Source organism: Pongo abelii, chromosome 20, assembly GCF_028885655.2.
Source record: "Pongo abelii isolate AG06213 chromosome 20, NHGRI_mPonAbe1-v2.0_pri, whole genome shotgun sequence".
NCBI lineage: Eukaryota > Metazoa > Chordata > Mammalia > Primates > Hominidae > Pongo > Pongo abelii.
Window position 1 is genome coordinate 42,056,054 of NC_072005.2, and position 265,517 is coordinate 42,321,570.

Consider the following 265,517-nt stretch of genomic DNA (forward strand, 5'->3'; position numbering starts at 1 on the left):
TTCTTTTTTTTTTGAAATGGAGTCTTCACTCAGTCACCCAGGTTGGAGTGCAGTAGCGTGATCTCGGCTCACTGCAACTTCCACCTCCCGGGTTCAAGCGGTTCTCCTGCCTCAGGCTCCTGAGTAGCTGGGATTACAGGCGCCCGCCACCATGCCCTGCTAATTTTTGTATTTTTAGTAGAGACGAGGTTTCCACCGTGTTGGCCAGGCTGGTCTCGAACTCCTGACCTCAGGTGATCCGCCCGCCTAGGCCTCCCAAAGTGCTGGGGTTACAGGCGTGAGCTACTGCACCTGGCCACTCAGGCAGTTCTTTAAAGGTGTGGGGATGGGGTGGGGCAGGCTCGGTGTGCATGCATTCTTTTCCCCTTTCTGTCTGGAATGTGGATATCATGCTACATGCAGAGCAGCTATCTCATAACCATGCATTTTTTTTTTTTTTTTGAGACAAGAGTCTTGCTCTGTGGCCCAGTCTGGAGTGCAGTGGCGCAATCTCAGCTCACTGCAACCTCAGCCTCCTGAGTTCAGGTGATGCTTCTGCCTCAGCCTCCTGAGTAGCTGGGACTACAGGCGTGCACTACCATGTCTGGCTAATTTTTGTATTTTTAGAAGAGATGGGGTTTCACCATGTTGGCCAGGCTGGTCTCAAACTCCTGATCTCAGGTGATCCGCCTGCCTTGGCCTCCCAAAGTGCTGGGATTACAGGTGTGAGCCACCATGCCCGGCCATAACCATGCATTTATAATGGAAGGAAGAGGATGAGAGTTTACAATGTCATATTAAATGAAAATAGAGGATTTTAAGTTATATATGTTGTGTGAAAGCAATTTGATTAGAAGATATGTATATTCTACCTATCTATGCATGAAATGTGTAGTTGCACTTTAATTTTCTTCATTGTAACTAGACTCAAGCTTGTGAAAGAAGGGACTTGTCTTTTTGTTTAGTTGTTCCATCTTCACCATTTACAATGGCTAGCACATAGTTGGCTCTCAGTAAATATGTGATTAATGAAAGAATAGTAAGTAGTTAGTTAATAAATGATAGCAGTGCTACTTAGTTTCTTTTTGGTTGCACAGAGGAAACATGCCCAGATTGCCTTAGGTTTCTGTTACTCTCTGAGATTACTCTGTGTTAACCCTACCTCTGGGGTAGGGAAGAGGTATGGCCAAGGGGTGTTATAAGCCAACATTCTTCAAACTGGGTATAAGTTCTTCATCATCCATAGGACTTTTTATGTTGGGCGAAAGATATTCACTGCTTTGATTATTTATTGTTTTCTTTGATTATTTATCAAGTTTCTGTAAAGCATAAAATATAACCAATTTTTCTCATATTTAAACTTGATTATTAATTTTGATTAATATATATTGCTTTTTTTTTTTTTTGAGACAGAGTCTTGCTCTGTCGCCTATGCTGGAGTGCAGTGGCACACTCTCGGCTCACTGCAATTTCCACCTCCCGGGTGCAAGCGAGTCTCCTGCCTTAGCCTCCTGAGTAGCTGGGATTACAGGTGCACACCACCATGCCTGGCTAATTTTTTGTATTTTTAGTAGAGACGGAGTTTCACCATGTTGGCCAGGCTGGTCTCGAACTCCTGACCTCAAGCAATCCACCCACCTTGGCCTCCCAAAGGGCTGGGATTACAGGAGTAAGCCACCGCACCTGGACAATTCTTTTTTTTTTTTTTTTGAGATGGAGTCTCATTCTGTCGTCCAGGCTGGAGTGCAGTGGCACTGTCTTGGCTCACTGCAACCTCTGTGTCCCAGGTTCAAGCGATTCTCCTTCCTCAGCCTCCCGAGTAGCTGAGATTACAGGTGCCCACCACCACTCCCGGCTAAATTTGTATTTTTAGTAGAGATGGGGTTTCGCCATATTGGCCAGGCTGGTCTCAAACTCCTGACCTTAAGTGATCTGCCTGCCTTGGCCTCCCAAAGTGCTGGGATTACAGGCATGAGTCACCGCACCTGGCCAGATTTGGATTCTTAAATGCCAACTGAGTTCTTAACAGGGAAATACTAGAAGCATTTCTGTTACATAAGGAAAGAGACAAGAATATATATCACATTACTATTTAACTTTTTTTTTTTTCTTGAGATGGAGTTTTGCTCTTGTTGCCCAGGCTGGAGTGCAATGGTGCGATCTTGGCTCACCACAACCTCCGCCTCCCAGGTTCAAGTGATTCTCCTGCCTCAGCCTCCCGAGTAGCTAGGATTACAGGCTTGCGCCACCATGCCTGGCTAATTTTGTATGTGTAGCAGAGACAGGGTTTCTCCATGTTGATCAGGCTGGTCTCGAACTCCCGACCTCAGGTGGTCCACCTGCCTTGGCCTCCCAAAGTGCTGGGGTTACAGGTGTGAGCCACCGCACCTGGCCCTTAACTTCTTTTTTTTTTTTTTTTTTAAGAGATGCTTGGTAGAGTAATTAAACAAGTAAAAAGATTTAGAGGCAAAAAAATTCTGAAAAGAGGAAATAACAATGACATTAAATGCCTAATTCCATAGGAAGTATGTCTGGAAGATAAATGTTTATGTATATATTTTTAATCACCCTCTGAACCTGAACTTGAGTTAATCAGACTCATTTGTCACTAATATTTAAAAGGGCTCTATTGATCTGTTTCCAACACCATACTCTACTTCCATTCTCCTGCTGTAGACACTCATTCAAAATGATTAATTTGTTGGACGCGGTGGCTCACGCCTGTAATCCTAGCACTTTGGGAGGATGAGGCAGGCGGATCACCTGAGTTCAGGAGTTTGAGACCAGCCCATCCAACATGGCAAAACCCCCATCTCTACTAAAAATACAAAATTAGCCAGGCGTGGTTGTGCACACCTGTAATCCCAGCTACTCGGGAGGCTGAGGCAGGAGAATTGCTTGAACCTGGGAGATGGAGGTTCCCGTGATCCCAGGTCATGGCATTGCACTCCAGCCTCGATGATAGAGTGAGACTCCAACTCAAAAAAAAAAAAAAAAAAGATTAATTTTATCTTTATGCTTGAAAATGTTCTTACAAAGCATATAGTTTATATACATGTATTAAAAATATATATAAATGTCTCCTGTTCTTTTTCAGTAATCACAATGTTTTTACAATTATCTGTTACTATGTCAACATTTATTTCAAGGCATTGATCACATTACCTACCTACTCTTCCAGGGAATGGACATGCAGATTGTCTCCATACCCTCCCACCACAGGAAATGCTGAAATTAATAATCTCACACATATCCCTTTATGGGCCAGTTTGAGAATTTCTTAGGCCACAGAATTTCTGGGTCATAGGATATGAGTTTACTTGACTACGTGGTGCCAGATTCTCTCCAGATTGGTTGTACGAGTCCAGACTCCCACCAGTATGGAATGAGAGTTTCCATATCCCACATCTGTATGAACACAGCACTGTGTAGCTCTCTCACAGTTATCAGTCTAAAAGGTATAAAGTAGTATTTCTTTGTAGTATTAATGTGCATTTCTCTGATTGCCAGTGATTTTGAATAGCTTTTATGCTTGTTAGCTTTTTCAGCTTTTGTTTGTAAATTGCTTTTTGTACCTTTTGTTAAAATGTAATTGGGATTAGTCTTTTTCTTGTTAATTTGCAAATGTTTCTTACGTTTTCTAGATATTAACTCTCTGATAGTTTTAGACTCTGCTGATATCCTCTTATGTATTGTTTATTATACTTTTTATTAAACGGAAATACTTATTTTAATATTATTGTTATGTGTTTGCGTATATGTATGTGGCTTATGGTATTATTTAAGAAACATTTTTCTGGCTGGGCACGGTGGCTCACGCCTGTAATCCCAGCACTTTGGGAGGCCAAGGCGGGCGGATCACCTGAGGTCAGGAGTTCGAGACCAGCCTGGCCAACATGGTGAAACCCCCATCTCTACTAAAAATACACAAATTAATCGGGCGTGGTGGCGGGTGCCTATAAGCCCAGCTACTCAGGAGGTTGAGTCAGGAGAATTTCTTGAACCTAGGAGATGGAGGTTGCAGTGAGCCAAGATTGTGCCACTGTACTCCAGCCTGGGCAACAAGAGCAAAACTCTGTCTCAAAAAAAAAGAAAAAAAAAAAGAAACATTTTTCTTCTCTAAGGTCACGAAGAAATTCTTCTACATTTTTGTCTCTTGACTTTGTAGTTCTACCTTACACAGTTAGGTCTTTAACCTATTCCAGAGTAAAATTTTGTATTTTCAAAAAAAAACTATTCTCCCATAATTCTCTTTCAGCCCTTCTCTGTGAGATGGTATTTTTTCCTGTCTCTGGATGAAATGTCTGTCAAGTGTCCTTATAGTCATTCTTAAGTAATAAAAAATCCAGTAGACAAGATCAGTCTTAATTTGCTAAATGAAATACCTGGTATATTACAATGATTAGTACTCTGAACTGTTTAAAATTAAGACTTCTTCCTACAACTGAATCTTAGGTAAAGATGGACACCTGCATGAGGGAAGGAATATGTGAGCAGCTTCCATTTCACGTCCATGGTCTTCTCAGCTTCCTCCAACAGTAGATTGTTCAGCCTCCCTAAAGCAGAAGAGGAAGGGGAAGGAAGAAAGGTAAGAGACAGGAAAGGTCTTACTTAACTGGTATTGTTATAATCAGTATTTGGTTCTCTTCTGCCTTCATGGATAGTCAAAGCTGACCCTTTTTCTTATTGTTAGGTGTTTTTCCAGGTTTCTAAGCAAACACCTTGCTGCAGATCTTCAACTGCAGGTGAGGCCATGTTGCCAGAACATCCTGTTTACAGAGGCCACTTAAAATCCTTACATTAACCCTAGGCATACTGTGGTCATCCTTTTCTGGTGGGTCACATTGACCCTCCAGAAGTTCTCTAGAACAGGATCCAAGATCTCCTGAGGTCAGCTCACTCCGTATGGTCCATATCCTGTCACCACGTGGGAATTAAGTTCCTATCTCTGTTTCTCCTAAATGCCAGGAAAAAAGGTAAAGTTCTCCTAAGAACTCTCTTAACACACTCCCCTTTGGATCTTAGAGGAACTGAGATGGATCAGGTCAACTTGCTTGGTTTGATTAGAGGAGGAAACACCCACCTCCTTTCCTCAGGGTGCTGAGAACACACCCACAGCTCTTCCCCAAAATAGTCCCACCTCACAAAAAGTCCTCTTCCCCAGCCTCCCCAGCCTCTCACATGTCCTTGAGATATGTTGAACTGTAGCAAAAATTGTTTATAGCCAGTTTCTTTTAATTTTTTAAAATATGGTTGGCTGGGCGTGGTGGCTCATGCCTGTAACCCCAGCAATTTGGGAGGGCGAGGCGTGTGAATCACCTGAGGTCAGGAGTTCGAGACCAGCCTGACCAACATGGAGAAACCCCCATCTCTACTAAAAATACAAAATTAACCAGGCATGGTGGCACATGTCTGTAATCCCAGCTACTCGGGAGGCTGAGGCAGGAGAATTGCTTGAACCCCAGAGGCGGCGGTTGCAGTGAGCTGAGATCGTGCCATTGCACTCCAGCCTGGATGACAAGGCTCAAAAAAAAAAAAAAAAAAGATAGGGTCTTGCTCTGTACTCCAGGCAACCTTGGCTCACTGCAGCCTCAACCTCCTGGACTCAAGTAGTCCTCCCACCTCAGCCTCCTGAGTAGCTGGGACTACAAGCACATGCCACCACAGCTGGCTAATTTTTATAGTTTTTTTCTAGACGGCACCCGGCCTAGAAAACAATTTTAAACAATGAGAAATTTCAAGAAGGTGGCTGGATATAAAATACGCCAAAATAGTACACGTAATGTATATGATATACATATATATATATGAAAACAACAAATAGAAGATTCAATTGAAAAAGTTGTAAAAGACCCCAGCAATGATAGACATAAAAATATAAGTTACTAAGGAATATAATTAGCAAGAATTGGTATAACCTTATGAAGAGAACTTGAATATGGAGGGACTAATCAGAAAACAAGTGGAAAAGCATAGTATAGGATGCCTCAAACTCCTAAGGGTTTAAAACTTAATTTGTAATAATTTAATGTGATCCCAATCTGATAATTATTTTATTAATAAATTAATAATTGTTTTATTAAAGACAAGTTAATTCTGAAGTTCATGTGGAAAAGTCAATATGGCAGAATAGCCAGGAAAATTCTGAAAAAGAGTAATTCAGAACATTTACTCTACCATATGTTTAAACATAAAATAATAGCCTTGGCTGGCTGTGGTGGTTTATACCTGTAATCACTAAAAGCACTTCGAGAGGCTGAGGTGAACGGATCATTTGAGCCCAGGAGTTTGAGACCAGCCTGGGCAACATAATGAAACACCACCTCTACAAAAATACAGAGATTAGCTGGGTATGTTGACACATGCGTATAGTCTCAGCCATCCTCCCAAATGCTTTGGGAGGCTTAGGCGGGAGGATGGCTTGAGCCTGGGAGGTCAAGACTGCAGTGAGCTGTGACTGTACTATTGAACTTCACTATTGACAGAGTGAGACCCTGTCTCAAAAGAAAAGAAAAGAAAAGTCTTAAAATAGCATGGTTCTGACAGATGAGCAGACGGATCAGTGGAGTGGAATAGAAACTCCAGACCCAGTAGGTAGTGCAGTATTCTTCATATGGTAAAGACAGCATTTCTAATTAGGGGCACACATATGGATTTAGTACTTTGTTTATAATATACAACTGTATATTGTAACCGTTGTGGAGGGAAAGAAAATAGGTTCTTAACATTTCATATCTATTATTCCAAGTGGATCAGAGATTCAAATGTGAAAGATGAAATCTTAAAAGTTCTTGAAATAATGTGGAAAAAATGTTAGCCTCAGGACGTGGAAATCATTCTAAGTCTAACACAAATCCTAGAACCCATAATTGAAAATAGTAATAAATTAATTTTTTTACTTGGCAAAAACTATTAATGCTAAAATTCCAAAAGATAATTGATAGCCTGGGAAAACTTACCTGCAACATATATCCCAGAAAAAGTTAATTTTAATGAAATGAAAGTACTGCATATCTAATAAGGAGGAAAAATAATCAAAAAAGAGAATGAGCAAGGGATACAGAGATGGTTCATAGAAAAGGAACAAAAAATCGCCTTTTGGGATGCATGTTTTCATCTGTTTGGACTGTCATAACAAAATATCACAAACTGAGTAGCTTAAAAGACATAAATTTATTTTCTTATAGTTTTGAAGGCTGGAAGTTCAAGATAAGGGTGTCAGTACGGTTGATTTCTGGTGAACGGCTGTCTTCCTGGCTTGTAGATGGCCACTTGCTTTTTGTGTCTTGACATGGCTATTCTTCCGTGTGTGGGAGGAGAGAAAGAAATCTCTGGTGTCTCTTCCTGTTCTTATAAGAACACTATCAGATTAGGTTCCCACACTTACGACTTTCATTTAACCTTAATATCTCCTTAAAGGTCCTATCTCCAAATCCAGTTCCATCAGTCATTAGGGCTTTAACATGAAATACAGGTAGACACATTTCAGTGTACAATAATGTGAAAAGATAATTATCCTTGCTGATAGGAATAAAATGTAAATTAAATCTACAATTTTTACCTAGTAAAAGTTTACTGTGAACTAGATTTTTTCAGATGTAAGGCCAGGTGCGGTGACTCATGCCTGTAGTCCCAGCACTTCAGGAGGCCGAGGTGGGCAGATCATTTGAGGTCAGGAGTTCGAGACCAACCTGGCCAACACGGTGAAACCCTGTCTATAGTAAAATTACAAAAATTAGCCGGGAGTGGTGGCATGTACCTGTAGTCCCAGCTACTCAGGAGGCTGAGGCAGGAGAATCACTTGAACCCAGGAAGAGAGGTTGCAGTGAGCCGAGATCATGCCACTGCATTCCAGCCACCTTTTTTCCCCAATAGTGATATGGTTCGGGTCTGTGTACCCACCCAAATCTCATGTCAAATTGTAATCCCCAATGTTGGAGGTGGGGCCTGGTGGGAGGTGATTGGATCATGGGGTCAGATTTCCTCCTCGGTTGCTGCTTTCATGATATTGAGTGAACGCTCTTGAGATTTGGTTGTTTAAAAGTGTGTGGCACCTCCCCACTCTGTCTTCTTCCTGCTTTGGCCACGAAAGACGTGTGTGCTTTCCCTTCACCTTCTGCCATGATTTCAGTTTCCTGAGGCCTCCCGAGCCATGCTTCCTGTCGAGCCATGAGCCAATTAAATCTCTTTTCTTTATAAATCACCCAGTCTCAGGTATTTATTTATAGTAGTGTGAAGAATGAAGTAATACAAATAGCTTTTGAGGTACATGTGGTTTTTGGTTATGTGGATGAATTGTATAGTGGTAAAGTTTAAGATTTTAATTTTCGCGGTGGCTAACGCCTGTAATCCCAGTACTTTGGGAGGCTGAGGTGGGCAGATCATGAGATCAGGAGATTGAGACCATCCTGGCTAACATGGTGAAACCCTGTCTCTACTAAAAATACAAAAAATTAGCCAGGCATGGTGGCGGGCACCTGTAGTCCCAGCTACTTGGGAGGCTGAGGCAGGAGAATGGTGTGAACCCAGGAGGCGGAGCTTGCAGTGAGCCTAGATAGCACCACTGCACTCCAGACTGGGTAACAGAGCAAGACTCCGTCTCAAAAAAAAAAAAAAAAGAGTTTAACTTTTTAAGAAACTGCCAAGTTAGAAAATTAAAGAAACTAGAAAAGAGCAACTAAATCCAAAGCAAGCAAAAGAAAAACAATAAAGATCACAATGGAAATCAAAGAAATAGAAAACATTAAGACACATACTAGAAAATGTCTGAAACCAAAAGGTAATTATTTGAAAAGATAACTTGACAAGCAAAAAAGAACACAAATTGCCAAAATCAGAAATGAAAGAAGGGAAATCACTATCAAAAACCTACAAAATTTAAACTTTATGCTAACAAATTAGGCAAACTAGATAAAAGGGAAACATTTCTGATAAGTCATAAACTATGAGAACCAACTCTAGAAGAAATTTCAAAACTTGAATTGACCTATAACTAAAAAAGGACTTTATTAAAATTTTCCATGAATAGTCCATAAATAGAAATCTATGAAATATTTAAAGAAAAAATAATACCAATACTTCACAAATTCTTTCAGGAAACAGACAAGGAGAAGGAGAAGGAAACAGTTCTGAGGTCATACTATGAGGCCAGTATTAAGCCTATACCAAAGGCAGATTTTAAATATCAAAAGAAAGCCAGGTGCAGTGGCTCATGCCTGTAATCCCAGCATGTTGGGAGGCCGAGGCGGGCAGATCACGATATCAGAAGTTTGTGACCAGCCTGGCCAACATGGGGAAACCCTGTCTCTACTAAAAATACAAAAATTAGCCGGGCATGGTGGCTTGCAACTGTAGTCTCAGCTACTCAGGAGGCTGAGGCAGAAGAATCGCTTGAACCCAGGAGGCGGAGGTTGCAGTGAGCTGAGATGGTGCCACTGCACTCCAGCCTGGGCAACGGAGAGAGACTCCATCTCAAAATAAATAAATAAAATAAAATAATACAAAAATTAGCTGGGTGTGGTGGCAGGTGCCTGTAATTCCAGCTACATGGGAGGCTAAGGCAGGAGAATTGCTTGAACCCAGGAGGTGGAGGTTGCAGTGAGCCAAAATCACACCATTGCACTCCAGCCTGGGCAACAAGAGCAAGACTCCGTCTTAAAAAAAAAAAAGTAAAAATAAAATAAAATAAATATCAATAGAAAAACTGCAGACCATGAACTACAGACTCTCATGAACACAGACACAAAAATCCTGAACAAGGCCGAGCGCAGTGGCTCACACTTATAATCCCAGCACTTTGCGAGGCCAAGGCAGGCAGATTGCTTGAGCCCACAAGTTTGACATCAGCCTGGGATGGTGAAACCCTGTCTCTACAAAAAGTAAAAAACTAGCCAGGCATGGTGGCGTCACTGTAGTACCAGCTACTCAAGAGGCTGAGGTGAGAGCATCATCTGAACCCATGGAGGTCAAGGCTACAGTGAGCCACGATCACGCCATTTTACTCTGGTCTTGGCAACAGTGTGAGACTCTGTCTCAAAAAAGAAAAAAGTCCTTAACAACAACAACAACAAAAAACACTGAAAAAAAGCATCTGACAGAATCCCAAACCCATTGATAAGCTCTCAACATACAATTAAGTTGAAAATATATGATTTCAATAGACAAAAAATTATTTGATACAGTCCCACATACATGCATGATTTAAAACTTTTGAAATGCTAGGAATAGAACTAGGAAAATAAAGGAGTTTCCTCATCCTGATGAAAGGTATTGTATCAGTCAGGCTTGAATAAGACAAGCAGAGTCGATAAGAGATATATACATACTGTATCTGTATATTAAGGGATTTATTAGAGGGGACTGGCTTGTGTAATTATGGGGGTTGGTTAAGCAGTCTCTATAAGGCTGTATCTCTCTGATGCTACAGCTTAAAGTCCAGGCATGGTACCTGAAGTCCTAGCTACTCAGGAGACTAAGTCAAGAGGGATTGCTTGAGCCCAGGAGGTTGAAGATGCAGTGAGCTGTGGTTGTGCCACTGCATTCCAGCCTGGGCAACAGGGTGAGACCCTGTCTCTAAAAATAGTAATAATGAAGTAAAAATAAATAATGTAAATGTTTCATGCAGAAATGAAAAGATACTAGAAAGTAACACAAAGCTACAGGAAGAAATAAAGAACACTGGTAAAGATAACTACATAACTATGTATTTACATAGGTAAATACAAAAGCCAGCAATATTGTATTTTTGGCATGTATTCCTGTCTTCCTCCTATATGATTTAAAAGAAAAATGTAGCTGGGCACAGTGGCTTATCCTGTAATCTCAGCGCTTTGGTAGGCCAAGGTGGATGGATCACTTGAGCTCAGGAGTTCCAAGACAGCCTGGAGAAACATGGTGAAACCCTGTCTCTACAAAAAATACAAAAATTAGCTGGGTGTGGTAGCAGGCACCTGTCGTCCCAGCTACTCGGGAGGCTGGGGCAGGAGAGTCGCTTGAACCCAGGAGGCAGAGGTTGCAATGAGCCGAGATCGCGCCATTGCACTCCAGCCCAGGCGAGACTCCCATCTAAAAAAAAAAAAAAAAAAAAAAAAGGTAAATGCATACAACAGTAATTATAAGTCTCTATAAATGGGCACACAATGTGTAAAGATGTAATTCCTGTCAATAATAATATAAATGGGGAAGGACAGAGATATATAGGACCAGAATTTTTGTAAACTATTGAAGCTAAGATAGTATTAATTCAAAGTAGAATATGTGTTAACTCCAAGGCAAACACTGAGAAAATGAATACAAAATGTACAGAAAATAAAATAAAGGAACCAAAATGATACAGTAAAATAAATTCCGGCCAGGCATGGTGGCTCCCGCCTGTAAGCACCTTGGGAGGCTGAGGCGGGTGGATCACCTGAGGTCGGGAGTTTGAGACCAGCCTGACCAACACAGAAAAACCCTGTCTCTACTAAAAATACAACATTAGCCGGCCATGGTGGCACATGCCTGTAATCCCAGCTACTCAGGAGGCTGAGGCAGGAGAATCACTTGAACCTGGGAGGCGGAGGTTGCTGTGAGCTGAGGTTGTGCCATTGCACTCCAGCCTGGGCAACAAGAGTGAAACACCATCTCACAAAAAAAAAAAAAAAAAAAAAAAAAGAGAAAAAATTCCATTAAACACAAAAGGTGGCAATATTGGGAGAATTAAGAAACAAAAAGAGACATACACAAAACAAAATATGGCAGAAGTCAGTCCTTCTTTACAAGCAATTAATTTAAACGTATATTGACTAAACTCTCCAATTAAAAGGCAGAGATTGCCAGATGGATTAAAAAAAAATGATCCAACTATATGCTGTCCACAAGAGACTCAGTATAAATCCAAAAGTGTAAATAGGTTGAAAGTGAGAGGAGTGGACAAAGATTCCATGCAAATAGTTAAGCAAAGAGAGGTAGGGTGGCTATGCTAGTATCAAACAAAATAGACTTTAAGTCAAAAATTTTTACAAGGGACAAAAAACGACATTATATATTGATCAAATGGTCAATGCATCAAAAGATATAATAGTTATAAACACAAACACACCAAACAGAGCCCCAAAAGAAGTGAAGCAAACACTACAAAAAGTTGTAGGCAAAAAAAAAAAAAAGTTCTACAATAGTTGGAGTCTTCAATACTTCACATTCAATAACGGATGGAACATCTACACAGAACATCAAGAAGGAAATAGAGAACTGGAAGATTATCAACTAACAACACCTAACATGTACACAACACTCTACCCCAAAACAGCAAAATACACATTTCCTCATTTTTCCCAGTATGGTTATGTTAAGAATTTCCCAAATCTTCACATTTTAGTTTCTTATTGCTTAAGAATTCCTCCTTCAATTCATCTCTCTCCTTTCCTGTTTTATATGCACAGTAAAGGGAACCCAAGCCACAAGTTCAATAATTAGAAATCTCCGCTACTATTCAGTTTTCACTGGTTGGAAGTGCTACCTTCCACAAAACACTAGAACATGATTCAGCCAAGTTCCTTGCTACAATAACCTGTTTCTCATTTCTGAGACTAAACCATTATGGCCTTAAATGTCCATATTTCTACCAACATTTTGTTCATGATTGTTTCTTTAATATGAATACCGTTCATGACAGTATTCTTTAAAATGGAAGCTTTCTCTCCAGTGGTTCAATTTTTTTGAGTCCTCCCCAGAATCATTTTTACATCCATATTTCTAGTATCCACCCTCAGAATTCTTCCAGCCTATTTGCCCACCACCCAGTTCCAAAGCTTGGATTTGCACATTTTTAGGTATTTGTTACAGCAGCACCCCACTTCTCAGTACCAACAACTGTCTTAGTTTGCTTAGGGTGTTGTAAGAAAATGCCATAGACTGTGAGGCTTAAATACAGATATTTATTTTCTCATTGTTCTAATTAAAATAGGGATTAGCAGGTTTAATTCCTGGTAAGGGCTCTCTTGGCTTCTCCTTGTGTCCTCAGGTGGACTTTCCTTTGTGTGTGAGCCTAGGGAGAGATGTCTCTCCTTCCTCTTCTCCTAAGATCACCATTTGTATCAAATTAGAATCACATTCTTATGTCCTCATTGCCCTATGTCCAAATACAATCACATTGCAGGTTAAGGGGTGAATTCTGGCAAGTTGGAGTTGGGTCGGGGGGTGGCACAGTGGGTTATATAACTCCAGAAATCTCAGTCACAGACTGTTTACCTGTCCCTAACATATACATGTTAGTCGCCATTAAATACAATTAGAATTCCTTCAGGACATATAAAATTTAATGGTGCAGGACAGCAGAAAACAGGATGAAACTGCAATATCCTATCCTATTGAATATGAGAATAAAGCTCCTATGCAGGCTGGAGAAAAGTCAGAAAGAATAAAGGGGCAAATGAAAATGGAAAGAATGGTGAAGTTTTATATTTTTGAGTAAAAATAGTAAAAACCAAACAGTAATACCACCAACAATAATTATATTATGGTTTCAAGTAAGTGTGAAATGCCATAAGTTCATTACAAAGTTCAATGAAAAATGTTAATGATAAAAATATAGCTGTAACTACAAATAAGGAAAACATAATAAGGATACATTTTATTCATTAATTATTTGTTAATGACTTCAAAAAGTAAAAGCCAAGACACAAGGATATTTTGTTTCTCTCACTAATTTTAATGTCTGTATAGAAGGTTTAGATATTTAGTTTTAATTTGTTTAAGCTGAAAGGAAAAAAAACACACACAAAGAAATACAGGACAAGTTCTCCTGGAGAACTATACCAAAAAGAGGAACATTAGCACTGATGGTAACTCAGGATAAAAAGGTAAAATGAGATCCAAGAGTAAATTAGCTGTGTTGTCACATTAATAGAATTTAGTTAGAAATAGAGCTACTACTCTATTTCAAAGATATGAAATAGCAAATATCCTGACAAAAAGGTTAACATACTCTTGTTCTTACCGTGTGGGACATGAAACAACCAACTACATATCTTTTAAAACTACTTGAATAAGCAATATTTACATAAAACATAGCTCAATATATCAGATGAGAAAGTGGCTTAATACTGGTAATCATTCACACCTTTATAGAGTACATAAATTCTGGGAAAGACACCAGTTTCAAAAATTAAAATGTAATGAATGACGGTGACATAAATTTATCTGAAAATAATAGTAAAATTTTCTTATAAAAATCAAATAACCGGCCAGGCATGGTGGCTCACGCCTGTAATCCCAGCACTTTGGGAGGCCGAGGCGGGGGGATCACAAGGTCAGGAAATCGAGACTGTCTTGGCTAACATGGTGAAACTCCGTCTTTACTAAAATACAATTAGCCGGGCATGGTGGCGCATGCCTGTAATCCCAGCTACTTGGCAGGCTGAGGCAGGGAAATCGCTTGAATCTGGGAGGTGGAGGTTGCAGTGAGCTGAGATGACGCCACTGCACTCCAGCCTGGCGACAGAACAAGGCTCTATCTCAAAATAAATAAATAAATCCAATAACCAGGCTGGGTGCGGTGGCTCATGCCTGTAATCCCAGCACTTTGGGAGGTTGAGGCAGGCGGGAGTTCAAGACCAGACTGACCAACATGGAGAAATCCCGTCTCTACTAAAAATACAAAATTAGCCAGGCATGATAATCCCAGCTGTAATCCCAGCTACTCGGGAGGCTGAGCCGGAGAATAGCTTGAACCTGGAAGGCAAAGGTTGAGGTGAGCCAAGATCGTGCCACTGGACTCCAGCCTGGGCAACAAGAGCAAAACTCTGTCTCAAAAAAAAAAAAAAAAAAAAAAAAAATCGAATAACCAGTGGCTCGTGATCTCATTGACTGCATAACCAAGTCAGCAGTCCTAAGAGAGAGATGATTTTGGAGTTAAATGAGATTAGTTAAACCAAAGAAGGTCTGCTGATTGTTGAAATGCCCAAACCTAGTAAGGCAACTCTGAGAGGGAATAAAAAGAAAAATAATGATAATAGATTAAAAAACAATTGAAGCCATGTTAATATATAGTTGTAAATCCTCTTAATGCAAGTTCAGTGGTCATTTTTTCTCCCCTTTTAAAGGTGTTTGACAAATTTAAGAATGATAATTTAAGAGAATGATAAATTTTAAGAGACTTACTGGGTGAGTAGTTTTATCAAATATTTAAGAGTTCTCTTCATTTGGATCCTGGTTGGTACAGCCTGCAGGTAAAAAGACTGCTTAAAGGAACTGGTTATATTCCAATATAACACACATACACACTATATATACACACACACATATATATGTGTGTGTGTATATATATGTATATATGTGTGTGTATATATATATAGTACCCAGTATATAGTGTATATACTATATATACATACATTGTATGTGTATATAGTGTTATATAGTGCATGTGAGTATATATAGCATACATCACACACTATATACACACATATAGTATATGTGATATAGATAGTATACATCACACACACACTATATACACTATATGTGAAGGGGTGGGTTGCCCCTCCACAACTGTGGGTGTTTGCCTTTAGGTGGAACGAGAGACTTGGAAAAGAAAGAGATACAGAGACAAAGTATAGAGAAAGAAAAAGGGACCCAGGGGACTGGCGTTCAGCATATGGAGGATCCACGCCGGCACCGGCCTCTGAGTTCCCTTAGTATTTATTGATCATTATCAGGCGTGGCAGGATAATAGGGTAATAGTGAAGAGAAGGTCAGAAGGTAAACACATGAACAAATGTCTCTGCATCATAAACAAAGTTAAGAAAAAAGTGCTGCTTTTGATGTGCATATACATAAACATCTCAATATCTTAAGGAGCTGCCAGCATGTCCCACCTCCAGCCGTAAGGCAGTTTTCCCCTATCTCAGTAGATGGAATATACAATCGGGCTTTACACCGAGACATTCCATTGCCCAGGGACGAGCAGGAGACCGAAGCCTTCCTCTTATCTCAACTGCAAAGAGGCGTTCCTTCCTCTTTTACTAATCCTCCTCAGCACAGACCCTTTACGGGTGTCGGACTGGGGGACGGTCAGGTCTTTCCCTTCCCACGAGGCCATGTTTCAGACTATCACGTGGGGAGAAACCTTGGACAATACCTGGCTTTCCTAGGCAGAGGTCCCTGTGGCCTTCCGCGTGTTTTGTGTCTCTGGGTACTTGAGATTAGGGAGTGGTTTGAGATTAGGGAGTGGTGATGACTCTTAACGAGCATGCTGCCTTCAAGCATTTGTTTAACGAAGCACACCCTGCACAGTCCTTAATCCATTTTACCCTGAGTTGACACAGCACGTTTCAGGGAGCATAGGGTTGGGGGTAGGGTTACAGATTAACAGCATCTCAAGACAGAAGAATTTTTCTTAGTACAGAACAAAATGGAGTCTCCTATGTCTACTTCTTTCTACACAGACACAGTAACAATCTGATCTCTCTTTCTTTTCCCCACAATATGTATATAGTGTGTGTGTGTTATGGTGGAATATAACCAGTTCCTATGTATGTGTTTTTTTGGGGGGGAATACGTTATATCAAAATAAAGTAGAAATTTAAAGAGAAGTCAACAATTTGATGAAAATGGAAAGGAGATCACACTTCTATCATTCAAAACAAAACACAACAAGAACATTACACAAAATGATGAGCTGTAAGACTGTAAAAATACATTGCATCTGACTAGGAGTTCTAACTCTCTGGAGGAAAATAAGTATAGATATCACAAGCAAAGAATTACAATGCAGAAAAGATAGTGAATATTACAATTAAAAACTGAATAGTCAAAAGAGCAATAATACAGACATCAAAAGCTATTGTAAACAAAACATGCCAGGATGAGAAACTCATGAAAAAAACTCTTTTTAACATAAAAAGGAGAAATATTTGGCAACATCTAACAAAGCTGTAAGTATATATCAGCTGTGACTAAGCAATTCTACGTCTACATAGAATGACCATGAAGTTTAAAAACAGACTTTAAAAGAAGGAGATACTGAATTGCCTTGATTACCTATTAAATCCATCCAAAGTATTTTCCTGTGAAAATCAGAAATAAAAAACCACTTTATACATTTATTTCAGTCAAATGATTTCTCACCAGTGTAAATTTTCGGTTGGCAAGTAAGATGCCCAACAACACTAAAGGAATTCCCACATTCCTTACATTCATAGGGTTTATCATCAGTATGAATGCGCTGATGTTTGGTAAAGGATGAACTATGTCTAAAGGCCTTCCCACATGCCTTGCATTCATAGGGTTTTTCTCCAGTATGAATTCTCTGATGTTCTGTAAGGGCTGAACTATGTCTAAAGGCCTTCCCACATACCTTACATTCATAAGGTTTCTCACCACTATGAATTCTTTGATGTTGAATAAGGGCTGACGTAAGTCTAAAGAACTTTCCACACTCCTTACATTCATAAGGTTTTTGACCACTGTGAATTCTTTCATGTCGAGTAAGTTCACTACCTACTCCAAATGCTTTCTCACATTCTTTACATTTATAGGGTTTTTCACCAGTATGAATCCTCTGATGTCTAGTCAGGGATGAACTATTTCTAAAGACCTTTCCACATGCTTTGCATTCATAGGGTTTCTTACCAGTATGAATTCTCTGATGACGAGCAAGTTCTCTACATACTCCAAAAGCTTTCCCACATTCCTTACATGCATAAGGTTTCTCACCAGTGTGAATTCTCTGATGTTCAATGAGCTGTGAACTAATTCTAAAAACCTTCTCACAGTGCATACATTTGTAGGGTTTCTCACCAGTATGAATTCTCTGATGTTCGGTAAGCTGTGAATGAAATCTGAAGTCCTTGCCACATTCCATACATTTGTAAGTTTTCTCATCAGTATGGATTTTCTGATGTCGAGTAAGTTGTGCATGCACTCTAAAGGATTTCCCACAGAATGAGCATTCAAAGTGTTTCTCACCATCATGAACTCTTTGAAGTGGAGTAACTTCTCCAACTCTTTCAAAGGTCCTTCTGTATTCCTTACATTTATAGAACTTCTCATTATGAATTTTCTGGTATACATTAAGGTCTTTATAAAAACTACATGTATTCCCATATTCCATATATTTACAAGGTTTCACACCAGTATGAATATTCAGTTGTAACATATTGGAGTTATCTATCCCAAAGGTTTTCCAACATTGATTACATTCATAGTTTTTTCCACCAGTATGTATTTTCTGATATTCATCAAACTCTAAGTCACAACTGAAGACCTTCTCATATTTGTTGTATTCATAGGGCTTCTCACTGTCATGAGTTCTCTGAGGTAAAGTAAGAGATTCATGAGTTTTGTAACTGGGCACATTTTCAGAGATGATTTTCATTTGACTGAAATATCCCACTTCAGGTCCTTGTACTTCAATCTTGCTTTTGCTTTGCCAGTCATTTCTGAAAATGGAACTTTCAAGGCCACGTAACTTGCTACTTTCCATTACCTCCCACTGAGAACCAGTGTTTTTAATAATATCTTTTCCTACAGATAAATGCTTAGTCTCATTCCTGGACTCCAAATCTAAAAGAAAGGAAAAAATAATTTTCAGGTACTACAAAAATAAAACAGTTACAGAAAGAAGAGACAATTTAAGAATAATTCACCATATACATGAATTGGTTAAAATACTGTTATGAAAGATAAATTTAGAGAGCTCACAGACTAACAGCAGAACATAAATATTATGAGGATTGTGATAAAGGTAACAGATTAAGTCAGTGGATCTGAAATTTGTGTGTTGGTCATCACCTGGTAAGCTCGTTGGTTAAACGGAATCAAAATCTGTAGATGCAGAACCAGTCATTAGCATCTTGTAGAGGTAATACTAATGCAGATCAAAATTTGATAATTCATATATACTAACACTTTTGTGGTTTTCCTCCCCAAAAATAAACTTTACTGAGGATAATAACAAGGTGCGGTTTGTAAGCCCTCATTTTGCCCGGGCCTGTTGGCTCACGCCTGTAATCCTAGCACTTTGGGAGGGCAAGGTGGGTGGGTTACCTGAGCTCAGAACTTTGAGACCAGCCTGGGCAACACAGTGAAACCCTGCCTCTACTAAAATACAAACAGCCGGGCATGATGGCATGCACCTGTAGTCCCAGCTACTCGGGAGGCTGAGGCACAAGAATTGCTTGAACCCAGGAGGTGAAGGCTGCAGGGAGCTGTGATCGCACCACTGCACTCTAGGCTGGGCAGTGGAGCGAGAGTCCGTCTCAAAAAAAAATACACCTCATTTTAACCCATTCTCTTAATCATTTTTCACTTCCTAGATCAAAACAAATTTCCTATCATTTAGAGCTATCCACAGGACATTTCATTTCACATAAATGGTCTCTTTGTATGCCAGCTTCTTTTCAAGGTCTCAAGATACCCTCAGAAAGGGCATATTAGTTCACCCTAAATAACTTCATTTCTGTTTCTAATCCCATATCTAGTGCCTTACCCTCATATACTGAATAAAGTGTATTCAGTACTTTTCTCTTACACCATTTACTTCCTTATTTCTTAAATTCCACAAGGACAAATGTGATAAATTTTCATGTGCCAATGTATAACAAGCCCTAAGGACATAGTATATGATAATTAATTAGAGGAAAAGTAATTCACTGTATGAATGAATCTAAATAAAAATAAAAGTATATATACAAAGATAAGTCACTAGAAAACAACAATTATCAAAATAATTATGTAACTATAAGAATAATGCCAGTTATCAATGCCTCCCAACCCTCACATTGTATTAGTGATTACATATGTATATTTATAATACAGTAAGATACATAAATATGGCAAACATTCATATGTATTTATTTTCCAACTGCTTCTCCACTTACACATATTGTCCACCACTATTACTTACTCCCTCCTATGCAGAGCCATGATTGACATGTGGAATGAAGAAATACAATCAAGATGAGATGTGTTATTTACTTCTCTTCAACAGCATATTTACATTTACTCCGCTGTCCTCCTAAAACCTTCCTCTATTTTTTCTTTTATGTTCTTTTACAGATATTCCTTTCCATTTTCTTATAGCGAAAGTCAACTAATGCTGTACTTCCCAAAAATATATTTCAGATATTAAAATAATACCTGAATATAATTATAACTACTGTTAGACTTACACAATTCTGAGCAAGGGCTTATGAGTGAAAAGGAGAATATGCTAACAGAATCATATGAAGAAGGTGGTCTAGGTAGACAAGATTGGAAGGCACTTTGTAACAAAGGATTTATGGACATCATCTGGAGGCCAACAATGAGAGAAGGGAATGCCTGAGGAAAACTCAGAGTGATACATAAACACTGCATGATAAAGGGCAAGAATAATTTTCTGTGACTTAATTATGTATAAGATGAAATAATACAGGCATCAATATCTGACAAAAACATTAAAACCAGATTTGAGTGCCAGTATCAGTAAATCAAAAGTAGTTTCAGCTAGAAATAAAGAAGCTCTCTACTAGGCTGGGTGCAGTGGCTGTAACATCTGTAATCCCAGCATTTTGAGAGGCCAAGGTGGGTAGATCACTTGAGGTCAGTAGTTACAGAACAGCCTGGCCAACATGGCGAAACCCCGTCTCTATTAAAAATACAAAAAAACTTAGCTGGGCATGGCGGCACATGCCTGTAATCCCAGCTACTTGGGAGGCTGAGGCAGGAGAATCATTCAAACCTGGGAGATGGAGGTTGCAGTGAGCTGAGATTGCGCCACTGCACTCCAGGCTGGGCACAGAGTGAGACTGTGTCTTTAAAAAAAAAAAAAAGAAAAAAAAAAAGAAGCTCGCTACTAAATAAATAACTGTTGAGTCAATGTGGAAATGTAATTGAAATCACAAAGTTTGTAGAGAACCATGATGTTGAAAACATTTCTAACTGACATCTATGGAACACAAATACATTTGTCTGATAAAAAGTAAAAACTTAAATGCTTTTTTAAAAAAAAGTAAAAATAACCAATGTATATATCCTACTAAAGATAAAAGAACAGTGACCTAAAGGTGAGAAATTAGCAAACAATCACAATGTGATGAAAACATACACAAAATGTTATAAGACTCCTATGCTAATAAAGCTGAAAATGTAGATTAATGAATGGATTTCTTGGTAAAGGGATATTTAAAACCAACCCAAAAAGCAACAATAGTTGGAAAAAAACAAATTCCTGGAGTGAGATAAAATTTTCAAACACTCACTCCATGAAACAGAAAAATCATAACCATGCCTTATTGTCCTTATTGAAATAAACCAGATAATAAACCAGGAATCGTAGAACAAAGACCTGAATCATGATCTGGACCAGGGGAGGTATGAGATGTACCCTGTAATGTTTTGCCAGAAAGAAAAAAGTTTTACAACAGTGGGTCACATCAAAGGGACACAAAAATAGCTTGAGGGAGCTAAAGTGCCACCATTTTGATAATTCAAGAGTCAAATGAGGGGAAAAAAGTTTATGTACAGAAACATGCCAAACTAAACAAACCAGAAAAATGCACTCATATCCAATTCAATGCTAGGTCTGGGATAGGGAGCGTATGGAATGAGCCTTGGATAAGCTTTTGACAAAAAGTGAGAATAAATTCAAAGGTTAAAGGATAAAGCCAAAGCACCCAGAAATCACCATAAGAAACATGGTATCAGTATATCAAAATTTCATCCAATATTCATACAGCTGGACATCAAAAATCAGACTCTGGTGGGCTAATGTATACTGAACCAATAAAATCAATAAACATAACGAGACTTAATAGAAGGTATGAAAATTTCTACTGCACCATTTGAGGTGGCTACTTACTTACAGTAATATAAAAGACATATTAAAAAAAAGCCTCTTTGCCTTTCCTATTAGAATTACAAAAGTTTACCAAAGAACATGACAGCACCTAATATATAAAAGGAATGACAAATTGAAACACATTGATTCCAATAAGGACTTCCAATTGCAAAAACATTAGGTGAATCACTGAAAAGGAACTGTGTATCTATAAAATGCCAAATTAAGACCAGAGAGGTTGGTTTCTGACCACACTGTCTGAATTAGCTCTTTCTCCATCATACGCTATCCCTTTATTCTTACACATATCACTATATATATTCTCTACTTATTTGTTTACTTGTTTATTATACATCTCAAGAACTAGTATGTCAATTCCATGAGAGCAGGTTCTGTATTGGTCTTGTTCACCATTGTACTGATATCTGTCTCAATGTAGACACTGAATAAATATTGAGGATGTGAATGAGCATTTTTTTTTGGTCAATATATACATACATAAGTCTACATACAAGATGAACTGGAAAACAGTTGGGGGCATTGAAGATCTTAATTTCCTCCAAGTGCCAGGCTTTTGTTTGTTTTTTTAAAACAAACAAAAAACACAGTCTGGGCTGGGTGCAGTGGCTCACACCTGTAATCCCACCACTTTGGGAGGCCAAGGCAGGGAGATCACGAGGTCAGGAGATCGAGACCATCCTGGCTAACACGGTGATACCCCGTCTCTACTAAAAATACAAAAAATTAGCCAGGCGTGGTGGCGTGCGCCTGTAGTCCCAGCTACGCAGGAGGCTGAGACAGAATGGCATGAACCCAGGAGACGGAGGTTGCAGCGAGCTGAGATTGCGCCACTGCACTCCAGCCTGGGTGACAGAGCGAGACTCTGTCTCAAAAAAATAAATAAAACAACAACAACAACAACATCAAAATAAAAACCCACAGGCTTTTGAAGGGATTTTCCCAACAGAATCACAGGGGCTAATCTCCCTCCTGGACCAGATGGGCTTTGTGCTTTGGCAATGACTTTCTATCACTCATTGGCCATCACTTACCTGGCCCTTTCTTCTTTCACATCCCATAAACTCTATAGAGCAACTTCCCTTCCTCCAGTAAGGTGATCCCAATTGGATTAGAAATGGAAGACTGCTTCCAACAAAGAAATGTAACAATATATTTTTTATTATAGCCAATTTTTAAAATACAGCTTTGAGAATTGGCTAAAGTTTTACTAAATAAAATCAAAATTATATTGATAAAGATGTCAGAAAAGAGAAATGTGAGGGAACTGGAAAAACATTCACCTTAGAGTAACCACAGAATTATCAAGTATAAAGAGACTAGACAGGCAAAGAAAGCTCTTATGTTATTTAAACCCATACTAATTCCGTCTGGAGAAGCAGTATAACAGTTAAAAATTATTGTCTTTGGTGCCAGATTGCCTGGGTAGAAAGCCTACCTCTGCAATTAAGTGGCTGTGTAGCCTTGCAGAAGTACCTAAATACTCTCTGTTGTAAGCAACCTCTTCTGTACAACAATAATACAAATAGCACTTATATCACAGAGTTATTGTAAGAATTAAACAAGTCCTTTTTTTATGAGATGGAGTCTTCCCCTGTTGCCCAGGCTGGAGTGCAGTGGCGCAATCTCGGCTCACTGCAACCTCCACCTCCCGAGTTCAAGCAGGTTCAAGCAATTCTCCTGCCTCAGCCTCCTGAGTAGCTGGGACTACAGGCACATGCCACCATGCCTGGCTAATTTTTTTGTATTTTAGTAGAGATGGGATTTCACCGTGTTGCCCAGGCTGGTCGCGACCTCCTGAGCTCAGGCAGTCCACCCACCTCGGCCTCCCAAAGTGCTGGGATTACAGGCATGAGCCACCACGCCCAGCCGAGAGTCAATTATGTAAAGTGCTTAGGACGGGGCCAAGTAGAAGGCAAGAACTGTGGAAGCTGAGAAGAAAGTTAGTAACTTTCTGAGCTATTAAAAGGTCCTTGGTGGAATACTAATTTAATGTTAAATGCGAAGTTCTTTAGCCATAAAGCAGGTGGGAGGAAATGAATATGAACTCTTTATCAATCCATCAATATATAAGTTGTAGAGATTCTTTTAACGATCATAACAAATCAGGACACACAGTATGTTAAAAGTTCTCCCAGAAGGCAGGTAAGAATATAAAGTATTTATAGCAATTCTGACCTCAAACACAATGTACAGGTTGTACATCCCTAATCTACAATCTGAAATTCAGCTACAAAATCCTAAACTTTTTGAGCACTGACATGATGCTACAAGTGAAATACACGTAACTACTTAACATAAACTTTGTTTCATGCACAAAACTATTAAAAACATTGTATAAAATTACCTTCAGTCTATGTGTATAAAGTGTACATGGAACATAAATGAATTTTGTGTTTCAGTTTGGGTTCCATCCCTAAGATATCTCATTATGTATATGCAGATATTCCAAAATCTGAAAAAAAATCCCAAATCCAAAACACTCTCATCCCAAGTATTTTGGATAAGGGATACTCAACCTGTAATGTCTCAATGATATGTTGTATGTGTCCCATAAGTCAAATCCAGCTCCTTGGTATCAAAGAAGGTAGAAAGTATACGAAGGGCCTGAGAAGGTAAGAATATCATGAAGAATGTAAAAGACTAATGGAGATGTCATTTGCAACACAACAATACTGAAAGCATGCCTTTGAAATCAGAAGTTCACCTAGTTTCTTAAAACATAGCCTTGAGGCCAGCGCAGTGGCTCACGCCTGTAATCCCAGCACTCTGGGAGGCCGAGGTGGGTGAATCACAAGGTCAGGAGTTCAAGACCAGCCTGGCCAACATAGTGAAACCCTGCCTTTACTAAAAATACAAAAAATTAGATGGGTATAGTGGCGGGCACCTGTAATCCCAGCTACTCAGGAGGCTGAGGCAGGAGAATCGCTTGAACCCGGGAGGCAGAGGTTGCAGTGAGCCAAGATCATGTCACTGCACTCCAGCCTGGGTGAAAGAGTGAGACTCCATCTCGAAAACAAAACAAAACATAGATAGCCTTGAGTTCACTGAATATCAGCTGATCGTCTAGAGAGTATATTCTAAGTTATTTGAGGCAGATAAATTTACCCAGTGAGAGTAAGTTGCTGTAGTTCTCCATCATCACATCCCAGTACAAGTTCCTCTGAGCAGAATCCAGATATTCCCATTCCTCCTGAGAGAAGTTGATGACCACATCCCTGAGTGTCACCAGTTCCTGAAACAACAAACCCGTACATTACAGGTAAAATTTAAGGAAATATTTTTGAGAAAAAGACAAGAGGAATTGCCTTATAGCAAGGGGATTGGACAGTAAACAAGGAGGCCAAAAGAAGACTGTGACATGGGAAGTAAGGAAATTAGTGCTTCCAAACCAGACTATCATCTTTCAAGACTCCCTTTGATCCACTGAAATCTTTCTGCATACTTATGGGATCTCTTATTTAGCCAACCATGTCTGGAAATTAATAACCAGTTTACAAATTAAAAGAAGTACTATATACAAGCACATTTCATGCTATGTGCCTGCCTCATGAACCATCAATAAAGGTAAGTTTCTATACCGTCATTCCCCTGTACAGGAGAAAAATATCTAACTTTGAAAATGGGGTATGAACAAAATTAAAGATTTCTTGTAGCTCCAAGTTCATTACTATGTGACATATTATTTCACATTATATAATAAGAATGATTACTTCTAGCGATAAAGTTTTTAGTGTTTTTTAGTGGCTACAGAGTAGTTTTCTTGTTAAAAATATAATAGCCTTAATTATATTCCAACATTTAGGTTAGACAAGGTCTTCTCCAATTCTGCGTCTACAATCATCATCATTTTGTATGACTTGAGGCCATTCAACATCAAATCAATCTACCTGGAAACTCAAGTCTGTGGAGAAGGTCAGAGTATGCCCAATTATCAAACAGATCCATCTGCTTTTTCCCTATCCAAGAATACGACAAGGAAAAGTCTAGGGATTCAACTTTTGCTTTATATCTGCTCTTGACAAAGGACTGAACACATAGGAGTGTTGAACATTCTTTGGGGAATAGAGGCACACAGGAGGGACACTGTGCTGTTAGACTCCAGCCCTTACTAGAAAGCGAAGAAGTATGGGGTTGTGGTACAGGTTCTTTGACAGAGGTGTTTGGTAGGAAGAATCAGAAAAAGGAAATATCACAAAGAAAAGAGAAATAGTTAACTTACATGGTCCGTGGTTAGAACTGTAAAGAATTGGTCAGGGAATTCCACTTCTGGCATGACAGCATGAGGAGCTCCATGGACATGATCCCCAATGAAACTGTAAACATTATTTTTTAAGAAAGAACCACCATTTAAAGTCTCTGGAAATGGTGCTAGGAATGTACAGCAAATGAAGAAACATTAGTTTAAGAAAATCTCAAAAAACATGTTAAGAACTCTGAGAGTCTAGACTCCGTGAACCAAACCTGAGCCCTCCATTGTCCATTCTATCTTGGTGAGAAAGACTCCACTCCAGACAGGATAGCCAAGGGCATGGCGCTTCTTCACCACTTCTCAACCCTTGCCCCAGTCGGATAGCTATCTTCCTAGGTGGGGTAAGACATCATCACTTTTCACTCTGCCCCAGTTACCTGTTGCACAGCTGAAGAATGAGGACTCCCTTCCTCTGCCTAGCCCCAAAACATGAAATGTAGGCTTTAACTTGGATGTGGTACTGCTGAGCATACTGAGGTTCCAACTGTTGTGTCCTGGCTCCCGGGGCAGGTGTTCCATGCCCAAACAGGCAAGCCAGGGAGACCTGGCTGCTGCCCCATCTGCCATCTACCAAGCACTCAGCTCCTAAAGCAGGGGAATCACTCAGAGAGATGCATGCCTTTGTCCGAACCTCCAGCAGTAGAATGGTGGCTCTGAGATTTTGTCCAGGGGGAGAAGTAGGCCATAGAACAGAGAGTTCTGTATTGCTCCTCAAAGGAACTGAATTGACTTGCAACAGAATGTGGAGAAGTTTAAACCTAAGGGCAATGTCAAAAACTGAAAATTTTGGTGAAGGGCAATTGGGAGGAGGTTGATAGATTAGAGATGTATGTTATACTGTAGGGTGGCTTGTTTGCCAGACAGAAACTGAGAGACACCTGGGAAGACATTCTATTGTCAGAACAAATCTCAAACACTGACCTCAAAAAAGCCCCAGTTTGATTACATTAGCCTGTGAAGCAATGTATACTCCAGGGCACTTATGAAAGCAATACTGCCATAAGTTGCAACTAGTGGTGCTTAACAGCTGGGGGTGGTCAGGGAGATGCTCAAAGACAGCCCAGTCAAAACCACTATCATCTAATGCTGTCTGTAAAAGTAGGCAAGGCTGTACTCCCAATGAGCAACATCAGAGATTTTACAACATGGTGGGAATAGACTTCACTAAAATAATCCAGATCCAGAGAGTCCATTCTCATGCTGCTATAAGAATATACCCAAGACTAGGTAATTTACAAAGGAAAGAGGCTTAATTGACTCACAGTTCTGCATGGCTGGGGAGGCCTCAGGAAACTTACAATCATGGCAGAAGGCACCTCTTCACAGGGTGGTAGGAGACAGAATGAGAGGCGAGCTAAGGGGGAAGCCCCTTATAAAACCATCAGATCTTGTGAGAACTCACTCACTATTACAAGAACAGTATGGGGGAAACCACCCCCATGATTCAATTATCTCCACCTGGTCCTGCCCTTGACATGTGGGGATTATTACAATTCAAGGTGAGTCTCGGGTGGAGATACAAGAGCCAAACCATATCACAGTCACTAAGCAAGTAAATAAGCAAGTACCAATAACAAGCCCTGAGGCAGAGGGTGTGGACAAAAGTACTGGAGTTCCAACAATAGTCTATAATGTCCACTTTCCACAAACAAGAGACAGGCAAAGAAACAGGAAAGTATGATTCACACACTGGAAAAGAAGCCCACAACAGAAACTGCTTGTAAGAGCAACCAGATTTAACAGGCAAAGACTTCAAGTTATAAACAGGCAAAGACTTCAAATTATACATTATAATACATATTCAAGTAGACAAAGGAAACCATAAAGAAGTAAATGTAGGTATGATCATAATGTTGCATCAAAAGGAGAATATCAACAGAGATAAAAATTACTAAAAAGAAACATGGAAATTCTGAAGTTACAAAGTATAATAACTGAAATGAAATTTTCACTAGAAGGACTCAATAGTAGATATGAACTGGCAGAAGTATTAGCAAAGTTGAAGACAGATTAATAGCAATGGTGTAATATGATGAACAGAGAGAAAACAAGACAAATTAACATCTCAGAGAAATGTGGGACCCCATTAACCACACTGATATAAACAGGAGTACCAGAAGAGAGGTGAGAGAGAAAAAAAGGATTTAAAATTTACAAAGAAATAATGGATTTAAAATCCCCAAACTTACTGAAAATCATTAAACTGCACATCCAGGAAGCTCAACAAACACCAAGCAGGATAAATGCATAGAGATCCAAACATAGATGCATCATTATAAAAGCACTGAAATCCAAAGAAAGAAATGGAGAAAATCTTGAAAGCAGTAAAAGGAAACTGCAGGCTAGAAGTGAAACTAATACAAAAGTATTAACTGCTGATTTCTCATCAGAAAAAAATGAAGGCCAGAAAGCAGTGGGATGATATATACAAAGTACTCACACACACAAAATCCTTCAACCCAGAATCCTAAATCCATCAACATGTAAAAAAATGAAGTGACCCCCTACCTCACACCACTTACAAAAATTAACTCAAAATGGATTAAAGTCTTAAATATAATGCCTGAAACTATAAAAATCCTAGAAGAAAACATAGTGAAACTCTTGACATTGGTCTTGCGATGATTTTTAAAAATATAACACCAAAAGCACCAGAAACAAAAGCAAAAACAAAGAAATGGCACCAAATAAAATTAAAAAGCTTTTACAAAATAAAGGAAACAATTTAAAAAGTGAAATGACATTCTACAGCATGGGAGAAAATATGTGCAAATTATATATCTGACAAGGGGTTAATATCTAAATATATAAGAAATTCATTCAACTCAATAGCAAAAAAAAAAAAAAAATCCAATTAAAAAATAAGGAAAGAACCTGATAGACATTTTTGCGAAGAAGATATACAAATGGTCAACAGGTATATAAAAAGGTGCTCAATATCACTAAACATCAGGGAAATGCAAATCAAAGCCACAATGAAATATCACCTCACACCTGGTAAGACTGCTGTTATCAAAAAGACAAGGAAGAAAAAAAATGTTGACAAGGATATGGAAAAAAGGGAAGCCTTGTACACTGTCAGGGATGTAAATTAGTACAATCCTTCTGAAAAAGAGTATGGAGGTTCCTCAAAAACTTAAAAATAGGACAACCATACACTCCAGCAATCCTGCTTCTGGCTATACAGCCAAAAGAAATGAAGTCAATAACTTATTTCCCCCTGCACCGAGACAGTCTCGCTCTTTCACCCACAGTGGAGCGCAGTGCCGCAATCTCGGTTCACTGCAACCTCCGCCTCCTGGGTTCAAGCAATTCTCCTGTCTCAGCCTCCTGAGTAGCTGGGATTACAGGCGTGTGGCACCATGCCCGGCTAAGCTTTGTATTTTTAGTAGAGCCGGGGTTTCACCATGTTGGCCAGGCTGGTCTCAAACTCCTGAGCTCGTGATCCACCCATCTTGGCCTCCCAAAGTGCTGGAATTACAGGCGTGAGCCACCATGCATGGCCAAAGTTAGTAACTTGAAGAGATATTTGCAGTCCTTTTCATGGCCACATTATTCATAGTAACCAAGGTATGGAAACCTAAGTGTCCATCAATGGGTGGACAGATAAAAGTGTGTTTGTATGTGTGTGTATACATATATGTATGTGTCAATTATATATCAGTAAAACAGAGGGGGGTGGTTATCCTTATGCAGCAAACCTACACTTCAAAACTTAAGAACATTTCAAAACTTAAGATGAAAAGACATTTCCAGATAAAAACTGAATTTATTGCTAGCTGACTGACCTTAAAAAGTACTCAAGGAAGCTCTTTAGGCTGAAAACAGGTGATCCCAGGCAGTAATACAAATCCATATGAAAAAAGAGAAGTGGCCAGGTGCGTTGGCTCACACCTGTAATTCCAGCACTTTGAGAGGCTGCGGCGGGAGGATCACCTGACGTTGGGAGTTCGAGACCAGCCTGATCAACGTGGAGAAACCTGGTCTCTACTAAAAATAAAAAATTAGCTGGGTGTGGTGACACATGCCTGTAATCTCAGTTACTCGGGAGGCTGAGGCAGAAGAATCACATGAACCCGGGAGGCAGAGGTTGCAGTGAGCCGAGATCACGCCATTGCACTCCAGCCTGTGCAACAAGAGTGAAACCCTGTCTCAAAAAAAAAAAAAAAAAAAAAGAGAAGCAAGGCAATTTTATGTAATTATAAAAGACAGTATATATATGTATCTCTTCTCCTCTTAACTGATATACAAATTTTATGAAACGTGTATTTATGTATTATTGGGCCCATAACATACAGAAATGTAATATATTTGCCAATAATAACACAAAGAAGGCAGGGGAAAGCAAAGTTGTACTGGGCTAAGGAAATGAATCCAGATGGTAACTCGAATCTATCTGGACCAAATGAGGAGAACCCAAAGAGAGAAATCAGATTGATAAAATAAAAGTTATAAATGTATAAAGGTTCTCCTTTCTTCTCATTTTTTTTTAAACATAGATTTATATAAGGTAAAAATTACAACAACGGTTGGTTGAGTTCGAAACATCTGTAGATGTAATGTGAAGACCAATATTACTATAAGAGAAGATGAAAGGAAATAAGAGTTATATAGGAGTAAATTTCTCTATCTCACTTGAATTAAGCCAATATAAATCAGAAGCCGTTTCTGAAGTAAGATATTTGGCAGAATAAATCTCTAAGCAGCAAAGTGTTCAGGGTGCTGCTTGGCTTCTCTTAACTACTCAGAGTAAAATGTGAGAAGAAACAATACAAAGATGGGATTTATAACACGGAAGCAAAACATAGAGATTTGAAAATTCTCAGCCTGAGCATGTAAATAAAAAGGTATTTAGGAAAGTAAACCAAGGGTGTGACCAAGTAACCTTCTGATCAGAGTGTGGCTAGAAAGAAGCCAGGTGTTTTCATCATGACAAAAGGAGAATGAACCCAATGGCACTTCAGAGAGCTTCAAGGCTGCTCCTCCCATCACAGGTCCACAGTGCGAGGGCTTTGAAGGCAGGATGGTTTCAAGGGAAGGGCCTAGAACACTCATGGAACTTTGGGCTGCCCGGGGCTGCCTCAAGTCTCTGCTCTCCACATCCTGGCACAGTGCTCCTTGGCTGCCGCAGTTGTGGCTCCAGTGGGCTCAGGTGCAGTTTAGTCCCTGCTCTGGAGGGCAAAGTGGTGAACCTCAGCATCCGCATGGTGCTGATTTTGCAAGTGTGCAGAGTGCACAGGATGTGGAAGCATGGCATCCTTCAAAGAGATTTCTTTTTTTTTCTTTTTTGAGACAGAGTCTCACTGTATTGCCCAAGCTGGAGTGCAGTGGTGCGATCTTGGCTCACTGCAACCTCCGCCTCCCGGGCTCAAGCAATTCTCTTGCCTCAGCCTCCCAAATAGATGGGATTACAGGCATGCGATTCCTTGGAGAGCCTCAGGGCCTAGACAGAGACCTACTAGAGGCAGAGCCACTGCAGACAGTCCCCACTAGGGCATTGTCCAGTGGAGTCATAGAGGCTGTGCCACTCCCCAAACCCTAGACCTGTAGAGCCAGCAGCATGCAACATGGGCCTGGGAGAGCCAGTGGCACCTGACTCCAACCCATGAGAGCTGCAGTATGAACTGTGCACACCAAAGCCATGGTGGCAAGGTCCCTTCGGGCCTTTGGGGTCCAACCCCCATCCCAGTGTGTCTGGAATATGTGACAAGGAGTCAAAGATGATTATTCTCCAGGCTAAAGGTCTATTGTTGTTTGCCCTGTTCAGTTTTGGACCTACTTGAGACCAGTGACCCATACTTTCTTATTTATCTGTTTTGGAATAGAAATGTCTGTCCTGGCCCGGGTACAGTGGCTCATGCCTATAATCTCAGCACTCTGGGAGGCCGAGGCAGGCGGATCACCTGAGGTCGGGAGTTCAAGACCAGCCTGACCAACATGGAGAAACCCCGTTTCTACTAATAATACAAAAAAATTAGCCAGGAATGGTGGTGCATGCCTGTAATCCCAGCTACTTGGGAGGCTGAGGTAGGCCTCCCTCGCTTCAACCCGGGAGGCAGAGGTTGCGGTGAGCCAAGATCGCACCATTGCACTCCAGCCTGGGGAAAAAAAAAAAGAAATGTCTGTCTTATTCCATTATTATTCCATTGTAGCTTGGAAGCACATAACTAGTTTGGTTTCACAGGTACAGGACTAGAGAGCAATTTGCCTCAGGATGAATCACCACATGATTTAGATAATACCTAGATGAGACTCTGCCCTTTAAGTTGACTTTAAAGTTTATGCTGAAATGAGTTTTAATACTTTGGGGGCTAATGGAATGAAACGAATGTATTTTGTATGTGAGAAAGACATGAATATAGGGGGGGTCCAGGGGCAGAATGTAACATGTCCTCTCCAAAATTCAGTTGTTACCAATGTGATAGTATTAGAAGGTGAAGCCTGGCCAGGCGCAGTGGCTCATGCCTGTAATCCCAGCACTTTGGGAGGCCGAGGCGGGCGGATCACGAGGTCAGGAGATCGAGACCATCTTGGCTAACATGGTGAAACCCCGTCTCTACTAAAAAAATACAAAAAAATAGCCGGGCATGGTGGCAGGCGTCTGTAGTCCCAGCTACTCGGGAGGCTGAGGCAGGAGAATGGCATGAACCTGGGAGGCAGAGCTTGCAGTGAGCTGATATTGTGCCCTCCAGCCTGGGCGACAGAGCAACACTCTGTCTCCAAAAAAAAAAAAAAAAAAAAAAAAAAAAAAGAAGATGGAGCCTTTAAGAGGTGATGAGGGCTCCTCCCTTTGTGAATGGGATTACAGCCTTCATAAAAGAGGCTCAATGCAGACTTCCTTGTCCTCCCTTTTGCATGTGAGGACACACGTCCTTTCTGGAGGATGCAGCATCAAGGCACCCTTGGAAGAGGACAATTGAACCTGATGATGCCTTGATCTTGGACTTCATAACCTACAGAACTGTGATACATTTCTGTTCTTTATAAATCAGGTATTTTGTTATAGCAGCACAAACAGACTAAGAAAGTTGTCTATGGGTGCTGGGCGCGGTGGCTCACGCCTGTAATCCCAGCACTTTGGGAGGCTGAGGCGGGTGGATCATGAGGTCAGGAGTTCGAGACCAGTCTGGCCAACATAGTGAAACCCTGTCTCTACTAAAAATACACCAAAAATTAGCCGGGCATGGTGGTGTGCGCCTGTAATCCTAGCTACTCGGGAGGCTGAGGCAGGAAAATCACGTGAACCCAAGAGGCGGAGGTTGCAGTGAGCCGAGATCACACCACTGCACTCCAGCCTGGGCGACAGAATGAGACTGTGTCTCAAAAAAAAAAAAAAAAAAAAGAAAAGAAAATTGTCTATGGGTGACTCAGCTGCAAAGCTTCAAGGAGATTGAGAGTAAGACGATGGAAACAACAGTCAAGCCAAGAACCAAATCAGGAACACAATCCTGTTTACAATTGCCACTAAAAGAATAACATACCTAAGAATACAGCTAACCAGGGAGGTGAAAGATCTCTACAATGAGAACCACAAAACACTGCTCAAAGAAATCAGATGACACAAATGGAAAAACATGGTAGGAAGAATCAATATCATTAAAATGGCCATACTGCCCAAGGCAATTTATAGATTCAATGCTATTCCTATCAAACTACCAAGGACATTCTTCACAGAACTAGAAAAAGCTATTTTAAAATTCACATGGAACCAAAAAGGGCCTGAATAGCCAAAGTAATCCTAAGCAAAAAGAACAATGCTAGTTACATCATACTACCTGACTTCAAGCTATACTACAAGGCTACAGTAACCAAAACGCAATGGTGTTGGTACAGAAACAGACACACAGACCAATGGAATAGAATAGAGGACCTAGAAAGTCACACACCTGCAACCAACTGATCTTTGACAAAGTCAACAAAAATAAGCAATGAGGAAAGGACTCCCTATTCAATAAATGGTGCTGGGATGACTGGCATATGCAGAAGAATGAAACTGAACCTGTACTTTTCAACATATACAAAAATTAACTCAAGTTTGATGAAAGGCTTAAATGTAAGAACTAAAACTAAAAATCCAGAAGAAAACCTAGGAAATACCCTTGTAAACATCAGCCTTGGCAGATAATTTATGACTAATTCCTCAAAAGCAACTGAAACAAAACAAAAATTGACAAGTGAGACCTAACTAAAGAGCTTCTGCTCAGCAAAAGAAATTATCAACAGAGTAAACAACAACTTACAGAATGGGAGAAAATACTCACAAACTACACATTTAACAAAGGTCTAATATCCAGAATCTACAAGGAATTTAAACAATTCAACAAGAAGAAAACAATCCCACTAAAAGTGGGTAAAGGATATGAACAGACCCTTCTCAAAAGACATACAAGCAGCCAACAAACATACTTTTTAAAATGCCCCACACCACTAATCTTCAGAGAAATGCAAATCAAAACCACAATGAATTAGCCATCTCATATCAGTCAGAGCGATTATTGTTAAAAAGTCAAAAGTAACAGATGTTGGTGAGGCTGCAGAGAAAAGGGAATGCTTATACACTGTTGGTGGGAGTGTAAATTAGTTTAGCCACTGTGGGATGCAGTTTGGAGATTTCTCAAATAACTAAAAATAGAACAACCATTTGACTCAGCAATCCCATTACTGGGTACATACCCAAAAGAAAATAAATCATTTTACAAAAAAGACACATGCACTCATGTTCATCACAGCACTATTCACAATAGCAAATACACAGAATCAACCTAGGTGCCCCTCAACAGTGGCTTGGGTAAAGAAAATGTGGTATACATATGTCATGGAATATCATACATAAAAAAGAACAAAATCATGTCCTTTGAAGCAACATGGATGCAGCTTGAGGCCATTATTCTAAAAGCATTAATGCAGAAAAAGAAAATCAAATACTGCATGTTCTCACTGCTAAGTGGGAGCTAAACACTGGGTACAGATAGACATAAATATGGGAACAATACACACTGTGACTACTAGAGGCGGGAGGAAGGGAGAGAAACAAGAGTTGAAAAACTATTGGGTACTAGGTTCACTACCTGGAAGACAAGATCAATTGTACTCCAAATCTCAGCATCATGCAATATACTCATGTTAACAAACCTGCAAATGTACCCCCTGAATCGAAAATAAAAGTTGAAAAAAGAAACCAAAAACAAAATGAAGGAGAAACTAAAACATACCCAAGTAAACAAAAACTGAGGGACCTCATTCGAAGACATGCCATAATAGAAAAGCTAAGGGGAGCCCTGCAAGTTGGAATGAAAAGACAGTAGAAAGTAACTCAAAGCCATGTACAAAAATGAAGAACAGGCCAGGCACGGTGGCTCACGCCTGTAATCCCAGCACTTTGGGAGGCCAAGGCAGGCGGATCATGAGGTCAGGAGTTCGAGACCAGCCTGGCCAACATGGTGAAACCCCATCTCTACTAAAAATACAAAAATTAGCTGGGCATGGTGGCACATGCCTATAATCCCAGCTACTTGGGAGGCTGATGTAGGAGAATCGCTTGACCCCGGAGGTGGAGGTTGCAGTGAGCAGAGATCGTGCCACTGCACTCATGCCTGGGTGACAGAGTGAGACCCTGTCTAAAAAAAAAAAAAAAAAGAAAATAACGATAAAGGTAGCTAAAAAGGCAAAGCAAATACAAAACTCTATTGCATCTTGGGCTTGTGGGTCCTGTTTATTTCCCCAATATGATTTAAAAGACTAATGTGTAAAACAGTCATTATAAACCAATGTTAAAGGGCACACAATATATAAAAATGTAACCTGTGACAAAACAACATGAAGAGGCGCAGAACTATATAGGAATAGAGTTTTGGATATAGTATTAAAGCTAAGGAGTGTGCAGCACAGTTTTGACTCAACAGGTCTGGAATTTTGTTTGTCTAAGACAGGGTCTCACTCTTTTGCCCCAGCTGGAGTGCCGTAGTATCTGGAATGTTTAAACCCTGCCTATTCCAAAGAAAGTTGTAGCCCTTGACTAACACCTAGAAGATAAATTCTGGCCCCGGAATAGCCAGCTTTTATTAATTTTAATGTGGTCCTTTCACTAGTGGGAAAACAACAACAACAACACTTTTCTGAGTTGTGTGAGTCCATCCAGCAGTCAGTGAACCTGAAAGTGGTCTTGGAGTTCCCTGACCAAAGTCTATTAATTCAAACCAGTTATTTGTAAATGTAAAATATTCACTATAATCTTCAGAATACATGCTAAGAAAACAATCAGCTTATATAAAAGAAATGACAAGGGAATTAAAATGGTACAGTACAATAAGTCAATTAAAAACAAAAGAAGGCCAGGCGTAGTGGCTCATACCACTTATCCCAACACTTTTGGGAAGCTGAGGCAGGCAGATCGCTTGAGCCCAGGAGTTCAAGACCAGCTTGGCCAACATGGTGAAACCCTGACTCTACCAAAAATGCAAAAAATTAGCCAGGCATGGTGGTGCTCACCTGTGGTCCCAGCTGTTGGGGAGGTGGGGGGCGGGGGTGTATGGGAGCTGGGGCTGGGATGGGAGGATCACTTGAGCCCAGGCGGTTGAGGCTGCAGTGAGGTGCGACTGCACCACTGAACTCCAGCCTGGGTGATGGAGTGATACCTTGTCTCAAAAAAATTTAAAAAAAGGGCCAGGCCTGGTGGCTCATGCCTGTAATCCCAGCACTCTGGGAGGCCAAGACAGGTACATCACCTGAGGTCAGGAGTTTCAGACCAGTCCGGCCAATATGGTAAAATCCCATCTCTACTAAAAATACAAAAATTAGCCTGGTGTGGTGGCAGGCACCTGTAATCTCAGCTACTTGGGAGGCTGAGGCAGGAGAAGCGCTTGAAGGAGGCGGAGGTTGCAGTGAGCCGAGATTGCGCCACTGCACTCCAGCCTGGGCAACAGAGCGAGACTGTCTCCAAAAAAAAAAAAAAAAAAAAAAATTCATATGACATTGCAACAGATTCGGAATAGCCAAAACAAATCTGCTGGAAGACTGATATTTCCCAATTCAGAACTGACTATAAAACCACAATAATCAAGACTGTGGGGCACGGAATATGGATAGATATATTGATCAATGGAATAGAACTGAGTGAAAATTTAAACCAGTGTAGCTGGGGTCAGGTGATTTTTGACAAGGGTGCCAATCTAATGAAATAGAGGAAAGAACAGTCTTTTCAACAAATGGTGCCAGAAAAATTGAATATCCACATGCAAAAGAATGAAATTGCATCACTCCTTAAAAACACATAAAAAAAAATAACTGAAAACAGATCAATGACCCAAATATAAGAACTAAAACTATAAAACTCAGAAGGAAATGTAGGGGTAAGTCATCATGAACTTATATTTGGCAACGGATTCTTTTTTTTTTTTTTTTGAGATGGAGTCTCACTCTGTCACCCAGAGTGGGGTGCAGTGGCGCCATCTCGGCTCACTGCAACCTCCACCTCCCAGGTTCAAGTGATTCTCCTGCCTCAGCCTCCTCTCGAGTAGCTGGGATTACAGGTGCCCACCACCATGCCTGGCTAATTTTTGTATTTTTAGTAGGAGATGGGGTTTCACCATGCTGGCCAGGCTGGTTTCAAACTCTTGACCTCAAGTGATCCACCCATCTCTGCCTCCCAAAGTGCTGGGATTACAGTCTGAGCCACTGCATCTGGCCTATATTTGGCAATGGATTCTTAAATGATGACACCAAAAGCATAAGCAGCAAAAGAAAATTTTGATAAATTAGGATGTATCAAAACTAAAAGCTTTTGTGCATCAAAAAATCATTATAGAAGAAACTGATAGGACAGCCTGCACGATGTGAGAAAATATTTGCAAATCATATATCTCATGAGCATTTAACATCCAGAATACATAAAAACTCCTACAACTCAGCCCAACAAAAAGACAAACAGCCCAAGTTAAAAACTGGCAAAAGACTTCAGTAGACATTTCTTCATAAAAGATGAACAAATGGCCAACAAGTACATCGAAAGATGCTCAAAATCATTAGACAATAGGAAAATAATAACAGAACCATGAGAATAACATCAGCAAGATGGCAGTTGAGGAAGCTTCAATTCCCTATTCTCTATTGAAACACTTGAAAAACAACTAGAGACTAGCTAAAATATCTTTGTAAGGGTCTGGAAATCACTCAAAGACTATAACTATCAAGCAAATGCCCAGTCAAGAGAAAGCCACATTCAAAATGGTAGTGAATTTGTTGATTATGTTACTTGTGCCCTTACTCCATCTCTAGTGCAGCCTGGAAGAAGCAGCCCAGTTCCCATTTCCCTCCTTCAGGCCAGAAGGAACAAAGCAGAGCTTATTTGGAACATGCTAATCTGTCTGTGGGCTCCTTGAGGTACTAAGGTACTGGGTTCTGTTTTGTCTGATTTTCTTTCTTTTTTTTTTTTAGACAGAGTCTCGCTTTGTCATCCAGGCTGGAGTGTAGTGGCATGATCTCGGCTCACTGCAACCTCTGCCTCCCAGGTGCAAGCAATTCTCCTGCCTCAGCCTCCTGTGTGGCTGGGATTATAGGTGCATGCCACCACGCCTGGCAAATTTTTGTATTTTTAATAAAGACAGGGTTTCACTAGGTTGGCCAGGCTGGTCTCGAACTCCTAACCTCAAGTGATCTGCCTGCCTCGGCCTCCCAAAGTGCTGGGATTACAGGTGTGAGCCACTCTGACTTTTGAGTTTCAACATGTAAAAAGCTGCACAGCTCAGATCTCAGGCAGGTAAAGGCCACAAAGGACAGTGGTGGGCACTGTGGTGCATCAAAGCTAAAACACTATTAAAACTAGAAATAAGTGCAGCAGCACTGCAGGATATAAGATCAATATGCAAAACTCAATGATATTTTAATTGCCTGGACACCTGTGGATACTTGAAGCAAATGATTACAGGTGCGAAAATATAACATCTAGGGCCTAAGAAGCAAGGGTGAGACCCTATGGAAATTAAGGCATTTGAAAGCAGCTATGCATATTGGGGAAACTGGTAAAAGCACATACACAGGTATAGGCACAGGCACGCTACAGACCCAGGAAAAATGTAAGACCTTAGACTTTCACCCTGAGATGATCCCAAGGCCCTAATTAGTGAAGATCTTCTCCAACAGTCTGCAAAAATTGGAGAAGTAGCTGTTTCTTCAAATGCCCAGTTTTCAACAAAAGACTGCAAGGCATACAAAGACACAGGAAAACAGGGTCCAATCAAAGGAGCAAAATAAATTACATTTGAAGGAACAAAAGCATTGGAGTAACTAGAAAAAGGCTTTGTAAAAACTGTCTTAAATATGCTCATAGAGCTAAAGGAAAACAGAGAAAGAACTAGAAAGGAAATCAGGAAAATGACATATAAATAAGTGAGATACCAACAAAGAGAAATAATTACTTTTTAAAAAACTGGCTGGGTGTGGTGGCTCATGCCTGTAATCCCAGCACTTAGGGAGGCTGAGGCGGGCAAATAACATGAGGCCAGGAGTTCCAGACTAGCCTGGCCAACATGGTAAAACCCTGTCTGACCTGTAGTCCCAGCTACTCAGGAGGCTGAGGCATGACAATTGCTTGAGCCTGGGAGGCACAGAGGTTGCAGTGAGCCGAGATCACACAACTGCACTCCAGCCTGGGTGACAGGGCAAGACTCTTGTTGCAAAAAAAAGAAAAAGAAAAAAACGAAGAATTGGCTCAGAGTGCTCAAACCCTGCACATTCCAAACAAGAAATTGTCCTTGACCAGCTCCTGGGAGATAATCTCTGAGCAGTTAAGAGTATCCTGCCTGATTAACAGAGTCTATGTATATCTGAGGTCTTAGCCATGCCAGATAGCTTTTGTTAACAATGTGGTTTATGGTAAATACCTGTATCCATCTGACTTCTGGGTAGGCTTGACTAAGTAGGTAAGGTCAGTGCACAGAACCTTCATGCCCACATGACTGATCGTCAATAAAAACCCTGGACATGGGCCAGCGCAGTAGCTCACACCTGTAATTCCAACACTTTGGGAGGCAGAGGCAGGTGGATCACTTGAGCCCAGGAGTTCAAGACCAGCTTGGGCAACATGGCAAAATCCCATCTATACAAATAATACAAAAATTAGCCAGGTGTTGTGGTGTGTGCCTGTAGTCCCAGCTACTTGGGAGACTGAGGTGGAAGGATCCCTTGAGGCTGGGAAGTAGAGGCCGCATTGAGCCGTGACCCCACCACTGCATTTCAGCCTGGGTGAGAGAGCAAGACCCTATCTCAAAAAAAAAAACAACCCCACAAGAAAACAAAGCAAAACAAAAAACCCTGGAAACCATGGCTTAGGAGAGCTTCCCTGGTTGGCCACGCTTCACGTTTGTATTTACACATTGTTGCTGGGAGAATTAGGTGCTGCCTGTGCAACTGCACTGGAAGCTTGCACCTGGTTTCTCCCGGTATTTGCCCTATGCAACTTTTCCCTTTGCTGATTTTAATGTGTACCTTTTCATTGTAATGAAGAATAACCATGAGCATAACAGCTTTTCTGAGTTCTGTGAGTCCTTCTAGCAAATCATTGAACCTAAGACAATCAAATTGCCTTAATAGAACATTTGCAAATCTGGCTTTTAAAAAATTCATTTCAAGTGCCCATCAAAATTAACTTTGTATTTTCATTGCTCTTGATTTACAGAAAATGTATGGGGAATACTAAGAATCTTCACAAACCAGCTTTTTTCTTCCCTTGCGGATAAGGACTTAAAGTGCCAGGCCTTTATTTATTTCTCTAGGTTTATGTCCATATTAATGTATCCAGGCCTCACAAAGACCCTAAAGCACTTATATAATTATTGTCTACATTCTACAACAAGAAACTGTAAAGCGGAAAAATGAGTAACTATTAACCCCTTTGAAATGTAGTATGAACATATAACTGAATTTTAAATTTTTTTCACTTTTCCTAAGCTAATTAACACAGGATTACCTTTTATTTTAATTAACTTAAATTTAAATACAAAAGCAATATAAATGTTTTTCTATTAAATGCAACTTTATTGTTTTGGTAGGACTATAATTCACCTTAAACACTGAAAATTTAGCATCCAAACTGAGACATGCAATAACAATAAAACATATACCAGATTTTGAAAACTTGGTATAAAGATATGAGTGTAAAGTATTTCAGTGTATTCATATCATTACATGTTGAAATAATATTTTGGATATATTGGTTTAAATAAAATACATTACCAAAATTAACTTCAGCTGTTTCTTTTTCTTTTTAAAATGTGTTTAAAGCCGGGCGCAGTGGCTCACGCCTGTAATCCCAGCACTTTGGGAGGATGAGGTAGGTGGATCACCTGAGGTCAGGAGTTCGAGACCAGCCCAGCCAACATGATGAAACCCCGTCTCTACTAAAAATTCAAAAATTAGCTGGGCATGGTGGCAAGCGCCTGTAATCCCAGCTACTTGGGAGGCTGAGGCAGGAGACTCACTTGAACCTGGGAGGCAGAGGTTGCAGGGAACTGAGATTGCACCATTGCACTCCAGCCTGGGCAATAAGAGTGAAACTCTGTCTCAAAAAACAACAACAACAACAACAACAAAGTGTCTAATGGAAATTTTTAAATTACCTAAGTGGCTTTATATTATATTTGCATTAGACTATGCTGCTTTAGACTCAAACACCACTGTATCAGGCTGCCTCTCACAATCTACACCAATATGTGGTCTGAATTAGTCACACTGCCAAATCTCAAACCAGATTTGGTTGTCACCACTTAAATCCCCTCATGAATGTTCTGGAAAAACTCCCTGCCCTTGTTGACATAGCCTTCTCTGCATACAACTCCTATCATATTCCCACTCCTAAATGTCTCCAAAGCCAACTTTGATTAATACCTACCATCTCCTATCTTGCTTTGTTTGCAAATCAAGTCTGTAAATAAGATCAAAGGTATCTAGTGTGCTGTTCTACTTAATCACTCATCTCCTCCTTAACAAATTACATTCTAAAGAAAAGTTTCAACTTCTCCTCCAGGAGTTGTATTTCTATACCATAAAAACCCTTTGGAAAAAAAGAAGCACATGGGAGAATTGAATGATTTACCTAATGGGTATGTGAATATTCAATGAAAAGGAAATGGGCATTCGGAAAGGCAATGGAGGAAAGTGGACCCATCTCTACGGTCCTGTTGTTAATTGGGAAGGGAAAGCCAAGGGACCAGGTAAATGAACAAAAAAAAAACTAACCTTGAGTTAGCCATTAGTACCAATGCTGTCTTCCACTTCAGGGGGCCTTCACTTGCAGAACTACATAACCAAGAGGGAGAAAGGACTCATGACATCCTGGACTGGTTAAATAAGAACACATTGTTCACCACCAGAAAAGCCCATCACACACAACAAACACACCCAGATCGAAGAGGGAAACTAGAATACTGTCGACTCCTCCCCACATCCGAGAAAAAGTACGACCAATGCCTAGCAGTTTCTAGGGAACACAGCTCAGGAAATACTGTAGTTCTTCAATGTATAAATGGCCTCCAAATTCATGCAAGGGGAGTTATCCCAGGAATGAATACTACACCTATGCCTTCCCCTTCACGTGTTCCCAGGAAACTTCATTTATCTATCTTATCTATCTACCTATCTATCTATCTATTATTTATCTATCATTTATCTATCTTCTATATATCATCTATCTAATCTATCTATATGCGTGTGTGTGTATGTATAAGACCTCACGAAGAGATTACATCACAGACATCACAGAGTCAGGAAAATGACGCTTTACCCAAAACAAACTCCTACAGGCTCATGGAAAAAAACAAACAAACAAACAAAAACACTTCTACCCCGTTCACACTTATAGTTGGTCACAACAGTGCTGTCACACGATCACGTCACCGTAGACCAGGGTTACACGATAGGCCCCGCCCCTACTCACCGTCCTGAGTCCGATCAAACAGCACCCACGGCACACGCTAGGGTCTCCGTCTCACACACACACACACCACAATGACGTCGTAACAAACAATAGCACTAACAACCATCGTCCGCAGCTCCCGCGTACAGAGGCCTCAGGCTCCCGGCTCCACGTGGACCGACCGCGCCCAGCAGCGCGGGGCCACCTCACCGCGAGCTCCTCCCGCAGCCCGGCCCGGGTCACCTCGACTCACCAGGCTTAACTCAATAACCACAACACCGGAAAGGGAAGCAAAGCTCGAAGTTCATCCGCGGCCCTGGGGCCTGTGGGAAACGTAGTCCAACAACGAAAGCGCTCTGAAGCTCAAGCGGAGCCCGCTGGCCGCAGGGGCCGCACCACGCCCCAGACCCCGGAGTTTCCGGGTGCGCAGACCCTTGCCCTCAGCAGAGGCTGCCGCTGCGCGTCCCCTAAGCGCGGAAGAGGCGGCTGGTGGTCCCCGACGGCAAGGTGAAGTCGAGGCAGTAATCGGGAACCCAGGTTGGGAGGACAGAATGGGGAACAGGAAGCTGGGGCGAGGGTGGCCTTGGGGGAGGTGGGGGGCCGCGGAATTCTAGGTGGCCCCTGCCTCACCTCTGGAAAGAACCGGAAGCCCGGGCCGGGGAGGGTGAAGGGAGTCGCGGACCCGGCTGCTCAGCCGAGGAGGAAACCCGGACCCCAGGCTGAGGGAGGCCGAAGAAGGAACTGGAGGGCCGGGCTGGGAAGGCCTGAAGCAGGTACAGGCTTTAGGCTGGGGAGGGTCGAGGGGAGAACTCGGAGCCTGAGTCGGGCGAGGTTTTGCTCCACTCTGGCTTCTAAGTGTGAGGGCCTCAGGATGTAACCCGTGGTCGTAAACCTGAGGGTGACTTGGAGTTTTTGTCCGTTTTGCACCATGAGAAAGGCCCCAAGTGGAATCTGGCAGGTAGCGGCGGCTCAGTATGTGTGTGTCTGCCTTAGGGCGTGTTTTACACTGTTGACGAAAAGACTCAAACTCTAAAGTATTTGAAGAGACTTATTCTGAGCTAAATATGAGTGACCAATGGCCGGTGGCCCAGCCCTCAGGAGATCTTGAGAACCTGTGTCCAGGGTGGTCGGGATATATGTGGTTTTATATCTTTTAGGGAAACATGAGACACCAATCAAATACATGTAAAATGTACATTGATTCCCTCCGGAAAGGCGGGACAACTGGAAGGTGGCTGGCCTTCCAGGTCATAGGTAGATTCAAAGATTATTTGATTGGCAATGGGTTGAGTTATTGACGTAAGACTTAGGAATGTCTCCAGGTAGCAGGCTTCACAGAGAATAGATTGTAAATGTTTCTTTTCAGACTTGGGGTCTTTTCTATCAGTAATTCCAAAATGGAGGAGGGGATAATGAGGCATGTCCGACCCGCCCACCCCCGCCTTTCCATCATGGCTTTACTAGTTTTTCAGGTTAGGAATGCCCTGGCCAAGAGGAGGGATCCATTCAGATGGTCTGGGTGTGCTTAAGATTTTATTTTTGGTTTACAACACCAGCACCACCGGAGTTTGCTGGTGTCCTTTTCAGTCAGTTTCAAAGCAGAGACAGCCATAGTTCTGATTTGTGTCACTGTAACTGTCAGTTCTGGAATTCCGTATTTCTCCTTTAGTTTACCCTAATGTCTGTGAGATTTCATGTGTAGTTCATTTTTCTTTTTCTGAACAGCACTCCATTGTGCAAATATACCACAATTTGTGTAGTCATTTTTCTGTTGTTGAACATTTGGCATATTTACAGGTTTTATACATTACGAATAAAGCTGGCACGTTTCCATTTCTCCTGGGCAAATATTTAGAAGAAAAGTTGCTAGGTAATTGGTAAGTTTACATTTAACTTTCCAAGAAGCCGATAAGCCTTTTAGAATGATTAGTTGTGATTTGTGTGTGTGAGATTGTGTAACTGGAGTAAGTAGTTTCTGAGTTTGCTTTGCTATGTTTGTATGGAATTATGAGATGGGCTCAACAGGGTTGTGAATGTCATGTAGGGTCCATAGATTGTGGCTTTGTGGAGTAGGTAAGATCACAGGAAACTGAATGTGTCTGTGCTAATTGTTATTTATCATGGTTTTGTGTGTACATTCCATGATAACTGAAAATGGATCACTATGTAAGTGATGTTAATGACTGAAGAACTCTGTGTGTCTGGTGTATTTCATTTTGCTTGCAGAATTATGACAGTTTCTAATAACCAAAATATCACAAGCATTGGAAACTAGGAGGTAAAATTATAATTTCTAGATGACAGGGTTGCATTACCTGGAAACATCATACAAACTAAATCCAATATGTTGAAATGAGGAGGACTCCATATGTAGCACAGAAGAAAAATACTTTCATCCCTACCACTTTGAATAGTTATATAGATGAGGTCCCATCCCCCCGCCCCCTGCTTGCCCCTGGATGAAATTGAGGGCGATTTAATGCCCTCCTAAATCACTTTAAGCCAGGTAAAAGTACTTGAAATACTAAAAATCACAAAGTCAGCTGTGTAGTAATTAAAATAGTCATTTTCTAATTAAAATATTTACTGTAAAAATCAAATTTCAAACTTCATTTAAAAGAAAAATTTCTTTCAACTGTCTGGAGCCTACAGTGTAATTACTTTCTTCTCTACTTCTCCAACCTGTATTACTAAATAGTTACTATCTGGCATAATGATTAGTATTTAATAGTAAATGTTTATTAGTTAACTAGGCAGGTTTAACCAAGTTATTATAGAAACTCTAAGAGGTTTCACATGTGTTTTTTTTGTTTTGTTTTGTTTTGTTTGTTTGTTTTGAGGTGGAGTCTTGCTCTGTCACCCAGGTGGGAGTGCAATGGCGTCGTCTCGGCTCACTGCAACCTCCGCCTCCCGGGTTCAAGCAATTATCCTGCCTCAGCCTCCCAAGTAGGTGGGATTACAGGCACCTGCCACCACACCCGGCTAATTTTTGTATTTTTAGTAGAGACAGGGTTTCACCATGTTGGCCAGGCTGGTCTCCAACTGCTGACCTCTTGATCCAGCCACTTCCGCCTCCCAAAGTGCTGGGATTACAGGCGTGAGCCACTGCACCCGGCCTCACGTGGCTTCTTTTGCCTCCCTTCTCTGTGTTGTTCACCTTTTAAAAAAAAGAATCCAAAAGAGCAAGGGTCCTTTCCTGCAAATTATAAAAGCTATGGCTGAGAATGTTTCTTCTCTCCTTTCTGAAATATCTTTCCCCCAGGATAACTGAGCATTTGCCTACCATGAAACTTCCATGAGATAGGATTCTCCATTTTCTTTTATTCTAGTCAGATAACCATGTTGCCTTCTCCAGTTTCCCTTCTAATTGTAACTACTGTTCACTTAATTGGATATTTTGGCCAGGCGCGGTGGCTCACGCCTGTAATCCCAACACTTTGGGAGGCTGAGGCAGGTGGATCACGAGGTCAGGAGTTCAAGACCAGCCTGGCCAACATAGTGAAACCCCGTCTCTACTAAAAATACAAAAATTATCCAGACGTGGTAGCCCGCGCCTGTAGTCCCAGCTACTCGGGAGGCTGAGGCAGGAGAATTGCTTGAACCCGGGAAGCGGAGGTTGCAGTGAGCCAAGATCGTGCCATTGTACTCCATCCTGGGCTACAAAGCAAGACTCCGTCTCAAAATAATAATAATAATAATAATTGGCTATCACTCAGCACTCCTTTTCACTCCTATAAACAGAAACATATTCCCTTGAATTAAATAAGCATATATTCCTTTTATAAACCTTTTTTATACAGATAGTGATTTGATGTCTATGTAGTGAGTACTCAGGAGAGCCCATACAAGGGAAAGCCTCATCATGTCCACATATCTCAGTTTACTAGTGAGTGATTCTACGTTTTCTTTTTTTTTTTTTTTTTTTTTTTTGAGACAGGGTCTCTGTCACCCAGGCTGGGGAGCAGTGGCACAATCTTGGCTTACTGCAGCCTCGACCTCTCAGGCTCAAGTGACTCTCCCATTTCAGTCTCCTGAGTAGATGGGACCACAGGCACCCACTACCATACCTGGCTAATTTTTGTATTTTGTATTTTAGGTGGAGACAAGGTTTCGCCACATTGACTGGGCTGGTCTCGAACTCCTGAGCTCAAGCAACCCGCCCTCCTTGACCTCCCAAAGTGCTAGGATTACAGGTGTGAACCACCGTGCCCCGCCCTACTTTCTATGAAGTAGAATGGGTAGATCACATTATTATTAACAGCATATGGGAAGAGGGAGGTCCTCCCATGTTACATTGTTCTCCCTTCACCTTCTGGGTCATGTTGCACCACTGTTTCCCTTCTAGCCGTATCCCAGGAGGCCTTGTCCCATTTATACAGCTCCATTCTGGTGGCCACCAGAGGAATGGGAGTAATCTGATTGAAAGATAAGATACAAGATTGTACTCTCTTTTTTTTTTTTTTTTTGGAGACAGAGTCACCCAGGTTGGAATGCAGTGGCATGGTCATGGCTCACCGCAGTCTCAAACTCCTGGGCCCAAGTGATCCTCCCACTCAGCCTCCTGAGTAGCTGGGACTACAGGCACATGCAACCACATGCAGCTATTTTTTTAAAAATTTTCTGTAGAGACAGGGTCTCACTGTGTTGCTCAGTTTGTCTCAAACTCCTGGGCTCAAGTGATCCTCCTGCCTTGGCCTCACAAAGTACTAGGGTTACAGGCATGAGTCACCACGCTCAGCTGAACTCTACTCTTGATGTTCAGGAAAGCACTGGAGAAGAGAGAGGACAAGAGAAACAGGTCCGTGGTGACAGGAGCCTAGGAATAGAGCAGGCCTTCAGTCTTGGTGAAAAAATAAATGGTATTCTAAGCCTTCCCTTGGACATTAATTCAGTACTACCCACTCTTTTTCTCTTGTCCATTCCTCCCTTACATTTTTTTTTACAAAATGAAGAACTCAATCCCTTATTTTTTTTTCCTATCCTTCAAGTGAGGGGCAAGAACAAAGAGTGGCGGGGAGATTTGTTTTTTTTTTTTTTTTTTTTTGAGACGGAGTCTTACTTTGTCGCCCAGGCTGGAGTGCAGTGGTGCTATCTCGGCTCACTGCAACCTCTGCCTCCCAGGTTCAAGCGCTCCTCCTGCCTCAGCCTCCCAAGTAGCTGGGACTACAGGCGCACGCCACCACACACAGCTAATTTTTTGTATTTTTAGTAGAGACGAGGTTTCAACATGTTGGACAGGATGGTCTTGGTCTCTTTTTTTTTTTTTTTTTTTGAGATGGAGTCTCACTCTGTTGCCCAGGCTGGAGTGCAGTGGCGCGATCTCGGCTCACTGCAAGCTCCACCTCCCGGGTTCACGCCATTCTCTTGCCTCAGCCTCCGGAGTAGCTGGGACTACAGGCACCCGCCACAATGCCCGGCTAATTTTTTGTATTTTTAGTAGAGATGGGATTTCACCATGTTAGCCAGGATGGTCTCGATCTCCTGACCTTGTGATCCCCCCACCTCAGCCTCCAAAAGTGCTGGGATTATAGGCATGAGCCGCTGCACCCCACTGGGGGAGAATTTTTTTTTTTTTTTTTTTTTTTGAGATGAAGTGTTGCTCTGTTGCCCAGGCTGGAGTGCAGTGGTGCGATCTTGGCTCACTGCAACCTCTGCCTCCCGGGTTCAAGCAATTCTGCTGCCTCAGCCTCCCTGGTAGCTGGGATTACTGGCATGTGTGCCACCACACTTGGCTGATTTTTGTGTTTTTAGTACAGATGGTTTCGCCATTTGGCCAGGCTGGTCTTGAACTCCTGACTTCAAGTGATCTGCCAACCTTGGCCTCCCAAAGTGCTGGGATTACAGGCGTGACCCACCGCACCCAGCCATATGTAGTATTAAGTTGGGTATTTGCGCCTGGAGGCAGTGGCTCATGCCTATAATCCCAGCACTTCGGGAGGCCGAGGTGGGTGGATCACCTGAGGTCAGGAGTTCGAGACCAGCCTGGCCCACATGGCGAAAACCTGTCTCTACTAAAAATTAGCCGGGCATGGTCGTGGGTGCTTGTAATCCCAGCTACTCGGGAGGCTGAGGCAGAGAATTGCTTGAACCTGGGAGGTGGAGGTTGTAGTGAGCCGAGATTGCGCCGTTGCACTCCAGCCTGGGAGACAGAGTGAGACTCCATCTAAAAAAAAAAAAATACTACATGTGTGAATTAGAAATTCTAAGCTGAGAAAGCTACTTAAAATTGGTCAAGAAAAATATACACATTAAGTATAAGAAAGTTGGCATGGCTATAGTAGTATCAGATAATAGGCCTCAAAACAATGTATATGGCAGGAGATAGGTAACAGTCATAAAAGAGCAGGTTATTAGGAATTTGCATATACATTTGTCACTACAGGGATACATTCTGACAAATGTGTTATTAGGTGATTGCATCATGCAAGCATCATAGAGCACACTAACACAAACAGCAGTGGGGTAGCCTACTACATACCTAGGTTATATGGTATAGCCTATTGCTCCTAGGCTACAAACCTGTATAGCACATTATATAGCATATAGCATACCTGTATTGAATGCTGTAGGCATTTATAACACAGTGGTATTTGTGTATCTAAACATAGAGAAGGTACAGTAAAAATACTGTGTAAAATATTAAAAAATGGCACACCGATATAAGATACTTGCCATGAATGGAGCTTGCGGGACTGAATTTCTGGGTGCATCAGTGAGTGAGTTGTGAGAGAATGCTAAGGACTAGGATATTACTGTATACTGCTGTAGACTTTACAAGCAGTACACTTAGGCTTCACTAAATTTATTTTTTAAAGTTTTCTTCAATAATAAATTAACCTTAGCTTCCTGTAATATTTTTACATTATAAACTTACTATTTTTTATCTTTCTGAATTGTAGTAACACTTCACTTAAAACGCAAACACATTATATAGCAACACAAAAATATTTCTGTCCTTATTCTATAGGCTTTTTTCTATTTAAAATTTTTTTTATTTTTAAAATGTTACTTTTTAAACTTTCTTGTTAAAAACAAACACACTTTAGCCTGGGTCTACACAGGGTCTAGAGTATCAATATTTCTGTCTTTTACTGCCATATCTTGTCCAACTAGAATGTCGTCTTCAGGATTAAAAATATGCATGGAGCTGTCATCACCTATGAAAACAATGCCTTCTTCTGGATACCTCCTGAAGGACTTGCCTAAGGCTGTTTTTCAGTTACTTTTTTTTTTTAATAAGTAGAAGGAGTACAGTCTAAAATAATAATACAAATAGTACAATAAATTACATAAACTAGTAATGTAATCACTTATTATTATCACCTATTACGTACTATACATAATTGCATGTGCTATATTTTTATACAACTGGAAGCACAGTAGGTTTATTTACACCAGCGTCACCACAAACACCTGAGTGATATGTTGCATGACAACGTCAACAAGTGATAGGAATTTTTCAGCTCCATTGTAATCTTATGGGACCACCATTGTATATGTGTCCATCATTGAGTAAAATGTTATTACATGACACATGACTGTATGTGTTCATCAGGAATATGTATGCTGGTATGAACCTATAATGAGAGTGTTAAATTTTATGAAGCAAAAACTAACAGAACAAAAGAAAGATCCACAAGCATAATTGGAAATCCACAATTATATCTCATTAATTGATAGCACTTGTAGGCAAGAAATTCAGTAGTATATGTAATCAGCTCTTCATATATGCAGATTCAACCAATGGCAACGCACAAATATTCAGAAAAAACACAATGACAGTAAAAAAAAATACAAATTTTAAAATACAGTATAAAATTATTTACATAGCATTTACATTGTATTAGGTATTATAAAAAATCTAGAGATGGTTTAAAGTATACGGAAGGTTGTGCATAGGTTATATGCAACTACTACACCATTTTGTATAACAAACTTGGGCATCTGTAGGTTTTGGTATCCACAAGGTGTCCTGGAACCAGTCCCCTGTGGATAGCAAGGGACAACTGTATAGAAGATGTGAACCACACCAGTCAACATGACCTAATTGTTGTTTACAGAACACCATACCCACAATTGAAAAATTACATTCTTTTCATGTACCTGAACAGTCCCCACAATAGACTATAGGCTGGACCATAAGTCACAATAAACTTAAAAAGATTGCCACATTACAGGGAATGTGCATTAGAAACCAGTAATAAGAAACCTATACAGTCATTCAATACATGGAAATTAAATAACCCACTTCTAAATCTACAGATGATTGAATAAGGGGAAAATGTTTTGAAATATGAAAAAGTGACAACACAGCATATCAAAATTGGAAGGATACAGCTAAAGCAGAGTTGAGAGGAATGTTAAGTACTTAAATAAAAAAAGGAGAAATTCATAGCAGCATTATTCACAATAGCCAAGAAATAGGTACAACCCAGATGTCCATCAGTGGATGAATGGATAAACAAAATGTGGTAATATGATTTGGATATTTGTTCCCTCAAAATCTCACATGGACATGTGACCCCCAATGTTGGAGGTGGCACCTAGTGGGAGGTGTTGGATTATGGGGTGGATCTCATGAATGGCTTGGTGTCCTCCACATGGATATGAGTTCACCCTATAGCTAGTTGTTTAAAAGAGCCTGGCACCTCCTCCCTCCCCCTTTTGTTCCCTCTTGCCATGTGATATGCTAGCTCTTCCTTTGCCTTCTGCCATAATTGTAAGCTTCCTGAGGCCTCACCAGAAGCAGATGCTGGCACTATGCTTCTTGTACAGCCTATAGAACCATAAGCTAAATAAATCATTTTTCTTTATAAATTACCCAGCCTCAAGTATTCCTTTATAGCAACACAAAATAGACTAATACATGTGGCATATACATACAATGTAATATTATTCAGCCTTGGAAGGAAATTTTGACATATGCTACAATGTGGCTGAACCTTGAGGATATTCTAACAAGCCAATCACAAAAAGATAACTACTTATGATTCCACTCATATGAAGTATCTAGAGTAGTCCAACTCATAAAATCAGAAAGTATTACTGGTCTCCCACTTTTAGGCTATTAACGCTTGTAGTGAGAGTTTGTAGGTTTCTTGTGGTTGCCAGGGGCTGGGGGCGGGGGGGGAAAGGGTAGTTATTATTTGATGGATATAGTTTCACATTTACAGGATGAAAAAGTTGTGGATGTTGGTTGTACAAAAATGGGAATATACTTAATGCTGCTGAGCTGTGTACTCAAATAGTTAAGATGGTAAATTTTATATTACATGTATACTTCGCCACAATTTTTAAAAATGAAGAAAGGCTTAAACAAGAATAATAAACATGCTATATGCTAAACCAAAAGTCAAAAAAAAGAAATAAAGAAGGGCATAAATCGGCCGGGCGTGGTGGCTCATGCCTGTAATGCCAGCACTGTGGGAGGCCGAGACGGGCGGATCACGAGGTCAGGAGATCGAGACCATCCTGACTAACACAGTGAAACCCCATCTCTACTAAAAATGCAAAAAATTAGCCGGGAGTTGTGGCAGGCGCCTGTAGTCGCAGCTATTCGGGAGGCTGAGGCAGGAGAATGGCCTAAATCCGGGAGGAGGAGCTTGCAGTGAGCCAAGATCGGGCCACTGCACTCCAGGCTGGGTGACAGAGCGAGACTCCATCTCAAAAAAAAAAAAAAAAAAAAGATGAGCATAAATCAATTAGGTAGAAATAGAAAGCAGACCATTAAGAAAATGAACAAAACAAAAAGTTTATTTGAAGGTATTTTAAAAATTGATAAATCCCTAGTAAGCATAATTAATAAAAGAGAAAACACAAATTACCCATGTCAGGAATAAAAATGAAGATGCCACTATGGATCCTATAGACAGTAAAATGATAAGGCAATATTATGAACAATTTTATGCCAGTAAATTTGACATTTTAGATGAAATTCATCCATTCCTTTAAAAGCACAGCTTCTCAAAACTCTTGACTCGAGATGAAATAGAAAAACAAAGTCTGTATCTAATTTTTTGTTTGTTTGGAGACAGGGTCTTGCTCTGTCACCCAGACGAGTCTAGTGGCATGATCATGACTCACTACAGACTCAACCTACTAGTATCAAGTGATTCTCCTGTCTCAGCCTCCCAAGTAGCTGGGACTACAGGTGGGCACCACTATGTCCAGCTAATTAAAAAAAAAATTTAGAGACAGGGTCTCACTTTGTTGTGCAGGCTGGTCTTGAACTCCTGGGCTCAAGAAATCCTCCCACCTTGGCCTCCCAAAGTGCTGAGATTTCAGGCATGTGCCATGACACCTGGCCTAAAATTTTAAGTTTTAATAAATAAAAATCCATACATACAGAACCAGGTTCAGCTCCACTGAAACCCCTGCAACAGCCAAAAGTAAATGTAACATGGTTTTGAATGCTGTCTTAATCCAGGGCACATGAAAAAGCCTTAAAAACAAAAACAAAAACAAAGCATACCTCTGCCCCACCGAGATGAGCTCAAAAACAAAAATTACAAACAACAAGGAAATAACCATCACAGGAGGGTCAGCAGAGTAAATAAATAATAAAGTTGGCACCTACAAGAACTGCATATGATATGACAATATGAAAGAATATGAAATGTTTTAAATGGAAAAAAACTCATAATGAAAGCATAATACTTAAAAAGAATCAGTAGATTTAAAAAATAACCAAAGAAAATTTCTAGAAATAAAAAAGATCTTAAGTATAGAGAACATAACAGGCACAGCTCAAAATTAATGAACTTAAAGATATATCTGAAGAGATTACCTATAATGCAGCACAGAGATAAAAAGTGAAATACAGATGAGAAACTGAGACATGGAAGAAAATAAAAGGGCCCAAGACACATCTAATAAATGTCATAAAAGGAGAAAAAGGAGGAGAAGCATCAGAAGAAAAAGTGGTTTACAACTTTTCATAATTAAACTCAATTTTAAGGTGAGGAATCAAAATGAGTGTCAAGTAAGATAATGAAAGCGGATCTAACACCTAGACACATCACAGTGATAATGCAAAACAGAAATCTTGAAAAGAAGGAAGGGAGGGAAGGAAAGAAAAGAAAAACAGAAAAGACATGCTACCTAAAAGGAAAGATGATTGGGCACAAGATATCAGAAGACAGGAGAATAATACCTTCAAAGTGATAGAGGAAAAGTAGCAATCAAGAGTGGGGCAAAATAAAGACATTTTCAGACAAGGTAAGGTTTTTCTCATAGACTCACTGGAAGAATTTCTAAAGGATGTGAATCAGCAAAAAGAAAAACCCAGAAAGACAGAATGAGATAAAATTTTAAATGATGAGCAAGGAAATTGGTAAATATGTTGGGGATTCTGTTTACTAAGTAATGATGATTACTTTTTATGGAATTTCAAAACAAATTAGATCAAAAGCACCCGACAAAAATAGAAAGAGGCCGGATGCAGTAGTTCACACCTGTAATCCCAGCACTTTGGGAGGCCAAGATGGGCAGATCACTTGAGGTCAGGAGTTGGAGACCAGCCTGGCCAACATGCTGAAACCCCATCTTCACTAAAAATACAAAAATCAGCTGGGTGTGGTGGCGCTCACCTGTAATCCCAGCTACTCAGGAGGCTAAGGCAAGATAATCGCTTGAACCCAGGAGGTGGTGGTTGCAGTGAACTGAGATTGCCCCACTGCACTCCACCCTGGGTAACAGAGGGAGACTCTGTCTCAAAAAAAAAAAAAAAAAAAAAAGAAGAAGAAAGAATGTACCTACAGCATTCTAAGGTCTTTTTTATTGCTCAAGAAGGAGATACCAATTAGTCATTAAGTCAAAGATGCAAGGTTAAGAGTAACTTCCGATAGTAAAGCAATACAATATCTTATTTTTAATCCAGTGCAGGGGAAAGGAGAATAAAGAGCACTTAATTGATCTCATAGAAGTCAATAAAACATAAAAGCAGCAGCAAGTATAAGCCTGATTAAAAAGAAAGTGGGGAAAGAGATGGGTCATTGAGCTAAGGGGAGGCCTGGTGACAGCTCTTGGAAGATGAAGTCTGACCAGAATAGCACATAAGTCAATCAGGTTGCTGTGGCCAAAGTGCATGGTCCTTGCCTCTCTGAGTTTGTGGTAGGGAGAAACAACAAACCCAACACTAAACATGGAGGAAAGAACTAAAGACTCAGGCCTATCAGTTTCCACTCCCTGCCCTCCCATTACTCCCAGTTTAAAGGCTTACATGGGCTCATGGATGAGTGGGAAATTTTTGTGAGGTTTGATAGAGAAATGAGCTGCCTCTTGACCAGCAGAGAGCCCCAGGTTCATCCTCATGTGGAGTAACAGAGCTGCAGGGCAGTCAGTGTTCCAGAGCCCTGTGCTCACAGATCTAGCTACAATCCCCACCTGCACTGTTTTTAGTTGTGTGTATCACTTAATGTTACTGAACCTCATTCTGTTCTGATGTAAAATGAAGACAGGCATTTCTGCTCAACCCATTTCATCTGTAAATTGAGGGAATAAGTCTTTATGAAATGAGACAAAGTATATTCAGTGTCTGCAGTGCAGTCAATAAATTAGTGTCTTTCTGTTTCTCACAAAACTGAAATAAAAGCTGGAAAATTGCTTTGTAAACCATAAGGCACTATGCATACAAAAGAGATTACTATGAATTTTTCCTAAGTGATTAACTCATGACTCCTTTCCATACTCCTCAGCAGTGGCAACATTGGGAGGCTGGATTTTGGTGGGATGGAAGATAACAAGGAGACTTTGGTTTCTGGCCAGCTCCAGGACTGGATGTGATGGTTAACGATACTTCACCACACAGCTCATTCTCTAGCTGGCTCAGTAACTATGGATCTCTAAGCAATGTCTTAACATTTACGCTTACATCTGCTAAGCTAAGTATGTACTGTTCCTTGATTTACATGCCAAATTGATTATTTAAGGGATTCCAACTGTGGATCATGAGGCAGAGGAGGTGACAATGAAAGGTCAGGCAAAGACAGGAGTGTCCATTGTGGAATACGAAATCCCATCCTCACTATAAAACATTATATGCTGTTTATTACATTTTAACTTCAGAAATTATCAACTCCATTTTCCATTTCCTTGTAATATGTATTGAGCTTTTCAGTCCTGTTTTGTCATCATGCAAACAAGTAAAATTCTTAAGGATGCAGACCCACCTAATAGTACTAAAAGGGAATCTTTAAAAAATATGGAGATGTCTTCTCCCTATGGAGCTGCAGGGGAAAAGACACCACTCTGTGTCATAAAATCTATTTAAATGGTTGCCGGGCGCGGTGGCTCACACCTGTAATCCCAGCACTTTGGGAGGCCGAGGCAGGTGGATCATGAGGTCAGGAGTTCAAGACCAGCCTGACCAATATGATGAAACCCCATCTCTACTAAAAGTATAAAAATTAGTGGGGTGTGGTGGTGCGCATCTGTAATCCCAGCTACTCAGGAGGCTGAAGCGGGAGAATTGCTTGGAGCCGGGAGATGGAGGCTGCAGTGAGCTGAGATGATGCCATTGCACTCCAGCCTGGGCAACAGAGCGAAAGCGAGACTCCGTCTCAAAAAAAAAAAAAAAAAAAGCTATTTAAAAGAACCTGATATGATAAAGTATTGAATTGAGAACACTCAGTGAATATCAGCATTACTCTCCTGTTCAGTAGAGAGAGAACTCTGATCATCCTCAGCTATTTTCCTGTCTATAATTTGCTTATTTGTATTATTTGTGCAAAGGAGTCTTTAAGACCTCATATTTCAATAGTAATCCTAAATCCTGTTGTTTATGTCATAATTCACTGCCCTGATAATGCTTAAACTCATCTCTGTTTTTCTAAAAGACATAAATATGTATAAGGTTTCTATATTAAGAAAAAAGACGAGTATGCAGTTTCTGTTTACTCCTATCAGCATAAAGGTATAATAAAATCCCATGAGTGGCTGGGCGTGGTGGCTCACGCCTGTAATCCCAACACTTTGGGAGGCTGAGGCAGGTGGATCACTTAAGGTCAGGAGTTTGAGACCAGCCTGGCCAACATGGTGAAACCCCGTCTCTACTAAAAATACAAAAATTAGCTAGGTGTGGTGGCGAGCACCTGTAATCCCAGCTACTCAGGAGGCTGAGGCAGGAGAATCACTTGAACCCAGGAGGCGGAGGTTACAGTGAGCCAAGATCATGCCACTGCACTTGAGCCGGGGTGTCAGAGCAAGACTCCATCTCAGGGAAAAAAAAAAATCCCATTAGGGAAATGCACAAAAAAACAATAATGAGATACTATGAATACACCTACTACGATGGCTATAATTTATTTTAAAGTGTTCAGAAGGATGTTGAGAAATAAAAACCCTTTACCCTGCTAGTGGGAATGTAAAATGGTCCAGTTGCTGTGAAAATCAATCTGGCAGTTCCTGAAATGGTTAAACATAATGTTAGCATATAATCTCCAGTTCTGCTCCTCAGATCTGCCTGACAGAAATGAAAACATTTCCACACTAAAACAGGCACATGAATCTTCACAGCAGCATTATTCACAGTAGCCAAAAAATGGAAACAACCTAAACATCCGTCAGCTGATGAATGGGTAAGCAAGATGTCATATCCTTACCACACCTTAGAATAGTATTCAGTCATAAAAAGAAAGTAATAATGATACACGTTACATGGATGAACCTTCAAAACATTATGGTAAGTTAAAGAAGCTAGTCATGAAGGATTTACATACTGCATGACTCCATTTATATGAAATGTCCAGAACAGGAAAATCTCTCAAGAAAAAGCACATTAACGGTTGCCTAGGGCTGGAGGGCATGGGGGTTTGGAAGTGACAGCTAAGGGGAGCTGGATTTCTTTGGGAGATAAATACGATCTAAAATTGTGGTGATGCTTGAGCCCAGGAGTTTGAGACCAGACTCGCCAACATGGTGAAACCCTTTCTTTACTAAAAATACAAAAATTAGCTGGGTGTGGTGGCGTGTGCCTGTCATCCCAGCTCTTTGGGAGGCTGAAGCAGGAGAATCGCTTGAACCCGGGAGGAGGAAGTTGCAGTGAGCCGAGATCATGCCACTGCAGTCCAGCCTCAGTGAAAGAGCAAGACTCTCTCAAAATAAAATAAAATTGTGGTGATGAATGTATAACTCTGTGAATATACAAAAATCCATTGAATTGTACACTTTAAATGGGTGAATTGTATATGAATTATGGCTCAATAAAGTGGTTTTAATGTGTCTCATGCCTTAAGGGATTACTTGTTTAGTATATGGCCTCCAGTAGTGGTTTAATGAAATTCCGTGGGAGATCTCTTGAGCTTTATTCAGAGTGTTGTTTTACCCTCCTAGCGTCCACTCCCTGCCGTCTTTACATAGGAGAACCACAGTCCTGTATTCAGAGGTAAAAGTGGATAAGTACCTCATGATTTGAGGATGGGTGTGATGGAAAGAGAGTTGTCATTCACTTGGTCTGCCCTGTTCCCTAAGTGTATGTTTGCTCCCCACACCTCTGTCATCCTTGTTCTGAAATGAGTGCTATTCCACCTCAGGAACATACTGATGACCCCCAGCACTGTGAAAATCAGAACAGTGAATGGCAAGATTCAAAAGGGCCATGACAAATATTAGGGAAATAGAAAAGTAGAATGAGATCCATCCATTGTGGATCAAACCTAACAGACAATGGCAGCAAGAAGTGGGGAGAGAAGAGAAACTTTCTCTGAAGTCTTGCCTATTCTGTGCCTCCAATAATATGCCCCTTCCCCATACCTTGCCCAATGAATCTCTTCATCTGTATCCTTTGTAATATCCTTTATAATAAACCAGCAAACATAAGTGTTCCCCTGAGTTCTGTGAGCCACTTCAGCAAATTAATTGAACCCAAAGAGGAGGTTGTGAGAACCCCATCTTTTTTTTTTTAGGACAGGATCACGCTCTGTCGCCCAGGCTGGAGTGCAATGGCACAGATCACTGCTCACTGTAACCTTGAATTCCTGGGCTCAAGTGACCCTTTCACCTCAGCCTCCCAAGTAGCTAGGACTACACAGGCTTATACCTCCATACCCAGCTAATTTTACTTTTTATTTTCTTGAGACAGGTCTCAGTATGTTGCCCAGGCTGGTCTTGAACTCTTGGCCTCAAGTGATCCTCCAGTCTTGAGCCACTGTAAATGTCTGGGAATGCCAGCTTGAAGCCCAGCTAGTCAGAAGTTCTAGAGGCCCAGACTTGCAACTGGTGTCTGAAGGGATGGCAGTCGTGGGGACTGAGCCCTCAACCTGAGGGATCTGATGCTATTTCCAGGCAGATAGTGTCAGAATTAAATTGGAGGATACGCAGTTAGTGTCTGCTGCAGAACTGATTTGTTTGCTTGCTGGTAGGGGGAAATCCCCACATATCTGGGGGTCATTGAAGTCTTTGGTGTTGACTCTTACTGTGTTTGTTGTTTTCATGTGAGAGCAGAGGAAAAGCAAGGAAATGTTTTCCTCTGGTCTGTTTTCCAGACCAGTCTTTACAGAAACACACAAAGAGCTTCAAACAACACTGCACTTACACAGCCCTAAAAGTTAGTAAGTACCTCTTTCAGTTCTGCACTCCAAGCACTTCAATGATTTCAGCCTTACTGTAGTCCTGGTGTTGATTTTAACATCCACCTCTCAGCAACCGGCAAAAAAAAAAAAAAAAAAAAAAAAGACAAAAAGTATCAGTGAAGATATATGGATTATCAACCAACTTGATAAAATTAATATTTTGCACAATAATGCACCCAACAACTGTAAAATACATGTCCTTTTCAAGTGCACATGTTTTATTCAAGACAGACCACATATTAGGCCATAAAAAAAAGCATCCGTGAATTTCAAAGGATCAAAATCGTACACAATGTGTTCTTCGGTCAAATGAAATTAGGAATCACTGACAATGAAGTACCTAGAAAACCCACAAATGTTTGGAAATTAAACACACTTCTACATAATCCATAGGTTAAAGAAGAAATCAAAGGGAAAAAGAAAATAGTTTGAACTAACTGATAATGAAAATTCACCATATAAAAATTTGTGGGGCCTGGCATGGTGGCTCATATGTATAATCCCAGCACTTTGGGAGGCCAAGGCAGGCAAATCGCTTGGGCTCAGGAGTTTCAGACCAGCCTAGGCAACAGGGTGAAACCTCATATCTACAAAATACAAAAATTAACAGGATGTGGTGGTGTGCAATTGCGTGGCTGTGGTCCCAGCTATGTGGGAGGCTGAGGCAGGAGGATCACTTGAGCCTGTGAAGTCGAGGTTGCAGTGAGCCATGATCGCACCACTACACTACAGCCCAGGTGGCAGAGTGAGACTCTGCCTCAAAAATAAATAAGTAAATACGTAAATAAATAAAAAGAAAATTTGTGGAATGGAGTTAAAGTAGGGATTCTGGATTTAAATGCTTATATTAGAAGAGAAGGCCTAGAATCAATAACTACAGGTTCTACTTTAAAAGGCTAGAAAAGGAAAAGCAGAGTAAACCCTCAGTACCCAGAAGAAAGGAAATAAGATGAGAGAAAAAAATAAATGAAATAGATATATAATTAGCCAAACTAAAAGTGAATTCTCTGAAAAATCAACAAAATTGATAAAACCTTGGGTGGGCATGATGGCTCATGCCTGTAATCCCAGTACTTTGGGAGGCCAAGGCGGGCAGATCACCTAAAGTCAGGAGTTTGAAACCAGCCTGGCCAACATGGTGAAACCCCATCTCTACTAAAAATACAAAAATTAGCCAGGCATGGTGGCATGCGCCTGTAGTCCCAGCTACTCTGGAGGCTGAGGGAGGAGAATCACCTGAACCTGGGAGGTGGAGGTTGCAGTGAGCTGAGATAGTACCACTGCACTCCAGACTTGGCAACAGAGCAAGACTCCGTCTCAAAAAAAAAAAAAAAAAAAAAAAAAGTTGATAAAACCTTAGCTAGAATTATAAATTTAAAAACTGCAAAGACAAATTACCAATATCAAAATGAAAGAACTTATCACTAAGGAGCATTTTAGATATTAGAAGTCTAACAGAATTATTACTGCGAGGCCAAGGTGGGCAGATCATGAGGTCAAGAGATAGAGACCATCCTCCCAACATGGTGAAACCCTATCTCTACTAAAAATAGAAAAATTAGCTGGGCATGGTGGTGTGCGCCTGTAGTCCCAGCTACTCAGGAGGCTGAGGCAGGAGAATCGCTGGAACCCAGCAGGCAGAGGTTGCAGTGAGCCGAGATTGCACCACTGTACTCCAGCCTGGTGACAGAGTGAGACTCCGTCTCAAAAAAAAAAAAAAAAGAAAATAATTATTATAGACAACTTAAGTCAACAAATTTGAGAATTCAGATGAAATGGACAAAATTTCTAAAAAATATATATATAACTTACTAAAACACATAAGATGAAACAGATACATTAAGGAAATTGAGGCCAGACGCGGTGGCTCACACCTGTAATCCCAGCACTTTGGGAGACTGAGGTGGGCGGATCACGAGGTCAGGAGATCGAGACCATCCTGGCTAACACGGTGAAACCCCGTCTCTACTAAAAAATACAAAAAAATCAGCCGGGCGTGGTGGCGGGCGCCTGTAGTCCCAGCTACTCAGGAGGCTGAGGCTGGATAATGGCGTGAACCCAGGAGGCGGAGCTTGCAGTGAGCCAAGATCGTGCCACTGCACTCCAGCCTGGGTGACAGAGCGAAACTCCATCTCAAAAAAAAAAAAAAAGGAAATTTAATTTATTACATCAAAAAAAGAAATCTCCAGGCCTAGATGGTTTTGCCAGATAATTCAACCAGAAATTTAAGGAACAAATAATACCAATCTTACACAGACTTTTCCAGAAAATAGGGAAGGAGAGGACCGTTCATTTTTTGAGGCCACTACTACCCTAATACCAAAACCTGATAAAGATATTACAAGGAAAGAAATGACAGACCAAAAACCTCATGCAAAAATTCTTAAGAAAATGGTAGCAAATTTGGCTGGGCATAGCAGCTCGTGCCTATAATCCCAGCACTTTGGGAGGCCATGGCGGGTGGACCACTTGAGGTCGGGAGTTGGGAGACCAGACTGGCCAACATGGTGAAACCCTGTCTCTACTAAAAATACAGAAAAAAAAAAAATTAGCCAGGCATGGCAGTGCATGCTTGTACTCCCAGTTACTTGGGAGGCTGAGGTGGGAGGATCACTTGAACCCGGGAGGTGGAGGTTGCAGTGAGCCGAGATTATGCCACTGCACTGCCTGGGCAACAGAGCAAGACTTTGTCTCAAAAAAAAAGAAAGGCCCGGCATAGTGGCTCACACCTGTAATCCTAGCACTTTGAGAGGCCAAGGCAGGCGGACTGCCTGAGCTCAGGAGTTCAAGACCACCCTGACCACCCTGGGCAACATGGTGAAACTCCGTCTCCACTAAAATACAAAAAACTAGCTGGGCATGGTGACACGTGCCTGTAGTCCCAGATACTCGGGAAGCTGAAGCAGGAGAATCGCTTGAACCTGGGAGGTGGAGGTTGCAGTGAGCCGAGATCACGCCACTGCAATCCAGCCTAGGCAACAAAGCAAGACTCTGTCTCCAAAAAAAAAGAAAAAAAGAAAAAAGAAAATGGTAGCAAATTTAATCTAGAAATATGTAAAAAGGTTACAAAATGAACCACTAATACAAGATTTAACCAAAAAAAAAAAAAGAAATAGAAAATGCTGCTAGAAGCAGTTGGGTTGGCTGGGAGGCAGGATTCCATGTAGGCCAATGACATTTTGAAATGGCATTGTTTTCTGCTTAACAGTTTTAAAAATCAATTTTATTCATATTAGTTGAATAAAGGAGAAAAAAATATGATCACTTTAGTATACAAAAAATTATCGGACAAAATACAATATCCCTTCATGATGAAAACTCTCAGCAAGCTAGAAGTAGATGAGAACTTGTTCAATTTGATAGTCTATGAAAACCTCCAGCTATAATATAGTGATGAAATATTAAATACAATCCTCCTATGATAAAAAAGGCAACAATGCCTATCTATGACTACTAATGCAAGTCCTAGCGATTACAATAAGGCAACAAAATAAATGAAACCTATAAATACTGGCAAAGAAGAAAACTTCCTCTGTAGATGACACAAGTATTTACTTAAAAATCCTAAAGAGTAGATTCTTTTTTCTTTTTATAGATAGGGTCTCAGTCTGTCACCCAGGCTGGAGTTCAGTGGCACGATCACCGCTCACTGAACCCTCGACCTCCCCAGCTCAGGTGATTCTCCCACCTCAGCCTCCAGAGTATCTGGGACTACAGGCATGCGCCACCTCACCTGGCTAATTCTTTGTAGAGATGGAGTTTCCGCCATGTTGCCCAGGCTACTCTTGAACTCCAGGGCTCAAGCGATCTGCCTGCCTCAGCCTCCCAAAGTACTGGGATTACAGGCATGAGCCACTGTGCCTGGACAGGTCCCAATCTATAATCGAATGAAATCAGCTTCTTTTAATCATCCGTCCACCATCTTTTGGATAGTCCAATACCTCTTCAAGAGCTTTCATTTTACTGTTCCGAAAAAAAGGGCTGAACCGATGGTGGATGCTAAATATTAATGAGAAAATAGAGGGATCCATTAGGAGAATCTTGGGCTGTTTGGCATCATCACTCACTGGAACTGGGGACAACTTCTTAGATCTCTGTTACATAGGACATTTCAAGATAAGGTAATGTTTACATGATCTAAAATATGACTGTGTTTAAGAAGTAGAGACAAACAGTTCACCAAAACCATGGCTAAAAATGGTTAAGAACTTGTCAGTCCTCCTCAGGGGTCTTCTCTTTGCAGAAGCACAGAGACCACAGAGGCAAGAGCTGGGGAAGGAAAACTGCCCATGAGATGAGATGTGCCTCTCAGCTTCCAAAATCGGGGAGGTAAGAGGGATTCTGGACAAAATGAAACCCTGCACCCACAAGGAGTCCAGCAGACAGATGTAGACACCAAGCAGACATCCTCATAATCTAAAAGTAGGGTCCAGACAGCAAGTTTCTGGCCCATCCCCCACTCTGCTAATGCTGACCTGGACCTAAAATTAAGCCACTCAACCCTATCTTGAGATAACAAAGGGAGAAAATGCTCCCTCCGTTTGACTTTCTAGGGTTGCAAAGGGATGACACCATCTACACCAGAACTGCATGAATGGCATCAGGGATGATCAGAGACCATAAATTCCAGTGAGACCAATAACACCATTTCTGGTCCTGCATGCTCTTCCAAACTTTGCCACTAACTCCTTCAAGAGGTACAGTCTATTTCCCTTTCTCTTGAAATCGGGTAGGCCTTTGGGACTCCCTTGATAAACAGAATACAACAGAAAGGACACTGTGTTTATCTAACAAGGCTAGGTTAGAAAAGGCAACAGAACTTCATCCTAATCTCTCTCAAGTTGCCCCCCATAGAATCCAGCCATCGTGCTGTGAGGAATCCAAGCAGCTACATAGAAAGGCCACAACTAGATATTCCAGCTGTAGTCAGCTGAAGCTCCAGCCAACAGCCAACATCAACCACCACGCGTGAAAACGAGCAAGCCTTCAGATGATTCCGACTCCCAACCTTCAAGCCACCTCAGCTGAAGCCAAGTAGAGCAGAGACTAGCTGTCCCCCAATGCTCTAATATGCAGATTCATAATTAAAGAGAATGTTATTGTTCTAAGCCACGAAGTTTTGGGGTGGTTTGTCATGCAGCAACTGGAACTGCCTGATCACACCACACACACAAAAGCAGAAAACAATGCCATTTCAAAATGGCATTGGCTCACATGGAATCCTGCCTCCCAGTCAACCCAACTGCTTCTAGCTCAGCACTTCCTATTTTTCTTTCTTTTTTTTTTTTTTTTTTTTTTTTAGATGGAGTCTTGCTCTGTCACCCGGGCTGGAGTGCAGTGGCACAATATTGGCTCACTGCAACCTCCGCCTCCTGGGTTCAAGTGATTCTCCTGCCTCAGCCTCCTCAGTAGCTGGGATTACAGGCATGCACCACCACGCCTGGCTGATTTTTGTATTTTTAATAGAGACGGGGTTTCACCGTGTTGGTCAGGATGGTCTTGAACTCCTGATTTTGTGATCCACGCGCCTTGGCCTGCCAAAGTGCTGGGATTACAGGAGTGAGCCACCATGCCCGGCCTCCTGTTTCTCAATCACAATCACTACACTGCTTCCTTCAGTAGCATTGGTCACTACCTCTTTTCTCAGTATCCAAGTTGAAGAAGAGTGAATTTATGACCTCTGCAGCTTGACAATATTTACAAAGAACTCTCTTGAGAAGTGCTTTATAAACCTTATCATTTAATCCTCATTGCAGCTCTATAATTTAATATATTATTTCCATTCAACAGATCAAGACACAAAAGGTAAAGAAGGTAAGTAAGCCAGGCACAGTGACTCATGCCTGTAACCCCAGCACTTTGGGAGGGCAAGGTGGGAGGACTGAGGCCAAGAGTTCGCGATCAGCCTAGACAACATAGCAAGACCCTGCCCCTACAACAAAACATTAAAAAATTAGCCAGGTGTGGTAGTGTGCATCTGTAGTCTTAGCTTCTTAGAGGCTGAGCTACTTGAACACCTGAGCCCAGGAGTTTGAGACTACAGTGAGCCATGATTATGCCACTGCGCTCCAGCCTGGACGACAGAGCAAGAGTCTGTCTCAAAAAATAAAAAACAAAGAGGGCAAGTAATTTGCCTAAATTTCAATAAGTGTCAGACTTATATTCTCTAGTTGGATGTAGCATATACCTACAATATACATATAATATTGTCTATTTGGAGATAGCATATATCTACATTATACGTATCTATATAGAAGTATAAATAAATATATATGGTACTATATCTAGTTGGATACAGTATTCTATATATGTCAATTAGGTCGTTTGCTCACCTCCATCATTAATAATTTCTAGTCTCCTTATTCTAACAGTTATTGAAAGTTGTGCTAAAATCTCCAATGATGCCTGAATTTGTCTATTCATCCTTTCTCTTTTATTGACCTTTTTATATCCTGAAGCTCTTTTTTTTTTTTTTTTTTTTTTTGAGACAGAGTCTCACTCTGTCACCCAGGCTGGAGTGGAATGGCATGGTCTTGGCTCACTGCAACCTCTGCCTCCCAGGTTCAAGAACCTCCCAGGTTCTCCCGCCTCAGCCTCCTGAGTAGCTGGGACTACAGGCATGTGCCACCACACCTGGCTAATTTTTATATTTTTAGTAGAGACAGGGTTTCACTATGTTGGCCACGGTGGTCTCGAACTCCTGACCTCGTGATCCACCTGCCTCGGCCTCCCAAGGTGCTGGGATTACAGACGTGAGCCACCGCACCCAGCCTTGGGTGTAAACTTTTATCATTATGAAATGCCTCCATGTTATCTCTCATAATATTTTTGGCCTTAAACTCTATTTTTTTGACATAAATGAACATCAGCTTTTGTTGGTGTTTGCATTACCTCTTTCATACTTTTGCTTTCAACTTTTCTTTTCTTCTTTTTTTTGAGATGGAGTCTCACTCTGTCACCCAGGCTGGATGGAGCACAGTGACTTGGTCTCAGCTCACTGCAGCCTCTGCCTCCCAGTTCAAGCAATTATCATGCTTCAGCCTCCAGAGTAGCTGGGATTATAGGCGTGTGTCACCACACCCAGGTAATTTTTTTTTTATTTTTAGTAGAGATGGGGTTTTCACCACGTTGGCCATGCTGGTCTCGAACTCCTGACCTCAAGTGATCTGCCCGCCTCGGCCTCCCAAAGTGCTGGGATTACAGACGTGAGACCCCGCGCCCAGGCTTGCTTTCAACTTTTCTATGTCATTATACATAAAAGTGTGTCAGCTACTAAAAGCATATGGTTGATTTTGTTCTTTTCGTCCCTCGCTCTGTCACCCAAGCTGGAGTGCAGTGGCTCAATCACAGCTCACTGCAGTCTTGACTTCACAGGCTCAAGTGATCCTCCTGCCTCAGCCTCCTGAGTAGCTGGGATTATAGGCATGCATCACCACACTCAGCTAATTTTAATTTTTTGTAGAGATGGGGTCTCACTATGTTGCCCAGGCTGGTCTCAAACTCCTGGGGTCAGGCAATGCTCCCATCTCACCCCTCAAATGCTGGGATTATAGGCATGAGCAACTGTGCCCAGCCAATAGTTAATCTTTTTATTGTTTAGTCCAATTTCATTAAATTTCTTTAATGTAATGTAAATTACTAATTTAATTACTATGTTGGAGGTAAGTTCATCAACATTTACTTCTATGTGTCCCCCTCTTTTTTTGTTGTTCTTTTATTCCACCATTCTTACCTTTTATTTTATTGGTCAAATCATTTTATTGTTTTAGTTTGCAATATTAGTTCATACTGTCATGCACTATTATTTTAGTTACCATAAAGATTATAATACTGTGCTTAACTTGTTACAACTAAAATTCTCATGCAGTGCTTCTGACAGCATAAGTACAACCACAGTGGAAATCTGTTTAGCAGTATCTACGAAAACTGAACATACATACATCATACGATCCAGCAATTCTACCCCTGTTTATCTCCATAGCAAAAATGAATGTCTGTTTGCAGGGGTGGGGGAGAGGATTAATACTTATGTGCATGTCTTTGTCCATATTTTGACAATAACGGTCATACTAGCAGTATTTCTATAGAAAAATTTGAAACAACTCAAATTTCCAACAATAGAACAGATAAATAGTCTGTGCCACATCCTACAATGGAATACTACACAGCAAAAGGAAGGAACAGGTACCTGCTATATGGAACAACATGAATTTTACACAGATATTGAGTAGAAGAAGATTATTTTACTTATGAGAAGTTAAAATAGGTAGATATTAAAAGGAGAGGTACATGACGGAAATATTTTTATTCAGTTGGGACCCCAGGAGACTGGATAAATTATCCAGATCCTACATTATTGCCTGAACACGTAGATTTGAGCAGGCTGCAATCATCTGTTCACCCACCGAAAGCCCATGCGACATTCCTGTAGATATCTGTACTTAAAATGACAAGGACACATGTTCCTAGAGGGTCTTGGAAGCAGGTATAAAGTTGGTCAGGTCACGAGAGCTGCACAGCCAGTACAAGGAATTGCCTGGGTAGGATTCAGCTTTGACTCTAGTAATAGCTGACTGGTTATGCATCCTTATATTAGCATTGCTTCTCTGTATTCTCTATGGTTTTCTTTTCATTTAAGACTACTTCTTGGCTGGGTGCAGTGGCTCATGCCTGTAATCCCAGCGTTTTGGGAGGCTGAGGCTGGAGGATCACTTGAGACCAGGAGTTCAAGACCAGCCTAGGCAACATAGTGAGGCTCTGTGTCTACAATAGTAAAAAATATTAGCCGGGCCGAGTGACATGCGCACCTGTAGTCCCAGCTACTCAGGAGGCTGAGGTAGGAGGGTAGCTTGAGCCCAGGAGTTTGAGGCTACAATGTGCCTTGATTGCACCACTACAACCCAGCCTGGGTGACAGAGCAAGACCCTGTCTCTTAAAAAAAAAATGGTTGGGAGGTTATGTACAGTTGCAAATAAGAATAAAAGATGTGATTAAAACTTTCAATATGTTAATCTTAGCTCTGAAAGTTACTAACTCTGTGCTTTGACAAGTATTTTATTGGCATTACCTAGATTTCCTCATCAATAAAATTAGAAAAACCACAGCACCTAGTACCTCACAGAGTTGTCAGAATTAAGTGGAAAAAAAACTCTAACAACAAATCACTTCCATGGCACATAATAAGTACCTAAAAATCACCTAATAAATATCATCTATTTGTATTGATGATGAAAAGACTATGTCATATCATATAATCTATTAGTATTAAAGAAAAGTGTCTTCTGTCCTTAACATGCTTTCTGAGGCCTGCTCTTTCTTATAAAGCTAATATCTTACAAAGCACAGCCTGCAAATGTAATTAGTCTTCACTAACAACATTACCCACAGATTTTTTCAAAAAGAAAAGGACAGCAGCTAGAGAGAAATCATTCAGCTTATAAACATAGCTCAGAGAATCTGACCCAATTAGTTAACAAATTGAAAATATTAACAAAAGATCAGTCTTGTTCCTTGTCCAGTCCAGTCTTTTATGCCTATTTGTAACCACTAACATCTAATTCTGTTATCAGAAATCATAAACCCATCCTCAGCAGTGTGATTTATATAACAAAGTCTCCTAAGACTTCTGGTCTTGAAAGATTAATGCTGTCTTGTGAAAGTTACCTAAATCTGTACAAATACATACATACATAATTCTGACTAGCTACCTTACTTAGCTGCCTACCTGTTCTCCTGGTAATTATGCATAAATTGATATGTATATAATTCTAAAAGGTAAATACTCAGAATGTTTGTCAAATCAGTTGGGCATCAATGACACTTCCTTTTTATCCCTACACACATGGAAGTCTAACAAAAGCATGACTGATTTGAATTTCTTTTTCAAACTAAGAGTAGAGAGGTCTTCTCTCATTCAAATGACTAATTCATGTGAATCTTTCTGAAAAAAACAAGAACATATTAACATATCTACAAGGAAAAATTGAGAAGAATGTACACCAAAATATTAATAGTGAATATTTTCTAGATAATAAAACTGTGAGTACTTACAACTTTCTATTTTATAAGTCAACTTAGGTTACTGAATTTTTTTCAATTAGACTGCACTAATTCCATCATCAGGAATGATAAAACCTGAAGCATTTTTCTAAAGAGCTGGGAGGGAAAGCTATCTTTTACTTATTAAGAAAACTGAGCAAACAGGCTGGCAAAATGACATAGAGCAGCACTAAAACCAAACTGACCAAAATAAACAAGCCTACCAAGTCTTGTACATTCTTTTTTTTTTTTTTTTTTTTTTTTTGAGAAGGAGTCTCATTCTGTTGCCCAGGCTGGAGTGTAGTGGCACGATCTTGGCTCACTGCAACCTCTGCCTCCCTAGTTCAAGTGATTCTCCTACCTCAGCCTCCCGAGTAGCTGGGATTACAGGCATGTGCCACCGTGCCCAGCTAATTTTTCCATTTTTAGTAGAGACAGGGTTTCACCATGTTGGTCAGGCTAGTCTTGAACTCCTAACCTCAGGTGATCCACCCGCCACAGCCTCCCAAAGTGCTGGGATTACAGGCATGAGCCACCGTGCCTGACCAAGTCTTGTCTTGTACATTCTCTTACCATATTTCATCAATGTACTGAGACATTTCCAATATTAAGATTTTTGTTCAGATGTGCAAAATTGAGGTAAGTGGCCCTTTCACACTGAATAAATACTGTTTGGGCCACAGTAGAGGCTTAACAAATGTGGTTTTATCATTGCCTTTCTTTACTGAATGACCAGTTAATATAATCCTTGAAAAGCTGCTAATAAACGCCTATCATAGTTCAACTGATTTATAATTTAGCAATTCATTGTGTACTTTTGCTCATAAATATGAATGTTATATGATATTCCATCTTATATTTTTTATATTAGTATCTCCTATTTCTTATTATCTATGTAGTATTACATCACTTGGATGTAAACTGACTGACTTAATATTTACATAATACAGGAAATTGTTTTTGGACAAACTCCTCCTAAAGTTCATTTCCAGGTGTTATAGACCAGTGGTTCAAAACATTTTTGGGTTGTATATACACTTAATACTCTCATAAAATTACAGACTTTTGCTGAGGAAAAAATATGCATGAATAAAATAAATATACAATAATTAGGTATATAATTCCAAGGCAAATTATTCCAGGTGAAGTATCCCTGTTCTAGACAGAGCATATTTGTGAGCCACTGCACTTGAACTCCATAAATTTTTAATTGACCAAATTCAAAACTTTATTTATGGACACAAATTTGAATTGCATATAATTTTCACGTCATGAAATATTATTCTCGTTTTGATTTGTTGTCAACTATTGAAAAAGTTAAAATCAATCAGTTCACAAGCCATACAAAAATAGGCTACAAGCAGGGTTTGGCCCACAGAGCCATAGTTTGCAAACCCCTGCTATAGACCCAGAGACCATTATACTATACAGTCTACACAATTATGTAACTTGGAAAAAAAAAAAAAAGACATCTCATGCTGTCAAACCTCATGCAAGAACTAGCTGGGTACCACATCTCCATCTCTTAACATCTCCATATCAAACACAGGCTGTGCTTTTTCTGTTGGAACCTTCATCCTATTTCCTTAATTACAAGTGTAATTTTTTTTTTTTTTTTTGAGACGGAGTCTTGCTCTGCCTCAGCCTTCCTGAGTAGCTGGGACTACAGATGCCCGCCACAACACCTGGCTAATTTTTTTTGTATTTTTAGTAGAAATGGAGTTTCACCATGTTAGCCAGAATGGTCTCGATCTGCTGACCTCGTGATCCGCCTGCCTCTGCCTCCCAAAGTGCTGGGATTACAGGTGTGAGTCACTGCGCCCGGCCACAAGTGTAATTCTTAATTACAACTGTATTCCTAGCTACTTGGAAGGCTGAGGTGGGAAGAATGCTTGAGCCCAGGAGTTCCAGGCTGTAGTGAGCTATGATCGTACCACTGCCCATCACAATTAACCTCATATTTTCATTGCACCTTATATGTGAATGTGGAATGACTTAGAATATCCACATAATAATAATAAGGTTTTAAATTTAAGCTTAATAATTTATTATTATCAGCCACTGTTTTGTTACTCTGTTAATAGTAACTTTGCTAATCCTCATAAAAATCCTTTGAAATGGTACTATTATTATATAAATAATAAACTATAGAACGGAAAGATATTGAGTATATTGCCCAAATTCACACACAGTATTAATAATTAGCAAAACCTTAGATTTTAATTCATACTATAGAATAGGGGTTGGCAAACTTTTCTGTAAAGGACTAGATAGTAAATATTTTAGGCTTTGTGAACTAAAAGGCAAAATTAAGGATATTATATAGGAGTTTATATAAAAGAGAGATGAAAAATTTCCCCTTTGTTTTTCCTTTTTTTAGAGATAAGGTCTGGAACTCCTGGCTTCAAGCAGTCCTCCCTCCTCAGCCTCCCAAAGTGCTGGGATTACAGGTGTGAGCCACTGCACCTGAACTCTACAATTTTTTTTTTTTTTTGAGATGGATTCTCACTGTCTCCCAGGCTGCAGTGCAGTGGCGCGATCTCAGCTCACTGCAACCTCCGCCTCCCAGGTTCAAGCAGTTCTCCTGCCTCAGCCTCCCGAGTAGCTGGGATTACAGGCGTATGCCACCATGCCCAGCTAATTTTTGTATTTTTAGTAGAGATGGTGTTTTACCATGTTGGTCAGGCTGGTGTCAAACTCCTGACCTTGTGATCCACCCACCTTGACTTCCCAAAGTGCTGGGATTACAGGTGTGAGCCACTGCGCACGGCCACCTCTACAAATTTTTAATTGACAAAATCCAAAACTTTATTTATGGACACAAATTTAAATTGCATATAATTTTCACATGTCATGAAATATTACTCTCTTTTTTTTTCGTGGTCAACTATTAACAAAAAATTAAGACTAATCAGTTCACAAGCCATACAAAAATACAGGCTCCAGGCTGGATTTGGCCCACAGGGCCATAGTTTGCAAACCCCTGTTCTAGACTTAGAGACCATTATACCATACTCACACAGTCTACACAGTTATGTGACTTGGGGGGAAAAAAAAGAAAAAAACACCTGGCCGGGCACGGTGGTTTACGCCTGTAATCCCAGCACTTTGTGAGGCCGAGGCAGGTGGATCACCTGAGGTTGGGGGAGTTCAGGACCAGCCTGATCAACATGGAGAAACCCCGTCTCTATTAAAAATACAAAACTAGCCAGGCATGGTGGCGTATGCCTGTAATCCCAGCTACTTGGGAGGCTGAGGCAGGAGAATCGCTTGAACCCAGAAGGTGGAGGTTTCAGTGAGCCAAGATCACACCATTGCACTCCAGCCTGGGCAACAAAAGTGAAACTCCGTCTCAAAAGAAAAAAAAGAAAAACACCTGATGTGGCCAAACCTCACGCAAGAACTAGCTGGTACCATATAAATCTCCTAAGGCATTCCCTCGGAAAAACTTCCTGCCCTTCTTAACAGCTCTCTCTGCACATACTCCGCAATAATATTCTAACTCCTAAGGTCCTCTAAAACAAAAAAAGTTACTATAACCATTCAAACAATCTCCTATCTTGCTGTTTTTCCACTCATGTCTCTGAAGAAAATCTAAAATATCTAATGTGTAATTCTGCCTAAGCAATTGGTCTCCTCCGTAACAAATCACTGTGTGAAGGCAGACTATTTCTATGTCATGAGAATGCTTAAACAAAAAGAGCACACAGGAGAAGTGAACATACTGTCAAGGTGTTATATGAAAATTAACTCTAGGAAGGGCATCTGATGAGGTACTGGAAAGAAGGAGATCTGTCTTCATAATGTCATCAGTAACTGGGAAGAGAAGGACTAGAAACCAGGTAAATAGATAAGTCACTATTTGGTGAGCATTTCAAATGAAGTTATTCCACATCCTGAAAAACAAAAATGCATTTCATAAAACAAAGAAAAAATTCAAAACGACCTCCAGCTTGGCTTTAAAATGTGCAACTACAATGCTTTTCTTGTCTCAGAGCTCTTCTCTTGGAATACAGCAAAATGTGGAAAGAAAGGGAATCACAATATACCCAGCCTTTCCTGGAGCCCAGACAGGCTAAATAAGAACACATTCTTCATCACTGGCAAGCTTCCATAACCCATGCTGAACACGCCCAGATGGAAGTATGAGAAAGACTGGAATATTGTTGACTCTTCCCTTCATAAAGAAAAGTCAGGTTCCCCAAAGCCTGGGACTGAAATGTTTCTGTAATCACAATAATTTCCTTTAGACAGCTATGAAAATGCTGTTGATCTGCAATATTCAACTTGCCCCCACAGAGCTTCCAAAAGGGATCTTTTGGCTAGGCGCGGTGGCTCACGCCTGTAATCCCAGCACTTTGGGAAGCCGAGGCGGGTGGATCACCTGAGGTCAGGAGTTCGAGACCAGTCTGACCAACATGGTGAAACCCCGTCTCTACCAAAAATACAAAAATGAGCTAGGCATGGTGGCGCATGCCTGTAATCCCAGCTACTCGGGAGGCTGAGGCAGGAGAATTGCTTGAACCCGGAAGGCGGAGGTTGCAATGAGCCGAGATTGTGCCACTGCACTCCAGCCTGGGCAACAAGAGTGAAACTCCATCTCACACACACACAAAAAATCTTTGGAGAAAGGAATCCTACTCTTGGAGCCTCAATATCATATCTTCCCAGGGCCTTGCCTTGGGAGCAATTCCAGCTCTAACATCTCCATATCAAACACGAGGCTGTGCATATCAGAACACAGCCTTGTCCATGTGAAACACAAGGCTGTGCTTTTTCAGTTGGAAACTTCATTCTGGATCTCAAATATCCAGTTTCCTTTTCGATAGCCATTTGACTGCACACTGTGCAATGTGGTTATAAGGTGAAATGACTGAAGCAGTGAAAGAAATCCCAGTAAAACAAACTCCAAGAAATCACGTAACTTAAAATTGGCCCCAGAGGTTGGCGAGGCTGCATGCCACTGTGTATTATGCATTATGAAAGCGACAGGGGCCATGCTTTAGAACAGAAGGTCTCGGAGTCTTCCACAGACACAGATCGAGCCATACGGGGTTCTTGTCCACGTATTCCCGAGCCCCAGAACTGCGGAAATCAAACTCTACAAAAGCTTCACCAGGCCAGTTTTGATCACAGTCTCCAGTGGGTCACAACAGCGCTGTCACAGGATCACTGATAACAGCATGACACATTCACAGTCACCGCTCAGCGCCGCCACACAAACGGCCCCGCCTCCACTCAGTCCCGCGGGCCCAATCGGGGACAGTCAGGGCTGTCCCGGCTGTGCACCTGCTGTGCACACACACCCCCTGCTGTGCACACTCCCCGCCCCCCCGGGACCGTCACAGGCTCGCCCACTCACAATCACACCACACACGGACGCAGCCACAGAACCGCACACACAAACACAATCACACAGTCTTCCCTCCCCAGTAGGTGACTTGCACACAGGCCTGGGGCTTCTGCCTCCACAAGCCCTCTCCGCGTCCCACGAAGCCGGGTCCCCTGCCATGAGCTCCTCTCGTATCCAGACCTGGGTCACCTCAACTCACCACACGGAAAACGACCACCAGGTCAACGGAAAAGGGAGCCGGGGTCCTGGTAGAAGCGTAGTGCCAGCCGCAATAGGGCGGGCGTGGGTGCAAACGGAGGGGAGCGCCGGCAGCCAGCACCGCGCGGCGCCTAACGGGCGGCCCCGGAGACTCCTGGGAGCTCAGGCCCACGCGCGAGTGCGCAGGCGCAGACGACTCACCCTGGGCCGGGGGTGAGGCTTGGTGGGTGCCAGGGGTGCTGAGGCGGCCGAGGAGGGCACTGGGAGCTGCGTTCCGGGAGAGCTGTCTAAGGACGCGGAACCGGGTGGGGAGGCCAGGGAGGTAACCAAGAGTCCGAGCCGGGCCTGGTAATTCTGAGGGAACCGGGACCGCAGTATCCAGACGCTCCGATCTGTACGAGCCGGGCCTCGGGCGTGGTCCGTGGGCGTGACCTTGAGGGTGACCCGGAGCGAGCTCCGCGAAGGGGGATTTTGCCCGTTCTGATCCCGCGGAAGCGCCATCGCTGGCGGCGGGTCCCCGCGCGGAGCGGGCGCTGCGTGTTCGCGCGCGCGCGCGCGCGCTGAATGGGGGTGGCCTCCTGCGCCCAACCTGCTGCATTTTAGGTGCTTGTCTTTCTTTGGGATGTTGTGGCCAATTGTGTGTGAAAAGTGGACGGAGTAGTGTTGCTGCGCGAGGTTTCCTCTGCGTGTGTCTATTTTTAGATTAGGTGTGAGTCGCATTTGAGACTGCCTTTGAGTGTGGAGAATTGCAAGTGATTTGTGGATGTGGTTGTGACTGCCTAGAGTCGTGTTAGCTGCTGTCTGAGGTTGTGAATGACAAGTGGGGCCTGTAGGTTGGTGGTTCTCTGAAGGATGTTTGATTGACTGTGACTCTGCATGTGTTTGTAACCTACTGTTACTTCTGGTGGTTTTGTGGCTTTGGTGACCTAAATATTTGAATGATTGAGGAACTCTGTTATGACCATGGCTAGTTGGTTATGTAAGACTTGATTATCTGAATAGTAGCCATTAAGCCTGCCTCCAAAATTGTAACTAAGTAGCAATTTAGCAAGTAAAATAGAGATAACAGTATCAGAGGGGAAGAGATGATTTTCATAATTCCCAGATTCATTACTTGGAAATACCATATTAACTAAAACCAATATGTTGAAATGAATAGCATTCTATTGGGGACATGCAGGAAAAAAATTTTCTTTTTTTACCATAACTACCACCTTTGTTGTTGTTTTTTGTTTGTTTTAAGACGGGGTCTTGCTCTTTTGCCCAGACTGGAGTGTAGTGGCATGATCTCTGCTCACTGCAACCTCTGCCTCTGGAGTTCAAGTGATTCTCCTGCCCCAGCTTCCTGAGTAGCTGGGACTACAGGCTTGCGCCACCACGCCCGGCTAGTTTTTGTAGTTTTAGTAGAGATGGGGTTTCACCATGTTACCCAGGCTGGTCTCGAACTCCTGACCTCAAGTGATCCACCACCCCCACCAACCGGCCTGCCAAAGTACTGGGATTACAGGTGTGAGCCACTGTGCCTGGCATAACTACCACTTTCAACACTTGTATATGAGTGAGGTTTTCTACTCCCTTAGGCTTGCTAAGATAATAAAAAGTATTTGATAGATTTTTAGTAAGTCCAGTCTCACTGTAGTAATTAAAATAGTTATTTTGCGGGCCTGGCACGGTGACTGATGCCTGTAATCTCAGCATTTTGGGAGGCCAAAGTGGGCAGATCACCTGAGATCGAGAATTCGAGACCAGCCTGACCAACATGGAGAAACCCTATCTCAACTAAAAATACAAAATTAGCCAGGAGTGGTGGTGCATGCCTGTAATCCCAGCTACTCGGGAGGCTGAGGCAGGAGAATTGCTTGAACCCGGGAGGTCGAGGTTGCGGTGAGCCAAGATTGTACCATTGCACTCCAGCCTGGGCAACAAGAGTGAAACTCTGTCTCAAAAAAAAAAAAAAAAAGATTATTCTCAACTACAACATAGACCAGATAGGTGAAGATTTAAAAGTTGTCAGCTGTCTTCATCAGGGCTTGGGAAGGTATTCTCATCCACTACTGTCAGTGTAAATTGGCAAAAAGTCCAAGAAGAACCATTTGGAAATACACAGTAAACCTGTGGTTAGTGGGAGATGGAAGGCAGAGCTGCAGAGGGAAAAACACAATGTTCCCTCTCTTCAAGCTAAAACCGGTTCCCCAGAATCCTGTCTACTTTACCAAGATACTGGGTTTCTGGTGTTTGTGAGGGAGCCTGATTTGTCCGTTTTCCCACTAACTACCATCCTGGACATCTGAAGGGTACGCAGGGTGGACAAGTGCTGAAATAGTGAACATTCATGTAGATTTAACAGTTAATTCTGGGAGTTCTGAGTCAAGTATGGTCTCACATATGTGCATCCTCCATCTTTGCTTTCTCAGGACTGTTTCTTTTTCCAAAAGAGGAGCTCAAAAGAGAAAGTTCATCTAGAAATCTCAAAGCCATGTCTCAGGTGAGATGATGTTTCCTCTCTTTCTGAAATAACTTTTTTTCATGGTGTATGAACGTGAGCTTCCCTGTCCTTTAACCTTCCCTGATGATTTGCTTCCATGAAATTAGTCTTCAGTCAGGGCCAGATTAGGATGAGGCAGGCAAGTGGCATGAGGTGAAATATTTAAGGGGTACCCTCAGGGCTGTGCCCTCCTAAATTTTGCATTCTAGGTGCCTCACCTGCCTCACCCTATATCCAGCCCTGTTCACAATTTCTCCATTCCAACCAGATCAACTTAAGCCTTCCCCAAGTGTACCTTCTGGTTGTACATATTCATTGGGTACGTCATTCATCATCTCCTTTCTCAGTCTTCTCACAAACTGCTGAATAGAAAGGTATTGTCTTGATTTAAATGAGAATATATGGCTTGAATGAATTTAACTTGTCCTGATGCTGATTTGAGATCTAAGCTGTGAGAAGTCATGGAGCAGACGTGGAAAAACCTTGATTATCTCCGCTAGCCTAGGTTTTGCAATGATACGTTGGGAAATAGAAGTTGTAGATCCCAGCATTAGTTCCTGGAAAGATGTCCTGCTTTGTGAGGTGTTTAGGATAGCAATTTGATTGCAGGCTTGTAAAGGAAACAGGTTTTATGTTCCTCCTCTCTGATCTTCTTGTTTCATTCATGTCTGCTAGCCATTCCTACAAATTGTGGGCTGCCAGTGAAAACCTTTCCAGCATTCCAATGCTGTTAGAGATTTGTTATTTTCTTTTTAGTTTCTTCTAATTTTTTATTTGCGGGTGCAGGAGAAGGAAATCCATATGCCAGGCCACTTTTGAAATATTCTATTGTTGATCAAACAGTACTTTGTCCTCTTTTCATATCTTTCAGAAAATTCCTCTTTAGCTCATCCACCAACCTTTAAAATATTGGTTTTCCTCAGATGCTAATTGGTTCTCTTCTTCACTGTCCGTTTTTCTCTACGCACAATCAGATTCACTCTGAAGCCAACACTTAGTGTGATTCTAGTGACTCTCAAATACCCCTCTCCACTCTAGACCTCTGTCCAGAGTGTCAGAACCGAATATCCAACCTCCAGTAGCTATCACCACCTGTATGTTCCACAGACACTTAAAGTACATTTCCAAAGCTTACCTCATTACTTCCTTTGGTCCAGCCTACATTTTCTTCTGTTTCCCATTTTCACTTTCTAGTCCCAGCAGCCATGCATTTGCCTATGCAGATAACATGCCTGTATCTTTTCCACTCTACAGCCAATTTACGACCGTCTCTGTTGTAATGGTGGTCATGTAGGAGCAGTTGTCCTCTGTCAGCCCGCTGACACTTCCTTAATCTAGGAGACATCTCTAACCATGGTTACCTAATTGTCATTCCCACCTAACATATGATAAGCCTTTTCCAGTCTTCAGGAGTATTGCCTCAAAACTTTTATCACATAACATGTGTGTCAACTTATGTTTATTGATGTTCTTTACATTCCTTAAAGCAACAGACCCAAAGTAGGGCATGCTTCACAGTAGAATGTACAAGACGGTCTATTGGAAGGAAATAAAATACTAACAATTTGCATTCAAGAGCAGTATTCATTAACAATGTAGATTTTCATAAATGCCTATTGATGGTTTATAAATAGCTACAATGTTGGGAATGTGTTCAGTATATCTTTAAGACCACTGTTCTGTAGGAAAAAAAAATCTGGTATCATGTCATAATATCCCCACTGCCTATCTCCGTATACCTTTTCCTTCTTAGAGCTCAAAGACTGTTTCCTAACATACTGTGCCTTTTGCTGTTTCCTGATTTACTAACTGGTTTTTTTCTCCCCATGAATTTTTAAAAGCTGATGCCCTGTATTCCTACAAAACAAATTCGTTGTGAGTACAAAACTTTTATGTCCTCAATGAAGCCTCGGAGTACAAAATGAAATTTTTCCTTGTTTTGTGACACTTTACCTTGTACGTATTTCTGTCATTGCATCTGTAAAACCTACTAAGTGCATGTATTTACATGTATGCCCCTCTCTTAGCCTATAACTTCTCATGAGCAGGGTCAGGGTTTTATTCATTTTGGTCTACCAGGCAACCAGTCACATTCAGGACAAATAGTGTGATCTCAGTATGTTTAGCATAAGATTATAAGTAAATACAAATGGATGTATTTTCAGAGAGAATTTTATACAATATAAAACATAAATAAGGAAACTAGACTGACCAGTAAACATTGTCAGTATTAGGCCTCCAATATCTAGTTCTCACACATTTCCGATCACTTCAGGATGAACTAGAGTATGCCCTTACAGGGTTCAGTGTCATTCAAGGATGTGACTGTGGACTTCACCCAGGAGGAGTGGCAGCAACTAGACCCTGCTCAGAAGGCGCTCTACAGGGATGTGATGTTGGAAAACTATTGCCACTTCATATCTGTGGGTAAGAAACACTCCTGAATCTTTCAATGTCATGCATCTCCTTCTAAGAATTCCTGAAACATATAGAACTTTGAATTTCAGGGATTAGAGGTGATTTTTTTTTTTTTAGCAGAAAATATATTGCCAGGCACAGTGGCTCACGCCTGTAATCCCAGCACTTTGGGAGGCCGAGGCAGGTGGATCACTTGAGGCCAGGAGTTCAAGACCAGCCTGGCCAACATGGTGAAACCCTGTCTCTACTAAAAAGTACAAAAATTAGCTGAGTGTGGTGGCACATGCCTGTAATCCCAGCTACTCTGGAGGCTGAAGCACGAGAACCACTTGAACCTGGGAGACAAGGTTGCAGTGAGTCAAGATTGCACCACTGCACTCCAGCCTGGGTGAAAGAGCGAGACTGTCTCAAAAAAAGAAAAAGAAAGAAAAGAAAATATGATTATATCATCACTTGTGTAGTGTAAGGTATTAACTTTGGTAAGACATTAATGTATACCTTATTTACTACCTTGAAATTGTATCTTTATCTTACTTCAATAGTTTTAAAGTCGAAACAGCTTTGACCAAGAGTCTCATTTTCCATCATCAGGGTTTCACATGACTAAGCCTGATATGATCCGCAAGTTGGAACAAGGAGAAGAGCTATGGACACAGAGAATTTTTCCAAGTTACAGCTACCTAGGTGAGTCTATAAATGAAGTCTAGTGAACATTAAATGTCAAGTAGTTGATGCCTTTGAATGTTTTTAGGGATCTATTTTTGTTATTGTGGTAAAATACACATAACATTAAATATACTATCTTAAATTTTTTAAGCATATAGTTCAGTAGCATCAAGTACATTTGCACTGTTGTGCAACCATCACCACCATCCATCTCCAGAACTCTTCATCTTGCAAAACTGAAGCTCTGTACCCATTAAACAATAACTTCCCATGGCCAGGTGCAATGGCTCACACCTGTAATCCCAGCACTTTGGGAGGCCAAGGTGGGTGGATCATGAGGTCAGGAGATGGAGACCATTTCTGGCTAACACAGTGAAACCCCGTCTCTACTAAAAATACAAAAAAATTAGCCAGGCATGGTGGTGGGCACCTGGAATCCCAGCTACTCAGGAAGCAGGGGAATTGCTTGAACTTGGGAGGTGGAGGTTGCAGTGAGCCAAGATCACACCACTGCACTCCAGCCTAGGCGACAGAGCCAGACTCCATCTCAAAAAAATAAATAAATAAAAATAACTTCCCTTTATCCCTACTCCCTAGCCCTGCCAACCACCATTCTACTTGCTGTCTCTGTAAATTTGACTACTCTAGGTACCTCTTGTAAGTGCAATCACACAGTATTTATTCTTTTTCTGACTGGCTTATTTTACTTAACGTAATGTCCTCCAGGTTCATCTATTTCCTTCATTTTTACTGCTGATTAATATTCTGTTGTATGTATGTACTACATTTTGCTTATTCATTCATCCTTCAGTGGTCAGTTGGGTTCCTTCTATCTTTTGGCTATTGTGAATATTGCTGCTATGAACATGGGTGTACAAATATCAGTTTTAGTCCCTGCTTTCAGTTCTTTTGGGTATAACCTCAGAAGTGGAATTGCTGAATAATGTGGTAATTCTGTGTTTATATTTAAGGAGTCACCATACTGTTTTCTATAGCAGCTGCATCATTTCACATTCCCACCAACAGTGTACAAGGGTTACAGTTTCTTCACCAGCACTTGTTATTTTCTATATTTTCATAGTATCCATCCTATTAGTGATCTGTTTTTAAAGACTTGAGATCTGTAAAGTGCCTATACATGGCTGACTTTCATGCCTCTAAAATGTAAATTTTAGGTATGAATATCACTCCCCATGTAAATCTTTTCGTTGTTTGCCTGGGTTTGTGGAAATATTGCTGCTATTACCTTACCAAGAATCTATTCCATGTTTTATAGGTATAATGTACATAGAGATCTAAAGTGTAAAGTTCTTTGAATTCTGACAGAAGGATAAACCCGTGTATCTCACACTCCAATCAAGATAAAAGACAGTTTCATTAACCCATTAAGTTCCACCAGGCCTCTTCCAACTCAGTCCCTCCCTTTAAGATAATCACAGTTGTGATGTCTACCAACATAGATTCATTTTGTCTGTTGCAAACCTTTTTCATGTCTGCTTTCTTTCGCTCAGCTTCATGTCTGAGAGATTTATACATGTTTCTGCATGCATAAGTAGTTTGTTAACTGTGGAACAGTTTTCCATTGTATGAGTATGCCAGTTTATGCATCTCTTGTTGAAAGACATTTGGGATGTTTCTAGTTTAGACCTGTTATGAACAAAGCTGCTATAATCATTCTTGTAAAAATATTTTTGGGACATACATGTTTATTTTTCTTCAGTAAACACCTAGCAGCAATATCGCTGATTCATAAGGCAGATGCATATTTCATTTCTTTAGAAACTACCATTTTAGTTTGGTAGTTTAGTAGCTAAAATTACTATACCATTTTAGACTTTCATCAGCGTTGTATGAGAATGTTGATTGCCCCACATTCTTTTCTACATTTTATGTTCATTTTGGCCATTCTGGTCATTTTGACCATTCTGGTTGTATAACTTCGCAGTTTTAATTTAGATTTATCTTACAGCTAATAATATTGAAAACTTTTTCAAGTGCTTTTTGTATCAGAGGCATCTGTTCAAGTGTTTTGTTTGTTTGTTTCTTTGTTCGTTTGTTTGTTTGATTATTTTTGAGGCGGAGTCTCACTCTCTCGCCCAGGCTGGAGTGCAGTAGCGCAATCTTGGCTCACTGCAACCTCTGCCTCCCGGGTTCAAGCAATTCTCCTGCCTCAGCCTCCTGAGTAGCTGGGATAACAGGCATGTACCACCACACCCAGCTAATTTTTTGTATTTTTAGTAAAGACGGGATTTCATCATTTTGGCCAGGCTGGTCTCAAACTCCTGACCTTGCCATCCGCCCGCCTTGGCCTCCCAAAGTGGTGGGATTGCCGGCGTGATCCACTGCGCCTGGCCCTGCTCAAATGTTTTGTCCATCTTTTATTTAGGTGGTATCTATTTTTCCTTTAGTAGAAATTCTTTACATATTGTGGATAGAAATCTTTTGTTCAATGTATGTATTACAAATGTTTTCCCTAGTCTATGACTTGCATATTCATTTTAATGGTGTCTTTTGATGAACAGAAGTTTTTAACTTTGGTGAATTTCGGTTAATCATTGTTTCTTTTATAATTAATTATTTGACCTCTCAAACAAATATTTGTCTTTTTCTAGGTATAGTGAGGATAGTTCTCTTTTCTAGGTATGGTAAGGATAGTGCTCTGTAATTTCTGTGTATATTTTGCTTTTTTTTTTTTTTTGAGACAGAGTTCGCTCTTGTTGCTCAGGCTGGAGTGCAATGGTGTGATCTCAACTCACCGCAACCTCCGCTTCCCTGCAACCTCCACCTCCCGGGTTCAAGCAATTCTCCTGCCTCAGCCTCCCGAGTAGCTGGGATTATAGGCATGCACCAGCACGCCCCGCTAATTCTGTATTTTTAGTAGAGATGGAGTTTCTCCTTGTTGGTCAGGCTGGTCTTGAACTCCCGACCTCAGGTGATCCACCTGCCTCAGCCTCCCAAAGTGCTGGGATTACAGACATGAGCCACTGTGCCCGGCTGTATATTTTGCTTTTTAAGATTAGTTCTGTGGTCCACCTCATGTTTTGTTTATGATGTGAAGTAGGGTTCAAGAGTCTATTCTTCTATATGGTTATCAATTTGTTCCATCAGTATTTATTGACTGAATTACTATGATGATCATAGAGAAAATTGATCACATTTGTATCAGTCTATTTTTGGACAATCTGTTGTTTCCTTGGACATATTTTAAGTCACATTGACAATACCACCTGGTCTTTGATTATTGTAACTTTATAATAAGTCTGGAAGTCAGTTAGAGTAAGTCCTCTAACTTTATGCTTTTTAAAAACTTTTAGGGCCAGGCATGGTGGCTTATGCCTGTAATCCCAGCACTTTGAGAGGCCGAGGTGGGCAGATCACCTAAGGTCAGGAGTTCAAGACCAGCCTGGCCAACATGGTGAAACCCCGTCTCTACTAAAAATACAAAAATTAGCCGGATATGGTGGCACATGCCTGTAGTCCCAGCTACTCGGGAGGCTGAGGCAGGAGAATTGCTTGAACCTAGGAGGCACAGGTTGCAGTGAGCCAAGATCGTGCCATTGCACTCCAGCCTGGGCAACAGAGTGAGACTCCATCTCAAAAAAGGCAAACAAACAAACGAAAACAACTTTTAGCTATTCTATGTCATTTTCTTCTCAAATTCATTTTGGAATCAGCTTCTTGATTTCTTTAGATAAACGTGCTAGGTTTTTTATTAGTGAGAACTAATGTCTTAGCAATATTGAGTCCTGTGGTTCACGACAATGCTATAACTTTCCATTTTAGTTAGCTTCTGTAATTCCTGAAAGCAATTCCTGTTTTTAGTATAGAAGTCTTATGTATTGCTCATTAAGTTTCTCTCTAAGCTTTTAATATTTCTGATGCTATTGTAAATAGTAAGAGTGGCTGGGCATGGTGGCTCACACCTGTAATCTCAGCACTTTGGGAGGCTGAGGTGGGTGGATCACCTGAGGTCAGGATTCAAGACCAGCCTGGCCAACATGGCAAAACCCTGTCTCTACTAAAAGAATACAAAAATTAGCTGGGCGTGGTGGCACACACCTGTAATCCCAGCTACTCAGGAGGATGAGGCGGGAGAACTGCTTGAACCCGGGAGTTGGAGGTTGCAATGAACCATTTCTCTCTCTCTCTCTCTCTCTGTTTTCTTTCTTTTTTTTTTGACAGTGTCTCGCTCTGTCGCCCAGGCTGGAGTGCAGTGGCATGATCTTGGCTCACTGCAACCTCCGACTCCCAAGTTCAAATGATTCTTGTGCTTCAGACTCCTGAGGAGTAGCTGGGATGACAGGTGTGCACCACCATGCCCAGCTAATTTTTGTATTTTTTTAGTAGAGACGGAGTTTTGCCATATTGGCCGGGCTGGTCTCAAATTCCTGACCTCAGGTGATCCGCCGCAGCCTCCCAAAGTGCTGGGACTACAGGCATGAGCCACTGCCCCCTGCCTATTTTTAGTAGTTTTAATTACATATAGTGATTATAATTTTAACCATTAATAACCTTTTAACAGAGTAAACTAAGAAGTAGATAGTTGTGAATTATCTGGTACATACTAGCATTCTATAACAGATTAGCAAATGTTATGAATACATCATCTCACAACTTTATAGATACGTATTTCCTCATAGTACAATTTTTTAGTGTTTAACAGATCCAAAGATCTTATCCAAAACTCTTATTCCACTTATATTGACCTACACAGATAGTATTTATTATGTTTGGATTGTTCATGAAAATTTCATAATACATTAAACAAAACTAGCCATCCTCTCAAGTCATTTCCTTATTAACTGTTTTTATAGTACATACAAGTAAAAGACAATTAAAAGCAAATCAAGAAAACCTGAAAAGTTAAATACATAGGTTTGTTTATTTTGTTTTCCTGCTGTGTTTGATGTATATGAAATGATGGATATCAGACAATTCATTTTTACTATATGTTTATTTGTGCATTTTTTTCTTAAGTTGAATTTATATTTTTTATAGTTTTAAACATAGTAAATATAATAGTGACTTATTTGACTAGTAAAGCCAAGTAGAATAAAAATATGTGCTCATAGATGCACCTCTTTTTATTAAACCAACAATATTAAACTCATCTTAGTTATCAAAATTTTACCCCAAGTCACATGAACTTGAAAGGCCTTTGGGTTAGTTCCTACATTTCTGGGGGTGTTAGGAACATTTCACTTATATAAACACTCATTTTTCTCTTAAAACAATTTGAATAAACTCTTTAAGGGAGTTTATAAATTAATTTGGCTGAGTGTTGTGGCTCGTGCCTGTAATTCCAGCTACTCAGGAGGCTGAGGCAGGATGATCGCTTGAGGCCAGGAGTGTGAGGCTAGCCTGGGCAACATAGCAAGACCCAGTCTCTGAAAAAATGTATCCCAGTGCAGTGGTGTACACCTGTAGATCCAGCTATTCAGAAGGCTGAGGCAGGAGAATCACTTAAGCCCAGGAGTTCAAGGCTGCAGTGAGCTATGCACTACTGCACTCTAGCCTGGGCAAGAGTGAGACCTCATCTCTAAATAACTGAAGTGTTTAAATAATTAATTAATACCATCTCGAGGTAAGAAAATATCACGTATACATAACATACATACATAGACATACATAGGTGGACAGACCCAAACAGAGATCTTATAACTTTCATTCTAAAATGTTAGCCAGGAGTCAGTAAACTAGTATTACACTCTCATCTTTGCTCCACTTTATATTTTTATCTGAATCATGTTTCTGACACATGGAACAAAGTTAGCTGTTCAATATGTGGGCTAATGCTTTTTAGCCAATATTTGTGGAGATTTTCAGATTTTCATTTGCCCTGTTATGTAATCTTATGGAAGCTGTGGACTAAATTTTAGGTGAGCGACTGAGCTATCTGGATGTCTCCAAAGCTTGGCTAAGTGAATAAAATATCCACTTTGTTTCCAGTTAGCCCTTTTTTCCTTCTCAGCCGCAGGTAGTTTCTTTTGGGGGCCCCTTGAGTGCCCCCAATGTGGGGCAGGGCACCTAAAGTTCAAGTGACTGTAGGGGCTAGAGTGGGAAGGGAAAGGTCTGGCAGGGCGGACAGAGGGATGGAGGAGTTCTGAAGGGCCACCTGTCAAAGGATTCAGGGGAACTGAAGGGACGATCAGAGGTGGTGAGAGGAGGAAGGAGGAGTGGAGCAGTGGGAAAGGAGAGGTCTTACAGGAGCCAGTTTAGAGAATCCTTAGTAAAGTGATGCCAAGAAGAAAGGAAGTAGAGGGAGTTGGCAGAGCGTATACCAATAGGGGAACATACACCATCAATCAACTGAGAAGTTCCCATGGGAGAAACAGGATCAAACAGGCCTCACAGAGTCAGGAATTTTCTAGCCCTGAGAGTCAGGAAGTGAATTCCCACCCAAAAGAAAAACCCAGGAAGAAAGACTTCTAGCCCAGCAGGTACGTTTTAAACAAACAAGCCAGTGCCTCTAACCCAACTTCATATAAACAAAGGAGCCTAGGATTCTGACCCAGCCTCTAGAGTATGCTCAGAATCTAAGGAATCAAAATGTTGTACCAGCTTCAATGGGAGTTTGTCCAGAGTAGTGGACCAGGAGTTTGACTCACCAGTGGGTCCCCAGTCAGTCAGGAGTGAAGACCAAGGCTCAAAAGGTGTGCACTCGGGGTCCTGGGTGAGACGCCAAGGGGTCCAATAATCAATCTGTTCCTATCCAAGCTGTGTTACTATAAATACTAAAGAAAAACATTATCCTGAGACTTGTAAGGCAGATCTCAGGGACTGCTACAATGGGGTTTTGAAGTACTGGGGAGAGAATGGGCCAACTTTGAATACGATAAGGAAGAGAGGAAATTTATAGTTGTGGGAGGGGTCAATGATGGGAAATTACTGAGTGGATAGGGTAATCTTGCTTAGCTGACCTACCAGGATTCCTACTGAAAGCAGGTCATGGTGATCAGATATCACCTGGAGGGGTTGGTGGAGAGAGAGATCAGATATCGAGAGTGGGGGATTCCAGCTAAACCGACTTGACAGAATTCTCGCTAAAACTGGGCCCTTTGGTGGACATGCCCAACGACTGGGCCTGGTTGGTTAAAGTTTTATGGTGTTGTCCTGACTCCTGGGATGCAGTCTTTACTCCTAAAACGTGGCCCTTCTGGAGTCTCGATGGAAAGACCAAGGTTGTTTTGCTTTGTTGTTTTGTTTTGTTTTGTTTTCACCTAGCCCAGGACAAAGATGAATGGACCAGGATTTTTTGCTCTTTTATTTTGTTTTGTTTGCTTGTTTTTCCACTCTGCTTTAAAATTTTCAGTGCATTTAAAAATACCAGAAAGGGACTGCCCCATATTGGTCTTCATGAATCCATGCTGAACTGCTCTCTTTTAATATCACATTTCCAGTTTGCTTATATTGGGACCAAGGTTTTAACAAGGTTCCTGTTGGCACAGGGCTAGAATTGCAAACTCTTTTTCAGAGCTAAACAGCCACTGAACTCTTTGCTCAGTTCCTTCAGGGCTCTAGCTTTCTTTCCCCTTTGGGCTTCTTGCAGTCTTGGCCTGCAGCAATGTAGTTAACCAAGGCTTTGAGGATGGCTTATGCCAACTTTGGGGCTCTGCTTTTTTGACTTCTCCATTCCCAGATTTTGTCTTCAAGTTACAGTAGCTCTGAACTCTAACCTCTGATTCCCCTATACAGATGACTTGTGCTTTCTTTTGGAGATCTATCTCTTCTGTGCTGCCTGAACTACTGAGAACATATACCTGGCTAAATGTGGCTCTTATGCAGTGTGGTTTTTTTCTTTCAAAGAGTGCATCCACTTCAGCTTCTGGCTACTTTTGGTCATTCTTTAGTGCCTTCAAATAAGTGGGTTTTTTTTTTTTTTTAATCAGCTGGAGGATTGTTTTGATACAAACTTCTTTGTCATTACCAAAATCTAGATGTCGGCCGGGCACAGTGGCTTACGTCTGTAATCCCAGCACTTTGAGAGGCTGCGATGGGAGGATCATTTGAGGCCAGGAGTTCCAGACCACCCTGCCCAACATGGCAAAACCCCATCTCTACTAAAAATACAAAAATTGGCTGGGCGTGGTGGCACCCACCTGTAATCCCAGCTACTCGGGAGGCTGAGGCACACAAGTTGCTAGGATCCAGGAGGTGGAGGTAGATCGTGCCACTGCACTCCAGCATGGGTAACAGAGCAAGATTCTGTCTCCAAAAATAAATAAATAAATACATAAATCTAGATGTCCAGACCAGCAGTTCTCAAACTTTCTAGTCTTAGACATATTTACAATCTTAAAGTTATTAAGAACTTAAAAGAACTTCGTGCGCATATGTCTGTGTATATGGCATTGTAACTGGCCTAAGTCCAGCTGCTCACTGCTTAGAGGCCAAAAACATGAGAAGTGAGGAGCAGTGAAAAGAAAGCAACTTGATTGATTAAATGCCAGCAGATGGGAATTGGCAAGGCTTCTGCCTCAAAGAAGCCATCTGTACCTTTTGGGCTGAGTGAAGGGGTTGTAAAGGAAAGGATGCGGAAAGGGTGGTGCAGGAGGGCACAGGCCTGTGTGTCTTGTTCCGATGCTTATCTTGAGTAATCGCTCTTCTGGAGGTCCAGTTTGCATCATTCTGACTTTAGCCTGGTAGTGGTGGGCTAACTATTTGTAACCACCCCTAAGTGGGGAGGATTCTGCAGCTGGGTCTCTCTGCCTGGTTTGTTTCAAAATTGGCCCCTGGAATTCCTAAGCAAGCACATAATTAGATAAGTAAACACTGTTCACATGGAAGTGCCAGGTGAGAAGGTGACAAAGAGTTTCAAAGTGTCTCAAGGTTGAAAGCAAGAAAGGAAAAAAAGTTTTAAAGTATGTTTGAGGCTGGGTTATTTGATTACACTATCAGAAATTAAAAGAGTTTTTTTTTGTTGTTGTTTTGTTTTGTTTTTTTTGAGATGGAGTATCGCTCTGTTGCCCAGGCTGGAGTGCAGTGGCACGGTCTCGACTCACTGCAAACTCCGCCTCCTGGGTTCACGCCCTTCTTCTGCCTCAGCCTCCCGAGTAGCTGGGACTGCAGGCACCCGCCACCATGCCCGGCTAATTTTTTTGTATTTCTAGTAGAGATGGGGTTTCACCGTGTTAGCCAGGATGGTCTCGATCTCCTGACCTTGTGATCCGCCCACCCTAGCCTCCCAAAGTGCTGGGATTACAGGAGTGAGCCACTGCGCCTGGCCTGAGAGAGCATTCTTAAACCTATCAGAAAAATAAAAATCATTGTTTAATATCTATCTTCCTCATAGTTTTCACTTTCTTCTGTTTACCTGGGCAAAGAAAGATTATTTCTTTGTTTCCTGCCTGAGTCTCACATCCCATTCTCACCATGAGACCTACCACCAGGTTCCAAAATCCATATCCCTGGGACCAAAATGGTAATTTCAAGATCGTGATTTCTTTCCAGTAAACTTTTATGTTTCATATCATAATGCTGAGCATCATTCTTGATATCTGTCAGGGATAGTTGTGGGATTTGGGTGAAAAATACTAACTCATTCTCATCCTATTTCCCTGAGTACCTTTTCACATCTTGTTTGCTTTTATCCCCTTTATGTACCTTGCCTAGGACAATAAATATTTGTTGACTAAATGAATCTTGTTTCATTAGGCGTCTCATTGGTATCTTTCTGATGTGTCCTTAAAGCATTTTCTTTACTCTCAGTTCTTGACTTTATAAAAGTCCTGCAAGCTACAATCATCTGATGAATTCTCAAATTGATTTCCTTGTTTTATGTGAATTGCTTTCAAATAGATATTTCAGCCCATTTCTCCCTTGTCAACTCTAGTGGTATATTTTAATCTGCCAATAGGAATATGACTATCAATTGTCCTATCCTTTTTGGTTTCCAATATATCAGAAATAATAATTGCTATCTTTACTCTTATTTGTTTATTCTTTTGTTCCCATAATCTTTTTTTTTTTTTTTTAATTGAGATGGAGTCTCACTCTGTTGCTCAGGCTGGAGTGCAATGGCATGATCTGGGCACACTGCAACCTCCACCTCCTGAGTTCAAGTGATCCTCTCTCCTCAGCCTCCCGAATAGCTGCGATTACAGGCATGTGCCACAATGCCTGGCTAATTTTTGTATTTTCAGTAGAGGTGGAGTTTCACCATGTTGGCCAGGTTGGTCTCAAACTCCTGGTCTCAAGTGATCTGCCTACCTTAGCCTCCCAAAGTGCTGGTATTACAGGCATGAACCACCACACCCGGCCTGTTCCCATAATCTTATTTATTATTGTTTGTTTCTGTATTCTCTTGTTCCCATAAGTCAGCCCAAGTAGTATAAAATTGAGTCCATCATCTCTGTTATACTTTCTTAATGATCTCTCCACAATGTGTTATATTATCTCACTCTGTAAAATATCTTTACATCTTCTTATATTCTCATTTGCCATTGACAGCTTCCAAAATGAGAGCCATATCATTTCAGGTGTGGGCTGCTGTAATTAATCTTTGGATTTGCCATGATTTTTCCCTATTTTTTTTTCAGCTTATTCTGTCATTATGCTAAAAACGTAACACTTTTTAATATGAAATTTAAATCCCTCTGTTTTCAAGGGTGACAGGATCATACCCCATTTGGTCATTCCAAATGTATTTCTGTCAGTGACTAAGAACTTTTGATAATCTCTGTTTGTTCAAGACTCCTAAATATACTTCATATACAGTCAGCCCCCCGAATTCATGGCTTCCACATCAGCAGATTCAACCAACTGCAAATAGAAAAAAATACACACACACAAAAAAATACAAATAAAAATCAGTATAGTATAACAACTGTTGGCATAGCATTTGCATTGTATTAGGTATAAGTCATCTAGAGATGATTTAAAGTATACAGGAGGATATGTGTAGGTTATATGCAAATACTACACTATTTTATATGAGGGACTTGAGCATCTTTGGATTTTAGTATCCTCGAGGGTTTTGGAACCTGTCCCCTTGGATTGCATAATGAGGGAAAACTGTAATTGGTTTTATTCATCACAGCTGGACCTTTCCTTATATGATGGATACTATATGTTCCATATATACTTGCAAAATTAGCCAACTATAAAGTTAGAGTGTACAGTAATCCATCCAAGACCGCCCTTACTTCTGACAGTAGCTGTAAATTCAGAGATCCTCAAGACTGCCCTTAGGTTCAATAATTTTTTTTTTTTTTTTTTTTTGAGAAGGAGTCTCACTCTGTTGCTCAGGCTAGGGTGCAATGGCGCGATCTTGGCTCACTGCAATGTCCGCCTCCCAGGTTCAAGCAATTCTCATGCCTCAGCCTCCTGAGTAGCTGGGATTATAGGCATGTGCCACCACACCCTGCTGATTTTTATATTTTAGTGGAGACGGGGTTTCACTATGTTGGCCAGGCTGGTCTCAAACTCCTGACCTCAAGTGATCTGCCTGCCTCAGCCTCCCAAAGTGCTGGAATTACAGGTGTGAGCTACCCCACCTGGCCAGGTTTGATAATTTGCTGAAAAGACCCATGGAACTCAGTGAAAGCTGTTACACTCACAGTTACAGTTTGTTACAGGAAAAGATTAAAATCAATCAAGGGAAGAAGGAAATGGGCAGAGTATGGGAAAGTGCCAAACATGCAGCTTCTAGTCGCCCTATCACCGTGGAGTCATGGATATCAATTGTGGCAACACTATGTGACCATACATACAGAGTACCACCAACCAGCGAAGCTCAGCACAGCCTCAGTGTCCAAAGTTTTTATTGGGGCTCCGTCAAATAGGCCTGATTGCCCATGTGGCTGAGCTCAGTTTCCAGTGCCTTAGGAAGCTGAGCTGATGCTTGCTGCATGACTCAAAGCCCCTATCCTAAATCACATTGTTACTGTCTGGCCAGCCAAAGACTCCCCGGCAAACAAATAAACTCCTATTAGCCATGACATTCAAAGACCTTAAAAATTACCACCCTGAAACTGAAGTTAAAGGTTCGGCCTCTCATTTGGCAAGGTTAAATTCTTTACCACACAATACTATATAATATATCATTTAGCTAAAAAATCAAGTTTCATTTCCTCCATGAAATACCTTGACTACTGTACAGACTATGTCTATTTCTGTTTTTTATGCATTCCCATTGTACTTAACATCTGTAACATGTGAGCAGACACGTCCTCTGATATGATCTAGTCATTTGGTACTTAATTCAACATTGTTTTATATGACACTTCTTTCTCCATTTGGTTATAATCATTCCCCAAAATAAGGTCCTCTCTTTGGCTTTTCCTTACTGCAGCTTGTAACAGAGGCCAGGTATTCAGTAGTTATCTTATTGATTGTCATACCATGCAAGCGAAAATGTCTCTCTCATCCATTTAGAAATCATTTACTATCAAGTTCTTTTTAGGTGTACCTGCCAGCATTGTATCCCCTAACTTCAGATAACAGTGTGTAAATGTATACTCAAAAGATTTTAGAGAAGATCATCAATAAAATATTGACCTCCAAAAACGTGAGTTTTAGTTGGGAAAGCAATATTATATTATCAAATCGAGGACTTTACATAGAATGATCATGTTAAAATCCCAGGCTGTTGGAAAATATCTTGAAGTGAAAGTTCCAGACCATAATTATATTACAATTTCAGACAGACAGGATACTGAAAGGTAGAAAAACTATGTGAAAGCTTGGCCGGGAGCAGTCACTCATGCCTGTAATCTCAGCATTTTGGGAGGCCAGGGCGGGTAGATCACTTGAGGTCAGGGGTTCAAGACCTACCAGGCCAACACAGTGAAACCCCATCTCCACTAAAAAATACAAAAAACATTAGCCAGATGTGGTGTCACACACCTGTAGTCCCAGCTACTCAGGAGGCCAAGGCATGAGAATCGCTTGAACCTGGGAGACTAAGGTTGCAGTGATCCGGAATTGTGCCACTGCAATCCAGCCTGGGTGACAGAGTGAGACTCTGTCTCAAAAAAAAAAAAAAGAAAGCGGGGGGGAGCCGGGCGTGGTGGCTCACGCCTGTAATCTCAGCACTTTGGGAGGCCGAGGTGGGTGGATCACGAGGTCAGGAGTTCGAGACCAGCCTGGCCAACATAGTGAAAACCTGTCTCTACTAAAAATACAAAAATTAGCCAGGTGTGGTGGCAGGCACCTGTAATCCCTACTCATGAAGCTGAGGCAGGAGAATCACTTGAACCTGAGAAGCTGAGGTTGCAGTGAGCTGAGACCATGCCGTTGCACTCCAGCCTGAGTGACAGAGTGAGACTTTGTCTCAAAAAAAAGGAAAGACTATGTGAAAACTTTAAGAAAAATCGGATAGTAGCATATACTTGGAGGTGTTTGAAGTTCTTAGGGAGGCAATGTAACTCCAATTACCAATACGGATTAGTTTTACATGTCCTAGAACTGCACATAAGTGGAATTGTATAATATGTATTCTTTTTCATAAAGCTTACACTCTGCAAAATATTTGAGATTCATTCCTGTTGTCATTGTGTATCAGCATTGTTTCTTCTTATTGCTGAGGTAGTATTTTATTGTGTAATACATGACCCAGTTTTATCTGTTCATCTTTTGATGGATATTTGGGCTGTTGCCAGTATGGGGCTATTATAAATAACAATGTAAATCATAGGTAAGATGAATCCATGTTTAAATTGCCCTCCCAAATATGGATGGTAGTAAGGCAACAATAGTAAGATATACAATAATTTTTTTAAAATAGTTAAGATTAATCAGTGCTCTGCACATACATTGAAGAATCCCGTCCTTTACAGCTCCAGTAGGGAATAGCAAAGTTAAGGTAGGTGATGTATTGGGAGGAAAACTCAAACCTATCCTTCCGTATAGCTGAAAAAAAGTAATTTGGCAAATTTAAAGAATGAAGTTAGAATTGTTGGTGAGGAGAATTTCATTATTGACCATCTCTGGCAGAATACATTGATGGTAACAGCAATAAGAATACTACAGTTTCCGGGCACTGTGGCTCATGCCTATAATCCCAGAACTTTTGGAAGATCACTTGAGGCCAGCAGTTCGAGACCAGCATGAGCAACATAGGAAGACCCCATCTGTAAAAAAAAAAAAAAATCAAAAATTAGCTGGATATGGTGGCACACACCTGTAGCCCCAGATACTTGGGAGGCTGAGGTGGGAGGATTGCCTGAGCCCAGGAGATCAAGGCTGCAGTGAGCCAGGATCACAGCACTGTATTCCAGCTTGGGGGACAGAGTGAGACCCTTTCTCAAAAAAATAAAAATGAATTTAAATATATGTGTGTGTGTGTGTGTGTATATATATATATATAATGTATACAAAACAGTGATTATATTCATGTTGGAAATATATTTTGTCTTTTGGTGTATTTTATAATTCCTCGTGGGAATATGTTTTTCAGATTCTCTGCTTTCAAGAGAAAATAAATTACAGTTATATGGACATCTAGGGCCTAGACTATAGACTAATGTTTCTGTAAACACTAGGAAATGAGCTGAGAAAGTTCATTTACCATTTGTGGGCTAAATGCAAGTGAAAAAGAAAGAACTGGAAGCACTTATAACACTTATTTAGTCATGAGGGGATAAATGTATAGCTTTTCATCTCTTCCTAAATAATTTTTTGTCACATTGCCTACTGTTCAGCACCCTTGGTAGGCTCACTTCAGCAGCTCTGAATCTTCCATTCCAAGGAGAATCCCTCTTTCATCATTCTTTCTCTTCTGCTCACTTATCTTTTTTTTTGGGGGGGGGGAGCGGGGACAGAGTTTCGCTCTTGTTGCCCAGGCTGGAGTGGGAGTGCAATGGCACGATCTCGGCTCACCACAACTTCTGCCTCCCGGGTTCAAGCAATTCTCCTGCCTCAGCCTCCTGAGTAGCTGGGATTACACATGTACCACCATGACCAGCTAATTTTGAATTTTTGGTAGAGATGGGGTTTCACCATGTTGGCCAGGCTGGCCTCAAACTCCTGACCTCAGGTGATCCGCCCGCCTTGGCCTCCCAAAGTGTTGGGATTACAGCCATGAGCCACTGCGCCCAGCCATCCTTGTGTTTCTTATATCTTCTTACTGCAGTTTATATTTATAACATGCCAAAGATATGAGTGTTTTTTGCTTATGCCAGTTTTTCTTCATTTTAACAGAGTAGCAAGATTTGTATTTATATTTATACATTTTCCCTACCAAGAGGTAATTTATTCTGGCCTTTTTGTAGATCACAGTAGTGAGATAGTCCCACCATAGTTTGTCTGTATGTACACCCAATCCATAGCATTTATGTGAAGACTCAAAGTGTTAATTGTATTCTTTTCTAGAAGAAGATGGGAAAACTGAAGATGTCTTAGTGAAGTTCAAAGAATACCAAGACAGGCATTCTAGACCCCTCATATTCATCAACCACAAAAAACTAATTAAGGAGAGAAGTAATATTTATGGTAAAACACTTACTCTAGGCAAGAACCATATTTCAAAAACAATACTATGTGAATATAAACCTGATGGAAAAGTTTTGAAAAATATTTCAGAACTAGTCATTAGAAATATAAGCCCCATAAAAGAGAAGTTTGTTGACAGTACTGGATGGGAGAAATCACTCCTCAATACCAAGCATGAGAAAATTCATCCTGCAGTGAATCTCCATAAACAAACAGAAAGAGTTCTCAGTGGTAAACAGGAGCTTATTCAGCATCAGAAGGTTCAAGCTCCAGAGCAACCATTTGACCATAATGAATGTGAAAAATCCTTCCTGATGAAAGGAATGCTATTTACACATACTAGAGCTCACAGAGGAGAAAGAACCTTTGAATACAATAAAGATGGAATTGCCTTCATAGAAAAGTCAAGCCTCAGTGTCCATCCAAGTAATCTTATGGAAAAGAAGCCCTCTGCCTACAACAAATATGGGAAATTCCTCTGCAGAAAGTCTGTTTTTATTATGCCTCAGAGACCTCAAACAGAAGAGAAACCCTTTCACTGTCCTTACTGTGGGAATAACTTCAGAAGGAAGTCATACCTCATTGAACATCAGCGAATTCACACAGGTGAAAAACCTTATGTTTGCAATCAATGTGGAAAGGCCTTCCGTCAGAAGACAGCCCTCACCCTTCATGAGAAAACACATATAGAGGGGAAACCCTTTATTTGTATTGATTGTGGGAAGTCCTTCCGCCAGAAGGCCACCCTCACTAGACATCACAAAACACATACGGGGGAGAAAGCCTATGAATGTCCTCAGTGTGGAAGTGCCTTTAGGAAGAAGTCATACCTCATTGATCACCAGAGAACTCACACAGGAGAGAAACCATATCAGTGTAATGAGTGTGGGAAGGCATTTATCCAGAAGACAACCCTCACTGTGCATCAGAGAACTCACACGGGAGAGAAACCCTATATTTGCAATGAATGTGGGAAGTCCTTCTGCCAAAAGACAACCCTCACTCTCCACCAGAGAATTCACACGGGGGAAAAACCCTATATTTGTAATGAATGTGGGAAGTCCTTCCGCCAGAAGGCAATCCTCACTGTTCATCACAGAATACATACAGGAGAAAAATCCAATGGGTGTCCTCAGTGTGGGAAAGCCTTCAGTAGGAAATCAAACCTCATTCGCCATCAGAAAACTCACACAGGAGAGAAACCATATGAATGTAAACAGTGTGGGAAGTTCTTCAGTTGTAAGTCAAACCTCATTGTCCATCAGAAAACTCACAAGGTAGAAACCATGGGAATTCAGTAAGTAATGTGGCTTTTTTTGTAAAAAAATGTTAAGTCATAGTAAACCTTGTAGATGATGTTGCTTGCAAGTGTAATAACATCCAACAGTTTAAGGTACTATACCACATGGTAACCTACTGTTTGCCAGCCTGTAAAACACACACACACACACATACACACACACACACACACACACACAAATATTATTAGACAAATAACATGACAAAAATCATTAAAAAGTCCAAACTTTTTTTTATTACTAGCTTCAGCAGACAAAAACTTCCTCTGTCAAGGTGTTATAAACATTTAAAATCACATTTTCCATTTCAATACGTATCTTTTTGTTCATCAGTAATAACTAGTTGGCCAGCTGACTGTGGTCCATGGACTACACAGTGAGTGGAGTTTCTTTAAAAGAAGGAGTTATGAACTGTATTTCTCATTGCAAATACAAAATAAAAATTAGTTGTTACCTCCTCACAGTTGACCACGATTCTGACTTCTAACATTACAAATTAGTTTTTACATATTATAAACCTTTCTATAAATTGGATTATATATCATGTATTCTTTCATATACAGCTTATTACCTTCATCATGTCCCTGAGTCTAATCATTAGTGCATGTGTCAGAAGTTTATTTATTTTTATCCAGTATAGAATTCAGTTATATGATTATATCACAATTTATCCATTCTACTGTTGATGGACTTTTACATTGTTTACAGCTTAGGGTCATAATAAATCATGCTTCTGAGAACATACTTGTCTTGGTGTACATACATGTATTTCTCTTGTGTATATACTTAGGAATGGAATCGCTGGGTCTTAGAGCATGTGTGTATTCAGTCAGATACTGGCAGACGATTCAGAACTTTCACCACATGAGATAATTGATACTGAAGGGAAACAGCTATAAATTTTATCAGTATGGTGCTGGTTCAAACCAGATAATTCATGCTGCAGGGAAACTCAATCAATGTTATTGTGAAAACTGGGAATGTGAATGTAATATATGTAGAAAGACGTTTAGCCACAGCCCAAATCTTCCAGGCAAATGTAATAAATGTGAGATTGCCATTAGCCACAGTAAATGCCTTATTTGAAAGCAAAAAGTCTGCTAGAGGAGAGGCATCCAGCATTTCCCTTGTTCAACATCAGAGAATTCCAACTGGAGAAAAGTCCTGTGACTGTGTTGAAGTTAGGGCATGGGGAGGAATACAGTCTTTACCTGTGGTCTGTATCTTACTGGTCAAGTACAAATGCTGAATATGGAAAAGCTTATAGCCATCGTTCATATATTATACTACACCAGGGAATTCACATAGGATGAGAACTCTTCAAATGAAATGATTGTAAGAATGACTTTAACTGTTGCTCATTTCTTTTACACCATCAAAGAATTAATACCAAAGAAAGGAAGATTAAAAGGAAACAAATGGGTCTTGGGACTTTTTTTTTTTTTTTTTTTTTTTGTTGAGACAGAGTCTTCCTCTGTCACCCAGGCGGGAGTGCAGTGGCGTGATCTCGGCTCACTGCAGCCTCTGCCTCCCAGGTTCCAGTAAGTCTCCTGCTTCAGCCTCCCGGGTAGCTGAGATTACAGGCGTGCGCCACACGCATGGCTAATTTTTGTATTTTTAGTAGAGACAGGGTTCCATCATGTTGGCCAGGCTAGTCTCGAACTCCTGACCTCATGTGATCCACTCGCCTCGGCCTCCCAAAGTGCTAGGATTACAGGGACTTTTAACTCTGGGGAAAGCTCTCTTTCATGAAAGAAGTCTAGCCATACCGAGACCATAATGCTGGGAAGTCTATGTGTAGGCCCCCTGGTCAACAGCTACAACTGAGCTCCCAGCCATCAGCTAGCATCAGCTGCCAACCATGTAAGTGAGGCCTCTTGGACATCCAGTCAAGCCTTCAGATGACTGTGGACCCTGCTGACACCCAACTGGTACCACAAATGAGACCTCAAGCAAGAACTGCCCAGCTGAGGTCTTCCCAAATTCCTGGCCAACAAAATCGTCAGGCTTTTTAACTAAAAACAGTTTTATTTTTTATTTAATAAAAAAGTTTTTATTTAACTTGATTATTTTATTAAAGGGGAAAAGTAATTTTTTAGTATCCATTAACATATAATAAAAATAAAGGTATAAGGCTGGGCTTGGTGGCTCATGCCTGTAATCCCAGCACTTTGGGAGGTGTTGGGAGGATCACTTGAGCCCAGGAGTTCGAGACCAGCCTGGGAAACATGCCAAAACCCCATCTCTACAAAAAATTAGCCAGGAATGGTGGCACATGCCTGTAGTCCCAGCTACTCGGGAGGCTGAGTGGGAGGATCACTTGGGCCCAGGAGGCGGAGGTTGCAGTGAGCCAGGATAGCACCACTGCACTCCAGCCTGGGTGACCGAGTGAGACCCTGTCTCATAAATAAATACATAAAGGTATAAATATTTGGATTCTAGAGTCAATGAGCAAAGATATTGTTGTTACTAATAGGTGATTTTGGCATGAAGAAAAACTGGCCATAAAATACAGTTGAAGATTTGGCTGCATTTTTGGCTTACGATTACATACCTTAATAATTACAACTCAATTGAGGAGTCCATATATGTTCTTTCTCATTTTCTGGCAGTAAATCATATTCATCATATACGTCCCAATTTTGCACACACAAAAAATGAAAATAGCCCCCAAAAGAAAGGCTGTGGATAATGCCATCCATCCTCAAAAGACCCCCTGCTGTCATTTCTCAACAAAGGCGCAGAGAGAAATCAAGGTGTGGAATCTAATGAATGTCCATGAAGGAGCTACTTTTGAATGCTTTAAAGAAAGTCTAAATAAAGTTGCGTTTTCTTTTTTTTTTTTTTTTTTTTGAGACAGATTTTCACTTTTGTTTCCCAGGCTGAAGTGCAATGGCGCAATTTCGGCTCATTGCAACCTCTGCCTCAAGCAATTCTCCTGCCTCAGCCTCCCAAGTAGCTGGGATTACAGGCGCCCACCACCACGCCCAGCAAATTTTTTTGCATTTTTAGTAGAGACGGGGTTTCATCATGTTGGCCAGGCTGGTCTCCAAAGCCTGACCTCAGGCGATCCACCCACCTCGGCCTCCCAAAGTGCTGAGATTACAGGTGTGAGCCACTGTGCCCGGCCGAAATTGTGTTTTCTAAAGCTATTTACATATAAGCTGCCGCTCCTTAGGAAAATTTGGTCCTGTGGTTTATATTTTGGCATGAAACAGCATTGGGCTGTATTCCAGAATCCTGCTTGAAGATTTCTTTTGAAGAAGTCAGAAATTTTCTTTGCATTTTTTTTATTTTTTTGAGACAGGTTCTTAGTCTGTCACCTAGGCTGGAGTACAGTGGTGCCATTATAGCTCACTGCAGACTTGAATTCCTGGACTCAAGCAATTCTCCTGCCTCAGCCTCCCAAGTAGCTAGGACCACAGGCAGGCGCCATTCCTCTCAGCTAATGTTTTTATTTTTTATACATATGGGGTCTCGTGTTGCCCAGGCTGGTATTGAACTCCTGGCCTCAAGCAATCTTCCCTCTTTGGCCTCCTAAAATGCTGGGGTTACAGGTGTGAGCCACTTCACTCACTTTAGAGATTTTCACTTTATGAATTGATAAATACAGCATTGCATCACTTAATAGGGATACATTCTGAGAAATGCATCATGAGGCAGTGTCATGATCGTGCAAGCATCACAGAGTGCTGATACAAACCGAGATGGTACAGCCTACTAAACACCTAGGCTATATGGTAGAGCCTGTTGCTCCTAGGCTACAAATCTGTACTGCATGTTACTGTGCTGAATACTATGGGCAATTGTAACACAGTGGTAATTATTTGTATATGTAAACCTATCTAAACACAGAAAAGGTGCAGTAAAAATATGGTACTATAATCTTTTTTTTTTTTTTTTTGAGACAGAGTCTCACTCTGTCGCCCAGGCTGGTGTGCAGTGGTGTGATCTTGGCTCACTGCAAACCTCCGCCTCCCAGGTTCAAGTGATTCTCCTGCCTCAGCCTCCCGAGTAGCTGGGACTACAGGTGCACGCCACCAAGCCCGGCTAATTTTTGTATTTTTAGTAGAGACGGGGTTTCACCATGTTGGCCAGGATGGTCTCAATCTCCTGACCTCGTGATCCACCTGCCTCGGCCTCCCAAAGTGCTGGGATTACAGGCATGAGCCACCACGCCTGGCCGGTACTATAATCTTATGAGACCACCATTATATATGCAGTCCATCATGGACCAAAATGTCATGTGGTACATGAGTATTTTTCATCTAACTTATATATTGCTCAATGAAGTTTGGGCAGCTCTAAGGAGCAAACATGTTTATAGAATCTAAGTCAACTTGGCCTAAATATATACGACAAAATAGGAGTGATTTTACAAATTCATATTTTGTAGACCTAACTGCAAGGTCATAAGGCATATGCAAAATGATTTCATCAGTTCAGAGGACTAACAGGACTCCACAGAGCATACCGAGGAAATGTTTTTACTTAGAAGCAAAGGATGTGGCTCAGCAAAAGAAAGGGAAGGTAAGCATTAGGGCTCAGAATCATCTAGCTGCACGTTCCTCAGTGGTTTTATTCAAACACAGACTGCACACTGTCTCTGAACTGAAGCACTGAGATCTGTATCAAACTTGACTTGGGGAGAGCTGACAGCAGAACTTCTCTACATGGGTTTTTTTGTTGTCATTGTTTTGTTTTTTGAGACAGAGTCTTGCTCTGTCGCCCAGGCTGGAGTGCAATGGTGCGATCTCAGCCCACTGCAACCTCTGCCTCCCAGGTTCAAGCAGTTCTCCTGCCACAGCCTCCCCAAGTATCTGGGATTACAGGCATGTGCCACCATGACCAGCTAATTTTTGTGTTTTTGGTAGAGACAGGGTTTCTCCATGTTGGCCAGGCTGGTCTCGAACTCCTAACCTCAGGTAATCCTCTGCCCACCTCGGCCTCCCAAAGTGCTGGGATTATAGGTGTGAGCCACCATGCCCAGCCACTGCATGGATATTTATGCTTCTCTGTTCACTGATTACATAGTCAAGCCAGGCTATCTAACTGGTTATGTAAGTTTTAAAAAGTTAAAAAGCCATCATAAACAAATTGGCTCTGGGAGTCTCCCAGGGAATATCAGACTTTAACCAGTACCTCATATAGCTCACTGGCCTTATTCCAACCAAGAGTCAGAGCCAGACATCCGGGCATCGTGGAGATAATGTTAGAGCTTTGCAGTCTGACTGTAAATCAGCTCCATCTTATAAACATGGTTCCTATAACTGCTGTGTATTTCCTGATAATGTATGTGAACAAGCATATCTCCTCACCCTCTGTGTCCCCAGTATCAGATAGTACACAGTACATCTCAAATGTGATCATTTCTTGTCAGCTAATGCTTGAATTTCTCCACTCAGTTTCTGGTCTAGCAATAAAGCCAGGCTTGCCATGTCCTGCTTCACAAGTAATGTGCAACAGCAAAAGCACAGGCTCCAACACTAGTCTACAACATTCACCTGGGATGTTCTAGATATTCATCAGTTTATAATCGGGCTTTTTTTTTTTTTTTTTTTTGAGACGGAGTCTCGGTCTCGCTCTGTCGCCCAGGCTGGAGGCAGTGGCTCGATCTTGGCTCACTGTAAGCTCCGCCTCCTGGGTTCACACCACTGTCCTGCCTCAGCCTCCTGAGTAGCTGGGACTACAGGCACCTGCCACCATGCCCAGCTAATTTTTTGTATTTTTAGTAGAGACGGGGTTTTACTGTGTTAGCCAGGATGGTCTCGATCTCCTGACCTCGTGATCCACCCGCCTCGGCCTCCCAAAGTGCTGGGATTACAGGCGTGAGCCACCGCACCCGGCCTATAATCGGGCTTTTCAAAACCCTAGATATGTGACAATACCAAGTGCTGACAAGAATGTGGAACAACTGGAACTCTTTCTTTTTTAACTTTTGTTTTAGATTCAGGAATACAGGTGCAGATTTGTTACTGGAACTCTCATACATTGCTAATAGGAAAGGCAAAATGGTAAAGCCGCTCTGGAAAACAATATGCCAGTCTCAAAAATTTACACATCCAATATGACCCAGCAATCCCACTTATAAGTATTTATCCTAGAGAAATGAAAAATTATGTGCACACAGAAACCTGTACATGACTGTTTGTAAGTATTATTTATAATTAAAAAAAAAAAACTAGAGACAAGCAAATGTTCTTCAGTGTGTAAATGGATACACTGTGGTACATTCCCAAGATGGAATTCTACTCAACGATAACTATAATGAGCTACTGAAACATGCAGCTACATAGATGAACCTCGAATGCATTACGCTAAAGGAAAGAACCCAGTCCCAAAAAGTTACATACTGTGTGATTCCATTTATATGACATGCTGGAAAAGGTGAAAATACAACAACAGAAAACAGATCAAATGTTGCTGAGTGTCTGGGGTGGGGTGGGATCTGAATACAGAGGGGGTGCACGAGGGAATTCTTTGAGGTGTTGGAATTGTTTTGTATCCTGCTTGTGGTCATAGATAACAAAAATCTATGCATGTGTAAAAAATAGAAGTATACACACAAAAAAGTGAATTGTACTGTCTGTAATTTTTTTTAATAAATAAAAATCCCTAGCTCTGCTTCATCAGCAGCAGTACCTCCTGATTTGTGTCTCCAAAGATATCTTTAGACTGGCTTCTGAATTACATATCCAGTAGTAGTCAGCCTAAACACACACACAGGCCTTGCCACATGGTCTCATCATTGTTCCGCAGGTCAACTCACAACACAAGTAACACATTACAGTTTGCCCGTATTTGTAAACTCCATCCAGATGATCAGCCCCCCATTGGAGTGGCAGGCTTCATGTCTGGGGGTGGCACACCTATGGAAGATGGAACTCAGTGTGTGTGCTCTGTTGGGCGTCTCCATCACATCTAACAGTGGCTGACAAACCAGCCAATACATAGTCATCCGGGCATATGCAATCATTGGGAATAATACTAAGTGGGGCCAATTCTGCCATCCCTTGGTTCTCAGTGGTATTCTTAAATCCAACACAGTGCCATTTAAAAGTCCCTGATTGTATATGTGCTGTGGCACAATCTCGGCTCACTGCAGTCTCTGCCTCCTGGGTTCAACCAATTCGTCCGCCTCAGCCTCCCAAGTAGCTGGGATTACAGGCATGTACCGCCATACCCGGCTAATTTTTGTATTTTTAGTAGAAACAGGGTTTCACTATGTTGGCCAGGCTGGTCTTGAACTCCTGACCTCAAGTGATCCCAAGCCTCAGCCTCCCAAAGTGCTGGGATTACAGTGTATGTTTTTATTGATGCATAATGATTGTACATATTTATGGGATATGTGTGATATTTTGATACGTGCATACAATATGTAATAAATCAGGGTAATTAGGGTATCCACCTCAAACATTTATCATTTCCTTGTGTTAGAAACATTTCAAATATTATCTTCTACCTATTTTGAAATATACAATAAATTATTGTTAACTATAGTCATTCTACTATCCTATCAAGCACTAGAACTTATTCCTTCTATCTAACCATATATATATTTTTTTGAGACAGAGTCTCGCTCTGTTGTCAGACTGGAGTGCAGTGGCGTGATCTTGGCTCACGGCAACCTTTGCCTCCTGGGTTTAAGCAATTCTCCTGCTTCAGCCTCCCGAGTAGCTGGGACTACATAGGTGCGAGCCACCACACCCAGCTTATTTTTGTATTTTTGGTAGAGACAGGATTTCACCATGTTGGCCAGGATGGTCTCGATCTCTTGACCTTGCGATGCACCCACCTTGGCCTCCCAAAGTGCTGGGATTACAAGCATAAGCCACCGCACTCGGCCATATCTAACCATATTTTTATATCCATCAACCAACCTCTCTTCACCCCTAGCCACTCACTTCCTAACCTCTGGTAACCATCATTCTACTCTAACCTCCATGAGATCAACTCTTTTAGCTCCACTTATGCATGAGAACATGCCAAGTTTGTCTTTCTGTTCCTGGCTTATTTCCCTTAACATAATTAACCTCCACTTCCAGCCATGTTGCTGCAAATGGAGGAATTTCATTCTGTTTATGGCTGAATAGTATTCTATTGTGTATAAATCCATTATGCATTGATAGAGACTTAGGTTGATTCCATATTTTGGCCGTTGTTAATAGTGCTGCAGTAAACATGGGTGTGCAGATAGCTCTTAGATACACTGATTTCCTTCCTTTTGGATATGTACCCAGCAGTGAGATTTCTGGATTATGTGGTTGATCTATGTTTAGTTTCTTGAGGAAACTCTATAATTTTTTCTATAGTGGTTATACTAATTTACATTCCCACCAGCAGTGTACTAAAGTGTTCCCCTCTCTCTGCCCTCACCAAGATCTGTTATTGTTTGTCTTTTTGATAATGGTCATTTTATTTTTTTATTTTTATTCATTTTTTGGAGACAAAGCCTCACTCTGTTGCCCAGGCTGGAGTGCAATGGTGTAATCTCGGCTCACTGCAACCTCTGCCTCCTGAGTTCAAGCGATTCTCCTGCCTCAGCCTCCTGAGTAGCTGGGATTACAGGTGCTTGCCACCATGCCAGGCTAATTTTTGTATTTTTAGTAGAGAGGGGTTTCACCATGTTGGCCAGGCTGGTCTCCAACTGCTGACCTCAGGTGATCCACCTGCCCCAGCCTCCCAAAGTGCTGGGATTACAGGCATGGGCCACCACACCTGGCCTTATTTTTTTAGACAGGGTTTCGCTCTTTCACCCAGGCTGGAGTGAAATGGCGCAATCTCGGCTCACTGCAACCTCTGCCCTCTGGGTTCAAGCAATTTTCCTGCGTCAGCCTCCTGAGTAGCTGGGATTATAGGGGCCTGCCACCACACCTGGATAATTTTTGTATTTTTAGTAGAGATGGAGTTTCACCATGTTGGTGAAATTTGCATGAGATTTAGAAGGTGGAAGTGAAGCAGTGCTACTATTCTTGGAAGGTTTTCATGGATGAGCAAATGGCTACATGTGGCATGTTCTTCTCATGGCCAATAGCAAAAGCCAAGTCATAATATGAAAGCACATGTAAAGTTCTGTTGGGGACCAGCCTCAACACCACCTGTAGGGTACCTGAAGTCTGGTGGCGACAAAGGAATGAGAAGAGACAGGTTAAGAGTTCATAAAGGTGGGAGCCAAGGGGCCAGAGCAAATCAGAGGCTGCAAAGGTGCCAAGCTCTGGTCTCCACACTATTTATCGAGTACAATCATTTAGATCTAAGAAGCAGATGTTCAGGGTGAAACAGTGAAAGGGGGGCAATGGTGGTTTAGGTAAATTTTCTTTGTGCTGAAGCAGCATAAACTTAACTACTGATTTATTCTTTTACTTATCAGAGAGCAGCTGTGGGGAGTGGGCCTAACTAGAACCCGGCATATCTGGCCACATTGCAGTGCTTCAAAGGAGTGTCTTTCTCTTTGAGCACAGGGTTTATAGGTAAGAGAGCAGGTCACACTCTGGTCATGGGAACGTGAAGGCAATTAGGAGGCTTTCCTCCTCAGAGGCCTCTTGTGGCTTTCCACAACTTATTGTCCCATATTTTTATGGCCAGTTTATGCAGGCACCCCACAAGCCCTTTTCCCAACAGTTCTACCAAAAATGACTTCCACTCACATTCTATTCACTAAATCCAATAAATTCCATGTTAGGATGCATGTTAACATTATCTATTGGTTGTGTTTTGACAATTTTCGTTTTTTTTTTTTTCTTTTTGAGACAGAGTCTCACTGTGTCACCCACGCTGGAGCACGGTGGTGCGATCTCGGCTTACTGCAAGATCCATCTCCCAGGTTCACGCCATTCTTCTGTCTCAGCCTCCCGAGTAGCTGGGACTACAGGCGCCCACCACCACGCCCAGCTAATTTTTGTATTTTTTTTTTTTTTTAGTAGAGATGGGGTTTCACCGTGTTAGCCAGGATGGTCTCGATCTCCTGACCTCGTGATCCACCTGCCTCGGCCTCCCAAAGTGCTAGGATTACAGGCATGGGCCACCACGCCTGGCCAGTTTTGATAATTTTCATCCACATCAAATAAGAATAAATATAGCTTATTGGCCGGGCATAGTGGCTGCGCATGCCTGTAGTCCCAGCTACTCGGGAGGCTGAGGCAGGAGAATTTTTAACCTGGGTGGCGGAGGTTGCAGTGAGCCAAGATTGCACCACTGGACTCCAGCCTGGGCATGTCTCAAAAAAAAAAAAAAATGAAGTAGGCCAAATGTGGACTAATGATGAGAGTGTGTAATAAATCACATATTATGAATAACCTACTTTTGTCCAAATAATTTATGAAATTTACATGAAATATTCCCATTAGAATAAAAGGAAACTGATAGCAGTCATTGCACCTGTGGAGAGAAAGTGAGTGGCTACAGAACTGGATGTTAGGGGAGAATAAATTTTCACATTTTTGGTAATTTTTGAATTTTTATAATATGTGCTTTTATTTAAAAAGTTAGAAGGTTTTAAAAAATAAATGTAATGTCAAAATACATACGCCAGATACTCTTTAATCCCACTGTTGGGAATCTGCACAATAGAAACAAAATAAGGTAAAATTAGAGTTCTAGGTGAACATTAGAAACAACTTCAATGTCTGTAGTAGGTAATGGCCCAAAATACGGACACACATTCCATTCTAGAAATATTCTGAACCTTACAAAGAATGGGTTACATCTTTATGTACTGAGCTGGAAAAGTATTCATGATTATTATGAAAAGGACAAGACGCTATCAAATGTCCGTATGGGGGTAAAAGCTCCTCCAAACACATGCAAAAAATGCTTTATGTGTACAGGTTGTTTGAGCATAAAGGAAGAAGAAATACACATACTGGTTATCTTAGAGATTTGAGGGAAGGGAGGAAATTGTTCTCATTTTATTTATGCTATATTTCACTGGTTTCAGTGAAACATGTAATTTTAGAAAATTTATTCTCAATAAAAAAAGTATTCTCAATAATGGTTAATACAATAACTCAGAAACAGCATTAAAATGAGACCAAAATTTACACTTTAATTACTTTTCCATTTTCTCACTTAAAAACATTTGATTTTCAAGGATTGCTTAAATAAATCAATACTAATGAAACTGGTGGCTTACCAACTTTTTCCTTAAATAAAACAAACACAATGTGTATTTCCATCAACAAATTTCATGATCCTAGACTAGGATGGGGAGGGAGGAGAGGAAACCTGACTGGCTTCTCACCAGTATGAAGAGTCTGATGTAAGTTAAGTTGTAATCTATGATTAAACGCCTTCCCGCATTGATAAGGTTTCTTTCCAGAATGAATTCTCTGATGGTGTGAGAAGCTTGAATGATAGCTAAAGGCCTTCCCACATTCCTTACATTCATAGGGTTTCTCACCAGTATGAATTCTTTGATGTTGAATAAGGTGTGAATGAAGTCTAAAGGCCTTACCACATATCATGCATTCATGAGGTTTCTCACCAGTATGAATTCTCTGATGTCTTTTGAGGTGTGAACACTGTCTAAAAGTCTTCCCACATTCCTTACACTCATAGGGTTTCTCACCAGTATGAATCCTCTGATGTAGGGTTAGTTGTAAGCCATCACAAAAAGCCTTCCCACATTCATGACATTCATAAGGTTTCTTGCCAGAATGAATTTTCTGATGGTGCGAGAAGCTTGAGTGATAGCTAAAGGCCTTCCCACATTCCCGACATTCATAGGGTTTCTCACCAGTATGAATTCTCTGATGTATAGTAAGATGTGAGCGATGCCTAAAAGTCTTTCCACATTCTTTACATTCATAAGGTTTCTCACCAGTATGGAGTCGCAGATGTTCAGTAAGTTGAAAGCCACGAATAAAAGCCTTCCCACATTGCTTACATTCATAGGGTTTTTCACCAGTATGAAGTCTCTGATGTTGAGTAAGCTGTGATCGCTGTCTAAAGGCCTTCCCACATTCTTTACATTCATAAGGTTTCTCACCAGTGTGAATTCTTTGATGTAGAGTAAGTTCTGAGCCATAATTAAAGGCCTTCCCACATTCGTTACATTCATAGCGTTTTTCACCATTATGAATTCTTAGATGTTTAAGTTGTGAGCAATGAACAAAGGCCTTCCAACATTCTTTACACTCATTGCATTTGTCACCATTTTGAATTGTCTGTTGTTTAAAAAGGCATGGTGTATTAACAATTTCTGTGCATTCTTTACATTCAGAAAGTTCTTTAGAATGAGTTCTTTTGTGGTGACTAAAAAATAAATGGTAACTGAAGATTTTTCTACACTTTTTACATTCAGAGATTTTCTCTCTATCATAAAATTCTTGAGTGAGTAAAGTATGTTGGCTAAAAATGGGCATGTTTTCATGGTTAATCATAAGTTGTCTAAAATAACCCTCCTCTTGTCCCTGATGTTGCTCAAAATGACAGTTGCCTTCCCAGATATCTCTGAAAATTGATCTCTCAGGACTATGGCTTCTAAATTCTTCCATGTTAACCCACTGGGATAATTCTGTTTCATAAATATCCCTTTTTGGAGATAACTTCTGGGGCTCATCTCTGGACGCCAAGTCTGAAAGATAAGAAATATATTTTAACTCCTGATTTTGTACTATAAGAGAAATAAAATGTCTATGGTAGCAATGAGAGATAACTGCAAATAATTCATATAAGAAATAAAAGGCTTGGAGAACTCTTAAATGGGTAAAGGAGCACAGGGAAATGAGAGCACTCAAATGAAGTAGTTAATTAGGGAAATAAGTCAATTCAATGGTGCTGAAATTTTGATCCGCCTCTGAATTACCTTGAGAGTTTGTTGCAATTATGGATGTTCAGGAAACATTGTAAATCAACTCAATCAGAATCTAAGAGAGTTGGTCTTAGAATGAGGTCAACTGAGTCAGAGTCCATATGTTTAACACTATCAGGCCAAAGGTTTATGCGGCAGATTGTCAGCTGTTGCCAAATATCTATTTTTTTCCCTTTTAAAAAAATATCAATTGAACCCATGGCTTTTTATTTGAGAATAAAGCTGCCAATATAAACTCTGCATTTCCCAAACTCCTTTACAGCTGAGAATGCCATGCAACTGGGTTCTGCCTAAAGAAATACAGAGATATTATGTAATACCGTCTCAGTTCTTTCCTTAAGAGCCAGGTGGCCCACGCCCTATATTGCTTGTTTTCCCTCTTCCTCAACAAAGCGGATGTCAATATTGATTTGCTGTCATGTCTATCAAATAATGGTTTTGCAGAGTAGATACCTTTCCAGCTTGGATTTTAATGCAAGAGAAAATTAAATTTATATGCCTGGGTTATAGACATTGTATCAAAAAAAGAAAATTAATTTAAACATCTATATGGTTTCAATCACTATTGTTCTGGATCTCTGTCACAAGCAGCTTAACCTACATACATACAAATACAGCTTCCCATGGAAATTTTAAAACTTCAGCTCCTTGGCATGAGAATAAAGGGCTTCTGCTAACCAATATAATCTCATTTTTAGTCTAATTCCTTTTTATTCATTAAGCTATAACCAAATTAATCTGTCAACAACTAGGACATGCCAAAGCCTTTTCCTATGTTAGAGCTTCATAGCTTCTTCCATGTGCTAAGAATCTTTTTGCCTAGATTTTTTGTATAGCGGGCTTCATTTCTTCTAAGTCTCAGAGTAAAAGTCACTTCCTCAGAATTGTATTCCCGATATTATCTAATGAAGTCCTTCCTGAAGTACTACTGGAATTACATATTCATGTATTATTCATCTTTTTAATATTTGGCCAGGCATGGTGGCTCATACCGGTAATCCCAGAACTTTGGGAGACCTAGGCGGGTAGATCACTTGAGGTCAGGCATTGGAGACCAGCCTGGCCAACATGGTGAAACCTGTCTCTACTAAAAATACAAAAATTAGCTGGGCGTAGTGGCGGATGCCTGTAATCCCAGCTACCCGGGAGGCTGAGACAGGAGAATTGCTTGAACTGGGAGGTGGAGGCTGCAGTGAGCCAAGATCACGCCACTGCACTCCTTACCCGTAAAGCTACTCAAGGATAGAGAAATCACTATAAAACCAACCTTTACAATATAATAAGTATTCAATAATCAGTTGCTGAATAAATGAATTAAATTATTAAGGAAAAGGAATTAAGATGAAGAGAAACAATACAAAGTTAACAGTTGACAATCATAATCATTTAATGAATTAAGATGAAAAGAAACAATACAAAGATAACAGTTGACAATCATAATCATTTAATGCCCTTAAATTTGTAATAACTACTGAACATCTCTCCATGCTTCTATTCACTCCTACATCTACTGTATTGATTTTATGTATAAACACATACATAAATAAACCATGTACTTGCTTATCTATAACAAGCCACTCCAACTGAGTGGCTTAAAACAGTAAGTCATTTATTATTATTACTATTGCTGTTGTAATTATTAGTGAAGACCAAGTCATGCTCTGTCACCCAGGTGAGAGTGAGTGCAGTGGTGCAATCACAGCTCGCTGCAGGCCCGACCTCCTGAGCTCAAGAAATCCTCCTACCTCACTCAGCTTTTGGAGAAGCTGAGACTATAGGGGTGTGCCACTATGCCCTGCTAATTTTTAAATGATTTTTTGTAGAGAAAAGACCTCACTTTGTTGTCCAGGCCGGTCTTGAACTCCTGGTTTCAAGTGATTCTCCTGCCTCAGCCTCTCGAAGTGCTGAGATTATAGGCACGAGCCACCACACCAGACCCATTTATCATTATTGTCTTTCAGTCCTGAGGATTAACTGAGCTCAGCCAGGCATTCCTTACTTGGCATTTCTCTAGTGACAGTCACACATTGGTCAGGCTGGATCATTCCAATGGCTTCCTCCACCCACATGTCTGGTACCAGGCCTGAGGAAATATGTAAAGCTTGGGACTATAACAGCTGTGATGCCTGGGGCTTTCTATCCTTATGTGGTCTCTCTACCTGGTGTGTCCAGCATAGCTGTCAAGGTAACAGATGCCCTCTTACCTGGCAACTCCAGACTCCAAAAGCATATGGGGAAATGCAGGGAGAGAGGGCGGGCATATGGGCATATGCCAGGCACAAGCTGTCTACTTTTATGACCTAGCTTCAGAAATCACAAAGTATTTCTATTTGTTGGAAACAAGTCACTTAGGGCTGTCCCATTTTCAAAGCAGGAAGTTAGACTTCTTATTTTTTTTTTTTGGTTTGAGGACTGTCACAGAAGTGGCAGACATGGTGTGTGTGTGTTTTTTTTTGGTGGGGGGGTGGGGCACGGAGTCTTGCTCTGTAGCCCAGGCTGGAGTGCAATGGTGCGATCTCGGCTCGCTGCAAGCTCCGCCTCCTGGGTTCAAGCGATTCTCTTGCCTTGGCTTCCCAAGTAGTTGGGATTACAGGTGGCCACCACCATGCCCAGCTAATTTTTGTATTTTTAGTTGAGATGGGGTTTCACCATGTTGGCCAGGCTGGTCTCGAACTCCCGACCTCAGGCCATCCACCCGCCTTGGCTTCCCAAAGTGCTGGGATTACAGGTGTGAGCCACCGCGCCCGGCCAGCAGACATGTTTACAACCACCACTACACTCACACACATACTTATTATGTACAGATATAAACACAAACACACACTTTTCTATATCACTTCCTTACAGAAGATGTTTTTACTAAGTGAACATACCTGTGAAACCACCACTTAACCAAGAAACAGAACATTACCAGAAACCCAGAGCCTTCAAGGCCCTTCCCAGGTTTACCTTACCCACCAAAGGTAGGCGATATCCTGCCTTCTTACACTATGCAGTGGTTTTTGTCTATTTCTGAATTTCAAATAAATGGAATGATATAGGAGGTACTTTTTTCTCCAGCATCTTCTGTCCAGTACCACGTGTGAGGTTCATTTGTAATATTACATATAGTAGTAGTTTCTTAATTTTCATTACTATATAGCAGCAGTACTCAATGGGTGATCCAAGGACCACAGAGGGTACCTGAGACCCTGTCAGGAAGTCTATAAGGTCAAAGCTATTTTCATACTAATTCTGAGACATTTGCCTTTTTTACTTATTCTCTTACCACTGGACAGGAGAGATTCTGAGAGACTACTAGAAGTGTGATAACGTCACATTCTGAAATCTAACAATGCGTGATTATGTATTTCTGTGTGTTCTAGAAGTTTCTAGAGTAGTAGGTTTGGGGAATAAATGTGTACTTTCAGAAATTAGCTGACTTCGTTACCAGTATGTCTACTGTACTCTTAAAAACTGTATTTATTTATACCTGCTTTTATGTCTGTAGCCTCATTATTGTCCAAGAAATTATTGTGAAATTCCCAAGTTTTCCATGTACTTACATGGAAACAAAAGAATAAATACTTCATTTTAGAATAATATTTTATTATACAATAAAAAGAGAATATGTATTTCTTTTTTTTTTAGACAGAGTTTCGCTCTTGTTGCCCAAGCTGGAGTGCAATGACACAATCTCGGCTCACTGCAACCTCCGCCTACTGGGTTCAAGCGATTCTCCTGCCTCAGCCTCCCGAGTAGCTGGGATTACAGGCGCGAACCACTGCATCTGGCTAATTTTTGTATTTTTAGTAGAGATGGGGTTTCACCATGTTGGCCAGGCTGGTCTTGAACTCCTGACCTCAAGTGATCCTCCTGCCTCGGCCTCCCAAAGTGCTGGGATTACAGGCGTAAGCCACCGCGCCCAGCCAGTTTTTTGTGTTTTTTTTTTTTTTTGAGATGGAGTCTTGCTCTGTCACCCAGGCTGGAGTACAGTGGCGCAATCTCGGCTCACTGCAGCCTCTGACTCCCGGGTTCAAGCAATTCTCTGCCTCAGCCTCCCAAGTAGCTGGGATTACAGGCACATGCCACCACATCAGCTAATTTTTTTTTGTATTTTTAATAGAGACGGGGTTTCACCATGTTGGTCAGGCTGGTCTTGAACTCCTGGCCTCAAGTGATTTGCCCACCTCGTCCTCCCAAAGTGCTGGGATTAGAGGTGTGAGCCACCATGCCTGGCCAGGTTTATTTTTTGACACTACTTTTATTATTAAAAAATCTGGCCTGGAGTGGTGGCTCACATCTGTAATCCCAGCACTTTGGGAGGCTGAGATGGGAGGATTACTTGAGTCCAGGAGTTTGAGACCAGCCTGGACAACATAGCAAGACCTTGTCTCTACTAAAAAAAATAAAAATAGAAATGTAGCTGGGTGTAGTGGTGTGTACCTGTGGTCCCAGCTACTTGGGAGGCTGAGGTGGGAAGATTGCTTGAGCCTGAGAGGTCCAGGCTGCAGTGAGCTGTGATCACTCCACTGCACTCCAGCGTGGGTAACAGAGTGAGACCCTGTCTCAACAACAACAAAAAAGATCTGTTGTATAACCCTGTGCCCACACTTGACAATACTGCATTGTACACCTAAAATTCCACGAAGAGGGTAGATCTCATGTAAAGTATTTACAACACAAGAAAATTTTTAAAAGTGTTTACATATTTAATAAATACTTTTTTCTATTTCTTAGCATATAGCACCAATGTAAATAAATATTAATTATAGCATCCATAGTTAAATTTCTCAATATTTGTCTTTGAGAAACACTTTGAGTATTTTTTGAGAAACACTTTATTTCCCACTTTATTGAGGGAAAATTGACAATTAAAATTTATATATTTAAAGCATATGACCTGATGATTTGATATACATTTACATTGTGAAATAATCACCACAGTCAGCTAACATATTCATCACCTTACATAGTTAACTGTTTTCTTTTTTTTGTGGTAAGAACACTTAACATGTACCTTCAGCATGTTTCAAATATACAATACAGTACTGCCAACTACAGTCATAACATATTATGTCAGATATTCAGAATCCACTCATCTTGCATAACTGAAGCTTTATTTTATTTATTTTTTTGAGATGGAGTCTTGCTCTGTTTCCCAGGCTGGAATGCAGTGGAGTGAACTCGGCTAACTGCAACCTTCACCTCCCGGGTTCAGGCGATTTTCCTGCCTCAGCCTCTTGAGTAGCTGGGACTACAGGCGTAAGCCACCATACCCGGCTAATTTTTGTATTTTTAGTAGAGGCAGGCTTTCACTATGTTGGCCAGGCTGGTCTGGAACTCCTGACCTCATGATCCACTCGCCTCGGCCTCCCAAAGTGCTGGGATTACAGGCGTGAGCCACCGTGCCTGGCCAGATTTTGACTATTTTGTTGTTGTTGTTGTTGTTATTGTTGTTGATTGAGATGGAGTTTCACTCTTGTTGCCCAGGCTGGAGTGCAATGGTGTGATCTCAGCTCACTGCAACTTCCGACTCCCGGGTTCAAGCTATTCTCCTGCCTCAGCCTCCCGAGTAGCTGGGATTACAGGCGTGCGCCACCATGCCCAGCTAATTTTTTGTATTTTTAGTAGAAACGGGGTTTCACCATGTTAGCCAGGCTGGTCTCAAACTCCTGACCTCAGGTGATCCACCCTCTTCTGCCTCCCAAACTGCTGGGATTAGAGGTATGAGCTGCCACACCTGGTCAAAATTAGACTTTAGGAAAGTTTGTATCAGCCCCTGTGAGCTTGACAGCTTCCAAATACTTAAAGACTTACCTGATTAGATTCGTGGTGTTATTAACAAGTATGATTTTTTGGCTATTTTATAAGAAAATGTGTCAAAGTCTGGAAGATCTGCATAACTAATTGGAGCAATATTTTCCAAATAACTAATGCATCATGTTACAAAACAGGTACCACAGATAAGAGATCCATTCAAAGAACAAGACAGACTAGTGAGTTTTAATTTAATAGATTAAATTCAGAGGCAGATGTGAGATCCACCTGTCTTCTTTTAATCCAAGCATTAAAGAAATGTGCACTCGCGCCTGTAATCCCAGCACTTTGGGAGGCCGAGGCGGGCGGATCACGAGGTCAGGAGATCGAGACCATCCTGACTAACACGGTGAAACCCCGTCTCAACTAAAAATACAAGAAATTAGCTGGGCGTGGTGGCGGGCGCCTGTAGTCCCAGCTACTCGGGAGGCTGAGGCAGGAGAATGGTGTGAACCCGGGAGGTGGAGCTTGCAGTGAGCAGAGATCGCACCACTGCACTCCAGCCTGGGAGACAGAGCAAGACTCCGTCTCAAAAAAAAAAAGAAATGTGCAAAAAATGAAAAACATTGCCACTTCTCACACTAAATATTTTCGTTTTGTTTTGGAAAATATAACTTATTTATGTTAACATATAGTTTATTATTTTTAAATGAATTAAATGAATATTTCATTTTTCCTAAATTTCTAAGACAGTTAATATTGAAGGATATAATCTACATACGCAAGAGCTCTTGGGGTTCTCAATAGTTTTTAAGAGTATAAAGGTATCCTGAGAATAAAAAGTTTGAGACTGATAGCTATATATAGCATTCCATTCTAACACAATTTATTTTTCCATACACCTAATGATGGACATTCTGGTTGCTTCCAATAGTTGACTATTATGATTAGTGCTGCTATGAACATTCCTGTACATTTCTTTTGGTGGAAATAATTACTCTTTTCTGTTAGGTATGCACATCAGAGTGAAATTGCTGCATCATAGGATATAAATTTCTTCAGCTATAGTTGACATTATGCAACAATTTTCTAATTTAGGCCAGGTGTGGTGGTTCATGCTTGTAATCTCAGCACTTTGGGAGGCTGAGACAGGCATATCACTTGAGGTCAGTAGTTTCAGACCTGCCTGGCCAACATGGTGAAACCCTGTCTCTACTAAAAATACAAAAATTAGCTGGGTGTGGTGGTGGGTGCCTGTAATCCCAGCTACTTGGGAGGCTGAGGCAGAAGAATTGCTTGAACCCAGGAGGTGGAGGTTGCAGTGAGCTGAGATGTGCCAGTGCACTCCAGCCTAGGTGACAGAGCAAGACTCTGTCTCAAAAAAGCAAAAAATAAATAAATAACATTCTAATTTAAAATTCCACTTTCAATTTACTTTCAATTCTTTTGCGTATATACCTAGAAGTAGAATTGCTGGATTATATGGCAATTCTATTTTTAGTGTTTTGAGAAATTACCATACTGTTTTCCATAGTGGCTGTATGATATAGCTTGGATATGTGTCCCCTCTAAATCTCATGTCGAATTGTAATCTCCAATGCTGGAGGTGGGGCCTAGTGGGAAGTAATTGGATCATGGGAGCAGTTTTCTCATAAATGGTTTAGTACCATTCCCTTGGTGCTATCCTCATGATGGTGAGTGAGTTCTTATGATATCTGGTCCTTGAAAGTGTGTGGGCTGGGTGCGGTGGCTCACGCCTGTAATCCCAGCACTTTGGGAGGCTGAAATGGACAGATTACCTGAGGTCAGGAGTTCAAGACCAGGTTGACCATCATGGTGAAACCCTGTCTCTACTAAAAATACAAAATTAGCTGGGCATGGTGGCAGGCACCTGTAATCCCACCTACTCGGGAGGCTGAGGCAGGAGAATCGCTTGAAACCGAGGTGGAGGTTGCAGTGAGCTCAGATTGCGCCATTGCTTTCCAGCCTGGACAACAAGAATGAAACTCTGTTTCAAAAAAAAAAAAAAAAAAGAAAGTGTGTGGCACCTCCCCACGCTCCCCACTCTCTCTCTTGCTCCTGCTTTCACCATGTAAAGTGCCTGCTCCTGCTTTGCCTTCCACCATGAATAAAAGCTCCTTGAGGCCTCCCTAGAAGCTGAGCAGGGCCATGCTTCCTATAAAGCCTGCAGATCCATGAGCCAATTAAACCTCTTTTCAAACTACCCAGTCTCAGGTATTTACAGCAATGCAAGAATGATCTAATACATTGTACCATTTTACATTCTCACCAATAGTGCACAAAGGTTCAACTTTCTCCACATTCCTGGCAATACTTGTTATGTTTTTTTTTTTACATTAACCATCCTATTGAGTGTGAGGTGATATCTCATTGCATGTTTTTTTGTTTGTTTGTTTGTTTTTTGTTTTCGTTTTTGGTTTTGTTTTTCAGACAGAGTCTCATTGTCACTCAGGCTGGAGTACAGTGGTGCAATCTCAGCTCACTGCAACCTTTGCCTCCCAGGTTCAAGTGATTCTTGTGCCTCAGCCTCCCAAGTACCTGGGACTACAGGTGCGTGCCACCATGCCCGGCTAATTTTTGTATTTTTTGGTAGAGACGGGGTTTCGCCATGTTGGCCAGGCTGATCTCGAACTCCTGACCTCAAGCGATCCACTTGCTTCGGCCTCCCAAAGTGCTGGGATTACAGGCATGAGCCACCATGCCCAGCCTCATTGTGGTTGTGGCTAGCATTTCCTTAATGGCCAGTGATTTTGAACATCTCTTCATGTGCCTGTTGGCCCCAGCAGCACAAGAGGTATGGAGCAGATCAGAATAGCAGTGTAATGGTTCTGAAAACTAAACTGTCATTGGAACTAAACCCTACAAAAGTAGATCAGATCTTTACTAAATCTAACAGGATAACTACTTGCTCAAATTGATTAAATAGAATCAAGACTCTCTGAAACATAATAACGAAAATATCCAAGGTACAACTGAAAATCACTTGTCATACCAAAAACCAAGAAAACCAAAATCTGAAGGAGAAAAGGCAATCAACTAATGCAAATACAAGGATGAATCACATGTTGGAATTATCTGACAAAGACTTTAAAACATGCTTCACAAAAAGGCTTTGCCAATCAATTATAAATTCTCTTGAAACAGTATATTTTATTATTTATTTATTTTTTTTTGAGACAGTCTCACTCTTGGCGCCCAGGCTGGAGTGCAATGGCATAATCTTGGCTCACTGCAACCTCTGCCTCCCGGGTTCAAGCAATTCTCCTGCCTCAGCCTCCTGAGTAGCTGGGATTACAGGCTGGGCCATCATGCCCAGCTAATTTTTTGCATTTGTAGTAGAGACGGGGTTTCACCATGTTGGCCAGGCTGGTCTTGAAATCCTGACCTCAGGTAATCCACCCTCCTCAGCCTCCCAAAGTGCTAGGATTACAGGTGTGAGCCACTGCGCCTGGCCTGAGCCACTGCGCCTGGCCTAAGCCACCACGCCTGGCTGAAACAGTGTACTGTAAACTTAAAAACTGCTAGGAGAGTAGATGTTAAATGTTCTCCCACACACAAAAAAATAAGTTTATAAGATAACTATTGTGGAAGAACAAAAAAAGAAGCATGTGAGGTAATAGATATGTTAATTAGCTAGATTTAATCGTTTCACAACCTATACGTATATCAAAACATCATATTGTAGACCATAAATACATACAATTTGTATTTTTCAATTAAAAGTAATTTTTAAAATAATCTGGCTGGGCGTGGTGGCTCACTCCTGTAATCCCAGCACTTTGGGAGGCCAAGGTGGGTGGATCACAAGGTCAGGAGTTCGAGACCAGTCTGACCAACATGGTGAAACCCCGTCTGTACTAAAAATACAAAAATTAGCCAGGCATGGTGGTGGGCACCTGTAATCCCAGCTACTCAGGAGGCCGAGGCAGGAGAATCACTTGAACCCAGGAGGTGGAGGGTCCAGTGAGCTGAGATTGCTACTGCACTTCAGCCTGGGCGAAAGAGTGAGACTCCATCTTAAAACAAAAAAAATTAAATAATAAGAATCCATGGGTCAAAGAGGGAGTCTCAAAGGAAAAAATTTTCAAAACAACTATAAGTACATATATACATCCTTTATATATATGAATATACAGAATAATAACACCACATACAACTTTATACTTATAACTTCAACAAATTAGAAGATATGGACGAAATCTTTGAAAATCACAAACTACCAATACTCTACTAAGATAAAATAGGCAATCTGAATAGTCCTACAACTATTAAATAAATTGAATTTATAATTAAAAAGCTCCCAAAAAGAAATCTCCAGGTTAAGAAAGTTGCTCTGGAGAAGTTTACTAAACATTCATATGATGTTTTACACAATGTCTTCCAGAAAACAGAAGAAAAGACAACACTTCTCAACTCACTTTATAAGGCCAGTATTACTCTGATACCAAAACAAGACTAGGGCGACACAACAAAGAAAATACAAATCAATATCTTTCACGAACTTAAATGAGAAAATTGTTAACTAAATTTTAGCAAATCAAATCCAACCCAACAATGAATAAAAAGCATAATATACCATGACTAAGTGGGATTTATTCTAGGTATAAGAAGCTAATTTAATATTTAAAAATAGTTCAATGTAATATATTATATAAATATGATAAATAAGAAAAATAACATGATCACATCAACACTCATTCATATTAAAAAAAAAACCTCCCAGAGCATTAGAGAGGGGAACTCTCTCAACCTTATAATATAAAGTATCTACAAAATTCCTAGAGCTGGCTGGGCGCGGTGGCTCATGCCTGTAATCCCAGTACTTTGGGAGGCCGAAGCAGGTGGATCACTTGAGGTCAGGAGTTCGAGACCATCCTGGCTAACACAGTGAAACCCCATCTCAACTAAAAATACAAAAAATTAGCCATGCGTGGTGGCAGACGCCTGTAGTCCCAGCTACTAGGGAGGCTGAGGCAGGAGAATGGTGTGAGCCTGGGAGGCGGAGCTTGCAGTGAGCTGAGATTGCGCCACTGGACTCCAGCCTGGGGCACAAAGCGAGACTCCGTCTCGGGGAAAAAAAAAAAAAATTCCTAGAGCTAACATCATACGTAATGTTAAAAGACTGAATGCTTTCCCTCCAAAATGGGGAAAACACAGGATGTCCACTTTTACCACCCTTATTCAACATAGTATTAGAAGTTCTTGCCACTCCAGTAAGGCAAGAAAAAGAAATAAAAGGCATAGATTATGAAATAAAAAGAAAATTATCTATTTGTCGATAATTTGTTTATAAGTAGGAATCTCTAAGAAAAAAATAACTAGTACTAATATGCAAGTTGAGTAAGATCACAAAATATAGGATTAATATATAAAATTAACTATACTCCAATATAAAAATGCAATGCCATTTACAAATGCTCCAAAGAAAATGAAATACTTAGGTATAAAACTAACAAAACTTGTACAGATTCTGTATGATGAAAATTGTAAGATGCTAATAAAAGAAATCAGGGAAAACAAAAATACTTGGAGAGGCACGCTGTGTTCATGCTTTGGAAGACTGAATAGAATAAAGGTGTTCTCTCTTACTTCATCTATAGGCTTAACACAATTCCCATGAAAATCTCAGCAAATTTTTTGTAGATACAGACAAGCTTTTCTAAAACTTATATTGAAAGAAAAAGGTCCTAAGGATAGCCAAAATAATTATGAAAAATAACACAGTGGGAAGAATCACTCCTTCCAATGTTAAGGTTTACTGAATACCTGCAGCCATCATGAAAGGTCGCACTAAAAGAGAGATGGTCACAAAGATCAGTGCAACAGAACAGAGAATGCAGAAAGAGAGCCACACAAATGTGCACAACTAATTTTTGACAAAGGTGAAAAAGCTATTCACTTGAGAAGGGATAACTTTTAAATAAATGCTATGAGCATCCATAGAAAAAAAAGAACCTTGATCTAAATCTCACAACTTTACAAAAATGAACACAAAATGAACCACAAACTTAAATGAAAAATGTAAAACTATAAAATTTCTGGCCAGGCATGGTGGCACATGCCTATAATCCCAGCACTTTGGGAGGTAGAGGTGGGCGGATCACCTGAGGTCAGGAGTTCGAGACCAGCCTGGCCAACATGGTGAAACCCCGCCTCTACTAAAAAAAAACAAAAAAACCCCACAAAAATTAGCTGGGTGTGGTGGCACGTGCTTGTAATTCTAGCTGCTTGCAAGGCTGAGGCAGGAGAATTGCTTGAACCTGGGAGGTGGACGTTGCAGTGAGCTGAGATTGCCCCATTGCACTCCAGCCTGGGTGACAGAGCAAGACTCCGTCTCAAAAAAAAACAAAAAACAAAAAAACTATAAAATTTCTAAAAAAGAACATTAGAGAAAATCTTAAGGACCTTTGAGTAGGCAAACAGTTCTTAGACGTGACACTAAATACATATACACACACGAAAAACACAATTCATAAGAGAAAAGAAGATAAACTAGACCTCATCAAAATTAAAAACTTTTGCTCTGCAAAGACCCTGTTAAAAGGATAAAAAGACAAATTACAGGGCAACCCGCTGGGGTCCCCTTCCATGCTGTGGAAGCTTTGTTCTTTCGCTCTTCACGATAAACCTTGCTACCGCTCAAAAAAAGACAAATTACAGACTGGGAGTAATATTTGCAGGTCATAAATCCAACAAAGGCATTCTGTCTAAGATACAAAAAGAACTTTGAAAACTCAACAATATAAAACTAACCAAATTAGAAAATGGGCAAAAGGCATGGAGAGACATTTCACTAAATAGGATAGACAGATGGCACACACAGATGTTCAACATTACTTGCCATTAAGGAAATTCAAATTAAAACCACAATAAGATATAATGACCCACCTATTAGAATGGCTAGAATGAAAAACAATTAGAACACCAAGTGCTGGCTATGATTAGAGAAACTAGATCACACATATATTGCCAGTAAGAATGTAAGACGGTATAAACATTGTCGACAATAATTTGGCAGCTCCTTGAAAAACTAAAAATGGACTTATTACACCACCCAGCAACTACACTCTTGAGCATTTATCGTAAACAAATGAAGACTTATTTTCATGTACAAGTTTGTACATGAATGTAAAAAACAAAAACCCATATATACATGTATGTGTATATGAAATAAAAGAAAAAAAAAGCCATTTTCAAAAGGACAAGTATTGCAGGATTCTATTTATGTAACATTTATGAAATTACATAATTATACAGAGAACAGAACAGTGGTTGCCAAGGTATATTAGTCTGCTCTCATGCTGCTGATAAAGACATACCCAGGACTGGGTAATTTATAAAGAAAACGGTTTAATGGACTCACAGTTCCACGTGGCTGGGGAGGCCTCACAATCATGGCAGAAGGCAAAGGAGGTGCAAAGGCACATCTTACATGACAGCAGACAAGAGAGAATGAGAGCCAAGCGAAAGGGGAAACCCCTTATAAAACCATCAGATCTTGTGACACTTATTCACTACCACGAGAACAGTATGGGGGAAACTGCCCCCGTGATTCAATTATCTCCCACCTGGTCCCTCCCACAACACGTGGGAATTATGGCAGCCTACAATTCAAGATGAGATTTGGGAAGGGACACAGCCAAACCATATCACAAGGGTTAGGAAAAAGAGAAATGGGATAAGTATAGCTAACACAAGGGAGTCTTGTGAGGTATTATTGAGTATTTTGGCTACTGTGGTGGTGACACAAGGCTACATGTGATAAAACTGCATAGAGCTATAAATATACACACAGAAATGAGTGCATGTATAACTGGTGAAATCTGAGTAAGTTCTATGAATTGTAGCAATGTCAATTTTTTGGTATGGTATTGTACTATAGTTGGGTAAGGTATTAACCCTGGGGGAAGCTGCAAAGGGGGTGCACAGGACTCCCCTGTACATTTCTTTGCAACCTCTTGTGAATCCATAATTATTTCAAAATAAAAAGTCTTTTTTTTTAAAGAAAATCCATGCCAAGGAAAAGGCCTTCCCAGGTATAAAAAAACTGGTAAAGGAATGTTATCTTTACATTAAAATATGTATGAGTATATGTACCATTTTTCCATGATTCCTCTCCATTAGTTTCCTAGGGCTGCCATTAACAAAGTCCCACAAACTGGGTGGCTTAAAACAACACAACTGTATTCTCTCACAGTTCTGTAGCGCTTGATTGATTGATTGACTGATTGATTGATTGAGACAGGGTCTTGCTCTGTTACCCAGACTAGAGTGCAATGGCAGAATCATGGCTCTCTGCAGCCTTGACCTCCCAGGCTCAAGCAATACTCCCAACTCAGCCCCTTGAGTAGATGAGACTACAGGTAGCATGCCACCATGCTAGGCTAATTTTTTTTGTTTTTTTTGGTACAGGCAGGGTCTCACTATATTGCCCAGACTGGTCTCAAACTCCTAGGCTCAAGCAATCCTTCCACCTTGGCCTCCCAAAGTGCTGGAATTACAGGCGTGAGCCACCACGTTCAGCCTATAGCACTTCAATGAATCACAGACATCATCAAAGAACTCTAGCCTGTAGAATGGATCTGCCCTTGACCTACAGCACCCCAAACTTTCCTGGTTGATCTCCTTCCTTCTCAATCATCCCCCTGCCATCTCTACCTCCTCAATATAGTCATATATTACTTTCTCTAACTTTCCTAATTTCTAATCAATCCATACTGTTTTTTTGCCTAGTGATTCTATTAGAACATCCATCCATGTATTGTTGATCCCCTGTTAGATTGAAAACGTCTCTATAACACTTTAAAAATGTATTCCCATCACCTAGCAAAGCAACTTATATGGATCTTTTATCTATTGATTTAGAGACAGCATCTTGCAGTGTCACCTAGACTGGAGTAAAGTGGTACAATCTTGGCTCACTGTAGCCTCAAACTCCTGGGCTCAAGTGATCTCCCACCTCAGTCTGCTGAACATCTGGGACTACAGGCATGTGCCGCCATGCCTGGTGAATTTTTTAATTTTTAATTTTTTGTAAAGACAGGGCTTTTGCTATATTGCCCAGACTGGTCACAAACTCCTAAGCTCAAGTAATCCTCCCACCTGAGCCTCCCAAAGTGCTGAGATTACAGGTGTGAGCCACTGAGCCCGGCCTGAATCTTTTAAAAAATTAAAAAGCAGGCTGGACACAGTGGTGCATGCCTGTAATCCTAGCACTTTGGGAAGCTGAGGTGGGAGGATTGCTTAAGGAGGTCGAGACCAGCCTGGGCAATATAGCGAGACCTCATCTCTGCAAAAAATTAAAAAATTAGCGAGGCATGGTGGCATGTGTCTGTAGTTCCAGCTACTCAGGAAACTTAGGTGAGAGGATTGCTTGAGCCAGGGAGGCAGAGGTTGCAGTGAGCCGAGTTTGCACCACTGCACTCCATCCAGCCTGAGTGACAGAGTGAAACCCTGTCTCAAAACAAACAAACAAAAATTAATAAACACTGTAGATTGTGTCCTTTGATGTACAGAAGTTTTTAGGTTTGATGTAGTCCCATTTGTCTATTTTTGCTTTTGTTGCCAGTGCTTTTGGTGTTATACACAGTAAATCATTGCCAAATCCAATGTCATGAAGCTTTTCTCCAATATTTTCTTCTAAGAGTTTTATTGTTTTAGCTCTCACATTTAGGTCTTTGATCCATTCTGAGTTAATTTTTCTATATGGTATAAGACAAGGGTACAACTGTATTCCTTTGCCTGTGGATAATCCAATTTTCTCCATGGAAGTGTTGGCACCCTTGTCTAAAATCATTTGACTATTTATGCAAGGGTTTATTTCTGGGCTCTCTGTTCCTTTAGTCTACATGTCTATCTTTATGCCAGTACCACACTGTTGGATTACTATATAGGAATCTGTGTAGTATGTTTTGAAATCAGGTTTTCCCTAAGTGTTTGGTTTAAAATAACCTTGCCAACCCAACATTCTGACCAGCTGGCCTGCTCTCTGCAAGAGCTTCCTGTGCTTGCTCACTCACCTGGGCACCATCTTCCTGTCTCTTCCCTCACAACCATCCAGGGCTCCTTCCCTTGCTCCAATGAGGAGATTACGGCTGGCTTAGAAACAGAAAGTCCTAGTTATAAGAAAAGAAATTGAGATGAGATGGAAATGAATGTATCCAAATACAGTGATTTAGAACTGATTAAAATAAAAATAAATCACGATAAAAATGGTACTTGGTAAAGGATACAGAGAAAATAAAGGAGAAGAGATGAAACACTCATATTCAGATGAACACAGGATCATAACAAACAAAGCAAACAAATAGGCGATAAAATAGTACTTAAATTTATGTAAGGTTTCTCTTTTTTGCTGTGAGGAAAAAAAAGAAGCTTCCTGAGATATTTATTCTTTTTTTTTTCTTGAGATGCAGTTTTGCTCTTGTTGTCCAGGCTGGAGTACAATGGCACAATCTTGGCTTACTGCAACCTCCACTTCCCAGGTTCAAGTGATTCTCCTGCCTCAGCCTCCTAAGTAGCTGGGATTATAGGCACACACCACTCTGCCTGGCTAATTTTTGTATTTTTAGTAGAAACTGGGTTTGGCCCATATTGGCCAGGCTGGTCTCAAACTCCTGACCTCAGGTGATCCACGCGCCTCAGCATCCCAAAGTGCTGGGATTACAGGCATGAGCCACAGCACCCAGACTCATATTTTTTTAATGTTAACTGTACAAAGTTCTTAAAAAATAACTTCCAAAGGCAAATCATTTAAAAGAGAGTACAGGTCAGGTGCGGTGGCTCACACCTGTAATCCCAGCACTTTGGGAGGCCAAGAGGGGTGGATCACTTGAGATCAGGAATTCGAGACCAGCCTGGCCAATATGGTGAAACCCTGTCTCTACTAAAAATACAAAAATCAGCGGGGCATGGTGGCGGGCACCTGTAATCCCAGCTACTCAGGAGGCTGAGGCAGGAGAATTGCTTGAACCTGGGAGGCAGAGGTTGCAGTGAGCCAAGATGTGCCATTGCACTCTAGCCTGGGCGGCAAAAGTGAAACTCTGTCTCAAAAAAAAATTAAGAAGGCCAGGTGTGGTGGCTCATGCCTGTAATCCCAGCACTTTGGGAGGCCAAGGCAGGTGGATCACCTGAGGTCGGGAGTTGGAGACCAGCCTGACCAACATGGAAAAAACACATCTCTACTAAAAATGCAAAATTAGCCAGGCGTGGTGGCACATGCCTGTAATTCCAGCTACTTGGGAGGCTGAGGCAGAAGAATCGCTTGAAGCTGGGAGGCAGAGGTTGCGGTGAGCCGAGATCACGCCATTGCACTCTAGCCTGGGCAATAAGAGCGAAACTCCGTCTCAAAAATAAATAAATAAAATAAAAAATGAAAGAGTACATTTATTATAGGAAATGGAGTGGTGCTCATTTGAGAATAGTAAATGAACCTTTATTACTCCAGCCTATCACTCTATTACCCAGGAAAGAAAAAAGCTTCACTCCTGGAACCCATGTGTCTAGTTTTAATCTTATGCTAGTACACTGGCAGATTTAGCACAATGGAAGTGAAACAAAAGAGAGAGTCTGCTTCCTTTGACAGTGTTATTCTTTAACATTGCAGATTTCCAATTCTGCCCCTTAAACATCATGGAGGAGTTATTATAAGAAAGGACCAAAAGAACATGTACAGATGGGGAAAATGAAAATGTACCTCCATTTAGCTGTGCTGGTTTCTACAATACACAGAGAAAATTCATCCAGTTATTTGAAAGCTAGCCTTAAATTAATAAGGGAGAAAGCAGAAATTCCAAGAAGTAGATTGTGAATTGTTAGAGGAATTCTGAATTGTCAGGTTCTTAATTTTTAGATAACTTTACCAAGTGACACCAAGTTGCTATAATTCTCCAACATCACCTCCTTGTACAAATTCCTCTGCGCTGGGTTCAGGCATTCCCATTCCTCCTGAGAGACATCTATAGCCACATCTCTGAACATCACCAACTCCTAAAATGACAAATAATAGTACTATTTTTGAAATTATAAGAAATGTTTTTAAAAAGAAAAGAGAGGTGCTAAAAGAAGGTACTGCAAGAAAGGAGACAGTCTACTGAATATATAGGCTAAGCCTGGGACATGGGTCAAAGAGGAATTTAGTGTGACTGAAGCGGAGTGCCCATATGTTCTTAATTCATTTTCTGCAGACATATCTTCTTGTGTAGGTGGGAAACTCCTGTTAATCAGTCATCTCAAAACTAAGAAAATAAGTAGAGGCTCCCAATTAAATTAAATAGTTAAAAACTTTTAAATCTTTCCAAAATGTCTTATTAAAATCTCTATCTTGAGAAAAAGAACTTGAAGATTTTTCTTCATGATTATGACTATCATGCCATAGGCATTTTTAGTTTTCCTGCAAATTCTTTAGTACACATCTGGTGCAGACTATATTTTCCATAGATAGACACTGCTGTGTCTTGCATCCCAAATATTCTTCTTCAATGTAACCTTGACATCCCCCTTCCAATTGGCGTAAAGGTCTGTGTCCACTTCTCTTGAACCTGAAAGGACATCTGTGACTTATTCAACCTATAGAATACGGCAGAAGTGATTATGTGACTTCCGTGGTTAGATCACAAAAACGTCTCATACTTCTGCCTTACTTTCTGGGGATGTTCGTTCTGGAAACCCAGCCACCATGTTCCTAGGAAGCCTAACCAGCCCATGGGATAGCTCATGAGGAAAGGAACCAAGCCTCCCCAAACAACAGTCAGCAACAGCTTGCAAGCCATGTGAGGGAACTATCTTGAAAGTGGGTCATGTAGTTCCCAATCAGACCATTTCAGCTGATACCACATGGAACAGAGGTGAGCAATCCCTACTGAGCTCTGCTCAGATTGTGGATTTGCAAGCCCAACCATGATTGTTGTTTTAATCTACTAAATTTTGGGTTGGTTTATTATCTGGAAATAGTTATTGTAACTATAATATGATTTTTATTGGTAGCATAACATTTGATTTTTTTTCTTTTTAAGAGACGGGGCCTCACTATATATCCCTGGCTGGTCTTGAGCTCCTGGGCTCAAGCAATCCTCCCACCTTGGCCTCCCAAAGTGCTGGGATTACAGGCATGAGCCACTGCACCCAGCCTCATTTAATCTTACAATAAGAGATTTAATAATTCTCTTAAACTTGCATCTCTGGAGTGAACAAAATCTCTAAGGTATTTTCTAAGGTACGTATTCCATTGTTTTGCAATTACACCCGAGAGATCTTAACTGTTATCATACACCACCTCTCCCTGTATATTTACTATGTTCCTAAAGAATATTAATGTAGAATGATCCAGACTCTCATAGATGTGGCCCAAGTCTAACATACGCTGTTCAATCTAAAACTGGAGTTTGTAATTGGTGACCATATATTTTCTGGCAAGATCTTCAATTTTTCCATGCAAGCACTAATCCTATCTCCATTTAATTCTAAAGCCTCACACAGCAAAGTCTCTCTGCTCAGTGAGATCACCCAACACCAATTCCTATCACATCTCACTGGAAAACCCCAAATTGTGAAGTTCAAAGAGTTCCCACGTGTGATTTAATTAACCATTCATTCCCTGAGGACACCTCAAGTGGTGGCTTTTTTTTTCTCCCACAGCCTTCGTACCATTGTCCTCCTTGTTTCTCATTGTTGGTGTCAGACAACTGTCTTTCCTTCTCTAAAATCTTTTTTTTTTTGAAACGGAATCTCACTGTTGCCCAGGCTGGAGTGCAGTGGCGTGATCTCAGCTCACTGCAACCTCTGCCTCCTGGGTTCAAGTGATTCTCATGCCTCAGCCTCCCGAGTAGCTGGGATTACAGGTGCACACCACCACACCTGGCTAATTTTTGTATTTTTTGTAGGGATGGGGTTTCACCATCTTGTCCAGGCTAGTCTCAAACTCCTGACCTCAAATGATCCACCTACCTCAGCCTCCCAAAGTGCTGGGATTACAGGTGTGAGCCACTGCACCTGGGCCCCTTCTCTAAAATTTAATGTCATCATTTAATCAGTCTATACCATGTGTTATCTCTTTCTGTTGCAGTGATGTGTTCACATGCAGGTTTTTGCCCCTCAGGAATTTTAGCTCCTGGCTCAGTATCACTAACCCTGATACTACTAATCTTTATTTTCAGTGATTTCAAATGCTGAAAATAAAACATCTTCAAAACCTATGATTCTATATCTAGCTAAAATCCTTTAAAATGAAGGTGAAATAGTTTATTTTTTAAAAAAAAAAGACAAACAAAAGCTGAAAGAATTTGTCACCAGAACACCTATGCTACAAAAATGTAAAAGGAAATTCTTCAGGTGGAAAAAAATTGATACTAGATAAAATCTTCAGTCTATACAGAAGAATAAAGAGTGTTAGAAATGGTAAATATAGGGGTAAATACATAAGATACTCTTTTCATTTAATAATTTCTTTAAAAGATAATCAACTAAAGAAAAATATATGCTTTAAGCAAATTTAGAAATAAAATATATGACAATAAAAAAGATGGGAAGGGGAAACAGAAGTATCCAGTTGTGCCTGGCACAGTGGCTCACCCCAGTAAGCCACTGCAGAGAGGCAGGATTGCTTAAGGCCAGGAGTTTAAGGCCAGCCTGGGTAACAAAGCGAGATCGCATCACTACAAAAAAATTTAAAACATTAGCCAGGCGTGGTGGCACACAACTGTAGTCCTAGTTACTTGGAAGGCTGAGGCAGGAGGATCACTTGAGCCTAGGAGTTCGAGGCTGCAATAAGCTATGATGACACCACTGGACTCCAGCCTTGGAAACAGAGCATGACCCAGTCTCTTTAAAAAAAAAAAAAGAGTATCCAGTTGTAATATGTTTACATCATACCTGAAGTGTTCTAAAATGACTCGAATAGTGCAAAGCACATCGCAAACCTTAAAACAACCCCTAAAACAGCAAAACAAAGAGATATAGCAAATAATCCTATAGTGAAGATAAAATTAAATACTAAAAAAATAAGATTAATCCAAGACAAGGTAGGAAAACAGGAAAAAAGTTAAAAAGAACAGATGACAAGATGGTAGAGTAAAACCTAACTATATTGCTAATTACATTAAATTTAAGTGGTCAAACTACAGTATATTTCCTGATTTATTTTATGGAGCCAGCACTGCCTTGACACGAAAACTTAAAAACTAATTAAAAATTAAGATGAAATAAAGTCATTTTTATATAATAAAATCTGAGAGACTGTGTCACCAAAGACCCAAACTACAGAGAATGCTAAGGGAAGATCTTCAGGCTAAAGAGAAATGATACAGAATGGAAATTCATATCACAGGAAGGAAGGAAAAGCAACTAGACATTTTTTCCTGTTTTCCAACACATATAATTTCTTATCTTTGCAAATTCTTTCCACATTTCCAAGTATTTCTTTTTTATTTATTTATTTTTTTGAGGCAGAGTTTCGCTCTTGTTGCCCAGGCTGGAGTGCAATGGCACAATCTCAGCTCACCGCAACCTCCGCCCCCCGGGTTCAAGTGATTCTCCTGCTTCAGCCTCCTGAGTAGCTGGGATTACAAGCATGCGCCACCACATCTGGCTAATTTTGTATTTTTAGTAGAGACGGGGTTTCTCCATGTTAGTCAGGCTGGTATCGAACTCCCGACCTCAGGTGATCCACCCGCTTCAGCCTCCCAAAATGCAGGGATTACAGGCATGAGCCACCGCGCCTAGCTATTTCCATGTATTTCTAATTCATATATTTTCACTCTTTTTGGTAGGAGCATTCAAAGCTATGATTTTTCCTTAGGGTCCTGCTTTTTAATTTAATTTTATTTTTTTGAGATGGAGTCCTGCTTTGTCGCCAGGCTGGAGTGCTGGGGCAGGATCTCGGCTCACTGCAATATCCTCCCTGCTGGGTTCAAGTGATTCTCCTGCCTCAGCCTCCCGAGTAGCTGGGATTACAGATGCGTGCCACGACACCCAGCTAATTTTTGTATTTTTAGTAGAGATGGGGATTCACCATGTTGGCCAGGATGGTCTCCATCTCCTGACCTCGTGATCCGCCCGCCTCAGCCTCCCAAAGTGCTGGGATTACAGGCGTGAGCCACTGTGCCTGGCCAGGGTCCTGCTTTAACTAAATCTCATTTGTTTCTTGTTTCAATATGCAGTGCTATCATTGACTACTAAAAATTCTTTACTTTTAGATTATATTTCCTCTTTGTTCCCGGACTTATTAAGACATAATTTATAAACTTTTGATAAAATTAGCTTTATTTCTCTGATTTTATTATTAAATTCTAGTTGTATTTCACTGTATTCAGGCAACATTATCATTTCTAATTACTGGATATTACTGTGGCCTCAGATTTTGTCATTTTTTACTGAATGTTCCACAGCCACTTGAAAGAACGAATATTAACAATTATCAGGATACCAAATTTAATATATATATCAATAATATAGATCTGATACAGTATGTGATTTAGTACTTCTATTTCCCTATTAAATTTTGTCTACTTGGCCTGGTTTGGACTGAGAAGAGTGAATTAATGTCTCTTACTGCTGGTAAGTGTCTATTTCTTCTATCTGCTCTAAATTTTACTTTAGGAGAGGTACTACTATGATATTCAATACACATATATTCAGAACTGTTATATCTTCATTTTGAAATTTACACTTTAAAAGTATATAATGTCTTTCTGCCATGTTTAATTCTGTGATGTGGGCTGAATCTTACTTAGTCTGTTTTCTTTATTCTGTCTTTTTTTGTAGAGACAGGGTCTTGCTATGTTGGCAAGGCTGGTCTAACTCCTGTCCTAAAGCAGTTCTCCCGCCTTGGCCTCCCAAAGTGCTGGGATTATCGGCATAAGCTGCCATGCCCTGTCCTGTTTTCTTTTCATTCTATTTGCCTGGTATAGTTCGCCCATCCTTTTCCTAACCTTTCTAAATCAGTGAATCACTCAGGTATCTGGGTTTTTCTTTGTAATTAAATCTGAAAGGTCTTTTAATAGATGAGTTAAACCCCATTTGCATATATTAATAAGGTATATATGTTTGCTCTCTGGTCTTAACTTTATCATGTAATTTTTTTTTTTTTTTTTTTTTTTTTGAGACAGAGTCTTGCCCTGTCACCCAGGCTGGAGTGCAGTGGTGTGATCATAGCTCACTGCAGCCGCAAACTCCTGGGATAAAGTGATCTTCCCATAGCTCACTACAGCCGCAAACTCCTGGGATAAAGTGATCCTCCCACTTCAGCCTCAGCCTCTCGAGTAGCTAGGACTACAGGTGCACACAACCACAAGCAGCTGATTAACACAAAAATTTTTTTTGTAGAGATGGAGTTTTATTATGTTGCCTAGACTGGTCTGGAACTCCCAGACTCCAGTGATTCTCCCGCCTCAGCCTCTCAAAGTGCTAGAATTACTGGCGTGAGCCACCGTGCCTGGCTTTTATCATGTGATTATTTTGTTAATTCTGTCTTGCTCACTCTCTCTGCATATACCTGGGAAGTCTTACTATACATAAGTTATTTTCTGTCTCTCACTACCAGTTAAGCTTCAGAAGGGAAGATATGTATGTATGTGATATTTTTTCCCCCACTGATTTATTCTGTTACCTAGAAGAATGCCTGTTGCATAGTAGGTACTCAATAAATATTCATTAATGACCTCATCAAATCAAAGTTCTGACAAGAGAAACACTAATATTTTCTTCAAAAGAATATTATTTGTGTTCTCTCCTTGTGTCTGTTAAAAGATTTCACATAAGGGAGATGAAGAATCATTTATTCAACAAGTATATGAACATGAGTTGGAGAGAAGAGGAGCAAAAATGAAGGCCCTGAAATTCTGGCACCGTCACTTACTCACTAGTAAGTTATTGTATAATTCCCAGGTAAGAAACAATGTCAGAATAAATAATGCAGGCCAGGCGCAGGGGCTCACGCCTGTAATCCTAGCACTTCGGGAGGCTGAGATGGGCAGATCACTTGAGGCCAGGAGTTTGAGACCAGCCTGGCCAACTTGGCAAAACCCCTTATCTACTTAGAGTACAAAAATTAGCTGGGTGAGGTGGCACATGCCTGTTGTCCCAGCTACTCGGGAGGCTGAAGTGGGAGAATCACCTGAACCTGGGAGGTGGAGGCTGCAGTGAGTCAAGTTCGCACCACTGCACTCTAACCTTCCCACCTGGGAGACAGAGAGGCTATGTCTCAAAAAAAAAAAAAAAAAAAAAGCAAATGGTCACATGCCCTATACAAAAACAAACAAACAAACAAAAAAAACCCAAGTATTGTAATTAGGAGCAAGAAAAAAACAACTTACATGGGCCATGTCTTATTTTAGAATTGAATGTATTATTTAATCCTCTTCTTGGTTCCCTCTGGAAGAAACTCAATCCAAAGAAGGTGTTGCTGAGAGAGAGGGGAGTTAAAAAAAAAAAAGACAGGAGATTATTGCCTCTAAGCTCCCAAAATGTTAATTCAGAATGACATTTTTCTTCCCCCTTCATATCTCCTATTCCCAGACCTGATACATACATACATAAATTATTAGTGGGAATTTGGACAAATCCTAGCTTTACTCGAAACCATGAGGAAACTCAGCTACAGCAGGATAGACTCAAGAAAAGCAAGGATCATGCTCTTCAGCAGAAGGGATAGTTAGGCCAGCCCATTGTCCCAATACTATGATGAAATCGAAGCCAGGATTAGGGTGCTGAGAACTGCACTGTGTAGATTTTCACTGAATTAAGAGAACTGCACTGTGTAGATTTTCACTGAAATAAGTGAATAAGAATTTCACTTATTTCACTGAATAAAGAAAAGGTAATGAACATTATGAGAAAAGATTAGAGAAACAGCAAACGGACCCAAAAGACCCAATATATGTGTAACAGAAATTTCAAAAATAGAGGCTGAAACAACACAGATGGAAGAAAAGAAATAGAACAAAAATTTCCAGACCAAAATAAATTATTGAGTCTTTAGTTTGAAGTACAGTGCTGCAAGAATTAAAGAAGAATCATACCTGCAAACATCCTGAGAAATATTCTTAAGTTTGTCTTTGAATACAGACAAAAGGACATAAATATCTTTTAGTAAGAAGTTGCAGAGGCCGGGAGCAGTGGCTCACGCCTGTAATCCCAACACTTTGGGAGGCTGATGCGGGCGGATCACGAGGTCAGGGGCTCAAGACCAGCCTGGCCAACATGGTGAAATCCCGTCTCTACTAAAAATACAAAAATTAGCTGGGTGTGGTGGCGGATGCCTGTAATTCCAGCTACTCGGGAGGCTGAGGCAGGAGAACTGCTTGAAACCCGAAGGCGGCGGTTGCAGTGAGCCGAGATTGCGCCACCGCACTCCAGCCTGGGCGAAAGAGAGAAACTCCGTCTCAAAAAAAAAAAAAAAAAAGGAAGTGGCAGAACAATGTGTATTGCGGCCAAATCTTGGAAAATAAAAATCAAACACATATGTACATAAGCATACTACATATATGGTGTTTTTCTGAGGCTATGATAAATGCGGGGTAGCAATGTGATTTTCGCTTGTGTTGTGTGTGTAAATCTACAGCTAACTCCTCAAGTAGTCAGGAGGAGATGAGAGATGGATGAATGACAGATCTCTGGAGCGGGGCGTCCTGAGCCTTAGATGTGTGCACAGCAGCGGGGTGAGACGACTGTGCGTGTGTCTGTGTGTGAGAGACCAGAGTTGACTGAGAGGAGTGGAAGCTCTCTGCCTGATCGTGTGAGCCTGAGGATAACATAAATGTTTTCTGTTTGTTTGTTTGTTTGTTTTTGAGACGGAGTTTCACTCTTGTTGCCCAGGCTGGAGTGCAATGGCGCGATCTTGGCTCATAGCAACCTCCGCCTCCCAGGTTCAAGCGATTCTCCTGCCTCAGCCTCCCAAGGAGCTGGGATTAGAGGCATGCACCACCACACCCGGCTAATTTTGTATTTTTAGTAGAGGTGGGGTTTCTCCACGTTGGTCAGGTTGGTATCGAACTCCCGACTTCAGGTGATCCACCCTCTTCGGGCTCCCAAAGTGCTGGGATTACAGGCGTGAGCCACCGCTCCCGGCCTGTAAATGTGCTTTTTCTTTCATGTAGATAAATTAGATTTACACAAATAGCCATTCACAATCATGGTCACAGTCACCTACAAACCCCATTTACACAAATGATCACACTGTCACTAAAGCACACCCACGCACCAGGTCGCTGTCCCAATAGTAACACAGAGCGCAAAGATAAACCCTACTTCCTCACGCATTCAAAACACACCCACCTAAGGGCTGATCCTGCACTCAGAGGCCTAAAACTATAGACATTCCCCTTCCACCGCACTGGTGAGCCAGGATTTCTCACCTTCAGCATCCTCAGGGAAGGCTCTGGTCCAAGTTCTGATTCGGATTCCAAGCGAAGCCACACGCCCAGCTCTGCCTTCTCCACCGGCCCGGGACATCCTTACCTGCCTCTACCCGGACACCATTCCTGCGAGGCTCCTACCGGAAGTAGCTGTGGACAGCGGTGTCCTCTGGGAAATGCAATCCGAGGGGAGAGCGCCTGGGATGGAGCGGGTGTGTTCCGCCGGGCTCCGGGCTGCACTTGCGCAGTTTCACCGGAGGCTGGAGTGACGCCAACCTGTTAATGTTCGTTTTCGGATTCCGGACTTCGGGTTCCGCTGAGGACGGATTTCGGAATAGGCACAGTGGCTGCCCCGACCCCCTCAAGGCGGCCTCCGCGGGCTGTGGCTGAAGATAATTTTCGGCGGGCGCGGACTAACCCGGCTTCCCTTTGTGGAGTTGTGGTGAGAGAGGTGTTTTGTTGTGCGCGTGTCCGAAGGTGACTCCGGAGGAGAAGGTGGATATGAACTGACGGTGAGGGTGTAGCGCATGAGATTTGTATGTGAAACGATTTAAAAAAAAAAAATTTTTTTTTGGCCGGGCGCGGTGGCTCACGCCGAGGCGGGCGGATCACCGAGACCAGGCTGACCAACATGGAGAAACCCCGTCTCTACTAAAAATACAAAATTAGCCGGGCGTGATGGCGCATGCCTGTAATCCCAGCTACTCGGGAGGCTGAGGCAGGAGAATCGCTTGAACCCGGGAGGCAGAGGTTGCGGTGAGCCGAGATCGCGCCATTGCACTCCAGCCTGGGCAACAAGAGCAACTCCTCAAACAAAACTGTACGTCATATATTTGACTCTATTTATTTATTTATTTATTTAGAGACAGAGTCTTCTTGCCCTGTTGCCCGGGCAAGAAAAAACAAACAACAACAACAACAACAACAAAAAACTGTACGTCATATATTTCACTCAACTTTTTTTTTTTTTTTTTTTTTTGAGGCAGGGTCTTCATGCCCTGTTGCCCGGGCTGAGTGCGGTGGCGCGATGCTAGCTCACTGCAGTCTCCACCTCCTCGGCTCCTCCCGCATCCACCTCCCAAAGTGCTGGGATTGCAGGCCTGAGCCACCGGGTCAGGCCGAAACGATTTATTTTATTTTTTTGGTAAAGACAGGGTCTCGCTATGTTGCCCAGGCTGGTAGTCTCGAACTCCTGGGCTCAAGCGATCCTCCCGCCTCGGTGGCCAAAGTATTGGATGACAGGTGTGAGCCACCGCGCTGGGTAGTGAAACGGTTTTGAGGCTTTTTGAGAATGGCTGTGCTATATGCCCGCGTGGGGTTCAGGCGGCAAGCGCCGCCACTCCCGCAGTGGCCCCTGTGGGGTGATACGTGATGTGGCTTAAATGTGAGAGGCCACCTGGACCCGTGTGATTGCCACGTTTGCAGGAGCGCAGCCACGTGCACAGGGATCGTGTGACATTCTGTGTGAGGCTTTTTGCGCTGGGTCCACCCATGATTAGAGGACTAGTGTGACTGTGGCGGCCCCTGAGAAGGGAAGAAGCTGGTTGCGACCAGGAAGGTCTGAGATGGATGAATGACAGGTCTCTGGACCAGGGCGTCCTGAACCTTAGATGTATGCATAGGAGCGGTGTGAGGTGACTGTGTATGTTTGTGTGTGAGAGTCCAGAGCCGACTTAGAGAAGTGGAAGTTGGTACATGTTATCTGCCAGAAGGGACAGATCCATGGTAAGGATTTTTAACCTTGCTGAGAGACCAGTAACTCCAACACCAAGTGTAATATGAGGAAATGGTGCTTGTTTGAGGACAAGTGATTCTGCTTGTGTCTGATTCTTGTTCATGTATGTGAGATGGTTTGCACTTGAAACTGTCACTGAGAGAGAAAGTAGAGTGAAATATATGACGTACAGCTGGTCCTCCCTATCCATGGGTCTTGCATTGTGGATTCAACAAACCTTCAGTTGAAAATATCTGGGAAAAGAAGTTGATGTTTGCATCTGTACTGAACTTGTACAGGCTTTTTTTTTCTTGTCATCATGCCCTAAAAAATAGAATGTAACAACTATGTACATAGTATTTACATGGTTATTAGGTGTTATAAGTAATCTAGAGAGGGATTAAAGAATACAGGAGGATTTCCATAGATTATATGCAAATACTATGTGCATTTTATATAAGGGACTTGAGCATCTGTGGATTTGGGTAGGGAGGGGTCCTGGAGGGACACTGAGGGATGACTGTATGTGAAAGTGGTTTGTGAATATGCTCAAGTCTCTGGGTGAATTGTATGACAGTGAAGGGGTATGTGATTAGACTGTTGTGGCTTTGAGGTTGATGTGTATGTTTTAAAGGATTATGACTGAGTTGGAGATCATGTGAGATTTGGTGTGTTTGAATGTGACGTGAATTAAAATCCGAATGAAAGACTGCAAGGTTATATGAATGTAGTAACTACATAAGAGAATGCAGGTATCTGGGACCCATGGATACGTTACAATGGGGAAAATAAATAATCAGACCTTTCAGGGATTACTTTTCAGGGTAGTTTGGTGGCAGCACTTTGTATAAGGAAGGCAAATCCATATCCATAGTGTCTATTTCAGTGAGAAAAAAGCAGTCCAATGTAACCAACCTGCCACCAGAGAATGGTGCCATGTTGGGACTCAGTGTTGGTCTCTGCACAGTCACTCTAATAAAAGCCATAGGTCCCTTTTGGAAGACTGGGAGAAAGATTAACAGTATAAATTTCTGGAAGTATACTGGTGCTCTTCCTCAAGGGGACCTGGCCTCCCCTTCATTCAAGGGCTTCTGGGTCTCTTCACTGGCTCAAGTCTGGGTATTCATTGAGGGACACTGACTTTCTGTCTTTATGAATCAAGTTATGCTTTTGTTCACTTGACCTAGAAGTCTTCCACTTACACAAATCAATTAACGCTTTAGTAGATTTCCTATCTATTTAACTTCCACCAAAGAATATCAGCCATCTTCCCAGATAGTTACCCTGTAACAGATATTTTCTTTGAAATGTTATTTCATGGCCATTTTGCATTGTTTATCACAATAAATTATTGTTTCATTTTTATTGTTTTAAATTAGACACTATCTCTGAACTGACCTTAATTCCAGGAGACCCAAAACATCACTGTGATCTACCAGTCAGATTAGGGGCTGATGGCAGTTAGGTAATGAATGAAGTTTTAGCTCAGGTCCATCTCACAATGGGCACAGCAAGTCCCAGAAGCATTCTGTGGTTGTATCCCCAATACCATACACATAATTGGACTAGATCTACTTAGTAACCGGCAGAATCCCCACATTGATTACCTGACCTGTGGACTGAGGGCTGTTATGGTGGGAGAGGCCAGCTGGACGCTACTAAAACTGTCTCCACCTAGAAAAATAGTAACTTTTTTTTACTATTTTTGTAAATAGTAAAAATTTACTATTTACAAAATAATAGTAATGGATTCCCACCCCATCACCATTCAACTTGCTTATTTGCCCTGCAGAAGACAAATGGGTCTTGAAGAATGACACTGGATTGTCATAAGCTTAACCAGGTGGTGACTCCAGTTGTAGCTGCTGTGCCAAATGTGGTTTTGTTGCTTAAGGATATTAACACATCCTCTGCTACCTGATGTGTAGCTACGGAGGTGGCAAATGCTTTTTTCTCCATCCTTGTTATTTAAAACCACCATAAATAGCTCGCTTTCAATTGGTAAGGCCAGTAATACGCTTTCACTGTGCTGCCTCAGGGGTATATCAACTCTCCAGACATATATCGTAAGTTAGTTCACAGGGATCTCAGTTGCCTTTTCCTTCCACGAGATACTGCACTCACGCCTGTAATCCCAGCACTTTGGGAGGCCGAGGCGTGTGGATCATCTGAGGTCAGCAGTTCCAGACCAGCCTGGCCAACATGGCAAAACCCCGTCTCTACTGAAAATACAAAAATTAGCTGAACATGGTGGCATGCACCTGTTCATGCCACCAGCTCAGCCTCTCAGCTACTCGGGAGGCTGAGGCAGGAGAATTGCTTGAACCCAGGAGGCAGAGGTTGCAGTGAGCTGAGATCGCACCACTGCACTCCAGCCTGGGCGACAGAGCAAGACTCCGTCTCAAAACAAACAAACAAACAAATAAACAGAAGATACTGCACTGATCTATTACATTGATGACATTACACTGATTCGACCTAGTGAACAAGAAGTAGCAAGTACTCTAGGTTTATTGGTAAGACATTGCATGTCAGAGGATGGAAATAAATCCAACAAGAAATCAGGAGCCTTTTACCTCACTGAAATTCCCAGGGGTCCAGTGGTGTGGAGCATGGTGAGATATCCCTTCTAAGATGAAGGGATCCTCCTACAGTCAAAAAGGAGGCACAATGCAAAGGGGGTCTCTTCGGATTTTGGAGGCAACACATTCCTCACTTGGATGTGTTACTCTGCTGACCATTTACCAAGTGATCCAAAAAGCTGTTAGTTTACAGTGGGGCCTAGAACAAAGGAAAACTCCCCAACAGGACCAGGCTGCTGTGCAAGCTGATGTGCCACTTGGGCCACATGATCCAACAAATCTAATGGTGCCTCAAGTGTCAGTAGCAGAGAGGGATGCTGTTTGGAGCCTTTGGCAGGGCCCAACAGAGGAATCACAGTGCAGGTCCTGAGGATTTTGGAGCAAAGCCCTGTCTTCCTTTTTAGAAAACGACTCTTCAGAGGCAGCTTTTAGCCTGCTACTGGACCTTAGTAGAGACTGAACATTTAATCATGGGCCACCAAGTTACCATGCAACCTGCACTACCCATCATGAAATGGGTGTTATCTGACCCACCAAGTCATTGAATTGAGTGTACACAGCAGTACTGCATCATCAAATTTAAGTGGTATAAATGTGATCAGGCCTAAGCAGGCCCTGAAGGCACACATGTGAAGAAGTGGCCCAAAAGCCCATCGTTCCCCCTCCTGCTACAACACCTTTCTCTCCCAGCCTGCACTCGTGGCCTCATGGGGAGTTCCCTATGATCAGCTGATAGAGGTAGAGAAGACTCAGGCCTGGTTTACAGATGGTTCTGCATGATAAACAGACACCACCTGGACAGCACTACAGTCCTGTTCTGGGACATCCCCAAAGAACAGTGGTGAAGGGAAATCCTCCCAGTGATTGGAACTCTGAGCACTGCACCTGGTTGTTCATTTTTCCTAGAAGGAGAAATAGCCAGATGTGACATTATATACCAACTCATGCGCTGTAGCCAATGGTCTGGCTGGATGGTCAGGGACTTGGAAGGAACATTATTTAAAAACTGGTGACAAGGAATTCTGGGGAAGAGATACGGACCTCGCTGAACAGGTAAAAAATATAAAGATATTTGTGCCCTATGTGAATACTTACCAAAGGGTAACCTTAGCAGAGGATATTTCATAATCGGGTGCATAGGATGACCCATTCTGTGGATATCAGTCAGCCTCTTTACCAAGCTACCCTTATCATCACCCAATTGGCTCATGAATAAAGTGGTCATGACGGCAGTGATGAAAGTTATGCATGGGCTCAGCAACATGGACTTCTGCTTACCAAAGCCAAACTGGCTACAGCTACTGCTGAGTGCCCAGTCTGCCGGCAGCCAAGACCAACATTGGTTCCCCAGTATGGCACCATTCCCTGGCGGCAGGCTGATACATTGGATTGCTTCCATCATGGAACGGGTAGTATTTTTTTCTTACTGGAATACACACTTTAGATACAAATTTGCCTTCCTGACACAAAATGCTTCTGCCAAAACTACCATCCAGACCCTTAACGAATGAAGGTTTGGGTCACCCCACCAGTTAAAGAACCACAATCAGCTGAGGAGCTTGCTTGCTGAGGGGAAAAGGAATACATAATGGATAATGGAAGAAGGTAGGTATGAATACCAGCTATAACCACGGGAGCAGTTACAGAAACAAAGACTGTAATTGTCATGAATGTGTCTTCTTTATTTTGTAATGAATGTGTATACAACAAAGCTTTGTTTTCATCCCTTTCATATCTCTTTATCATTTACAGTAAGATATACTGACTTTATATTAGAGTATTTAAATACTGTTAACTTTATATCAGTTTTTAAGTTATGGGATATCAGGGAGAAGCATTAACATCATCCAGACTTTGCATCCTCTTCTGGGGAAGGGTTAGTTATTTTTGGTTTTATGCAGGATAGTTGTATCATGTTAAGCAGAAGTATAACCTTGTTACTGCCTTTATTCAGATATGAAGTGTGGTTTTAGGAGATGCTTATGGGTACCAAGTTGACAAGGGTGGACTTATGATGGTTAATTTTATGTGTCAACTTGACTGGGACATGATGCCCAGATATTTGGTCAAACATTATTCTAGATGTTTCTGTGAAAGGTGTTTTTTTGGATGAGATTAACACTTAAATCAGTGGACTCTGAATAAAGCAGATTACGCTCCACACAATGGGTGAGCCTCATTCAATCAGCTGAAGTTCTTAATAGTACAAAGGCTAATGTCCCCTGAGCAAGAAGGAATTGTGTTAGCAGACTGCCTTTAGACTTTGAACCACAACTCTTTTTTTTTAAATTTTATTATTATTATACTTTAAGTTTTAGGGTACATGTGCACAACGTGCAGGTTTGTTACATATGTATACATGTGCCATGTTGCTGTGCTGCACTCATTAACTCGTCATTTAGCATTAGGTATATCTCCTAATGCTAGCCCTCCCCCCTCCCCTGACCCCACAACAGTCCCCGGTGTGTGATGTTCCCCTTCCTGTGTCCATGTTGAACCACAACTCTTGTCTGGGTCTTCAGCCTGCTGGCCTGCCTTGCAGATTTTGGATGTACCAAGGCTCCACAATTGCATGAGCCAGTTCCTTAAAATAAATCTTTCTGTGTGTGTGCATACACACAGACACACACACACACACACCCTGTTTGTTCTGTTTCTCTAGAGAACCCTAATATACTGTCCTAAGTATTTTACATGTATAGTGTCATTTAACTCCCCTCAGAACCCTGAGGGAGTTATTGATACCATTCCCAGTAAACTGATGATGCAGGTGAGGTACCAAGAGCTTAAATAACTTGTAAAATGTCACAGAGTTCCTAAGAGATGGAACTGGAATTTGAATTTCAAAGCCCTCAGTCTTTAACTATTAGCTTACCATTTTCTAACTTGACACCTTCTATTTTGTATCCCATCTACTTCACTAAGCCATTCCTGATGAGTGTCTTTATTGCCAACTAATTTGGAATGAAAATCATTAGGATTATGGGTTCTATTATATGATATTTAACACACTGTTTATTCTCAAACATTTTTATTTACTAATTATTATCAGGAATTCTTCAATGAGCATTCTTGTAATACTATTTAGTTCATTTTTATAATTACTTCCTAAGAGACTAAGTGTCCTAGAAGTGGGATTTCTGAGTAAGACACTGGCATGCCTGGCAACATGCAAGACCTTGTGCTTCAATACTTGGAAGAAGCACAAATTACTAAGATATAATTGCTGCCTTTGTATTGCTTATAATTCAACAGGGGAAATAAAAGTAAGTCAAAGGTAGAGCATGACAAAGACTTCTAGAGAAGTACGGATGATAACCCTGGGAGTTCCCAAGAATTCATAGGAGCTCTGGGTGTGAATGAATGTCCTCTCGTCATGTGTATGCCTTACAGATTAGAGTCTGTTGATGTTGGGTCTAAAGGGTACTAATGGAGCAAGGCTGTCCTCTTACTGATAGCAGGGCATCATGGCTAATATTTCGGAAGTGAAATAAATCCTTCTGTCAAGAAGGCATAGAAAACAAAGCAGCAAGTCCAAGGTAAGGTTTAAGCCTCTTAGCTCTTCTTCCCTGGGCAGAATACCCATTGTCATAGTTGGGTCAAAATTAATATTTTTTTAACATAAGAGAAATAATTCATCACATAGTATTTAGAATATGCTTAGTTGTAAATCTAAAGACTTCTTAAAGCTTTTTTTTTTTTTTTTTGGAGACAGAGTCTCACTCTGTTGCCCAGGCTGGAGTGCAGTGGCATGATCTCTGCTCACTGCAACTTCTTCCTCCTGGGCTCAAGCGATTCTTGTGCCCCAGCCACCCAAGTAACTGGGATTACAGGCATGCACCAACATGCCTGGCTAATTTTTATATTTTTAGTAGAGATGGGTTCCACCATGTTGGCCAGGCTAGTCTCAAACTCCTGGCCTCAAGTGATCAGCCCACCTCAGCCTCCCAAAGTGGAGGGATTACAGGCATGAGCCACTGCAACCGGCCTAAAAGCTTTTTTAATCTACTTTTTGAAAATCTTCCATTTAATAAAATGCCTTAAACATATATTCTAAAATCAACAGATGTTTCTTGCAAAGAAAATAGCAAGTATATGTAACAAGTATACTTAAGTTTAAATTTATAAAAGTATACTTAAAAAATCAGTATCACAGCCTATTAAATGTTAAATGTTAAAGGTATACCTTGGCTGGGTGTGGTGGCTCACACATGTAATACCAGTACTTTGGGAGGCTGAAGCAGGAGGATCACTTGAGCCCAAGGAGTTGGAGACCACTAGGAAACACAGTGTGACCCTATCTCTACAAAAAATAAAAAATTGGCCAGGTGCAGTGGCTCACGCTTGTAATCCCAGCACTTTGGGAGGCCGAGGTGGACGGATCACGAGGTCAGGAGTTCAAAACCAGCCTGACCAACATCGTGAAACCCCGTCTCTACTAAAAATACAAAAATTAGCTGGGCGTGGTGGTGCACGCCTGTAATCCCAGCTACTCAGGAGGCTGAGGCAGGAGAATCACTTGAACCTGGGAGGCGGAGGTTGCAGTGAGCCGAGATTGTACCACTTCACTCCAGCCTGGGCGACAGAGTGAGACTCCATCTCAAAAAAAAAATAATAATAATAATAAATTAGCCAGTTGTGGTGGCGTGTGCCTGTGGTCCCAGCTACACAGGAGGCTGAGGCAGGAGGATCAGTTGAGCCCAGCAGGTCATGTTCACGCTGCTGCACTCCAGCCTGGGTGACAGAGCAAGACTCTGTCTCCAACAAAAACAAAAACACCCAGTATACCTCTAGATATTTTTCTTTCTATTGCTGATGTCTGGCATTCTATTTGTATGTATATGTACATGTATCTGTATGTACATATGTACACTTTGATGAATGGCATAGCTGTACATATTACAACTTGCTTTAGCCACTGTCAGCATGTTTTGGATTTGTCTATATTTTTCTATTATTCTACAACTTTTTTTTTTTGACGGAGTCTCACACTATCACCCAGGCTGGAGTGCAGTGGCACCATCTTGGCTCACTGCAACCTCTGCCTCCTGAGTCAAGCGATTCTCCTGCCTCAGCCTCCCGAGTAGCTGGGATTACAGGCACCTGCCACCATGCCTGGCTAATTTTTGTATTTTTAGTTGAGATGGGGTTTCACCATATTGGCCAGGCTGGTCTTGAACTCCTGACCTCAAGTGATCTGCCCGCCTCAACCTCCCAAAGTGCTGGGATTACAGGTGTGAGCCACTGCACCCGACCAACTTTTTTTTTTTTAACTGATCACTTAACAGTTCGTTCTGAGGAAGTTCTGGAATTTTTAAACTAGTGTATTCCTGCTAGACTCAAAGCTGAACCACGCCAGAGAAATTTCTTCCATATGCTGCCCAGCTGCTATGTATACCCCAGCCTCCCATTTCACTCAGGGTCCTGTGGGACTTACTTTCAGTGGCAAAAAGTGTAATTACTTTTGCACCAACCTAATAGACTTGGAGTGTTTTTTGTCATTTGCAGGACTGTCACTTCGAGGGATAACCATCAAGTTCTCCAGGTGCAGAGTGAGTGGTTGAACCCTGCTTAAAGGGATGTAACTACAAGGATGTGATGTCAGAGCCTAGTCTTGCTAGTTAAGAATAATTTCGGTGGCTCACGCTTGTAGTCCCAGTACTTTGGAAGGCCAAGATGGGGGCATCGCTTGAGCCCAGGAGCTCGATACCAGCCTGGGCAACATGGTGAAACTTCGTCTCTATTTATAAAAATAAAAGATAGGGCCAGGCGCGGAGGCTCATGCCTGTAATCCCAGCACTTTGGGAGGCCGAGGTGGGCAGATCACCTGAGGTTAGAAGTTCGAGACTAGCCTGACCAACATGGAGAAACCCCGTCTCTACTAAAAATACAAAATTAGCTGGGTATAATGGTGCATGCCTGTAATCCCAGCTACTTGGGAGGCTGAGGCAGGAGAATTGCATGAACCCAGGAGGCAGAGGTTGTGGTGAGCTGAGACCATGCCATTGCACTCTAGCCCGGGCAACAAGAGCAAAACTCCGTCTCAAAACAAACAAACAAAGGCCAGGTGTGGTGGCTCACGCCTGTAATCCCAGCACTTTGGGAGGCCGAGGTGGGTGGATCACGAGGTCAGGAGTTTGAGACCAGCCTGGCCAACATAGTGAAACCCTGTTTCTACTAAAAATACAAAAAATTAGCCCAGTGTTGAGGTGGGCACCTGTAATCCCAGCTACTCAGGAGGCTGAGGCAGGAGAATTGCTTGAACTCGGGAGGCAGAGGTTGCAGTGAGCTGAGATCGTGCCACTGCATTCCAGCCTGGGTAACAGTGCGAGACTCTGTCTCAAAAAAAAAAAAAAAAAAGGCCAGGTATGGTGGTTCATGCCTTTAATCCCAGCACTTTGGGAGGCCGAGGTGGGTGGATCATCTGAGGTGAGGAGTTCGAGATCAGCATGGCCAACATGTTGAAACCCCATCTCTACTAAAAATACAAAAGTTAGCCAGGCATGGTGGTGCGCGCCTGTAGTCCCAGCTACTCGGGAGGCTGAGGCAGAAGAATCACTTGAACCCAGGAGGTGGAGTTTGCAGTGAGCTGAGATCACGCCACTGCACTCCAATCTGGGCAACAGAGTGAGACTCCAACTCAAAAAAATAAATAAATAGGCTGGGCACGGTGGCTCACGCCTGTAATCCCAGCACTTTGGGAGGCCGAGGCGGGTGGATCACTTGAGGTCGGGAGTTCAAGAACAGCCTGACCAACATGAAGAAACCCCGTCTCTACTAAAAATATAAAAATTAGCCAGGGGGTTGGTGCATGCCTGTCATCCCAGCTACTTGGGAGGCTGAGGCAGGAGAATCACTTGAACCTGGGAGGCGGAGGTTGCAGTGAGCTGAGATCACGCCATTGCACTCCAGCCTGGGCAACAAGAGTGAAACTCCGTCTCAAAAAATAATAATAATAAAAAAATAAATAAATAAAATAAAAATTAAAAATAAAATTTTTTAAAGAATATTTTCCTTTATTATTTATAATCTGCTTGCTGGGAGTATTTTCCTTCATTGTGAGTCTCTTGAGAGCCTTGGAAGAACTGATCTGACATTTTTATAGCTGGAAACAATCAACTGTGTTTTTATTATTGAGGCTTCATTCTCTTGACACCTAAAGTGACTTTATCTTCCTCTGTCTCATATTTTCCTCTCCCTGAATTGACATCACCACAACAGGCCTAAGTCCAATTTCTTTTCCTATATACAGGACCTTTTATCTCTAAGCCAGATGTGATTTCCCCATTGACGAAAAGGAGATAGCCTTGAATGTGTGGAGAGTAATGTGGTAAGGTGTCTCAAAGAAGAGGGAAGCCATTGCAGATAAATGCTCAGCTGATATAAAGAGTCAAAACTTCAAGGTATTGTTTGAGAAACTTTTCCCTCAGTGGCCAGTGGAGAGAACTGAGGTCCCTTCAGTCTGAGCTCCCAAAGACACCTCAACATCATCCGTCTGTGTCAGTGTGCCTATAGCTCCTTCTATAATTCTTCCAGTTTTAAGGAGGGAAGGATTAGCCTTATAGAGTTTCTAATTATAAAAGAAATACATACTGAGCATTAAAATTAAGAAAACAGAGAATCCTATTCCACATAGCAAAGGCAACAATAGGATGTAGAGACAACCCAAAGATTAGGAGAAAATACTTGCAAATCATATATTGGATAAGGGGCTAATATCCAAAATGTAAAAGGAACTCAGACATCTTAATAACAAGAATACAAATAACCGGCCGGGCGCGGTGGCTCATGCCTGTAATCCCAGCACTCTGGGAGGCTGAGATGGGTGGATCACGAGGTCAGGAGATTGAGACCATCCTCGGGGTTAGGTGAAACCCCGTCTCTACTAAAAAATACAAAAAATTAGCCAGGCGTAGTGGTGGGCATCTGTAGTCCCAGCTACTCGGGAGGCTGAGGCAGGAGAATGGCGTGAACCCAGGAGGCGGAGCTTGCAGTGAGCCGAGATTGCCCACTGCACTCCAGCACTCCAGCCTAGGTGACAGAGTGAGACTCCGTCTCAAAAAAAAAAAAAAAACAACCAAATAACCCTATTAAAAATGGGCAAAGGACTTGTATACATTTCTCAAAAGAAGACATACAAATGGCCAACACATATATGAAAAATGCTAAACATCTCTAATCATCAGATAAATGCAAATTAAAACCACAATGAGGGGCCGAGCACAGTGGCTCATGCCTGTTATCCCAGCACTTTGGGAGGCCAAGCTGGGCAGATCACGAGGTCAGGAGATCGAGACCATCCTGGCTAACACGATGAAACCCCGCCTCTAATAAAAATAAAAAAATTAACCAGTCATGGTGGTACGCACCTGTAGTCCCAGATACTTGGGAGGCTGAGGCAGGAGAATCGCTTGAACCCAGGAGGTGGAGGTTGCAGCGAGCCGAGATTGCACCACTGCACTCCAGCCTGGGCGACAGAGCGAGACTCCATCCCCCCCCAAAAAACCACAATGAGATATTACTGTGCACCTGTTAGACACCTGCTATTACAAACAAAGATGAAAGATTAGTGTTGATGAGGATGTAGAGAAAAGGAACACTGTTGAGAGCGCTGTAAATTACTACAGCCGTTTTGGAAAACAGTGTAGAGCTTCCTCAAAAAACAAAAAATAGAATTACCATATGAGCCAGCAACCCCACAAGGAATTGACATCAGTATGTCAAAGATGTCTGCACTCCCATATTCACTGTAGCATTATTCACAATAACTAAGATATGGAAACAAGCTAAGTGTCCATCAGTGGATGAATGGATGTTTTAAATGGAGGATATATATATAGTGGAATACTATTCAGCCTTAAACATGAAATTCTGTCATTTGCAACAACATGGGTAAACCTAGAGGATATTTTGTTAAGTGAAATAAGCCAGACACAGACAGACAAATACTGTATGATCTCGCTTACATGTGGAATCTAAAAAGTTGAACTCTTAGAAGTAGAGAGTAGGAGGGTGGTTACCAAAGGCTTGGGGGTGGGGATGTGGTGGATGGGGAAAGGGGAAATGCTGGTTAACAAGTACAAAGTTTCATTTAGATAGGAAGAGTACATTCTGCTGTTCTTTTGCCCAACACAGTGACTATAGTTACTGTATTGTATATTTCAAATTAGCTAAAAGATAGGATTTTCTATGTTCTTACCACAAAGAAATGGTAAATATTTGAGGTGACGGATATGCTAACCAGCTTGATTTGATCATTCCATCATGTATTGATGCATAGAAATATCACATTGTACCATATAAATATATACAATTATTGTACAAATATATACATCAATATACAATTGTACATACAATACATACAATTATTGTACAAATATATACAATTATTACTTGTCAATTAAAAATTTCAAAAAAGAAATCTAAAATAACAGTTGCCCCCTATGAGCATCTCACGATAAATCCCTTTACTCTCCTCTACATACACTGAGTATTAAAAACAGAATCGGCTAGAACCTTGTTGCTGTTCTGAAACCTGTCTTTCTCATTTAACACAAGTGAACATTTTTCTTTGTCAACAAGTAGTGGTAAACATCATCCATTCTAATGGCCATATTTTTTAATAGGTGGAGTTGTATCTTCAGGGCAGATTCCTAACAGTGGAATGGCTGGGTCACAAGGGAAATATGTAGGTAGTTTTTGTACACGTTGTCAAATTTCCCACCATAAGGGTTGTGCCGGTTTGTTTTCCCACCAGCAGTATATGAGACTGCCCAATTCCCTGTACATTCTCACTCCTGTGGCTGCTCTAACAAGTTACCACAAACTTGGTAGCTTTAAACAATAGTTTACTCTCTCACATTCTGGAGGCCAGAACTCCAAAAATCTAGACATCAGCAGGGCTGGAGCGCTCCTAGAGATTTTAGGGGAGAATCCTCACTTTGCCTCTTTTTCTGGTGGCTGTAGCCATTCCTTGACCATTCCTTGACATTCCTGGCCCCATCACTGAGATTTCCACCTCCAGCATCACATTGCTGCCTCTTCTTCCTCTGTCTGCCAGTCTCCTTGTGTCTCTTTCAACGATGCTTGTCACTGGATTTAGGACCCACCCAGACAATCCAGGATGAACTACTCATCTCAAAATTCTTAATTTAATTTCATCTGCAAAGACCCTCTTTCCAAATTAAGTAACATTCACAGTTTCCAGAGATTAGGACATGGACATATCTTTTTGCAGGGTCATTAGTCAGCCGACTATATCCTGTCTCACCAACAGAATATGTTGTTATACTTTTAAATTTTTGTCATCTTGATAGGTTAAAAATGGTCTCAGTATTCCCCCTCTCCCCCTGCCAAGGGACAGGGTCTTGCTCTGTTGTCCAGGCTAGAGTGCAGTGGTGCAATCATAGCTCACTGTAACCTCAAACTCCTGGCCTCAAGCAATCCTTCCACCTCAGGCTCCCAAAGCACTGGGATTACAGATGTAAGCCACCTCACCTGGCCTGTTTCCATATTATTTTAATTTGTATTTCTCTTTTTACACATTTAAGGGTCCCTTTTACATATTTTTTGTGATGTGTTAATTTCTCTTACCCATCTTTTCTGTCAGGTTTTTGGGTCTTTCCCTTGACATTAAGAGGAGTTTTGTTTTGTTTCGTTGAGACAAGGTCTCACACTGATGCCCAGGCTGGAGTGCAGTGGTGCAATCACGGCTCACTACAGCCTTGTCTTCCGGGGCTCAAGTGATTCTCCCACCTCAGTCTCCCAAGTATCTGGGACTACAGGCACACAACCACACCCAGCTAATTTTTTGTATTTTTTTGTTTCACCATGTTGCCCAGGCTGGTCTTGAACTCCTGAGCTCAAGCGATTGGCCCACCTTGTCCTCCCAAAGTGCTGAGATTACAAGGTGTGAGCCACTGCACCTGGCCAAGTTTTTTTTTTTTTTTTTTTTTTTTAATTGGGAATTGTTATAGACTGACTTGTTCCCCCTCCAGTTCATATGTTTAATATTATTAACTATAGTCATCATGTTATGCAATAGAACACCAGAACTTATTCCTCTCATATAACTGAAACTTTGTATACACTGATCAGCCTAACTCCTAATTTCTAGTAGTATAAGACTTAAGACATACAACCAGATATATGTAGAGAGAGTGAACAAGAGGGAATTAACAAAATAATTACATGATAAAGGGTGGGTGCTATGGCTCACACTTGTCATCCCAGCACTTTCAGAGGCTGAGAGACAGGGGGATCACTTGAGGCCAGGAATTCAAGATCAGCACAGGGAACATAGTGAGACCCCATCTCTATAATTTTTTTAAATTGTCTGGGTGTGGTGGTGGTATGCACCTATAGTCCTAGCTACTTAGGGAACTGAGGCTGAGGTGGGAGGATTGCTTGAGTCTAGGAGTTTGAGGTGGCAGTGAGCTATGATAGTGTCACTGCCACTCTAGCCTGGAGTACAGAATGAGACCCTGTCTCAAAAAAAAAAAAAGGTTAAATTACAAGCTACTACTATGTACAGCAAAATGGATATAATGTTATCTATATGTATCTATATAGAGAGATAATGTTGAGCAAAGGAGGTCAGACACAAGAGTACATACTATATGATTCCACCTATATAAAGTTCAAAACCAAAGCAAACTATTCTATTATAGAGGTCAAACTAATGGTTAACTTTGAGGTATAATGATTGGGAAGAGATATGAGGGAGCCTTCTGGGATGTTGGAAAGTTTCTATGTCTTTAATGACGGTTGCATGGGTTTTTTTTATTATTATTATTTTATTATTACTTTTTTGAGGCGGAGTCTCACTCTGCCGCCCAGGCTGGGGTGCAGTGGCACCATCTTGGCTCACTGCAAGCTCCACCTCCCGGGTTCACGCCATTTTCCTGCCTCAGCCTCCCGAGTAGCTGGGACTACAGGCGCCCGCCACCACGCCCGGCGAATTTTTTGTATTTTTAGTAAAGACTGGGTTTCACCATGTTAGCCAGGACGGTCTTGATCTCCTGACCTCGTGATCCGCCCACATCAGCCTCCCAAAGTGCTGGGATTACAGGCATAAGCCACCACGCCCGGCTGGGTTTATTTTTTTAAAAAGCCAGCAAGCTATAATTTTAAAATTTGTGCTTCCTCGCTCTCTCTCTCTCTCTCTCTCTGTCTGTATGTGTGTGATTTCATGTGTTCATTTCTTTTACTCGCTTTTTCTATCGGGTTTTTGGGTCTTTCCCTCGATTTTAATAATTTTTTGTTTTTGTTTTTTTTGAGGCATGGTCTCACTCCAACGCTCAGGTTGGAGTGCATTGGCACAATCATGGCTCACTACAGCCTCAACCTCCTTGGGCTCAGGTGATCCTCCCATCTCAGCCTCCGAAGTAGCTAGGACTACAGGTGCACCACCACACCCAGCTAATTTTTTGTATTTTTAGTAGATACGGGGTTTCACCATATTGCCCAGGCTGGTCTCAAACTCCTGGGCTCAAGTGTTCCACCAATCTCAGCCTCCGAAAGTGCTGGGATTACAGGGGTGAGCTATACACACTCAAAATAAATGGCATATCTGCATTTTTAAATCACATTTTTCTACCTACAAAACCAATTTTCTTTCAGTTCTGGTTTTGTTTCTGAAGCCCATATTTTATTACACTGAATGAAACCTGTGCATGGGTAATTCATTTAAATAAACACAATTTCTACTGGATTGGTGGATTTAAAAGACTAATGATGGCCAGGTGCAGTGGTTTACGCCTGTAATCCCAGCACTTTGGGAGGCCGAGGCAGATGGACCACAAGGTTAGGAGATCGAGACCATCCTAGCCAACATGGTGAAACCCCGTCTCTACTAAAAACCAAAAATTAGCCATGCGTGGTGACATGCGCCTTGTAGTCCCAGCTACTTGGGAGGCTGAGGTGGAAGAATTGCTGGAACCTGGGAGGCGGAGGTTGCAGTAAGCCGAGATCATGCCACTGCACTCTAGCCTGGCAACAGAGTGAGACTCTGTCTCAAATAATAATAATAAAAATAAAATATAATAATAATAAATAAAAGACTAATGATACCATATAGTAGTGAATAGACATTCTCATAATATGTTGTATATTGGTGCAAACTTAATGAGGGCAATTGATATAGATGTGTAAACAGGTTTTAACTATGAAAGCCTCATTCTCAGCAAATATCTAAGACTCTATCCAAAAGATACAATTCACATGTGCACAGAAAGGCATATGCAGTAAAACATTGCATATAATGGGAGAAAGCTGGAAAGAACTTACATATACAAACAAAACAGTGCAGCCATTAAAAGATTATGACACCGTTCATAATTTAGTGACATGAAATTTGTTCACTATATTTTGTTAGAAACAAGTAGATTTCAAAACAATTGTTATATAACCCTGTTTTGAATGAAAAAGTCCTATAAGCCTATATCCATGCACTTATTCACAAATGAGGTGAAGTGATTTGGAATAAAATGTTCAAAGTGCTTTACTTTAAGCTTTTTTAATATTCTCCAATCTTCTGAATTAAGAGTCTACTAATTTTACAATGAGAGAAATCTGCTTTGAGAGCAGAAAAAAATAATAAAAAGAGATATGTGTATGATACATGGAATGCAATGTTGAAATGGTCTGAATTCTGGCTGAAGAGACCCCAACTTTCTTCATAAACATTCCAGAGCACTAATTCAAATACTGTCTTAAAGGTCCTAAATCTAGAATCCTAAGATTTTATACACAATGAGTTCCTCTTATCAGTTGCCTCTCATTTACCTGGGCACAGAACTGCTGTTAACCAACCTCTTCACGAACTATTGCTCCAAGAAGGAAATCACATCTGGTTTGGACATAAATTAATAGGGTAATTAATAATAAACCCTTCACATAGGCAAAGAAATGGAATTTTGGTCTGATGTGGCTATGGAGAATTGAGACCATTCCTTAATCATCAAGCAGAAAGAAGTCGAGAAAGTATTCTAAAGGATTAGGGTGATAACACTTTAGAATTAACACCGGATAGACGCCCATTTCCAACTCTAGGAATCTTAAACCAGTCCTTCAGAAAATTACCTAAGAACCCTGAAGATTCCCTAATCAATCAGGGTGAAGAAAGTAAGATGTTCCCAGAATATAGAATTTGAACTGGAAAGGGGAAAACAGATGTAAAAAGGGAGACCCAGCTGGCCGCGGTGGCTCACGCCTGTAATCCCAGCACTTTGGGAGACTGAGGCAGGCAGATCACCTGAGGTCAGGAGTTTGAGACCAGCCTGGCCAACTTGGTGAAACCCCATGTCTGCTAAAAATACAAAAATTATCTGGACATGGTGGTGGGCACCTGTAGTCCCAGCTACTCGGAAGGCTGAGGCAGGAGAATCCCTTGAACCTGGGAGGTGGAGGTTGCAGTAAGCTGAGATCGTGCCACTGCACTCCAGCCTGGGCGACAGAGCAAGACTCGATCTCAAAACAAAAAAAGGGGAGACCCAATTGGCTAGTTAAATAAATGTATGTAGGTGTTATATCACACCCCTGAATAATTCCTCTGAATGGAGGGGGTGTGTCAGTCATCTGTACTCTACCCAGAAGTCAATGCCACATTCCTGAGTCTACATACCCATGAAATGATAGGAACTCATGTGCCCATAAGGTCCTAGAGGGGAATGTAAAGTTGGTCAAGACATGGGAGCTACACAGCAAGGAAAAGGTATCGCAAAGGGAAGTTAGTAGTTAAATAAATTACCACATATCCATGTAATATAATACTAAGATAGACAAATGCAAAGTTGTAGAAAATAGTTAAGGATAAGGAATATTTTCAAGATACTGTATCAGAGAAATCACTTTACAAAACAGGTTGAACAATACAATTATATCAATATGGTCATTTAAAAAGTCTGGAAAGTTAAACACCTGTTTCAGTTATCTATTGCTATATAACCACTTCAAAAGTTTATGGCTTAAAACAAAAAATAATTAGCTCATTATTTGGGGGGGTTGGCAATTTGGGCTTGGCTTGCCTGAGTGGTTCTTCTGCTGATCATATTCATGTGACAGCTGTCAGCTGTTGGCTTGGCGGAGGCTGGATGTTCCAAGATGGTCTCCCTGAAATTTCTGGCCGTTGTTGCTCACTGGACCTCTCTCTCCAAGTGATCTTTAATCCGCAAGCAAGTTGCTCTTAGCCTTCAGTCATGGTGGTCTCAGGGCAGGAAAAGGGGAAGAGAAAAAGCTGCAAGACTTCCTGTAGCTTTGTCTCAGAAGTCTCACAATATCACTTCCACCACATTTTATTGGTCAAAGCACCTCACAAGGCCCTGCCTAATAGTAACCTAATCACTGACTAGTATTTCAGGAGGAGAAAAAAATACTCCCTTTCTGGAAAACAAAATCAGAGAACAAAAATAGAAAATACAACAAAACTTCCTTGATCTTGGTTTTCAGATATGCTCAGCAATGGTTCCCTTTCCTCGGGGCTCTTAGAGAAACTCAAGGCAAGGGAGAAGGGGTAAGGAATCATGAGACATCAGACCTTTCTTGGAACCCAGACTGGCTAAATTGGAAAAAATTATTCCCACCACACGAGCTCTCATCTACCATACACATACTCAGATGGAAGTAAAAGGGAGATGGGAGTACTGCTAACCCTTCTTAGTATTCAAGGGAAAGGCCACGGTCACTGATACCCAGGACTGGGGACTTTCTCTAAATTCACATAAGTCTCCTGGGGAGACAGCTCTGGGAATGATGTGGATCACATGGAAACTGACCTCTGAGAGTTCCCAAAGGAGAGCCTCTGAGGAAGGAATCCTACTCCTAGGTTCTCCCCATCACGTCTTCCCAGAACTCTGCCTAAGGGACACTTACAACTCGAAAAGCCTCGTTCCGAAAACAGGTCTGTGCTTTTTCTGTTTGCAGATTTTATTCCACCACTCGATTATCCCTTCCCTTTTTGGTGGCCATTTCACTGCAGCTGGGGTCTATACGGCTATAAAGCGGGAGAAAAAAGGAAGCTGGGAACTCAGAGACTGCAGAGCCCAAGAAACAATCGAGTCTAAAACTGCCGCTTAGGTGGGCACTCCGCCAGGATCCTGTGTCAAACACCAGGCTGAGAACTGGGGACGGGGGTGCCCTGAGAAGACAACGCGGGCCATGCTTCGTTGCAAGATGACTCTGCTTAACATAGGCATGGATCATAGTCCTCACAGGCACATGGGGGAGATCTTCGACAGACCCCTCAGTCCCAACATTAAATACAGCACTGCAGAAATGAAGCTTCACCCCTTACACACACAACACCACAGACTTAAAGGCTCTTCCATCACACTAGGCCACAGCAGCACTGTCATGATGGAAGGTCTCAAACCCTACAGTGTCACACACCCCACATGACAGCCGACCACGGCCACCCAAAGGTTCCGCATCCGAGCAGGGACAGGAACACAATCACGCACCTGTCGCAGCCTTCTCGCCGCGCACACCGCCGCCTTGTCCCGGCGTGAAACACTCACACACGCACACGCGCATACACAAGCCCGAGCTACGGCCCTGCACACCCTGTCTGCGTCCCGGGAGCTCCGGGCTTCCTCACCGTGAGCGCCGCCCGCATCCCAGCCACTCACCATGACAACTTGGAAGGGGAACAGGAGATCAAAGTTCGAAAACGGCCCGGGCGCCTGTGGGAAATGTAGTCCAAGGCCGGAAACGCCCGGATGTGGAGAAGGCGCGCGTAGCCGGTGGACAGCAGGAACGCGCCGCGGAGACACCTGGGAGGCATCGTCCGCGCGGGAGTGCGCATGCGCAGAAGCCCGGCCGGCGACTGAAGGTGAGGCTGGCTGGTCCTGCGGGCGCGGAGGAGGCGGGTGACTCTGTGACCCGTAAGGGAGGCTGAGGAGGGAGGCGGGAACCTGGGCTGGGGAAAGCAAGAAGGGAAGAGGAGCAACCTGGGACGAGGAGTTGGCTGGAGGAAAGTGCGAGTCCGGGCCCCAGAGAAGGCTGGGAGGGAAGCAGGAACCAGAGCGCGGGCCGGGGAGCGCCTGAAGAAGGGAACCGGTTGCCCGAGGCGGGGGGTGAGCTCCCCAGTGGCAGGAATTTCGTCTGATTTTCGTCCCCCGGCTCCTAGAGCACGGCCTGGCACACAACAGGCGCTCCGTGTGTGTGTGTGGCTTTTTGTACCTGTCCTGTGTGTCGTGTGGTAGGGGAATGTGTTATTCTGTGTGACGTTGTGGAACCGGTTGTTTATGAAAGTGATAGGGTCCCTGCGTGTCTTAAGTTTTAATTTAAATTAGGTGCGAGTCGATTTGTGTTTGAGCCTGTGTCCGACTCTGGAGAGGCGACAATGAGGGCATTGTGAGTGAAAGGTTGTTACTTTTTGTGGAAGTGTAAGTTCTGTGAAATTGTGCACGATGTGGGGGCCTATGGAATTATGACTATGTAGTGGGTGATGCAGCTGTGAATATGCCTAATTTTTAAAGTATTTGGTGTACACGACCTATGATGACTGTGAATGTGGCACACTGTGTGACTTAGGTGGAGTGCTTGAGAAACCGAGTGCTGACTAAAGTATGCATTGTTTAGATTGATTTATGAGTATTGGGCATTTTATATATGCCTGTAGAATATGACTCTGGTAATTAGACAAGTAAAATAAGTAGTGTTTTTTTTTTTTTTTAATGGAGAGGAAGAGGCAAAATAATTTTCAGAGGATAAGATTGGGCCCATGCGGGCCGGGCGCGGTGGCTCACGCCTGTAATCCCAGCGCTTTGGAAGGCCAAGGCGGGCGGATCACGAGGTCAGGAGATCGAGACCATCCTGGTTAACACGGTGAAACCTCGTCTCTACTTAAAATACAAAAAAATTAGCCGGGCGTGGTGGCGGGCGCCTGTAGTCCCAGCTACTTGGGAGGATGAGTCAGGAGAATGGCGTGAACCCGGGAGGTGGAGCTTGCAGTGAGCTGAGATCGTGCCACTGCACTCCAGCCTTGGTGGCAGAGCAAGACTCCGTCTCAAAAAAAAAAAAAAAAAAAAAAGATTGGGCCCATGCGCGGTGGCTCACGCCTGTAATCCCAGCACTTTGGGAGGCTGGGGCAGACAGATCACCTGAGGTCAGGAGTTTGACCAACATGGTGAAACCCCGTCTCTACTAAAAAATATAAAAATTAGCTGGGTATGATGGCGCATGCCTGTAGCCCCAGCTACTCGGGAGCTGAGGCAGGGGAATCGCTTGAACTCGGAGGTGGAAGTTGCAGTGAGCCAAGATCGCGCCACTGCACTCCAGCCTGGGCGGCAGAACGAGACTCCGTCCCTCCCCCTCCAAAACAGATCATTTATTGGGAAACCTGGTATTGACTGATGACTGATATGCTTAAATGAATAGAATACCACTGGGAACACAGAGAAAAAAACTTTATCTCGTAACTGCCACTCTCAAAATTCCTATTTGAGTGTGTGTGTGTGTGTGTGTGTGTGTGTATATATTTTTTTTTTTCTGGATGAATTTCTTCTGCTGGAAGCCTGAAATGTGAAAGGATACATGATTAGTTTCTTCTCTAATTCCCCAACCTTTATTTTGTTTCCTCTTTACTCCCTATAGGCAGTCTTCAGCTCTCATGGATTGGGGGCTGGGAAAGATATGAGAAGACAGAAGTCAGAGACAAGAAGAGGCTAACATGACTCATACCACTATAATTTAGTGTAAGTCATCTCTTACCTTCCAAGAGAACCTGCTGCTTGGAACCTCCAGATACACTTCCCTTCTCATGGGCATAGCCTCTTCTCCAGCTGCTGCCCCAGTGGTTCCTCTGGGCATTCAGTGGCCCACCGACTCTGGTGGGTGGGTTTTTCCAGTCAGTCCTCTTTGATAGGACCCAAGACAACCCAGACAGCCTCCACCTATGGGGTCTTTACCTAGTGCTAAGGTGGGAATTAGCCACCTCAGTCACTTTGCCCTCCCAAATCCTAGAAATATGTAAAATTTTTGCCGAGAAGTCTCTCACCACTTTGGTTCCTGGTGGCCTCAGGGTCTGAGGGACCCCTTGTGTGTTGTAAAGAAGGGAGAATCACTCACGTTTTTCTCCCTGGAAAAACACTGTTCTAAAAATAACAGTCTCTTAAAAATACATTCTCCTCTCTCAGCCTCTCCACCGTCTTTAAAGGAGGAGTATAATGATAGCAAAATTTTACACTCAACAGCTGTATAAGATCCTGTTCTTGAATGAAGTTCTCTTAGAATTTTGTTTCATTCACTATCTTTGGGATATCAGCTGAGGCTGAGGCAGAAAGATTTCTAAGTTTTCATCCTATTAAAAATGAACAGTGATTACAATTAGAAAACTCAGGGTTGTTGGAAAAAACATTAACAAATAAATAGGGTGTGTGTGTGTATGTGGAAAGTATGGGGAAGAATTTATAGTGGTCATCAAAAATAAGAGACACAAAGGAAGTGACTTTACTAATTACATGATATGTTATTAAAGAGCACATTTTAAAATAAGACTTTTGGTGGGGCTTGGTGGCTCATACCTGTAATCCCAGCATTTTGGGAGGCTGAGGTGTGTGCACTGCTTGAGTCCAGGAGTTCAAGACCAGCCTGGGCAACTTAGTGAAACCCTGTCTCTACAAAAATACAAAAATTAGCCAGGCGTAGTGGCACGCCCCTGTGGCTAGCTACTCAGGAGACTGAGGTGGGAGGATCACCTGAGCCCAGGGAGGTCGAGGCTGCAGTGAGCCGTGATCACACCACTGCACTCCAGCCTGGGCAACAGAGTGAGACCTTGTTTCAAAACAAAGCAAAAGAAACTATAAAACTCTTAGGAAAAAACACATAGGCATACATCTTAATGATCTTAAATTTGGCATGCATTCTTTTGGAGTTTCTTTCATGGTGATTGAAATGTTCTAAAATTAGATTGTGTATGATTGTTCATTATGATGGTTTGTGAATATACCAAAAACCATTGAATCGTATACTTTAGATGGATGAATTTTATGGTGTGTAAATTATATCTCAATGCTGTCATTTAAAAAATCTTGACTAGGCCACCTCTGCAACGTGTAACACTGAGCAAGCCATGAGTATCTCCTGTGTTAGTCATGTTAGTCAATTTCAGGTATAATAGGACCTACCTCACTCAGGGTTTTTGTGAGGGTCATTGGATCTACATCACAGGGAATTATTTTGGAAAGTGTAAAGAAATAATTGAATTCCAAATATCCAAGAGAAGGAAACTGGTTGAATTAACCAAGTACAGTGCCACTGAGGAGTATTATGCAGCCATGAAAAGGGATCGGTTGCATGGATTTATGAAGGGCCTCCAGGATACTTTGGATTTTTTTGTTTTCTTGTTTTGTTTGTTTGTTTCTGAGACAAGGTCTCACTCCATTGCCCAGGCTGGAGTGCAGTGGCTTGATCATGGCTCACTGCAGCCTCGATCTCCCTGGGCTCAGGTGATCCTCCCACCTCAGCCTCCCAAGTAGCTGGGACTACAGGCATGTACAACCATACCTGGCTAATTTTATTTTATTTTATTTTTGTACAGTTGGAGGTCTTGCTATGTTTCCTAGGCTGGTTTTGAACTCCTAGGCTCAGGTGATCTGCCCACCTTGGCCTCCTCAGGTGCTGGGATTATAGGCGTGAGCCACCTTGCCTGGCCTCCAGGATACTTTGTTAGTGACAAGAGCAACAGAATGTTATATACTATCTTTTATCTAAGTTTTCAGCTTATCCTTTCATTACTTTAATATAAGCAAATGTATATATTTGCATTTTTTTAAACTCATGTCACCACCATCACCCAAATTTAAAATGAAAACAAACACAGAACACTTCTAGCCCCCGTCCAATCACCCTGGCACAGAAGTAACCTCTGTTGTAATTTCATCTCACATAAAAGGAGTCATGCAGAATGTAGCCTTTTGAGTCTGGCTTCATTCAGTAAGGATGTTGCAATCAGTAAGCTGTAGCTGGGACTACAAGTACATGCCATCATGCTGGCTAATTTGTGTATTTTTATTTTGTAGAGACAGAGTCTCACTATGTTGCCTAGGCTGGTCTCGAACTCCTGAGCTCATGCAATCCTCCTGCCTTGTCCTCCCAAAGTGCTGGGATTACAGGCATGAGCTCAATTCAGTTGCATGTTGCAATTCACTCATATTATTGCATGTATCATTGCTTCATTCTCCTTAGTACAAAGTAGTATTCCATTGTCTGGATGGATCACAGTTAGTTTGTCTGTGTATCCATTGATGCACACTTGGGTTGTTTCCAATTCTGAGGTGGTTATGAATAAAACTGCTACGAACATTCACATTCGGGTCTTTTTGTAGATACATGTTATTGTTTGTCATGGATAGATACTCAGGAGTGGTATTGATGGGTCGTTTAAACAATTACTTTAAAACGGTATCTTTACATGGAATAGTTTTGCCTCTTTTTTTTTTTTTTTTTTTTAATTTATGAAGTATTTATTGATCATTCTTGGGTGTTTCTGGGAGAGGGGGATATGGGAGGGTCATAGGATAATAGTGGAGAGAAGGTCAGGAGATAAACACATGAACAAAGGTCTCTGGTTTTCCTAGGCAGAGGACCCTGAGTTTTGCCTCTTGATTGTGGTGGTGGTGACACAAATCTAAATGTGTGATAAAATGGTAAAAACACGCACATAATGAACACATGGAAAACTACTGATATCTGAAAGAAGTTGGCACATTGTCTAATGACAATTTTCTGATTTTTTATTTTTATTTTTTAGAGACAGAGTCTTGCTCTGTTGTCCAGGTTGAAGTACAGTGGCACAGTCATAGTTCATTGTAGCCTCAAACTCCTGGGCCTAAGTGACCCTCCTGCCTCAGCCTCCTGAGTAGCTGGGACTACAGGTACACGCCACCATGCTGGCTAATTTGTGTATTTTTATTTTGTATAGACAGAGTCTCACTATGTTTCCCAGGCTGGTCGCAAACTCCTAAGCTCACGCGATCTTCCTGCCTTGTCCTCCGAAAGTGCTGGGATTACAGGCATGAGCTACCTACTATGCCCAGCCAGTTTTCTGATTTTGACCATATGCTATGGTTATGGAAGATGTGCCCATTGTGGAGAAGCTGGGTGAAAGGTAAATGAGACCTCTCTGCACTATTTTTGCAAGCTTCTGTGGATCTATAATCATTTCAAAATAAAAAAAATAAATTTTAAAAAGAGCCTGCTGCAAGACTGAGAAGTGCCTATGGTGTCTGATTCCCTGTCATTGGGCATGGATTCTGTTTCCTACTCTGGGCCCTTTTGGACAAAGCCATGCAGAATATCTTATCCCATACCTGCCCCTGTGAGCCACTTACCCTTTCTCAAAGTTTTCAGCAACCCTGGGAGTAGGCAGTATGCGATGGTTCACACCTATAATCCCAGCACTTTGGGTGGCCAAGGCAGGAAGATTGCTTGAGCCCAGGAGTTGGAGACTAGCCTGAGCAACATAGTAAGACCCCATTTCTACCAAAAAAAAAAAAATTAGCCGGTCTTGATGGCGTGCCCCTGTAGTCCCAGCTACCCAGGAGGCTGAGATAGGAGGATCACTTGAGCCCAGTGAGGCCGACACTGCAGTGAGCAGTGATAGGCCACTGCACTCCATCCTGGGCAACAGAGTGAGACCCTGTCTCAAAAACAAAAAAATTAAAATTAAAAAATAATTAGCTGGATGTGGGTGGTACATGCCTATGGTCCCTGCTATGCAAGAGGGAGAATTGCTTGAGCTGAAGAAGTCGAGGCTGCAGTGAGCCATGATCATGCCACTGCATTCTAGCCTAGGCAAAGAGTGAGACCCTGTCTCAAAAATAAAATAAAAATAAGACTTGAATAAAAGGACAGGAAGACACAACATGATAAAATGTCAAAACTTCCTTACCTTTCATGGATTTCCATTAAAATTTTAATAAAAATGTTTGAACTTGCTAGCATTGTTAGGAGAAAATAAACACCAGAAATTCTGAGAGAGAAAAACTGTCAAGGAAGTAGCCCTAGTAGATACTAAACTGTTTTAAAACTGATAACTGTAAGGTGATCCTGGCAATTAAATGAACAGTTCGGTGGAAATAAATATAAAGCCTAGCTCTACTTAGATATATGAAGGAAATAAAATATGTGATAAAGATGGCAGTTTTGATGAGTGAAGGAAATACAGATTCTGGAGTACTTTGTGATACCAAACTAGATGGCCAAATAATTTTTAAAATTGTATTTTTACGTAGAAAAAAAACAGTCAAATGAGAAACTATAAAAAATTATTTGGGTCCGGGCACAATGGCTCATGCCTGTAATCATATATAGGAGGAGCACATGAGGCCAGGAGTTTGAGACCAGCCTGAGCAACATTGCAAGCAAGACCCCATCTCAAAAAATAATAATAATTTTAAAAATTAGCCAGGCGTGGTGGTGTGTGCCTTTCATCCTAGCTACTTGGGAGGCTGAGACAGAATCGCTTGAGCTCAGGAGTTTGAGGTTGCAGTGAGCTAGAATAGTACCACTGTACTCCAGCCTGGATGGCAGAGTATGACCCTGTCTCTAAAAAAGAAAAATTATTTAGAACTCCTACCACAAAAATAAAGGATTAATTTCCTTCCTTTAAAGAAGTCTAACAACAATTCAGAAAATAAAAATAATAGAAAATGAAATAAATGATGAGACCACAAATAAGAAGCTAAAAGCGTTCTTTAAACTTACGAAAAGAAGCTTCTTGTTCATGGTAAGAAAACTAGAAACTAGAACCACAATTTACATGTGTTAGATAGACAAGCATAAAAAAATTTGTATCAGTAGTATTCCTCGGTGTGGAATGACAGGTATTCTCATATATTGCTGGCAGTACTATAAATGGTACAGCCTTAACGGAGAGCAGCTTGGAAGTAGTTAATAACAGTAGGCTGACTGGGAGAGAAAAGGTAGTGCTTGAGGGGAGAGGAGCTTGCCCAAAATCCATCCTGCTACCCCAAAACCCTGTATCTCTGGCCTTGGGGATAAAACAGGATTTGCCTAGCTGGTTCTCCCATCTATATTTATGTGGCATGTTCAGAGTGGACAAGGATCAATACAAGGGAAATGGAGGCAATTTTAATAGAATTATAAGAGCTGTGAGGCACATGTGGTCTCATGTGGCTTTTTTTTGTCTCGGCTTTGCCTCCTTAGGAACTGCCTCTTTTCTAAAGAGGACTCCAAAGGAAGGACTGGTCATCTCTTTCATATCTCAAAACCATGGCTCAGGTAAGGCGATGGTTTCTCTCTCCTTTCTGAAAGTCTTTTTTTTTTTTTTTTTTTTTTTTAAGGATATTTGGGCATATGTCGGTCTTGTCCTACATCCTCCTACCTATCTTTCCCTTCAGAAAACTGGTCCTCCCTTCTTCCCATATTGGTCAGATAAGACTTCTACCTTCCACAAATGCTCCCAATTTTAAACAATGTTCACACATTAAGTGGATATATCAGGCCAGGCATGGTGGCTCACACCTGTAATCCCAGCACTTTGGGAGTCTGAGGCAGAAGAATTGCTTGAGTCCAGGAGTTCAAGACCAGCCAGCCTGGGCAACATAGAGAGATCCTTGTCTCCACCAGAAATTAAAAAAAAAAAAAAAAAAAAAAATAGGCCAGGCGCGGTGGCTCACGCCTATAATCCCAGGACTTTGGGAGGCTGAGGTGGGCAGATCACCTGAGGTCAGAAGTTTGAGACCAGCCTGGCCAACATGGTGAAATGCTGTCTCTACTAAAAATATAAAAATTAGCTGGGCTTGGTGGCAGGTGCCTGTAATCCTAGCCAGTTGGGAGGCTGAGGCAAGAGAATTGCTTGAATCCAGGAGGCAGAGGTTGCAGTGAGTGAAGATTACGCTGCTGCACTCCAGCATGGGTGTCAGAGTGAGACTATCTCAAAAAAAGAAAAGAATTAGCCCAGTGCAGGTGCAGTGGTATGCGCCTGTGGTCCCAGTTATTTGGGAGGTTTAGGTGGGAGGATGGCTTAAGCCCAGAGGTCAGGTCTACAATGAGCCATGATGTCACTGCACTTCAGCCTGAGTGACAGAACAGGACTCTCTTTATTTAAAAAAAAAAAAATAGTGGATATACCATTCACTATCTCCTCTCTCAGTCTTCTTCCAGAAGCTATGCAGGGACAAAAATGCATTTCCTTGAACTAAATGAAAATGTATTACTGAATGAACCTGTCTTGTGTAGATTAAAAAAATATATAAGGCTTTATTACATCCACAGACTGGAGTCAAAATGGTAGTGAAATTGACAATTTATATAGAATTAGTAAGTAGCAAGAAGTCTTGTGTTGAGGCTTTGAGGATGGAAACGTGATTGGCAACTTGTACAAAGAACTGAGAATCTTGCGTTTCTTCTCTACCTTTAGTTTTGTTCACAGCTGCTAACAATTTCTAAAAATCTGTGGCCTTCCAATAACACCTTCTTAGTATATTAATTGTATTGTAGATTTATTTCTATTTTCACATTTCTTCCAATTTTATGTTTGGATGTAGAAGTAAATATATTTGTATAGACTGCCATACTAAACTAGAAGTATAACTCTTAAAATATTCTGCTTCTGGTTTCAAAGACACTACTCTTTCTTGTTTTACTCTGAACATTTATCTTTGTATCTGGACCTCTTAAATACTGGTGTTCTCCAGATTCTGTATTGGTTCTCTTCTATTTACACTCTCCTGTTCACTACCTACCACTATTATTCTAACGATGCTCAAGTAATTTTAATTCTAAACCTCTGTCTTTTTTGATGTATTGTCAAAACTATATATCCAGCCTCCAGCTAGATATCACCACCTACGTGTTCCTCAGATCCTTCATGCACATGCCTGAGATTCACTTCATTGTCTCCTTCTGCCCATCCTATCCTTTTGTTTTTTTCCAATCTGGTTAGGGCCCCAACCCCTACCCACCTGCTAATACAGCCAACATGAGTTAAAAGTCTCCCATTCACTGCAAAACCATTGAGTGGTAAATTCTGTTCCTCTTACCACAGTTCCCTCCATCCTCCACTGATACCGTCTTTATTTGGGTTCCTCTCTCATAGTGGTCACTTGTCTTCCCATTTAACATTTTCACTTATTTTCCACTTCTCCAAGGGCTCACCCCTGTGCTTGCTTACATATTTTTGTTTTCTGTGCTTTTGTGTTTAACTTTTTATTATGGTAAAATATACATAACAGAGAGCTTACCGTTTTAACCATTTTTAAGTGTATAATTCAAAGCCATTAAGTACGCTCACAAGTTGTGTAACTGTCACCACTATCTATTTCCGGAACTTTTTCTTCATTTCACGTAGAAATTCTGTACCAATAACACTAAACAGTTACTCCCAATTTTATTCTTTATAGCATCAGATGGAAAGTGCCTTAGAGGAATGTATACAGACATTTCATTAGGAGACAAGAAAATGTTAAAATGCTTATAACAGTTTAAATACAAGAATAATAATCATTAATGCTAATAGAGTTTTCCAGTTGATGAACATGATGCACATCTCCTTTTATTTAGATCTTCCTTAAATTCTCCCAGTAATGTTGCTTTCAGTGTACCAGTCTTGTAAATGTTTTTTTATCCTTGGATTTTTTTTAATGCTGCTGTAAATGGTGTTCATTTTTATTTAAATTTCCCACTGTTTATTGCTAGTACATGAAAATGCAATTGATTTTTTTATCTTGACCTGCAACCTTTCAAAACTCTCTTATTCTAGTAATTTTTTTTTTTTTGGTAGATTCTTAGAATTTTCTACATGGACAATCCTGTCATATGTGAATAATGACTGTTTTCTTTTTTTCTAATCTATAGTCTCTTCATTTCTGTCTTTCCTTACTACATTGTCTAGAACCTTCAGTACAATGTTGAGTAGAAGTTCTAAGAACAGACATTCTTGTCTTGTGCCCAACTTAGGCGAAAGTTATTTATTGTTTTTCATTATTAAGTTTGATATTAGCTATAGGATTAGGATTTTTTTTTCTTTTTTTTTTTCCTTGAGACAGAGTCTTGCCCTGTCGTCCAGGCTGGAGTGCAGTGGTGGATCTCGGCTCACTGCAACCTCTGCCTCCCAGGTTCAAGTGATTCTGGTGCGTCAGCCTCCCACGTAGCTGGGATTACAGGCATGCACCACCATGCTGGCCTAATTTTTGTATTTTTAGTAGAGACGGTGTTTCACCATATTGGCGAGGCTTGTCTTGAACTCTGGCCTCAAGTGTTCTGCCCGCCTTGGCTTCCCCAAGTATTGGGATTACAGGCGTGAGCCACCATGTCCAGCTGGAATTTCTTTTTAAATGATTGAAGACATTCCAGTTTGCTGATAGTTTTTATCATGACTGAGTGTTAAATTTTCTCAAAAGTTTTTCTGGGCCAGGTGTGGTGGCTCATGCCTGTAATCCCAGCACTTTGGGAGGCCAGGGCAGGTGAATCACTTGAGCCAGGAGTTCAAGACTGGCCTGGGCAACATACAAAAATACAAAAAAAAATTATCTGGATGTGGTGGTGGGCGCCTGTAATCCTAGCTGCTCGGGAGGCTGAGACAGGAGAATCGCTTGAACCCAGGAGGCGGAGGTTGCAGTGAGCCAAGATCGTGCCACTGCACTCCAGCCTGGGCAACAAAGAGTGAAACTCTGTCTCAAAACAAAACAAAAAACAAAAAAAGTGTTTCTTCATCTATTGGTTTTTCACATTATATGGCTTTTTTCTTTTTTTAATATTACTATAATGAATTATATTGATTGATTTTTGAAATATTAAATTTAGTTGTCCTGGGATAAACTCCACTTGGTCATGATATAATACTTTTGTATATATTGCTTTATATATTAAATATGATGAATTTGCTAATATGTTGTTACTGATTTTTCTTATCTGTGGTTCGTTTTTCTGTTTGGTGTCAGGGTAATGCTATCTCATAAATGAATTGGGATGTATTCTCTCCTCACTATTTTCTGAAAGAATTTATATAGAATTGGTATTGTTTCTTCTTAAACGTTTGTTAGAATTCATTGTGAAGCCATCTATCTGACTTGGAGATTTCTTTGTGGAAAGATGTTTAACCAGTAGTTCAATTTTGGCGATAGAATGAAGACGGTTCAGGTTATCAGTTTTTCTTTTAATTCAATGAGCTTTTGTAGTTTGTGACTGTCTAGGAATTTGTTCAGTTCATCTAAGTTGTAAAATGTATTGGCATAAAGTTGTTGCTCTTTTTATCCTTTTGATGTTTGTATAATCTGTAGCAATCCCCCTTTTTTATTCTTGTTATTGATGATTTGTATCTCTCACTTTTTCCCCTGGTTCGTTGGCTACAGGTATATCAATGTAGTTGATTTTTTCAAAGTACCACAGCAGCTTTTAGTTTCATTGATTTCTTCTAGTATTTTTGTTTCCTCATTTCTCCTCTTTTATTTTGTATTTCCTTTCCCTCTCATGACCTTGGGTATAATTATCTCTTCTTTTCCAATTCTTACATAGATGGAAGTGTATATTGAGTTAAGACATTTCTTTTTTTCTAATAGAAGCTTTAAATGCTATAAATTTCTCTGTAAGCACTATTTAAAGGGCTTCCAACAAGTTTTGACATGTTGCATTTTCTTATTCAGTTGAAAATATTTTCTAATTTTCTCATGTTTGTTTTTTACCCATTGGTTATTTAGAAATGTGTTTAATTTCCAGATATTTGGGGATTTTCCAGGTAGCTTCCTGTAACTGGTTCTAGTTTAATTCTGTTGCAGTCAGCGCTGAGTCTATATGATGTCTTCCTAAATTTATGGAGACTTCTTTTATAGCACAGAGTACAGTTTAATTTGGTCAGTGTTCTCTGTGCCCTTGTAAAGAATGCATATTCTGATGTTATTGGGTGTATCCTGTAAATATCAGTGAGATTAAATTGGTTGATTGTGTTGAAAGTTTTCTGTATTCTTATTGTTCTTCAGTCTGTTACAGCAATGACTGAAGGAAGAAAGTTGAAATCTGCTATTATAACTAAGCTTTGTTTTTAGATGCATTTATATTTAGGATTGTTGTGTCCTCTCATGAATTCACCCTGCCCTGTTATTATGAAATGCTTCCATTAATCCTTGATAATATTCTAAATAATATTGTCCTGAAATCTATTTTGGTTAATATTTTTATAGCCATTCTAACTTTCTTATGATTGTATGGTGTCTTCGTTCTTTGTGCTGCTATAACAGAATGCGTGAAACTGGATAATTTATGAAGAACAAAAATAAATTTTCTCACAATTCTGGAGGCTGGGAGGTCCAAGATGAAGATTCAGGCAGGTTTGGGTGTCTGGTGAGGTCTCTTCTCTGCTTCCAAGATGGCACCTTGAGCCGGTGTCCTCACATGGCAAAAGTACAAGCCAGCCACATGCTACATGAAGCCCCTTTTACAAGGGCCTTAATCCCATTCACAAAGGGAGAAACCTTAATGACTGGCCTAATCACGTATTAAAGGCCCTACTTCGTAATACTATCACATTGGCAACACCTGAATGTTGTTTGGTTTTTGTTTCGAGATAGGGTCTCGCTCTGTAGCCCAGGCTGGAGTTCAGTGGCACAATCATGGCTCACTTCAGCCTCAACATCCTGGGCTCACGCGATCCTCCCACCTCAGCCTCCTGAGTAGCTGATACTACAGGCATGTGACACCATGCCCAGCTAATTTTTCTATTTTTTGTAGAGACAGGATTTCACCATGTTGTCTAGGCTGGTCTTGAGCTTTTGGGTTCAAGCAATCCGCCTGCCTTGGCCTCCCAAAGTGCTAGGATTACAGGCGTGAGCCACTGTGCCCAGCCTATAATAATTCTGTTTTAACATTCTTGTTTTTTGCTTGTTTGTTTGAGACTCTGTTGCCCAGGCTGGAGTGCAGTGGTACAATCAGAGCTCACTCCAGCCTCCAACTCCTGGGCTCAAGTGATCCCCCCACCTCAGTCTCCAGTGTAGCTGGGACCACAGGTGTGTGTCACCACACCTAGCTAATTTTTAAATTTTTTGTAGAGACAGGGTTTTGCTAAGTTGCCCAGGCTGGTCTCCTGGGCTCAAGTGATCTTTCTGCCTCAGCTTCCCAGAGTTCTGGAATTACCAGCATGAGCCACTGTGCCCAGCCCATCTTGTTTGTTAAATCCATCACCTCTGTCATTTCTGGGTCTGTTTCTTTTAATCATTTTTTTCCCCTCATGAATATTAGTCCTATTTTGCATGCTTGGAAATTTTTTACTTGAATTTTAAATTGCTGAATGCTGGATTTTGTTATGTTACATTAAAGAATTAAGTTACTTCAGTCCATTTTGATCCTTTTGAGGCTTGCTTTTAAGTTTTTGTTAGTGTAGGTCAAGAGCAGCATTTTGGTCTACGGCTAATTTAGTCTCATTCCTGGAGCTACATTAACACATTATTTTCACCCAAAATTCATAGTTTACATTAGGGTTCACTATTGATATTGATATTGTGGGTTTTGACAAATATATAATGGCATATATTCACCATTATATTATCTTACAAAATGGTTTCACTGCCCTAAAAATCCTCTTTGCTCTTTCTATTTATCCCTCCCTCCCTGCTACCCCCTGGAAACCACTGATCTTTTTACTCTCTCCAAAATGTTGCCTTTTCCAGAATGCCATTTGGTTAGAATCTGGAAGGCTGTATACCATGTAGCCTTTTCAGAGTGGCTTCATTCACTTCGTAATATGCATTTAAATTCCTCCTAACCCGTTTTTGCTTATCTGTTCCTACATTCTGTTGTATTTTGTGTCAGTCATATACGTTTTAATGATTCATTTTCATTCCTCTGTTAGCTTTTTAGTTATGCGTTTGGATTTTTTGTGTGATTGCCCTAGGATTACAGTATGGATCTTCAACTTATCAGGATTTTCTTAAGGTTAATATTAAATTAGTTATGGTAAAAATATATCAATCTTGCCACATTATAGTTTCATTTATTAATACCTGTCTTTTACTTTTTTGTTTGCCATGTGTGTGATATTTATGTTTGTAATAAATGGTATTAGAAGGGTCTATAGTCCACAGGCCAAAATCCAGCCTGTTTCCTATTTTGTACAGATTGTGAGCTAAGAATTGTCTTTGCATTTGAAACGTTTGAAAACATTTACATGAAAAAATATTCCTGACATACTAAAACTTCATGAAATTTAAATATTAGTGTCCATAACTAAGTTTTATTGAAACACATCTTTGCTCATTTATTTACATATTATCTGTGGTTGCTTTCATGCTAAAATAGCAGAAGACATTCCCTGACTGCTGCTTGAAACAGTCATATCTCGTAAAGAAGAAAGGAAATGAATATTTATACTCTTACAATTTTTCTTATTTTCTTCATACCTTCCTAAAGACCTTAGTGTTATTTTTACCTTAAGCCTGAAGAATTTCCTTTAGGCCCCACCACCCCTCCCCCTTCCCCCGCTCCAGAGATGGAGGTCTCACTTTGTTGCCCAGGCTGATCTCAAACTCCTGGCTTCAAGCAGTCTTCCTGCCTCAGCCCCACAAAGTGTCCGGATTACAGAAGTAAGCCACCATATCCAGCCTATTAGCATTTTTGATGTTGCAGTCCTGTGGTGATGTTGCCCAGGCTGATCTCAAACTCCTGGCTTCAAGCAGTCTTCCTGCTTCAGCCCTCCAAAGTGCCCAGATTACAGAAGTAAGCCACTACGCCTGGCCTATTAGTATTTTTGATGGTGCAGTCCTGCTGGTGATGAATTCTCTAGGTTTTATCTGAAAATATCTTTATGTTGCCTTCATTTTGAATATATAGTTTTGCTTCATGTAGAATTCTTGGCTGTGTAGCAGTTTAATTAGGATTTGGCTAAGTTTGGTTTTCTTTGGTGTTTATCCTTTTAGGGTTAATTAAACTCTTTGAATATGTAAATTAAAAGTTCTTGCCAAGTTTGGAGTTAGGCCATTATTTCCATAAAATTTATTTATGCCCTTTCTTTTTCTCTCCCCATTCTGGGACTCTAATTATATCCATGTTGGATTTTTGAATATGACCTATGGATCTTAGTGAGTCTGTTCATTTTTCATGATTCTTTTTTCTTTCTGTTCAGATTACTTACTTTCTCTTGATTGATTTACATGGATACTGATTCTCTATTTCTGCACTCCTATCGAGCTTATCTAGTTAATTTTTTATTTCATTTATTTCTTTGAATACATTTAGAACAGCTACTTTGAAGCCTTTTTTTTTTGGCAAAATCCAACATCAGGGCCCACTAGTAGTTAGTTTCTGTGATTGTCTTTTGGTGACTACAGGTCTTACTCCCCCCACTCCTTTTTGTTTTGTTTTGTTTGCATGTTTAGTAATTTTTGCTAGAAAACTGGACATCATAAATAGTATTGTAATCTGAATTCTGTTATGTCTGTTATGTTCTTCTGATAATTATTATTATTTTTAGTAGGCTTGTAATCAAACATCAAACTTTGTCTTCCTGCTCAGTGTAAAGCAGTTGATATATCCTCTTAGTTCTTCAAGCTTCTACCTGCTGCCTTTTACTCTAACCTCCTGAAAGCAGATAGGTTCTCTCTTGTGTTCATCTACTTTTCTCTCAATCAAGGAATTGGTGAGTGTTTAGATTTGGGGGCTTACGTCCTGCATTTCTCTTTTTCAAGTTTTACCCTCTACACTTCCTGCTGCTTTGTCAGTTCAACCTCTGACACCTTAATCCCGTAAGCCTTAAGTTTTATTCTTCTTGGGCTGTGGAATACCATCAGTCAAGAAGCAGAAGCCTTAGAATCTTACTAGGTGCACTTTTATTTTTCAAGATTCTTTTCTGTTGTATTTCTGCCTGCTTTTTGCTAAGCCCTCTGTGATCTCTCCAACACATGCATATTTTATCAACCAGGAGTTTGGCAGAGTTTATGCTCAGATTTTCATTTTCATCCTTTCTGTAGTTCCCTCGCTTCCAGAATTAACCTAAATTTCCAGCTCTCACTTTTTTTTTTTTTGTGACACAATCTCTCTCTGTCGCCCAGACTGGAGTGCAGTGGCACAATCTCGGCTCACTACAACCTCCTTCTCCCGGGTTCAAGCAATTGTACTGCCTCAGCCTCCCATGTAGCTAGGATTACAGGCACCCACCACCACACCCAGCTAATTTTTGTATTTTTAGTAGAGACAGGGTTTTGCCATGTTAGCTAGGCTGGTTTCAAACTCCTGACCTCAGACGAGCCACCACGCCCAGCCTCAAGCTCTCGTTTCTGTCCTCCCATTACCTTTGAGGAAGTAAGTGGTGGTTTTATGCCATGAGAGCTGTGGGGTTTCAGGTACCGTGATGCAAAAAAAGCCACAAAATTAGTAGTTCTTGTACATTGCAGTTGCTATCCTTCAAGGATAAGCTCTTTTCCAGTTTCCGCCTGCTTTAGTTGCTTTCCAGTGCTTTCTATTAGTTGTTTATTGTATGGCATGTGCACATTTTATAATTATTATCTGAGGGAATGTTTCCCTGACTGTTTTACTCTGTTATTGCTGCATGCTGAAAAATCTCACCATGCACATACAATTTTCTTCATGTATAACATACTCATGTTAAATGGGGAAACATTTTCCTCCTTAGTGAAGCCTGAAAAATTGTTCTACCTTTGTGATAAATGCTGTATCTTGTACAAACTTCTTTGTTGTACCTGTGACACCTTCTTGCAGGTTTGTGTTTACTTACATTTTCTTGCAAGTATGTGTTACATGCCTCTGGTAACTTCTGAGCAGAAACAGTGTTTGTCTTGGCACTTCCATAAATAAATACAGTTTTTGGCATTAAGTGGCTTCACAGTCAATATTCTTAGAATGTGTTATTTAAAAACTAACTGATGGATATTTTTACCTTGATTTTTGTTTTCCCTACAATATAAATCATAGAACAGGGAAAATTGTAGTCTTTCTATATTAGGATTCGTATGACTGCCACAAGGAAGCAGGGTCAAAAGTAGTTCCCAATATCTAGTCCACCTGTTCTTTTTCTTTTTTTTTTTTTTGGACAGAGTCCTGCTCTGTCGCCCAGGCTGGAGTGCAGTGGCATGATCTGGGCTCACTGCATCCTCCACCTCCTGGTTTCAAGCTATTCTCTTGCCTCAGCCTCCCATGTAACTGGGATTACAGGCACGCGCCACTATGCCCAGCTAATTTTTTGTATTTTTAGTAGACATGGGGTTTCACCATCTTGACCAGGGTGGTTTTTAACTCCTGACCTCAAGTGATCCACCCACTTCGGCCTCCCAAAGTGCTGGGATTACAGGCGTGAACCACCGCACCTGGCCAAGTCCACCTGTTCTGATTACAGTTCCATCCATTCTAGGGATCAGTGTCTTTCAATGATGTGACTGTGGACTTCACTCAGGAGGAGTGGCAGCACCTGGATCATGCTCAGAAGACTCTATATATGGATGTGATGTTGGAAAACTATTGCCACCTCATCTCTGTGGGTAAGAAAATCCTCTTTGATACTTCAGTAGCATGCACTTCCTGTCAAAGTGCCTAAGTGTGTATAATCTTGAATTTCAGGAATAAGAGGTGATGAATTCCTTTTGGTTAGCAGAATGAATGATTGTGTCTTCACTTAGCCAGTGCCAGGTGCTACCTATATTGTTACACAAATGGGTGTCTTAATTTGCAGTACTGAACATGCCCCCTTCCTCATTTTTCAATGGTATTATAGCCCAATCCACTTAAGTCTGTCTTTCCCTTTTCAGGGTGTTACATGACCAAACCTGATGTGCCTTCCTCATTTTTCAATGGTATTATAGCCCAATCCACTTAAGTCTGTCTTTCCCTTTTCAGGGTGTCACATGACCAAACCTGATGTGATCCTCAAGTTAGAACGAGGAGAAGAGCCATGGACATCATTTGCAGGTCATATCTGCTTGGGTGAGTTTCTGGCTCCTAGGCAGACACAGTCTAGCAGAATGTAAATTTAAAGGGGTCAAGTGGTGGGTGATACCTTTGAAATGTTTCAGGAGTATCTTTTTTTAAAGGCTCTTGACCTCTGAAAACCTTCATGCCTATAAAACTCAAAACCAGACTTTTAGGCTAGGTATGGTGGCTCATGCCTATAATCTGACACTTTGGGAGGCCAAGGTGAGAGGATCACTTGAGGTCACGAGTTCAAAGCCAGCCTGGACAGCATAGCAAGACCCCATCACTACAAAAAGATAAAAATAAAAAGGTGTGGTGGCTCACACCTTTCATCCCAGCACTTTGGGAGGCCAAGATGGGCAGATCCCTTGAGCCCAGGAGTTTGCAACCAGTCTGGGAATCATGGCAAAACCCCATCTTTACAAAAAAAAATACAAAAGTTAGCTGGGCATGGTGGTGTGCACCTTTAGTCCCAGCTACTCAGGAAGCTAAGGTGGGAGGATCACTTAAGCCCAGGAGGTCAAGTCTGTGGTCAGCCGTGATTGCACAACTCCAACCTGGGAGACAGAGCAAGAGCCTGTCTCAAAAAAAAAAAAAAAAAGCCGGGAATGATGGCATACACCTGTGGTTCCAGCTACTCAGAAGGTTGAGGTAGGAGAATCACTTGAGCCCAAGGATGCAAGGTTACAGTGAGCTAGGATTATACCACTACACACCAGCCTGGGCTACAGAGTCAAGACCCTGTCTCAAAAACAAAAACAGAACCAGACTTTTAAATATCACTCTCTCCGGCTGGGCACGGTGGCTCACACCTGTAATCCTAGCACTTTGGGCGGCTGAGGCAGGCAGATCACCTGAGGTCAGGAGTTTGAAACCAACCTGGCCAACATAATGAAACCCTGTCTCTACTAAAAATACAAAAATTAGCTGGGTGTGGTGGCACATGCCTGTAATCCCAGCGACTCGGGAGGCTGAGGCCGGAGAATCGTTTAAACCCAGTAGGCGGAGGTTCCAGTGAGCCAAGATGGTGCCACTGCACTCCAGCCTGGGCAACAGAGCGAGACTCCATTTGAAAAAAAAAAATAATACATATATATATCACTCTCCCCAAATACATTCTTTCCTAGTTTGCTTCATATTATCAAAAACAACTGCCACTCTGAATGTACCATAAGCCATCTTTCTTTTAGATCTTTTTTATTAGCTCATGTATCTTTTTCCAGCCTTCTCAGTCCTTATCTTGCCATTGTGATAAGTTTTGTCAGGAAAGGTTTATTTATTTATTTATTGGTTGTTTTTTGTTTTTGTTTTTGAGATGGAGTCTTACTCTGTCACCCAGGCTGGAGTGCAGTGACGTCATCTCGGCTCACTGCAACCTCCACCTCCCAGGTTCAAGCGATTCTCCTGCCTCAGCCTCCTAAGTAGCTGGGATTACAGGCGCGCACCAACAGGCCTGGCTAACTTTTTTATATTTTTAGTAGAGATGGGGTTTCACCATGTTGGCCAGGCTGGTCTCAAACTCCTGACCTTGTGATCTGCCCACCTCGGCCTCCCAAAGTGCTGGGATTACAGGCTTGAGCCACTGCACCTGGCACCATTGTAATAGATTTCTTTCAGGCTTTCTTCAGCCTGTCTTTAAGAAGAGAAAATTATTGGTTAGTGGTCCTCTCCTTACTTACTTAACATTTCCTTTCCTTCATACCACCTCGGCTTTGTTTTCTGTGCTGAGCTCCCCTTCTCACTACAAATTTAGCTATTAATTTTAGAACTCATTTAACACAACCCAGGTTGATAAAGTTGCCATTTTCTTCCGTTAAACCTTTGTGGTTCATTTTACATGGCTTTTCATCATTCCTGCAATCAATCCTTCGTTTAAGTGAAATAACACTAATTCTTATCCTAATTCCTTGAATGCTTATTTACAACTTGGCCTGTTTTCTTCACCACTGTGACCATATCACCTGAAAAATACTTGGCATATAATAGTCACAACAGATTTTATTCTTTTAAATAAATGTTTATTGTTTCACTGAACACTTGGTCACATTTCTCTCATGTGCCCTCACATGACCTACCTTTCAATTATGATTCCATCCATTCTCAGACTGATGCTGTTTATTTTATGTAGATGGCTCTGATGTCAACATACAAAGCACATTTCTCCTACCTTCACTCCAGCCATCAGGCGTACTACAGTCTATCATCTCACCTATTTTCTGACAATGTGTCAGAAATGAAAATCACTGGCTTTCTCAGCTCTTAAATTTTTTCCCACTATTTATTTATTTATTTATTTATTTATTCATTTATTATTTTTGAGATGGAGTCCTGCTCTGTCACCCAGGCTGGAGTGCAGTGGTGCAGTCTCAGCTCACTGCAAACTCCACCTCCTGGGTTCAAGTGATTCTCCTGCCTCAGCCTCTGGAGTAGCTGGGATTACAGGTGCCTACCACCATGTCCGGCTAATTTTTGTATTTTTAGTAGAGATGGGGTTTCGCCATGTTGGCCAGGCTGGTCTCGAACTCCTGACCTCAGGTGATCCACCTGCCTCAGCCTCCCAAAGTGCTCAGATTGCAGGCATGAGCCACCGTGCCCGGCCTCCCATTATTTAACTCAAAATAATAATAATAATAATAAATATAATATATTATTATATTAAATATAATAATATATAAATTATTAAATAATTAAATATATTATTATTGTTGTTTTGTTGTTGTTGTCATTGTTATTATTATTATTATTATTATTATTATTAGAGATGCAGTTTTGCTCTTGTTGCCCAGGCTGGAGTGCAATGGCGCGATCTCGACTCACCGCAACCTCCGGCTCCCAGGTTCAAGCAATTCTTCTGCCTCAGCCTCCTGGTTAGCTGGGATTACAGGCATCAGCCACCATGTCCGGCTAATTTCGTATTTTTAGTAGAGATGGGGCTTCGCCATGTTGGCCAGGCTGGTCTTGAACTCCTGACCTCAGGTGATCTGCCTGCGTCAGCCTCCCAAAGTGCTGGGATTACAGACCTGAGCCACCATGCCCGATCCCTTCAAATTTATTTTGTTTCTACTACAAAGTCAACTTGATTTTTCTGTCTCTCTTATCATTTCTTATGGATCTCTTCACAATTTGTAATATGGTTATCAGCTTGTGAAATATATTGACATCCTCCCATATTCTCATTTCTCACTGACATCATACAAAATGACAACTATCTTATTTCATGTATTTATTACTGGAATTACCATTCGTCTTTGTGGTAAGTTTTGTCTAGATTCATTCAAGGTATATGGTTACTCCTCACAAAATATACCATCAGTTTTTCCCTATTTTTTATTATTTATTCTATGAAATTTGAAATTTCTCTTCTTTCAGGAACTGTCGCAATAAGCCCTCATCTGGTCTTTTCAACTTTCTCTTGGAGAAAATTCTTGATAATTTCTGCTTGATCTAGTCTCCTAATTGTTGTTCATGAATGTAGGGTTTGTCATCACATAGATACTTTTCATTGTGTTGTGTTCTCCCTTTATACTATATCTTTTAAGTCTCAAGATTTCTCTGTGAATTCTTCCTTGATTACTGCACATCATGTCTACCTTCCTTTTTTTCTGAATTCCTGTGCTAACTACTGACTATAACACAAACATGCACAACTCTTGAATACAGTCATATAATTTCATTCCTAATTGTTTATGCTTAAGGATTTTTAAGGATACTTAAGGATTCTTTCCCTCAAAAATAAGATCCCTTTTGAATCTTCATTTCTTTGAAGGAATCAAGCATTCTTAAGGATTCTTTTCCTCAAAGATAAGATCCCTTTTGAACCTTCATTACTGTGGTATTATTTAACATGTTAGGTATTCAGTAGTTACTGTGTTAATTGCTTATGGAGCTATGTAAGGGAGATATCTTTTCATCCATTCAGAAAGCATATACTAGCAAGTTCCTTTTAGATGTACCTACTCATGCTGTGTCCCTACAGATTGTGCTTGAAGTGGTTGCATTCTGCCAGACACCACCTAACTATGATTATGCAGTGATCATGTAAAATTTTTTTTTTTTTTAAGGTGGAGTCTCGTTCTGTCGTCCAGGCTGGAGTGCAGTGGCGCGATCTCGGCTCACTGTAAACTCCGCCTTCCAGGTTCAAGTAATGCTCCTGACTCAGCCTCTGGAGTAGCTGGGACTACAGGCGCGTGCCACCATGCCCGGCCAGCTTTTTTTGTATTTTTAGTAGGGACAGTTTCACCATGTTGGCCAGGCTGGTCTGGAACTCCTGACCTCAGGTGATCCACCCGCTTCAGCTTGCCAAAGTGCTGGGATTACAGGCATGAGCAACCGTGCCCAGCCCAAAAGAGTTTAAAGATCACCAATAAAGTATTTATTTCTATGAAAAAGGATCACTATCAAGTCTGCATTTTTCATGAAATATTTATGTCAAAGTGTAAGGTTGTTAAAAGATTTGTTAACACAATTTTCCTAGGCAATAATTATATTGAAAATTTTAAAGAAATAGAGCTTAAAATGGTAGGGGAAATATATGAAGGGTTTATGAGATCGTGGAATGGTATGATTTCTTTGAAGAGTCTCTAAAGATAAATAGAAATAAACCTGGAAGGCAAGCTAATTAATTAAAAGAATGTGTGCACAAGTGTGTTATTAGGAATAAGTAAGGTATATATAGGGCAGTAAGTATCAGGCCTGACTGAGGCAAAAACTACCTGTTATAAACAGGTGAGATCTGTCAGATACGTGGACAACCCTGAAAACTTGTGTGAATATAAAAAATGAATCTAGACAATATAGTTTTGTTTACAGGAGAAATTCCTTGTATATGTTAGCATTAGTGTTCTTGGACTCAATGAAGAAATAGATTTTTGAGCATAGCTTTAACATTGCTTCATCAGATATAGATGATTGCAAGGTAAGTAAAGTCAGAAATAGCTATCCTTTTATAAGAGAAATGAAGGTTAAAGTTACTCTATGATCTAGGACCAGATTGTTCAATCTACCATATGAAATTGGTATTCTGATCTACCATATGAAAAACTGGAATAAAGGAATGTTACTGCATTGGGAAGGATATAAGCCAGTCTTAAACCTGAAAAAGTGAGTCAGTAACTGAAAAGAGGACTAGTCATGAGAGCTTTGAACAATTCTGAAAGAAGTGATTTAGCAGCAGTCTGAATACAGCAATTGAATCTATTCTGATCTTTTTTAAAGTTGCTTTTGGAAGTATTTTCCTAATTTTCCCTTCATAAGAGAAAATAATTCATAACTATGTAGAGGATTAGAGCATAGACTGTAGGATTTTTTTTTTAAATACTAGAAAATGAATTGATAATTTAAAAGCTAAATTAATCAACGATGACTACATAGAAAGAGGAGGTGGGTTGAACAGCTGGAAGTGTTTTACCACAGTCATCTAGGGATGTGTGTATAAAAGTATTGGTGATCGGCCGGGCACAGTGGCTCATACCTGTAATCCTAGCATTTTGGGAGGCCAAGGTGGGCAGATCATGAGGTCAGGAGTTCGAGACCAACCTGGCCAGCATGGTGAAACCTCGTCTCTACTAAAAATACAAAAAATTAGCTAGGCGTGGTGGCACATGCCTGTAATCCCAGCTACTCAGGAGACTGAGGCAGGAGAATCGCTTGAACCCAGGAGGCGGAGGTTGCAGTGAGCCGAGATCACACTACTGCACTCCAGCCTGGGCGACAAAGCAAGACTTTGTCTCAAAAAAAAAAAAAAAAAAAAATTATAGGTGATCTGTGTCCTCCAGAAGTAATCTTTCCTCTAGTATTTTCGCTAAACAAAGATTTTTACTAATTTTTCTTGTCCATCCTACTTACATTTTAATGCTTTTGATAGGTTCACTTTATTTTTTCTGAACACTTTTCTAACCATCAACCCCCTTCTACCATTCTTTGACTTCTTGGTTGGTTTCACTTTCTCTAAGAAGTTCTAGTGCAAAATGCAAAAGGTATTAATGTTTATTATTTACATCTTCATCCTTTTCCACTCCGAAGCAGTTTTTGTTTAGGTTCCCCTCCCCACACCCCTGCCAGGCCAGTGGTCATTTGTCCTGAGTCTCTTTTTGCACCATATGCTAGACCCTAGTAAAATTCCTTTGCATGGCAAATGTGTGAAGATTCACAAATTGCTATCAATTATATTCTTTTCTAGAAGAAAACTGGAAAGCTGAAGACTTTTTAGTGAAATTCAAGGAACACCAAGAGAAGTATTCTAGATCAGTTGTAAGCATCAACCACAAAAAACTGGTGAAGGAGAAGAGTAAAATATATGAAAAGACATTTACTCTAGGCAAAAACCCTGTGAATTCAAAAAATCTACCTCCTGAATATGATACTCATGGAAGGATTTTGAAAAATGTTTCAGAATTAATCATCAGTAATCTAAATCCTGCAAGAAAGAGACTTAGTGAGTATAATGGATATGGGAAATCATTCCTGAGTACTAAACAAGAGACTACTCATCCTGAAGTCAAATCCCATAATCAAAGTGGCAGAGCTTTCAGTCATAATGAAGTTCTTATGCAGTATCAGAAAACGGAAACTCCAGCACAGTCATTTGGATATAATGACTGTGAGAAATCATTCCTTAAAAGGGGAGGCCTGATTACAGATAGTAGACCGTACAGAGGAGAAAACCCATCTGTATATAATAAAAAAAGAAGAGCAACCGATATTGAAAAAAAACATACATGCAATGAATGTGGGAAATCTTTCTGCAGGAAATCAGTATTGATTCTGCATCAGGGAATTCACTCAGAAGAAAAACCCTATCAATGTCATCAATGTGGAAATGCATTTAGAAGGAAATCATATCTCATTGATCATCAGAGAACTCACACAGGAGAGAAACCCTTCGTTTGCAATGAATGTGGTAAGTCCTTCCGCCTAAAGACAGCCCTCACTGATCATCAGAGAACACACACAGGGGAGAAATCGTATGAATGTCTGCAATGTAGGAATGCCTTCAGATTGAAGTCACACCTCATTCGTCATCAGAGAACTCACACGGGAGAGAAACCATATGAGTGTAATGACTGTGGGAAGTCCTTCCGCCAGAAGACAACACTCTCTCTACATCAGAGAATCCATACAGGTGAGAAACCCTATATTTGTAAAGAATGTGGGAAGTCCTTTCACCAGAAGGCAAATCTTACTGTACATCAGAGAACTCATACAGGGGAAAAGCCCTATATTTGTAATGAATGTGGGAAATCCTTCTCCCAGAAGACAACCCTTGCTCTTCATGAGAAAACTCATAATGAGGAGAAACCCTATATTTGTAGTGAATGTGGAAAGTCCTTCCGCCAGAAGACAACCCTTGTAGCACATCAGAGAACACATACAGGGGAGAAATCTTATGAATGTCCTCACTGTGGGAAGGCCTTTAGAATGAAGTCATACCTCATTGATCATCACCGAACTCACACAGGAGAGAAACCATATGAATGTAATGAATGTGGTAAATCATTCAGTCAAAAGACAAATCTCAATCTACATCAGAGAATTCATACGGGGGAGAAACCCTATATTTGTAATGAATGTGGGAAGTCCTTTCGCCAGAAAGCAACCCTCACTGTACATCAGAAAATACATACCGGCCAGAAATCCTATGAATGTCCTCAGTGTGGGAAAGCCTTTAGCAGGAAGTCATATCTCATTCATCATCAAAGAACTCATACGGGAGAGAAACCATATAAATGTAGTGAATGTGGAAAGTGCTTCCGCCAGAAGACAAATCTTATTGTACATCAGAGAACTCACACAGGTGAGAAACCCTATGTTTGTAATGAGTGTGGTAAGTCTTTCAGTTATAAGAGAAACCTCATTGTCCATCAAAGAACTCACAAGGGAGAAAACATTGAAATGCAATAAATGATGTGGTTTCTTATATGAATTCTTTACAAGCTATTGTAAACCTTTAGTTTTAAAAAGAAAAGCATGCTAAAACATGTTAATGTAATTTTAAATCACAAGTCTAATAATTATTAAAGTACCATACTGAATAACTGTCTACTGTTTACTAGCATATAAAATGACTATGATCATTATTATTGAACTCTATCAGCTATGAAGCTAAATTTTAAAGTCTTCAACTGCTCTTCCTACTGACTCAAACAGTTTATTTTTAAAAAATACTTATATAATACATGCAGAGACAAGATACACAATGATTATAAGCATTAATCTCCATAAGAGAAAATATTTATGAACTATATTTCTCATTGCACTCTGTAATAAAAAGCAGTTAGTTGTTACTTACCTAAGAGTTACCACTTCTGTAGCCTGTAACATCAAAACGTAATTTTTGCATGTTTTCAATTTTATAAATATATATTTTATCAGACATCATGAATTATTTTGTGTCTTGCTTATTTCACTCAATGTTTTTAAGATCTGTACATTATTGCATGTGGCAGTAGTGTATTTTCATTTTGCATACGATTCCATTTTAAGAATATATTGCTATTTATCCTATTGATGGATATTTGTATTTTTTATACTTTTGTGTAATAATAAAAATACTGCTGTAAATATTCTTGTTTATGTCATGTGTGTGTTTGCATGTATGTATTTCTGTTGAATTTATACCTGGGACTGGAATTATTCATTCCAAGAGTATATATGAGTTTTTTTTGGTCATTCAGACTGGAGAATTTCTGCTAAAAAGAAACCTTGCGGCTTTATAATTGTGAGAAGGCTATTAATAAATCATGGACATGTGAATGCAGTATGTGTAGAAGGCCTTTAGCTGTCTCTCAATGCTTAAATGCAAAACAAGCAAATTCGTATTGGAGGGAAATCTTGTAGTTGTCATGATTTTAGGGGTAGTTTAGCCATAGCTTATTACACCTTATTTAATATTAAGGAATTAGAATTCATACAAGAGAAAGGGACATTGAGAAGGGAAATAGGTGAGGAAAATTTGAGAGTACCAGAGTCTTTTTTCTTTTTTTTTTTTTTTCTTTTGAGACAGAGTCTCGCTGTGTTGCCCAGGCTGGAGTGCAGTGGAGCAATCTCAGCTCACTGCAACCTCTGCCTCCTGGGTTCAAGCGCTTCTCCTGCCTCAGCCTTCTGAGTAGCTGGGATTACAGGCGTATGCCACCACGCCCAGCTAATTTTTGTATTTTTAGTAGAGACGGGGTTTCACCACATTGGTCAGACTGGTCTCGAACTCCTGACTTCATGATCCGCCTGCCTTGGCCTCCCAAAGTGCTGGGATTACAGGGCGACCCACCACGCCTGGCTACAACATAAGCCTTTTATACCGTAATCTATGTCATAGGAAATGTAAGTCTCTGAAAATCCTAAGTAAGTGACTAGAGAGATTTTGATGTTTGAGAATTGGAAATCTGCGAAGACAGTGACTTCCGTGGTATCCTTTTGGCGAGAAGAGTAAGCTCAGTGGCAACTTGAACAGCGTTATTGCAGGTCCTTCTTGGGAAGGATTACTTACAACCAATATTTACTACATATATGAAGTCATTGTAATACAATTCAGTAGAAATTGAAGTTTATTAATTTATTATTTTGAAACGGAGTCTCTATCGCCCAGGCTGGAGTGCAATGGCATGGTCTCAACTCATTTTAACCTCTGCCTCCTGGGTTCAAACGATTCTCCTACCTCAGCCTCCCAAGTAGCTGGTACTACAGGCACGTGCCACCACACGCAGCTAATTTTTGTATTTTTAGTAGAGACAGGGTTTCACAATGTTGGCCAGGCTAGTCTTGAACTCCTGACCTCGTGATCCATCTGCCTCTGCCTCCCAAAGTGCTGGGATTACAGGCATGAGCCACCGTGCCCAGCCTGAAAATTATTTTTTAAAAGATTTAGAACTGTAAACCATATCTGCATAAATAGAAAGATGGTTCAGGATTCAAATATTTGACATTAAATATATTAAACAGACCCTCTAGCCTGTTAGAAAGGGACAGCCATTGCCAATCAGTATTAAATGGAACCATTCTTGTCAATCCTTATTTTTCTGATAATTTCATAGCAAAAAATGAACAGGGCAATGAGACAAAAGCATAAAAATTTAGACTTGATAGTAGCATACAGAAAACACACACGTATGTATGTGTATATATATGTAAAATGCCTTGTCTATAATGACTAGACAGATGTCATTAAATTTAGCCTTAATAATTTATATATGCATAAAGATTTTTTAAAGAATATACATTTTTAAAGAATATAAAGAATTATTAATAGGTTTAATAAACCTATTAAAGTAACTAAAACAGGTAATTATAGGACTTATAATCAGGACTGTGAGAACCCAAGGATTTTGTCATTGTGAATTTGTAGGGGAGTTATATACTAGTATATGCTAACAATGGTGACTAACAGAAGAATTGTACTCATGACCAAAGATGGAAGCCTACCTTGTTTTTCTAGGTGGAGAGGATGGCCTAACTGGATGTTTGTCCTAGCATCAACCCACCAAAGATTTGGGGAACATGTGAGTCACATTCTCTGGGACATTCTACTCCCCTTTGATTTTGCATTTCCAGACATTTCAGTGGCTACCACAAAAAATAAAAAGTATCTGTGGCATCACTACATGTGCTGCCCTGTCTCCTGATTTACTGATTATCATGAAATAGCCATGTACTGTTTCAGTAGAACATTGTATCCAATGTCCACTTTATTTTCAAACATACTACATATATTCATGTTTTATAGCTCTTAAATATAAAGAACTAGAAAGTATGAGGTATTAACGGGCAGTTTTATAAATGGCCAAACTTTGAAACTTTTGAGGCCAGGCATGGTAGCTCACACCTGTAATCTCAGCACTTTGGGAGGCCAAGGTGGGCGGATCACCTAAGGCCAGGAGTTTGAGACCAGCCTGGCCAACATAATGAAACCCCCTCTCTACTAAAAATACAAAAATTAGCCAGATGTGGTGGCACATTCCTGTAATCCCAGCTACTCGGGGGCCTAAGGCAGGAGAATCACTTGAACCCAGTAGGTGGAGGTTGCAGTGAGCCGAGATGATGCCATTGCACTCCTGCCTGGCCAAGAGAGTGAGACTCTGTCTCAAAAAGAAAATATAATCATGAACCCAGAGATTATTTAAGGATGTTTTATTATCTAAGAAAACTTCCAGTATAGGATATATAAACAATTCACAAAAGTATTTGTATAACAATTATTGGGCATCTTTCCATAATCATACTCATAACTTTCAGTTTTAACATGTTCTTTGTATGAAAAACTGATTAGTTTCTTATGAAACTGTCTATAGCTGTATCATATGGCAATTCTGTATTTCTTTCTTTTTTTTTTTTTTTGAGACAGTTTCACTCTTATTGCCCAGGCTGGAGTACAATGGCGCGATCTCGGCTCACCACAACCTCTGCCTCTTGGGTTCAAGCGATTCTCCCACCTCAGTCTCATGAGTAGCTGGGAATACAGGCATTTGCCCCCATGCCTGGCTAATTTTGTATTTTTAGTAGAGACAGGGTTTCTCCATGTTGGTCAGGCTGGTCTGGAACACCCGACCTCAGGTGATCCTCCCACCTCGGCCTCCCAAAGTGCTGGGATTACAGGCGTGAACCACCACGCCCTGCTTTATTTAATTTTTTTTTAACAATCATCATTCTGTTTTCCACAGTGGCTTCACTATTTTACATTCCCAATGGCAATGCAAAAAGGTTCAGATTTCTCAGGCCAGGTGTGGTGGCTCATGCCTATAATCCCAGCACTTTCAGAGGCTGAGGCGGTCTGATCAATTGAGGTCAGAAGTTCAAGACCAGTCTGGCCAACATGGCGAAACCCCATCTCTACTAAAAATACAATAATTAGCAGGCATGGTGGTGCGTGCCTGTAATCCCAGCTACTCGGGAGGCTGAAGCAGGAGAATTGTTTGAACCAGGCAGGTGGACATTGCAGTGAGCCGAGATCATGTTACTGCACTCCGGCCTGGGCGAAAAAGCGAGACTTCATCTCAAAAAAAAAGAAATTAGCTGAGCTTGGTGGTGGGGTCCTGTAATCCCAGCTACTTGGGAGGCTGAGGCAGGGGAATAGCTTAAACCTGGGAGGCAGAGGTTGCAGTGAGCTGTGATTGTGCCACTGCACTCCAGCCTGAGTAACAGAGTAAGACTCCATCTCAAAAAAAAAAAAAAAAAAAAGTTCACATTCCTCCATATTCTTTCCATCACTTATTTTCCTTTAAAATTTTTTTTGAATTATAGCCTTTTTTGTGGCTGTCAAGTATCTCATTGAGATTTTGATTTGCGTTTCTGTAATGATTAATAATGTAGGTTTCTTTCATTCTTGAACATATTTTGCTGAAAATAGGACTTAGGAATTGAGAGTTGTTCCTTTCAGCACTTGAAAAATGTCACTTCTTTCTGGTCTTCGTGGTTTCTCATAAGAAGTCTGCTATTTTAATTTTTTTCCTCTAAAAATATGGTATTTCTCTCTTACTACTTTCAAGATTTTTATTTTTTGTCTTTAGTTTAATTTAATTTAATTTTATTTTATTTTTGAGATGGAGTTTCACTCTTGTTGCCCAGGCTGGAGTACAATGGTGTGATCTCGGCTCACTGCAACCTCCACTTCCCAGTTTCAAGCGATTCTCCTGTCTCAGCCTCTCAAGTAGCTGGGATTACAGGTGCATGCCACCACACCCGGCTAATTTTGGTATTTTTAGTAGAGGCGGGGTTTCACCCTATTGGCCAGGCTGGTCTCAAACTCCTGACCTCAGGTGATCCGACTGCCTCAGCCTCCCAAAATGCTGGGATTACAGGTGTGAGCCACTGCACCCGGCCTTGTCTTTAATTTTTGCAAGTTGGGTACAATGTGTTGTGGTGTTACATTTTGGGGATGGGAAGAAAGTTATCTTGTTTAAATTCACTCAGCTTCTTGAATCTGTCTTTTGCCAAATGTGGTGAGTTCTCAGCAATTACTACTTTAAGTCCTTTGTAGTAGGGGAGAGGGGATGTCTTGCTGTCTCACCCAGTCTGGAGTGCAGTGGCATGATCACAGCTCACTGCAGCCTCGATCTCCTGGATTTAAGTGATCCTCCCACCTCAGCTTCCTGAGTAGCTGGGACTATGGGAACGCACCAACAGGCCTGGCTAACTTCTGTATTTTTTATAGAGACGATATCACCATGTTGTCCAGGTTTCCTTAAGTACTTTTTCAGACCTGTCTTTTTTTTCCTCTCCTTCCAGGATTTCAAGGGCATGAATGTTAATCTTGTGTTACATTCTCACAGTTCCTCATTCTTTTCATGTTATTTTTTTCAGTGTACTATCTCTCTGTTGTTCAGATTGGGTAATTCCTATTGTTCTGTATTGCAGTTCACTGATTGCTCTGTCTCCTCTGTTTCCACTCTTTGTCCCTCCATTTGAGTTTATTTTAGTTATATTTTGAATTCTATACTCTCTATTTGGTTATTTTGTATGTCTTCTAATTTTTTGTCTGGACTAATTCTTTGTTGAGATATTGTATCTCATTTTTTTCAAGTGTGTGATTCTTCAGGCATTTTTGTGATGTCTGCTTTATGTATTTATCATATAATTCTGACATCATTGTCATCTTCATGCTCGTCTTTTTTCATTTGAGATTTTCCTGGTTACAATTATTGAATTTCCATTGAAATGTGCAATTTTATCTATTATGAGATTGTAGATCTTATTTAAACCTGTTTTAGCTGACTTTTTGATACCACCCTGGCATGGGGAGGGCAAGTGTGCCATTTTGCTGTGCCACATAGGGGGTGAGAATCCAGATTTCCCACTCCCCCTCCACTGACACCTGGGTGGAAGTGCTCCTCCTCACGGTTAGGTGTGAATGAGGAGTTCTGGCTCCCTATTAGTCACCTTTTTATACCTCTCTTATACCCCAGTAAGAGAGACAGGGGTGCCTTGTTAATGGTTTCCATTTGCCTTCCATATACACCACAGAGGCAGGGCTGGCCCTGTTAGGCAGGATAGTAGTGAAGATCCTGACTTTACTATGCCTGCTCCGACACTGGCCCAGCAGGTAGTTTAACAAGTATCTTTTTACTGCTGCATATGGGAATGGAAATCCAGATTCCCTAAATGACTCCAGGGGCCCTACGTAATTCCGTCTGCAGTTATAGTCCTGGCTCCCTTCACAGTCTTCCTGAAACCATCCTGGCAGGGAGGTCAGAGTATCTTGTTACAGCCTATTGAGAGTAGAAGTCTAGGTTCCCTACTCAGCCTTTGCAAGGTGCATGAGTGGCATCAGGTGTTTTGAATTTCTCTTCTTTTTCTTTCTTTCTTTCTTTCTTTTTTTCTTTCTTTCTTTTCTTTCTCTCTCTCTTTCTTTCTTTTTCCTGTGCTTTTTGGTTAGAGTAGATCAATTTTATTGATTGATTGATTGATTGATTTTTTGAGAGGGAGTCTCACTTCTTCACCCAGGCTGGAGTGCAATGGTGCAATCTTGGCTCACTGCAACCTCTGCCTCCCGGGTTCAAGCAATTCTCCTGCCTCAGCCTCCCAAGTAGCTGGGATTACAGGTATGTGCCACCACACCCAGCTAATTTTGTATTTTTAGTAGAGAAGGGGTTTCCTATGTTGGCCAGGCTGGTCTCAAACTCCTGATATCAAGTGATTGGCCTGCCTCGGCCTCCCAAAGTGCTGGGATTACAGGCGTGAGCCACTGTAGTTGGCTGAGTAGAGCAATTTTTTTTTTTTTTGAAACGGAGTCTCGCACTATCACCCAGGCTGGAGTGCAGTGGCTCAATCTCAGCTCACTGCAAACTCCACCTCCTGGATTCACGCCATTTTCCTGCCTCAGCCTCCCGAGTAGCTGGGACTACAGGTGCCCACCACCACGCCCGGCTAATTTTTTGTATTTTTAGTAGAGACAGGGTTTCACTGTGTTAGCCAGGGTGGTCTCGATCTCCTGACCTCATGATCTGCCCCCTTGGCCTCCCAAAGTACTGGGATTACAGGTGTGAGCCACCGCGCCTGGCCTTGCAATTCTTATCTAGAAGTTTTGTCTTGCTCGGGTGCCCTTTTCTTGGTCTTTTTCTACACAGAGCAGCCTTTTGTTAGGACTTTTTTTTCTTTTTGAGATGGAGTCTTGCACTGTCACCAGGCTGGAGTGCAGTGGTGCAATCTCGGCTCACCACAACCTCCACCTCCCAGGTTCAAGCAATTCTTCTGCCTCAGCCTCCCAAGTATGGGATTACAGGCATGCACCACCACACCCGGCTAATTTTGTATTTTTAGTAGAGACGGGGTTTCTCCATGTTGGTCAGGCTGGTCTCAAACTCCCGACTTCGTGATCTGCCCGCCTCAGCCTCCCAAAGTACTGGGATTACAGGCATGAGCCACCGCTCCTGGCCTGTTTTTTTTGTTTCTTTGTTTTTTGTTTTTTTCTTTGGGCCAATAATAGATAGATAAACCAATGCCATGTGCCTCCTAACGACATGCACCAAGAAGGATACAACATCATTGCTGTAATGGTATTTCTGCTTAAAATGTATAACCTGTATCTAAAATGAGGAAACATCAGATAAATCCGAATTGAGGTTATTGAGAACAATGATTCTAATTAAATAGTATGAAATAGACAAAGTAAGTAAATACTCTATATTCCTGAATTTTAATTGGTGGGAGTATCACTTTGACCAGTCCAGCAGCAATACACATCACTAGCACATACATTATCATATTTATGGACCATTTCCTGCTAAAATAAACCAGGATTTCTTGGGAGAAGTGGCTGATTCCAAGTATGGGCAGAAAATTTTTAATGAGCCTGCAGTATTTTGTCATACCAGATAATAACAAAGCTAATTTAAAAAATCAGTAGATTAATGACAAAGCACTGCCAACTTGGAAAGGTTCCCAATGACCAAGGATAGGACAAATCAAGCTTAAATATAAAAATAATTTATATTTGAAACACACCAAATACATTTATATTTGAATAAATATAAATTTACATTTATATTTATAAAAATTTATATTTGAAACACCAGATACATTTAAATTCCCAAATTTATAGCAATATTAAAGAATCAGTGATCACAGAACAATAAGGAGCAAAGTTATTATCTTAAAAACTGGTATCTAAAAGGAAAAAATATATCTTGGTTATCCTATGTGAACAATACCAGTGGGGGTATCCAAGTAGCATCAGTGGGCAGCTTCTCTTTGTGAAGTATTCCAGCTAATGTATTTCAAAATTTTTTCTTCTGGAAATAATGTATTTGTGTCATACTTGGTCTCCAAACCTGAAAAAAGCAAGAAAACAGATGTTGTTTTCCTGTACCAGGAAAAAAACCCAAAACCGTGGAGATAAGTGATGAATTGAAAATAATGTACATTAGAAATATATTTCAATAATGTTTTTACACAACTTGAAGGAGGCAAAGAGAGTTTAGAGAATAATGAAAGAGGATGTGGTGAGGGTGGTGATAAAGCAAATAAGTTGTCATTGGCTCTAAGATTTAAGTGTTCGAAGACTACTGGTTCCAAATGATAAGCAGAAGAAAACTGGCTTCACTGCCCACCAACAGAAAACCAAAAACAAGTGTGCATCACCAAGATTATCACCAACAATATCCTAGAACTCAAATATGAAGATGAGTCAGTTCTGGAGCTACAGAGAAATGAAAAATCTCTGAGCAGTGGTAGGAGGTGCAGACTTCCACATCCATGACACCTCTTCCCCCATTCTGCCTGGCACCAAACATGTGGAAAATTTCCCCTCAACTCATGGTTTCTGTAGTGGAAAAAGTGAGATTGAGGTGCACCACCAGCTTCCCCACCATCTTGGGTGTCCTGGCCTTGCCTTAACCCATGGGAAACTCTGGTTTGTAACTTGGCCAGAGGAGATGCCAAATCAGTGTGGTTAGGCCAGGCGCGGTGGCTCACGCCTGTAATCCCAGCACTTTGGGAGGCTGAGGTGGGCGGATCAGGAGATCGAGACCATCCTGGCTAACACGGTGAAACGCCGTCTCTACTAAAAATACAAAAAATTAGCCAGGTGTGGTTACGGGCACCTGTAGTCCTAGCTACTCAGGAGGCTGAGGCAGGAAAATGGCGTAAACCCAGGAGGCGGAGCTTGCAGTGAGCCGAGATCATGCCACTGCACTCCAGCCTGGGCAACAGAGCAAGACTCCGTCTCAAAAAAAAAAAAAAAAAAAAAAATATATATATACATATATATATATATATATATATATATATATATATATATATATATAAGCTTTATCCTCTAAGCCCAACATGTAGATCTTGTTTAAACTCAGTGTGGCTGTTCAGCAGCACCATGCTGTAGGAGGTTCATTCCACAGATCTCTTCGGCACAAACCCCTAGCCAGCCCTCCCACATGGCCAGAATACCCTCTTTCGGACCCACCCCATTAAGGAAGTGAATTGCTCCAACCGTTACTAAAGCCAAGGCGAACCAGGTTTTAAGGCACCACCTAGAGCTGAAAGGGAGGCAGTAACCTCATGATAAAGAACCTCTAAGCAAATATGTCCAGTAAAAATTGTAGGCTGGGCGCGGTGGCTGACGCCTGTAATCCCAGCACTTTGGGAGGCCGAGGCGGGCAGATCACGAGGTCAGGAGATCGAGACCATCCTGGCTAACCCGGTGAAACCCCGTCTCTACTAAAAAAATGCAAAAAATTACGTGGGCGTGGTGGCGGGCGCCTGTAGTCCCAGCTACTTGGAGGCTGAGGCAGGAGAATGGCGTGAATCGGGAGGCGGAGCTTGCAGTGAGCCGAGATCGCGCCACTGCACTCCAGCCTGGGTGACAGAGCGAGACTCCATATCAAAAAAAAAAAAAAATTGTAACAAGCCAGTCAGAGAACATTGGAATAAATAAATAATACTTCAATGCAAAGACATCAATATACATCCATAAGAAACATGCCTAAAGAGGGAACCATAATCTCACCAAATGAACAAAGCAAGAAACCAGTAACTCATCCTAACAAGATGGCGATATGTGAGCATTCTGATAAAAATTGAAAATAGCAGTTCTAAAGAAACTTAGTGATTTCCGAGATAAGACTGAAAAGCAATTCAGAAATGTATCAAAGAAATTTAACAAAGAAATTGAAAAAAATAAAAAAACAGAAATCGAATCTTGCAACTAAAAAATGAATTTTCTAAACAGAATTCATTATAGGCTCTCAATGGCAGAATGGGTCCAATAGAAGAAAGAATCCATGAGCTCCAAAATAAGCTATTTGAAAATACAAAGTCAGAGGGGAACAAAAAAGAACACAGAATGAAAAGGAACAAAGATCATCTATGAGATGTAGAACATTACCTCAAAAGACCAAATTTAAGAATCATTGATGTTGAGGAAAGAGTTGAGCAAGAGAAGGGGGTACAAAGATTATTTTTAAAAATATTAATAACTTTCCAGTCTTCTTTGGAAAGAAAACTTTCTAAAACTTGAGAATGATATACATACCCAGGTACAGGAAGGTCAGAGAACAACAAACAGAGTTGACCCAAATATGATTACCCCAAGTCATATAATAAACTCTCAAAAGTCCAGGAAAAAGAGAGGATCCTGAAAGCAGTAAGAGAAAATAAACAAATGGCATTTAAAGGAGCTCTAATTCATCTGGCAACAGACTTATCAATGGAAACCATACAGGACAGGAGGGAGTCAAATGACATTTTAGAAGTGCCAAAAGAATAAACATTGCCATCCAAGAATACCCTATCCAGCAAAGTTAGCTTTCAAATATGAAAGAGAAAGTTTTTCCCAGACAAACAAACGCTAAGAGAATTCACCACCACCACACCCATGTTACAGGAAATGCTAAAGGGAGTTTTTCTTTTTTCTTTTTTGTCCTTTTCTTTTTTATTTTTTGAGACAAGGTCTCACTTTGTCACCCAGGCTAGAGTGTAGTGGTGTGATCTTGGCTCACTGCAGCCTCAACCTCCCAGGTTCAAGCAATCCTCCCACCTCAGCCTCTAGAGCAGCTGGGACTACAGGTGTGTGCCACCATCTCCAGCTAATTTTGGTTTTTTTTTTATAGAGATGGGGTTTTGCCATGTTGCACAGGTTGGTCTCAAACTCCTAAGCTCAAGTATCTGCTCGCCTTGGCCTCCCAAAGTGCTAGGTTTACAGGCATGAGCCACTGCACACAGCCTAGGAGTTTTTCAATCTGAAAGAAAGAACATTAATGTGCAAAAAGCTTTTTCAAAGAAGGTACAAAACCCACCAGTAAAATTAAGTAAACAGACAAACCCAGGATACTCTACTACTATAAATGTATGTAATTCACTTATAACTCTAGCATGAAGCCCAAAAGACATATCTATCAAAAACAATAATGGCCACAGCAACCTCTTAAGAGAGAGGTAATATAATTAATATGTAAATTTGGAAAACTAAAAGTAAAAATATGGGGGTAAGGGGTTAAAGTGTGGAAAATTTTTTCCATTTTTCTTTATTCTTTTATTTGTGATCAAAGATAGGTTGGCACCTCTTCAAAGTAATTTACTGTATCTATACTATGTTATTTGTAAGCCTCATAGTAACCACAAAGCAAAAACCTATGAAAGAGTCACTGAAAATAAAAAGCAATGAATTAGAACACCTTACCAGACAAAAATCACTTAAAAGGAGCAGGAAAGAAGAAAGGAGGAGAGGAGTAAAACAGGCAACAAAATGGCAGTTTTAAGTACTTATTTATCAAAAATAATACTGAATGTAAATGAACTCAATTACCCAGTTAAAGGCATACAGTGGCTGAATGAATAAAGATAAAACACAACTATATGCTGCTGACAAGAAACCCACTTCACCTATAAAAATACGCACAGATTGAAAGTGAAGACATGGAAAAAGATACCCCATGCAACTGGAAACTAGAAAAGAGCAGAAGTAGCTATAGTTTTATGAAGTAAAATAGACTATAAATCAAAGACAAAAAAGAGACAAAGATGGTCACTATATAATGATTAAGGGGTCAATTCAGAAACAGAATATAACAATTATAAATATATTTGCACACAACACTGGAGCTCCCATGTATATAAAGGAAACAATATAGCTAAAGGGAGAGATGGACTACAATATAATAATATTAGGAGATTTAACACACCATTTTCAGTAATGGACATATCATCCAGAGAGAAAATCAACAAATATCAGAGGTAAACTACACACTAGACCAAATAGGCCCGATATTTACAGAGCATTTCACCCAACTCCTGGAGAATACACATTCTTTTCATTAGCACATGGCATATTCTCCAGAATAGACCATATCTTCGACCACAAAACAAGTCTAAACAAATGTTTAAAAGTAGAAATCATATTCAGTATCTTTTCTGACCACAATGGAATAAAACTAGAAATAAATAACAAGAGGAACCTCAAACACTTCATAAACACATAGAAATTAAACAACATATTAATGAATGACCAATGGATCAGTGAAGAAATTAAGAAGGAAATTTAAGGCCAGACACAGTGGCTCATGCCTGTAATCTCACCACTTTGGGATGCTAGGCAGGAGGAAGACTTCAGTCCAGGAGTTTGAGACCAGCCTGTGCAACATAGCGAGACCTTGTCTCTACTAAAAATTAAAAAATTGATTGAGCATGTGGCATATGCTTATAGTCCCAGCTACTTGGGAGACTGAGGCAGGAGGATGCTTAAGCCGAGGAGGTTGAGGTTGCAGTGAACTATGATCATACCACTGCACTGGGCAACAGAGCAAGAACATATCCCAACCAAAAAAGGAAATTTTAAAATATCTTGAAACACATGAAAATGGAAATATACCAAAATCTATGGGACACAGCAAAAGCAGTATTAAGAAGGAAGTTTATAGAAATACATGTCTATATCAGAAAACTAGAAACACTTCAAATAAACAATCTAATGATGCACCTCAAGGAACTAGAAAAGCAAGAACAAACCAAACCCAAAACAGTAGAAGGAAAGAAATAATAAAGATTTGAGCAGAAATAAATGAAATTGAGGCTAAAACAACAACAAAAACAGGCTAGGCACGGTGGCTCACACCTAGCATCTCAGCACTTTGAGTGGCTGTAGCAGGAGGATCACTTGATGCTAGGAGTTCAAGACCAGCCTGGGCAACAAAGTGAGACCCCCATCTCTATAAAATAAAATAAAAAATTTTACTCAGGCACAGTGGCAAGTGCCTATACTCCCAGCTACTTAGGACACTAAAGGCAGGAGGATGGCTTGACCCCATGAGAGGGTGCAACAAGCTTTGATTGTGTGACTGCACTCTAGACTGGGCAACAGAGTGAGACCCTATCTCTAAAAAAATAGAAAAGGCCAGGAGCAGTAGCTCACGCCTGTAATCCCAGCACTTTGGGAGGCTGAGGCAGGCAGATCACCTGAGGTTGGGAGTTCAAGACCAGGCTGACCAACATGGAGAAACCCCATCTCTACTAAAAATATAAAAATTAGCTGGGTGTTGTGGCACATGCCTGTAATCCCAGCTACTTGGGAGGCTGAGGCAGAAGAATTGCTCAAATGCCAGAGGCAGAGGTTGGGGTGAGCTGATATCACGCCATTGTACTCCAGCCTGGGGAACAAGAGCAAAACTCCATCTAAAAAAAGAAAGAAAATACAGTAGATCAGTGAAATACAAAGTTGATTCTTTGAAAAGATAAAATCAACAAACCTTTAGGTAGACAAAAAAGAAAAAAAAAGATCCAAGTAAATAAAATCAGAAATGAAGAAGGTTGTTGGGCATGGTGGCTTATATCTGTAATCCCAGCACTTTGGGAGGCCAAGGCAAGAGGAGCACCTGAGCCTAGGCAACACAGTAAGACCCCATCTCTACAAAATTAGTCCCATCTCTAAAAAATTAGCCAGGCATGGTGGTGCACGCCTATAGTTCCAGCTACTTGGGAGGCTGAGTCGAGAGGATCCTTCCAGCCCAGGAGTTCAAGACTGCAGTGAGCTATGATTGTGCCACTGCACTCCAGCCTGGGCCACAGAGGAAGAGATCTAGTTTGTTTTTCTTAATAAAAGGACACATAATAACAGACCACAAAGAATCATCAGAGACAATCATGAACAACTATATGGCAACAAGTTGGAAAACCTAGAAGAAATGGATAAACCCTTGGAGACATACAGCAGATTGAAGCCATAATAAAATGTCTACCATTGAAGAAAAGCCCAGGACCTTGTGGCTTCACTGCTGAAACAAACATTTAAAGAAGAACTAGTACCAATTCTACTGAAACTCTTCACAAAAATTGAAGAGGAGGGCCAGCATAACTCTGATACCAAAATCAGACATGAGTACAACAAAGAAAGAAAACTACATCTTCACTGATGAAGAAAGATGCAAAAATCCTTAAGAAAATAATAGCAAACTGAATTCAGCAACACATTTAAAAGATCATTTACTGGCCGGGCACGGTGGCTCACACCTGTAATCCCAGCACTTTGGGTGGCCAAGGTGGGTGGATCACTTGAGGTCAGGAGTTCAAAACCAGTCTGGTCAACATGGTGAAACCTTGTCTCTACCAAAAATACAAAAAAATTAGCTGGGCACGGTGGCATGTGCCTGTAATCCTAGCTGCTGGGGAGGCTGAGGAAGGAGAATCACTTGAACCCGGGAGGCAGAGGTTGCAGTGAGCTGAGATCGTGCCACTGCACTCCAGCCTGGGGGACAGAGCAAGACTCCGTCTCAAAAAAAAAAAAAAAAAAAAATCATTCACCTTGATCAAATGAAATTCATCCCAGGGATGCAAGGATGGCTCAACATACACAAATCAATAAATGTGGTACATCACATTCACAGAATCAAAAACAAAAACCACATGATTATTTGAATAGATGCTGAAAAAGCATTCGATAAAATTCAACATCCGTTTATGATAAAAACCCTCATCAAAGCGGGTATAGAAGGAACATATCTCGAAATAATAAAGGCCATATATGACAGACTTACAGCTAACATTGTACTGAGTGGGGAAAAATTAAAGATATTGTAGGGAGACCCCCTGAAACTATTGCTATGGAATAAAAGATGAAATGCTCCTGATTATTGTAAATACAAAGTTGCATGCAGGATTGTGTAAAAACAATGCCAGGTTGGACTGCCAGAATGAGCCAACAGCACATGATGTGCTTCCCCCTGCAGAGAGCCTATAAATGGACGTGCAGTCAGGGAGGTTTCAAATCACCAAGATTCTTATCCCAGAAAAGCAGATGTTCATAGCTCTGGGAATGGAATGCGACCCTTGTGGAGAGCCTATAAATGGACACATGGGGGCGCCTGTTCATATGGATAAGATAGGGCTATAAATGTCCTCATCTTGCCACAGCTCTTCTAGGCCTCTTCAGGGTTAAGGCATACTCCCTTCTGAGAACTTCTGGTCTAACTGGTTGTCTAGCTTCACGTCCTGTTTCTATGGATTGTTTGTAACCAGCTTTTGCTGCAACTGGTACTGCTGATTAATGTCTTGCTAATCATAGGTTATGGAGACTATGTTTCTGTTTTAAGGCTCTGTTAGAAATTACTGATGCACACTACTGTAAATTCTTATCTCTGTATACTGTACTTCTGCATACAGATGTTATGTTAAAGAATTACTTCATCCCCATGTGACCATCTCACCTCATAATCAAATGACCCTAAATCCCTCACTAACCTACCCCCGCCCTCATTAAACTTAATAATAAATGCTGGTATATCTAGTGCATTGTTGGCACCACGGGACCAGAAGGCGGTGACCCCCCTGGACCCAGCTTTCACTATCTTGTGTGTGTCTATTATTTCTCAACCTGCTGATCTGCCTGGGAACAAAGAGAGAGCCCTGTTGCATTGCAGGCTGCTGGCCAGATCCCGCAATAAGGTATGTTCTCTAAGATCTGAAACAAGACAGAAATGCTCACCTTTACCACTGTTATTCAACATAGTGCTGGAAGTCCTGGCAAGAGCAATTAAGCAAGAAAAAAAAAGGGCATCCAAATTGAAAAAGAAATCAAATTCTGCAGAAGATATGATCTTACATACTTAATAACCTAAAGACTCCACCAAAAAACCGTTAGAACTGAAAAATGAATTCAGTAAGGTTGCAGGATACAAAATCAACATATCAAAATCATAACATTTCATATACACTAACAGCAAATAACCTGAAAAAGAAATCAAGGAAAGCAATCACACTTAAGTAGCTACAAAGAATAGAAAATAGCTACAAAGTATAGAAAATACCTAGGAATCAAGTTAACCAAAGAAGTGAAAGATGTATGTGAGGAAAACTATGAAAAGCTGATGAAAGCAGTAGAAGATGACACACAAAAAAGGGGAAGATATTCCATGCTCATGGATTAGAATAGTTAAAATGACAATACTACCCAAAGCAATTTATAGATTCAATGCAATCTCTATCAAAATGCCAATAACATTCTTCATAGAAATAGGAAAAAAATCCTAAAATGTATGTAGAACCACAAAAGACCCTGAATAGCCAAAGGAATTCTGAGCAAAAAGAACAAAGCTGGAGACATCATACTACCTGACTTAAATTTTCTACAAACCTATAGTAACCAAATCAGCATAGTACTGGCATAAAAACAGACACAGATCGATGTAACAGAACAGAGAACCCAAATATCAATCCATACATTTACAACCAAGTAATCTTTGACAAAGGTGCCCAGAATATACAGTGGGGAAAGGAATGTTTTTTCAATAAATGATGCTGGGAAATTTGGATAATTACATGCAGAAGAATGAAACTAGACCTCTATCTTTACCATACACAAAAATCAAGTCAAAATGTAAGACCTGCTACTAGAAGAAAATATTGGGGAAACACTCACAGACATTGGTCTACACAAAGACTTTTTTGTATAAGACCGCAAAAGCACAGGCAACAAAAGCAAGACTCCACCAAAAAACTGTTAGAACTGAAAAATGAATTCAGTCAGACAACTGAGATTGCATCAAAATAAAGTTTCTGTGCAGCAAAGGAAACAAGCAATAACATGAAGAGACAACCCACAAGACAGGAGAAAATATTTGCAAACAACCCATCTGACAGGGGATTAGTATTCTCTTATATAATTATGTATATGAGAATATATAAGAACATATAAGGAGCTCAGACAACTCAATAGCAAAAAAAAAAAAACCCGATTAAAAAAATGGGCAAAAGATCTGAACAGACATTTCTCAAAAGAAGACATACAAATGGCCAATGGGTATATGAAAAAAATCTCAATATCGCTAATCATCAGAGAAATGCAAATCAAAACTACAAAGAGATATCATCTCACCCCAATTAGGATAGCTATTATCAGAAGGACAAAAAAATAACAAATGCTGGCAAGGACGCAAAGAAAAGGGAACACTTATATGCTGTTAGTAGGAATATAAACTAGTATAGCTACTATGGAAAACAGTTTGGAGGTCCCTCAAAAAACTAAAAATAGAACTATCATATGATCCAGCAATCCCACTGCTGGGCATATGCCCAAAAGAAAGGAAATCAGTATATCGAAAAGACAGCTGCACTCCATGTTTGCTGCAGCACTGTCCACAATAGCCAAGATTTGGAAGCAACCTCAGTGTCCATCAGCAGATGAATGGATAAAGAAAATGTAGTTTGTGTACACGAGGGAATAATATTCAGCCATAAAAAAAGAATGAGATCCTAACATTTGCAACAACATGGATGGAATTTGAGATCATTATGTTAAGTGAAGTAAGCCAGGCACAGAATGACAAACATCACAGGTTCTCACTTATTTGTGGAATCTGAAAATCAAAACAATTGAACTCACGGACAGAGAGAGTAGAAGGATGGTTAATGGAGGCTGAGAAAAGTCATGGGGGAAGTGATGAGGGTTAATGGGTAAAAAAAGGTAGAATGAATAAGACCTACTATTTGATAACACAACGGGGTGACTATACTCAATAATAATTTTACATTTAAAAATACCTAAAAGAGTATAATTGGATTATTTGTAACACAAAAGATAAATGCCTGAGAGGATGGATACCCCATTCTCCATGATGTGATTATTATGCACTGCATTCCTGTATCAAAACATCTCATATACCCTACAAATATATACACTTACTATGTACCCACAAAAGTTACAAATTAAAAAAAAATTTAAAGAAAAAAGATTTTAAGGCCGGGCGCGGTGGCTCATGCCTGTAATCCCAGCACTTTGGGAGGCTGAGGCAGGTGGATCACCTGAGGTCAGGAGTTCGAGACCAGCTTTGCCAACATGGTGAAACCTCACCTCTACTAAAAATACAAAAAATTAGCTGGGCGTGGTGGTGTGTACCTGTAATCCCAGCCACTTGGGAGGATAAGGCAAGAGAATCGCTTGAACCTGGGTGGCGGAGGTTGCAGTGAGCTGAGATGTTGCCATTGCACTCCAGCCTGGGCAACAGAGCAATGCTCTGTCTCAAAAAAAAGAAAAGAAAAAAGATTTTAAAAAACCACAGCCAAATAGCAAGAAGGAGTATACTGAATATTCCCAACAACAACAACAACAACAAAAAAGATGTTTGAAGTGATGGTTATACTATTAATAATTACCCTGATCTGCTGACTATATGTTATATGTACCAAAACATCACTATGTTCCCCACAAATGCGTACAATTTTTCTATGTCAATTTCAAAAATAAAATATTTGTGAAAAAAAGAACATAAGGCCAGGTGTGGTGGCTCACTCACGCCTGTAATCCCAGCACTTTAGGAGGCTGAGGCAGGTGGATCACTTGAGCTCAGGAGTTCAAGACCAGCCTGGGCAACATGACGAAACCCTGTCTCTACAAAAAATTAGCAGGATACAGTGGCACATGCCTGTAGTCCCAGCTAATTGGGAGGCTAAAGCAGGAGAATTGCTTGAGCCCGGGAGGCAGAGGTTGCAGTGAGCCAAGATCATGCCACTGCACTTCAGAGCCTGGGTGACAGAGTAACACTTCCCCCTCACCCCCAAAAAAGAGCATAATAAACATAAAGAATACAGGTATATTGTAGACATTAGAGCAAATCCTAGAAAATATAAAAACAAAGAGGTATAACTAATAAACCATAGTAGAGATAAAATGGAATCATAAAAAACAATTGTAAAAAAGAAAGGAAAAGGCCAGGCATGGTGGCTCACGCCTGTAATCCCAGCACTTTGAGAGGCCGAGGCGGGCGGATCACGAGGTCAGGAGATCAAGACCATCCTGGCCAACATGGTGAAACCCCATCCCTACTAAAAATACAAAAAGTTAGCTGGCCATGGTGGCGTGCACCTGTAATCCCATCTTGGGAGGCTGAGGCAGGAGAATCGCTTGAACCCGGGAGTTGGAGGTTGAAGTGAGGCGAGATCACCCCACTGCACTCCAGCCTGGTGACAAAGCAAGATTCCACCTCAAAAAAAAAAAAAAAAAAAAAAGAAGGAACAAACAACAGTTAGGACAAAACAAATGGCAAGCTAGTGGAACTAAATCTAACCATACTGATACTCACTTGAGATGTTAATAATCTAAACCAGGCATCAGAAAACTTTATCAATAAAGGGCCAGAGTGTAAATACAGGTTTTCTGGACCCACAGAGTCTCTGTCAAATGATTCAACCCCTTAGTTGTAGCAGAAAAGCAATTTAAAACATGTAAACAAATGAGCATTTGTTGTATTCCAACAAAGCTTTATATATAAAACAGGTGACAGGCTGGATTTATCCTGGGAACCATAGTTTGCCATTCCCTGACCTAAACACTCCAACTAAAGACAGAGATTGTCAGATTGTATAAAAATGTAAGAACACAGCCAGGCCTCATGGCACATGCCTGTAGTGCTAGCTACTGGGGAGGCTGAGGCACGAGGATTGCTTGAGCCTAGGAGGTTGAGGCAGCAGTGAGTTGTGACTGCACCACTGCTGTCCAGCCTCGGTGACAGAGCAAAACCGTATCTCAAAACAACAACAATAACAGCAAAACACCAAACTAAAACTACACATTGTCTACAAGACACCCACTTTAAATTTAAACACCTAGATAGTTTAAAAGTAAAAAAAATGATGGGAAGAGCTATACCACGCAACCACCAATCATGGCTATATTAATATCAGACAAAGTAGACTTCAGAATAAGGACTGTTACAAGGAACAAAGAGGGAATTTTATAATGATAAATGGGAAAAAACAATCCCGAATGTGTAAGTGCATAATAACAGAGCTCCAAAATGCACAGATTAAAAACAGATAAAACTGAGAAAGATATAGAGAAATACACAATTATAGTTAGATATTTCAACACTCTCCTATCACTGATAGAACAAGTAGACATAAAACTAATTTTAAAAGGAGAAATATTCTGTGATTCCACTTTTGTGAGGTACTTAGAGCATTCACATTTATACATACAGGAAATAGAACAGGAGTCACCGGAGGTTAGGAGACTGGGGAAAGGGGAAATGGGAAGTGTTGTTAGAAAGGTTTACAGTTTCACTTTTACAAAATGAAAAGGGTTCTGGAGATGGACGTTGGTTGTACATTATGAATGTACTTAGTACTGACTGTACACTTAAAAATAGTTAAGATGGTAAATTTTATGTTATATGTATTTTACAATAAAAATTTGAACAGAATATTAATTGGTTTTTTGAAAAGATCAATAAAATTGATCAACCTCTAAGCAGACAGATCAAAAGAGAGAGAGAACACACAAATTGCCAATGTCAGAAGTGAAAGTGTGGACATCAAAACTACAGGCCGGGTGCGGTGGCTCATGCCTGTAATCCCAGCACTTTGGAGGACCGAGGTGGGTGGATCACCTGAGGTCAGGAGTTCGAGACCAGTCTGGCCAACATGGTGAAACCCCGTCTCTAAAGTACAAAATTAGCTGGGCATGGTGGCACATGCTTATAATCCCAGCTACTTGGGAGGCTGAGGCAGGAGAATCGCTTGAAACTAGGAGGCAGAGGTTGCAGTAAGCCGAGATTGCGCCATTGCACTCCAGCCTGGAAAACAAGAGTGAAACTCCACCTCAAAAACAAAAACAAAAACAAAACCTACAGTTATAAAAAGCAGATCTGGCTGGGCGTGGCGGCTCACGCTTGTAATGCCAGCACTTTCAGAGGCTGAACCAGGCGGATCACCTGAGGTTGGGAGTTCCAGACCAGACTGACCAACATGGGGAAAACCCATCTCTATTAAAAATACAAAATTAGCCAGGTGTGGTGGCACATACCTGTAATCCCAGCTACTCAGGAGGCTGAGGCAGGAGAATCACTTGAACCTGGGAGGCAGAGGTTGCAGTGAGCCAAGTTCGCGCCATTGCACTCCACCCTGGGCAACAAGACCAAAACTCCATCTCAAAAAAAAAAGCAGATCTGCAGTTGAAGCAAGCTGTGAATAAGCAGGGAGGGAAGGACTGACTGCAAAGGGACATGAGGGGACTTTTTGGGATGATGGAAACGTCCTCTATGATTGTGATGGTAGCTAAACAAATACCGATATCAACATTAATCAAGTTGTTCATTTCAAAGTATGAATTGTAATCTATGTAAATTATACCTCAACCAACTTAATAAAAATATAACAAGTCATGAGGTCTTGTCTTTGAATAGTGGAAGATACAATCTCTGGCTAAATATAGGCCCAAGTGGTTTTATTTACAGCTTGACATAGTTCCTTTATTAAAATTTGTTTTTGTTTTTTCTTTGAGATAGTCTTGCTCTGTCACCCAGGCTGGAGTGCCGTGGCGAGATCTTGGCTCACTGCAACCTCCACCTCCTGGGTTCAAGCGATTCTCCTGCCTCAGCATCCCAAGTAGCTGGGATTACAGGCGCCCACCACCATGCCTGGCTAATTTTTGTATTTTTAGTAGAGGCAGTGTTTCACCATGGTGGCCAGGCTGTTCTTGAACTCCTGACCTCAAATGATCCACCCACCTCGGCCTCCCAAAGTGCTGGGATTGCAGGTGTGAGCCACCATGCCCAGCCAAAAATTGTTTTAATTAACAAAACCATAAACCTACAGCAATCATCCTTAATGGCAAACATTAAAAATATTCCCTTGGCCAGGCACGATGTCTCACACCAGTAATCCCAGCACTTCGGGAGGCCGAGGAGGGCAGATGGCTTGATCCCAGAAGTTCAACAGTGGCCTCGACAACACGGCAAAACCCCATCTCTGCAAATACAAAAATGAGCCTAGCATGGTGGTGCACACCTGTAGTCCCAGGTACTTGGGAGGCTGAGGTGGAAGGATTGATTGAGCCTGGGAGGTTGGGGCTGCAGTGAGCAGTGATCATGCCACTGCCCTCAAGCCTGGTGACAGAGTGAGACCTTGTCTCAAAAACAAACAAACAAACAAAAAAACCTCACTTAAAGAAAGGGTCAAGATGAAGAAACTAGTTAGTGCTGTAGACATTCATATTATACATATGATCCAAGCTACAAGTATAAATTAAGAAATAAGGCATATAGAAAGGAATAGGCAAATACTTTTATTTACAAATAATACCAACATCTCTTTAGACAATTCAATCTCATGAAGAAACCATTTCATCTACTAAAGTAGTTCATCAATGTTACAATCCTTAGACAAAAACCAACAGTTTAGTACACAGTAATAGTAATCAATTACATAGCAGAAAAAAATCCCAATCATATTATAAACAAAAACCATTAAGTATCTAGAAATAAGTAAAACAAGAAATGTGTACACTTTTATGATAAAAATATAAAGACTTACTAAAGCACATAAAAGAATACCTACTGAAATAAAGAGATATACCAGGTACAAGAGAAAAACTCAGTGTCGTAAAGATGTCAATAATGATTCTTTTCTTTCTAATACTATGGCAGAGTAGAAATACTGAAACTCCTCTATTAAAAGGATTTACCGGCCAGGCACGTGGCTCCTGCCTGTAATCCCAGCACTTTGGGAGGCCAAGGCAGGCGGATCACCTGAGGTCTGGAGTTCAAGCCCAGCCTCAACATGGAGAAACCCTGTCTCTATTAAAAATACAAAATTAGCGGGGCATGGTGGTGCATGCCTGTAATCCCAGCTACTCGGGAGGCTGAGGCAGGAGAATTGTTTGAACCTGGGAGGCAGAGGTTGCGGTAAGCCAAGATCGCGCCATTGCACTCCAGCCTGGGCAACAATAGCAAAACTCTGTCTCAAAAAAAAAAAAAAAAAAAAAAAAGGATTTACCCCAATAGATCATCTTTGGTCAATAAGAATATACAGGTGATCTTTCTGTCTTCATTGTGCTTTTCTCTGCTCTTTAAAAAATTCTACTTTTTTCATAAAGAGTTAATTTTTAAAAGTGAAAAGTAAAAACATTAAAAGAGTATTGGCTGAACACAGCGGCTCACACCTGTAATCCCAGCACCTAGGAGGCTGAGGTGGGAGGACCAGTTGAGCCCAAGAGTTCAAGACCAGCCTGGGCAACATGGTGAAACCCTGTCTCTACAAAAGATACAAAAATTAGCTAGCCGTGGTGGTGTGCACCTGTAGTCCTTGCTACTCGGGAGGCTGAGGTGGGGGATCAATTGAGCCCAGGAAGTTGAGGCTGCAGTGAGCCAAGACTGTGGCATTGCACTCCAGCCTGGGCAACACAGCAAAAACCTGTCACACATGAAAAAGACAATTGTGAACTGTAAAAAGCACTCCTCCATCTTCACCCTCTCTGTATACATTTATGTTTAAATATCTCCAAGGAAGCAGTTACAAAAATATGGAGGATAATAGATGACAGAGTAAGAATTTGAGAACAAACATTTGATTTGTTTCCATAAATTGAGACAAACCTCAACTGACTACAAATTGAGACAAAAGAATCAATTGAGCCAGGTAGGGTGGCTCACGCCTGTAATCCCAGCACTTTGGGAGGCTGAGGTGGGTGGATCATGAGGTCAGGAGATCAAGACCATCCTGGCTAACACGGTGAAACCCCATCTCTACTACAAATACAAAAAATTAGCCAGATGTGGTGGCGGGCGCCTGTAGTCCCAGCTACTCGGGAGGCTGAGGCAGGAGAATGGCGTGAACCCGGGAGGTGGAGCTTGCAGTGAGTTGAGATTGTGCCACTGCACTCCAGCCTGGGCGACAGAACGAGACTCCGTCTCAAAAAAAATCAGTTGAGACAAAGCCTCAATTGATTAACCTTAAAATAACCTTCTTAAAAGATATGTGTGTGTGTGTGTATATATATATATATGAATCATCCATAAGCATATTAGCAAAAGTACAAATCAACAGATATGTAAGTTTTAGAGAAGTGTTAAATTTTTAAAACGCAAGTGTAATTTAAATAGAATGAAATACAACAATCCGAAGTGCATAGATGATGAGGTAAGATTTTTTCATCAACTTTATTGAAGTGTAATTTACATATAATAAAACGCAACCATATGTCTACATTCATGCAAATACCACCTTGTAAGAAATGCCTTTCCTGACTACCTTATCTAAATTAGCCCTGCCCAGAGTTCAGAGACCAGCCTGACCAACATGGAGAAACCCCGTCTCTACTAAATAATACAAAAATTAGCCGGGCATGGTGGAGCATGCCTGTAATCCCAGTTACTCAGGAGGCTGAGGCAAGAGAATCACTTGAATCCAGGAGGCGGAGGTTGCAGTGAGCCGAGATCATGCCATTGCACTCTAGCCTGGGCAACAAGAGCAAAACTCCATCTCAAAAAAAAAAAAAAAGAGAAAAAGAAAAGAAAGTGCCAGGTGCAGTGGCTCATGATTGTAATCCGAGCACTTTGAGAGGCCAAGGTGGGCCATTCTTTATATTCATAAGGTGGGAAGATTGCTTGAAGACAGGAATTCAAGACCAGCCTGGGTAACAAAGCAAGACTCCAACTCTACTGAAATAAAAAATAAAAACTTAGCTGGGTGTCACGGTGCTGCTGGGAGTATAGCAGTGAGGACGACCAGAGGTCACTCTTGTCACCATCTTGGATTTGGCTGACTTCTTTACTGCAAGATGTTTTATCAGCAAGGTCTTTATGACCTGTATCTTATGCTGACCTCATATCTCATTTTGTGACTTAGAATGCCTTACCTGTCTAGGAATGCAGTCCGGTAGGTTTCAGTGTTACTTTACACAGCTCCTATTCAAGAAGTTGCTCTGGTTTACACGCCTCTGACATAACCATGCAGTGAACAAGTCTATTGGCTCCATTTATTCACCAGCATGTGCTCACTTTGTATCTGTGTCATATTTGGATGATCCCAACAATATTTCAACTTTCTCATTGTCATTATATCCGTTATGGTGGCCTATGATTCTCTTTGGCACCACTAGTTGTTTTAGGGCATCACAAACTGTGTCCATATAAGACAGCAAACTTAATTGATAAACATGGTGTGTGTTCTGACTACAAACTTAATTGATAAACACTGTGTGTGTTCTGACTGCTCCACTGACTGGCTCACTGCAACATCCGCCTCCCAGGTTCAAGCGATTCTCCAGCCTTGCCTCCTGAATAGCTGGGATTACAGGCATACGCCACCATGTCTGGCTAATTTTGTATTTTTAGTAGAGATGGGGTTTCAACATGTTAGCCAGGCTGGTCTTGAACTCTTAACCTCAGGTGATCCACCCACCTCAGCCTCCGAAAGTGCTGGCATTACAGGCGTGAGCCACCGCGCCCAGCTTGGAATTTCTAATATAAATTGCCCACTGGATCCAAAGAAGAAGGTGCGCACGGACTTTAGTTTTGCTTGCTTTCTTTCCAGCAAGGACTTTCTTAGCCACCTTTGCAGTTATGGGCTAAAGTAGACAGGGAAATAGACAGGGAAGGTGAAGCTTAAAACAAAGTCAGTAGTCAAACATGAAAAATATAGTCACACTTCTTTATTATAAAACTATTACGTTGGGTCTCCCTCTCCCTCCTCCTCCCCCTCCCTCTCCCTCTCTTCTTCGGTCTCCCTCTCCTTCTTTTTTCGGTCTCCCTCTGTTGCCGAAGCTGGACTGTACTGCGGTGATCTCGACTCGCTGCAGCCTCCCTGCCTCAGGCTCCTGTGATTCTCTTGCCCCGGCCTGCCGAGTGCCTGGGATTGCAGGCGCGCGCCGCCACGCCTGACTGGTTTTTGTGTTTTTGGTGGAGACGGGGTTTCGCCCTGTTGACCGGGCTGGTCTCCAGCTCCTGGCCTCGAGTGATCTGCCCGCCTCGGCCTCCCGAGGTGCTGGGATTGCAGACGGAGTCTCGCTCACTCAGTGCTCAATGTTGCTCAGGCTGGAGTGCAGTGGCGTGATCTCGGCTCGCTACAACCTCCACCTCCCAACCGCCTGCCTTGGCCTCCTAAAGTGCTAAGATTACAGCCTCTGCCCGGTCGCCACACCGTTTAGGAAGTGAGGAGCGTCTCTGCCTGGCCGCCCATCGTCTGGGATGTGAGGAGCCCCTCTGCCCGGCCACCGCGTCTGGGAAGTGAGGAGCGCCTCTGCCCGGCTGCCATCCCGTATAGGAAGTGAGGAGTGTCTCTGCCCGGCTGCCCATCGTCTGGGATGTGAGGAGCACCTCTGCCCGGCCGCCCCGTCTGGGAAGTGAGGAGCGCCTCTGCCCGGTCGCTCTGTCTGGGAGGTGAGGAGCACCTCTGCCCGGCCGCTCCGTCTGGGAGGTGAGGAGCGCCTCTGCCCGGCCGCCCCGTCTGGGAGGTGAGGAGCGCCTCTGCCTGGCTGCCACCCCGTCTGGGAGGAAGTGAGGAGCGCCTCTGCCTGGCCACCCCGTCTGGGAGATGAGGAGCACCTCTGCCCGGCCACCCAATGTCTGGGAAGTGAGGAGCACCTCTGCCCAGCCACCCCGTCTGGGAGGTGAGGAGTGCCTCTGCACGGCCGCCACCCCATCTGGGAGGAAGTGAGGAGCACCTCTGCCCGGCCGCCCCGTCTGGGAAGTGAGGAGCACCTCTGCCCGGCCGCCCTGTCTGGGAGGTGAGGAGCGCCTCTGCCCGGCCGCCCCGTCTGGGAAGTGAGGAGCACCTCTGCCCGGCTGCCCCATCTGGGAAGTGAGGAGCACCTCTGCCCGGCCGCCCTGTCTGGGAGGTGAGGAGCGCCTCTGCCTGGCCACCCTGTCTGGGAGGTGAGAAGCGTCTCTACCCGGCCACCCCATCTGGGAAGTGAGGAGCGCCTCTGCCCGGCCACCCCGTCTGGGAGGTGAGGAGCGCCACTACCTGGCCGCCCATCGTCTGGGATGTGAGGAGCGCCTCTGCCTGGCTGCCCCATCTGGGAAATGAAGAGCACCTCTGCCCGGCCGCCCCATCTGGGAGGTGAGGAGCGCCTCTGCCTGGCCGCCCTGTCTGGGAGGTGTACCCAACAGCTCCGAAGAGACAGTGACCATCGGGAGAGGCCCATGAGGATGATGGCGGTTTTGTTGAAAAGAAGGGCGGGAAGTGTGGGAAAAAGAAAGGAGAGATCAGATTGTTGCTGTGTCTTTGTAGAAAGAGGTGGGCATAGGAGACTCCATTTTGTTCTGACTAGGAGAAATTCTTCTGCCTTGGGATGCTGTTGATCTATGGCCTTGCCCCCAGCCCCGTGCTCTCTGAAACATGTGCTGTGTCAACTCAGGGTTAAATGGATTAAGGGAGGTGCAAGATGCGCTTTGTTAAACAGATGCTTGAAGGCAGCATGCTCTTTAAGAGTCATCACCACTCCCTAATCTCAAGTACCCAGGGACACAAACACTGCAGAAGGCTGCAGAGACCTCTGCCTAGGAAAACCAGAGACCTTCGTTCATGTGTTTATCTCCTGACCTTCTCTCTCCACTATCATCCTATGTCCCTGCCATATCCCCCTCTCCGAGAAACACCCAAGAATGATCAATAAATACTTAATTAAAAAAAAAAAAAACTATTACTAGCCAGGCGCAGTGGCTCACACCTGTAATCCCAGCACTTTGGGAGGCCAAGGCAGGGGGATCACGAGGTAAAGAGTTTGAGACCACCCTGACCAACACAGTGAAACCCCGTCTCTACTAAAAATACAAAAATTAGCCGAGCATGGTGGTGCATGCCTGTAATCTCAGCTACTTAGGAGGCAGAGGCAGGAGAATCACTTGAACCCGGGAGGCAGAGGTTGCAGTGAGCCAAGATAGCACCACTGCACTCCAGCCTGGGCAACAGAGCAAGACTCCGTCTTAGAACAAAACAAACAAACAAAAAATACACAAAAACAACTATTGCCATCAACATTTTATCAATTAGTAATTTTGGCACAGAGAATTTACATAACTAGCCTAATGTCACGTAGGTAGTAAATGGTTGTCTTTTGTCATTGACCACATTCTCTAATATGAATTTGTATAACTTCAACAAGCTTTGAATCATGATAGAAAACTCATCTACATTCACTATCAATTTCTTTCAGTATTAAATGTCCTAATTTTGGTGGGCGGATCATGAGGTCAGGAGATCGAGACCATCCTGGCTAACACAGTGAAACCCTGTCTCTAGTAAAAATACAAAAACAAAAAAATTAGCCAGGCATGGTGGCAGGTACCTGTAGTCCCAGCTACTAGGGAGGCTAAGGCAGGAGAATGGCATGAACCCAGGAGGCTGAGCTTGCCGAGATAGCGCCACTGCACTCCAGCCTGGGCGACAGAGCAAGACTCTGTCTCAAAAAAAAAAAAAAAAAAAAAAAAAAAGTCTTAATTCTGGAAAAAGTGAATATGAAGTAATACACATCCATTGTAATACACATCCATTGTATTTGACCCACATATGGAATCTGCTGATGATCCATGACAAATGGCATGAGAACGGTTTCCTACATTAATTATGCTAGGTCATGAATTCTCTGATGTCGAGTAAGCTGTGTAAGCTGTCTAAAGGCCTTCCCACATGTCTTACATTCATAGGGTTTCTCGCCAGTGTGAACACTCTGATGTCGGCTGAGTCCTGAGGCATAGAAAAAGGCTTTCCCACATTCCGGACATTGATAAGTTTTCTCACCAGTATGGATTCGTTTATGTTGACTAAGTTGTGAAGGACATCTAAAGGCCTTCCCACATTCCTTACAATCATAAGGTTTCTCACCAGTGTGAGTTCGCTGATGTCGAATTAGTTCTGACCCGCAAGTAAAAGATTTCCCACATTCTTTACATTCATAAGGTCTGTCACCGGTATGAATTCTCTGATGTAGAGTAAGGTGTGTACGCTGTCTGAAGGACTTCCCACATGTCTTACATTCATAGGGTTTCTCACCAGTGTGAATACTGTGATGTTTGGTGAGTCCTGAGAAACGGACAAAGGCTTTTCCACATTCATGACATCGATAAGGTTTCTCACCAGTATGGATTCGTTGATGTTGAGTAAGTTTTGAACGACGTCTAAAGGCCTTGCCACATTCCTTACAATCATAGGGTTTCTCACCAGTGTGAATTCGCCGATGTTGAATTATTGCTGAGCGAAAAGCAAAAGATTTTCCACATTCCTTACAATGATAGGGTTTCTCACCAGTGTGAATTCGCTGATGTTCAATTAGTGTTGAGCGAGAAGTAAAAGATTTCCCACATTCTTTACAACTATAGCGTTTCTCACCAGTGTGAACTGGCCGATGTTGAATTAGTGCTGAGCGAAGAGTAAAAGATTTCCCACATTCCTTGCAATTATAAGGTTTCTCACCAGTGTGAATTGGCTGATGTTGAATTAGTGTTGAATGAGAAGTAAAAGATTTCTCACATTCCTTACAATCATAGAGCTTCTCACCAGCGTGTATTTGTTGATGTTGAATTAGTGTTGAGTGAGAAGTAAAAGATTTCCCACATTCCTTACAATCATAGGGTTTCTCACCAGTGTGAATTTGCTGATGTTGAATTAGTGTTGAGTGAGAAGTAAAAGATTTCCCACATTCCTTACCATCATAGGGTTTCTCACCAGTGTGATTTTGCTGATGTTGAATTAGTCCTGAGCAGAAAGTAAAAGATTTCCCACATTCTTTACATTCATAAGGTTTCTCACCAGTATGAATTCTCCGATGTTGATTAAGGTATGTACGCTGTCTAAAGGCCTTTCCACAGTCCGGACATTCATAAGGTTTCTCACCAGTGTGAATTCTCTGATGTTGGTTGAGTCCTGAGACACTGACAAAGGCTTTCCCACATTCCTGACATTGATAAGGTTTCTCACCAGTATGGATTTGTTGATGTTGAGTAAGTCGTAAACGAAGTCTAAAGGCCTTCCCACATTCCTTACAATCATAAGGTTTCTCACCAGTGTGAATTTGCTGATGCTGAAGTAGTGTTGAGCCAACAGTAAAAGATTTTCCACATTCCTTACAGTGATAGGGTTTCTCACCAGTGTGAATTCGCTGATGTTGAATTAGTGCTGAGCGAGAAGTAAAAGATTTTCCACATTCTTTACAATCATAGGGTTTCTGACCAGTGTGAACTGCCTGATGTCCAGTTAGCCCTGAGCGAAAAGTAAAAGATTTTCCACATTCCTTACAATGATAGGGTTTCTCACCAGTGTGAATTCGCTGATGTTGAAGTAGTGCTGAGCCAGAAGCAAAAGACTTTCCACATTCTTTACAATTATAGGGTTTCTCACCAGTGTGAATTCGCTGGTGTCGATTGCGTGTTGAGCGAAAAGTAAAAGATTTTCCACATTCCTTACAACAATAGGGTTTCTCACCAGTGTGAATTCGCTGATGTTGAAGTAGTGCTGAGCCCGAAGCAAAAGATTTCCCACATTCCTTACAATCATAGGGTTTCTCACCAGTGTGAATTCGCTGATGTTGAATTAGTGTTGAGCCAGCAGTAAAAGATTTTCCACATTCTTTACAATCATAGGGTTTCTCACCAGTGTGAATTGCCTGGTGTCCAATTAACCCTGAGCGAAAGGTAAAAGATTTCCCACATTCCTTACAATCATAGGGTTTCTCACCAGTGTGAATTCGCTGATGTCGAATTAGTGCTGAGTGAAAAGTAAAAGATTTTCCACATTCCTTACAGTCATAGGGTTTCTCACCAGTGTGAATTCGCTGATGTCGAATTAGTGCTGAGCCTGAAGCAAAAGATTTTCCACATTCCTTACAATCATACGGTTTCTCACCAGTGTGAATTTGCTGGTGTCGAATTAGTGTTGAGCCAACAGTAAAAGATTTTCCACACTGCTTACAATGATAGGGTTTTTCACCAGTGTGAATTTGCTGATGTTGATTTAGTGTTGAGCCAGAAGTAAAAGATTTCCCACATTCTTCACATTCATAAGGTTTGTCACCAGTATGAATTCTCCGATGCTGAATAAGGTGTGCAGACGGTCTAAAGGCCTTCACGGATTCCTGACACTCATGAGGTCTCTCATCTGTATACATTTTCTGGTGTTGAATAAGATGTGAGCCAGAAATAAAAGCTTTTCCATATTCTTTACATGCACAGGGCTTTTCCCCAGTATGAATTCTCTGATGTTTAACAAGATAGGAAAAGTGATGAAAGGCCTTCCCACACTCCTTACATTTATAGAGTTTTTCACCAGTATGGGTTTCTTGCTGTTGTGTAAGTTCTGAGCCATACTTAAAAGCCATACATTCTGTGGATTTATACAGTTTCTCTCCAGGATGAATCCAATGATGCAGAGTGAGAGATGTCTGTAGGCAGAAAGTAGGTGTTTTTTCATAAGTCATTATTGCTTTTTCCAAATATTGCTCCTGATTTGTATCTTGGTGCTGAAACTGGCCTTTGCATTCCCAGTCATCTCTGACACTGGAGCCCACAAGGCTATGACATTTTTCCATTCTCACCCACTGAGATGATATTACTTCACAGATTTCTTTTGGCAAACATGAATCTTTGGTCTTACATCTAAACTTCGAGTCTGAAAAATAACCAGAAAGCAAAAACATAGCATTTCGTTGTTGAGTAGAAATAAAAACATCTATGATAGAAAGGGGAGACAAACTGAAAATAATGTCCTTAAGAATTAAAGATGTGCTGGGCGTGGTGGCTCATGCCTGTAATCCCAGCACTTTGGGAGTCTGAGACAGAAGGATTGCTTGAGCCCAGGAGTTCAAGGCTGCAGTGAGCTGTGATTGTGCCACTATACTCCAGCCTGGGCCACAGAGCAAGACCCTGTCTTTAAAAAAAAAAAAAAAAAAAAAAAAGATGGTGTACATACATGGTATACATGGTAATAGTATGTACCCTTACATGATGTGATGAGAACAGTATTTTATCTCTGTGATCTTCCTTCTAAAAATACTGAACTCCAGTCTAATCACTGGAAAAACACCAGACAAATCCCAAAATGAGAGACAATCTATGAAATACCTGGCCAGTACTCTCCAAAACTATTGAGATAATCACAAACGAGGAAAGCTTGAAAAGCTGTCAAAGCAAAGAGAAGCCTAGGGAAACATAATGACTCAATGCAATGTGTTATCCTAGCCAAGATCCTAGAATAGGAAAAAAGGACATTAGGTAAAAGCTAAGGAGGCCGGGCACAGTGGCTCACACCTGTAATCCCAGCACTTTGGGAGGCTGAAGCGGGCGGATCACGAGGTCAGGAGTTCAAGACCAGCCTGGCCAACATGGTGAAACCCTGTCTCTATTAAAAATACAAAAATGAGCCAGATGTGGTGGCCCATGCCTGTAATCTCAGCTACTCGGGAGGCTGAGACAGGAGAATCACTTGAGCCCGGGAGGCCTAGGTTGCAGTGAGCCAAGATCGTACCATTGCACTCCAGCCTAGGCAACAAAAGCCAGACTCCATCTCAAAAAAAAAAAAAAAAAAAAAGCTAAGGAAATCTGAGTAAAGTCGGGGTTTCCATTAATAATAATATATCTCAGCACCATAGGAAAGGTAAATAATAATAACAACATTGCTTCAACAGTGTTATTATTGAATAGGATCAACATTCATTCATTAATTATGACAAATGTACAAATATAAAATGTTAATGGGAAACTACATGTGATGTGTATAGGAAGTCTCTGTTACTAACCTGACAACTTTTCTGTAAGTCTAAAACTATCCTAAAACCTAAAGTTTACTTTTTTAAAGTGAGAAAGTAACATCTCATTAGCAAAAAGGCCAAGCAAATTTTTGTAAAAGACACAAATGGGGTATCAGTATCTAAAAATTAAAAAATGGATCATTGAAACTTAAAATTCAATGAATGAATTTGAATTGGCAGTATAAGAGTGCAATCATGATTTTTAAAAAATACTTTCCATCTTCATCCATTGAAGCCTTAGAAACAACCAATCCGGCAGCAATGAACACGCTAATGACAGATTACTGAATCTGAATACCATTTCTTACAATACAGAACCTAGGCTCCTTGGAGCATCTTGGGATTAGAACAGAAACTGTGCATTATGAGCATGGAAAAAGCTGGCATATTAGAAAAACAAAGAAGCTTATTCAAGACTCCTAGGGTCATGTCAAAAAGACTCAGGAACCATTGTGAAGAGGGTCCCATTGGCCAAAGATGGGACGAATTGAGCATGAATTCAAGAATAACAACTGTAATCACTGTAATGTAATTACAATAAATCACATCAAATATTTTTTAAATCTGTGTGTTCATAAGGACAATTTTAAAATTACCTAGTAACTTTTAGGGGATGAGGTGATGAATGGCTGCTAACATCACAGAAACAGAAACAACCAGATATGTGCTTCTTGATGAAATACACAATACTAATAATATCACATAGTCTGTTTATAGGAAAGAAAGGAATAAAGGGAGGTGAGCTAAATGTTAAATGACAGATGATCCAGTTTCTTCAACATATAAATTTCAAGGAGAAAAAGAGAAAGAAATCAACAATAAAACCGCACTGGAATGGTTAAATAATTGGAAATGCAAAAGCAAGGTTAAAAGTAATAAAGAAAAGTCAAAGAATTCATTTGTCTTCCTAAAAGTAATACTGAAAGAACAGGGAGCAAACTATATTCAAGATGGAACAGCTAAAATTTATTCAGAAGTGATGAGGTTTTCTAAAAAAAATCTGAGGTGCCACGAGTGCCATGAATGGTAAATTTTAAAAGTTCTATGGGGCCGGGTGCGGTGGCACACGCCTGTAATCTCAGCACTTTGGGAGTCTGAGGCAGGTAGATCACCTGAGGTCAGGAATTCAAGACCAGCCTGGTCAACATGGCAAAACCCCGACTTTACTAAAAATACAAAATAAGCCAGGCATGGTGGTGCACGCCTGAATTCTCAGCTACTCGGGGGGCTGAGGCAGAAGAATTGCTTAAACCCAGGAGACAGAGGTTGCAGTGAGCCGAAATTGTGCCACTGCATTCCAGCCTGGGTGACAGAGCGAGACTTCATCTCAGGAAAAAAAAAAAAAAAGAAAAGTAAAAGTTCTATAAGCCAGGCATGGTGGTTCATGGCTCTAATCCCAACACTTTGGGACGCCAAGGCTGCAAGATTGCCAGAGCCCAGGAGTTCAAGACCAGCCTGGGCAACAGCCTGGGCAACAGCCTGGGACACTGTCTCAAAAAAAAAAAAAAAAAAAAAAAAAAAAAAGCTGGTGTGGTGGCATATGCCTGTAGCCTCAGGTACTCAGGAGGCTAAGGCGGGAGGATCACCCGAGCCCGGAAAGTCAGTGCTGCAATGAGCTGTGGTCAAGCCACTGCACTCCAGCCTGGGTGACAATAGGAGAACCTGTCTCTTAAAAAAAAATTATGCATGATGAAATCCCAAGAATGAGAACAAAATGGACAGGAAAAAAAAAAAAGCTTACACACCATGCTTGCTATATGCCAGGCACTATTTTCACTGCTTTACACATTTACTATATAAGCTCATTTAATCCTCAGAAGAATCCTGTGAATAGCACATATATTTGCAAATGAGGACAGAGAGGTTAAGTAAATTGCCAAAAGTCATAGAGGTATTAAATGGCAGAGCTAGGATTTGAATGGAGGCAATCTGGCTCCAGAGTCCATGCTTTCAACTTCCAAATCAGTGGAATCAAACTAAGTATGGGCATCAGATTTTTTTAAAACCTCAAATCTAAAACAGTGTAAAATAAAACAGGCAACAGAAGACAGGAAAAGTGAGACAAATAGAAAAAGCTGGTTAAAAAAATTCAAACAGGCCAAGAGAGGTGGATTGTGCCTGTATTTTCAGCTACTCGGGAGGCTGAGGTATGCAGATTGCTTGAGCCTAGGGGGTTGAGGCTGTGGTGAGCTGTGATTGCTCCACTGCACTCAGCCCAGGCAACAGAGAGAGAGACCCTGTCTCAAAAAAAAAAAAAAAAAAAAAAATCCAAATACATCAGTAATTATAAGGAATGTAAACAAAGAAAAAGTAAATTTCAACCCCTTTAAAATAAAAAGTGACTAAAAACATGAGGACACAAAAAAGTTGAGTAAAAGCTAAGAAAATGAAAATCAGGCAAGCATTCATGAATAGAAAGCTAGGGTCTTAGCACTGGAAAAAAATAGACTTCAAGGTGAAAACATTATTGGGAATAAAGAGGATTACTACATAATAAAACATTCATTCACCAAAAAGATATAACAATTCTAAATTTGTAAGCATCCAGTAAAATAAACTCTAAATATGCAAAGTGAAAATTGAGAAAATACAAAAAGTTTAGGCTTCATCTTGATTGTGGGAGATTTCTTTTTTTTAGTTATTTTTTTTGAGATGGAGTCTCACTCTGTCACCCAGGCTGGAGTGCAGTGGCACCATCTCAGCTCACTGCAACCTCTGCCCTCCGAGTTCAAGCGATTCTCCTGCCTCAGCCTCCCAAGTAGCTGGGATTACAGGCGCCTGCCACCACACCCGGCTAATTTTTTGTATTTTTAGTAGAGATGGGATTTCACCATCTTGACCAGCCTGGTCTTGAGTTCCTGACCTCGTGATCCACCAACCTCGGCCTCCCGAAGTGCTGGGATTACAGGCGTGAGCCACCACACATGGCTGATTGTGGGAGATTTCAATACACCTCTTTTAATAACTGACAGGTCAAGCACCCAGAAAATATAAAGGGATACAGAGGATCTTTACATCAAATTAACAAGCATGATATGTTGAACATGTGAGAATTCTACATGCAGCAATTAAAAGAAAGCACAGGAACATGTGAATCCCTACCCCCACAAAAACATTGACAATTCAGCAGTGCATGAAGTAAGTCTGAACACACTTCCAGAAACTGGTCTCATACTGACCATGTATGTATTGACTATAGTGCAATTAAGGTTGAATTCAGGAATAAAAAATGGGAAAAAAATTTAAATGCAAAACATTTACAAAAGCTCATGGGTTGAAAATGGTATCATGCAAATTAAAAAATTCTTTTTCGGCTTTTTTGAGACAGAGTCTCGCTCTGTCACCCATGCCGGAATGCAGTGGTGCGATCTTGGCTCACTGCAACCTCCACCTCCCAGGTTCAATCAGTTCTGTGCCTCAGCCATTTGAGTAGCTGGGATTACAGGCATGCAACACCACACCCAGCTAATTTTTGTATTTTTAGTACAGAAAGGGTTTCGCCATGTTGGCCAGGCTGGTCTCAAACTCCTGGCCTCAAGTGATCCACCCACCTCGGCCTCCCAGTGTTGGGATTACAGGCATGAGCCACCGTGCCTGGCCTAAAAATTACTTTGATGCTAAGTGATGACAATAACAATTGTATCATGGGCCGGGCTGTGTCTTAGGCAACAGGCAAAAAGCAAACACAAAATCTCTGTGGACGAAATCAACCTCAACTCAACCCTCAAAATATTCTCACAAAGTTTCAAGGAAAGAGAGAGCACTTCACAATAAAAAAAAAAAAAAACAAAAACTAACACATACAGGGAAATGAGAAATCACATGAAGAAAAAAAAAGCAGAAACAGAACCAAAAGTCTTCAAATACTAATATTAAAGAGAATTATTATGTTTAATAATGCTTAAAGAAGTTAGAAAGTCTTGACACCACTAGTAAATAAAGTAACTACGTAGTTTTTTTATATATCTAGTTTTTAGCCTTTTTTTTTTTTTTTTTTTTTTTTTGATATGGAGTCTCACTCTGTTGCCAGGCTGGAATGCAGTGGTGTGTTCTTGGATCACTGCAACCTCCACTTCCTGGGTTCATGCGATTCTCCTTCCTCAACCTCCCTAGTAGCTGGGATTACAGGCGCCTGCCATGACACCCAGCTAATATTTGTGTTTTTAGTAGAGACGGGGTTTTACCATGTTGGCCAGGATGGTCTCAATCTCCTGACCTTGTGATCCGCCCGCCTTGGCCTCCCAAAGTGCTGGAATTACAGGCATGAGCCACCGCGCCTGGCCTTGAGCCAATCTTTTAAGTGCCGTATCACCTACTTGTTCATTAAGATCTCAACTATACTTTCAGCACACTACATAACCTTATTTCCAGGAAGATGTGTATTTGCAAACATTTATTTCTATTTGGAACACATGATTTTCTACCCCCAGAGGAATGCATTCTTGTCTGGAGTGTTTCTTTTCCCAAGTTTATGCACATCCACATATTCACCCATTCATATATGATGTATGTGTATCTATGTGTGCATTTTCTTCTTTTTATAAAAATAGAATTGTCCTATACATACTGGTGTGCAACTTCTCCCCCCAGATAACAACAGATAAAGGATAGTGATAAAATTACTATTTATAGATTTACTTCATTTCCTTGAATAGCTGCATAATATCCCATTATGTGGATATACCATAACGTCACATTTTTTTCCCCCTCAAGACGGAGTCTTGCTCTGTTGCCTAGGCTGGAGTACAATGGCACGATCTCCGCTCACTGCAACCTCTGCCTCCTGAGTTCAACCAATTTGCCTACCTCAGCCTCCCAAGTAGCTGGGACTACAGGTGTGCACCACCACGCGTGGCTAATTTTTTGTATTTTTAGTAGAGACAGGGTTTTCACCATGTTGACCAGGCTGGTGTCGAACTCCTGACCTTGTGATCCACCCGCCTTGGCCTCCCAAAGTGCTGGGATTACAGGCGTGAGCCACCACGCCTGGCCTGTCACAGTTTTTGTTAATGCCCATTTAGACTGTTACTGCTGTTCCAGGAAATGTGTTTCTGTATATATCAGAATTAGCTACTTCTTTTATTTCTGTAGCAGACAGTCCAAAAAGTGAGATTACTCATTCCAAATGTAGGCACATTTTCATTTGACTGGCTAGTTTGATGCTTCCTGGCAGTGTCAGAGATGGTCTGTTCCTAGCCAGCAATGAATATTCCCATGCTATATAGTGTTGAGTTTTTGTTTATCTGAGGGGCAAACTTTGGCAGGGGTCCATTGGGATATGCTAACAATAAGATAACTAGTAAATAGAAGCTCTTCTTAACCCAAATAGGTAGATCCGTCGTGATTATGTTGGAATTTCCAGAGTTCTAGAAATGAATGTGCAGATGGTTGCACAATATGAATACAATTAAAGATGGTTAAAATAGTAATACATTTATGTTATGTATATTTTACCATAATTATAAATAAATGAAAAAATGAATGAATGAGTCACTCCTAAAAATTAGTAAGAAAATAAAACCAAATAAAGAAGTAGAAAAGATGAAACATAAAAAGGAAGCACAAATAGGAAATATAGTTTCTTTTCCTTTTTTTTTTTTTTTTGAGACAGAGTCTTGCTCTGTTGCCCAGGCTGGAGTGCAGTGGTGTGATCTTGGCTCACTGCAACCTCCGCCTCCTGGGTTCACTGCAACCTCCACCTCCTGGGTTCAAGCAATTCTCCATCCTCAGCCTCACGAGTAGCTGGGATTACAGGTGCCTGCCACCACACCCGGCTAATTTTTTGTGTGTTTGTTTTAGTAGAGATGTTGTTTCACTATGTTGATTAGGCTGGTCACCATGTTGACCAGACCACTCCTGACCTCAAGTGATCCGCCCACCTCAGCCTCCCAAAGTGCTGGGATTTACAGGTGTGAGCCACCATACCCAGCCTCTTTTTCTTTTTGAGACAGGGTCTTGCTCTGCCACCCAGGCTGGAACACAGTGGTGCGATCACAGCTCACTGCAACCTTGAACTCCTGGACTCAAGCGATCCTCCTGCCTCAGCCTCCCAAAGCCCCGGAGTTACAGGTGTTAGTCACTGTGCCTGGCCAAGAAGTGAATTTTTCATTTTAATTTTAATTACTTTACAGTTAAATCTAATTAGCCCCATGTAGGTAGTGGCTACTGTATGGAACAGCACAGCTTTTATGAACCATCTATTGAAACTGGATTGCAAGAACCTTTGTGTTGTCCCTTCACATAAAAAACTAAAACCTTAAATGATGACTCATGCCTTACAGGTATAGTATGTATACAAAATGAGGCAGAACTCCCAGCAGGGAGCCCATTTTCAAACAAAATGCTTTGCCCTGCTATCAGAGACTAGTAAGTAAGTAAATAAATAAATAAATAAATTCAGTAATAAAAACAACTATTAAAAATGGGAAAAAATTAAAGGCAAAACATTTACAAAAGCTCATGGATTAAAAATTGTATCATGAAAATTAAAAAGTTCTTTTTTTGTTTTCTTGAGACAGAGTCTCACTCTGTCACCCATACTGCAGTGCAGTGGTGTGATCTCGGCTCACTGCCTCCTCCTCCTCCCGGATTCAATCAATTCCATGCCTCAGCCATTCAAGTAGCTGGGATTACAGGTGTGCAACACCATACCAGGCTAATTTTTGTATTTTTAGTACAGAGGGGGTTTCGCCACATTTGCCAGGCTGGTCTCAAGTGATCCACCCATCTCTGATTAAATGCTCTCATCTAAAATCGTGTGGTTGTGGCATATCAGATCTTTTCACTTTAAACTTTTAAATTAACTAACCAGCTACGAATACTTGTCTGAACTGAGTTGGATGAGGCAGCTCCAGTGGATCATGCATTTCTGTCCTAGACTGTCATGAGCTTTAAAAAGTTTAAACCAGGCCGGGTGTGGTGGCTCACGTCTGTAATCCCAGCACTTTGGGAGGCCGAGGCGGGCAGATCACGAGGTCAGGAGATCGAGACCCTCCTGGCCAAAGTGGTGAAACCCCATCTCAACTAAAAATACAAAAAAAATTTAGCTGGGTGTGGTGGCGCATGCCTGTAATCCCAGCTATTCAGGAGGTTGAGGCAGGAGAATTACTTGAACCAGGGAGTCGGAGGTTGCAGTCAGCCAAGATCGTGCCACAGCACCCCAGCCTGGCAAGGGAGCAAGACTCCATCTAAAAAATTATATGTATATTGGCCCAGGAATCTCACATCTGAAAGATTAAATATGAAAATGTCCATTTAAATAAAGATACATCAGAGCAGTCATTTTAAATAGAAGAAACAGCTGGGCACAGTTGCTCATGCCTGTAATCTCAGCAGTTTGGGAAAGTGAGGCGATGGGAGGACTGCTTGAGCCCAGGAGTTCCAGACCAGCCTGTGGCACATAGGGAGAACCCATCTCTACAAAAAAAATTAGAAATTGACCGGGTGTGGTGGTGTGTGCTTGTGGTCTGAGCTAGTCAGGAGGCAGAGGTGGGAGGATCACTTGAGTCCTGGAGGTCAAGGCTGCAGTGAGCTGTGATTGTGCCACCGTACTCCAGCATGGGCAACAGAGAGACCCTGTCACAAAAACAAAAAAAGAAGAAGAAACACTGAAAAGCTACCTATACATTTAATAGTACTGAACTCATGATATCCAGGACTTAATTTAACATAGTTAAGGGAAGGTGCAGAGGTCAACAGGCATAGATCAAGTAAGATTGGAAACATGGAAACTCATTGATAACTACTGCAGCTAGGAAATGGATTCGGGGGATGTCCAGTACACCATCCTTTCTACTTTTGTGTATGTTCAAAGACTTCCGTAATCAACTTAATAATTAAAAAAAATTTTTTTGTAATGTTCTATGGATAAAAGGAAATAAAGTCATCTATATCCTACAATTAAAACACTTTAAAATGGATAGTTTGCATTACTTAAAAGCACATTTTGAAAAATAAAATGCCTTATCTTTTCTACTTCAAAAGAAAAATCCCTCAGTCTATGCTACTTACAGCCTAATTTTTGCGCATGTTAACATTGTCACCAAATTATTGAAAATGGATCACTCCCTTTTCCTTGACACTTAAGTCTTCTGTATTTAACTTATTGTCCTCTTTTATACACAATCATTTCTGGTGCCTTTTCCTCCTAAAAGCAGGCATATCCTATTCCTTCACATTTATATCTACAGCTCTTTCTTCTAAGCACCATATTAGAAATCTCCTGGTTGAGTCTACTTTTTAGAAAGTGATTTACACACATGATTTAGACCGTTTATTAGGCTGGGTATGGTGGCTCATGCCAGTAATCCTAGCACTTTGGGAGGCCAAGGTGGGCAGATTGCCTTAGCTCAGGAGTTCAAGACCAGCCTAGGCTATGTGGCAAAACCCCGACTCTACTAAAAATACAAAAAATTAGCCAGGTGTGGTGGCGCATGCCTGTAATCTCAGCTACTCTGGAGGCTGAGGCACAAGAATTGCTTGAATTCAGGATGCAGAGGTTGCAGTGAGCCGAGATCCCTCCACTGCACTCCAGCCTGGGCAACACAGCAAGATATTGTCTCAAAATAAATAAATAAATAAACCCTTTATTAGACTGTAATTCTGATAGCTTATGTCTTCTATAACTGTCACCCACCAAGAAAAGAAGGCTTTGGCCGGGCGTGGTGGCTCACGCCTGTAATCCTAGGACTTTGGGAGGCCGAGGTGGGTGGATCACGAGGTCAGGAGATCGAGACCATCCTGGCTAACACGGTGAAACCCCGTTTCCACTAAAAATACAAAAAATTCTCCGGGCGTGGTGGCGGGCGCCTGTAGTCCCAGCTACTCCGGAGGCTGAGGCAGGAGAATGGCGTGAGCCCGGGATGCGGAGCTTGCAGTGAGCGGAGACTGCGCCACTGCACTCCAGCCTGGGTGACAGAGCAAGACTCCTTCTCAAAAAAAAAAAAAATTAAAAAATTAAAAATAAATTTAAAAAAAGAAAAGAAAAGAAGGCTTTATGATTTTTTTTTAAGTCAATAAATGTTGATTAAAAGTGAATGAGGTCGGGTGTGGTGGCTCACACCTGTAATCCCAGCACTTTGGGAGGCTGAAGCAGGTGGATCACCTGAGGTCAGGAATTCAGGACCAGCCTGGCCAACATGGTGAAACCCTGTCTCTACTGAAAATACAAAAAGTAGCCAGTTGTAGTGGTACATGCCTGTAGTCCCAGCTACTCAAGAGGTTGAGGCAGGAGAATTACTTGAACCCGGGAAGTGGAGGTTGCAGTGAGCCAATATTGCACCGCTGCACTCCAGCCTGGGTGACAGAGTGAGACTCCGTTTCAAAAAAAAAAGTGAATGAATATCCATCGATGCATGAAATGGCTGCATCAAAGCAAAACTAGACAAGAAAAGACAGGACAAAAAAAAAAGTTAAGGATCAGTATGAAAAACAAATATATTTTGAAAGATTTTTTTTTAAAGCAAGAACACGGGTTTAAATTTCAAAGGGAAAGAAGCAGCTCGAAGACAGAGGAAACAGGATGGCTCCCGAAGAAGGGAACGGTATTCTTTGAAATGGGAAGAAATTATGACAAGAGGGTAGCATAGACTGAAGAGGTGGAAGTAAAAGGGGATTCTTGGCCAGGCGCAGTGGCTCACGCCTGTAATCCCAGCACTTTCGGAGGCCGAGGCAGGTGGATCACCTGAGGTCAGAAGTTCGAGGCCAGCCTAGCCAACATGGTGAAACCCCATATCTACTGAAAATACAAAAATTAGCTGGGCATGGTGGTGGGCACCTATAATGCCAGTTCCTTCAAAGGCTGAGGCAAGAGGGTCACTTCAACCCAGGGACGGAGGTTGCAGTGAGCCGAGATCATGCCACTGCACTCCAGCCTGGGCGACAGAGCGAGACTCCATCTCAAAATAAATAAATAAATAAATAAAAAATAAATAAAATTTTAAAAAGTGTGTGTGGGGGTGTATCGTGACTTTTCTTCATGTGTCTTAGGCCACAACCCTTACATGGGACCTTGAGGAAGAGACTCCTCAACCAATACCTGTTTGGTGTTGCCTCCCTGACAGGCTGGGTTCTAAATAGCAGTGTCTTCCCCATCTGCTCAGTCCTTACTTACCTGGGCACCATCCTCCCAGCACGTCCCTTGAAACCATCCAGGGCTCTTTCCCTTGCTCCAGTAAGGAAATCACATCAGGCTTTGAGATAGAGAGACCTGTTTATAAGAAAAGAAGTAAGATGGCCGGGCATGGTGGCTCACTCCTGTAATCCCAGCACTTTGGGAGACCAAAACAGTTGGATTGCTTGAGGTCAGGAGTTCAAGACCAGCCTGACCAACATGGTGAAACCCTGTCTCTACTAAAAATACAAAAATTGGCTGGGCGTGGTGGCGGGTGCCTGTAATCCCAGCTACTCAGAAGGCTGAGGCATGAGAATCGCTTGAACCCGAGAGACAGAGGTTGGAGTGAATCGAGATCACACCATTGCACTCCAGCCTGGGCGACAGAGTGAGACTTTGTCTCAAAAAAAAAAAAAAAAAAAGAAAGAAAGAAAAGAAGTAAGACATACTCCTGCTGTTTCTGAATTCAAAGTTAGTCCCTTAGTCCTCATGAAGGACTAGAGGAAGGTGTAAAGGTCTGAAGCATGGAGAAGATGGAGTGACCCCAAAGAGCTGCCCATCTATTAATCTACAAAACACAAAACAATTCCCTAGGCAACGGGTGAAAAGTCACCCAGACAATTGAAAGCTACACCCAAAATTCATGAGTTATTTGCGGATAGACATCTTTACCTAGTGAGACCAGGCTGCTGTAGTTCTCCATCATTACATCTCTGTATAAGTCCTTCTGAGCAGTGTCCAGGCACTCCCATTCCTCCTGAGAGAAGTCTATAGACAGATCCTGGAACATGACCAACCCCTGAAATGACAAACCCATGCAGCGCTGTTGAAATTAAAGGAAAGGTTTTTAAGATGAAGGAAGACATAGAAGAGTGCTGAAGGATGGAGAGAATACAGTGAGCTAGGATGAGAGTGGGGAAGAGTAAAAAAATTAGTGTAACTTCAACAAAGTACCTCCATGTTCATGAATATTCCTGTTGCGGCCGGCAAACCTCCTTCATAGAATGGGACATTCCGAATATTCCATGGTTAGAGCTGGGAATGAATAAAACACATTGATATATTATTTCCCAAATAAACAAACTAGAGTACAAAAGCACACAGCAAGCTGTAGGCCTAGCAAAGCTGAAAGAATATTACAGTAAACATCTGATATGCAAATTACTATTTACAACAAAAGCTTAATAAACAGGTACTCCTCCCTTACCACTTTCTTTCTTGTTATTTTTTTTCCTCGTTTCATTTTTTTGTTTTTGTTTTCGTTTTGAGACAGGGTCTCGTTCTGTTGCCCAGGCTGGAGTGCAGTGGCATGATCACAGCTCACTGCAGCCTCAACCTCCCAGGCTCAGGTGATCTTCTCACCTCAGCCTTTGTGTTAGCTATGACTATAGGTGTGCACCACCATGCCCAGCTAACTTTTTGTATTTTTAGTAGAAACGAGGTTTTGCCATTTGGTCAGGCTGTTCTTAAACACTCGAGCTCGAGCAATCCACCTGCTTTGGCCTCCCAAAGTGCTGGGATTACAGGCATGAGCCACCACACCCAGCCTTTTCTCATTTCTTAAAGGAAGACAGGATCTTTCAAAAATATCTACAAAAAGTTTAAAAACCCTATTGGCCAGGCACGGTGGCTCATGCCTGTAATCCCAACACTTTGGGAGGCCAAGGCGGATGGATCACCTGAGGTTGGGAGTTTGAGACCAGCCTGACCAACATGGAGAGACCATTTTAGTCTCTACTAAAAATACAAAACATGGAGACCATTTTAGTTTCTACTAAAAATACCAAATTAGCTGGGGGTGGTGGCGCATGCCTGTAATCCCAGCTACTTGGGAGGCTGAGGCAGGAGAATTGCTTGAACCTGGGAGGCAGAGGTTGCCGTGAGCCGAGATCGCACCACTGCACTCCAGACTGGGCAATAAAAGCGAAACTCTGTCTCAAAACAAACACAACAACAAAAAAACCTCTAATGCACTTCACTAATTAGTACTTCCATAAAATAGTATAGATAGCACTTCGATAATTAAACGTACATTGGCTGGGTGTGGCAACCCACACCTGTAATCACAGCACTTTGGGAGGCTAAGGCAGATTAATTGCTTGAGCTCAGGAGTTCAAGACCAATTCTGGGCAACATGGCAAAACCTCATCTCTACAAAAATATATATCATATACAAATTAGCCAGATGTGGTGGGACATGCCTGTAGTCCCAGCTACTTGGGAGGCTGAGGTGTGAAGATTGCTTGAGCCCAGGAGGTGGAGGCTGCAGTGAGCTGTGATCCTGCCACTGCACTCCAGCCTAGGCACCAGCGCAAGATCCTGTGTCAAAAACAAACAAACAAACAAAAGCCAGGTGCGATGGCTCATGCCTGTAATCCCAGCACTTTGGGAGGCTGAGTTGGGCAGATCACAAAGTCAAGAGATCGAGACCATCCTGGCCAACATGGTGAAACCCCGTCTCTACTAAAAATACAAAAATTAGCTGGGCGTGGTGGCACGCGCCTATAGTCCCAGCCACTCGGGAGGCTGAGGCAGGAGAATTGCTTGAACCCAGAAGGTGGAGATTGCAGTGAGCCAAGGTCATGCCACTGCATTCCAGCCTGGTGACGGATCAAGACTCCATCTCAAAAAATAAAATAAAATAAAATAAAATACAAGAGTGGGTATCATGGTAGGAATAAACTGCACACAGGTCAGACAAAAGTTACAGGGGCATCTGCAAGTATAAACAAGTTTCCTGTGAGACACCTGGTCATGGGTCAGACACTTGAGCATTAGGCTGTGGGCCAGGAAAAATAAATGTCTGGTGAAAGGCTACTGTAAAGACCCACAAGCCCCTCCCCTAGAGCCGCATTAGGGTGAGGCTAGAGTTTATAGCCATTCTCCTGAGAGACCTCAAGACCCAATTAGAAGAAAACTACAACATTTGTTACATAGAAGGCATTTTCCAAAGAGTAGTTCAAAGATAGTCTTCCTTTGGATATAAAACAAATCTCAAGATACGCCAAAACTGTTTTGTTTTTACTGAATAATTTTTGTGTATGCGTGTTGTTGCTTTAGCTGCAAGTGGCTAACAAGCTGTGATTTTCTTTTCTTTCCTTTCCCATTTTTTTTTTTGAGGCAGTCTCACTCTGTTGCCCAGGCTGAAGTGCCTGATCTCAGCCCACTGCAACCTCAGCCTCTCTTAGCTGGGATTACAGGTGCCTGCCACCATGCCCAACTAATTTTTGTATTTTTAGTAGAGACGGGGTTTCACTGTGTTGCTGAGGCTGGTCTCGAACTCCTGGCCTCAAGTGATCCACCCACCTTGGCTCCCAAAGTACTGGGATTACAGGCGTGAGCCACCATGCCCGGGCAACTCTGATTTTCTAACTTGCCCCATGTATTAGGGTCATACTAGGAAAAAAACAAGTCAGAACCATTGGAGCCACATGTACAGATGTGCAGTAGCCCTGCTAGCAACACTGCTGCTTGCTGTGGCTCTTAGGAGAGATGAGTTCAGCACGTGTCTGTCCTTGCTCTAGCCGTCTCTGATTGCCCCCAACAGATGCACAATCATTTCACTCCATTAGTTTCACTTTGGATATCCTATCATCAGATTAAAACCAGCAGGCCAAAAAGCTAACTTGAAGAAATGCTTTCACATCCACAGTGTTCTCATAGGGTCAGTATCATTTAGACATGACAGGACCGTGGTTGCAGGGGACGGAATGAAGTGTCATCCTTAACTGGCCATCCAATGTCATCAGCATGAACAGAAGGGCTTTATATGATATTGTCTGATGTTTTCTGAATATTACCTTACAAATGCTGCTTTATTTATAACTAAAGAATAGGGACCCTGTCTTTTAAAGCTTTATATATCCTCAAGTAACGGTTTTTCATATTAAATCCATTAATAATATCTAGTGGCTGAGCTAGAAATTCCATTTCTAAGTACTTATCCAAAGTAAAGATTTTTTTTTTTGAGACGGAGTTTCACTCTTGTTGCCCAGGCTGGAGTGCAGTGGTGCGATCTCGACTCACTGCAACCTCCTCCTCCTGGGTTCAAGCGATTCTCCTGCCTCAGCCTCCTGAATAGCTGGGATTACAGGCATGTGCCACCACGCCTGGCTAATTTGGTATTTTTAGTAGAGATGGGGTTTCTCCATGTTGGTCAGGCTGGTCTCAAACTCCCGACCTCAGGTGATCGGCCCTCCTTGGCCTCCCAAAGTGCTGGGATTACAGGCATGAGCCACCACGCCTGGCCAATAATTTTTTATTTTTATTTTTTGAGACAAGTCTCAATCTGTTACCCAGGCTAGAGTGCAGTGAGGTAATCATAGCTCACTGCAACCTCTGCCTCCTGGGTTCAAGTGACTCTTGTGCCTCAGCCATCAAAGTAGCTGGGAATACAGGCACACACCACCATACCTGGCTATATTTTTTGGTATTTTTGGTAGAGACCGGGTTTCACCATGTTGGCCAGGCTGGTCTCAAACTCCTGGCCTCAAGCAATCCACCCAACTCGGCCTCCCAAAGTGCTGGGATTACAGGCATGAGCCACCGAGCCAGGCCAGAGAATTTTAAAAGTATAAAGTTGTATGCAGAAGAATGTTCCTTGATGACAAAACCAAAAAATCTGAAACAAATGTCTTCTTAGTAGATATATAATACAATACTTTTTAATGGGAAAGATATGCAATATTGAGGGAGACAGGGAAAAGAAAAAGCAAAAAAAAAAGAAAAGGGAGAAAAAGAAAATTACTATTAGGACTTAAAGCTATTTCTCCCCAGTCTGTTTTCCGTACGCAGAACAATACAGATGTGACCACAGTACACATATAATTTTGTATTCTCTTTACATTTTGATTTTTTTCTTATCAAAAACACTTTATACATGGCATTTAAATGGCTTATTACTTTCCTAAATGGCTACTGCACTGTGTACTTAACCATTCTGTTTCCTTCTACTTATGATTTTTGCTGCAAAACTTTCCCCTCCAATCTGTCCACATTTAAATTCCTTTAAGGAAGGGGGCTGTATAGAAATTTTAATTTATGTGCATTTTACTGAAGCCTACCTTTTTCTTTGTGGTTTCTTTTCTTATTTCTAAACGCTAATCTATTTGAATGTGTTCAACCATTCCTTAAAATGAACACAAACACACAGGAAAAAATTGGGGAACTATGTCTTTCAAAATATAAGTATTTTGGCCACGTGTGGTGGCTCATGCCTGTAGACCCAGCACTTTGGGAGGCCAAGACGGGTAGATCATTTGAGGTCAGGAGCTCGAGACCAGCCTGACCAACATAGTGAAACCTGGTCTCTACTTAAAATACAAAAAAGGCCAGGCGCAGTGGCTCAAGCCTGTAATCCCAGCACTTTGGGAGGCCAAGGTGAGTGGATCACCAGAGGTCAGGAGTTCAAGACCAGCATGGCCAACATGGTGAAACCCTGTCTCAAATTAAAATACAAAAAGTAGCCGGGCGTGGTGGCAGGTGCCTGTAATCCCAGCTACTCGGGAGGCAGAGGCAGGAGAATCGCTTGAGCATGGGAGACAGAGGTTGCAGTGAGCCAATACCGTGCTGCTGCACTGCAGCCTGGGCAACAGAGCAAGACTCCGTATCAAAATATAAATAAATAAATATAAAAATATAAAAAAGCCAGGCGCAGTGGCTCATGCCTGTAATCTCAGCACTTTGGGAGGCCAAGGCGGGCAGATGACTTGAGGTCAGGAGTTCCAGACCAGCCTGGCCAACATGGCAAAACCCTGTCTCTAGTAAAAATACAAAAATTAGCTGGGTTTGGTGGCTCACACCTGTAATCCCAGCTACTTGGGAGGCTGAGGCAGGAGAATCGCTTGAACCCAGGAGGCAGAGGTTGCAGTGAGCAGAGATTGTGCCATTGCACTCCAGCCTGGGCAACAAGAGTGAAACTCCATCTCAAAAAAAAAAAAAAAAAAAGAATACAAAGAATTAGCAGGCTGTGGTGGTGCATGCCTGTAGTCTAGGCTACTCGGGAGGCTGTGGCAGGAGAATCGCTTGAACCTGAAAGGTGAAGATTACAGTGAGCTGAGATCACACCACTGCACTCCAGCCTGGGTGATAAGAGCGAGAATCTGTCTCAAAAAAAAAAAAAAGAAAAAAGAAAAAAAAAAAAAGAACTTTTATTTGGGGGACAAAAAAACAAAAATGGAGTGAAAGGGATTTAAGGAAATTGAAAGTCAACAGGCTAATAATGCCAATAAATAATGATGGAGCAAAGAAATCCATGTTGGCCAAATAACACCAACGTGTTTTTAAATAGTTTTCCAAAATTTAGACAGTTTTCCAGTACACTGAGACACTTCTACTATCAAGACTATAATAGTGGCTGAGCACAGTGGCTTACGCCTATCATCCCAGCACTTTGGGATGCCAAGGCAGGAGGATGGCTTGAGCCCAGAAGTTCAAGTCAAGCCTGGGAAATACAGGGAGACCCCATCTCTGCAAAAATAAAATAAAATAAAATAATAAGCCAGGCATGGTGGTGTACATCTGTGAACTGTGACCACCCCACTACACTCTAGCCTGGGTGACAGAGCAAGACCCTGTCTCAAAAACAAACAAAAAAAACCTATAATATAGAATAAATGACATTCAGGTAAGTGGAATATTAGGTGTTCAATAAACATAGGTTATTCTCTCCCTATCTCCATAGAATCATCAATTTTTTTAAAAGAGAAGTTTTGATTAGAATCTTTAAAAATATCAATACTTCTCTTTCCAAAAAAGGAGGGAAGATTTAAATATAACAATTTCTTGAGTATTTCTATTTATTTTCATTGTTGCTTAATATTACTCATAAGAATGAAAATGCATTTGCTCTCTTTCAAACATAGTTTTAATTAGTTGCACAAAATGCCAACTTATAGTCTGATGTACTTCAAATTTCTCTATCTATGAAAGCTAAATTTGGATATTATCATCTCAAGTATATTATAATCTCTGTCTTTAAATCTATCTAGGGTTCTACCTTTTCTGTAATCCTTAGTGAATCTCACTATAGTCCTCCTTCCCTTTAAAAATGCAGTGATAGGCCAGGTGCAGTGGCTCTTCCCTGTAATCCCAGCACTTTGGGAGGCTCAGGTTGGGAGATTGCTGGAGCTCAGGAGTTCGAGACCAGACTGGGCAACATGGCAAAACCCCGTCTGTGCAAAAAATACAAATATTAGCCCAGCATGGTGCCACATGCCTGTAACCCAGCTCCTTGGGAGGCTGAGGTGGGAGGATCCCTTCAGCCCCGGAGGTCAAGGCTGCAGTATGCCATGATCCCGCCACTGCACTCCAGTCTAGGTAATAGAGTGAGACCCTGTCTTTAAAAAAAAAAAAAAAAAAAGGCCGGGTGTGGTGGCTCACGCCTGCAATCCCAGCACTTTGGGAGGCAGAGGTGGGTGGATCACCTGAGATCAGGAGTTCATGACCAGCCTGGCCAACATGGTGAAACCCTGCCTCTACTACAAATACAAAAATTGGTCGGGTGTGGTTGCGGGCACCTGTAATCCCAGCTACTCAGGAGGCTGAGACAGGAGAATCACTTGAACCCAGGAGGCGGAGGCTGCAGTGAGCTGAGATTGTGCCACTGCAGTCCAGCCTGGGCAAGGCAGAGTGAGACTGTCTCAAAAAAAAAAAAAAAAAAAGAAAGAAAGAAAAAGAAAATCAGTGATAGGTGAGGCAGCTCAGGCCTGTAATCCTAGCACTTTGGAAGCAGAGGTGGGAGGATCACTTGAACTCAGGAGTTGAAGACCAGCCTAGGCAACCTAGTGAGTCTTTCCTAGTGAAAATTATTTGTAATTACGCCAGAGTGCTGGTGTGTGCCTCTGGTTTCAGCTTACTTGGCAGGCTTAGGTAGGAGGATCACTTGAGCACAGGAGATCAAGGCTGCAATGAGCCAAGATCGTGCCACTGCACTCCAGCCTGGGAGACAGAATGAGACCCTACCTCAAAAATAAAAATAAATAAATAAATAAATAAAAATTCAGCGATGGAGTTGATGGATTCGAGGTTGAAAACCCCCAATGTGAACCCATTTGGAAAAAACTCAAAACTGTGTTCTTCCTCTGCTTCACAACAAAACCACAACAATCAAACCAGAAGACTTCTGTGGCCTCAAAATCCAAGGAGATTTCTCCCCATCAGCAAGCAAGGAATCAGTTCTGCTGCAGACACCAGCTGGGTGTCCACCAATTCGATTCTGACACTATCTACCATGAGATACTGTCATCCCACAGGCTGAGGGCTCAGCCCCCAAAACTGCTCCCCTTTCAGACACCAGTCACAAGTCCCAGCCTCTACAACTTCTGACTGACGGGTTCAATTTGGGATTCCTACGACCCCCTCTTTGGGTTTGATTAATTTGCTAGAATAAAATGGCTCACAGACCTCAGGGAAACACATTTACTGGCTGATTAGAAAGATATTCCAAAGGATACAGATGAAGAGATGCCTAGGGCAAGGTATGGGGTAAGGGGCACAGAGCTTCCATGCCCTCCCTAGGCACAACCCTCCAGGAACCTGCATGTGTTCAGCTCTCTGGAAGCTCTCCGAATCCACTCCTTTTGGGTTTGTAAGGAGGCTTCATTACATAGGCATGATTGATTAAACCATTGGCTACTTGCCATCAACTTAATCCTCAGCCCCCTCCACTCCCCAGGGGTGGGAGGGTAGGGGCTGAAAGTCTCAACCCTCTAAGCCTGCCTTGGTCTTTCTGATGACCAGCCCCCATCCTGAAGCTTTCGGTCAATCGCTAACATATAAGAAGCCAAAGGCTGGGTGCAGTGGCTGACGCCGGTAATCCCAACACTTTGGGAGACTGAGGCAGGCAGATCACCTGAGGTCAGGAGTTCGAGACCAGACTGGCCAGCAATGGTGAAACCCCGTCTCTACTAAAAAAAAAATACAAAAATTAGCCAGGTGTGGTGGCGTGTGCCTGTAGTCCCAGCTACTCGGGAGGCTGAGGCAGAAGAACTGCTTGAACCCGGGAGGCAGAGATTGCAGTGACTGGAGATTGTGCCACTGCACTTCAGTCTGGGTGACAGAGAGAGACTCCATTAAAAAAAAAAAAAGCCAGCACTTAGGAGATTCCAAGGATTTTAGGAGTTGTATGCGAGGAAATAGGGACAAAGACCAAATCTGTATTTGAGAAAATCACAGAACCGTATGAGTATTTAATTCAATACAGACATGGAAACTGGCCCAAGCATTTACTCACAGATGACTGGGCAAATCCCTGGTCTTACTGGTACAAACTACTGATCAAGCCCCCAGTCTCATTCCTACCCCTAAAATATAGCAAAGTGAAAGATCTTATCACTTATTTGGACTGAGATTAACACCATCCCATAAACTTCATGGCTTTCAATCCCAGGGCTATGGTGTGTGATGCCACATATCTTAGACATGCACTAATCTTCTCTCCAGCAATTGAATTGTTAGGGTAAAGGCTCTTGTTTTTGCCTTCTTTCTCTCACGGCCAAGAAAATTAAGGAACATGGAAACAAAGGATGAGGTCGGAGCAGAAGATTAATAAGCAAAAGAAGAAAGCTGTCCCCAGCGGAGGGGACCCAAAAGAGGGTTGCCAACTAGGAGGCTGAATCTGGGGGTTTTATTAACTGGGAAGGAGAGGAACGTGGGCTGTCTTGGAGAAAGCACTACTCAGCTTGGCCCTGGGACCTTAGCCCGGGACCAATCCCAGGCTGAAGTGAAAGTTTGGCCCAGGACCAATCAGGGGCTGAAGTGAAAGTTTGGCCCAGGACCAATGAGGGGCTGAAGTGAAAGTTTGGCCCGGGACCAATCAGGGGCTGAAGTGAAAGTTTGGCCCGGGACCAATCAGGGGCTGAAGTGAAAGCTTGGCCCGGGACCAATCAGGGGCTGAAGTGAAAGCTTGGCCCGGGACCAATCAGGGGCTGAAGTTATGATTCAAAAGAGGCCGGGCTCACAGTCTAAAGCATGTCCAAAAAAGGAAAGTGGCCGCCGGAACCTGTTAGTCCAAGCTGCACCGTTTTGTAAGCCCCCACCATTTCACAGACCCTGGTCAGAGGGAAACATTCCACTGGGGATTGGGCTGTGCGAAACATCCTTCCCAACCGCCTGACTTCCTTATCACATCCTGCTGGGCAAAGGCCCAAGAAACATCCTTATCAACTTTCTCCCAGGCAACAAGCCATGCCGCCCAGACCCCTCCTGCCCAGGCCTGTAATTACCCCAGCCTGTAAGCGGCAGTGGGCTCTGGCGTTTAGTTGATCCCCGCCATAGAGCCGCCAACTCTCTCTCTCGCTCTTTCTTTAACCCTCGCCTTCCCTTCAAAATCTAACAGAGCCCACCGTGTACATGCCCACAAAAGAAGCGACTATTTCGTGGAAGCCCGCTGGTCACACAAAGGACAAAGGCGTTTCTATGTTGGGCCTCGGTCCCTTATCAGTGCAGCTGAGGAATGTCTTCAGGACAACCTCCCTGTACTATTTTCCTTATCTGTGCCTGCAGCCTGATTTTTCAGGCTGTTTCTCTGTTTAAAGTACTTTTACCAAGGACCCACCCTAACTGCCTAAGCGGTTTTTTCTCTCAAGGGGACACACAAAGTCCCAATCGCACACATGCCTCCCCATATCCACTTACCCACTGCCTCACAGTCAATCACACTCTCCTCTCTCACATACACCAAGCGACTACACAAGTTGCACCTGCACAGCCACAGACCTGCAACTCACGCACACACGGTACTGCACATACACGCAAAGTCACACACCCACCCCGGGACACGCAGTCCAACCACACAGTCACCGGTTCTTCACATCCGCACGCACAACGAGGCTCGTCCAGGACACACGCATCCACTCCGGGCGCGCACAGTCACAAGCGCCCATCTGATCACCCAGAGTCAGCACCACACAGCCACAGTCACAGACCACGAAGACCCACGGCAACCATCGCGATCACACACGCAAACTCCTCTCCTCAGCCCTCCACACACAAAAGGACCGGAGCCGGATTCCTCACCCTCAGCATTCTTTGGTTCCGCTCGGGGCCAGCCTGGCCGAGCTGCTCGGGACTCCAAGGCGCGGCGGCAGCTAATTCGGCACAGCAAACGGTCCCGCCACGGGGCTAAGAGGAAGCTAAAATCTCGCGAGACTTGGTGTCGGCCTGCGGGATCCTCTGGGAAATGTAGTCCAGAGCCCAACTGCGCGCTTCCTGATGCCTCTCATAGCCAAGCCAGACTTGTTTCCATTTACCGCTCCTCTGCACCGAGGAGCGCAGAGCCCTCATGCCGATCGGCTCGCTATGGGGCCGGCTCACCCGCTAGAGTGGCCAGGCCTGATTATCCCTGGCAGCTCTGTTATCTAGGGTACGACACAGGAAAACATGCTTCCGGTTCTCGGCGGAAGTAGCTCCGAACTGTAGAACCGATGGGAAATGTAGTCCAGGGCAGAAACGCGGTCAACCCAGCCACGATGCGAGCCAAAGGATTCTTGGCTCCAAGCCTGGTCCTGGCTGTTAGTTTGGAACTCACGCACCCAGATGCTAACTCGCCCTCAGAATGCAGAGGGGATGAAACACTGACCGGACAATTCAATCTGTATATGGGTGAGTCCAGGGCTCAGTCTGCATTGCGCGGAAAATGAAGGTGAAGGTGGAGGTGGGACCTGATGGTCTCGTCCCGGATCGGGTTGAAGAAGGGGGAGAAAAGGAATCAAAATCGTGGATGGGATGAGATTGTGCGCGAATGCTCTCTGGGAGCGGATCGTGGCCGACGAGGGCCCGAAGATCCTGCCTTGTGATCGCAGGTGTGAGTGGAAGCTGTGTGAGTGTCAATGTGAGTTGCCTGTTTGGGAGACCAGCATTGTATTTTTATATCCGGTAGTAACCCTGGAGCCAGGTATTTATAAAATTATGATAAGAGGGCATCATTCTGGAGCATCGATTTTATTTGGAGGTTGACAGGAGAGGGAAAAAAAACCCTAATATCTGATAAACAACATAAATAGATTTTTATGTTAAAAGTTATATTTATTACGGTCTAGAATGCAAATCCAACATGCCTTTTAAAGCAAGAAAGAAGATTTCTTTTTTTTTGTATACAAAGTCAAAGGTATTATTTTTATACACTTATTACAAAACATATAAATAGTATACCAAGCCTAAGAATATAAAGACCCTAGCTTTAATTAATTGAATGTAAATTTAAAAACAAGCTCTAATAAGTAATCCTTTTCACACATCGAAAAGCCAATTTCAGTATTTTTTTAAAAACTCAAATTACAAAGTAACAAATATCTGGTGTCTTAGTAATTTGAAGATCAGTACTAATGATTAAACCAGCTTATATGCTAATATGATACATGAAAAAGCCTGTATTATACAAATTACAAACCACTAAAACTTTAATTTTCCACAGAAGCCATTGTTTTACACCAATAATTATGTTAAAGATCAACACAGGCTAAAAGTTTTTAATGAGCACTGAATCCATTAAAACTTGGCAAATTTCTCCACGAAAGTAGAATTTTAATTTCTGTTTAAACCATGGGTAGATGGTACACCCTTGTGAGGGTGTACTGTAAGTACTTCTAAGGAGCTTTATCAGACTTCATCCCAAATTATGTACCTAGTAAAAGATGTACCAATGTCTACTTTGGAATAAGAAATTATTCCTTGTTTGAGCAAGGATTAAGCAGAAACTGAAAGAAGTGTGGTTTATAGCTTCTTACATAAAGTAGATGGGCACCCCTCAAAAACAAACCAATATCCTGGCTCCTTAAATATCAACATTAATCTAAATAATGTATAGCATGCTCCTGTCCAATCTTTCCCGCTCATTTGTAGTCTTCTCAGATCGATGCTTCATTTTAGTCACACATTTCTATCCTGCAAGACTGGGTACCTGGGTTTTTTGTCTGGTTTTATAACACTAGGCAGGTTTGGCCTTACTCAAAATATAAGACTGCAAAAGGCCTATGTTTTACCTCAACCATACGGCTTCAGGAAATGGTCTGTATTTCCAACAGAAAAGTGGTATCTAACTCTCATGATGGTTTCTAGCAACTGGATAGATACCTGGGTCTTTGCGGCCTGTGATGCAGCCTAACAATACAGGACCTTGTGTGATCAGCTAGGTCTGCTAAATCAAGGGGACATCCATGTTCTAGATTTTTTTTTTTTTTTTGAGACGGAGTCTCGCTCTGTCACCCAGGCTGGAGTGCAGTGGCGTGATCTCGGCTCACTGCAGGCTCCGCCTCCCGGGTTCAAGCCATTCTCCTGCCTCAGCCTCCCGAGTAGCTGGGACTACAGGCACCCGCCACCACGCCCGGCTAATTTTTTGTATTTTTCATACACGGGGTTTCACCGTGTTCGCCAAGATGATCTCGATCTCCTGACTTCATGATCCGCCCGCCTTGGCCTCCCAAAGTCCTGGGATTACAGGCGTGAGCCACCTTGCCCGGCCCATGTTCTAGATTTTTTATCTGTTTTAGCAGGATCCAAACTGCCTGTCCTGAAGAGACTAATGCCTCTCTTTCTCTTCCATACAACGGGTGGCCTCTGCCAAGTTAACTGCTTCGTGGGGGGAAAAAGATTGCCTTTCCTTTGGTCTGCATGTTTTAAGTGAAATGCCACATACACCTACAGGAGCTTATCAATAATAGACAAGGCTGATTTCAAACTCTTTCAGGAGATGAACTGGAGGGGAAGACGAATGGCAGGAGGGTGAAGAGAAAGCTGAATTACTGTGCAAACACCCGCAACTCAAATCCGGGTGGTTACTGCAGAGTGAATAACGATAGGTACTATTTCGTGTAAGGCAAAGTCCTTTGAAAGGGCTCCTAGAGCGTCAAGGCCCCCACCTGATGAATGAATGAGTCAGGCAGGCCCAGCTCCACTTCACTGATGGGAAAACTGAGGTACGAGGCGGTGAGATGACTGGCTCGAGGCCTCGCTGAAAGATTCGAGGCGGAGCGGAGAACCAGAAGCACCGCTTCTCTCAGGCTGATGCTCTAATCTCGGCTCCCCCCGCCCCGACGATGGCGTAGACGGCCTCCGCCGGCCGACTCACACACACCCTCCCCCGGGAACGGCAAGTCTCCTCGGGTTCCAAGGACAGGGTCAAAAGACAAGAGGCCCGAGGCGCTCCCGCCGTGATTTGCAGCCAGAGAGCGTTGGGAGCGTGCGTGCCTCCAGTCCAACATGGCGGCGGCAGCGGCCGCCCCCGACCCCAAGCCCTCCCTCAGGGCCGGAGGCTTCTCAGGGCCCTCCGGTGGGCGGGAAGACAGCGCAACCCCGCGAGGCCTTTCTCGTCGCTGCCGCTGCTCGCTGAAGGAGTCACCTACCCGACAAGACTAACGGCTGCGGCGCGGAGGCCCCATAGCCCGCCGAGAACCAGGAATACGAGAGCCAGGCGGCGCGGCGGCCGGAGCTGTACTGAGCAGGAAAGAAGATTTCAAAGTAATTTATTGTTATGAGATCCGTGCTTTTATCTTGTCTCAGACTCCCAATGATAGTCACATACTCTCCTCTGTACATTTAATGAAACTACTAAAATATTTCGATTTAAATCTTCCACCTATTTGTTTTCTGTGTATCCTACCTGTTCCCTACCTTGACATTTTCAAAGAATACAGGTTACTTATTTTGTTTTTGGTGGTGGTGAGTGAGTGGGGGGTTTTGTTTTTTGGTTTTTGGTTTTATTTTTGGAGACAGGGCTTTGCTGTATCGCCCAGGCTGGAATACAGTGGCGCGATGGTAGCTCACTGCAGCCTCGAACTCCTGAGCTCAAGGGACCCTCCTGCTTCAGCCTCCCGAGTAGCTGGGACTACAGGCCTGCGCCACCACGCCCGGCTAATTTTTTATTTTTTGTAGAGATGGGGTGTTCCTATGTTGCCCAGTGTGGTCTCAAACTCTTGGGCTCAAGAGATCCTCCCACTTCTGCTGCCCAAAGTGCTAGGATTACAGGCATGAGCCACCGCGCCGGGACAGTTATTTTGTAGAGTGTTCTTTAATTTGGATGTACCTCATCTTTTATGCATCTTTGGGAGGAATACCACATAACTAATGCGGTTTATCCCATCAAGAGACACACTGTCAATGTGTTCCATTCTTGGTGATGTTAACTTTTATTACTTAGTGAAAATAATTCTAAGAGATTTCACCACTGTAGAGTGAATAAATGAATATGTGGGATTCATCAATGAATAAGTAAAAGGAAGCCAACTGGCAAAAGAACTGAGTTGGGAGGATGGCTTGAGCCTGGGAGGTCGAGACTGCAGTGAGCCGTGATGGCACCACTGCCCTGCAGCCTGGGTGACAAAGCAAGACCCCGTCTCAAAAAAAATAAAATAAATAAATAAATACCCAGCACCTGAACATCTCGAGAATTTCCTGTGCCTCTTATATTGGATCACTGGTGTCTTGGAGCTTATGTCTTTTTTTTTTTTTTTTTTTTCTTGGTTTAGCTTCTCTTTTTTGTAAAAAACACGTTCTTATTTTGTTTACCACTTTGACAAAGGCGAATTTGGGATAAAACCTTGGGACCCTTATAAGCTTGACAGTGTCTGTATTCTGCCTCTTTTGGATGACACCTTAACTAGGTTTGAAATTTTAGATTGAATGTGGTTTTCACTTAGAATTTTGAATTATATAACATTGTCTGCTAGCTTACACTGTTTATCTTAAAATATGACAATTTGATTTGTGTTGTGTTACTGTTCTTTGTCTTTCAAAGCATTTAAAGGCCAGGCTCAGTGACTCATGCCTGTAATCCCAGAACTTTGGGAGTCCGAGGCAGGAGGATTGCCTGAGCTCAGGAGTTCAAAACCAGCCTGGACGACATAAGGAGACCCTGTTTTTATAAAAGTAAAAATAGGCCGGGCGTGGTGGCTCACACTTGTAATCCCAGCACTTTGGGAGGTCGAGGTGGGCAGATCACCTGAAGTCAAGAGTTTGAGACCAGCCTGGCCAACATGGTGAAACCCTGTCTCTACTAAAAATACAAAATATTAGTTGGGTGAGGTGGCATGCACCTGTAGTCCCAGGTACTCAGGAGGCTGAGGCAGGAGAATTGCTTGAACCCAGGAGGCCGTGGTTGCAGTTGAGCCAAGATTGCGCCACTGGTCTCCAGCCTGGGCAATGGAGTGAGACCCTGTCTCAATAATAATAATAATAATAATTTAAAAAAACATTTAAAATTGTCTTTTCATACTAGTTTTCTGAAATTTCACAGAAATGTGTTTGGTGTGGTTCTTGTTTCTTTCATTGTACAACGTACTCAGTGGACCTTTGTATTAATATTTTGAAGGCTCATGATCTGTGTTTCTAGAAATCGCCTTTTGTTTGTTCTGTGAAGTTTTCTTCCATTCATTTTTCTTCTCTCTGTCTGAAATTCCTTTCAATTGGATGTTATAATTTCTGATTTCATCTGGTAGTTTTGTCATCTTTCATCCCTTTTATTTTTATTTATTTTTATTTTTTGAGATGGAGTCTCGTTCTGTTGCCAGGGTGGAGTACTGCGGCGCGATCTCGGCTCACTGCAACCTCCGACTCCCTGGTTCAAGGAATTCTCCTGCCTTAGCCTTCTGAGTAGCTGGGATTACAGGCACCTGTCACCACGCCCGGCTAATTTTTGTGTTTTTAATAGAGACTGAGTTTCACCATGTTGGCCAGGATGGTCTCGATCTCTTGAGCTCGTGATCTGCCCGCCTCAGCCTCCCAAAGTGCTGGGATTACAGGCATGAGCTACCGCGCGCAGCCACGCATTGTCTATTTTCTCATTATTTATAGCATTGTTTTGCAGCAGACTTGTTGGAGTCACACATTTGTTACTATCCAATTATTATTATTGTTATTTGAGATGGCCTTTTGCTCTATTGCCCAGGCTGGTGTGCAATGCTGCACTCCTAGCTCACTGCAGCCTCAACCTCCTGGGCTCAGGTGATCCTCCCACCTCAGCCTCTCAAGTAGCTAGGACCACAGGTATGTGCCACCACACCCAGCTAATTGTTTTATTTTTTATAGAGACGGGATTTGACTGTCTCTAGGCTAGTGTCGAACTCCTAGGCTCAAGCAAACTGACTGCATCAGCCTCCCAAAGTGCTGGGATTACAGCTGTGAGCTACTGTGCCCAGCCCAACTATCATCATCTTTATTATTATTATTATTATTTTTTGAGACGGAGTCTCACTCTGTCACCCAAGCTGGAGTGCAATGGTACAATCTCAGCTCACTGCAACCTCCGCCCCCCGGGTTCAAGCGATTCTCCTGACTCAGCCTCCCGAGTAGCTGGGATTACAGGTGCCTGCCACCGCGCCCAGCTAATTTTTGTATTTTTAGTAGAGACGGGGTTTCACAATCTTGGCCAAGCTGGTGTTGAACTCCTGACCTTGTTATCTACCCGCCTCAGCTTCCCAACGTGCTGGGATTACAGGTCTGAGCCACCGCGCCTGGCCACTATTTTATTATTAAATAGTGTTACATGCAGTGTCTTTGGGGAGAGAATTCAGTTTTTCAGAGACACGCTTTGCTCATTTCCTGATTTGTTCATTTTAATTCAAATAGTAAAAGCTTAAGAAAGGCATGAGGATTGCTTGACTCCAAGAGTTCAAGACCAGCCTGGGTAACAAAGCAAGACCCCATCTCTACAAAAAACACTTTTTAAATTAGCCAGGCCTTGTGGTATGTACCTGTAGTCTTGGCTACTGGGAAAGCTGAGTTTCGAGGATCTCTTGGAGCCAGGAGTTGAAGGCTGCAGTGAGCTATGATTGCACCACTTCGCTCCATCCTATGCAACAGTGAAAGACTCTGCCTCGATCAATCAATCAATAAAGATACTTATCAAAAGTAAGCAGACATGCAGGCAGATCACCTGAGGTCAGGAGTTCGAGACCATCCTGTCCAGCATAGTGAAACCCCGTCTGTACTAAAAATACAAAAATTAGCCGGGTGTGGTGGTGGGCGCCTGTAATCTCAGCTGCTTGGGAGGCTGAGGCAGGAGAATCACTTGAACCTGGGAGACGGAGGTTGCAGTGAGCTGAGATTGCGCCATTGCACTCCAGCCTGGGTGACAGAGCAAAACTCCGTCTCAAAAAAAAAAAGTCAGCAGACATGTCTGCTACCTACATGAGGTTTACATTCTAGTCTGGGAGCAAAAAAAGATTTTAAAGTAAAAGGGGAAAATGAGGTAATTTTATATTGTGATCAATACTATGAAATAAATCAATAGGTGGTATAAGCAGTAACTTGAGAGATACTTCCTGTAGCATTGATAGGACAGGTGTCTGAGAGATAACCCTTGAGCTTTGGTGGTGAGGAGTCAGCAGTGTGGAAGGGTATTCCAAGCAGAGGCACAGTTACACTAAAGACGCTGAAAAATCAGAGAGCACTTGGAGCGTTCCAGAAACAGAAAGCAGCCTGGTGTGACTGAAGCTTAGCAAGTGAGTGGGAAATTAGTTTAGATTTAGGATGCAGAGGTCGGCATTTTCCATATCATATGAGGAAATGATAGGGCTGAGATTACAGGCGTGAGCCACTGCACCCAGCCCCAAACCAAGTTTTTACAGCGGCAAGAATAGATGTACTGCTACGGTCGGTGGCTAAAGATTTTACAAACAATATCTCTTCTTCTAGTTTGCAGTCATTATTGAAATAACAAACACATCCTATTGTCAGGCCTTACTATCAGTAACTGGTTTCATTGATCTGAATAGGAAACTTACTTGATTAATCAGCTACTCTTTGGTATTACCTGACATCTCATTAATGCATCTATGAATTGAATTATTGCTCAATAGGAGTGATTGTTAAATAGTGGCAATGTGATACATCACTATTGAAGTTACGGTCTCTAATGTGGGTCCTATGACAGTTTCGGCAACTATGTAAGCACTGCGGGGTTTTACAATGATTTCTGCAATTTTTTTTTTTTTTTTTGAGACAAGAGTCTCGCTCTTATCAGCCAGGCTGCAGTGCAGTGGCATGATCTCAGCTCACTGCAACCTCCATCTCCCTGGCTCAAGCGATTCTCCTTGCCTCAGCCTCCCAAGTAGCTGGGATTACAGGTGTGTGCCACCACGCCCGGCTAATTTTTGTATTTTTAGTAGAGATGGGGTTTCACCATGTTGGCCAGGCTGGTCTCGAACTCCCAACCTCAGGTCATCCACCTGCCTCGGCCTCCCAAAGTGCTGGGATTACAGATGTGAGCCACTGCGCCCAGCCGATTTCTGCAATTTTATAAGGCAATAATTTCGTCATAATTTGTTTGCTTATCTTTTTTTTTTTTTGAGACCAAGTGTCACTCTATCATCCAGGCTGGAGTGTGGTGCTGCAATCTCAGCTCACTGCAACCTCCGCCTTTCAGGTTCAAGTGAGTCTCCTGCTTCAGCCTCCCGAGTACCTGGAATTACAGGTGCACACACCATGCCTGGCTAGTTTTTGTGTTTTTAGTAGAGACCAGGTTTCACCATATTGCCCAGGCTGGTCTCCAACTCCTGGGCTCAAGGGATCCACCCGTCTCGGCCTCCCAAACTGTTGGGATTACAGGTGTGAGCCACTTCACCTGGCCGCTTGTCCTTCTTAAATAAGGAAGTAACAGTGTTACAGTTCAAAATTCTGTTTTGAACTTTTTAAATATTCTGCTTCTCGACTTTATCAGGACGCTTCTTTTTTTGATGATCCACAAATCTTGATGGTTTCATAGCCCTGTTTGTTAAAAAAAAAAAAAAAAAAAAAAAAAAAACCAACTATTATTCATAAGAAACAAGCTGTTTTGAGTTAAATGGGGTTTTCAATAAAACCGTAAGCTAGGTCGGGCGTGGTGGCTCACGCCTGTAATCCTAACACTTTGGGAGGCCGAGGTGGGTGGATTGCCTGAACTCAGGAGTGCAGAGTGAGACTCCGTCTCAAAAAACAAAAACAAACAAAACAAAACCCGTAAGCCAGATATTCATTCATTCAGATGTAGTCAACATTTTTCATTTTCAGCACTTAACACAATTAATGCTAGGTTGAATTATTTTCATAATATAAACTATTTTACATAATTTCCAAAGCACTGAGGATCAATCATAAATACTATCCACAAGGCAGCCAATAGACATACACAGACCACCTCTCATATAACTTTGGGATAGATCATTCAATCAAGAAAAAGTCTTCCGATTATAGCCATCAATTTGCCATCATTTTGTAGCACTGATCTTGCCTAGATTTTTTTTTTTTTTTTTTTTTTTAAGATGGAGGCTCGCTCTGTCGCCCAGGATGAAGTGCAGTGGCATGATTGGCTCGCTGCAACCTCCGCCTCTTGGGTTCAAGTGATTCTCCTGCTTCAGCCTCGCATGTAGCTGGGATTACAGGCACGTGCCACCACTTCCAGGTAATTTTTTTGTATTTTTAGTTGACACGAGGTTTTACTATGTTGGACAGGCTGGTCTCGAACTGCCGCCTTCAGTGATCCGCCTTCCTTGGCCTCCCAAAGTGCTGGGATTACAGGTGTGAGCCACCGTGCATGGCCTGATCTTGCATGGATTTTTTATCTTCCATAAAATGTTCAATGCTGCCCATAAGACTTGAGAGAAATTAAATACCAAGGAGTAAAATTTTATGCAATAGGCCAGGCGCGTGGTGGCTCACACCTGCAATCCCAGCACTTTGGGAGGCCGAGGCAGGCGGATCACTTGAGGTCAGGAGTTCTAGACCAATCTGGCCAACATGCTGAAACTCCATCTCTATTAAAAATACAAAAATTAGCCGAACGTGGTAGTGCATGCCTATAATCCCAGCTACTTGGGAGGCTGAGGCAGGAGAATCTCTTGAACCCAGGAGGCAGAGGTTGCAGTGAGTCAAGATTGCACCACTGCACTCCAGCTTGGGTGACAGAGTGAGCCTCCATCTCAAAAAAAAAAAAAAAAAAAAAAAAATTGTGGAAGGCCACAAACCATTGCAACAACTATAGTTCATTTTACCTTCAATAACCAATGTTCACCCTCTTAGGGGCGATATCACACCCATTAAGAATGCTTGGCCCGGCACAGAGGCTCATGCCTGTAATTCCAGCACTTTGGGAGGCCAAGGTGGGTAGATACACTGAGGTCAGGAGTTCCAGACCAGCCTGGCCAACATAGTGAAACCCCATCTCTACTAAAAATACAAAAATTAGCCAGGCATGATGGCATGCACCTATCGTCCCAACTACTCAGGAGGCTGAGGCAGGAGAATCACTTGAACCTGGGAGGTGGAGGTTGCATCGAGCTGAGATTATGCCACTGCACTCCAGCCTACGTGACAGAGTGAGACCCTGTCTCAAAAAAAAAAAAAAAAAAGAATACTTGCAGTAAGGCTAAATAAATATACAAATTAGGTATGTGTGTTAGTATACATACAATATATTTCTTAGTTCTGCCCACTAAGAGGGCCTAGAAGCAATGACACACCAGTAGCAATGAGCACACTTGTCACCCTGATCTTGGTGATTTTGTTTTTGTTTTGTTTTTAAAAATAGAGATGGGGTCTCACTGTGTTGCCCAAGCTGGTCTCAAAGTCTTGGCCTCAAGGGATCCTCCTGCCTCAGCCTCCCAAATCAATGGTTTATTCCATGTCTGGGTCAGGGAAAATATCAGATGAATCAAAATATTTTATGGTGCCAGAAAGTTGGAAATTAGTCCCGTACCCCAATCCCCTGATAAAGGCATGCTATAAATGGAATACAGGAGCCCATGCTATAAATGGAATACAGGAGCCAACTTAAAGAAACTCCCAAGGCGATTGTTCTCTTTTTTTTTTTTTTTTTTTTTTTAAGATGGAGTTTCACTCTTGTCTCCCAGGCTGGAGTGCAGTGGTGTGAGGTGTGATCTTGGCTCACTACAACCTCCGCCTCCCAGGTTGAAGCAATTCTCCTGCCTCAGCCTCCCGAGTAGGTGGGATTACAGGTGCCCACCACCATGCTCAACTAATTTTTTGTACTTTTAGTAGAGACAGGGTTTCACCATGTTGGGCAGGCTGGTCTCAAACTCGTGACCTCAGGTGATTGCCAAGTCTCGGCCTCCCAAAGCGCTGGGATTACAGGTGTCTGCCACTGCGCCCGGCCTACGTTCTTATTGTTTTCAGTATCATAACCATGTACATGTTCAATTGCACATATACTATGTTCTCTACAAAGGTGCAGTTTGGACCTGACTCATCTCTATCTCCAGCTCCTAGGAGCATAGGAGGTACTCAGTTACATGCTTGAAAACTGCTGGGGAGCAGAAATATAAGTCCAAGGACCATGAGTAACATTCATTTTCATCTACCACAAACATACAACTCATCTGAGCCTTGGTTTGATTCATTCATTCATATGTTCATTCTTTAATTTGTGAAGTACTTACAAATGTCAATACACACTTGATAATATTGTGGATGCTGGAAATACAGGAGTATCCATTCAACTTCCTTACAAGATCCATGGAATGAAGTATGTACTATGCTCAAGGTCAGCACATGGTTCTAGAAAAAGCCAGAGGAAAAGTAGCACATTTCTGGAAAAGGTGATATCTGAGCTGAAAAAATGTTTTCACGTAGAAGTGAACAAGACTACTAAAATACGTACTACTCAGGAGTATAATAATGAACACAGATGTCTGAGTAGAATAGAGGTAGAGGTCACTGGGATTGATAAAGCAAGGTGTGGCCAAGGCGGGCAGATTACCTGAGGTCAGGAGTTCGAGACCAGCCTGACCAACATGGAGAAATCCCGTCTCTACTAAAAATACAAAATTAGCCCAGCGTGGTGGCGCATGCCTGTAATCCCAGCTACTTGGGAAGCTGAGGCAGGAGAATCACTTGAACCCAGGAGGCGGAGGTTGCAGTGAGCTGAGATCACACTATTGCACTCCAGCCTGGGCAACAGGAGCAAAACTCCGTGTCAAAAAAAATAAAATAAAATAAAAAATAAAGCAAGGCACATGGCCTGATCTTGCATAGATTTTTTATCTTCCATGAAATGATTAATGCTGCCCATAAGACTTGAGAGAAGTTAAATACCAAAGAGTAAAATTTTGTGCAATTGGTCAGGCACGGTGCCTCACACCTGTAATCACAGCACTTTGGGAGGCTGAGGCGGGCAGATCACTGGAGGTCAGGAGTTCTAGACCAGCCTGGCCAACATGGTGAAACCCTATCTCTACTAAAAATACAAAAATTAGCTGTGGTGACTTTCCTCTAGAGGAGCTGGGCGCAGTGGCTCATGTCTGTAATCCCAGCACTTTGGGAGGCCAAGGCAGGTGAATCACTTGAGCCCAGGAGTTTGAGACCAGCCTGGGCAACCTAGGGAGACCTGTCTCCACAAAATAAATTATGGGGGCATGGTGGCACATGCCTGTGGTCCCAGCTACTTATGAGTTTCAGGTGGGAGGGTCACTTGGACCCAGGAGGTCAAGGCTGCAGTGAGCTCTGATCATGCAACTGCACTTCAGTTCGGGTGATGGAGGTGAGACCCTTCCTCAAAAATATAAAGTATTGGTACTCTACAACAAGAGCATTGCATTGTCACCCATGTAGACAATGAATTGACTCAGAATCACAAATACTTGTACTGGGGACCTGTATGGAGACATCAAGCTCCATAGGAAGAGTGCCCAGGTCATCATCTGGGAAAGGAAATATTAGGAGTATTGGGGTGTGAATAGTACTGTATAGAATTCCAATTCATTTCAAAATATATTTCATAGATTATCACAAACCAGGAAATGAGTCGTGTGTAATTTTCTTTGTTTGTTTGTTTTTGAGACAGAGTTTTACTCTTGTTGTCCAGGCTGGAGTGCAATGGTACGATCTCGGCTCACCTCAACCTCCGCCTCCCCAAAACCTCTGCCTCCCGGGTTCAAGCGATTCTCTTGCCTCAGCCTCCCGAGTAGCTGAGATAACAGGCATGTGCCACCACACCTGGCTAATTTTGTATTTTTAGTAGAGACGGGATTCACCATCTTGGCCAGGCTGGTCTTGAACTCCTGACCTCGTGATCCACCTGCCTCAGCCTCCCAAAGTGCTGGGATTACAGGCGTGAGCCACCGCACCCGGCCAGTTTGGGCTGAGACAGTCTTACTCTGTCATCCAGGCTGGAGTGCAGTGGCATGATCCCGGCTCACTGCAACCTCTGCCTCCCAGGTTCAAGCGATTCTTGTGCCTCAGCCTCCTGAGTAGCTGGGACCACAGGCGTGGGCCATGACACTCAGCTAATTTTTGTATTTTCAGTAGACACAAAGTTTCACCATGTTGGCCAGGCTGGTCTCAAACTCCGGGCCTCAAGTGATCTGCCTGCCTTGACTTCCCAAAGTGTTGGGTACAGGCATGAGCCGCGGCACCCAGCCAGTTGTATGTAGTTTTAATCAAACAACTCCCCAAATTCAATTAAGATACCAATTGTATTCATATCCTACTCTACTAGTCACCCAAGTGAATATCATTATGCAATAATGAAATACCTCTAAAACAACCACATGCTGGAGGGCCGGGGGTTAAAGGAAGGAAATACATGATTTTTACTATTTGCTTTTTTTTTTTTTTTTTTTTTTTGAGATGGTCTTGCTCTGTCGCCCAGGCTGGAGTGCAGTGGTACAATCACGGGACTGCAGCCTCGATCTCCCTGGGCTCAGATGATCCTCCCTCCCCAGCATCCAAAGTAGCTGGGATTACATGCACACACCACCCTGCCTGGCAAATTTTTGTATTTCTTTGTACATACCAGGTTCTGCCATGTTGCCCAGGCTGGTTTCAAACTCCTGGGCTGAAATGATCCACCCGTCCCAGCCTTGTGAAGCGCTGGGATTACAGGGGTGAGCCAGCAGGCCTGGCCTGTTTTACTGTTTAATACTTTAACATTCGAGGCTTCCAATTGCAAGCAACAGTCCCAGCCTTTGGTAATTAAGCCAAAAAGGTAGGTAGCTCACAGAATGATTGGGAGGGATAGAAATCCAGGCTCCAGGCTAGGCTTCTAGCAACTATGCCCAAAATTAGGCTATGGGACAGGTATAGTTAGTAAGTCACCTGCCTCTCCTGCTGGCACAAGAACTATTGGAATTGCCACTGTTGCCACACTGATGTGCCGTCTGCACCTGATACAACTACTCTTGCCTGTGAAAGCCGGAACCTCTGCCTCCACCCTTGCCCACAAAATGAATTCCATGTGAAACCTTAAGTTGATCAATTTTGAAATATCAAATATCAAAATATTCAATATTTGAAATGATATGAGTTTCATTGTTGAAACTTAGACACATGACTTAGTCACATTCCCTACTTCAAAAGAACCCAAGGAACTGAAGAAATTTCCTAGAGCTGGCAAAAATGTTCAAAAGGGACAGGGAGTGGTGGCTCATGCCTGTGTTCCCAACATTTTGAGAGGATGAGGTGGGAGGATCGCTTGAGCCCAGGAGTCTGAGGCTGCAGTGAGCTGTGACAGCACCACTGCACTCAAGCCTGGGCAATGGAGTGAGCCCTTGTCTCAAAAAAATTTTAAAAATGTTCAAAAGGTACTGAGTGGCCAGAAAAACAGAACAATTGCCTCCTATCTTCTATCTTTTGACATCTCATCAGTAACATACACCTTTCTTCCATAATCAAATTTAACATCTTCATCTACAACAAAATGTTCTTGCCCTGTATACTGCCACTACCCCACTAACATAAATGCAAAGTTCCTCCAAGTGTCATAAGTTACTGTGACCATTTTCTTTCTTCCTTTCTTTCTTTCTTTCTCTCTTTCTTTCTTCCTTCCTTCCTTCCTTTCTTTCCTTTCTTTCTTTTTTTTTTTGACATGGAGTCTTGCTCTGTTGCCCAGGCTGGAGTGCAGTGGCATGATCTCGGCTTACTGCAACCTCTGCTTCCCGGGTTCAAGCAATTCTCCTGCCTTAGCCTCCTGAATAGCTGGGATTACAGGTGTGTGCCACCATGCCCAGCTAATTTTTGTATTTTTAGTAGAGACGGGGTTTCACTGTGTTGGTCAAGCTGGTCTCGAACTCCTGACCTTGTGATCCGCCCGCCTCGGCCTCCCAGCTTTTAGTTTACTTAGGTATCACTTGTCTATTTTTGTTTTTGCTGCAGTTGCTTTTTTGGAAACTTAGCCAAAAATTCCTTACCAAGGCCAATGTTGAGAAGAGTATGTCCTAGGTTGTCTTCCTGGATTTTTATAGTTTGAGGTCTTATATTTAAATCTTTAATCCACTTTGAGTTAATTTTTGTATACAGTGAAAGGTAGGGGGCCCAGACTCAATCTTCTGCACATGGCTAGCCAGTTATCCCAGAATCATTTATTGAATAGGGAGTCCTTTCCCCATTGCTCGTTTTTGTTGACTTTATTGAAGATCAGATGGTTGTAGGTGTGTGGCTTTATTTCTGGGTTCTTTAACCTGTTCCATTAGTCTATATGTGTCTGTTTTTGTACCAGTGCTATGCTGTTTTGGTTACTGTAGCCTAGTAGTATAGTTTGAAGTTGCATATATGATACCCATCAGCAGTGGGCTGGATAAAGAAAATGTGGTACATATACACCATGGAATACTACATAGCTGTAGAAAACAAACAAACAAACCAAAAAACCCAAAAAACATGTCCTTTGCAGCAACATGGATGCATCTGGAGGCCATTATCCTAAACGAATTAATGCAACATCAGAAAACCAAATACCCTATGTTCTCACTTATAAGTGGGAGCTAAACACTAAGTACACATGGACACAGAGATGGGAACAACAGACACTGGGGCCTGCTTGAGGGGGGAGGGTGGCATGAGGCTATGGATCGAAAAAATATTGGGTACTGTGGTCACTACCTGGGTGACGATATCATTTGTACACCAAACCCCAGTGACATGCAGTTTACCCATGTAACAAGCTGCGCATATACCCTTAAACCTAAAAATAGAAAAAACTAAAAATAAATAAATAAATGAGGTATAAGTCTAATTGTTGAACGCTGTGAAAGGTAACTAATGGAGCTATTAAACATTGTGAGAGTGGCCTGGCGCTGTGGCTCACGCCTGTAATCCCAGCACTTTGGGAGGCCGAGGTGGGCGGATCACGAGGTCAGGAGTTCAAGACCAGCATGGCCAAGACGGTGAACCCTCATCTCTACTAAAAATACAAAAATTAGCCAGTTGTGGTGGCACGTGCCTGTAATCCCAGTTACTCAGGAGGCTGAGGCAGGAGAATCACTTGAACCCGGGAGGCGGAGGTTGCAGTGAGCCAAGATCGCACCACTGCACTCTAGCCTGGGTGACAGAGCAAGACTCTGTCTCAAAAAACAAAACAAAACAAAACAAAAAGGAAAATAGTGAGAGCACCATATTTGGAAAGTGGTCCAGGCACTGGGGTGAGTGTTAGCCAAGTCATCAGCTAAAAGAACAGGAAATCATCAGGTAATATATCAAGTGGATATATTGAGAAGGAGCAGGATCTACCTATTATATAACACAGAGATAATCACTCAGATATATAGATTAGAAATAGTTTAGTAAATTTAAACATTTGATTATTCAGGGAGTAGACTTGGGAGCACTGGAGATACAGGGCGGGGGAGTAGACTGCATGGAAAGCTCTTAGTGTGTGATTTTTCAATTATGCACATAGGTTTCTTACATAACATGTAAAATTCAATTAAGAAAGTTGTGTTCTGGGGTCCCAAAGGTTCAGTGATTAATTAGAAGGACTCACAAAACTGAGTCAAGCTGTTATTCTCATGGTTATGGTTTATTACAACAAAAATATGCAAATTAAACTCAGCAGCAAAAGGTGCATAGGACAGAGACCAGGAGAGACCAAGCGCAAGCTTCCAGTTGTCCTCTCCCAGCGGCATCGTGTGAACAGTGCTTAATTCACCCAGCGATATGTGGCAGAAAGTACAGAAAATACTCCCCAACAAAAAGCTTACCTGAGCCTTGGTGTTGAGGGTTTTACTGGAGGTTGGTCACATGGACAAGAGCACCCATTTGGATGACCTTAGTTTCTCTGTCTCCACCCTTCCCAAGGTCAAGCTGACACTGCATGGTCCAAGGTCCCCACAATAAATCACATTGTTAACTCCTAGAGTGGCAGGATATTCCAAGGACTTAGAGGATATTTCCTGGGAGATGGGCTAGAGTGAAACCTTTCTTTGGAGTGTGTGGGGTTTGGACAATTCAGGCCTACTTAGTTTCCTTGACTGCACACAAGTGATAGTGAGTATGTAGGAAATGAGTAGTCTCATATATTGCTGGTGAAAATATGGTGTTATATAACCCTTTGGAAAGAAATCGAGTATGTAGTGCATAAACATTATATTTGGTTTGTTTTTGTTCTTGTCTGAGACAGAGTCTCACTCTGTCACCCCTGCTGGAGTGCAGTGGCGTGATCACAACTCACTGCAGCCTCGACCTCCTGGGCTCCAGCTAGCCTCCCACCTCAGTCTCCTGAGTAGCTGGGACCACAGGCACGTGCCACCACACCCAGCTAATTTTTGTGTTTTTTGTACAGGCAGGGTTTCACCATGTTGCCCAGGCTGGTTTCAAACTCCTGGGTTCAAACAATCCCCTACCTCAGCTCCCCAAAGTGCTAGAAATACAGGAGTGAGCCACTGCACCCAACCTATATTTGTATATACATTAAATTGTATATGCTAGGCCGGGCGCGGTGGCTTACTCCTGTAATTCCAGCACTTTGGGAGGCCAAGGTGAGTGGATCACTTGAGGTCAGGAGTTTGAGACCAGCCTGGCCAACATGATGAAAACCCATCTCCACTAAAAAGACAAAGTTAGCTGGACATGGTGGCAGATGCCAGTATTCCCAGCTACTTGGGAGGCTGAGGCAGGAGAATCACTTGAACCCAAGAGGTGGGGGTTGCAGTGAGCCCAGATCACACCACTGCACTCCAGCCTGGGTGACAGACTGAAACTCCAACTCAAAAAACAACAAAAAAAAATTGTATGTATTATTGTATGTATGTGTATATATTAAGTTGTATATACACATATTAAATATATATACATATATTACATTTTATACACATACATTGTTTCCTCATGCAATTTGTTTCAGTAGAAGTAAAAATTAATAAAGATATAATTAAAAGAATATTTACAGAAGCATTATTTTTGGTTGCAAAAGTACTTTAATATCTTTAAATGCTCATATAATGGAAGATAGTTTAACTCTTACAAAGAACGAGTTAGCTTTTTTTTTTTGAGATGGAGTCGACGTCGCTCTGTTGCCCAGGCAGGAGTGCAGTAGCGCGATCTCGGCTCACTGCAAGCTCCGCCTCCCGGGTTCACGCCATTCTCCTGCCTCAGCTCTGGAGTAGCTGGGACTACAGGCGCACACCCGGCTAATTTTTTTGTATTTTTAGTAGAGACGGGGTTTCACCGTATTAGCCAGTAGGGTCTCGATCTCCTGACCTCGTGATCCACCCGCCTCAGCCTCCCAAAGTGCTGGGATTACAGGCGTGAGCCACCGCGCCCGGCCAAAAACATTTACAATCCCTGAAGGAAAAGGAGGGGAGGCCAGGCGCGGTGGCTCACGCCTATAATCCCAGCTTTTTGGGAGGCCGAGGTGGGCGGATCACTTGGGGTCAGAAGTTCAAGACCAGCTTGGCCAACATGAAACCCTGTCCCTACTGAAAATACAAAAATTAGGCGGGCGTGATGGCATGCGCCTGTAATCCCAGCTACTCGGAAGGCTGAGGCGGGAGAATCGCTTGAACCCCGGAGGCGGAGGTTGCGGTGAGCCGAGATCGCGCCACTGCACTCCAGCCTGGGTGACACAGCGAGACTCCCTCAAAAAACAAAAAAGTTTGTGGGACCACTTCCAGTCCAGGGGAGCACGCACTGGCGACCAACATCCCCGCTCAGGTCCCTTCGGGGTCGAGAGAGTGCGCCTGGAACAGACTGGGAAACTCCAGCAGGCAAAGTAAGGTGCCAGGAATAAAGACACTGCCTGACACATTCTCCATGTTCCTTACACCCACCCCTGTGGGGAAAAGCAAGAGAAATCAGATTGTTAATATGTCTGTATAGAAAGAAGTAGACATAAGAGACTCCATTTTGTTCTGTATTAGGAAAAATTCTTCTGCCTTGAGATGCTGTTAATCTGTGACCTTACCCCCAACCCCGTGCTCTCTGAAACATGTGCTGTGTCAAACTCAGGGTTAAATGGATTAAGGGTTGTGCAAGGTGTGCTTTGTTAAACAAATGCTTGAAGGCAGCATGCTCCTTAAAAGTCATCACCACTCCCTAATCTCAAGTACCCAGGGACACAAAAACTGCGGAAGGCTGCAGGGACCTCTGCCTAGGAAAGCCAGGTATTGTCCAAGGTTTCTCCTCATGTGATAGTCTGAAATATGGCCTCGTGGGAAGGGAAAGACCTGACCGTCCCCCAGCCCGACACCCGTAAAGGGTCTGTGCTGAGGAGGATTAGTATAAGAGGAAGGCATGCCTCTTGCAGTTGAGACAAGAGGAAGGCATCTGTCTCCTGCCCGTCCCTGGGCAATGGAATGTCTCGGTATAAAACCCGATTGTACGTTCCATCTACTGAGATAGGGAAAAACCGCCTTAGGGCTGGAGGTGAGACATGCAGGCAGCAATACTGCTTAACAAAGCATTGAGATATTTATGTCTACGCATATCTAAAGCACAGCACTTGATTCTTTACCTTGTCTATGATGCAAAGACCTTTGTTCACGTGTTTGTCTGCTGACCCTCTCCCCACTATTGTCTTGTGACCATGACACATCCCCCTCTCTGAAAAACACCGACAAATAATCAATAAATACTAAGGGAACTCAGAAGCCAGGGGGATCCTCCATATGCTGAACGCTGGTCCCCTGGGTCCCCTTATTTCTTTCTCTATACTTTGTCTCTGTGTCTTTTTCTTTTCCAAGTCTCTCGTTTCACCCAACGAGAAACACCCACAGGTGTGGAGGGGCGACCCCACCCCCTTCACACCCCTCTCCCCACCACGCTTCCATCCGGCTCCAACTCTGTCCTCTCCCCAGGAGTCTCAGATTGAAACGTTGCAAGGAAGACACCGATTCTCAAAGTCACAGGCCTAGGAATCTGACTACAAAGAAAAATGAGCCCCTGCTCCCCCAACTCCCCCCTACTCCCCTCGGCCCTGCTGCCCTGCACCTGCCCCTTCCTCCGTAATTTGAACTGTCCTCCCAGAAGCTGGAGAGACGGCCCGCCTGTGAGGAAATAGAGGACCAGCATGCAGCAAATGCCTGGGGTAGGTAGGAGCAGACGGCGAGATTAGCAGAGGGATCTAAGAAACAAGTGGTTCTCAGACCAAAGAAGACTCTGCGGGAGACGGCACACTAGGCCTTCACAGGGGCGTGCGCTGGACAGGAGCTCGCCAGTTACCCAAAGAGTTGTCTGAGAAAGGCTCTGATCTGACCCGAAAGGCTCTTGGTTCCCACGGCAATGCCTCCCTCTGGCAGTAACAGGCTTTGTGCCCGGGCTCTCTGGGTCTGGAGGTCCCGCGTCCGCCAGCCTCTCACAGCCCAGAGGCACCTCCCATTGGCGCCTGGCGGGTTAGGGAGGCTGTTCTTCCAGCTGTGACAAATCCAGCCTGAGGAGCGCTCCTGTGTCTTTCTTGGTTGTTTCTTCCCGCCCACCTGCCCCTCAAAGCCACAACCCACTTGCACGCCACCATGTGGACACCTAAAAGCGACCCTCTAGATCTGAACCCCGCTGAGGGAATGGTCACCTTCGCTCCCATTAGATGACTTGGCCCAAAGGACCTAGCGACTGCCCAGACAAAAATTTGTTCCTACATGCTGCATGTGTCTGTGGTCTCTAAGACTCAAAACCAAACCCAAAAGAAAGAGCCAACCCCCACACCCCGCAAAAAAACAAAGAAAAAAACCCCCAAAACGCCGCCAACCCACCTTTCATGAGAGGAGTCCTTGAGAAGAGCCTCTCCAGCCAGGACAAGGTAAGGGAATCTGTGCACTTCGCGGGACCCAGAACACACAGTGGCAGGGACCTGACAGCCACACTCTTACCTCATAGAATCTCCACCACTGACACACAGATCAGTATGCGTCACCATGAGAGATGACACCACAAATCTGGCTCTCATGGATTGATTCCGTACTGTCTCATCGATCCCACACACATCCCATCACTCACACCAGATTCCCTCATCGCTGACCCTACATACCCACAATTATTGATTCCATGGACCTCATCACTATCCCAAAGACCACCCATCACTAATCTACACACCCATCTCTGTCACCCCAGGGACCTCACAGATTCCCCATCCCCAATTCCAGGATCTATAGAACCTCATCTTTACCCCCACAGACCTGTTAATAAGAGGATACATTCATGGGAGACTGTGTTTTGACCATTGTACACACCCACTGCATGTGTGTATGTGCATGTGTGTGCGATGATTAATGGACTTAGGGAAACTTTGGCGTTTTGGTAGGCAATGCAGTTTTTCAATGCCTTTTCTTTTTCTTTCTTTTTCTTACATCTTTAAAGGCCTTACCCCAGTAAGTGTGGATTGCAATTCATTAATGCCTATCCTTTATTGAGTCCTTGTCATGCGTATTTATTAATAATAATTCATAATTCTTACAACTCAGAGACACCAGAGACTCACATGAGAAGAATGGCTGTGGATTTTTATTTACTTATTTATTCATTTTGTAGATTATAAAAGTCATTCATTTGTATCAAGTCACTAAGTGTATACTTTGTTTTCTAAAAAAAAAATTCTAATTACAAAAAAATTGTTTTTAGACAGGGTCTCATTCTATTACCCAGGTGGGAGTGCAGTGGTATAATCATGGCCAACATAGCCTCAACATCCTGGGCTCAAGTGATCCTCCCACCTGAGCCTACCTAGTAGCTGAGACCACAGGCATGTACCAATACATCCACCCAGTTAAAAAAAAATTTTTTTTTTTGTAGATATGTGGGTCTCAATATGTTGCAGAGACTGGCCTTGAACTCCTAGGCTCAACTGATCCCTCCCACCTTGGCCTCCCAAAGTGTTGAGATAGCAGGTGTTAGCCACTGCACCCAGCTGATAAAATCTTAAAAAGAGTAACTTTGGGACCTAATGTAAAATTTCCACTGAGATGATGTGTCAGAAATTAAGGTAGAATAAGATGGTCCTAGGGCATCTGAAACAATGGAAACTAAATCTTGGGCCAGGCGTGGTGGCTCACGCCTATAATCCCAGCAATTTGGGAGACCAACGTGGTTGACTCACTTGAGGTCAGAAGTTCGAGACCAGTCTAGCCAACATGGTGAAACACTCTCTCTACTAAAAATACAAAAATTAGCCTGGAGGTTGCAGTGAGCCAAGATCGTGCCACTGCACTCCAGTCTGGGCAACAGAGGGAGACTCTCTCAAAAAAAAAAAAAAAAAAAAAAAAAGAAGAAGAAGAAGAAACAAAATCTTAATTTCTTCATCAAGTGTAAAAATGGGGACTGGACTCTGGAGGAATAATACATAAAAAGACACACAGGCACTTTTTTTTTGAAGTTTTATTGAGAAATATTAATAACATACCACAGAAGCCACCCACTGAAAGTGTAAAATTCAACGGTTTTCAGTATATTTGCACAGTTGTGCAAACATCACCACAATAAATTTTAGTTCATTTTCATTACCCCGAAGAAAACCCCATATCCGTCCATTTCCCCCCAACTCCCCTAACCCTGGGCCACCACTAATCCACTTTCTGTTTCTATGTATTGGTCTATTTTGGACATTTTATTTAAATGGAATTACATAACGTGGTCTTTCGTGACTGGCTTCTTTCACTTAGCATCATATTTTCAAGGTTTACTCAATGTTGCATGTGCAGAGGGGGCACTTTACGTAAGGATAAACCTGGGAGGGAGGTGCTTATTGATTTTGAAACTTCACTCCAAAATTGTAAAAGGGAAATGATTGGTTTCAAATAGAGGAAAAACCTATTCGGGCTAAAATCCTCCGTCTTCGCCAGCTTGTAATGTGGAGTTTTATTGCGAAGAATGGCAAGGTTTTTATGCATATTTTCTGCAGATTCTCCCTGTGTTTGGGGAACAGTGACAGAATGTGGAGGTGTGGGCTTCTGGACTCTGTGGCTGGAGATTCGAGTCCAGGAGAACTCAGGTCCCAGGTTAGGCAGAGAAAAACAGTGCAAGAGTGCCGATAGAACTCTTTGAAATAGAAAATTTAAAATGTTCCCTCCCAAAGAGTCCCAGATAACCACAAAAAAGAGGAGTTTGCTGAGCCAGTCCGTCGCGATTGTCCAATAAGATGCAGACAGACTGGGAATGAAAGGAGTTTATTTCTGCAACCGGTTACATGCAGAAGCCAAGTAACTCACCAGACCAACTCAAAGTTTCAAGTTTTTTTTCTAGTGCTTATATACATCTTAAGCTCAATGCTATGGTGGGATTGCACCTACAAGCAGGAGTGTTGCATTCAATCAACATCTAATCTTTAACTAGGGTCTAGGGTCTGGAAAGATTTCTCTAGAGTCTTGGAAAGTTTCTGAATCTTAAGACAGGCCGAGGTGAATGTGTAAGAATGCTATTATTGTTCGATCAGACTTTAGGGTCTGAGAAGACCCAGGCGGGGTCTTAATGGGTTCGTTTTCGCATTCCATCCCGATACTCAGGCACCAGTTTCTCCATTTCTTTAACGTTTAACTTATGCATTCATCAAAATTATAGTAAAGGGTTAATGGAAACTGTTCTGGTTGCTAATGGAAACCTGGCCTGCCACACTGCGATCGGCACTGAAGCCCACTGCAGAACACTGAAAATGCCTGCAAACACTGACTTTACTGACAACTCTTAAATTACAGAAAATCCTCCCCGCTCTGTCCTCCGGAATTGCTGGTTAAAAACGTGCACATTGTCCTAGGTTCGGTTTTGCAAAGATAGAGCCCGTCAGCAAAAGCATTTGTTTGATTTCATGCATTAATGTTTCCTTTTATCCATCTCCTTTTTGCTTATTTATTTAGAGACGGAGTTTCCCTTACTGCAACCTCCACCTCCCGGGTTCAAGTGATTCTCCTGCCTCAGCCTCCCAAATAGCTAGGATTACAGGCATGCGCCACCACGCCCCGCTAATTTTTGTTTTTGTTTTGAGACGGAGTTTCACTCTTGTTGCCCAGGCTAGAGTGCAATGGCGTGATCTTGGCTCACCGCAACCTCCGTCTCCCGGGTTCAAGCGATTCTCCTGCCTCAGCCTCCCGAGTAGCTGGGATTACAGGCATGCGCCACCACCCCGGCTAATTTTGTATTTTTAGTAGAGACGGGGTTTCTCCATGTTGGTCTGGCTGGTCTTGAACTCCTGACCTCAGGTGATCCACCCGACTCGGCCTCCCAAAGTGCTGGGATTACAGGCATGAGCCACCGCGCCCGGCCAATTTTTGTATTTTTAGTAGAGACGGGGTTTCACCACGTTGCCCAGGATGGTCTCTAACTCCTGAGCTCAGGCAATCCAGCCGCCTCGGCCTCCCAAAGTGCTGGGATTACAGGCGTGAGCCACCGCGCCCGGCCTATTTTATTTTATTTTAAGACGGAGTCTCACTCTGTCGCCCAGGCTGGAGCGCAGGGGCGGGATCTCGGCTCACTGCAACCTCCGCCTCTCGGGTTCAAGCGATTCTTGTGCCTTCGCCTCCCGACTAGTGGAATTACAGGCGCCCGCCAGCACGCCTGGCTAATTTTTGTATTTTTAGTACAGACGGGGGTTTCATCATGCTGGCGGCCAGACTGTTCTCTAACTCCTGACCTCAAGTAATCGGCCCGCCTCGGCCTCCCAAAGTGCTGGAACTACAGGCATGAGCCACCGCGCCCGGCCCCATTTCCTTTATTTTATTATGTTCAGACGGAGGTTCGCTCTTGCTGTCCAAGCTGGAATGCAGTGGCGCGATCTCGGCTCACTGCAACCTCTACCTCCCGGGTTCAAGCGATTCTCCTGCATCAACCTCCGGAGTAGCTGGGATTACAGGCGCACGCCACCACTCCCGGCTACATTTCCTTTATTTTATTTTTATACCTTACTAGCCTGTTTGTTGATCAAAAGACTGGCGGTGCACAACGTTGGGTCTCGGTGTTCACCGGGCGGTGGGCATGGGCGAGGTGGGAGGGTCTCCAGCGCCTGGTGTTAATCTCCAAGAAAGTGCAGGAAACAGCACCAAACGTGATTGCAAAGTTTTGGTTTGGCGCGGCGGGTAGGCGTTCCAGCGCAGAAGTGCGCAGGAAAGTTTCTGCTGTGCTTGTAGGCAGGCCGGCCCCAAGCACTTCTTCTTTTTTTTTTTTTTTGAAACAGATTCTCCCTCTGTCGCCCAGGCTGGAGTGCAGTGGCGTGATATCCGCTCACTGCAAGATCCGCCTCCCGGGTTCACGCCATTCTGCCGCCTCAGCTTCGCGAGTAGCTGGGACTACAGGCGCCCGCCGCCACGCCCGGCTAATTTTTCGTATTTTTAGTAGAGACGGGGTTTCACCGTGTTAGCCAGGATGGTCTCGATCTTCCGACCTCGTGATCCGCCCGCCTGTGCCTCCCAAAGTGCTGGGATTACAGGCGTGAGCCGCCGCGCCCGGCAGGCCCCAAACACTTCTTATTGGCTAATCTGGAGCAAACCTGCACATCCATTGGTTGAAAGCTCCGTCTATTTGAAGGGTGACTGAGAGCGTCCCTTCCTTCTGTGTTGCCTGGAAACGGACTGTCCGCCTAGTAACATCTGATCACGTTTCCCATTGGTCACCGTTTCCGGAAGCCCACGCTCCCGTTTCCGGAAGCCTGGCTCACGCTGGGTCTGCAGATGGCGTCGGGGTGCACAGTGGCGAGTGTGATTCCGCAGTCTTGTGCTGTTCGGCCAAGCGCCCGCCGGACATGGGACGCCGGAGGGTCATCGGCGTGGAGTCCTCGCTTTCAGCGTCCGCGGCTGGGAAATCGGCCATCGCTACGGCAGGAACTGGGACTCGGGCTACGTCTCGGCCCGTCCCCATCGGTCCACCGGACTCGTGGGCGCCTGCATTGGTGCTGACATAATTTCCTGACCTCTGACCCGTATTGTCTCGCGATTAAAGGTAAAAAAACGGGGCTTTTAAATCCCACTGGGGTAAAACGCCCTTTTATTTCTAGGCAGGTGTTTTGTTGCAGAACGCCTCGAAGGGAGGGAGTGACCGGCAGGTTGAGGTTTATTAAATAAAATACATGCCTGGTTTATATTATGTTTATAATAAAGCACCCCAACCTTTAAAAAATCTCACTTTTTGCCAGTTGTATTATTTAGTGGACTATTTCTGATAAGGACAGCCAGTTAAAATGGCATTTTGTTGTTGTTGATAATTAAACCAGTTTTTAGTTTTGGTGGTTTTCCTAACAGCAGCAACTTCTCATGCTTTATAAAATCGTATTTCTTGTGGGAAATTTCTGTGAAAGGCACAGCGAGTTAGTTTGGAATTGTTTTAAAGGAAGTAAGTTCCTGGTTTTGATACCTTAGTAGTAGTATTTTCCCCAATGTCTTTGAAATCTTATTTTTGGAGCACGTATGTAGAGTAACTTTTGTGAAAGAAACAACTTCGATTTTTTTTTTTCTTGAGACGGAATTTCGCTCTCGTTGCCTGGGCTGGAGTGCAGTGGTGCAGTCTCTGCTCACTGCAATCTCCGCTTCCCGGGTTCAAGCGATTCTCCTGCCTCAGCCTCGCGAGTAGCTGGGATTATAGGCATGCGCCATCACGTCCAGCTAATTTTGTATTTTTAGTAGACATGGGGTTTCTTCGTGTTGGTCAAGCTGGTCTCGAACTCCCGACCTCGGGTGATCCGCCCGCCTCGGCCTCGCAAAGTGCTGGAATTACAGGTGTGATCCACCTCACCTGGCTGATTTTATATATATCGGTTTTTTTATATAGACAATCATATAATCTGTTAATAAAGATGATTTTACTTCCTTTCCAATCTGGATACATTGTGTTCTTTCATGTATTGCACTAGCTAGAACTTCCAGTATAATGCTTAGTAGAAGTGTTGAGACCAGGTATCCTCTTTTTGCTGATCTTTGGACTTTTACCATTAAGTATGATGTTAGCAGTAGGTTTCTCACACATACTCTTTATTGGTTAATTCCCAGAATCGCAGAATTCTCTTCCTCCTTAACTGAAATTATTCTCCTTAATGAATGCTGGATGTCTAGTAAATTTTTTATTTTATTTTATTTTTTAATTTTTATTTATTTATTTTTTTGAGACGGAGTCTCACTCTGTCGCCCAGGCTGAAGTGCAGTGGTGCGATCTCAGCTCACTGCAACCTCCATCTCCCGGGTTCAAGCGATTCTCCTGCCTCAGCCTCCTGAGTAGCTGGGATTACAGACCTGGCTGTTTTTTTGGTATTTTTAGTAGAGACGGGGTTTCGCCATGTTGATCAGACTGGTCTCGAGCTCCTGACCTCAGGTGATCCGCCCACCTCAGCCTCCCAAAGTGCTGGAATTACAGTCTCGAGCCACCGCACCCAGCCGATGCCTAGTAATTATTTTCCACTTTGGCTGTTGGGAAAAGGAATTATTACTGGGCCTTTCTGAGCTCTGTGGATTCTTCCCCCTAATCCTTTAAGGTAATTGTTTTTCCCTGGCTTCAGGTAGTTTTCATACACACACATATTGATGAATATTTAGCTGAACTTAATTAAGGAAGAGCCTCTGGAGATTTCTGTGCAGTTCTCTCCTCTTCAGTGTTTTGCCTTGTCAACTCGGGCCACTTTGGCCTCATCAGACTCCTCATTCTATCTCAACACTAGGAGACCACCAGGCTCTGCCTGAGTTACTCCTCCCAGTAGTAATCTGGAAAAACGGAAAAATTTATTTCTGTGTTTTTCAGGGATCACTGTTCTTCGTTGGAAATTGACATTTTAGTGTATTCAATGTATATTAAAAACCATTGTTTCACCTATTCTGTTTAGCTTTTTAGTATTTACAGATATAAGGGTAAATCTGGTCTGTTTCTCCATTTGATCAGAAGCAGACATCTGTTCATTCTGTTAAT

The 265,517-nt window shown here is 41.9% G+C and overlaps 5 protein-coding genes and 3 long non-coding RNA genes across 57 annotated transcripts; 4 read left to right on the forward strand and 4 right to left on the reverse strand.

Annotated features, from left to right (window-relative positions):
• Nucleotides 1-12,871: 12,871 nt before the first annotated feature.
• Nucleotides 12,872-75,241, reverse strand: ZNF529 (zinc finger protein 529). Of its 10 annotated transcripts, XM_054540243.2 has the most exons (6): nt 75,107-75,241; nt 59,504-59,581; nt 42,273-42,332; nt 26,013-26,106; nt 24,899-25,025; nt 12,872-18,516 (listed from the first exon to the last, which is right to left on the reverse strand). In XM_054540243.2, the coding sequence occupies exons 3-6, from the start codon at nt 42,284-42,286 to the stop codon at nt 17,060-17,062; spliced, it is 1,692 nt and encodes a 563-aa protein (XP_054396218.2). In that variant the 5' UTR covers nt 42,287-42,332; nt 59,504-59,581; nt 75,107-75,241; the 3' UTR covers nt 12,872-17,059. The 10 variants fall into 10 exon arrangements, with proteins under 10 accessions (XP_054396218.2, XP_054396221.2, XP_024094017.3 ...); XM_054540246.2 differs by lacking the exon at nt 42,273-42,332; XM_024238249.3 differs by lacking the exons at nt 59,504-59,581; nt 75,107-75,241 and adding an exon at nt 43,070-43,191.
• LOC103888590 (uncharacterized) lies at nt 43,090-64,624 on the forward strand. 16 transcript variants are annotated; one of them, XR_010138604.1, is made up of 7 exons: nt 43,320-43,455; nt 44,746-44,825; nt 45,789-45,894; nt 47,045-47,141; nt 63,760-63,845; nt 64,070-64,213; nt 64,371-64,624. It is a non-coding gene; the product is annotated as an uncharacterized LOC103888590 (long non-coding RNA). The 16 variants fall into 16 exon arrangements; XR_010138605.1 differs by lacking the exon at nt 43,320-43,455 and adding an exon at nt 43,647-43,721; XR_008516540.2 differs by lacking the exon at nt 44,746-44,825 and having other exon boundaries at nt 43,096-43,721.
• ZNF382 (zinc finger protein 382) lies at nt 73,970-103,618 on the forward strand. 13 transcript variants are annotated; one of them, XM_054538438.2, is made up of 7 exons: nt 75,270-75,708; nt 77,520-77,590; nt 79,432-79,465; nt 79,891-80,017; nt 80,600-80,692; nt 95,987-97,403; nt 101,801-102,940. In XM_054538438.2, exons 4-7 carry the CDS (start codon nt 79,984-79,986, stop codon nt 101,856-101,858), a joined length of 1,602 nt encoding a protein of 533 aa, XP_054394413.2. In that variant the 5' UTR covers nt 75,270-75,708; nt 77,520-77,590; nt 79,432-79,465; nt 79,891-79,983; the 3' UTR covers nt 101,859-102,940.
• A 4,232-nt stretch (nt 103,619-107,850) lies between these two features.
• Nucleotides 107,851-136,530, reverse strand: ZNF461 (zinc finger protein 461). 5 transcript variants are annotated; one of them, XM_009232514.4, is made up of 5 exons: nt 136,324-136,530; nt 134,284-134,372; nt 127,874-127,963; nt 125,995-126,090; nt 107,851-109,978 (listed from the first exon to the last, which is right to left on the reverse strand). In XM_009232514.4, exons 3-5 carry the CDS (start codon nt 127,914-127,916, stop codon nt 108,588-108,590), a joined length of 1,530 nt encoding a protein of 509 aa, XP_009230789.3. In that variant the 5' UTR covers nt 127,917-127,963; nt 134,284-134,372; nt 136,324-136,530; the 3' UTR covers nt 107,851-108,587. The 5 variants fall into 5 exon arrangements, with proteins under 5 accessions (XP_009230789.3, XP_009230787.3, XP_024094191.2 ...); XM_009232512.4 differs by having other exon boundaries at nt 127,837-127,963; XM_024238423.3 differs by having other exon boundaries at nt 127,874-127,984.
• Nucleotides 136,531-136,762: 232 nt separating this feature from the next.
• Nucleotides 136,763-186,085, forward strand: ZNF567 (zinc finger protein 567). 9 transcript variants are annotated; one of them, XM_054540237.2, is made up of 7 exons: nt 155,824-157,447; nt 159,214-159,314; nt 164,788-164,862; nt 174,935-175,061; nt 175,417-175,503; nt 181,670-183,283; nt 185,918-186,077. In XM_054540237.2, exons 3-7 carry the CDS (start codon nt 164,854-164,856, stop codon nt 185,950-185,952), a joined length of 1,872 nt encoding a protein of 623 aa, XP_054396212.1. In that variant the 5' UTR covers nt 155,824-157,447; nt 159,214-159,314; nt 164,788-164,853; the 3' UTR covers nt 185,953-186,077. The 9 variants fall into 9 exon arrangements, with proteins under 9 accessions (XP_054396211.1, XP_054396212.1, XP_024093705.1 ...); XM_054540238.2 differs by having other exon boundaries at nt 157,353-157,499; XM_054540236.2 differs by lacking the exons at nt 155,824-157,447; nt 185,918-186,077 and adding an exon at nt 136,763-136,835 and having other exon boundaries at nt 181,670-184,050.
• LOC134760711 (uncharacterized) lies at nt 151,535-156,599 on the reverse strand. The gene is made up of 2 exons (XR_010138607.1): nt 156,490-156,599; nt 151,535-155,824 (listed from the first exon to the last, which is right to left on the reverse strand). It is a non-coding gene; the product is annotated as an uncharacterized LOC134760711 (long non-coding RNA).
• A 23,224-nt stretch (nt 186,086-209,309) lies between the features above and the next one.
• Nucleotides 209,310-237,646, reverse strand: ZNF850 (zinc finger protein 850). Of its 2 annotated transcripts, XM_024237942.3 has the most exons (5): nt 237,537-237,646; nt 227,475-227,555; nt 227,193-227,319; nt 226,521-226,616; nt 209,310-215,271 (listed from the first exon to the last, which is right to left on the reverse strand). In XM_024237942.3, the coding sequence occupies exons 2-5, from the start codon at nt 227,484-227,486 to the stop codon at nt 212,234-212,236; spliced, it is 3,273 nt and encodes a 1,090-aa protein (XP_024093710.3). In that variant the 5' UTR covers nt 227,487-227,555; nt 237,537-237,646; the 3' UTR covers nt 209,310-212,233. The 2 variants fall into 2 exon arrangements, with proteins under 2 accessions (XP_024093710.3, XP_054396226.2); XM_054540251.2 differs by lacking the exons at nt 227,193-227,319; nt 227,475-227,555; nt 237,537-237,646 and having other exon boundaries at nt 209,310-215,044; nt 226,521-226,611.
• A 472-nt stretch (nt 237,647-238,118) lies between these two features.
• LOC103888592 (uncharacterized) lies at nt 238,119-240,872 on the forward strand. The gene is made up of 3 exons (XR_010138539.1): nt 238,119-238,321; nt 240,205-240,333; nt 240,679-240,872. It is a non-coding gene; the product is annotated as an uncharacterized LOC103888592 (long non-coding RNA).
• Nucleotides 240,873-265,517: the final 24,645 nt, after the last annotated feature.

Coding starts and splice junctions, on each gene's coding strand:
- ZNF529 (XM_054540243.2), bottom strand. Junction 25,026..26,012: donor CAGTTCTAACCACGGACCAT/GTAAGTTAACTA, acceptor TTGTTGTTTCAG/GAACTGGTGACACTCAGGGA. Junction 18,517..24,898: donor CAGCAACTTACTCTCACTGG/GTAAATTTATCT, acceptor CCTTTCTTTTAG/ATTTGGAGTCCAGGAATGAG.
- ZNF382 (XM_054538433.2), top strand. CDS start 79,879: ATGCCCTTACAGGGTTCAGTGTCATTCAAGGATGTGACTGTGGACTTC. Junction 80,018..80,599: donor TTGCCACTTCATATCTGTGG/GTAAGAAACACT, acceptor TTCCATCATCAG/GGTTTCACATGACTAAGCCT. Junction 80,693..95,986: donor TCCAAGTTACAGCTACCTAG/GTGAGTCTATAA, acceptor ATTCTTTTCTAG/AAGAAGATGGGAAAACTGAA.
- ZNF461 (XM_009232512.4), bottom strand. Junction 126,091..127,836: donor TAGCAACTTGGTGTCACTTG/GTAAAGTTATCT, acceptor TCTTATAACTAG/GACTTTCTGTTTCTAAGCCA. Junction 109,979..125,994: donor GACAGGAAGATGGTGCCCAG/GTGAGTGAGCAA, acceptor CTTATCTTTCAG/ACTTGGCGTCCAGAGATGAG.
- ZNF567 (XM_054540236.2), top strand. Junction 175,062..175,416: donor TTGCCACCTCATCTCTGTGG/GTAAGAAAATCC, acceptor TTCCCTTTTCAG/GGTGTCACATGACCAAACCT. Junction 175,504..181,669: donor TGCAGGTCATATCTGCTTGG/GTGAGTTTCTGG, acceptor ATTCTTTTCTAG/AAGAAAACTGGAAAGCTGAA.
- ZNF850 (XM_024237942.3), bottom strand. Junction 226,617..227,192: donor CAGCAGCCTGGTCTCACTAG/GTAAAGATGTCT, acceptor TCTTATAAACAG/GTCTCTCTATCTCAAAGCCT. Junction 215,272..226,520: donor GCTGGGAGGATGGTGCCCAG/GTAAGTAAGGAC, acceptor GTTATTTTTCAG/ACTCGAAGTTTAGATGTAAG.